This window comes from Triticum urartu, chromosome 2 (assembly GCF_003073215.2).
Source record: "Triticum urartu cultivar G1812 chromosome 2, Tu2.1, whole genome shotgun sequence".
NCBI lineage: Eukaryota > Viridiplantae > Streptophyta > Magnoliopsida > Poales > Poaceae > Triticum > Triticum urartu.
This window is the reverse complement of record NC_053023.1, coordinates 636624670-636913027: the sequence shown is the minus strand read 5'-3', so window position 1 is coordinate 636913027 and position 288358 is coordinate 636624670. Positions and strand designations below refer to the sequence as shown.

The following is a 288358-nucleotide window of genomic DNA, read 5'->3' as shown; positions in this document are numbered from 1 at the left end:
GCACTCCGACGCCATTCAAATAAAAAGGCATGGGGAGATACGCCAGACCTGCGAGGCATATTGGAGGACAAAGCAAAGAATGCAAGATCGATCTACGGATCACGAGGGCACACTACTCTGCGAGACGATAAACGTCACGCCGGATACAGTAAAAGCAAATCCAGCCGGGCCGAACACAACGGGCAAGACCCATTCGAGCTGCGTCACGATATAACCCAATACAGAGGCACCACACACCCTTTATGCGTCACAGACGAAGTAATGGATCATCAAATACCAAAAGGTTTCAAACCTGTAAATATTGAATCATACGACGACACTACAGATCCTGCGGTATGGATCGAGGATTTCCTCTTTCACATCCACATGGCCCGCGGCGATGACTTACACACCATCAAATACCTCCCACTAAAGCTCAAAGGACCAGCGAGGCATTGGCTTAACAGCCTGCCAGCAGACTCCATTAGCTGTTGGGAAGATCTGGAAGATGCATTCCTCGACAACTTTCAGGGCACTTATGTGCGACCACCAGACACCGATGACTTGAGCCACATAATTCAACAGCCAGAAGAGTCGGCAAGACAATTCTGGACTCGGTTCCTTACAAAGAAAAATCAAATCGTCGACTATCCAAATGCAGAGGCCTTAGCGGCTTTCAAACACAACATCCGAGACGAGTGGCTAGCCTGGCACCTTGGTCAGGAAAAGCTGAAATCTACGGCAGCTCTCACTACGCTCATGACCCACTTTTGTGCGGGAGAAGACAGCTGGCTGGCTCGCAGTAATAACATATCAAAGAACCATGGTACCTCGGATACCAAGGACGGCAATAGCAGGTCACGTCGCAACAAACATAAGCGCCGCATTAACAGTGAAAATACTGAGGATACGGCAGTCAATGCCGGATTCAAAGGCTCTAAACCCGGTCAGCGGAAAAAGCCATTCAAACAAAGTACGCCGGGACCGTCCAGCTTGGACCGTATACTCGATCGCTCATGTCAAATACACAGCACCCCAGAAAAGCCAGCCAATCACACCAACAGAGATTGTTGGGTGTTCAAGCAGGCCGGCAAGTTAATTGCCGAAAACAAGGACAAGGGGCCACATAGCAATGATGAGGAGGAGCCCCGATAGCCACACACCGGAGGACAGAAGAGGTTTCCCCCGCAAGTGCGGACGGTGAACATGATATACGCAACCCACATCGCCAAGAGGGAGCGGAAGCGTGCGCTCAGGGACATATATGCGTTGGAGCCAGTCGCCCCAAAATTCAACCCGTGGTCCTCCTATCCGATCACTTTCGATCGCAGGGACCATCCCACTAGTATCCGTCATGGCGAATTCGCCGCACTGGTTCTGGACCCAATCATTGACAGATTTCACCTCACTCGAGTCCTTATGGATGGCGGCAGTAGCCTGAACCCGCTTTATCAGGACATAGTGCGCAAAATGGGTATAGATCCCGCAAGGATCAAACCCACAAAACGACCTTTAAGGGCGTCATTCCAGGCGTACAGGCCCATTGTACAGGCTCAATCACATTGGAAGTGGTCTTCGGATCCCCGGATAACTTCCGAAGCGAAGAGTTAATCTTCGATATAGTCCGTTCCGTAGTGGTTATCATGCACTGCTCGGGCGAACCGCATTTGCGAGATTCAATGCGGTACCGCATTACGCATACCTCAAGCTCAAAATGCCAGGACCTCGCGGGGTTATTTCAGTCAATGGAAACACAGAGCGCCCTCTCCGAATAGAGGAGCACACTGCGGCCCTCGCAGCAGAAGCGCAAAACAGCCTCTCAAGACAATCCACCAGTTTGGTGTTTCAAGACCCGGACACCTTCAAGCGCGCTCGGAGCAATCGGCAAATAGACCGCCTGGCGCGATCTGAGCTCGCATAGCAATGCGGCCCCACCCCAGTCCCAGCCAAACGGCGAAGCTCGTGCCACGCGTACATAATTACGCATTAAAAATACCATGGGCACATGTGGGGAGGGGCACACTGCGGCACGCACCAAGACGTGGCTTAAACCACACTAGGGGCTTCCCGTTTGGTTATTTTTCTCTTTTTTCAGGACCTTATTCTCTGGAAACCCTGTCCGGCAGCACTACTGCCGAACACATGATGCAGCAACCAAGGGGGCAGAAAGCTACGTCACACCATGGAATTCCCAGGTGGATTACAATACCGAGCGAAATATTTGATTTAATACTATTCTTCAGCTTGCCCTTGGAAGGGACATAGTCCCACTCTTTGCTTATCGCACTATCTGTATCATTCTGCTTTAACACACCTTTTTGAATAAACAATGCATAACATCACGACTATTGTTGCATTCTTGTTGTATATATATATATATATGTGTGTGTTCATCAATGACGCCTTGCAACCGTAAACTTTGGTATGGCCAATACACCAGGGGCTTACGTACCCCACAATACGGTGTGAAAAGTCCGAACACTTTCACAAGTGCGGCACCCCGAACTTATAGCATTATATGCATCAGCTCCGAATCATGTCTTTGGTCAAATGTTGGGTTTGCCCAGCTCCTATGTTTTGGTACCTTACATTCCGCTCTATCGGCTAAGGTAGCGCTAGGAGAACTACTGCGATTGTGCCCCGGTTCTGCTGGGTACGGCACCTCAGTAGAGAAAGCTAAAACTGACTGTCATGATAAGGCGAGAGACTGGTCGCTGTTCGGCGAGGTTTTCGAGTCCCTAAAGACTTATGCCTCTTAGAGCGAGGGGCCGGCCCTGTCCGGCTTAAAGGCGTGTATCTCGCCCCGAATTTGGCCTTCCGAATACCAGGGGCTTCGCCGAAATTTAAAATTATAGAATTCTATGGCTAAGTGAGAGTGATAAAGCATTATTAGTCCGGTTGCCTTGTTCGTTGTGCTGAGCACCTCCCTCAAAGGACCCAAACATGGGAACAAGAGTGCTCAGGTTTATCCCGAACACCCCAGTACTCGTGGCATGGGGGCAGAAGCCGAGGACTAGCCATCTCTCAGATTGGATAAACAGCCAAATAGAAGGCAATATTTTAAATTCAAACAAGCATTGCATAGCGCATATGAAACAAGTTTTCATAAATACAGGATAAAACGAGCAAGTCTCACTCAAATATTACATCTTTTGAACACTCGTCCGCTATGAGACGGGCACCTGGCAGAACACCCTTGTAGTACATCTCGGGGTGGCGGCGCTCCTTGCCCCCGGCAGCCCTTCCTTGATCAGCTTCATGGTGTCTAACTTGACCCACAAGCCGCCTCACCAGGCCGAAGAAGCTGTTCGGAAGAGCGCCGCCAGGCCATAGCCGGACTATAAAGCCCTTCATGGCCTGATCGGCCGCCTTATGTAGCTCGACCATCTGCTTCAGCTGGTCGCTCATTGGCACCGGGTGTTCGGCCTCAGTATATTGAGACTAGAACATCTTCTCCGTTGAGCTTCCATCCTCGGCCTGGTAAAATTGTGCGGCATTGGACACGCTACAGGGCAAATCTGCGAATGCTCCTGGAGAGCTCCGGATTCGGGTAAGTAATCGATAATTTACTTTTACATGCTTGCTTTACATATAGAAAGCCTTACCCGCCGCTATCTTCTTCATTGTGTCAATCTCCTGGAGGGCCTTTTGGACTTCGGCCTTGGAACTTTTTGTGCTCTCGAGGGCCGCGGTAAGCTCAGACTCCCGCGTCTTTGAGTCAAGCTCCAACGCCTCGTGCTTCGCCACGAGCGCCTGGAGCTCTTGCTGCACCTCACCCACCCGAGCCTCGTGCTTCTCTCGCTCGGTGCGCTCCTTGGCCGCTTTATCTTTGGCCTCGGACATCGCTTGCTTTAGGGTCGCCACTTCGGTCACGGCCCCTGGCAAATTCATGATAATCCTGTCATTTTGCAATCGCATTCTTTTTATACATATCTATAGACAGGGTATTACTTACCCTTGTTCTCCTCGAGCTGCCTCTTGGCAAGGCCGAGCTCTTTCTTGGAACCCTCGAGGTCCTGCTTCAGTACGGCAACCTTCGCAGTAAGTGCGGCGGACGCCAGCAGCGAAGCCTGCATATGCATATTGACATACTTATATTAGACTCCTGCGATATTATTTGATCCTCCGTTCGGCTTTTCTTTGTGAACACCGAACAAAGCATCAGGGGCTACTGTCTATGCGGTAATATTTTTACTACATTTTAAAACACTTACCTCAAAGCCTGTTGGAAGGTTGGCACAGGCTTCAGTCAATCCGCTCTTGGCGGACTGAACCTTCTGGACCACCACACTCATAATAGTACGGTGCTCCTCGTCGATGGAAGCGCTGCGAAGCGCTTCCAGCAGATTGTCCGGCGCCTCTAGATGGACAGAGGTCATCGGCACAGGCGTCTTGCCCCTCTAAGAAGGAGGCCGCCTGCCCGAGCCCGGAACCACTGGAGGTTCCGGCGTGGTGTTCGGCTGAGGGCCGAACTCGGAGCTCTCAGGGGCCCCGTCCCCTTGGCTCCCGGAGTCGGGAAGGTCGCCTTGAGGCACCTCCGGGACTGTCTCCCCTCGATCCGGTGCCTCTTGAGATAGCACCTCGGCGTCGTCAGCAGGATGAGGGGAGGTGGCGGTCGGGACTGGATCGCTATCCATGTCCGATGAGCCCAGGGAGCCGTCCGATGATACATCGATACTGGTTCATGGCGGCCTGCATAATTATGTTCGGCGTTAGGGAAAGCAGTGCGACAAAGGAATGCTATGAGTTACTCTGGTATTCGAATACTTATGATCTCCCCAGGGGCTTGGCCCTGGGCAACCACTCATCTTCGCCTTCGTCGGCGGCGGTGGAACTGTCCAGAAGGAGAGTCCTTCCCTTCTTGGACCCTTCACCCCCCAGTTGGGGCGGCCTTCCTTTTCTTATCTCCCCCAGCTGGAGGGGGAGCATCTTCTTCTTCTTCCTCGTCTTCAGGGGAGGAGTACGCCGCAGAGTCATCGGACAATGAGTCCGATGATGCCTGGCGTCGGGAACTCTTTCGGGTTCCCTTGGCCTTCTTGGTCTTCTCCGGCACCGTATAAGGAGCCGGAGTCAGCATCTTCGCCAGAAGAGCGTTTGCTGGGCCTTCAGGCAAAGGGGCCGGACAGTTAATCTGCCCCGACGTCTCCACCCAGTCCTGTCAAAGGCATGGAGATTAGACCCCGCATATAATTAAGCTAGGGGAAATGAATGTCCTACGGGATGTATTGAACTCACCGAACGCGCTAGGCGCTTTGCGCTTAGTCCGCGGTCTTCGGCGAGAGAAGGAGGGACCTCATCGCCCTTGAACAACTCCTTCTAGACGTCCTTGTGCATCGTATCAAAGAGCTCGCTCAGAGTCTGGTGCCGGGCCGGGTCGAACTCCCCCAAGTTAAAATCCCATTGTTGACACGGGAGGATCTGGCGGATGAGCATAACCTGGACTATGTTGACAAGCTTGAGCTTCTTGCTTGCCATACTCCGGATACATTTCTGCAGTCCATCCAGCTCCACCGATGAACCCCACGACAAGCCCTTCTCTTTCCAGGAAGTGAGCCGTGTAGGAAATCTGGATCGAAACTCGGGGGCTGCCACCCATTTGGCGTCGCGCGGCTCGGTGATGTAGAACCACGCCGATTGCCATCCCTTTATTGTCTCCACGAAGGAGCCTTCAAGCCATATAATGTTGGGCATCTTGCCCACCATGGCTCCGCCGCATTCTGCTTCTTGGCCTCGTACCATCTTCGGCTTGATATTGAAGGTCTTTAACCACAGGCTGAAGTGGGGTCGGAAGCGGAGGAAAGCCTCGCACACGACGATGAACGCCGAGATGTTGAGGATAAAGTTCGGGGCCAGATCATGGAAATCCAGGCCGTAATAGAACATGAGCCCCCGGGCGAATGGGTGGAGAGGGAATCCCAGTCCGCGGAGGAAATGGGTGAGGAACACTACCCTCTCATGGGGCCTGGGGGTGGGGATGAGCTGCCCGTCATCTGGGAGCCGGTGCGCGATGTCGTCGGGCAGGTATCCGGCTCTCCTCAGCTTCTTGATGTCTCCCTCCGTGATGGAGGAGACCATCCATCTGCCTCCCGCTCCGGACATGGTTGGAGAAGGTTGAGGTGGGAAGTGCGTACTTGGGTGCTAGAGCTCGAGTGTGCGAAAACAGATGAGCAAAGGAGGAAGAAGGCATGGATGGAAAGGTGAATCCTTATCCCTTTATATGGACGAACGAAACTAAGCATCCCCATTAGCCTGGTAAAACTCGTTTATCCCCCAAGCGCCGTAATCGATGGCGGTTGGGTTACCCATGCCCGTATTAATGAGAATACCGTAATAAGGGGACACGATCTCTGCTTTGACAAGACGTGTCAAAAAACTGCCTCGCGTTATGTGCGGGGCTAGTTAAAGGAAATGGTTCAAATAATCACCGGGCCATGACATAACGTCATGCTGTCAAAACAAGTCAGCAAGTTAGATTTGCGAAAATATTATTCTCTCTACGGTGGTATGTGGAACTTATTTTGCAGGGTAGGACACTATCCTTGTATTCAAATTCTTCCGTGGTGTATTCGGAGGAGGAACCCGCCTTGCAATGCCGAAGACAATACTGCGCGCCGGACTCATCGTCATTGAAGCCTGGTTCAGGGGCTACTAAGGGAGTCCTGGATTAGGGGGTCTCCGGACAGCCGGACTATATCCTTTGGCCGCACTGTTGGGCTATGAAGATACAAGATTGAAGACTTCGTCCCGTGTCCGGATGGGACTTTGCTTGGTGTGGAAGGCAAGCTTGGCAATATGGATATGTAGATCTCCTCCCATTGTAACCGACCTTGTGTAACCCTAACCCTCTCAGGTGTCTATATAAACCGGAGGGTTTTAGTCCATAGGACACAACAACCACAACATACAATCATACCATAGGCTAGCTTCTAGGGTTTAGCCTCTCTGATCTCGTGGTAGATCTACTCTTGTACTACCCATATCATCAATACTAATCAAGCAGGACGTAGGGTTTTACCTCCATCAAGAGGGCCCGAACCTGGGTAAAACATTGTGTCCCCTGCCTCCTGTTACCATCCGGCCTGGACGCACAATTCGGGACCCCCTACCCGAGATCCGCCGGTTTTGACACCGACAGGACCTCTCTCCACCTCTCTCCCGGTGGCACCGGAACGCCGCCGGGGCCATCATCGTCACTGTAATCTACACCAACACCTCCGTCATCTTCACCAATATCTTCATCACCTTCCCCCATCTATCTATAGCGGTCCACTCTCCCGCAACCCGCTGTACCCTCTACTTGAACATGGTGCTTTATGCTTCATATTATTATCCAATGATGTGTTGCCATCCTATGATGTCTGAGTAGATTTTTGTTGTCCTATCAGTAATTGGTGAATTGCTATGATTGGTGTAATTTGCTTCTGGTTATGTTGCTATCCTTTGGTGCCCATCATATGAGCGCGCGCGTGGATCACACCATAGGGTTAGTTGTATGTTGATAGGACTATGTATTGGAGGGCAAGAGTGACATAAGTTTCAACCTAGCATAGAAATTGATGCATACGGGATTGAAGGGGACCAATATATCTTAATGCTATGGTTGGGTTTTACCTTAATGAACGTTAGTAGTTGCGGATGCTTGCTAATAGTTCCAATCATAAGTGCATAGAATTCCAAGTCAGGGATGACATGCTAGCAGTGGCCTCTCCCACATAAAACTTGCTATCGGTCTAGTAAAGTAGTCAATTGCTTAGGGACAATTTCGCAACTCATACCACCACTTTTCCACACTCGCTATACTAACTTTATTGCTTCTTTACCTAAAACAGCCCCTAGTTTTTATTTATGTGCTCTTTATATTCTTGCAAACCTATCCAACAACACCTACAAAGTACTTCTAGTTTCATACTTGTTTTAGGTAAAGCGAACGTTAAGCGTGCGTAGAGTTGTATCGATGGTCGATAGAACTTGAGGGAATATTTGTTCTACCTTTATCTCCTCATTGGGTTCGACACTCTTACTTATTGAAAGAGGCTACAATTTATCCCCTATACTTGTGGGTTATCAAGACCTTTTTCTGGCGCCGTTGCCGGGGAGTTATAGCATGGGGTGAATATTCTCGTGTGTGCTTGTTTGCTTTATCACTAAGTAATTTTTATTTGCTGTTCTAAGTTGTTCTCTATCTTTAGTTATGGATACGGAACATGAAATACCAAAAAAATTAGGTTTGCTTGCTACTCATGGAGATGGGGAACCTCCTAAAACCCTCGATGCTCATTATGTGAAAGATATTATGCACTACTTTAATAATCCTGAGAAAATCCCATTCAATTATGTAATGGGAGACACGTTGGATCAACATGAATACTTTAGGGATTATCGCTTGACTCAAAAAGGGAAATTATTATGGGATCAAATTTATATGTTGCATTGGTATGTTCGACAACTATGCTTGAGATATGATTATACTTGTTGCTCTAAGATGAAGGCTCCACACCTTCCCTTTTCATGTTAATTTAATGATAATGAAACATTAGCTTCTTATGCTAATGGCATATATGATTACTATGATGTGGAACGAATAGAAGAATTTGTTGATTTTAAGGGTGCTTGTGAAATTGAATATTTGTTTAAAGAGTTTGAAGATTTTGATGATTCGGTTTATAGACCTGAAAAATTAGCTATCCTTAAACATTGTTATGAGCATTATAAATACAATTATGATATTGATGAATTTATTGAGAAAGTCTCCGCTGTCCGAAAAGAGATTAATATTTTCTAGGAGTCTATGGAAGAAGGAATTGATGAAACTTTGGGCTCATTGGATGAAAAAGATGATGAGGAGAGCGAAGAACAAAAGGAGGAAGAGCGGATTAGCTACCCGTGCCCACCTTATAATGAGAGTAATTCTTCAACTCATACATTGTTTAATTTCCCTTCGTGCTTCCCGAAGGATGATTGCTATGATGATTGGTATGATCCCGTTGATTCTTTTGAAATATCCCTTTTTGATGATGCTTGCTATTCTTGTGGCCAAGATGCCAATATGAATTATGCTTATGGATATGAACTTGCTATAGTTCCTTATGTTAAACATGAAATTGTTGCTATTGCACCCACGCATGATAGTCCTATTATCTTTTTGAGTTCTCCCGACTACACTATATCGGAGAAGTTTGCCCCTTATTAAGGATTATATTGATGGGTTGCGTTTCACTACTACACATGATGATTTTGGTAGATATAATATGCATGTGCTTTCTGCTCATACTTGCAATTATTATGAGAGAGGAACTACATCTCCGCCTCTCCATGTTTCCAATAAGATAAAATTGCAAGAAACTGTTTATACTATGCATTGGCCTTTACTATGTGTGCATGAATTGTTCTTTTATGACATGCCGATGCATAGGAAGAGAATTAGAATTCATTGTTGCATAATATATGTCACTTTGTGCTCACTACTAAATTACAAATCATTGTTAATTAAAATTGGCTTTGATATACCTTGGGATCCGGGTGGATCCATTACTTGAGCACTATATGCCTAGCTTAATGGCTTTAAAGAAAGCGCTGCTAGGGAGACAACCCGGAAGTTTAAGAGACTCATTTATTTCTGTTGTGTGCTTTTATAAAGTTTAAAAACAAGAATAATGTGCCAAGATTTTCCTTTAGGATGTTTATATTGCTTGTTGGTCTGTGCGGTGCAAGACAGAAACTTTAGCTGTAGTGCGCGATTTTACATTTTTCTTACTGGAACGTAAAACGGATATGAAACTTTTTGAAATGCCTTTCTATACAAAATTTTATTTTTCCTAATTATTTAAGAATTTTTGTAGTAGCAGAAGTATGGTGAATGTTCAGATTACTACAGACTGTCCTGTTTAAGACAGATTCTGTTTTTGATGCATAGTTTGCTTGTTTTGATGAAACTATCAATTTATATCAGTGGATTAAGCCATGTAAAAGTTATATTACAGTAGCTACAATGAAAAAACAAAATATGAATTGGTTTGCAACAGTACTTAGAGTAGTGATTTTCTTTATTATACTAATGAATCTTACCGAGTTTTCTGTTGAGTTTTGTGTGGATGAAGTGTTCGAAGATCGAGGAGGTCTCGATGTGAGGAGAAGGAGGAGAGGCAAGAGCTCAAGCTTGGGGATGCCAAAGGCACCCCAAGTAAATATTCAAGGAGACTCAATCGTCTAAGCTTGGGGATGCCCCGGAAGGCATCCCATCTTTCTTCAACAAGTATCGGTATGTTTTCGGATTCGTTTCGCTCATGCGATATGTGCAAATCTTGGAGCGTCTTTTGCATTTAGTTTTCACTTTTCTTTAATGCACCATGCTGATATGAGATAGTCCATGGTTGATTTATAGAATGCTCATTGCACTTCACTTATATCTTTTGAGTATGGCTTTATAGAATGCTTCATGTGCTTCACTTATATCATTTGAAGTTTGGATTGCCTGTTTCTCTTCACATAGAAAACCGCCATTTCTAGAATGATCTTTTGATTCACTTATATTTGTTATAGCATGGGCATATCTTTTGTAGAAAGAATTCAACTCTCTTGCTTCACTTATATCTATTTAGAGAGATGACAGGAATTGGTCATTCACATGGTTAGTCATAAAATCCTACATAAAACTTGTAGATCACTGAATATGATATGTTTGATTCCTTGCAATAGTTTTGTGATATAAATATGGTGATATTAGAGTCATGCTAGTGGGTAGTTGTGGATTGTAGAAATACTTCTGTTGAAGTTTGTGATTCATGTAGCATGCACGTATGGTGAACCGTTATGTGATGAAGTCGGAGCATGATTTATTTATTTATTGTCTTCCTTATGAGTGGCGGTCGGGGACGAGCGATGGTCTTTTCCTACCAATCTATCCCCCTAGCAGCATGCGCGTAGTACTTTATTTCGATAGCTAATAGACTTTTGCAATAAGTATGTGAGTTATTTATGAGTAATGTTGAGTCCATGGATTATACACACTCTCACCCTTCCATCATTGCTAGCCTCTTCGGTACTGTGCATTGCCCTTTCTCACCTTAAGAGTTGGTGCAAACTTCGCCGGTGCATCCAAACCCCGTGATATGATATGCTCTATCACACATAAGCCTCCTTATATCTTTATCAAAACAACCACTATACCTACCTATCATGGCATTTCCATAGCCATTCCGAGATATATTGCCATGCAACTTCCATCATCTTCATATACATGACTTGAGCATCATTGTCATATTGCTTTGCATGATCGTAAGATATCTAGCATGATGTTTTCATGGCTTGTCTATTTTTTTATGTCATTGCTACGCTAGATCATTGCACATCCCGGTACACCATCGGAGGCATTCATATAGAATCATACTTTGTTCTAGATATCGAGTTGTAAATATTGAGTTGTAAGTAAAAAGAAGTGTGATGATCATCATTATTAGAACATTTTCCCATGTGAGGTTATCAAAATAAAAGTGGCGAAAGAAGCCCCCAAAAAAAGAGAGGCCAAAGAAGCCTAAAAAAATAAAAAAGAGAAAAAAGAGAAAAAAACAAAAAAAAATGAGAGAAAAAGAGAGAAGAGACAATGTTACTATCCTTTTGCCACACTTGTGCTTCAGAGTAGCACCATGTTCTTCATATAGAGAGTCTCTTGAGTTATCACTTTCATATACTAGTGGGAATTTTCATTATAGAACTTGGCTTGTATATTCCGATGATGGGCTTCCTCAAATGCCCGAGGTCTTCATGAGCAAGCAAGTTGGATGCACACCCACTTAGTTTCCAGTTTGAGCTTTCATACACTTATAGCTCTTAGTGCATCCGTTGCATGGCAATCCCTACTCCTCGCATTGACATCAATTGATGGGCATCTCCAGAGCCCGTTGATTAGCCGCGTCGATGTGAGACTTTCTCCTTTTTGTCTTCTCCACACAACCTCCACCATCATATTCTATTACACCTATAGTGCTATGTCCATGGCTCACGCTCATGTATTGTGTGAAAGTTGAAAAGGTTTGAGAACGTCAAAAGTATGAAACAATTGCTTGGCTTGTCATCGGGGTTGTGCATGATTTGAATATTTTGTGTGGTGAAGATGGAGCATAGCCAGACTATATGATTTTGTAGGGATAACTTCCTTCGGCCATGTTATTTTGAAAAGACATGATTGCTTTATTAGTATGCTTGAAGTATTATTATCTTAATGTCAAATGATAGACTATTGCTTTGAATCACTCGTGTCTTAATATTCATGCCATGATTAGATTACATGATCAAGATTATGCTAGGTAGAATTCCACATCAAAAATTATATTTTTTATCATTCACCTACTCGAGGATGAGCAGGAATTAAGCTTGGGGATGCTGATACGTCTCCGTTGTATCTATAATTTTTTATTATTCCATGCCAATATTCTACAACTTTTATATACTTTTGGCAACTTTTTATACTATTTTTGGGACTAACATATTGATCCAGTGCCCAGTGCCAGTTCCTGTTTGTTGGATGTTTTTTGTTTCGCAGAAAATCCATATCAAACGGAGTCCAAACGGGATAAAAATTGACAGAGATTTTTTTGGAATATATGTGAATTTTGGGGAGTGGAATCAATGCGAGACGATCCTCGAGGGGCCCACGTGGCACGAGGCGTGCCCCTTACCCTCGTGGCCACCCCATAAGGCGGTTGGTGCCCTTCTTTCTCCGCAAGAAAGCCAATATTCGGATAGAAATCGTGTTCAAATTTCAGCCCAATCGGAGTTACGGATCTCCGGGAATATAAGAAACGGTGAAAGGGCAGAATCTGAAAAGGCAGAAACAGAGAGAGACATAGAGACAGATCCAATCTCGGAGGGGATCTCGCCCCTCCCTTGCCATGGAGGCCATGGACCAGAGGGGAAACCCTTCTCCCATATAGGGAGAAGGTCAAAGAAGAAGAAGAAGAAGGGGGGCTCTCTCCACCTCTCTCCCGGTGGTGCCGGAACGCTGCAGGGGCCATCATCGTCACCGTAATCTACACCAACACCTCCGTCATCTTCACCAATATCTTCATAACCTTCCCCCATCTATCTACAGTGGTCCACTCTCCCGCAACCCGCTGTACCCTCTACTTGAACATGGTGCTTTATGCTTCATATTATTATCCAATGATATGTTGCCATCCTATGATGTCTGAGTAGATTTTTGTTGTCCTATCGGTAATTGGTGAATTGCTATGATTGGTTTAATTTGCTTGTGGCTATGTTGATGTCCTTTGGTGCCCATCATATGAGCGCGCGCATGGATCACACCATAGGGTTGGTTGTATGTTGATAGGACTATGTATTGGAGGGCAAGGGTGACAGAAGCTTCAACCTAGCATAGAAATTGATGTATTCAGGATTGAAGGGGGGCCAATATATCTTAATGCTATGTTTGGGTTTTACCTTAATGAACGTTAGTAGTTGCGGATGCTTGCTAATAGTTCCAATCATAAGTGCATAGAATTCCAAGTCAGGGAATGACATGCTAGCAGTGGCCTCTCCCACATAAAACTTGCTATCGGTCTAGTAAAGTAGTCAATTGCTTAGGGACAATTTCGCAACTCCTACCACCACTTTTCCACACTCGCTATACTAACTTTATTGCTTCTTTACCTAAAACATCCGCTAGTTTTTATTTACGTGCTCTTTATATTCTTGCAAACCTATCCACAACACCTACAAAGTACTTCTAGTTTCATACTTGTTTTAGGTAAAGCGAACAGTAAGCGTGCGTAGAGTTGTATCGGTGGTCGATAGAACTTGAGGGAATATTTGTTCTACCTTTAGTTCCTCGTTGGGTTCAACACTCTTACTTATCGAAAGAGGCTACAATTGATCCCCTATACTTGTGGGTTATCACATTACATCTCTAAAATCAGCATCATGCACATATTGATATTTGATGATCTCCAAACCAAATATTTTAAAGTCAAGTTGTGAACGCATAGTACAACAATGAGACAATGCATCAAGAATAAAATTTTCTTTACCCTTCTTGTGTTCAATGACACAAGGAAAAGTCTTAATGAATTCAACCTATTTAGCATGTCTACGATTCAGTTTGGCTTGACTTTTAATATGTTTCAAAGATTCATGATCAAAATGTATAACAAGTTCTCTGAGTCATACATAATGTAGCCATGTTTCTAAAGTCCAAACAAGAGCATATAATTCTTTATCCTATGTAGAATAGTTCAAACTAGGCCCACTCAATTTTTCAGAAAAGTATGCAACAGGTTTGTCATCTTGTAATAACACACCTCCTAATCCAATTCCACTAGAATCGCATTCAAACTCAAAAGTCTTATTAAAATCAGGAAGTTGGAGTAATGGAGCATGTGACAACTTATCTTTCAATACCGTGAAGGCTTTTCCCTGTGCGGTCCCCCAAACAAAAGGCACATCCTTCTTTGTAAGCTCATTGAGAGGTGCAGCAATGGTGCTGAAATATCTTACCAAACGCCTATACAAACCAGCAAGGCCAAGAAAACTCCTCACTTGTGTGACCGTTTTGGGCTGCCACCAACTCTCAATAGCTTCAACCTGGGCTCTATCAACTTCAATTCCCTGCGGGATAACAACATAGCCAGAAAAAGATACTCGGTCGGTGCAAAAGGTGCACTTCTCAAGGTTACCAAACAAGCGTTCATCACGTAGAGCAATAAAAACAACACGTAAATGTTCCAAATGTTCCTCCAAAGATTTGATATAAATCAATATATCATCAAAGTAAACTACCACAAATCGTTCAATGAAAACACGTAAAACTTTGTTCATGAATCTCGTGAAAATACTAGGTGCATTAGCTAACCCAAAAGGCATGACTAACCACTCATATAATCCAAACTTAGTTTTAAATGATGTTTTCCATTCATCTCCCAATTTCATACGAATTTGATGGTATCAACTACGCAAATCATCTTTGGATAATATTGTAGAGCCACTCAATTCATCAAGCATATCATCTAGCCTAGGAATAGGATGACGATAACAAATAGTAATATTATTAATGCCCTATAATCAACACACATACGCGGTGTATCATCCTTTTTCGGCACAAAAATAATAGGAACAACACAAGGACTAAGGGATTCGTGTATATAGCATTTGTCGAGTAGCTCCTGTACTTGACACATAATCTCGTTCGTTTCCTTTGGATTGGTACGGTATGGTGCACTGTTTGGTAGCGATGCACCGAGAATTAAGTCAATTTGATGCTCAATCCCTTGAATAGGTGGTAATCCCGGTGGCACACTGATGCGGCTTGAAACTTCGTTGGTATTTCCCCAAAGAGGAAGGGATGATGTAGTACAACTATGGTAGGTATTTCCCTTAGTTATGAAACCAAGGTATCAATCCGATAGTAAAACCAAGCAACAATATGTAAACGGTACTTGCACACAAAGAACAAATCCTCGCAACCCAACGCGTAAGAGGGGTTGTCAATCCCTCCTTGGTAAAAAGATAGATTGGTTTGTATAAGTTTGGGTAAATAGATCTTGAAAAAACATAAAATAAAACAAAGGAAGAAAAAGTGCAACAAGGTATTTTTGGGGTTTTAGAATAATAGATCTAGAAACAAATGGAAATAAAAATAGATCTGAAAACAATATGATAAAAGATACACCCGGGGGCCGTAGATTTCACTAGTGGCTTCTCTCGAGAAAATAGCATACGGTGGGCAAACAAATTACTGTTGGGCAATTGATAGAAGATCGAATAATTATGACGATATCCAAGGCAATGATCAATATTAAGGCATCACATCCAAGATTAGTAGACCGACTCATGCCTGCATCTACTACTATTACTCCACACATCGACCGCTATCCAGCATGCATCTAGTGTATTAAGTTCATGGAGAAATGGAGTAATGCAATAAGAATGATGACATGGTGTAGACAATATCTATTCATGTAGGAATAGACCCCATCTTGTTATCCTTAATAGTAATGATACATGCATGCCTCAATGCCCCCTTCTGTCACTGGGAGAGGACACCGCAAGTTAAAACCCATCACAAAGCGCCTCTTCCCATGGCAAGAAAAATTGATCTAGTCGGCGTAACTAAACCAAAGATTCGAAGAAGAAATACGAGGCTATAAATAATCATGCATATAAGAGATCAAAGAAGACTCAAATAATATTCATGTATATAGATCTGATCATAAATTCAAAGTTCATCGGATCCCAACAAACACACCGCAAAAGAAGTTACATCAAATAGATCTCCGAGAGACCATTGTATTGAGAATCAAAAAAAGAGAAGAAGCGATCTAGCTATTGCCTACGGACCCTTAGGTCTATGGTGGACTACTCACGCATCATCGGAGAGGCAACAGTGATGATGATGAACCCCTCCATGATGGTGTTATATTGGATCTCGTGGTTCTAGAACTTGCGGTGGTTGGAACTGTGTTCCGTCTGCTCCCCTAGGGTTTCTGAAATTTTTGGGAATTTATAGGGCGAAGAGGCGGTGCATGAGACCTCCATGGGGCCCACAACCCACCTGGGCGCGCTTGGGATCCTGGGCGCACCCAGGTGTCTTATGGTCCCCATGGGGATCCCCTCTGGTTCTTTCCTGGGCCCCAAGGTGTCTTTTGGTCCCAAAAAAATCTCCAAAAAGTTTTGCCACGTTTGGACTCCGTTTGGTACTGATATTTTGTGAAGTAAAAAACAGCAACTGGCACTGGGCACTATGTCAATAGGTTAGTCCCAAAAAATGATATAAAGTTGCTCTAAAATTATTGTAAAACATGCAAGAATGATAATATAACATCATGGAACAATCAAAAATTATAGATATGTTGGAGACGTATCAACATCCCCAAGTTTAATTCATGCTCGTCCTCGAGTAGGTAAATGATAAAAACAAATTTTTTGATGTGGAATGCTGCCTAACATGTTCATCACATATTCTTTTCTTTTGTAGCATGGACATTTGGACTTTTAGATGGTTCAAAGCAATAGTCTATATTTTACATGATAACTTCAATACTCAAGCATATCAATAAGCAACCATGTCTTTCAAAATATCAATAGTAAAGAAAGTTAACCCTAGCCCATCATGCTCAATTATTAGTCCATTCATGAAACACACTCGAATATTAGATACATCCAATGCACAAGTATGATCATAGTGCTCCCTAGTTGGTGCTTTATAAGAGAAGATAGAGACTCAAATACAAAATATTGCATAAAGTAAATAGATAGGACCTTCACAGAGGGAAGTAGGGATTTGTAGAGGTGCCAGAGCTCAAAGCTTAAATTGAGAGATAAAACATTTTGATAGGCATGATTTTCCTGTCAACAAAAATGAATGAGTAATTCCCAACACTTTCCATTCTAGATATATCATAGGCGGTTCCCAAACATAAAATAAAGTTTATTCCTTTTTCCACCATTCTTTCACACTCCACGGCTATCCGTATCCATGGGTACCGTCCATACCAACACTTCCAAAGGAATTTATTATTTGACAACATAAAGTAAATTCATTTTTCATTTCGGGACTGGGCATCCCTATTACCATCGTACTCTCATGCAATGACAAGTGAATAAACACTCATCTTGAGAATAACACATCTAGCATGGAAAATATTGGCCTCCCCCTACCGCTTCCTGAGCGGTACTGGCACAAAGAAGGAAATTCATTTTGAAAATTAGAGTTGGCACACTCAACTTTGCTAAGAACGACACAAAAATACTGCATATAGGTAGGTACGGTGGACTCATATGGCAAAACTAGGTTTAAAGATTTTTGATGCACAAGTAGTATTTCTACTTAGTGCAAGTGGAGGCTAGCAAAAAGATTGATAAGCAACCAACCAAGAAATGAAAATTCACATAAGCGAGCATTAAGCATAACTAACACCGAATAATGCACCACAAGTAGGATGTAATTTCATTGCATAACTATTAACTTTCGTGCTTGCATAGACAATCACAAACCTTAACACTAATATTCTTACTTAAGCATAATTACTCACCAACATGACTCATATATTACTAGCATCATATCTCAAAACTATTACAGAGAATCAAGTTTATGTTGACCAATAATCTTCATGAAAGTTTTTATTATATCTCTCTTAAATATCTATCACTTTGGGACTAATTTCATATATTGCAATTGCTTTTGACAAGCTCAAATAAATTTAAGTGAAGAACATGAGCATAAAAATTTCATCTCTCAAAATAATATAAGTGAAGCATGAGATAATTTCTTCAAAAATTTACCAACTCTCAAATAATTCTAAGTGAAGCATGAGAGTATTTCTTAAAAAATATTTAAGTACACCGAGCTCAAAAAGATATAAGTGAAGCACTAGAGCAATTCCATAGCTCAAAAAATTTAAGTGAAGCATACAGAGCAATTCTAACAAATCATTAATTTTGGCTCTCTCAAATAGGTGTGTCCAGCAAGGATACTTGTGACAAACTAGAAAGCAAAACAAGCAAAGACTCATATAATACAAGACGCTCCAAGCAAAATCCATGATATGCCACGAACCAAAATATAGCTCCAAGTAAAATTATTGATGGTCGTTAGAAGAAAGAGGGGATGCCTTCCGGGGCAACCCAAGCTTAGTTGTTTGGTTCTCCTTGAATATTAACTTGGGGTGCCATGGGCATCCCCAAGCTTAGGCTCCTTTCACACCTTATTGTGGGAGATATGCCCTAGAGGCAATCATGTATGATGATATTCCCTATGTGTTTATGAATAAAGATAGTCCTTGGACATTATCAATGATGTGTATCAGCAAGTACGTGACTTGTTTGTGGGACTATGCATTGTATGATGACTGTCCTAAAAGGTCCCTAGTCGAAAGGGCTGTGTGGACGTGCAGCGAACTAGAGTAGCATATGACACGGTCGATGGCTTGATCTCACTAGCCATGGAGCATCAGATGCTAACCGGATAATATGTACTTGGAAGGATCTGGTCGGATTCGACGTAGTCGGATCCGAGTCGAGATAAGGTCCGAGTCGGACAGACCCAACTATGAGACGCAGCGATATGTCATCTGTGAGTCTCGAGTACAACGTATGTTCTATGTCCTAAGACCCGAGCCGACGAGGTTGAGAATCAGCTCGGCAAGACTATAAAACTTCTACGATCTGATCGTGGAGGTGAGTACATGAGCCAGGAGTTTGATGATCATCTGAAAAGCAGAGGTATAGTACCTCAGCTCACACCTTCGGGTACGCCACAGAGAAATGGTGTATCGGAACAGAGGAATCGTACCTTGTTGGACATGGTTCGATCTATGATGAGCAAGTCGGATTTACCCTTGTCATTCTAGGGACACGCTCTAGAAACTGCAGCTTTCACACTTAACAGGGTACCATCAAAATACGTAGACAAGACACCACATGAGATGTGGACTGGTAAGAGTCCCAATTTCTCTTTTCTAAAGATTTGGGGTTGTGAAGCATTTGTCAAGAAACTTATGTCAGACAAGCTTACACCCAAGTCGGATAAATGCATATTCGTGGGATATCCGAGGGAAACCTTGGGATATAGCTTATACAACCGGGAAGAGAACAAAGTGTTTGTTCCTCGGAACGGGGTTTTCCTTGAGAAAGAGTTTCTCAGTCGGGAGGCTAGTGGGAGGATAGTCCGACTCGAAGAAATTCGAGGACCACTCGGGGACGGCTCGGTGGTGATGAGATCATACCGGAGTCAGTCAGGGAACCCATAGTGGAAGCGGCACCGGAACCACGAAGGTCGGAAAGATTGCGCAGAGTGCATGATGTATTGTTTCTAGAAAGTGACGATTCGGCCACGTATGCGGAAGCGATGGTGAGCCCAGATTCCGAGGCATGGCTGGAGGCCATGAGATCTGAGTTAAAGTCCATGGATGAGAATCAAGTCTGGGACTTGGTTGATCCGCCGCCTGGCGTAACATCCATTGGTTGCAAATGGGTCTTTAAGAAGAAAACCGATGTGGATGGAAATGTTCAGATCCACAAATCTCGGCTTGTCGCTAAGGGTTATGGACAAGTTCAAGGAATTGACTACGATGAGACTTACTCGCTGGTAGCGATGCTGAAGTCGGTGAGGATCGTACTAGCTATAGCTGCACATTTCGATTACGAGATATGGCAGATGGATGTCAAGACGGCTTTCCTTCATGAAAATTTAACCGAGGACGTGTATATGATACATCCCGAGGGATTTGTCGATCCGACTAGCACTAGTAAGGTATGCAAGCTCAAGAGATCCATTTATGGGTTGAGGCAAGCATCTCAGAGCTGGAACATTTGTTTTGATGAGGTCGTCACTAGTTTCGGCTTCATCAAAAGCGAAGAGGACTCTTCTTTATACAAGAAGTTAAGTGGGAGCTCGATAGTGTTTTTGATCTTGTGTGTGGATGACATACTATGTAACACCCACGATGCGGCTATATCTCCCACGTGTTGGGGCACGACTTAGAGGCATAACCGCATTGTAGGCATGTCGCAAGAGGGGTAATCTTTACACATCCCATGTACTGAATAAGAAGGAGATACAGAGTTGGCTTACAATCGCCACTTCACACAATACATAAATATAGCATTACATCATCCAGATACAATCAAGGTCCGACTACGGAACCAAAATAAAGACAACCCCAAATGCATAAGATCCCCGATCACCCCAACTGGGCTCCACTACTGATCGTCTGGAAAGGAAACGTAGTAACGTCCTGAGTCCTCATCGAACTCCCACTTGAGTTCGGTCGCATCCCCTGGAATGACATCATCGACACCTGCATCTGGTTTTGGAAGTAATCTGTGAGTCACGGGGACTCAGCAATCTCACACCCTCGCGATCAAGACTATTTAAGCTTGTGGGAAGGAAAAGGTAGTGAGGTGGAGCTGCAGCAAGCACTAGCATATATGGTGGCTAACTTACGCAAATGAGAGCGAGAAGAGAAGGCAAACCACGGTCGAGAAGCTACAAAGATCAACAAGTGATCCTAAAACTACTTACGTTCAAGCCTAACACGAGACTGTGTTCTCTTTCCGGACTCCTCCGAAAAGAGACCATCACGACTACACTCGCTATTGATTCATTTTAATTAAGTTAAGTGTCAAGTTTTCAACAACCAGATATTAATAAATTCCCATCTGCCCATAACCGCGGGCACGGCTTTCAAAAGTTCAAAACCCTGCAGGGGTGTCCCAACTTAGCCTATCACAAGTTCTCACAGTCAACGAAGGATATTCCTTCTCCCAGGATGACCTGATCAGACTCGGAATCCCGGTTACAAGACATCTCGATAATGGTAAAACAAGACCAGCAAAGCCACCCGAATGTACCGACAAATCTCGATAGGAGCTGCACATATCTCGTTCTTAGGGCACACCAGATTGTCCAAACTTCTGGTAGGCCAACCCAGAGTTGCCCCTGGTGGCCACCGGCGGCTGACAAGTTGGACCAACACTCAGAGGAGCGCTGGCTCGGTGGTTTAAAATAAAGACGACCCTTGAGTCCACGGAACCCAAGGGAAAAAGGCTTAGGTGGCAAATAGTAAAACCAAGGTTGGGCCTTGCTGGAGGAGTTTTATTCAAGGCGAACTGTCAAGGGGTTCCCATTATAACCCAACCGCGTAAGGAACGCAAAATCAAGGAACATAACATCGGTATGATGGAAACTAGGGCGACAAGAGTGGAACAAAACACCAGGCATAAGGCCGAGCCTTCCACCCTTTACCAAGTATAGAGTGCATTAAAGTAAACAAGATATAATAATGATATCCCAACAATAAACATGTTCCAACAAGGAACAAACTCCAATCTTCACCTGCAACTAGCAACGCTATAAGAGGAGCTGAGCAAAGCGGTAACATAGCCAAACAACGGTTTGCTAGGACAAGGTGGGTTAGAGGTTTGACATGGCAATATGGGAGGCATGATAAAGCATGTGGTATGTATTGAGGCATAGGCATAGCAATAGAGCGAGCAACTAGAAAGAAAAGATAGAAGTGATTTCGAGGGTATGGTCATCTTGCCTGCAAAGTTCTCCGAGTTGACATAAGCTTGATCCTCGTAAGCGTACTCAACGGGTTCCTCGATCATGTACTCGTCTCCCGGCTCTACCCAAGACAATAACACAAACAAAGGCAAACACAATCAACCACGGTGCAATGCGCAAGCAACATGATGCAAAACATGGCATGATATGCGGGATGTAATATGCAATGCATATGCGTGCTCCGGAAGGAAAAGATTTAAACAGGCCTCAACTTGGCAAACTGAGAGCGCCGCTGGAAAGATGAGTTGATTTTGGTCGAAATTGATATAAAGATCACCGGAATCGGATGCACGGTTTGCAAATGGCAAGCAAAACAATAATGGCACTATTCTGCGATTAACAACACGATGCCATCTAATATGAAACAAGAAAATAAGATACTTCACTCTAACATAGCAAGAAAGCACATGGAAGTGATCCACTCAAGATGCTTGACAAAAGATGAACACTGAGCTACGGCTAAATCATACAAGAGCAGGTTCAAACAAGCATGGCAAAAGTGCAAAAGATATCAGCATCTCATACTTAGTGAAAATAACATGTCAGGATTTAACATCAGGAAGCAATGTTTAGAGCAAGATAACAACATGCTATAGGAACATATCATGGCAAAGCAAGGCATGGCATGAAACTACTCAAATCATATAACAAAAGTCCCTTACTGACCATAAGCCAAAAAGGATCAGAAAATATGATGGCACCCATGTAAACATAGCAAGTTTCGTTAACAGATTCAGACTTAGCAGAAAACTGGACATGGCAAAAGCAGAGTTATGTAGGCATGTTTGCGAGCTCGATGCACTCACCACAAGGCATTTCATGACAAACTAAGCATACACCCATCAAGAAGACATGTTCAAGAAGCTGATCATGGCAAGAACCATCTCATAGCATGCAAGGATTAACTACAGCAACCTTGGCAAAATTGAATAACATGTAAACAATCTGCCAGGAACATTTTATAGCAAAAGTAGAGCAAGATTGAGTCATGCTAGGGTACTCCATAATTTCAAACAAAGACATGGATGGATAGAACATAACAATATCTCAAAATCATCCTTACTGAACATGCTCAAAAGAGGCATGGATCACTCTGTAGCAACATGAATACATGGCATAAAAATAACATCAGGGAAATGACTTAGAAGAATTCTAAGTCCCTGAAATCAGCAACATCACGAGTGCTACTTTGCATGCTTGTGCTAGTCACCACATTGATCACAAAAATACATAGCATACACCCCTGTAAAGATGGCATGGCATAGCCCAAAACACATGTAGGGCTCAAGTTCATAGGAGGCACACAATAATCATGGCAAAAATGATAAATGTCTATAATCTGATAAGAAACAGAAACTAACATTTTATAGCACTCATGCAACAGCATTTTAGCCATCAAGATGGACTCAAACAAGCATGGCGCAATCGAATGAAATGAAGAGCACATCTAGACGAACAATTTGATACATCACACGTGCAAAACGGAGCTACGATGATGAGATATGGTGCGATTAACATGGCTAAAAAATATGCAGAAAAAGGACTTAGTGAGGAAATTGGGTCAACCCTAATGTCCAGATCTGGATCGTGGCGCGGAAGCCAAGGATCGCTTTAACAGTAGCCTGCCGTGGCCGGAGCTGCAGAGGAGGTGGCCGGAGCCGACGAGGTGGCCGGATCCGCTGCTGGCGACGAGGAGCAGAGGAGGCGGCGGGGCGCGCTGCGGATGGAGCGGGCGGCGGCGGCGGTGCCCCGCGACGGCGTCTGGCGCCGATGATGGAGAGGCGCGGCGCAGGGCGGCGAAGGGCGGCGCGGCCGGAGTTGGCGGCGGGCGGCGCCGGCAGTCGCGGGCGCGGGGGCGCGATGGGCTCGAGGGGCCCGAAGCGGGCCTCGCCGGACCGACGGCGGTGGGCAGTGGAGGAGGGCCACGTGTTGCGCTGCGATTGGAGGAGGCTGTCGGTGGCGGACGCATCCGACTGGAGCGGACACGTCCGGCGGCGAGGTGGAGGTTTGATCTAGGGCTTGGGACGAAAATTTCGGGGAAGAGGACATATTTATAGGTTCTGGGAGCTAGGAGAATCCAAATGAGGTGCGGTTTTCGGCCATGCGATCGTGGTCGAACGGCCAAGAGGATGGAGGGGTTTTGGATGGGTTTTGGGCCACTTTGGTGGGGTGTTGGGCTGCAACACACATGAGGCCTTTACGGTTCCTCGGTTAACCGTTGGAGCATCAAACGAAGTCCAAATGGCACAAAACTTGACAGGCGGTCTACCGGTGGTGTACCAAGGCCGCTTGGCAAGTCTCGGTCCAATCCGAGAATGTTTAACACCCGCACACGAAAAGAAGCAAAAGGGGACGCCGGAGGACGTAGGAGTGCCGGAATGCAAAACGGACAACGGGGAAAATGCTCGGATGCATGAGATGAACACGTATGCAAATGCAATACTCCTGATGACATGATATGAGATGCATGACATGGACAAAATGCAAAACAAAGACAAAACCCAACCACGAGGGAATATCATAACTTAGTGTCGAAAATGGCAAGAGTCGGAATACAAATATGGCAAGTTACATACGGGGCGTTACAACACTCCACCACTATGAAAGGATCTTGTCCCGAGATCTAGGACTGGAAAAACTCCGGATATTTGGAACGGAGGTGGTCCTCGCGTTCCCAGGTGGCTTCTCGGTCGGAATGATGTGACCACTTCACTTTTAGGAATTTGATAGACTTGTTGCGAGTCTTGCGCTAGGTTTCTTCAAGAATAGCAATGGGATGCTCATGATAAGACATGTCTTCTTGGAGATCAATCTCTTCGAAGTTGATGGTGCGGTCAGGAGTCTTGAAACACTTGCGAAGCTGAGACACATGAAACACGTCGTGCACATTTGCAAAGTTGGATGGAAGCTCAAGTTGATAGGTGAGATCGCCTCTTTTGACAATGATCTTGAAAAGGCCCACATATCTAGGGGCAAGCTTCCCTTTGATACCGAAGCGACGAGTACCTTTCATTGGAGAGACGCGGAGGTAGACATGGTCTCCGATCTCGAAAGCCAAGTCATGATGCTTGCTATCATAGTAACTCTTCTGGTGCGATCGCGCGGCTTTGAGATTTTCACGAATGACTTTGCACATTTCTTCAGCCTCTGTGATTAACTCATTGCCAAGAAGTTGGCGTTCACCAGTCTCTAACCAGTTAAGAGGAGTACGACACTTTCTGCCATAGAGAAACTCGAATGGGGCCTTGCCCGAACTCGCTTGGAAGCTATTGTTGTAGGAGAACTCGGCATATGGAAGACAATCTTCCCACTTCATACCGAAAGAAATGACACATGCCCTGAGCATATCTTCAAGAATTTGATTTACTCGCTCGACTTGGCCACTAGTTTGAGGATGAAAGGCTGTGTTGAAGCGAATGTTGGTGCCCATAACCTTCTGAAAGGAATCCCAGAACTTAGAGGTAAAGATGCTTCCATGATCTGAAGATATCAATTGTGGAATGTCGTGCAAGGAGACAATCCTGGAGGTATATAGCTCTGCCAACTGAGCTGTTGTGATAGATTCTTTGATAGGAAGAAAATGAGCCACTTTAGTGAGCTTGTCGATGACAACAAAGATAGCATCATTGCCACGCTTGGACTTGGGAAATCCAGTCACGAAGTCCATCTCAATATGGTCAAACTTCCATTCTGGAATGGCAAGAGGTTGGAGGAGACCAGCTGGTCGTTGGTGTTCTACTTTCACTCTTCTGCAAACATCACATTCATTCACGAGCTGAGCAATCTCACGCTTCATTCGAGTCCACCAATACGACTGCTTGAGGTCATGGTACATCTTTGTACTTCCAGGATAAATAGACAGGAGTGAATTGTGAGCCTCGTTCATAATGACTTTACGAAGGTCACCCTTAGGAACAACAATGCAATCCTTGAAGAATAGAGTATCTTTGTCATCAAGGCGATAGCACTTGTACTTGGGTTGGCTCTTGGCAATCCCAATCTTCACCTTCTTCACCGTAGCATCAAGAAGTTGAGCCTCACGAATCTGATCTTCCAAAGTAGGAGAGACTTGGAGGTTGTCAAGGAATCCTTGAGGAACAACTTGGAGATTAAGTTTGCGGAAAGCTTCACAAAGATCTGGTTGGAAGGGCTTGAGAGTCAAACTGTTGCAGTAAGCCTTCCTGCTCAAAGCGTCAGCAATGACATTGGCCTTGCCTGGAGTATATTCAATACTCGGATTATACTCTTGAATCATTTCGACCCAATGAGTCTGCCTGAGGTTGAGGTTGGGCTGAGTGAAGATGTACTTGAGACTCTTATGATTAGTGAAGATGTCCACTTTCCTTCCCAACAAGAGATGTCTCCATGTTAAAAGATCATGGACAACTGCTGTTAACTCGAGGTCATGAGTGGGGTAGTTCTTTTCATTGGGCTTCAACTGGCGAGAGGTATAGTCCACAACTTTCTTCTCTTGCATTAACACAACATCGAGACCTTGCAGGGAAGCATCATAGGAAACCTCAAATGGTTTGGATTCATCAGGAGGAGTCAGAACTGGAGCTGTGACTAATTTCTCTTGGTGTTGAAAGCGATGTCACATTCAGGTGTCCAGACATACTTCACATGCTTCTGGAGGAGGTTGGAAAGAGGCTTCGCGATCTTAGAGAAATTCTCAACGAATCTTCGACAATAGCTTGCGAGCCCAAGAAAGCTGCGGAGTTGCTTCACATTCTGAGGCGGTTCCCAATTCACAATTGCAGACACCTTCTCAGGGTTAACAGCTATGCCCTTGGTGGAGATGATATCCTCAAGGTAGAGAACCTCATCGAGCCAAAACTCGCACTTTGAAAGCTTCGCGTAGAACTGATGTTCTCTGAGTTTGTCCAGCACCAATCTCAAGTGCTTGGCATGATCCTCCTTGTTCTTGAAAAAGACCAAAGTGTCATCGAGATAGACCAAGACGAAGTCATTTGTGTATGGGTTGAAGATGAAGTTCATCATGCGAGAGAATGTTGGAGGAGCATTGACAAGGCCGAAAGACATGACAGTGTATTCATAAGAACCATAGCTTGTTCCGAATGCTGTCTTGGGGATGTCTAGTTCACGAATGTGAATCTGATCATAGCCCATACGGAGGTCAAGCTTGGAGAATACTTGAGCACCCTTGAGTTGTTCGAAAAGCTCGTTAATGTTGGGAAGTGGGTACTTGTTCTTTATGGTCTTCTTGTTCAATGGAGAAGAGCTTGGTCGGATCATACCCATACGCTCTTGTATATCGAGTTGTTTCTTCAGCTCCTTCAACTCTTCTAGTCCAAGTTTGTAAGGACGTTTGCAAACAGGTTCCATGCCAGGCTCAAGATCAATGACAAATTCAACTGGCCGGTGAGGAGGCATTCCTGGAAGCTCTTCTGGAAAGACGTCTTGATATTCACAAACGACTGGAATCTGAGAGATGGCATTCAACTCGCCCTTCTCATTGAGAGAAAACAGTCGAATGGTATCATCACGAGCGGCAAAGATGATCACATCCTCAGACGAGTGTGTCAATTGAATCTGCCTGGCAGCACAATCAGGCTGAGCCTTGGGCTTAGAAAGCCAGTCCATGCCGAGAATTAGATCAATATCCGAGTCACCAAGGACCATTGGAGAAGACAGAAACTTATAGTCACCCATCTTGATAGAAACCTCCGGAACCATGTAGCTTGCGTGCAAGCATTTACCCGGTGAGACAACTGCTAATGGACTAGGCAAATCTTGGAAAACCCACTCATGCTTAGATGCAAATGGTCTTGAGATGAAACAATGCGATGCACCAGTATCAAAAAGAACTTTTGCAGGAATATCTTTAACAGGAAGGTTACCCATGATCACTTCTGAAGAGTCCTCTGCCTGAGCTGCATTCATCATGTTGACCTTTGCAAACTTGGGATTATGCTTGACCACTGCATTGCTGGCAGATCTCACAGGAGGAGGAGGCGGAAGACGCCTCTGGTTGAAGCATTTGTTTGCATAGTGACCCTTCTGCTGACACTTGTTGCACGTAACCTCTGAAAGCGGCCGGTGATATGGAGCACTTGACCTTGGAGCATGAGACAAAGCTTTGTTCTGAAAGCCTGGGTTGGGTGGGTGGGAAGATCCATTGACACCTTTGCTCTTCTGCTAATAAGGCTGACGGAACAGAGGAGGAGGGGGCAACCAGTACTTTTGCTGCTTAGCTGCCACTTGAGTTGAAGAAGAAGGAGTTGCATCCCTGACTCTCTTCTTGGAAGCATCGCACTTGAGCTGAGCAGCCTCTTGCTTTAATGCCATGTTGTAGAACTCATCATACTTTTTCGACTCAAAAAGCACAAGAGCTAGTTGCAGATCTTCTCTGAGGCCACCTCTGAATTGATAAATCATGCTCTTCTCGTCAGGGACGTCTTGCTTGGCGAAACGAGCGAGCCTCTGGAACATGATGTTGTATTGGTAAACAGACAAGCTGCCTTGCTTTAGATTGCAGAACTCCTCACGTTTACTCTCAACAACACTTTGAGGAATGTGGTGAGCTCTGAAGTCTTGGCGGAAATCATCCCAGGTAATCACATGACCTCCTCTGGAATCTTTGTATTGTTGATACCACTCAGCAGCTTGGTCTTTGAGTTGGAACGAAGCAAACTTAACAAAGTCCTCAGGCCTGATGTTGCTACACTCAAAATGTTTGCAAATATCCACGAGCCAATCGTCAGCGCCTGTGGCCTCGACACAGTTACTGAAAGACTTCGGCTGGTTTGCGAGGAACTGGTTGAGGGTAGCAAACTGAGTTTGATTGTTGCCATTGCCTTGATTTCCTTGGTTGCGCTCTTGCAAGAGTTGCATAATCAACTACGTGTTGGCGTTGGTAGCGGCCATCACAGCTTGCCACGCCTCCGGAGGTGGAGGTGGTGGCGGTGGTTCCGGATTCTGACGCGTTGGAGGAGCCATCCTGAAGAGGGTGACATCCGTTAGCATCTTGAAAGACATATATTCAAGCTGAATCAAATGGATCGAAATTGCAACATATAGCCTTAACATTCGAACAAAAATGAACGAATGAATTCCGAAGTAAATCATCACACTTCCATAAATTGAGAAGCCACTTAGATAGAGGTAGATGAATAAAACAACAAGGTACAGATATGAACAAATACTTGGTAAGGATTACCCAATCACGAACCAAATATCTGCAGAAGAAATACTAGAGCTACATGAATTCCCACCTATGAAACTCCCGAAATTTTCCGATTATGCAATCAGGTGTTGGGGATACAGGGGAAGCATAATATCTCACCCAAAACTAGCAAGTCCTACATCCAGCTATACCATCCTTCAACACATAACCAAGAAACCTTCAGAAATCATTTACCTCAACTTTTGAAAAGCATCCGTTATACAAGTTATGGCAATACTCCCGAACTCCCGCCCCAATACTAGGTGGCGTTGAGGTTATCTCACCAACAACTGCATAAAAGAGATTTTCGATGTCGGCGAAACTCAGGTATTCTAGAAATGCAACGATAAAATTGTGACGACAATACCTCGGAGCTCAACTCCCTGGGACACTGCCACAACCCCTAAATGTCAGGAGGCACCAAGAACAATGTTCTCGTCACAAAACCATCGGAACGATTCCAACATACTCGCGTGATCCTAAAAAAAATTAGTGAAATTTGAGAAGAGAAGAGTCAAAACTCTACGCCAGGATGCCTCACCAGAGCGACGAAGGGACTGAGGAGTAAAAAGAATCCTACTCTCCGATATATATAATCCTAAAAGACTCAAAACATTTTTCTAGACTCAACAACGCTAGCAATTCGATCAAGCAGGGGGCTCCTAAGTCGGGGAAGGCTCCGATTACCAACTTGTAACACCCACGATGCGGCTATATCTCCCACGTTTCGAGGCACAACTTACAGGCATAACCGCATTGTAGGCATGTCGCAAGAGGGGTAATCTTTACACATCCCATGTACTGAATAAGAAGGAGATACAGAGTTGGCTTACAATCGCCACTTCACACAATACATAAATATATCATTACGTCATCCAGATATAATCAAGGTCCAACTACGGAACCAAAATAAAGACAACCCCAAATGCATAAGATCCCCGATCGCCCCAACTGGGCTCCACTACTGATCGTCTGGAAAGGAAACGTAGTAACGTCCTGAGTCCTCATCGAACTCCCACTTGAGTTCGGTCGCATCCCCTGGAATGACATCATCGACACCTGCATCTGGTTTTGGGAGTAATCTGTGAGTCACGGGGACTTAGCAATCTCACACCCTCGCGATCAAGACTATTTAAGCTTATGGGAAGGAAAAGGTAGTGAGGTGGAGCTGCAGCAAGCACTAGCATATATGGTGGCTAACTTACGCAAATGAGAGCGAGAAGAGAAGGCAAAGCACGGTCGAGAAGCTACAAGGATCAAGAAGTGATCCTAAAACTACTTACGTTCAAGCACAACACGAGACCGTGTTCTCTTCCTGGACTCCGCTAAAAAGAGACCATCACGGCTACACACGCTGTTGATTCATTTTAATTAAGTTATGTGTCAAGTTTTCTACAACCAGATATTAAGAAATTCCCATATGCCCATAACCACGGGCACAACTTTCGAAAGTTCAAAACCCTACAGGGGTGTCCCGACTTAGCCCATCACAAGCTCTCACGGTCAACGAAGGATATTCCTTCTCCCAGGACGACCCGATCAGACTCGGAATCCCAGTTACAAGACATCTCGACAATGGTAAAACAAGACCAGCAAAGCCACCCGAATGTGCCGACAAATCCCGATAGGAGCTGCACATATCTCGTTCTCAGGGCACACCGGATTGTCCAAACTTCTGGTAGGCCAACCCAGAGTTGCCCCTGGTGGCCACCGGCGGCTGACAAGTTGGACCAACACTCAGAGGAGCACTGGCCCGGTGGTTTAAAATAAAGATGACCCTTGAGTCCATGGAACCCAAGGGAAAAAGGCTTAGGTGGCAAATGGTAAAACCAAGGTTGGGCCTTGTTGGAGGAGTTTTATTCAAGGCGAACTGTCAAGGGGTTCCCATTATAACCCAACCGCGTAAGGAACGCAAAATCAAGGAACATAACACCGGTATGACGGAAACTAGGGCGGCAAGAGTGGAACAGAACACCAGGCATAAGGCCGAGCCTTCCACCCTTTACCAAGTATAGAGGTGCATTAAAGTAAACAAGATATAATAATGATATCCCAACAATAAACATGTTCCAACAAGGAACAAACTCCAATCTTCACCTGCAACTAGCAACGCTATAACAAGGGCTGAGCAAAGCGGTAACATAGCCAAACAACGGTTTGCTAGGACAAGGTGGGTTAGAGGTTTGACATGGCAATATGGGAGGCATGATAAAGCATGTGGTAGGTATCGAGTCATAGGCATAGCAATAGGGTGAGCAACTAGCAAGCAAAGATAGAAGTGATTTCGAGGGTATGGTCATCTTGCCTCCAAAGTTCTCCGAGTTGACGTAAGCTTGATCCTCGTAAGCATACTCAACGGCTCTACCCAAGGCAAGAACACAAGCAAAGGCAAACACAATCAACCACGGTGCAATGCGCAAGCAACATGATGCAAAACATGGCATGATATGTGGGATGTAATATGCAATGCATATGCGTGCTCCGGAAGGAAAAGATTGAACCAGGCCTCAACTTGGCAACCCAAGAGCGCCGCTGGAAAGATGAGTTGATTTCGGTCGAAATCGATATAAAATCACCGGAATCGGATGCACGGTTTGCAAATGGCAAGCAAAACAATAATGGCACTATTCTTCGATTAACAACACGATGCCATCTAAAATGAAACAAGAAAATAAGCTATTGCACTCTAACATAGCAACAAAGTACATGGCAGTGATCCACTCAAGATGCTTGACAAAAGATGAAAACTGAGCTACGGCTAAATCACACAAGAGCAGGTTCAAACAAGCATGGCAAAAGTGCAAAAGATATCAGCATCTCAGACTTAGTGAAAATAACATGTCAGGATTTAACATCAGGAAGCAATGTTTAGAGCAAGATAACAACATGCTATATGAACATATCATGGCAAAGCAAGGCATGGCATGAAACTACTCAAAGCATATAACAAAAGTCCCTTACTGACCATAAGCCAAAAAGGATAAGAAAATATGATGGCAAACATGTAAACATAGCACGTTTTGTTAACAGATTCAGACTTAGCAGAAAACTGGACATGGCAAAAACAGAGTTACGTAGGCATGTTTGTGAGCTCGATGCACTCACCACAAGGCATTGCATGACAAACTAAGCATACACCCAGCAAGAAGACATGTTCAAGAAGATAACCATGGCAAGAACCATCTCATAGCATGCAAGGATCAACTACAACAACCTTGGCAAAATTGAATAACATGTAAACAATCTCCCAGGAACATTTTATAGCAAAAGTAGAGCAAGATTGAGTCATGCTAGGGTACTCCATAATTTCAAACAAAGACATGGACGGATAGAACATAACAATATCTCAAAATCATCCTTACTGAACATGCTCAAAAGAGGCATGGATCACTCTGTAGCAACATGAATACATGGCATAAAAATAACATCAGGGAAATGACTTAGAAGAATTCTAAGTCCCTGAAATCAGCAACATCACGAGTGCTACTTTGCATGCTTGTGCTAGTCACCACATTGATCACAAAAATACATAGCATACACCCCTGTAAAGATGGCATGGCATAGCCCAAAACACATGTAGGGCTCAAGTTCATAGGAGGCACACAATAATCATGGCAAAAATGATAAATGTCCATAATCTGATAAGAAACAGAAACTAACATTTTATAGCACTCATGCAACAACATTTTAGCCATCAATATGGACTCAAACAAGCATGGCGCAATCGAATGAAATGAAGAGCACATCCAGACGAACAATTTGATACATCACACGTGCAAAACGGAGCTACGATGATGAGATATGGTGCGATGAACATAGCTAAAAAATATGCAGAAAAAGGACTTAGAGAGGAAATCGGGTCAACCCTAATGTCCAAATCTGGATCGGGGCGCAGAAGCCGAGGATCGCCGAAACAGTAGCCTACGGTGGCCGGAGCTAGAGAGGAGGTGGCCGGAGCGGACGAGGTGGCCGGAGCCGCTGCCGGCGACGAGGAGCAGAGGTGGCGGCGGGGCGCACTGCGGATGGAGCGGGCAGCGGTGGCGGTGCCCCACGGTGGCGTCCGGCTCCGGCGATGGAGAGGCGCGGCGCAGGGCGGCGAAGGGCGGCGCGGCCGGAGTTGGTGGCGGGCGGCGCCGGCAGTCGCGGGCGCAGGGGCGCGATGGGCTCGAGGGGCCCGAAGCGGGCCTCGCCGGGCCGGCGGCGGTGGGCAGCGGAGGAGGGCCATGTGTCGCGCTGCGATTGGAGGAGGCTGTCGGTGGCGGACTCGTCCGACCGGAGCGGACACGTCCGGCGGCGCGGTGGAGGTTGGATCTAGGGTTTGGGACGAAAATTTCAGGGAAGAGGACATATTTATTGGTTCTGGGAGCTAGGAGAGTCCAAATGAGGTGCGGTTTTCGGCCACGCGATCATGATCGAACGACCGAGAGGATGGAGGGGGTTTGGATGGGTTTCGGGCCACTTTGGTGGGGTGTTGGGCTGCAACACACACGAGGCCTTTACGGTTCCTTGGTTAACCGTTGGAGCATCAAACGAAGTCCAAATGGCACAAAACTTGACAGGCGGTCTACCGGTGGTGTACCAAGACCGCTTGGCAAGTCTCGGTCCAATCCGAGAACGTTTAACACACGCACACGAAAAGAAGCAAAAGGGGACGCCAGAGGACGTAGGAGTGCCGGAATGCAAAACGGACAATGGGGAAAATGCTCGGATGCATGAGACGAACACGTATACAAATGCGATGCACCTGATGACATGATATGAGATGCATGACATGGACAAAATGCAAAATGAAGACAAAACCCAACCACGAGGGAATATCATAACTTAGTGCCAAAAATGGCAAGAGTCGGAATACAAATATGGCAAGTTACATACGGGGCGTTACATACTACTGATCGGAAATGATATTTCGATGCTGAACTCGGTCAAGGAGTCATTGGATGGCAAGTTTTCGATGAAGGACCTTGGTGAGGCAATGTACATTTTAGGCATTAAGATCTATAGAGATAGATCAAGGAGGCTGCTCGGCTTAAGCCAGAGCACGTACATAGATAAAGTGTTGAAGCGGTTCAACATGAGTGAGGCAAAGAAAGGGTTCTTGCCACTCTCACATGGTATAAGGCTAAGCGAGACTCGGAGTCCTTCGACATCTGATGAGCGAAGTAGGATGAGTAGGATTCTGTATGCCTCGGCAGTCGGATCCATCATGTATGCCATGATATGTACGCGGCCCGATGTTGCTTTTGCAATAATCCTAACAGGTAGATACCAGGCCAACACAGGTGAGAGTCACTTGGCAGTGGTAAAGACTATTTTGAAGTACCTGAAAAGGACTAAAGAGATGTTCCTAGTTTATGGAGGTGAGGAAGAGCTCGTCGTAAGGGGTTACGCCGATGCTAGTTTCCAAACCGACAGAGATTATTGTCGATCATAGTCCGGATTTGTGTACGTCATGAATGGATGAGCAGTGAGCTGGATGAGTTCCAAGAAAGATACGGTGGCCGATTCTACTACAGAAGCCGAATACATTGCGGCTTGTGAAGCTGCAAAGGAAGGTGTTTGGATCCGGAACTTTCTGGATGATCTTGGTATTTTCCCAACCTCGGTAAAACCGTTGGACCTTTATTGTGATAATTCTGGTGCCATCGCACAAGCCAAGGAGCCGAGGAATCACCATAAGGTCAGACACATAGATCAGAAATATCACCTGATACGAAAGATCGTAAAGAGTGGTGATGTAGAGTTATGCAAAATTCACACGGATGCAAATGTTGCGGATCCGTTGACTAAGCCGCTTCCACAACCCAAGCATGAGGGGCACGTTAGAGCTATGGGCATTTGATGTCTATTTGATTGACTCTAGTGCAAGTGGGAGACTGTTGGAGATATGCCCTAGAGGCAATCATGTATGATGATATTCCCTATGTGTTTATGAATAAAGATAGTCCTTGGACATTATCAATGATGTGTATCCGCAAGTATGTGACTTTTTTGTGGGACTATGCATTGTATGATGACTGTCCTAAAAGATCCCTAGTCGAAAGGGCTATGTGGATGCGCAGCCAACTAGACTAGCATATGACACGTTCGATGGCTTGGTCTCACTAGCCATGGAGCATTGGAGGAAGTTGATTTGCTCGTTGAAGGTGAAGATGATGTCCTTCATGGGCTTGCCATCCACCTTGAGATCACGGGAAAGGTCTGTGATCATGAGGCGATTGGCATTGAGCCCACGCTCCATCATCCCCTTGCACCGGAAGACGTCTTGCTCCACAGCTTCAAGCCTGGCCTCCAAGGTTCCCGTCCCCTTGGGACATGGCACATGACGGAGGTGAAGCACCCCCTCATGCATATGGATGACCTGAGGGTGCTGCACCACCTCCCGCATATATGGGTCGATGACATTCTTGAACAACTTGTCCTTGGAGGAGCTTGAGGAGGCCATGGTAGATGGGATCTGACAGGAAACAACAAGGAAAAAGAAAATAGAGGATTTCTCCGTGATACGGTGGTCAACAGGTTCGGGAAGTATATATAGATTTTTTTATCTTGGAGGACAAGTATATGGTAGAAAAACGGAGCACGGGAGGTGTCCCAGGTGGGCATGATACGTCCATTTTGCATCATGCTTTTATATCGATATTTATTGCATTATGGGTTGTTATTACACATTATGTCACAATACTTATGCCTATTCTCTCTTATTTTACAAGGTTTACATAAAGAGGGAGAATGCCGGCAGCTGGGATTCTGGGCTAGAAAAGGAGCAAATATTAGAGACCTATTCTGCACAACTCCAAAAGTCCTGAAACTTCATGGAAGATGTTTTCCAAATAAATAAATAAATACTGAGAGCAAGAACTTCACCAGGGGGGCCACACCCTGCCAACGAGGGTGGGGGCGCGCCCTACCCCCTGGGCGCGCCCCCTACCTCGTGGGCCCCCTGGTGGCCCTCCGGTGGCCATCTTCTGCTATATGGAGTCTTTCGATGGGAAAAAATCATAAGCCATCTTCTCGGACGAAACTCCACCGCCACGAGGCGGAACCTTGGCGGAACCAATCTAGGGCTCTGGCGAAGCTGTTCTGCCAGGGAAACTTCCCTCCTGGAGGGGGAAATCATCGCCATCGTCATCACCAACGCTCCTCTCATCGGGAGAGGGCAATTTCCATCAACATCTTCATCAACACCATCTCATCTCAAAACCCTAGTTCATATCTTGTATCCAATTCTTGTCTCCAAGTCCGGGATTGGTGCTAGTAGGTTGCTAGTAGTGTTAATTACTCCTTGTAGTTGATGCTAGTTGGTTTATTTGGTGGAAGATCGTATGTTCAGATCCTATATGCATATTAACACCCCTTTGATTGTGCACATGTTTATGCTTTGTGAGTAGTTACTTTAGTTCCTGAGGACATGGGAGAATTCTTGCTATTAGTAGTCATGTGAATTTGGTATTCGTTCGATATTTTAATGAGATGTATGTTGTCACTCCTCTAGTGGTGTTATGTGAACGTCGACTACATGACACTTCACCATTATTTGGGCCTAGAGGAAGGCATTGGGAAGTAATAAGTAGATGATGGGTTGCTAGAGTGACAGAAGCTTAAACCCTAGTTTATGCGTTGCTTCGTAAGGGGCTGATTTGGATCCATATGTTTCATGCTATGGTTAGGTTTACCTTAATACATTTGTTGTAGTTGCGGATGCTTGCAATAGAGGTTAATCATAAGTGGGATGCTTGTACAAGTAAGGACAATACCCAAGCACCGGTCCACCCACATACCAAATTATCAAAGTACCGAACGCGAATCATATGAACGTGATGAAAACTAGCTTGACGATATTCCCATGTGTCCTCGGGAGCGCTTTACATCTTATAAGAGTTTGTCCAGGCTTGTCCTTTGCTACAAAAAGGATTGGGCCACCTTGCTGCACCTTATTTACTTTTGTTACTTGTTGCTCGTTACAAATTATCTTATCACAAAACTATCTGTTACCACTTATTTCAGTACTTGCAGAGAATACCTTGCTGGAAACCGCTTATCATTTCCTTCTGCTGCTCATTGGGTTCGACAATCTTACTTATCGAAAGTACTACGATAGATCCCCTATACTTGTGGGTCATCAAGACTCTTTTCGGGCGTCGTTGCCAGGGAGTGAAGCGCCTTTGGTAGGTGGAATTTGGTAAGGAAAATTTTATATAGTGTGCTGAAATTTACTGTCACTTGTTACAATGGAAGGTAATCCTCTGAGGGGCTTGTTCGGGGTATCTTCACCCCGACCAGTAGAGCAAAGAGTTGCTCCTCAACCTACTGAACCTACTGAAAATAACAATGAAAATGAAAATGCTTGCTTTGAAGTTCCTTCGGGTATGATAGAAAAACTGCTAGCTAATCCTATTTTAGGAGATGGAACAAAACATCCTGATGAACATCTGATATATGTGGATCAAGTTTGTGGATTATTTAAGCTTGCAAGTGTACCCGGAGATGTTGTTAAGAAGAAGGTCTTCCCTTTATCTTTGAGGGGAGATGCATCGACATGGTATAGGCTATGTGATGATATGAGGTCTTGGAATTACAAACGATTGAAATTGGAATTTCATCAGAAGTTTTATCCTATGCATCTTGTTCATCGTGATCGCAATTATATATATAATTTTTGGCCTCGCGAAGGAGAAAGCATCGCTCAAGCTTGGGGGAGGCTTAAATCAATGTTATATTCATGCCCCAATCATGAGCTCTCAAGAGAAATGATTATTCAAAAAAATTATGCTCGGCTTTCTGGTAACAATCGCACCATGCTTGATACTTCTTGTGCTGGCTCTTTTATGATGAAGACTACTGAATTCAAATGGGATTTATTGGAAAGAATTAAACGCAACTCTAAAGATTGGGACCTCGACAATGGTAAGGACTCAGGTATGACACCTAGTTTTGATTGTGTTAAATCTTTTATGGATACCGATATTTTTCCTAAATTTAGCACTAAATATGGACTTGACTCTGAGATAGTAGCTTCTTTCTGTGAATCTTTTGCTACTTATGTTGATCTCTCCAAGGAGAAGTGGTTTAAATATCATCCTCCCATAGAAGTAAAAGTAGCTGCACCTATTAAAGTTGAAGAAAAGACTATCACTTATAATGATCCTATTGTTCGTACTTCTTATGTTGAGAAACCACCTTTCCTTGTTAGGATAAAGGATCATGCTAAAGCTTCAACTGTGGTTCGTAAAAGCAATATTAAAACATATACACCTCCTGAGCAAGTTAAAGTTGAACCTAATATTTCTATTGTTAAAGATCTCTTGTCTGATAATATAGGTGGGCATGTTATTTATTTCTGTAATGAAACTGCTAGAATTGCTAAACCCCATGATAAAGATAAACCTAGACCTGTGGTAGGCATGCCTGTTATTTCTGTTAAAATAGGAGATCATTGTTATCATGGCTTATGTGATATGGGTGCTAGTGGTAGTGCAATACCTTATTCCTTATACAAAGAAGTTATGCATGATATTACACCTGCTGAGATGGAAGATATTGATGTCACAATTAAACTTGCCAATAGAGATACTATTTAACCAATGGGAATTGTTAGATATTTTGAAGTCTTGTGTGGGAAAACTAAATATCTTGCTGATTTTCTTGTTCTTGGTTCCCCACAAGATAGCTTTTGTCCCATTATATTTGGTAGACCCTTCTTAAATACTGTTAATTTTACTCATGAATTTAATTTTTCTAAATTTAGTAGACAACACCGTGAAGAAGAATTACCTAGTAAGGATGAAATTGTTGGTCTTGCTTCTATTGCCGTACCTCCTAGTGATCCTTTAGAACAATATTTGCTAGACCATGAAAATGATATGTTTATGAATGAAAGAAGGGAATTAGATGAAGTATTCTTTAAACAGGAACCTATTCTGAAAAACAATTTACCTGTTGAAATCCTAGGGGATCCTCCTCCACCCAAGGGTGATCCCGTGTTTGAGCTTAAACCGTTACCTGATACTCTTAAATATGCTTATCTTGATGAGAAAAAGATATATCCTGTTATTATTAGTGCTAACCTTTCAGAGCATGAAGAAGAGAGATTATTGAAAACTCTGAAGAAGCACCGTGCTGCTATTGGGTATACCCTTGGTGATCTTAAGGGCATTAGTCCCACTCTATGTCAACATAAAATTAATTTGGAAGAAGATGCTAAACTAGTTCGTGATCATCAACGCCGTCTGAATCCTAAAATGAAAGAAGTGGTAAGAAAGGAGATACTAAAGCTCCTTGAGGCAGGTATAATTTATGCCGTTGCTGATAGTCAGTGGGTAAGCCCTGTCCATTGTGTCCCTAAGAAGGGAGGTATTACTGTTGTTCCTAATGATAAAGATGAATTGATCCCTCAAAGAATTATTACAGGTTATAGGATGGTAATTGATTTCCGCAAATTAAATAAGGCTACTAAAAAGATCATTACCCCTTACCTTTTATCGATCAAATGCTAGAAAGATTATCCAAACATACACATTTTTGCTTTCTAGATGGTTATTCTGGTTTCTCTCAAATACCTGTGTCAGCCAAAGATCAATCAAAGACTACTTTTACATGCCCTTTTGGTACTTTTTCTTATAAACGTATGCCTTTTGGTTTATGTAATGCACCTGCTACCTTTCAAAGATGCATGATGGCTATATTCTCTGACTTTCGTGAAAAGATTTGTGAGGTTTTCATGGATGACTTTTCCGTCTATGGATCTTCTTTTGATGATTGCTTGAACAACCTTGATCGAGTTTTGCAGAGATGTGAAGAAACTAATCTTGTCTTGAATTGGGAAAAGTGCCACTTTATGGTTAATGAAGGTATTGTCTTGGGGCATAAAGTTTCTGAAAGAGGTATTGAAGTTGATAATGCCAAGGTTGATGCTATTGAAAATATGCCATGTATCAAGGACATCAAAGGTATAAGAAGTTTCCTTGGTCATGCCAGTTTTTATAGGCGGTTCATTAAGGACTTCTCAAAAATTTCTCGGCCTCTGACTAATTTATTACAAAAAGATATACCATTTGTCTTTGATGATGATTGTGTAGAAGCATTTGAAATACTTAAGAAAGCATTGATTTCTGCACCTATTGTTCAGCCACCTTATTGGAATTTACCCTTTGAAATTATGTGTGATGCTAGTGATTATGCTGTAGGTGTTGTTCTAGGACAAAGAGTTGATAAGAAACTAAATGTTATTCAATATGCTAGTAAAACTCTAGACAATGCTCAAAGAAATTATGCTACTACTGAAAAAGAATTCTTAGCAGTTGTCTTTGCTTGTGATAAGTTTAGACCTTATATTGTTGATTCTAAAGTAACTATTCACACTGATCATGCTGCTATTAAATATCTTATGGAAAAGAAAGATGCTAAACCTAGACTTATTAGATGGGTTCTTGATATGTCTCCAACGTATCTATAATTTTTGATTGCTCCATGCTATATTATCTACTGTTTTGGACATTATTGGGCTTTATTATCCACTTTTATATTATTTTTGGGACTAACCTATTAACCGGAGGCCCAGCCTAGAATTGTTGTTTTTTTCCTGTTTTAGGGTTTCGAAGAAAAGGAATATCAAACGGAGTCCAAACGAAATGAAACCTTCGGGAACGTGATTTTCTCACCGAATACAACTTAGGAGACTTGGACCCTACGTCAAGCCAATTAACAGGAGGCCACAAGGTAGGGGCGCGCCTGCCCTCCCCAGGCGTGCCCTCCACCCTCGTGGGCCCCCTGTTGCTCCACCGACATACTTCTTCCTCCTATATATATCCACATACCCCCAAACGATTAGATACGGAGCCAAAAACCTAATTCCACCACCGCAACTTTCTGTATCCACGAGATCCCATCTTGGGGCCTGTTCCAGAGCTTCGCCGGAGGGGGCATCGATCACGGAGGGCTTCTACATCATCATCTAGGCCCTTCCGATGAAGTGTGAGTAGTTTACTTCAGACCTACGGGTCCATAGTTAGTAGCTAGATGGCTTCTTCTCTCTTTTTGGATCTCAATACAATGTTCTCCCCCTCTGTCGTGGAGATCTATTCGATGTAATCTTATTTTTGCGGTGTGTTTGTTGAGACCGATGAATTGTGGGTTTATGATCCAGTCTATCTATGAATAATATTTGAATCTTCTCTGAATTCTTTTATGTATGATTGGTTATCTTTGCAAGTCTCTTCGAATTATCAGTTTGGTTTGGCCTACTAGATTGGTTTTTCTTGCCATGGGAGAAGTGCTTAGCTTTGGGTTCGATCTTGCGGTGTCCTTTCCCAGTGACAGAAGGGGCAGCAAGGCACATATTGTATCGTTGCCATCGAGGATAACAAGATGGTTTTTTTATCATATTGCATGAAACTATCCCTCTATATCATGTCATCTTGCTTAAGGCGTTACTCTGTTTTTAACTTAATACTCTAGATGCATGCTCGATAGCGGTCGATGAGTGGAGTAATAGTAGTAGATGCAGGCAGGAGTCGGTCTACTTGTCTCGGACGTGATGCCTATATACATGATCATACCTAGATATTCTCATAACTATGCTCAATTCTGTCAATTGCTCAACATTAATTAGTTCACCCAACGTAGAATACTTATGCTCTTGAGAGAAGCCACTAGTGAAACCTCTATGGCCCCCGGGTCTCTTTCTCATCATATCAATCTCCATCACTTTATCATTGCTTTGCTTTTTTACTTTGCCTTCTACTTTTCACTTTGCATCTCTATACCAAAAATACCAAAAATATTATTTATCATCTCTATTAGATCTCACTTTCGTAAGTGACCGTGAAGGGATTGACAACCCCTAAGCGCGTTGGTTGCGTTGAGCTATTGTTTTCTTGTAGGTACGAGGGACTCGTGCGTAGCCTCCTACTGGTTTGATACCTTGGTTCTCAAAAACTTAGGGAAATACTTACACTACTTTGCTGCATCATCCCTTCCTCTTCGGGGAAATCCAACACAGTGCTCAAGATATAGCAAGAAGGATTTCTAGCGCCGTTGCCGGGGAGTCTACGCAAAAGTCAACATACCAAGTACCCATCACAATCCCTATCTCGCGCATTACATTATTTGCCATTTGCCTCTCGTTTTCCTCTCCCCCACTTCACCCTTGCCGTTTTATTCGCCCTCTCTCTCTATCCTCCCTATCTTTCTCTATTTGCCTCGCTTGCCTTTTTGTTTGCTTGTGTGTTAGTTTGTTTGCTTGTCCTCATGGCTAGTCTCATATCTTCTCCGTTTTCTCCCAAGAATGAAGTTCTAAATTTTAAACAAAGGGAGGGAGAAAATCTAAAAGATGCTTGGTATAGAATTTGCAATGCTCAAAATAGATCTACCAGGAAGAAATCTACTTCAGTTCTTCTCCGCAATTTTTATGTAGGTGCTAGTCCTTGGTATAGATATATCCTTGATACCATTACCGGAGGGAATTTCTTGGTAGCCATACTTTTGATTCTTATAATGCTATGTTAGATTTATTTGGCTCACCACTTGTTTTGGTTAATGGAACTATGTTAACTTTGGAGCATGTTATGCAAAGACTTGAAATTATTGAAAATAAATTTTCTACCATTGAATTAATTGAAAATCTAGATAAAAAGATCCTCAATAAAATTAGCCAATATGGATCTAGGGTAGGAATGACTATGAAAAATATTAGGGAAAAGGAACCCATAGTTAATGAGAAAATAAATCTAGATTCCACTAGAATCGATAAACTTGAGGGTATCATTACAAACTTGGGAACCGCTTTTTGTTCCATAAAGAATACTCCAAGTCCTCCTACTAAAATTTCCAAGCTTATGTATGTTCCTAAAAATAAGGGTGAATCATCTAGTAAGGAAACTGCGGATCTTAAATCTATAAGTATTCATCCCAATCTTTTTGCTATCATTAAGGAACCAATTGCTACAAATGAATTTTTCGATCTTGTGCCTAAGATTTTGATAATCACTAGAAAGAAAGAAATTCCTGAGGGAGATAGATGCCTCATTGAATAATTGCCTACCAAAGATGGTAATACCTCGATCTATCATTGCTTGTTATGCCTAGCTAGGGGCGTTAAACGATAGCGCTTGTTGGGAGGCAACCCAATTTTATTTTTATTCCTTGCTTTTTGCTCCAGTTTAGTAATAAATAAATTATTTAGCATCTGTTTTGGTTGTGTTTTTTGTGTTTAATTAGTGTTTGTGCCAAGTAGAACCGTTGGGAAGACTTGGGGAAAGTCTTGTTGAACTTGCTGTAAAAACAGAAACTTTAGCGCTCACGAGAACTGCTTTCATTTTATTTTGAAGAGTGATATTTAGTTAATTATTTTTTCAGATGATTAATAGATAAATTCCTCACTTCCATCAATTTATTTTAGAATTTTTGGCGTTCCAGAGCTTGCGCTAGCTACAGATTACTACAGACTGTTCTGTTTTTGACAGATTCTGTTTTTCGTGTGTTGTTTGCTAATTTTGATGAATCTATGGCAAATAAAATAGTTTATAAACCATAGAGAAGTTGGAATACAGTAGGTATAACACCCATATAAATAAATAATGAGTTCATTACAGTACCTTGAAGTGATCTTTTATTCTCTTTCGCTAACGGAGCTCACGAGATTTTCTACTTTAAGTTTTGTGTTGTGAAGTTTTCAAGTTTTGGGTAAAGATTTGATGGATTATGGAACAAGGAGTGGAAAGAGCCTAAGCTTGGGGATTCCCATGGCACCCCCAATATAATCTAAGGACACCTAAAAGCCAAAGCTTGGGGATGCCCCGGAAGGCATCCCCTCTTTCATCTACTTCTATCGGTAACTTTACTTGGAGCTATATTTTTATTCACCACATGATATGTGTTTTGCTTGGAGCGTCTTTTATGATTTGAGTCTTTGCTTGTTAGTCCACCACAATCATCCTTGCTGTACACACCTTTTGAGAGAGCCATACATAATTTGGAATTTGATAGAATACTCTATGTGCTTCACTTATATCTTTTGAGTTATATAATTTTGCTCTAGTGCTTCACTTATATCTTTTAGAGCACGTTGGTGGATTTGTTTTATAGAAACTATTGATCTCTCATGCTTCACTTAGATTATTTCGAGAGTCTTAATAGCATGGTAATTTTCTTAATAATAATATGCTTGGTATTCAAGATTTGTAAAACTTTCTTTTGAGTGTGTTGATTACTAAGAAAAAAATTGATGCTTGATAATTGTTTTGAGATATGAGGATGGTGATATTAGAGTCATGCTAGTTGAGTAGTTGTGAATTTGAGAAATGCTTGTGTTAAAGTTTTTGATTCTCGTAGCATGCATGTATGGTGAACCGTTATGTGATGAAGTCGGAGCATGATTTATTTATTGATTGTCTTCCTTATGAGTGGCGGTCGGGGACGAGCGGTGGTCTTTTCCTACCAATCTATCCCCCTAGGAGCATGCGTGTAATACTTTGCTTTGATAACTTCTAAATTTTGCAATAAGTATATGAGTTCTTTATGACTAATGTTGAGTCCATGGATTATACGCACTTTCCTTCCTTCCACCATTGCTAGCCTCTCTAATACCGCGCACTTTTCACCGGTATCATACACCCACCAAATACCTTCCTCAAAACAGCCACCATACCTACCTATCATGGCATTTCCATAGCCATTTCGAGATATATTGTCATGCAACTTTCCATCGTTCCGTTCATTATGACACGCTCCATCATTGTCATATTGCTAGCATGATCATGTAGTTGACATCGTATTTGTGGCAAAGCCACCGTTCATAATTCTTTCATAAATGTCACTCTTGATTCATTGCATATCCCGATACACCGCCGGAGGCATTCATATAGAGTCATATTTTGTTCTAAGTATTTCTAATTGTTGAGTTGTAAGAAAAATAAAAAGTGTGATGATCGTCATTTTTTGAGCATTGTCCCAAGTGAGGAAAGGATGATGGAGACTATGATTCCCCCACAAGCCGGGATGAGACTCCAGACAAAAAAAAGAGGCCATAAAAAAGAGAAGGCCCAAAAAAATGAGAGAAAAAGAGAGAAGGGACAATGTTACTATCCTTTTACCACACTTGTGCTTCAAAGTAGCACCATGATCTTCATGATAGAGAGTCTCTCATTCTGTCACTTTCATATACTAGTGGGAATTTTTCATTATAGAACTTGGCTTGTATATTCCAATGATGGGCTTCCTCAAAATGCCCTAGGTCTTCGTGAGCAAGCGAGTTGGATGCACACCCACTTAGTTTCTTTTGTTGAGATTTGATATACTTATAGCTCTAGTGCATCCGTTGCATGGCAATCCCTACTCACTCACATTGATATCTATTGATGGGCATCTCCATAGCTCGTTGATACACCTAGTTGATGTGATACTATCTTCCCCTCTTTTTGTCTTCTCCACAACCACCATTCTATTCCACCTATAGTGCTATATCCATGGCTCAGGCTCATGTATTGCGTGAAGACCGAAAAAGTTTTGAAAATGTCAAAAGTATGAAACAATTGCTTGGCTTGTCATCGGGGTTGTGCATGATTTAAATACTTTGTGTGGTGAAGATAGAGCGTAGCCAGACTATATTATTTTGTAGGGATAGCTTTCTTTGGCCATGTTATTTTGAGAAGACATAATTGCTTTGTTAGTATGCTTGAAGTATTATTATTTTTATGTCAACATAAACTTTTGTCTTGAATCTTTTGAATCTGAATATTGATACCACAATTAAGAAGATTTACATTGAAGTTATGCCAAATAGCACTCCCATCAAAAATTCTGTTTTTATCATTTACCTACTCGAGGACGAGCAGAATTAAGCTTGGGGATGCTTGATACGTCTCCAATGTATTTATAATTTTTGATTGCTCCATGCTATATTATCTACTGTTTTGGACATTATTGGGCTTTATTATCCACTTTTATATTATTTTTGGGACTAACCTATTAACCGGAGGCCCAGCCTAGAATTGTTGTTTTTTGCCTGTTTTAGGGTTTCGAAGAAAAGGAATATCAAACGGAGTCCAAACGGAATGAAACCTTCGGGAACGTGATTTTCTCACCGAATACAACTTAGGAGACTTGGACCCTATGTCAAGCCAATTAACAGGAGGCCACGAGGTAGGGGGCACGCCTGCCCCCCCCCCAGGCGTGCCCTCCACCCTCGTGGGCCCCCTGTTGCTCCACCGACGTACTTCTTCCTCCTATATATATCCACGTACCCCCAAACGATCATATACGGATCCAAAAACCTAATTCCACCACCGCAACTTTCTGTATCCACGAGATCCCTTCTTGGGGTCTGTTCCGGAGCTCCACCGGAGGGGGCACGATCACGGAGGGCTTCTACATCATCATCCAAGCCCTTCCGATGAAGTGTGAGTAGTTTACTTCAGACCTACGGGTCCATAGTTAGTAGCTAGATGGCTTATTCTCTCTTTTTGGATCTCAATACAATGTTCTCCCCTCTCTCGTGGAGATCTATTCGATGTAATCTTCTTTTTGCGGTGTGTTTGTTGAGACTTATGAATTGTGGGTTTATGATCCAGTCTATCTATGAATAATATTTGAATCTTCTCTGAATTCGTTTATGTATGGTTGGTTATCTTCTCTGAATTATCAGTTTGGTTTGGCCTACTAGATTGGTTTTTCTTGCCATGGGAGAAGTGCTTAGCTTTGGGTTCGATCTTGCGGTGTCCTTTCCCAGTGACAGAAGGGGCAGCAAGGCACATATTGTATCGTTGCCATCGAGGATAACAAGATGGGGTTTTTATCATATTGCATGAAACTATCCCTCTACATCATGTCATCTTGCTTAAGGCGTTACTCTGTTTTTAACTTAATACTCTAGATGCATGCTGGATAGCGGTCGATGAGTGGAGTAATAGTAGTAGATGCAGGCAGGAGTCGGTCTACTTGTCTCGGACGTGATGCCTATATACATGATCATACCTAGATATTCTCATAACTATGCTCAATTCTGTCAATTGCTCAACAGTAATTTGTTCACCCACCGTGGAATACTTATGCTCTTGAGAGAAGCAACTAGTGAAACCTATGGCCCCCGAGTCTCTTTCTCATCATATCAATCTCCATCACTTTATTATTTCTTTGCTTTTTTACTTTGCCTTTTACTTTTCACTTTGCATCTCTATACCAAAAATACCAAAAATATTATTTATCATCTCTATCAGATCTCACTTTCGTAAGTGACCGTGAAGGGATTGACAACCCCTAAGCGTGTTGGTTGCGTTGAGCTATTGTTTTTGTGTAGGTACGGGGGACTCGTGCGTAGCCTCCTACTGGATTGATACCTTGGTTCTCAAAAACTGAGGGAAATACTTACGCTACTTTGCTGCATCATCCCTTCCTCTTCGGGGAAATCCAACGCAGTGCTCAAGAGGTAGCAGTTCTCTTACTACAAGAATTTGATTTGCATATTGTTGATAGAAAAGGAGCTGAGAACCCCGTTGCAGACAACTTGTCTAGGTTAGAAAATGTGCTTGATGACCCACTACCTATTGATGATAGCTTCCCTGATGAGCAATTAAATGTCATAAATGCCTCTCATACTGCTCCATGGTATGCTGATTATGTTAATTACATTGTTGCTAAGTTTATACCACCTAGTTTCACATACCAGCAAAACAAAAAGTTCTTCTATGATTTGAGGCATTACTTTTGGGATGACCCACATCTTTATAAAGAAAGAGTAGATGGTGTTATTAGATGTTGTGTACCTGAGCATGAACAGGAACAGATCTTACGCAAGTGTCACTCAGAAGCTTATGGAGGACACCATGCTGGAGATAGAACTGCACATAAGGTACTGCAATCTGGTTTTTATTGGCCTACTCTCTTCAAGGATGCCCGTAAGTTTGTCTTATCTTATGATGAATGTCAAAGAATTGTTAATATTAGTAGACGTCAAGAAATTCCTATGAATTATTCACTTGTTATTGAACCATTTGATGTTTGGGGCTTTGACTATATGGGACCTTTCCCTTCCTCTAATGGTTATACACATATTTTAGTTGTTGTTGATTACGTTACTAAGTGGGTAGAAGCTATTCCAACTAGTAGTGCTGATCATAACACTTCTATTAAAATGCTTAAAGAAGTTATTTTTCCAAGATTTGGAGTCCCTAGATATTTAATGACTGATGGTGGTTCACATTTTATTCATGGTGCTTTCCGTAAAATGCTTGCTAAATATGATGTTAACCATAGAATTGCATCTCCTTATGACCCTTAGTCTAGTGGTCAAGTAGAATTGAGTAATAGAGAACTCAAATTAATTTTTCAAAAGACTGTTAATAGGTCAAGAAAGAATTGGTCCAAGAAACTTGATGATTCATTATGGGCCTATAGAACTGCATATAAAAATCCTATGGGTATGTCTCCGTATAAAATGGTCTATGGAAAAGCATGTCACTTACCTCTCGAACTAGAATACAAGGCTTATTGGGCTATTAAAGAACTTAATTATGATTTTAAACTTGCTGGTGAGAAGAGGTTATTTGATATTAGCTCATTTGACGAATGGAGAACCCAAGCCTACGAAAATGCCAAGTTGTTTAAACAAAAAGTTAAAATATGGCATGATAAAACGATACAAAAGCGTGAGTTTAATGTAGGTGATTATGTATTGCTATACAACTCTTGTTTAAGATTTTTTGCAGGAAAGCTTCTCTCTAAATGGGAAGGTCCTTACGTTATCGAGGAGGTCTACCGTTCCGGTGCCATAAAAATCAACAACTTTGAAGGCACAAATCTGAAGGTGGTGAACGGTCAAAGAATCAAACATTATATCTCAGGTAATCCCATAAATGTTGAAACCAATGTTATTGAAACCGTAACCCCGGAGGAATACATAAGGGACACTTTTCGGAACATTTCAGACTCCGAAAAGGAATAGGTATGTGGTACGGTAAGCAAACCGACTCCAAAACAGTTTTTAAGGCAATATTTCTCCGTTTTGGAATATTTAGAAAAATAGAAAAATAAGCAGCAACCCGGGAAGGACACAAGGGCTCCACGAGGGTGGAGGGCGCGCCCTACCCTACTGGGTGCGCCCCCTACCTCGTGGGCACCTCGTGTGCTCTCCGGACTCCGTTTTCGTACACGACACGTATTTTGGTCGGTAAAAAATCATTATATAATCTCTCGGGGGTTTTGACTCCCGTATCGCGCAAATATCTCTTGTCTTTGTTTTGAGCTATCCTGCTGCAGACAGAGCAACATGTCGTCCCAAGATTCAGAAGGAGAAAGCTATGTCTCTGATTACCTTGCAGATCCTAAGGTTTATGGGGATGTGGAGCATTGTGGTTGGACTATGGAAGAAGAAGAGGACTATGAACCCAAGGGAAAGGAGGAGACGAGCTCAGATGAAGATGAAGTCCCACTACCTCAACCTGGGGACATGCATGTGGAGTTTAAAAAGTCAAGCCTCCCGGATAGGGTAAAGAGACCTAAGATTGAGTTTATCCCTTTTCGCCTCTTGCAGGAGAACAAACAGGAACTATGCAAAAAAGATACTGAGCTTGGAGCAGGAGATCGAGGACCTAAGGGACCAAAATTCTGTCCTCAAACGCAAATTAAGGAAGAAGCCTACGCCATCAACAAAATCACCACCGTGTCCACCAACAAAGAAGAATTGAGTATCTGGTATGGGCACTCCACTTGGCAACTGCCAAGCTTGGGGGAGTGCCCCGGTATCGTATCACCATCACTTTTACCTTTACCGTTTTTCTTAGTTTGATCCTTTTGGTAATATCTTGATCTAGTAGAATAAAAGTTCTTAGTATGATTTAGTTGTGAGTTTTGCTTTATTATTCTTCTATGTAATCGAGTACGTGAGCTATATAATAAATATTAGTGTTGAGTCAAGGGCTTGATTATTTTGCCATGATCCTAAAGGAATAAAAGAAAAGAGAAAGAAATAAAAAGAAACAAAGAGATCATATGAGTCTTATGGAGAGTAATGAGCTCACATAGAAAGAGTATGATGAATAAAAGTTGTTGAGAGTTGACAAACACAATTTTGGTCATCGTTGCAATTAATAGGTCTTCACATATAAATATACTATCTTGGACATCTTTTATGATTGTGAGCACTCATTAAAATATGACATGCTAAAGAGTTGACATTGGACAAGGAAGACAACGTAATGGGTTATGTTTTCTTACATCTGAGATAAATTATATTGTCTTGCATCTTCTAACATGATGAGCTTGCCTTTCCCCTCATGCTAGCCAAATTCATTGCACCAAGTAGAGATACTACTGGTGCTTCCAAATACCCTTAAACTAGTCTTGCCATAAGATTCCACCATATCTACCTATGGATTGAGTGAGATCCATCAAGTAAGTTGTCATTGGTGCAAGCAATAAAAATTGCTCTCTAAATATGTATGATTGATTGGTGTGGAGGAAATAAGCTTTATACGAGCGTGTGATATGGAAGTAATAAAAGCGACAGACTGCATAATAAAGGTCCATATCACAAGTGGCAATATAAAGTGACGTTCTTTCGCATTAAGATTTTGTGCATCCAACCATAAAAGTGCATGGCAACCTCTGCTTCCCTCTGCGAAGGGCCTATCTTTTACTTTTATCTCCTACATTGCATAAGAGTCATGGTGATCTTCACCCTTCCTTTTTACATTTTATCCTTTGGCAAGCACAATATGTTGGAAAGATCATGGTATATATGGCTAATTGGATGTGAGTTTTCATGAACTATTACTGTTGACATTACCCTTGAGGTAAAACATTGGGAGGCAAAACTATAAGCCCCTATCTTTCTCTGTGTCCGATTAAAACTCCATACCCATAAGTATTGCGTGAGTGTTAGCAATTGTGAAAGATTACATGATAGTTGAGTATGTGGACTTGCTGAAAAGCTCTTATACATTGACTCTTTCCTATGTTATGATAAATTGCAATTGCTTCAATGACTGAGATTGTAGTTGTTAGTTTTCAATGAAGTTTACGATTCATACTTGATATTGTGATTGAATTATTACTCTAGCATTAGAGATCATATGAAAAGAATTATATAAGTTGTTGTTCTAAGAATGATCATGATGCCCTCATGTCCGTATTTTATTTTTATCAACACCTTTATCTCTAAACATGTGGACATATTTTTCGATTTCGGCTTTTCGCTTGAGGACGAGCGAGGTCTAAGCTTGGGGGAGTTGATACGTCCATTTTGCATCATGCTTTTATATCGATATTTATTGCATTATGGGTTGTTATTACACATTCTGTCACAATACTTATGCCTATTCTCTCTTATTTTACAAGGTTTACATAAAGAGGGAGGATGCCGGCAGCTGGGATTCTGGGCTCGAAAAGGAGCAAATATTAGAGACCTATTCTGCACAACTCCAAAATTCCTGAAACTTCACGAAAGATGTTTTCCAAATATATAAAAAATACTAAGAGCAAGAACTTCACCAGGGGGGCACACCATGCCCACGAGGGTGGGGGGGCGCGCCCTACCCCCCTGGGCGCACCCCCCTACCTCATGGGCCCCCTGGTGGCCCTCCGGTGGCCATCTTCTGCTATATGGAGTCTTTCGATGGGAAAAAAATCATAAGCCATCTTCTCGGACGAAACTCTGCCGCCACGAGGCGGAACCTTGGCGGAACCAATCTAGGGCTCTGGCGGAGCTGTTCTGCCGGGGAAACTTCCCTCCCGGAGGGGGAAATCATCGCCATCGTCATCACCAACGCTCCTCTCATCGGGTGAGGGCAATCTCCATCAACATCTTCATCAGCACCATCTCATCTCAAAACCCTAGTTCATCTCTTGTATCCAATTCTTGTCTCCAAGTCCGGGATTGGTGCTAGTAGGTTGCTAGTAGTGTTAATTACTCCTTGTAGTTGATGTTAGTTGGTTTATTTGGTGGAAGATCATATGTTCAGATCATATATGCATATTAATACCCCTCTGATTATGAACATGTTTATGCTTTGTGAGTAGTTACTTTTGTTCCTGGGGACATGGGAGAAGTCTTGCTATTAGTAGTCATGTGAATTTGGTATTCGTTCGATATTTTAATGAGATGTATGTTGTCACTCCTCTAGTGGTGTTATGTGAACGTCGACTACATGACACTTCACCATTATTTGGGCCTAGAGGAAGGCATTGGGAAGTAATAAGTAGATGATGGGTTGCTAGAGTGACAGAAGCTTAAACCCTAGTTTATGCGTTGCTTCCTAAGGGGCTGATTTGGATCCATATGTTTCATGCTATGGTTAGGTTTACCTTAACACTTTTGTTATAGTTGTGGATGCTTGCAATAGAGGTTAATCATAAGTGGGATGCTTGTCCAAGTAAGGACAGTACCCAAGCACTGGTCCACCCACATACCAAATTATCAAAGTACCGAACGCGAATCATATGAACGTGATGAAAACTAGCTTGACGATATTCCCATGTGTCCTCAGGAGCGCTTTACATCTTATAAGAGTTTGTCCAGGCTTGTCCTTTGCTACAAAAAGGATTGGGCCACCTTGCTGCACCTTATTTACTTTTGTTACTTATTGCTCATTATAAATTATCTTATCACAAAACTATTTGTTACCACTTATTTCAGTACTTGCAGAGAATACCTTGCTGGAAACTGCTTATCATTTCCTTATGCTCCTCGTTGGGTTCGACACTCTTACTTATCGAAAGGACTACGATAGATCCCCTATACTTGTGGGTCATCAGGGCACAACCCACCTAGGCGCGCCCTGGTGTCTTGTGCCCACCAGGGGACGCTTCCTGGAAGTTTCTTTATTCCCAAAATTCTAAAATATTCCAAAACTAACAAAAAATATTTTTGTGGATTTTTCGGAGTTCGTTTACTTACCGTATCACGTACCTCGTTATTTTCATGATTCTGGAGTGTTCCGGAAGGACTCTTTCATGTGTTCTTCTGGTGTCATGGTTTGGATAATATTACTTTCAACATTAATAGGCGTACCTGAGATATAATGCTTTATTCGTTGCCCATTGACAACCTTCGGGTTAGTACCTTTGGAATTATTTATTTTGATGGCACCAGACCGGTAAACCTCCTCGAGGACATATGGGCCTTCCCATTTTGAGAGGAGCTTTCCTGCAAAGGATTTGAAACGAGAGTTGTACAAAAGAACATATTCTCCGACTTTAAACTCACGCTTTTGAATTCTTTTGTCATGCCATCTTTTCACTTTTTCTTTAAACAATTTTGCATTTTCATATGCTTGGGTTCTCCATTCGTCTAATGAGCTGATATCAATAACCTCTTTTCACCAGCAAGTTTGAAATCATAATTGAGTTCCTTGATTGCCCAATATGCTTTATGTTCTAACTCAAGAGGCAAATGACAAGCTTTTCCATAAACCATTTTATAAGGAGACATGCCCATAAGATTTTTATATGCTGTTCTATAAGCCCAAGGTGCATCATCGAATTTCTTTGACCAATTCTTCCTGGACCTATTGACAGTCTTTTGGAAAATTAATTTTATTTCTCTATTGCTAAGTTCAACTTGACAACTAGACTGAGGATGATAGGGTCATGCAATTCTATGGTTAACATCATACTTGGCAAGCATTTTACGGAAAGCACCGTGAATAAAGTGTGAACCACCATCAGTCATTAAATATCTAGGGACTCCAAACCTTGGGAAAATAACTTCCTTAAGCATTTTAATAGAGGTGTTGTGATCGGCACTACTGGTTGGAATAGCTTCTACCCACTTAGTAACATAATCAACATCAACCAAAATATGTGTATACCCATTAGAGGAAGGAAAAGGTCCCATGTAATGAAATCCCCAAACATCAAATGGTTCAAAAGCAAGTGAATAATTCTTAGGCATTTCTTGACGCTTACCAATATTACCTATTCTTTGACATTCATCACAAGATGAGACATACTTACGGGCACCCTTGAAGAGAGTAGGCCAATGAAATCCAGATTGCAATACCTTGTGAGCAGTTCTATCTCCAGCATGATGCCCTCCATAAGCCTCGGAGTGACATTTCCGTAGGATTTGTTCCTGTTCATGCTCAGGTACGCAACGTCTAATAATACCATCTACTCCTTCTTTATAAAGATGTGGGTCATCCCAAAAGTAATGTCTTAAATCATAGAAGAATTTTTTCTTTTGCCGGTATGTAAAGCTAGATGGTAAATGTTTAGCAACAATGTAATTAGCATAGTCAGCATACCAAGGAGTACTATTAGCAACATGTATTGTAGCTAACTGCTCATCAGGAAAACTATCATCAATAGGGAGTGGGTCATCAAGCACATTTTCAAGCCTAGACAAATTATCAGCTACTGGCTTCTCAGCTCCTTTTCTATCAATGATGTGTAAATCAAATTCTTGTAACAAGAGAACCCAACGAATAAGTCTAGGTTTAGCATCTTTATTTTCCATAAGATATTTAATAGTAGCATGGTTTGTGTGAACAGTTACTTTGGAATCAACAATATAAGGTCTAAATTTATCACAAGCAAAATACAACTGCTAAAAATTCTTTTTCAGTAGTAGCATAATTTCTCTGGGCACTGTCTAGAGTTTTACTAGCATATTGGATAACATTTAATTTCTTATCAACTCTTTGTCCTAGAACAACACCTAAAGCATAATCACTAGCATCACACATAATTTCAAAGGGTAAATTCCAATCAGGTGGCTGAACAATGGTTGCAGAAATCAAGGCTTTCTTAAGTATTTCAAATGCTTCTACACAATCATCATCAAAGACAAAAGGAACATCTTTTTGTAAGAGATTAGTCAGAGGCCTATAAATTTTTGAGAAGTCTTTAATGAACCTCCTATAAAAACCGGCATGACCAAGGAAACTTCTTATACCTTTAATGTCCTTAGGACACGACATCTTTTCAATAGCATCAACTTTAGCTTTATCAACTTCAATACCTCTTTCAGAAATTTTATGCCCCAAGACAATACCTTCATTAACCATAAAGTGGCACTTCTCCCAATTCAAGACAAGATTAGTTTCTTCACATCTCTGCAAAACTCGATCAAGGTTGCTTAAGCAATCATCAAAAGAAGTTCCATACACGGAGAAATCATCCATGAAAACCTCAATAATCTTTTCACAAAAGTCAGAGAATATAGTAGTCATACATCTTTGAAAGGTAGCAGGTGCATTACAAAAACCAAAAGGCATACGTCTATAAGCAAAGGTACCGAAAGGGCAAGTAAAAGTGGTCTTTTCCTGTTCCTCTTTCAACACGGTTATTTGAGAGAAACCAGAATAATCGTCTAGAAAGCAAAAATGTGTATGTTTGGATAATCTTTCTAGCATTTGATCAATAAAAGGTAAAGGGTAATGATCCTTTCTAGTAGCTTTATTTAATTTGCGGAAATCAATTACCATTCTATAACCTGTAACAATTCTTTGTGGGATCAATTCATCTTTATCATTAGGAACAACAGTAATACCTCCCTTCTTAGGGACACAATGGAACATGACTTACCCACTGACTATCAGCAACGGGATAAATTATACCTGCCTCCAGAAGCTTTAGTATTTCTTTTCTTACCACTTCTTTCATCTTAGGATTTAACCGTCGTTGGTGATCAACAACCGGTTTAGCGTCTTTCTCCAATTTTATTTTGTGCTGCATAGAGTGGGACTAATGCCCTTAAGATCATCAAGAGTATATCCAATAGCAGCACGGTGCTTCTTCAGAGTTTTCAATAATTTCTCTTCTTCCTGCTCTGAAAGGTTAGCACTAATAATAACAGGATATATCTTCTTTTCATCAAGATAAGCATATTTAAGATTCAGGTAATGGTTTAAGCTCAAACACGGGATCACCCTTGGGTGGAGGAGGATCCCCTAGAATTTCAACAGGCAAGTTGTGTTTCAAAATAGGTCCCTGTTTAAAGAATACTTCATCTATTTCCCTTCTTTCATTCATAAACATATCATTTTCATGGTCTAGCAAATATTGTTCTAAAGGATCATTAGGAGGCACGGCAATAGAAGCAAGACCAATAATTTCATCTTTACTAGGCAATTCTTTATCATGGGGTTGTCTACGAAATTTAGCAAAATTAAAATCATGAGACATATCCCCTAAACCAACAGACAATATCCTTTTTGCAGTCTATCTTAGCATTAACAGTATTCAAGAAGGGTCTACCAAATATAATGGGACAAAAGTCATCTTGTGGGGAAGCAAGAACAAGAAAATCAGTAGGATATTTAATTTTCCCACACAAGACTTCAACATCTCTAACAATCCCAACTGGTGAAATAGTATCTCTATTGGCAAGCTTAATAGTAACATCAATATCTTCTATCTCAGCAGGTGCAATATCATGCATAATTTCTTTATATAAAGTATAAGGTATTGCACTGACACTAGCACCCATATCACATAAGCCATGATAATAGTGATCTCCTATTTTAACAGAAACAACAGGCATGCCAACAACAGGTCTATGTTTATTTTTAGTATCGGGTCTAGCAATTCTAGCAGCTTCATCACAGAAGTAAATAACATGCCCATCAATATTATCGACCAAGAGATCCTTAACCATAGCATACGTCAATTTGTGTCCATCGGTAACTTTACTTGGAGCTATATTTTTATTCACCACATGATATGTGTTTTGCTTGGAGCGTCTTGTATGATTTGAGTCTTTGCTTTTTAGTTTACCACAATCATCCTTGCTGTACACACCTTTTGGGAGAGACACATGAATCGGAATTTATTAGAATACTCTATGTGCTTCACTTATATCTTTTGAGGATAATTTTTGCTCTAGTGCTTCACTTATATCTTTTTAGAGCACGGTGGTTTTATTTTATAGAAATAATTGATCTCTCATGCTTCACTTATACCATTTTGAGAGTCCTTTAGAACAGCATGGTAATTCACTTTGGTTATAAATTTTAAATGCTAAGAGAAGTTGGATGCTTGATAGTTGTTTTGAGATATAAAGGTGGTAATATTAGAGGTGTGCTAGTTGAGTAATTGTGAAATTGATGAATACTTGTGTTGAAGTTGGCAAGTCCCGTAGCATGCACGTATGGTAAACGTTGTGTGACAAATTTGAAGCATGGGGTGTTCTTTGATTGCTTTCCTTATGAGTGGCGGTCGGGGACGAGCGATGGTCTTTTCCTACCAATCTATCCCCCTAGGAGCTATGCTTGGTTTTGATTGTAGATCTTGTAGATTTTGCAATAAGGTCGGTTGCAAATCGCCAGTCCATCAAAACAGTGATATGATTCCGTTCTATAATAAGTCCCTTATTCTCCTTCAAAAGAAACCTATTATGGCCACTAAGATTCCGTATATTGCCTATGCCAATTCATACCGTTCCATATCTATGACACGGCTATCCATCTCTCGTCATATTGATTGATGACATGTATTGCATCCGATTTGTGGCAAAGCAAGTTAATTTTTCTAATGTACTCTTATTCCATCCGATCGGCACACATCGCCGAGCATTCAAGATTTATCATTTAAGGTTATCCCGAGTTAATTTGGTTGTAAGTAACATAAAATTGATATGGACTAGTCCTGAATCAGAGCCCATGCCATGTGAGGAGAATGATAAGACTATGATCACAAGAGATGAGAAACGGAACAAAAGAGCACAATTAAAAGCGGAGAAAAAGAGGACTTAAAAAAGACAGAAAACAAACAGGACTCACTTCGACTGTTGAGTTCTATCCCCAGTTATCCAGAATCATTCCCAACATTTGCATTTTGTTCCCAGCTTGCACCTCAGTAGTTGTTGTTCAGGATCATCTTCAAAAGTGGACTTACCATGGGTCCCATCCATTTCCGATGATAAGCAAAATCATCCATTGCGTTGTCTTCAACAAGGGAGTCCACATCATCCTTTCTAGTCCAAGTATGTCATTCTTTTGAACTCCTTCAAATGATCGATTGTGATTGCCTTAGGCTGGTATAAAGAGTTTCAATGATCTCCGAATCAAAAGTAATTCTTTTTGCCACTTAAGGGAATATTTCTGCGAGTCACCTTCCTTAAGATGTCTAGGTTTATGGTATCATGGCAATTATCTCCTCGCTACTTTGAAACCATGCACCATCCTACTTAAGCGTGGAATTGTTGCCTACCAAATTTGAACCTTTATCATCTGCTTCTTTCCATCACCCCTGATGTGTGTTTCGTGTCTCAGCTCAAGAGATGTTTTATATCTCACTCCATGAGTTGATCTTGAGTGCTCGATCTTCGAGGAGATCGATTCCTGTAGAATTTCTTTCTGCCGTCATCATGCTGGATGAAGATCCCGAAAGCAAAGACGTCAAGATCAAGATGACGCAATGAATCAACATCCTCGGGAAGGGCGGTTGGATCGAGAAGACTGCGATAGTTTTGTGACCCCCTTCCTTCTTACCTCACGTCTTGAATCTCGGGCCGAGATTCTTGTTTAGTGGGGGTGAGTTGTCACAACCCTAGAACTGCTTGTATTTAGTTGCATCTGAGATCATCTATGCATCATGTTTAAATTTATGAAATTTGAATTGGGGATATTCAAACCCTAGCACCAAATAAATTCAACTAGGTTAAATAAAAAGATTTTCAATGAACCCAAAATTCCCTTCAAAAATGTTCATTATTTATGGGAAAAGGTTAAAACCTTTAACCAGAGGGCATGCACATTTTTCCAAGGCATTTATGGTTTTTGAATTAACTCATATTATTATTTGGATTGGAGCTATTAATTCCTATAAAATATTTGGTAGCTCCAATTATTCTGAAACATTTTGTGGAGCTTTGGAATAATCCATATTGCTTCTACAATAACAATTCTCAGAAGCTACAAAATAATTTTGGTTATAGCAAACCAAATTCAAAACAATTAGAAAATAGAAAATAGAACGAAGCTAAGATACTAATATGTATCATAGGTGCAGTGAGTCAGTGCTGTATCCTTTGCTTTGCGTGGACCCATGGTGAAGAGATCGGTTATCAGGCACCAGCAAGCCGCGCCACTAGCCCAGCTGGCCCAGCATTGGAACCGAAAGTCCGTCATCCCCAACCTATGCCAGTTGGTGGAGGAGACCGGGCCGGCGGGAGGAGGCAGCGCAACTAACCAGTCATGCCCCAAGCGCGCGCGTAGGGAGGCGGGATAGCGCACGCGCGCGCGAGGCGCCACTGCCTCCTCGCCTGCCTGCTTCACCCCCCGTGCCTTCTAGCAGCCACGGAGACGCCCTGAGAGCCCTCCTCTCCCGCTCCCCACTCTCCCTGGACCCCTTTCCCCCCTCTCTGCTCTATCCCCGCAAACACCATGACGCCACCGTCGCCGCCGTTTGCCGTACCCAAGGCCACCGACCACCCCTCGCCCTGCCGCTGAGCCTAGGAGCTCCGCCGCGTCTGCCTTGCCCTCTCCATCGAGATACGCGACGCCCGGAGGCCCTGCTTCGTCGCCCACCGTCGTCGTCTTCACCGACGGCACCGAGATCGCCGGCTCCGATTCGGCGCGTCCAGAGCTTCCCCGACTTCACCGTCTTCCCAACTAGCCACCCCGTGAGCTCTCCTACGTTTCCCCTCTCTCCTCGTGGTATTCCCGCACTGTAGCACGTGCTAGCCACCGTACCGAGCGCCGTCGTCCACCATGGACGCCGGGCATGGCTGACTGCCGTGACCGCTCCACTCAAGCCGACGAGCCTAGCGAGCTCCTAGATGTACCATGGACCGTAGATCCCCTGCTGGCCTGTATCAGTATAGGCATTCTAAGATTTAGTATCGCGTTAGATTAATTTGTTGATTGATATGTATGGACGCAGCGTGCATAGTGGCTCGCTAGATCCTATAGCTAAGCACATCGCACAGTAATTCTCGCGTACTGAGGCCTCGCGGACAGGGTCAGAGGGCCCAGTCAGCCATGCAGCTGCAAACGCAGAGGCTGTAGAGATCGTGGCAAGCCGGAGCAGTCCGTGTCTACGCTCGCATCGCCATGAGTTGGGTAGTATGTGGGTGGCTGTTATGCCTTCTGCCAGGCCCCGTCGCAGCTCCGAACCGTCCTTCTCAACGTACTGTAGAGAAATGCTGCCTAGGCCCCTGCGCAGCTCCCTGCGCTAATGGTCTCTGTCGGCTGCGTGTTTCTGCAATAGATCGAGCCCCGCTACAGTCGGAGGGGAGTAAAACGGCCCAAGCTGGCCGGGTGGCTGAAAAGGAGAAATCTTTGCCCTAGAGGAATTAATATATAAGACTCCTCCCTGCCGCAGTTATCATGAAATTAAGGTTTCATTGCATGTCGGCTGGACTCCTGGGTCAGAAGCATATCGATGCGATAGCACTAAAAAGTAAATCACAATAATAGGCCATTAAATGACCCCACTAAACTAACCCCTATAACTCTTACTTCACGGATTATGCCTCAACTTCTTCGTACTATGAATCCTAACCTTGCGTGATTATGATATATCTGATTTAGTTATTGGATACTTAAACCATACGGACCAGAAAGGCAGGGGGTCCCTATCAAATATAGGTCAGAATTATAACCTGGCACTAGGTGCACTCGCTGTAAATGTGACTCAGACCTTAGCGATGATATGACATTCCATGTAGGCACTGTCAGTCTACGTCCACTAAAGGCCTGTCTCGTAGGTGTGTTTCAGACTGAACTAAGTGGTGCTCCACATCGTGAGTTCTAGTCTTGACCAGACTGACCGGATCAACCACATTTGATGTTGTAGAGAACTCCGTACTCGGTGGATACTTGGTGAGACAGCGCAAGACGCTCCGATGGTGCTGATTGCCACCGTCAAACTATGAGTAATTGGATTTTCTGAGTTTAATATAGATTAAAATTAGCAATCTCAAAATATGCCCTCAAACCCACTTCTAAAAATCAATAAGAAAGGTAACATATTAGTGCATAACTCCAAATAAGCTAATATGGCGATGAAGATTAAGTGTATATTGTCCAACATCCGGGATTTATGCAGCAAAGAATCCAATCTTTGTGCCATTCTTGTCATCATGTGGCTGCGCATGCATGCTTAGGACACACTGGATGTATCATTAGACAATGTTTAAGCGTTGTGAAGCAAATTGTCTAAACTTGCAATCTGAAGATAGAACTCTCTCTTGTGTGAGTATAGAAATGTATATTGGGAGCGAGGTTCATGCAGATTTGGAATCTCTCCGGCTTTCAAATGGACGCTACATAATGAATTACAACTATTAATTTCTAGCTTGCGATTGTTAGACCTGATGACATAACACGACCATGGGACAATCTCCCAAGTAACAGGAGAATGACCAAGGCTAATCATCTCCTATGCGATTCATAGCATGGCTATGCGGATTATGTTGCAGAGATGCGTCATGTGGTGCACCTTGAGATATACATGGATCTCAGCCTTGCGTGGTGATATTTAGTTCACCCCTACATTTAATATCTGCGAGGTGCCCATCTCGACGATGAGGTAACGGATTAAGTCTCCACCACCGATGAGAGCGTCCGTAGTTATGACCGGGAAATCCTGTTATCTACTGATTCTTCCATGTATATCGAGATGCCAGGCAAGCAAAGATAAGCGCCTCTTGGCTTCATCTATACAATCCCACTCTCTCACCGGCTTCATGCGTTGCTCTTTTTGTATTCTTGCAGGATTTAGCGACAACATCTTAATATGGACAATTCTGAGATCTATTGCATTGACGGTAGCTGAACCCCTTCCTCTGCTGATGAACCCGCATGATCATTTGATAGTTTGCCCATTCATGAGATAGGAACATAGGACGGAGATTCCTCCGAAGATAAAATACGCGGATTGTGCCCAGGCCAAACTCGATATGACATGAGTAGGGAATTGTTTGAGCCACGTGAGATGTGTCGGGGAACTCCTGACGATACATCGGATGCTGTATTGATTTCGGGGTATTTCTGGTCTGTCATGCCTGCTACTAGGTACCCGCTTATTATAGTGTAGTTTCCGGAGGTGCTAGATTCATCTCGGCGGAATGAGATATGGTAACGTGGGGCCTTATGGGTGCACCATTACACTGTGCCTAATACTCAGGGTATGAGAGACTAAGTGGTAGGTGCGCACACGATGTGGGTTAAAAGGGTAGCGAGTGTGGACGCGCGCCCCTCCCCCCCTTGGTCCGAATATAGTGGAAAAGAGGAGAGGTGCAGCCCTCCTCTCTCTCCTCTCTCTCTCTTTTCCCCCCCTCCCGAATCCTATTCCAACTAGGAAAGGGGGGAAGTCCTACTCCCGGAGGGAGTAGGACTCCTCCTGGCGCGCCTCCTCTGGCCGGCCGGCCCCCTTGAGCCTTTATATACGGAGGCAGGGGCACCCCTAGAGACACAAGTTGATCCACGTGATCATATTTCTTAGCCGTGTGCGGTGCCCCCTTCCACCATAGTCCTCGATAATATTGTAGCGGTGCTTAGGCGAAGCCCTGCGACGGTAGTACATCAAGATCGTCACCACGCTGTCGTGCTGACGGAACTCTTCCCCGACACTTTGCTGGATCGGAGTCCGGGGATCGTCATCGAGCTGAACGTGTGCTAGAACTCGGAGGTGCCGTAGTTTCGGTGCTTGATCGGTCGGGCCGTGGAGACGTACGACTACATCAACCAAACGCTTCCGTTGTCGATCTACAAGGTTACGTAGATCATACTCTCCCCTCTCGTTGCTATGCACCACCATGATCTTGCGTGTGCGTAGGAAAATTTTGAAATTACTACGTTCCCCAACAGTGGCATCCGAGCCTAGGTTTTATGTGTTGATGTTATATGCACGAGTAGAACACAAGTGAGTTGTGGGCGATATAAGTCATACTGCTTACCAGCATGTCATACTTTGGTTCGGCGGTATTGTTGGACGAAGCGGCCCGGACCGACATTACGCGTACGCTTACGCGAGACCGGTTCTCCCGACGTGCTTTGCACATAGGTGGCTTCGGGTGACAGTTTCTCCAACTTTAGTTGAACCGAGTGTGGCTACGCCCGGTCCTTGCGGTTAAAACAGCACCAACTTGACAAACTATCGTTGTGGTTTTGATGCGTAGGTAAGATTGGTTCTTGCTTAAGCCCGTAGCAGCCACGTAAAACTTGCAACAACAAAGTAGAGGACGTCTAACTTGTTTTTGCAGGGCATGTTGTGATGTGATATGGTCAAGACATGATGCTAAATTTTATTGTATGAGATGATCATGTTTTGTAACCGAGTTATCGGCAACTGGCAGAGACATATGGTTGTCGCTTTATTGTATGCAGCAATCGCCCTGTAATGCTTTACTTTATCACTAAGCGGTAGCGATAGTCGTAGAAGCATAAGATTGGCGAGACGACAACGATGCTACGATGGAGATCAAGGTGTCGCGCCGGTGACGATGGTGATCATGACGGTGCTTCGGAGATGGAGATCACAAGCACAAGATGATGATGGCCATATCATATCACTTATATTGATTGCATGTGATGTTTATCTTTTATGCATCTTATCTTGCTTTGATTGACGGTAGCATTATAAGATGATCTCTCACTAAATTTCAAGATAAAAGTGTTCTCCCTGAGTATGCACCGTTGCCAAAGTTCGTCGTGCCCAGCACCACGTGATGATCGGGTGTGATAAGCTCTACGTCCATCTACAACGGGTGCAAGCCAGTTTTGCACACGCAGAATACTCAGGTTAAACTTGACGAGCCTAGCATATGCAGATATGGCCTCGGAACACTGAGATCGAAAGATCGAGCGTGAATCATATAGTAGATATGATCAACATAGCGATGTTCACCATTGAAAACTACTCCATTTCACGTGATGATCGGTTATGGTTTAGTTGATTTGGATCACGTGATCACTTAGATGATTAGAGGGATGTCTATCTAAGTGGGAGTTCTTGAGTAATATGATTAATTGAACTTAAATTTATCATGAACTTAGTCCTGGTAGTATTTTGCAAATATGTTGTAGATCAATAGCTCGCGTTGTTGCTTTCATATGTTTATTTTGATATGTTCCTAGAGAAAATTGTGTTGAAAGATGTTAGTAGCAATGATGCGGATTGGATCCGTGATCTGAGGTTTATCCTCATTGCTGCACGGAAGAATTATGTCCTTAATGCACCGCTAGGTGACAGACCTATTGCAGGAGCAGATGCAGACGTTATGAACGTTTGGCTAGCTCAATATGATGACTACTTGATAGTTTAGTGCACCATGCTTAATAGCTTAGAATCAGGACTTCAAAGACGTTTTGAACGTCATGGAGCATATGAGATGTTCCAGGAGTTGAAGTTAATATTTCAAGCAAATACCCGAGTTGAGAGATATGAAGTCTCCAACAAGTTCTATAGCTAAAAGATGGAGGAGAATCGCTCAACTAGTGAGCATGTGCTCAGATTGTCTGGGATACTACAATCGCTTGAATCAAGTGGGAGTTAATCTTCCAGATAAGATAGTGATTGACAGAATTCTCTAGTCACCATCACCAAGTTAGTAGAACTTCGTGATGAACTATAATATGCAAGGGATGGATAAGACGATTCCCGAGCTCTTCGCAATGCTAAAGGCTGCGGAGGTAGAAATCAAAAAGGGGCATCAAGTGTTGATGGTCAACAAGACCACCAGTTTCAAGAAAAAGGGTAAAGGGAAGAAGGGGAAATTCAAGAAGAATGGCAAGCAAGTTGCTGCTCAAGTGAAGAAGCCCAAGTCTCGACCTAAACCTGAGACTGAGTGCTTCTACTGCAAAGGGACTGGTCACTGGAAGCGGAACTGCCCCAAGTATTTGGCGGATAAGAAGGATGGCAAGGTGAACAAAGGTATATGTGATATACATGTTATTGATGTGTACCTTACTAATGCTCGTAGTAGTACCTGGGTATTTGATACTGGTTCAGTTGCTAACATTTGCAGGTCAAAACAGGGACTACGGATTAAGCGAAGATTGGCTAAGGACGAGGTGACGATGCGCGTGGGAAATGGTTCCAAAGTCGATGTGATCGCGGTCGGCACGCTACCTCTACATCTACCTTCGGGATTAGTTTTAGACCTAGATAATTTTTATTTGGTGCCAGCGTTGAGCATGAACATTATATCGGGATCTTGTTTGATGCGAGACAATTATTCATTTAAATCTGAGAATAATGGTTGTTCTATTTATATGAGTAATATCTTTTATGGTCATGCACCCTTGAAGAGTGGTCTAATCTTGATGAATCTCGATAGTAGTGATACATTTTTTCATAATATTGAAGCCAAAAGATGCAGAGTTGATAATCATAGTGCAACTTATTTGTGGCACTGCCGTTTAGGTCATATTGGTGTAAAGCGCATGAAGAAACTCCATTCTGATGGACTTTTGGAATCACTTGATTATGAATCACTTGGTACTTGCGAACCATGCCACATGGGCAAGATGACTAAAATGCCGTTCTCCGGAACTATGGAGTGAGCAACATATTTGTTGGAAATCATACATACTGATGTATGTGGTCCGATGAATATTGAGGCTCGTGGCGGGTATCGTTATTTTCTCACCTTGACAGATGATTTGTGCAGATATGGGTATATCTACTTGATGAAACATAAGTCTGCAACATTTGAAAAGTTCAAAGAATTTCAGAGTGAAGTGGAAAATCATCATAACAAGAAAATAAAGGTTCTACGATCTGATCATGGAGGAGAATATTTGAGTTACGAGTTTGATCTTCATTTGAAACAATGCGGAATAGTTTCGCAACTCACGCTACCCGGAACACCACAGTGTAATGGTGTGTCCGAATGTCATAATCGTACTTTACTAGATATGGTGCGATCTATGATGTCTCTTACTGATTTACCGCTATCATTTTGGGGTTATGCTTTAGAGATGGCTGCATTCACGTTAAATAGGGCACCATCCAAATCCGTTGAGACGACGCCTTATGAACTGTGGTTTGGCAAGAAACCAAAGTTGTGGTTTCTTGAAGTTTGGGGCTGCGATGCTTAAGTGAAAAAGCTTCAACCTGATAAGCTCGAACCCAAACCGGAGAAATGTGTCTTCATAGGATACCCAAAGTAGACTGTTGGGTAAACCTTCTATCACAGATCGGAAGGCAAGATATTCGTTGCTAAGAATGGATCCTTTGAAGAGAAGGAGTTTGTCTCGAAAGAAGTGAGTGGGAGGAAAGTAGAACTTGATGAGATAACTGTACCTGCTCCCTTATTGGATAGTAGTTCATCACAGAAATCTGTTCCTGTGACTCCTTCACCAATTAGTGAGGAAGCTAATGATGAAGATCATGTAACTGCAGATAAAGTTACTACCGAACCTCGTAGGTCAACTAGAGTAAGATCCGCACCGGAATGGTATGGTAATCTTGTTCTGGAAGTCATGTTACTTGACCATGACGGACCTACAAACTATGAGGAAGCGATGGTAAGCCCAGATTCCGCAAAATGGCTTGACGCCATGAAATCTGAGATGGGATCCATGTATGAGAAAAAAGTGTGGACTTTGGTTGACTTGCCCGATGATCGGCAAGCCATTGAGAATAAATGGATCTTCAAGAAGAAGACTGATGCTGACAGTAATGTTACTGTCTACAAAGCTCGACTTGTTGCTAAAGGTTTTCGACAAGTTCAAGGAGTTGACTACGATGAGACCTTCTCACCCGTAGAGATGCTTAAGTCCGTCCGAATCATGTTAGCAATTACCGCATTTTATGATTTCGGAATTTGGCAAATGGATGTAAAGACTGCATTCCTGAATGGATTTCTGGAAGAAGAGTTGTATATGATGCAACCTGAAGGTTTTATCGATCCAAAGGGTGCTAACAAAGTGTGCAAGCTCCAGCGATCCATCTATGGACTGGTGCAAGCATCTCGGAGTTGGAATAAACGTTTTGATAGTTTGATCAAAGCATATGGTTTTATACAGACTTTTGGAGAAGCCTGTATTTACAAGAAAGTGAGTGGGAGCTTGATAACCCACAAGTATAGGGGATCGCAACAATTTTCGAGGGTAAAGTATTCAACCCAAATTTATTGATTCGACACAAGGGGAGCCAAAGAATATTCTGAAGTATTAGCACCTGAGTTGTCAATTCAACCACACCTAGAAACTTAATATCTGCAGCAAAGTAAGTAATATGATAGTAGTGGTAACGGTGGTAAAAGGTAACGGTAGCAAAAGTAATATTTTTGGTGTTTTGTAGTGATGATAAAAATAGCAACGGAAAAGTAAATAAGCGAAGAACAATATATGAAAAGCTCGTAGGCAATGGATCGGTGATAGAGAATTATGTCGGATGCGGTTCATCATGTAACAGTCATAAGCTAGGGTGACACAGAACTAGCTCCAATTCATCAATGTAATGTAGGCATGTATTCCAAAGATAGTAATACGTGCTTATGGGAAAGAACTTGCATGAAATCTTTTGTCCTACCCTCCCGTGGCAGCGGGGTCCTAGTGGAAACTAAGGGATATTAAGGCCTCCTTTTAATAGAGCACCGGACCAAAGCATTAACACATAGTGGATACATGAACTCCTCAAACTATGGTCATCACCGGGAGTGGTCCCGATTATTCTCACTTTGGGGTTGCTGGATCATAACACATAGTAGGTGACTATAGACTTGCAAGATAGGATCAAGAACTCTCATATATTGGTGAAAACATAATAGGTTCAGATCTGAAATCATGGCACTTGGGCCCTAGTGACAAGCATTAAGCATAGCAAAGTCATAGTAACATCAATCTCAGAACATAGTGGATACTAGGGATCAAACCCTAACAAAACTAACTCGATTACATGATAAATCTCATCCAACCCATCACCGTCCAGCAAGCCTACGATGGAATTACTCACGCATGGCGGTGAACATCATGAAATTGGTGATGGAGGATGGTTGATGATGACGATGGCGACAGATTCCCCTCTTCGGAGCCCCGAACAGACTCCAGATCAGCCCTCTCGAGAGAGTTTAGGGCTTGGCGGCGGCTCCGTATCATAAAACGCGATGAATCCTTCTCCCTGGTTTTTTTCTCCCCGAAAATGAATATATGGAGTCCAGGTTGAGGTCAGTGGAGCGTCAGGGGGCCCACGAGGCAGGGGGCGCGCCCAGCCTGTGAGCTAAGGACACCCAGTCCACGCCCAATCACTCTAGTAAGTCTTCAAGGTAGACTCCCAAACCTTCACAGACTTCGTTCACCGGTGATCCACAATGACTCTTGGATGCTCAGAACGTGACGCCTAACCGGCTGGAGGATTCACAGTCCTCAAGTGTAATAAGTCTTTAGATCACACAGACAGGAAGACTTCAGTGATGCCTAACACTCTTTGGCTCTGGGTGGTTAGGGCTTTATCCTCGCAAGGAATTCTCTCTCAAAGGCTTCGAGGTGGGTTTCTCTCAAACGACAAAAGCCGTACACTAACTTTGAGCACCCAACCGTTTATGGTTGTAGGGGGTGTGCTATTTATAGCCACTAGGCAACCCGACCTGATTTGTCCGAAATGACCCTGGGTCACTAAGGAACTGACACGTGTTCCAATGGTCAGATTTCAAACACACATGGCAACTTTACTTGGGCTACAAGCAAAGCTGACTTATCCAACTCTGGATAAGATTTGCTCTCATTGTCTTCGCTCGAAGACATAGGATTTTGGTTAAGCATCACTTCAGTCATTCTGACTGGTTCTCTTGGACCCCACTTAACAGTACAGTGGTTCCTACGACTCAACAAAGAAGAAAAAGAATGACGAAACAACTAAGTCTTCACGCTCCATAGTCTTCACACAATGTCTTCTCTTGTCATAGTCTTCAATGTGAATGTCTTCACATACCACCTTTGACTTCAATGTCTTCATACATTTTTAGGGGTCATCTCTGGTAGGAAAACCGAATCAATGAGGGACTTCTACCTGTGTTATCCTGCAATTCTCACAAACACATTAGTCCCTCAACCAGGTTTGTTGTCAATACTCCAAAACCAACTAGGGGTGGCACTAGATGCACTTACAGCACCCCCACCCTCGTGGACAGGTGGAGGCCCCCTGATGTGGATCTTCCTTCCAATATTTTTTATATATTCCAAAATAATTCTCCGTTGATTTTCAGGTCATTCCGAGAACTTTTATTTCTGCACAAAAATAACACCATGGAAATTCTGCTGAAAACAACGTTAGTCCGGGTTAGTTCCATTCAAATCATGCAAGTTAGAGTCCAAAACAAGGGCAAAAGTGTTTGGAAAAGTAGATACGATGGAGACGTATCAACTCCCCCAAGCTTAAACCTTTGCTTGTCCTCAAGCAATTCAGTTGATAAATTGAAAGTGATAAAGAAAAACTTTTACAAATTCTGTTTGCTCTTGTTGTTGTAAATATGTAAATCCAGTGTTCAAGTTTTCAGCAAAGATTATGAACTAACCATATTCACAATAACATTTAGGTCTCATGTTTACTCATATCAATGGCATAATCAACTAACGAGCAATAATAATAAATCTCGGATGAGAACACTTTCTCAAAACAGTCATGATATGATATAACAGGATGGTATCTCGCTAGCCCTTTCTGAGACTGCAAAACATAAATGCAGAGCACCTTTAAAGATCAAGGACTGACTAGACATTGTAATTCATGGTAAAAGAGATCTAGTCAAGTCATACTCAATGTAAACTAATAGTAATGGATGCAAATGATAGCGGTGCTCTCCAACTGATGCTTTTTAATAAGAGGATGATGACTCAACATAAAATTAAATAGATAGGCCCTTCGCAGAGGGAAGCAGGGATTTGTAGAGGTGCTAGAGCTCGGTTTTGAAATAGATATGAATAATATTTTGAGCGGTATACTTTCATTGTCAACATAACAACCAAGAGATAGCGATATCTTCCATCCTACACACATTATAGGCGGTTCCCAAACAGAATGGTAAAGTTTATACTCCCCCTCCACCAACAAGCATCAATCCATGGCTTGCTCGAAACAACGAGTGCCTCCAACTAACAAGAGTCCCGGGGGAGTTTTGTTTGCAGTTATTTTGATTTGATTTGCATAAAGCATGGGACTGGGCATCCCAGTGACCAGCCATTTTCTCGTGAGTGAGGAGCGGAGTCCACTCCTCTTGAGAATAGCCCGCCTAACATGGAAGATACGGACAACCCTAGTTGATACATGAGCTATTCGAGCATACAAAACAGAATGTTTATTTAAAGGTTTAGAGTTTGGCACATACAAATTTACTTGGAACGGCAGGTAGATACCGTATATAGGTAGGTATGGTGGACTCATATGGAATAACTTTGGGGTTTATGGAATTGGATGGACAAGCAGTATTCCCACTTAGTACAGGTGAAGGCTAGCAAAAGACTGGGAAGCGACCAGCTAGACAGTGACAACAGTCATGAACATGCATTAAAATTAATCAACACCGAATGCAAGCATGAGTAGGATATAATGCACCATGAACATAAATATCATAGAGGCTATGTTGATTTTGTTTCAACTACATGCGTGAACATGTGCCAAGTCAAGCCACTCGAATCGTTCAAAAGAGGATACCACCCTATCATACCACATCACAACCATTTTAATAGCAGGTTGACACACAAGGTAAACCATTATAAGCTCCTAGCTAATTAAGCATGGTGAGGGAGTCCTATATTAGGGGGTCTCCGGACAGCCGGACTATATCCTTTGGCCGGACTGTTAGACTATGAAGATACAAAATTGAAGACTTCGTCTCGTGTCCGAATGGGACTCTACTTGGCGTGGAAGGCAAGCTAGGCAATACGGATATGTACATCTTCTTCTTTGTAACCGACCTTGTGTAACCCTAGCCCCCTCCGGTGTCTATATAAACTGGAGGGTTTTAGTCCGTAGGACAACATACAATCATACCATAGGCTAGCTTCTAGGGTTTAGCCTCTCTGATCTCGTGGTAGATCTACTCTTGTACTACCCATATCATCAATATTAATCAAGCGGGACGTAGGGTTTTACCTCCATCAAGAGGGCCCGAACCTGGGTAAAACATCGTGTTTCCTGCCTCATGTTACCATCCACCTTAGACGCACAGTTCGGGACCCCCTACCCGAGATCCGCCGGTTTTGACACCGACATTAGTGCTTTCATTGAGAGTTCCTCTATGTCGTCGCCGTTAGGCTTGATGGCTCCTTCTATCATCGATAGCGATGCAGTCCAGGGTGAGACTTTTCTCCCCGGACAGATCTTTGTGTTCGGCGGCTTCGCACTGCGGGCGAACTCGCTTGGCCATCTGGAGCAGATCGAAAGTTACGCCCTGGCCACCAGGTCAGGTTTGGAAGCTTAAACTAGACGGCTGATATCCACAGAGACTTGATCTTCGACGGATTCGAGCCTCTGCCTTGTGCGTCACGCGGTCACGATGAGTACGATTTAGCTCTACCATCAGACAGTGTTCAGGCGATCACACCGGCGGCCGCTCCGACCCTCAATTCAGAGCCAGTTGCGCCGTCCATGGACGGGTGGATGGACCCCGCCACGGAAGCCTTATACTCATCGGTGATCAGGCCGAACATCGACCTTACCCTGCACGAGAGCCGTGTTATCAAACTACCGGATCCTTCTCCGGCCACGGACTCCAAACCGCCTGCGCCCGTTCCTAGCGAATCCGATTGGGCACCGATCATGGAGTTTACCTCCGCGGATATTTTTCAGCACTCCCCCTTTGGCGACATACTGAACTCATTAAGGTCTCTCTCCTTGTCAGGAGGATCCTAGCTGAACTATGTCCGGCAGGATTGGGATGCGGACGACGAAGAAATTCGCGGCCCACCCACCACCCACTTAGTAGCCACTGTCGACTACTTAACCGACATGCTCGACTTCGACTCCGAAGACATCGACGGTATGGACGACGATGCGGGAGACGAAGAGGAACCACTGCCCACAGGGCACTGTTCAGCCACCTCATCATATGATATATACATGGTGGACACACCCAAAGAAGGCAATGGCGACGAGACAGCGGAGGATGATCCCTCCAAGAAGCAACCCAAGCGCCGACGTCAGCGGCGCCGCTCTAAGTCCCACCAAAGCAAAAGTGGTGATACCGACACAGGAGATAATAACACTCTGGATAGTGCCGAAGATGGCAACAATCTCCTCCAACACGATCTAGGACAGGAGGATGGAAAGGCCAGCCCTCCAGAGAGAGCAGCAGATGGAGAGGCGGAGGATGATAATTACATGCCCCCTTTGAAGATGAGGCAAGCCTCGACGATGTCGAATTCGTTGTGCCAGAGGATCCCGTCTGTCGGATTTTGGGTTCCGGCAGACACTTGAGGTTTGAACACTGGGGTGCGCGCGGAGATTTTGCCTCCTACCTACCTGCACCCCTCCGCCGCGCTAGGATCAAAGCTATGAAAAGAACAACACAAGGGACACAGGGTTTATACTGGTTCGGGCCACCGTTGTGGTGTAATACCCTACTCCAGTGTGTGGTGTGTGGATTGCCTCTTGGGCTAATGATGATGAATAATACAAGGGAGAACAGCCTCGCGAGGGTCTGTTCTTGGCTGGGGCGATGAACTCCTGGGAGGACTTCAGTCCCCTTTCTCTCTCTCTCTCTCTCCCTCTTTCCAACTGGTCGACCCTTTGCCATGTGGGTGTCTGGTCCTATTTATAGAGGCCCTGGTCCTCTTCCCAAATATTGAGCGGGAAGGGAGCCAACAATGGCGGGCTAATTTGAAAGGGGACAACATGTATCAGCTATCCTGACAAAAGTAGTCTTCGCCTGCGCGAAGCTCTGGTGATGACGCCGTCTTGGGCCCCATGGTGACCTCCGTCTCGTAGTCCTCCTAGTCTTGGTCTCGTTGCACCAAAATGGCAACCTTTGCTTGATGCCTCGGTACTCCGCGGCTGCGCTTGCCCCCTTTGCACCAAAGAGGAAAGGAGGACGCTGCGCGGGCTGGCACTCGCCTGGCGCCCTGAGTCGTCACGGCTTGCGTCACGGGCACCTCACGAGGTACCCCGCCTTTATCTCTCCGCCTCCTCGTGAGCCAGCCTGACGAGGCCGTGCCTGAGGAAGCTCTGTGTCGTCTGCCCCGCGAGGCTTGGCCCCTCGCGAGGGTGTTGAGTTTGTGTTGGTGAAGATGGGTCGTGCTAGGCCCCCCTTTGAGCCACGCCGCAGGCCGCAGGCAGGCAAGTCTGGGGACCCCCGTTCCCAGAACGCCGACAGTAGCCCCCAGGCCCAAGGCACGCCCGGACTTGGCCGTGCAGGGAGGCGGAAGGGCAAGAGCGAAGCGCCGCTGGCCCTAACAGCCTGCGGCCTTCGGCGCCGCGCGGCAGTTGATTGGACGTGGGCGGCACTGTTCCCCCACGCCCTCCTTATCTTGCGCCTTGCTAGGCAGACCCGTAGTCGTACACAGCCGTTCCCCTTTTATCGCTCGAGCGCTTCCTGTCCTTCCTCCGCTCGAACCCTGGTTTCTGTTTTCAATTCAATCTTGAATCCTTCCCCCCCCTTTCCTATCGCCATGGCCCCGACGAAGAAGGGAAGAGGGAAGAATCCCGTGTCTCCGCCTCGCCCGCCGCCATTGGCGGCCCCCGCCGAGGGTTTGGGTAAGGTCAGCTTGGCTCTGGCCACCATCTTCAATGAATGCGGGAGAACGACGGCCTGGCCCGCGTCCCACTTCTCCATCGGCAGGATAGTTACCGAGGTCCCATATTTCGCCGATGCCCTGTGGGCAGGTCTGGTTCCCCCCCTTTCTGATTTCTTCAATGCCGTGCTCTCCCACTATCAGATCCACATGCTGCATCTAAGTCCTGAATCCATCACCCTCCTTTCGGTCTTCGCCTTCGTCTGCGAAGCCATGGTGGGCATCCCTCCTTCGGTTGCCTTGCTGCGCCACTTCTTCTTGCTGGATCTTGTCGACCCTACCCAATGTTGGGTGTGCGTAAGCTTCGTTGCCGCGCCAGAGACTGCCTCCTCTGGGATTGACTTCAAGCTCCCCCTGCCCGCGGTTGGGTTCCGCGAGCGGTGGCTGTATGTGGACGCAGGGGTGCCCAGCCCCCTACTAACGGAGCCGACCTCGCCTGCTGTCCCCAATTCGGGCTGGGGCCAGGTGGCGCTTGAGAGCCCCCGGCTCGTCTTCGTCTGGCGCCGCTTCACGCTCTTAAGGTCGCTTGGCGTGACAGCGCCCAAGGTGGTGAATGAGTTCCTGCTATGCCGCGTTGCTCCTCTTCAACGCCACTCTCGCCGGATGTGGGCCTTCCGTGGGCGCGAGGATAGTATGAGGCTCCAGGAAGAAGACCTGGCTCCTGAGGTGCTGAAGACAGTGCTCTTGACCCTGGCCGGGGACCTCAATCCCGGCAGCATCCGGCAGGGAGGGGCCTTGCTGTACCTCTGCCAGAGCAGGGTTGACATTGTGAGGCAGATGCCTGCCTTTGATGAGTGGGGGCTGCGCCCCGCTGGCCTTTAGGGGTCTCGCGAGAATCGGTGGTGGTGACTGCCCTTCCAGTCGGCCAAGGCGACTCGTCCTCGAGTGGCGGAGCAGGGAGGTACGAGGCGCCAGAGGCCGAGGGGGCTCCCGGCGTGGTGACGGCACCGGGCGAGGCTCATGAGGAAGCAGTTATCGGGGCCCATACCGCTGAGGCTGAGGGTGACAAACAGCTGCCCTCTGCGCCTGTGACTAGGGCCCCTGAGGCTCCAGCTGCTTCTCTTGGGGAGGCGATTGGCGGCACACATCAGGCAGGCGCCCCTGACGCTGATCGTCTTGATGCTCCGTCTTCGTCGCAGGTTGATCCCTGCGCCCGACTCTTAGGCCGCTTCCGCGTGGACTTTGGGGCTCTCCGGAAGAGAAGGGAGGCCCTGGGTGACGGTTACCCTAGTCGTCTGCTGAAGCGCAGAAAGTACTTCGCCACTGATGAGTAAGCCTTCTCCTTTCCCTTCTCCTGATCCTTCCGTTGCTCTTACTGACCCTTGCTCCGCAGGCCCCTTCCAGCCGAGCTTGCTGAGATGGCTGAGGAGCCGTCCCCTTTGGCTTTGCCTCCTCCACCATCCTCGAGCGCCCCAAGCAGCGGAGCCCTTGTGGCGAGGGCGATCGAAGAGGTGAACCATCCCGAGGCGTATCGTGGCCCCGCGCACCTCGCGATCCTCCTTCGCGAGCCTTCTCGTGGCATAGCCAACCTGCCACGGGTTTCTCGCCTGGTCGTGGACTGCGATTGGCTGAGGCGCTTCCTGCGCTCTTCTCCTGAGGTCAGGCTGGCCCAGGCCGGGCTTCTAACGCGGCGTGCCCCGCCGTCGTGAGGGTGCCAGCCCCCAGCCCCCAGCCCGGAGGGGGAGCGCTGACCTGTAGCCCCTGACGCTTGCTTGGGGCAGATGATGGTGTGGAAGACGTGCTTGAGCGCGCTCGGGAGCATCGCGCTCTCGCAAAGGATTCCTTCGAAGGGCGACTGACGCAGTGAGCCTGCTTGGTGAGCAGCTTGCTGATGAAGACGCGCGCCTTGAGGCCGAGGGCCTGCGCCTGGCTGCAGAGAGGCGCGAGCTGGAGGGCGCCATCGCCCTTGCGCGCCGTCAGCGTGACCTTGATGAAGCTGAGGCCAAGGCGTCGTTGGTGGCCTCTCGGGAGGCCCCGTCTCGGGCTGCTGAGGAAGCTCGGGAGGCTGACCGGCGGCGAACGGCTGTAGAGGAGCGGGCTCAGGAGCTCCTGGCCTGGTGCCACTCGCTGGAGGAGCAGGTGGAGCTGCGCGAGGCAACCCTCGCGTCGATGAGGGTGGCCTCCGGCGACTCGGCGGAGCTCCAGGAGCGTGACGAGGCGCTGACGCTGGAAGCCGCCGAACGTACCCGCGAGTACGAGCGTCTGGAGACGAGGGAGCGCTTGGTGACGCAGGCGGAGGACGATGTCGCTGCACAGGAAGCCCGTGTCCTGGAGGAGGTCGGACGTCGGGTGGTGATGGCGCATTTGAACCTCGAGCACGAGTTCGAGGAGAAGCTGGGGTTGATCCGGGCCGAAGCCGAAGGCAGGACTGCTGCCCTGAGGGCCAATATGGAGGAGGTGACGTGGTGGGCCGATGCTTCCCGGGCCTCCCTTGAGGTGGCGCAAGGTGGGCTAACCACCTCCCAGGTTTAGGTGCTCCTTCTTCGCCAGCGGGTGGAGGAGGCTGAGGCCGTCGCGCGCCAGAACGCGGACGATAATCGTCAGCAACGGCTCCTGGAGCATGAGCACGGCCCCATGCTGACCACGCTTCGGGAGAGGGCCAACGCGGCCTTGGGCAACATCTGCGAGGAGACCGTCGGCGAGCCGCACGGGGTTAACTATGCGGGCAATCTTCAATTCTTTACTAACGTGGTGACGCAGCTGGAGGCGCGGTCGATCAGGGCTGACAGGTTGGTGGAGGAGAGGAGCCGCGCCCTGCTCAGGCGCGCCTTTTCTCGTGTCTTCAGCCATCTCCGGAGCATGGATCCCCACTTCGATTTCGACGCCACCATCGCCCCAGTCCCCCAGGCCGTCCGAGGTGAGCTGGCGCACTGGGTGGAAGACCATGTGGAGGCTCTTATCAGGGCCTTCGCCTCGGACAACGATGACGCGATCGTGGCGGCCGACGAGGGCGGCGTGACGGGCGGCCCTGACGCCGCTGGTGGCAACGCGGGCAGCGGTGGCGAGTTCAGCGATGCCAGCAACGGCCCCGATGGCGCTCCTGAGGACGCATTGGGAGATTCATCCGACTGATTGTGCATCGTTCCTGCTTACCCTGTATGAATAGAACTCAGGTTTTGGCCTGATAGCTGTGAGAGCATTTTGGAGGGGGAGCCCCTCATGTAAAACTTGTGTTTATCGTATCAGTAGGAGCTACATTGCCCATGCGCCCGCGCCAATTGGTTGGCTTAAGCGACGCGCTGGTCGACTAATTTACCTTTGTCCCGTGCTGGCCCTGGGGCAGCCCGCAGGAGGCTGTGGAGCCCGGAGTGTTTCCTGATTGAATCCGTTGGACCTGCAGTAAGACGCCCTCCTGAGAGGACGCGGCGGCAGCAGTCTGGGCTGCGTGCAAGCTAGGCCTGACCCAACTCGCGACGGGCTCACGAGGGGAGGCAGCTGAGGCGAAGCGGTAACCGAAACGCGAGAAATTGCTCGAATGAGACTAAGCACCCCTTCCCCGAACACACACAAATATCAAATTCGAGTCCAACTTGAATCCAGCGGGGGAAAGCGGCAACCAAAGGGAAGAGCAACAAAAGCAAACAAAAGGCCGCGTCTGGCACCTAGTCTAGTCTTGGACGTCTTCTCATCAGCGCGGAGCTAAGTGCTGCCACTGGGCGTGGGAAGGAACCCCAGGGCCTGAGGCCGGCACCCCTGAGACTCCGGGGCGTGTACAGCCCCACTCATTATTACGTGAGAGTGTCACGGGGCGGCGGGCTTCACATGCACTGGGCCTTCTTCACAGGTACTGGCCTTGCTTCATATCACCAGATGAGGGCCCCGCCTTGTGCCACACTCTAGTGCCATCAGCAACGACCGGAAATCAGGACGCCGCCCGATGGGGTAGAGCGGTCACCAGCGGTTCCCCCGACGACCACGGGTCCTCCGCCGGGGGTAGGCCCTGGGGCACCTCCCCAGCGGAGGGCCTACCTCCTGAGAACGCCTTGCTCTGAACACCGCGGTGGCGATGTCGGATACCTGCCTCTCTCCTGCAGCCCCCTGCGCCCTCCTCCAGAGGGGTAGGAGACTATGGGAGCGGGGCAGCTGCTCGCTGCGGCGACCTGCACCTCCTGCGATCCATGGTTAGCGTATACCTGCTCCTGAAGAATTAGCGGTACCCGATAATCGTTGCCTCCAGCATGGCCAGTGGGACCGTCCCGGGGCTCCTGGAAAGGCTCAGCTTCTAGTGCCTCGTCCCCCCAGCTTGGGCTGAGGAGCGAGCCTTGTCCGTTCTCGTGAGGGTGTCCTTGGTCCATCATGAGGGGCACGTATTCCTCCGGCGCCGTCATCCCGAATGCCACGCCTTAATGCCCCGCATGCCATGCGGTCCTGCCTGACGCGCCCACCGTGGGGTGGCAGCGCGGACGTCCACTGGGGCCACGGGTCGCGTTGAGTCCTTCTTCTTCGCGGACCGGGGGCGGGGGCAGCGCCGCCGCCGGTCCGGTGCTGACAGCTTCGCTGGCGTCGGACTAGCCTTGGAGCCCGCGGGCGCGCTTGGGCCCCCCGCGTGGGTAGCCCTGGGCTTGAGATGGGAGCTGGGTGGAGAAGGGGTGAGCCCCCGAGGCGGCGAAGCCAGGAGCTCTGCCACTCGCTCCAGCAGCACGTCGTGGCCGCCCTCCAGCAGTCTGCACTGCAGCAGCTCTCGGGCCACCGTGAGTGCGGCTCTCGAGTTCGCCTGCTCCCCACGGGTGTACGGTGTCGTGGTCGCGGTGTGATTGGAGGCCCTTTCTGCCGACGGCGCCTGCCGCGGTGTAAGAGTTGTCGAAGCCTGTCCGCATCGCCCGCGGCCTGCAGCGCCCTGCGGACCGCGAGCTGCCTGGGGCACGGGGTCGCCTGAGGCGAGCGGTTCTGCGCGAGCGGGCCACGCAGCCCATGGGTCTGGGTTGCCCTCCTGGTCGCCGGGCATGGTGATGACGATGCGACGGGGCATGGAGCGGTGGAAGATGAATTCCGGCGCACCCCTACCTGGCACGCCAAATGTCGGATTTCGGGTTCCGGCAGACCCTTGAGGTTCGAACACTGGGGTGCGCGCGGAGATTTCGCCTCCTACCTACCTGCACCCCTCCACCACGCTAGGATCAAAGCTATGAAAGGAACAACACAAGGGACACAGGGTTTATACTGGTTCGGGCCACCGTTGTGGTGTAATACCCTACTCCAGTGTGTGGTGTGTGGATTGCCTCTTGGGCTGATAATGATGAACAATACAAGGGAGAACAGCCTCACGAGGGTCTGTTCTTTGCTGGGGCGATGAACTGCTGGGAGGAGTTCAGCCCCCTTTCTCTCTCTCTCCCTCTTTCCAACTGGTCGACCCTTTGCCATGTGGGTGTCTGGTCCTATTTATAGAGGCCCTGGTCCTCTTCCCAAATATTGAGTGGGAAGGGAGCCAACAATGGCGGGCTAATTTGAAAGGGGACAGCAAGTATCAGCTATCCTGACAAAAGTAGTCTTCGCCTGCGCGAACCTCTGGTGATAACGCCGTATTGGGCCCCATGGTGACCTCCGTCTCGTAGTCCTCCTGGTCTTGGTCTTGTTGCACTGAAATGGCAACCTTTGCCTGATGCCTCGGTACTCCGCGGCTGCGCTTGCCCCCTTTGCACCAAAGAGGAAAGGAGGACGCTGCGCGGGCTGGCACCCGCCTGGCGCCCTGAGTTGTCACGGCTTGCGTCACGGGCACCTCGCGAGGTACCCCGCCTTGATCTCTCCGCCTCCTCGTGAGCCAGCCTGACGAGGCCGTGCCTGAGGAAGCTCTGTGTCGTCCGCCCCGCGAGGCTTGGCCCCTCGCGAGGGTCTTGAGTTTGTGTTGGTGAAGATGGGCCGTGCTGGGCCCCCCTTTGAGCCATGCCGCAGGCCGCAGGCAGGCAAGTCTAGGGACCCCCGTTCCCAGAACGCCGACATCGTTGAACAAGAGCGCTTCAAGCGTCGGCTTATAGCCACGGCAAATAGCCTTAAGAAAAAGCAGCAGCAGCTTCAAGCTGATCAAGATCTGCTAGCTGACAGATGGACTGAAGTCCTCGCGGCCGAGGAATATAAACTCGAACGCCCCTCCAAGAGTTACCCAAAATGCAGGTTGCTACCTCGACTGGAGGAAGAAGCGTATGACAAGGCTGATCGGCCACCTCGTGGCCGCGATAGAGAGGCATTCTAGCCAAAAACTCAGCCTGCACCCCGACGCCATTCAAATAAAAAGGCAGGGGAAATACGCCAGACCTGCGAGACATATTGGAGGACAAAGCAAAACATGCAAGATCGATCTACGGATCACGAGGGCGCGCCACTATCCAACACGATAAACATCGCGCCGGATACAGTAAAAGTAAGTCCGGCTGGGCCGACCACAGCGGACACGACTCATTCGAGCTACGTCGTGACATAGCCCAGTACAGAGGCACCGCACACCCCCTATGCTTCACAGATGATGTAATGGATCATCAAATCCCAGAGGGTTTCAAACCCGTAAATATTGAATCATACGACGACACAACAGATCCTGCGGTATGGATCGAGGATTTCCTCCTCCACATCCACATGGCCCGCGGTGATGACTTACATGCCATCAAATACCTCCCACTAAAGCTCAAAGGACCAGCGCGACATTGGCTTAATAGCTTGCCAGCAGAGTCCATTAGCTGCTGTGAAGATCTGGAGGCCGCATTCCTCGACAACTTTCAGGGCACTTATGTGCGACCACCAGATGCCGATGACTTGAGCCACATAATTCAGCAGCCAGAAGAATCGGCCAGGCAATTCTAGACTCGGTTCCTAACAAAGAAAAATCAAATCGTCGACTGTCCGGATGCATAGGCCCTAGCGGCTTTCAAACACAACATCCGTGACGAGTGGCTAGCCCGGCACCTTGGTCAGGAAAAGCCGAAATCTATGGCAGCCCTCACGACACTCATGACCCGCTTTTGTGCGGGAGAAGACAGCTGGCTGGCTCGCAGTAATAACATATCAAAGAACCATGGTACTTCGGATACCAAGGACGGCAATGGTAGGTCACGTTGAAATAAACATAAGCGCCGCATTAACAGCGACAATACCGAGGACACGGCAGTCAATGCCGGATTCAAAGGCTCTAAACCCGGTCAGCGGAAAAAGCCATTTAAAAGAAGCACTCCGGGCCCGTCCAGTTTGGACCGCATACTCGATCGCTCGTGTCAAATACACGGCACCCCCGACAAGACAGCCTACCACACCAATAGGGATTGTTGGGTATTCAAGCAGGCCGGGAAGTTAATTGCCGAAAACAAAGATAAGGGGCCACATAGCGATGACGTGGAAGAGCCCCGGCAGCTGAACACCGGAGGACAGAAGAGGTTCCCCCCACAAGTGCGGATGGTGAACATGATATACGCAACCCACACCCCCAAGAGGGAGCGGAAGCGTGCGCTCAGGGACGTATATGCGTTGGAGCCAGTCGGCCCAAAGATCAACCCCTGGTCCTCCTGTCCGATCACCTTCGATCGCAGGGACCACCCCACTAGTATCCGTCATGGTGGATTCGCCGCACTGGTCCTAGACCCAATCATGGAAGGATTTCACCTCACTCGAGTCCTTATGGATGGCATTAGCAGCCTGAACCTGCTTTACTAGGACACAGTGCGCAAAATGGGTATAGACCCCTAAAGGATCAAACCCACAAAAATGACCTTTAAAGGCGTCATTCCAGGTGTAGAGGCCCATTGCACAGGCTCAATTACACTGGAAGTGGTCTTCGGATCCCCGGATAACTTCCGAAGCGAAGAATTAATCTTTGATATAGTCCCGTTCCGCAGTGGCTAGCTTGCACTGCTCGGGCGAACCGCATTTGCAAGATTAAATGCGGTACCGCATTATGCATACCTCAAGCTCAAGATGCCAGGACCTCGGGGGGTCATCACAGTTAATGGAAACACAGAGCGCTCTCTCCGCACGGAGGAGCACACTGCGGCCCTCGCAGCAGAAGCGCAAAGCAGCCTCTCAAGGCAATCCACCAGTTCGGCGTTTCAAGACACGGACACCTTCAAGCGCGCTTGGAGTAATCGGCAACTAGACCGCCCGACACGATCTGAGCTTGTGTAGCAATGTGCCCCCCACCCCGGCCCAAGCCAAACGGCGAAATTCGTGGCATGCGTACATAATTACGCATTAAAAATACCATGGGCATAGGTGGGGAGGGGGGCACAACTATGGCACGCCCCAATACGCGGCTTAAACCGCACTAGGGGCTTCCCGCTTTGTTATTTTTCTCTTTCAGGACTTTAATCTCTAGAAACCCTGTCCGGCAGCATGATTGCCGAACACATGATGCAGCAACATAGGAGGTAGAAAGCTACGTCACACCACGGAACTCCTAGGTGGATTACGATAACGAGTGAAATATTTGCTTTAATACTATTCCTCAGCTTGCCCTTGGAAGGGACATAGTCCTACTTTTTGCTTATCGCACTATCTGTATCATTCTGCTTTAACGCACCTTTTTGAATAAACAATGCATAACATTACGACTATTCTTGCATTCTTGTTTTATATATATGTGTTCATTAATGACGCCTTGCAACCGTACACTTTGGTACGGCCAATACACCAGGGGCTTAAGTACCCCACATTATGGTGTGAGAAGTCCGAACACTTTCACAAGTGTGGCACCCCGAACTTATAGCATTATATGCATCAGCTCCGAATCATGTCTTTGGTCAAATGTTGGGTTTGCCCGGCTCCTATGTTTTGGTACCTTACGTTCCGCTCTATCGGCTAAGGTAGCACTAGGAGAACTACTGCGATTGTGCCCCGGTTCTGCTGGACTAAGCACCTCAGTAGAGAAAGCTAAAACTGACTGTCATGATAAGGCGAGAGACTAGTCACTGTTCAGCGAGGTTTCGACTCCCTAAAGACTTATGCCGCTTAGAGCGAGGAAGCCGGTCCTGTCCGGCTTAAAGGCGTGTATCGCGCCCCGAATTCGGCCTTCCGAATACCAGGGGCTTCGCCGAAATTTAAAATTATAGAATTCTATGGCTAAGTGAGAGTGATAAAGCATTATTAGTCTGGTTGCCTTGTTCACCATGCTGAGCACCTCCCTCGAAGGACCCAAAAATGGGAACAAGAGTGCTCAGGTTTATCCTGAACACCCCAGCACTCGTGGCATGGGGGCAGAAGCCGAGGACTAGCCATCTCTCAGATTGGATAAAGAGCCAAACAGAAGGTAATATTTTAAATTCAAACAAGTGTTGCATAGCGCATCTGAAACAAGTTTTCATCATACAGGATCACACGAGCAAGTTTACTCAAATATTACATCCTTTGGACATTCGTCCGCCACAAGACGGGCACCCTTCAGGACACCCTCATAATAAATTTTGGGGGTGCGATGCTCCTTGCCCTGTGGCGGTCCTTCCTTGATCAGCTTCACGTCATCTAGCTTGGCCCATTGCACCTTCACACGGGCGAAAGCCCGGCGTGGACCTTCGATGCAGACGGACCGCTTGACGACTTCCAGCCGTGGGCAGGCATCCACAAGCCGCCTCACTAGGCCGAAGTAGCTGTTCGGAAGGGCGTCGCCAGGCCACAGCCGGACTATAAAGCCCTTTGATGTCTACTACGCAACCTTCTTCTTGTAGACGTTGTTGGGCCTGCAAGTGCACAGGTTTGTAGGACAGTAGCAAATTTCCCTCAAGTGGATGACCTAAGGTTTATCAATCCGTAGGAGGCGTAGGATGAAGATGGTCTCTCTCAAGCAACCCTGCAACCAAATAACAAAGAGTCTCTTGTGTCCCCAACACACCTATCGGATCTCGGGTTCCGGCAGACCCTTAAGGTTCGAACACTGGGGTGCGCGTGGAGATTACGCCTTCTACCTCACCGTCTCGCAAAGATCTAAACTACTGAAAGAACAGCACAAGAGACACAAGGTTTATACTGGTTCGGGCCACCGTTGTGGTGTAATACCCTACTCAAGTGTGTGGTGGGTGGATTGCCTCTTGGGGCCGATGATGATGAACAACACAAGGAAGAACAGCCTCGCGAGGGTCTGTTCTTGGTTGGGGTGATGAACTGCTAGGGGAGTTCAGTCGCCCTTTCTCTCTCTCTCTCTGATTTTGATCTGATCCTCGCTCTCTGTCCGTCCCCCTACACTGTGGTGGCTAGTCCTATTTATAGAGGCCCTGGTCCTCTTCCCAAATATCGAGCGGGAAGGGAGCCAACAATGGCAGGCTAATTTGAAGGGGGACCGCAAGTACTAGCTATCCTGACAAAAGTAGTCTTCGCCTGCGCAAAGCTCTGGTGATGACACCGTCTTAGGCTCCACGGTGACCTCCATCTCGTAGTCCTCCTGGTCTTGGTCTCGTTGCAACGAAATGGCAACCTTTGCCTGATGCCTTGGTACTCCGTGGCTGCGCTTGCTCCCTTTGCACCAAAGAGGAAAGGAGGACGCTGCGCGGGCTGGCACACGCCTGGTACCCCGAGTCGTCATGGCTTGCATCACGGGCACCTCGCGAGGTACCCCGCCTCGATCTCTCTGCCTCCTCGCGAGCCAGCCTGACGAGGCCGCGCCTGAGGAAGCTCCGTGTCGTCCGCCCCGCGAGGCTTGGCCCCTCGCGAGGGTCTTGAGTCTTGTGTTGGTGAAGATGGGCCGTGCTGGGCCCCCTTTGAGCCACGCCGCAGGCAGGCAAGTCTGGGGACCCCCGTTCCCAGAACGCCGACAACACCCAATAAAATGGTAAATTGTATAGGTGCACTAGTTCGGCGAAGAGATGGTGATACAAGTGCAAAATAGATAGTAGATATAGGTTTTTGTAAACTAAAAATATAAAAACAGCAAGGTAGCGAGTGGTAAAAGTGAGCGTAAACGGTATTGCAATGATAGGAAACAAGGCCTAGGGTTCGTACTTTCACTAGTGCAAGTTCTCTCAACAATAATAACATAGATATATCATATAACGATCCCTCAACATGCAACAAAGAGTCACTTCGAAGCCACTAATAGCGGAGCACAAACGTAGAGATTATGGTAGGGTACGAAACCACCTCAAAGTTATTCTTTCAAATCAATCCGTTGGGCTATTCCTATAAGTGTCACAAACAACCCTGGAGTTTTTACTAGAATAATACCTTAAGATACAAATCAACCAAAACCCTAATGTCACCTAGATACTCCATTGTCACCTCAAGTATGCATGGGCATGATTATACGATATGCATCACATAATCTCAGATTTATCCAACCAACATAAAAGTACTTCAAAGAGCGCCCCAAAGTTTCTACCGGAGAATAAAGAACGTATGCCAACCCCTATGCATAGGTTCCCAATGTCACGAAACCCGCAAGTTGATCACCAAGACATACATCAAGTGTTCTCATAAAGACTCAATCCGATAAGATAACTTCAAAAGGGGAAACTCAATTCATCACAAAGGAGTAGAGGGGGAGAAACATCATAAGATCCAACTACAATAGCAAAGCTCGGGATACATCAAGATCGTGCCATAGACGAACACAAGAGAGAACACGAGAGAGAGAGAGATCAAACACATAGCTACTGGTACATACCCTCAGCCCCGAGGGAAAACTACTCCCTCCTCGTCATGGAGAGCGTCGGGATGATGAAGATGGCCACCGGTGATGGATCCCCCCTCTGGCAGGGTACCGGAAAGGGGTCCTGATTGGTTTTTGGTGGTTCTGGAGGCTTGCGGCGGCGGAACTCCCGATCTATCTTCTGTTCTGGAAGTTTTAGGGTACGACGGTATATATGGGTGAAAGGAGTACGTCGGTGGAGCTACGGGGGCCCCACGAGGCAGGGGCGCGCCCCCCACCCTCGTGAGCACCTCCCGTATCTTCTGACGTGGGGTCCAAGTCCATCAGGTGGGTTTCCTTCCAAAAATAACTTCTCCAGTTGATTTCGTTCCGTTTTGACTCCGTTTGATATTCCTTTTCCTCGAAACACTGAAATAGGCATAAAACAGCAAATCTGGGCTGGGCCTCCGGTTAATAGGTTAGTCCCAAAAGTAATATAAAATTGGATAATAAAGCCCAATATTGCCTAAAACAGTAGATAAAGTAGCATGGAGCAATCAAAAATTATAGATACGTTGGAGACGTATCACCCTTCATGGCCTCTTCTGCCGCCTTGTGTAGCTCGACCAGCTGCTTCAGCTGGTCGCTCATAGGCACCGGGTGTTCGGTCCCAGTATACTGAGACCAGAACAGCTTCTCCGTTGAGCTTCCTCCTCGGCCTGGTAAAACTGTGCAGCATCCGACACGCTGCGGGGCAAATCTGCGAATGCTCCTGGAGAGCTCCGGATTCGGGTAACTAATATGTAATTTACTTTCACATGCTCGCATTTCATATAGAATGCCTTACCCGCCGCTATTTTCTTCATCGCGTCAATCTCCTGGAGGGTCTTTTGGGCTTCGGCCTTGGCACTCTTTGCGCTCTCGAGGGCCGCGGCAAGCTCAGACTCTCGTGTCTTCGAGTCAAGCTCCAACGCCTCGTGCTTCGTCACGAGAGCCTGGAGCTCTTGCTGCACCTCTCCCACCCGAGCCTCTTGCCTTTCCCACTCGGTGCGCTCCTTGGCCGCTTTATCTTCGGCCTCGAACATCGCTTGCTTTAGGGTCGCCACTTCGGTCGTGGCCCCTGGCAAATTCATGATGATCCTGTCATTTTGCAATCGCATTCTTTTTGTACATATCCATAGACGAGGTACTACTTACCTTTGTTCTCCTCGAGCTGCCTCTTGGCAAGGCTGAGCTCGTCCTTGGACCCTTTAAGGTCCTACTTCAGTGCGGCGACCTCCCCAGTCAGTGCGGCAGATGCCAGCAGCGAAGCATGCATACGCATATTGACATACTTATATTAGACTCCTGCGATATTGTTTGATCCTCTGTTCGGCTTTTCTTTGTGAACACCGAATAGAGCATCAGGGGCTACTGTCTATGCGGTAATATTTTTCCTATATTTTAAATACTTACCTCAAAGCCTGTTAGAAGGCTGGCACAGGCTTTAGTCAATCCGCTCTTGGCGGACTGAACCTTCTGGACCACCGCACTCATAATAGTACGGTGCTCCTCATCGATGGAAGCGCTGCGAAGCGCTCCTAGCAGATTGTCCGGTGCCTCTGGATGGACAGAGGTCATCAGCACAGGCGTCTTGCCCCTCTTGGAAGGAGGCCGCCTGCCCGAGTCCGGAACCACTGGAGGTTCCGGCGCGGTGTTCGGCTGAGGGCCGAACTCGGAGCCCTCAGGGGCCTTGTTCCCTCTGCTCCCGGAGTCCGGAAGGTCGCCTTGAGGCACCTCCGGGTCTGTCTCCCCTCGACCCAGTGCCTCTTGAGACAATACCTCGGCGTCGTCCACAGGGCAAGGGGAGGTGGCGGTCGGAAGTGGATTGCTATCCATATCCGACGAGCCTAGGGAGCCGTCCGATGATACATCGATACGGGCTTGTGGCGGCCTGCATAATCATATTCGCGTTAGGGGAAGCAGTGCGACAAAGGAATGCTATGAGTTACTCTGGTATCCGAATACTTACGACTTCGCTAGGGGCTTGGCCCTGAGCAGCCACTCGTCTTCGCCTTCGGCAGCGGTGGTGGAACTGTCCGGAAGGAGAGTCCTTCCCTTCTTGGACCCTTCGGCCTCCCCAGTTGGGGCGGCCTTCCTTTTCTTGTCTCCTCCAACTGAAGGGGGAGCATCTTCTTCTTCCTCCTCGTCTTCGGGGGAGGAGTGTGTCGCAGAGTTATCGGACGATGAGTCCGATGACGCCTGGCGTCGGGAACTCTTTCGGGTTCCCTTGGCCTTCTTGGTCTTCTCTGGCACCTTGTAAGGATCCGGAGTTAGCATCTTCATCAGGAGAGCGTCTGCTGGGCCTTCGGGCAAAGGAGTCGGATAGTCGATCTGTCCGTCTGTCTCCTGCCAGTCCTGTCAAAGGTACGGGAGCTTAGATCCCGCATAGAGTCAAACTATGAAAAACAAGTATCCTGTGAGAGGTAAAACAGCTTACCGCGCTGGCTTGGCGCTTCATGCAGAATCCGCGATCCTCAGTAGTGGGAGGGGGAACCACGGCACCCTTGAATAGCACCTTCCAGGCATCCTTGTGAGTTGTGTCGAAGAGCCTGTTCAGAGTTCGGTGCTGGGCCGGGTCGAACTTCCACAAGTTGAAAGCCCGTTGTTGGCACGGGAGGATCCGGCGGATGAGCATGACCTGGACTATGTTGATGAGTTTGAGCTTCTTGTTCACCATGTTTTGAATACATGTTTGGATTCTGGTCAGCTCTCCCGAACTACCCCAGGACAGGGCCTTCTCTTGCCAGGAGGTGAGCCGCGTGGGGATGCCAGATCGGAACTCGAGGGCCGCTGCCCATTTAGGGTCACGCGGCTCGGTGATCTAGAACCACCCCGATTGCCACCCCTTTACGGTCTCCACGAAGGAGCCCTCGAGCCATGTGACGTTGGGCATCTTGCCCACCATGGCGCCTCCACACTCCGCCTGGCGGCCGCTCACTACCTTCGGCTTGACATTGAAGGTCTTCAGCCATAAGCCGAAGTGGGGCTTGATGCAGAGGAAGGCCTCGCACACGACGATAAACGCCGAGATGTTGAGGATGAGGTTCGGGGCCAAATCGTGGAAATCCAGGCCGTAGTAGAACATGAGCCCCCGGACGAATGGGTGGAGAGGGAATCCCAGTCCACGGAGGAAATAGGTAAGGAACACTACCCTCTCATGGGGCCCGGGGGTGGGGAAGAGCTGCCCCTCATCTGGGAGTCGGTGCGTGATGTCGTCGGGCAGGTATCCGGCTCTCCTCATCTTCTTGATGTGTCCCTCCGTGACGGAGGAGACCATCCACCTGCCTCCCGCTCCGGACATGGTTGGAGAAGGTTGAGGTGGGAAGTGCGGACTTGGGCGCTGGAGCTCGAGTGCGCGAAAATGGATGAGCAAAGGAGGAAGAAGAAGTGGATGAAAAGGTGAATCCTTATCCCTTTATATGGGCGGACGAAACTATGCGTCCCCACTAGCCTGGTAAAACTCGCTTATCCCCCAAGCGCCGTAATCGATGGCGCGGTTGGGTTACCCACGCCCGTATTGATGAGAATCCCGTAATAAGGGGGTCACGATCTCTACTTTGACAAGACGTGTCAAAAAACTGCCTCGCGTTATGTGCGGGGCTAGTTAAAGGAAACGGTTCAAATAATCACCGGGCCATGGCATAATGTCGTGTTGCCAAAACAAGTCAGCAAATTGGATTTGTGGAAATATTATTCTCTCTACGGTGGTATGTGGAACTTATTTTGCAGGGTCGAACACTATCCTTGTATTCAAATTCTTCTGTGGTGTATTCACAAGAGGAACCCGCCTTGCAATGCCGAAGACAATACTACGCGCCGGACTCATCGTCATTGAAGCCTGGTTCAGGGGGTCTCCGGACATCCGGAATATATCCTTTGGCCGGACTATTAGACTATGAAGATACAAGATTGAAGACTTCGTCTCGTGTCCGGATGGGACTCTACTTGGCGTGGATGGAAAGCTAGGCATTACGGATATGTACATCTCCTTCTTTGTAACCGACCTTGTGTAACCCTAGCCCCCTCCGGTGTCTATATAAACCGGAGGGTTTTAGTCCGTAGGACAACATACAATCATACCATAGGCTAGCTTCCAGGGTTTAGCCTCTCTGATCTCGTGGTAGATCTACTCTTGTACTACCCATATCATCAATATTAATCAAGCAAGACGTAGGGTTTTACCTCCATCAAGAGGGCCCGAACCTGGGTAAAACATCGTGTTCCCTGCCTCCTGTTACCATCCGCCTTAGACACACAGTTCGGGACCCCCTACCCGAGATCCGCCGGTTTTGACACCGATACATGGCATAAGCAACTATAATCTCTAATTGTCATTGCAAACATGTTTATTCATAATAGGCTGAATCAGGAACGATGAACTAATCATATTTACAAAAACAAGAGTGGTCGAGTTCATACCAGCTTTTCTCATCTCAATAAGTTCATCATATAGTCATCATTATTGCCTTTCACTTCCACGACCGAATAGTGTGGATAATAATAATAGTGCACGTGCATTCGACTAAGCTGGAATCTGCAAGCATTCAATTCAAGAGAGAAGACAAGGTATTTTGGGCTCTTTGTCAGATCAACAATAATGCATATGAGAGCCACTTTAACATTTTAATTATGGTCTTCACCTCTCGACCCCCAAAGAAATAAAACTATTTACACGGGAAAGCTCCCAACAAGCAAAAGAAGAGCGAGAAATCTTTTTGGGTTTTCTTTTTAATTACTACTACAAGCATGGAAATTAAACTAATTAAAAGCTACAACTAATTTTTTTTGTTTTTCTTAAGGTTCATTAAACACATAAGAAGAAAGCATAAAAAGGAAAATAAACTAGCATGGATGATAAAGAGAAAAAGTATGAGCACCGACAACTAGCAATGAGTGTGTGAACATGAATGTAATGTCGGTGAGAAATACGTACTCCCCCAAGCTTAGGCTTTTGGCCTAAGTTGGTCTATGGCCATGGCTGGCCTGGCGGATATCCAAAGTTGTAGCTGGGGTCGTACTGAGATGCAGCAGCTATTGCCTCATGAGCTTACGCTTGGAGACGAGCCGTCTCCGTCCTCCTCTTATACTCGTACGCCTCCTCCCTGGTTATAACATATCTCCCTTTTGCCTGAGAGTCAAAGAAAACAGGAGCATGGAGAGCGACGTGACAGTTGCGTCATCTGTCAAAGATTAGTCGGTACTAGAGGAACTGATCGTTCCTCTCAACAAAGTGATGACGAACCATGGCCTCATAATCTAAATAAATAGGTGGAAACTCAATATCATACCCACGTATGCGTATATCAAGAAAATTAGCTAGACGGGTTGCATAAATTCCACCAAAGAAATCTCCATTAAATCTATTATTATGCAACCTACGTGCAACGATAGCCCCCAAGTTGTATTGTTTATCTCCTAAAACAGCGCTTCTGAGAACGCTAAGATCAGGCACACACATGTGACATGCTTCATCTTTACCATTAATGCATCTACCTATGAAGAGAGCAAAATAATGTATAGCAGGAAAATGAATGCTCCCTATGGTAGCTTGTGTTATATCTCTAGATTCCTCCACAGTTATACTAGAAAGAAAATCTCTAAACTCAGATTTGCGAGGCTCACAAGTGCTGCCCCATTGTGGAAGTTTGCAAGCAGTATTAAAATCCTCTAAGTCCATAGTATAAGAATTTTCATAAAGATCAAATAGGACAGTTTGAGAATTGCGTGATGATGAAAATTCAAACCTCCTCACAAAGGAATCAGTGAGATAGTGGTATTGGCGGCACTTATCTGCCTCGAAGCTCTCAAGATCAGCATTACGCACATACGCGTTAAATTCTTCCTTGATTCCTGCTCGATCCATAAAGTCCTCTGATGGCCATTCACAAGCCCGCACCTGAGCTTCCCTCGGTGGTTCCTCATCGGCATCACGTATTGCGAGCCTGGGTCCTTGCTTCCTTGAAGGACCACCTTGGTACATTTTCCTAAACATATTTCTTCCTCTTAAAAATTTCTGAAATTTTTAGTAACTTCAAAATAAAAGTGAACCAAACTAAACAAAATTGATAGCAACTACTCCTACAAGTGCCTAGAGGCAATATCATGCATCAAAACTACCTTTGACCATATAAATTTGACATGCAAGCTCAAGAACAGGGTCACCTAAGCAGTAAAAATATGCAATGAATAAAGCACTAGAACAAAAACTAATTGGACCATTGGAGGAGTCACATACCAAGGAACAATCCCCCAAAGCAGTTTTTTGATTGGAGCTTTGAGCAAGGAGATCGAAAATGGCAGCAAAATGTGCTTGGACTCGGGTTTGAGCTGGTTAGTGATTTTTGTGGGAGGAAGGAGTGTGTGGTAGCTGGAATAAGTGGAGGGGAGCCACCGTGGGCACACGAGCCAGGGTGCGTGCCCTCCACCCTCGTGGCCAGGTGCTTGCTCCCCTACTGTGTTCTTAGTGCCAGATATTCTCAAATATTCCAGAAAAATCATATTTAATTTTCAGGGCATTTGGAGAACTTTTATTTTGGGGGCATTTTTTATTGCACGGATAATTCAGAAAACAGACAGAAATTACTATTTTTGCTTTATTTAATATAAATAACAGAAAGTAAAAAGTGGGTACAGAGAGTTGTATTTTCTAAATTCATCCATCTCATGCTCATCAAAAGGAATCCACAAACAAGGTTGATCAGGTCTTGTTAACAAACTCATTCCGAATAACATGGAACCGGAGAATTTTCAAATAACACTAGGTTACCTCAACGGGGATATGCACATCGCCAACAATAAGAATATCATATTTCTTCTTGACAGTAGGAAGAGGAAATTCAAAATCTCTAATAGTAATAGTCAGAATTTTTCCAATAGAATTGATACTGTGGACTTGAGGTTGTTTCCTCGAAAAGTGTACCATATGCTCATTACCATTAACATGAAAAGTGACATTGCCTTTGGTGCAATCAATAACAGCCCCTGCAGTATTCAAAAAGGGTCTTCCAAGAATAATAGACATACTATCATCCTCAGGAATATCAAGAATAACAAAGTCCGTTAAAATAGTAACGTTTGCAACCACAACAGGCACATCCTCACAAATACCGACAAGTATAGTAGTTGATTTATCAGCCATTTGCAAAGATATTTCAGTAGGTGTCAACTTATTCAAATCAAGTCTACGATATAAACAGAGAGGCATAACACTAACACCGGCTCCAAGATCACATAAAGCAGTTTTAACATAGTTTCTTTTAATGGAGCATGGTATAGTTGGTACTCCTGGATCTCCAAGTTTCTTTGGTAGTCCACCCTTAAAAGTATAATTATCAAGCATGGTGGAAATTTCAGCTTCTGGTATCTTTCTTTTATTTGTAACAATTTCTTTCATGTACTTAGCATAAGGATTCGTTTTAAGCATATCAGTCAAACGCATACGCAAGAAGATAGGTCTAATCATTTCAGCAAAGTGCTCAAAATCCTCATCATCCTTATTCTTGGATGGTTTAGGAGGAAAAGGCATGGGTTTCTGAACCCATGGTTCTCTTTCTTTACCATGCTTCCTAGCAACAAAGTCTCTCTTATCATAACGTTGGTTCTTTGATTGTGGGTTATCAAGATCAACAGCAGGTTCAATCTCTACTTCATTGTCATTACTAGGTTGAGCATCATCATGAACATCATTATTAACATTATCACTAGGTTCATGCTCATTACCAGATTGTGTTTCAGCATCAGAAATAGAGATATCATTGGGATTCTCAGGTGTGTCATCAACAGGTTCACTAGAAGCATGCAAAGTCCTATAATTTTTCTTTTTCTTCCTTTTAGAAGGACTGGGTGCATCAATATTAGTTCTCTGAGAATCTTGCTCAATTCTCTTAGGATGGCCCTCAGTATACAAAGGTTCCTGAGTCATTTTACCACCTCTAGTCATAACTCTAACAGCATTATCATTATTTTCACTATTCAATTCATTGAGCAAATCATTATGAGCTTTAAGTACTTGTTCTACTTGAGTGGTAACCATAGAAGCATGTTTACTAATAAGTTTAAGTTCACCTTTAATATTAGCCATATAATCACCCAAGTGTTCAAGCATATCAGCATTGCATTTTAATTCCTTACCAAAATAAGCATTGAAGTTTTCTTGTTTAACCATAAAGTCATCAAACTCATCCAAGCATGGGCTAGCGAACTTAGTAAATGGGATTTCAGCTTTATCATATCTATAGAGAGAATTTTCCTTTACTACCTGTGTTGGGTTATCAAGACCATGTATTTCTTCAACAGGCGGTAAATTAAGACCATGTATTTCTTCAATAGGAGGTAAATTCTTAACATCTTCAGCTTTAATGCCTTTTTCTTTCATAGATTTCTTTGCCTCTTGCATATCTTCGGGACTGAGAAATAGAATACCCCTCTTCTTCGGAGTTGGATCAGGAATTGGATTAGGAAGTGTCCAATTATTTTCATTGGTCAACATATTATTCAATAAAATTTCAGCTTCATCTGGTGTTCTTTCCCTGAAAACACAACCAGCACAACTATCTAGGTGGTCTCTAGAAGCATCGGTTAGGCCATTATAAAAGATATCAAGTATTTCATTTTTCTTAAGAGGATGATCAGGCAAAGCATTAAGTAATTGGAGAAGCCTCCCCCAAGCTTGTGGGAGACTCTCTTCTTCAATTTGCACAAAATTATATATTTCCCTTAAAGCAGCTTGTTTCTTATGAGCGGGGAAATATTTAGCAAAGAAGTAATAAATCATATCCTGGGGACTACGCACATAACCAGGATCAAGAGAATTAAACCATATCTTAGCATCACCCTTTAATGAGAACGGAAATATCTTAAGGATATAATAGTAGCGAGTTTTCTCATCATTGGTGAACAGGGTGGCTATATCATTTAATTTAGTAAGATGCGCCACAATAGTTTCAGATTCATAACCATAGAAAGGATCAGATTCAACTAAAGTAATTATCTCAGGATCAACAGACAAATCATAATCCTTATCAGTAACAAAGATAGGTGAAGTAGCATAAGCAGGATCATATTTCATTCTAGCATTCAGAGTTTTTTGTTTCAGCTTAGCTAATAATTTCTTAAGATCACTCATATCATTGCAAGCAAGAAAATCTCTAGCAGTTTCTTCATCCATATCATAGCCCTCAAGCACAACATGTAATTAATATCTAGGGGGAGAATCTTCATCATCACTTTCATCAATATTATCAGTTTCAATAATTTCATTCTCTCTAGACCTAGCAAATTGTTCATCAAGAAATTCACCAAGTGGCACAGTAGTATCAAGCATAGAAGTAGTTTCATCATGAGTATCATGCATAGCATAAGTGGCATCATCAATAACATGCGACATATCAGAATTAATAGCAGAAGCAGGTTTAGGTGTCGCAAGCTTACTCAAAACAGAAGGTGAATCAAGTGCAGAGCTAGATGGCAGTTCCTTACCCCCCCCCCTCGTAGTTGAGGGATAAATCTTGGTTCTTGGATCTTTCAAGTTCTTCATACCGATAAGCAGATATAAATCCCAAGTGACTCAAAGAATAGAGCTATGCTCCCCAGCAACGGCGCCAGAAAATAGTCTTGATAACCCAGAAGTATAGGGGATCACAACAGTTTTCGAGGGTAGAATATTCAACCCAAATTTATTGATTCGACACAAGGGGAGCCAAAGAATATTCTCAAGTATTAGCAGCTGAGTTGTCAATTCAACCACAACTGGAAACTTAATATCTGCAGTAAAGTATTTAGTAGCAAAGTAATATGATAGTAGTGGTAATGGTGGTAAAAGGTAACAGTAGCAAAAGTAATATTTTTGGTGTTTTGTAGTAATGATAACAATAGCGACGGAAAAGTAAATAAGGGAAGCAATATATGGAAAGCTCGTAGGCAATGGATCGGTGATAGAGAATTATGCAGGATGCGGTTCATCATGTAACAGTCATAACCTAGGGTGACACAGAACTAACTCCAATTCATCAATGTAATGTAGGCATGTATTCCGAATATAGTCATACGTGCTTATGGAAAAGAACTTGCATGACATCTTTTGTCCTACCCTCCTGTGGCAGCGGGGTCCTAGCGGAAACTAAGGGATATTAAGGCATCCTTTTAATAGAGTACCAGACCAAAGCATTAACACATAGTGAATACATGAACTCCTCAAACTACGGTCATCATCGGGAGTGGTCCCAATTATTGTCACCTCGGGGTTGCCGGATCATAACACATAGTAGGTGACTATAGACTTGCAAAATAGGATCAAGAACTCTCATATATTGATGAAAACATAATAGGTTCAGATTTGAAATCATGGCACTCGGGCCCTAGTGACAAGCATTAAGCATAGCAAAGTCATAGTAACATCAATCTCAGAACATAGTGGATACTAGGGATCAAACCCTAACAAAACTAACTAGCTTACATGATAAATCTCATCCAACCCATCACGTCCAGCAAGCCTATGATGGATTTACTCACGCACGGCGGTGAGCATCATGAAATTGGTGATGGAGGATGGTTGATGATGACGATGGCGACGGATTCCCCTCTCCGGAGCCCCGAACGGACTCCAGATCAGCCCTCCCGAGAGAGTTTAGGGCTTGGCGGCGGCTCCATATCGTAAAACGCAATGGATCCTTCTCCCTGGGTTTTTTCTCCCCGAAAGTTAATATATGGAGTCCAGGTTGTGGTCGGTGGAGCGTCTGGGGCCCCATGAGGCAGGGGGCGCACCCAGGGGGGTAGGGCGCGCCCCCCACTCTCGTGTACAGGTGGAGGCCCCCCTGACGTGGATCTTCCTTCCAGTATTTTTTATATATTCCAAAATAATTCTCCGTTGATTTTCAGGTCATTCTCAGAACTTCTAGTTCTGCACAAAAATAACACCATGGCAATTCTGCTGAAAACAGCGTTAGTCCGGGTTAGTTCCATTCAAATCATGCAAGTTAGAGTCCAAAACAAGGGCAAAAGTGTTTGGAAAAGTAGATACGACGGAGACGTATCAGAGCTCTGTAGCACTTATAATATTATATGTGGATGACATATTGTTGATTGGAAATGATATAGAATTTCTGGATAACATGAAGGGATACTTGAATAAGTGTTTTTAAATGAAAGACCTCGGTGAAGCTGCTTATATATTGGGCATCAAGATCTATAGAGATAGATCAAGACGCTTAATTGTACTTTCACAAAGCACATACCTTGGTAAAGTTTTGAAGAAGTTCAAAATGGATCAAGCAAAGAAAGGGTTCTTGCCTGTATTACAAGGTGTGAAGTTGAGTCAGACTCAATGCCCGACCACTGCAGAAGATAGAAAGAAAATGAAAGATGTTCCCCATGCTTCAGCCATAGGCTCTATCATGTATGCAATGATGTGTACCAGACCTGATGTGTGCCTTGCTATTAGCTTAGCAGGGAGGTACCAAAGTAATCCAGGAGTGGATCACTGGACAGCGGTCAAGAACATCCTGAAATACCTGAAAACGACTAAGGATATGTTTCTCGTTTATGGAGGTGACAAAGAGCTTGTCATAAATGGTTACATTGATGCAAGCTTTGACACTGATCCGGATGACCTTAAGTCACAAATCAGATATGTGTTTTTATTGAACGGTGGAGCTGTCAGTAGGTGCAGTTCTAAGCAAAGCGTCGTGGTGGGATCTACATGTGAAGCAGAGTACATAGCTGCTTCGGAAGCAGCAAATGAAGGAGTCTGGATGAAGGAGTTCATATCCGATCTAGGTGTCATACCTAGTGCATCGGGTCAAATGAAAATATTTTGTGACAATACTGGTGCAATTTCCTTGGCAAAGGAATCCAGATTTCACAAAAGAACCAAGCACATCAAGAGACGCTTCAATTCCATCCGCGATCAAGTCAAGGAGGGAGACATAGAGATTTGCAAGATACATACGGATCTGAATGTTGCATACCCGTTGACTAAGCCTCTCCCATGAGCAAAACATGATCAGCACCAAGACTCCACGGGTGTTAGAATCATTACTGTGTAATCTAGATTATTGACTCTAGTGCAAGTGGGAGACTGAAGGAAATATACCATAGAGGCAATAATAAAGTTGTTATTTATATTTCCTTATATCATGATAAATGTTTATTATTCATGCTAGAATTGTATTAACCGGAAACTTAGTACATGTGTGAATATGTGGACAAACAGAGTGTCACTAGTTTGCCTCTACTTGACTAGCTCATTGAATCAATGATGGTTATGTTTCCTAACCATAGACATGAGTTGTCATTTGATTAACGGGATCACATCATTAGAGAATGATGTGATTGACTTAACCCATCCGTTAGCTTAGCACGATGATCGTTTAGTTTGTTGCTATTGCTTTCTTCGTGACTTATACATGTTCCTATGATTATGAGATTATGCAACTCCTGAGTACCGGAGGAACACTTTGTGTGCTACCAAACGTCACAACGTAACTGGGTGATTATAAAGGTGCTCTACAGGTGTCTCCAATGGTGCTTGTTGATTTGGCATAGATCGAGATTAGGATTTGTCACTCCGATTGTCGGAGAGGTATCTCTGGGCCCTCTCGGTAATGCACATCACTATAAGCCTTGCAAGCATTGTGACTAATGATTTAGTTGCGGGATGATGCATTACGAAACAAGTAAAGAGACTTGCCGATAACGAGATTGAACTAGGTATAAGGATACCGACGATCGAATCTCGGGCAAGTAACATACCAATGACAAAGGGAACAACGTATGTTGTTATGCGGTTTGACCGATAAAGATCTTCAACCAATATGAGAATCCAGGTTCCGCAATTGGTTATTGATCGGAGACGAGTCTCGGTCATGTCTACATAGTTCTCGAACCCATAGGGTCCGCACGCTTAACATTCGGTGACGATCGGTATTATGAGTTTATGTGTTTTGATGTACCGAAGGTAGTTCGGTTTCCCGGATGTGATCACGGACATGACGAGGAGTCTCGAAATGGTTGAGACGTAAAGATTGATATATTGGACGGCTATATTCGGACACAGAAAGTGTTCCAGATGATTTTGGAGAAAACCGGAGTGCCGGAGGGGTTACCGGAACTCCCTGGGGAAGTATTGGGCCTTAGTGGGCCTGAGGGGAGAGAGAGGGCAGCAACCCGGGAGGTGGCGCGCCCCCTCCCATGGGGAGTCCGAAATGGACTAGGGGAGGGGGCGCGGTCCCTCTTTCCCTCTCCCTCTCTTTCCTTCCCCCTCCCTCTTCCTAGTTGGACTACGAAAGGATGAATCCTCTTCCTAGTAGGAAGAGGATTCCTCCTCTCCTTGGGGTGCACCAAGGCTGGCCGGCCTCCCCCCTTGCTCCTTTATATACGGGGGCAGGGGGGCACCCAAAGACACACAAGTTGATTAGTTGATATTTTAGCCGTGTGCGGTGCCCCCTCCACCATAATCCACCTCGGTCATATCGTAGTGGTGCTTAGGCGAAGCCCTGCGTCGGTAGCATCATCATCACCGTCATCACGCTGTCGTGCTGATGAAACTCTCCCTCAAAGCTCTACTGGATCAGAGTTCGTGGGACGTCACCGAGCTAAACGTGTGCTGAACTCGGAGGTGCCGTATGTTCGGTACTTGGATCGGTCGGATCGTGAAGACGTGCGACTACATCAACCGCGTTCTTATAACGCTTCTACTTATGGTCTACGAGGGTACGTAGACGATACTCTCCCCTCTCGTTGCTATGCGTCACCATGATCTTGCGTGTGCGTAGGAAATTTTTGAAATTACTGCGTTTCCCAACAAACTCTTTCATACATGTCACTCTTGATTCATTGCATATCCCGGTACACCGCTGGAGGCATTCACATAGAGTCATATTTGTTCTAAGTATTGACTTGTAAGTAAATAAAAGTGTGATGATCTTCATTATTAGAGCATTGTCCCATGTGAGGAAAGGATGATGGACACTATGATTCCCCCATAAGTCGGGATGAGACTCCGAACGAAAAAAAATAAAAGAGGCCAAAGAAGCCCACCAAAAAATGAGAGAAAAAGAGAAGGGACAATGTTACTATCCTTTTTCCACACTTGTGCTTCAAAGTAGCACCGTGATCTTCATGATAGAGAGTATCTTATTTTGTCACTTTCATATACTAGTGGGAATTTTCATTATAGAACTTGGCTTGTATATTCCAATGATGGGCTTCCTCAAAATGCCCTAGGTCTTCGTGAGCAGGCAAGTTGGATGCACACCCACTTAGTTTTTTTTGTTGAGCTTTCATACACTTATAGCTCTAGTGCATCCGTTGCATGGCAATCCCTACTCTCTCACATTGATAGCCATTGATGGGCATCTCCATAGCCCATTGATACGCCTAGTTGATGTGAGACTATCTTCTCCTCTTTGTCTTCTCCACAACCACCATTCTATTCCACCTATAGTGATATGTCCATGGCTCACGCTCATGTATTGTGTGAAAGTTGCAAAAGTTTGAGAACATCAAAGTATGAAGCAATTGCTTGGCTTGTCATCAGGGTTGTGCATGATTAAATACTTTTTGTGATGAAGATAGAGCATAGCCAGACTATATGATTTTGTAGGGATAACTTTCTTTGGCCATGTTATTTTGAGAAGACATGATTGCTTTATTAGTACGCTTGAAGTATTATTGTTTTTACGTCAATATTAAATTTTTGTTTTGAATCTTATGGATCTGAAAATTCATGCCACAATAAAGAGAATTACAATGAAAATTATGATAGGTAGCATTCCACATCAAAAATTCTGTTTTTATCATTTACCTACTCGAGGACGAGCAGGAATTAATGAAGGAAATATGCCCTAGAGGCAATAATAAAGTTATTATTTATTTCCTTATATCATGATAAATGTTTATTATTCATGCTAGAATTGTATTAACCGGAAACATAATACATGTGTGAATATATAGACAAACAGAGTGTCACTAGTATGCCTCTACTTGACTAGCTCGTTAATCGAAGATGGTTATGTTTCCTAACCATAGACATCAGTTGTCATTTGATTAACGGGATCACATCATTAGGAGAATTATGTGATTGACATGACCCATTCCGTTAGCTTAGCACACGATCATTTAGTATTCTGCTATTGCTTTCTTCATGACATATACATGTTCCTATGACTATGAGATTATGCAACTCCCATTTACCGAAGGAACACTTTGTGTGCTACCAAACATCACAACGTAACTGGGTGATTATAAAGGTGCTCTACAGGTGTCTCCAAAGGTACTTGTTGGGTTGGCGTATGTCGAGATTAGGATTTGTCACTCCAATTGTCGGAGAGGTATCTCTGGGCCCTCTCCGTAATGCACATCACTTAAGCCTTACAAGCATTGCAACTAATGAGTTAGTTGCGGGATGATGTATTACGAAACGAGTAAAGAGACTTGCCGGTAACGAGATTGAACTAGGAATTGAGATACTGACGATCAAATCTCGGGCAAGTAACATACCGATGACAAAGGGAACAATGTATGTTGTTATGCGGTTTGACCGATAAAGATCTTCGTAAAATATGTGGGAGCCAATATGAGCATCCAGGTTCCGCTATTGGTTATTGACCGGAGACGTGTCTCGGTCATGTCTACATAGTTCTCGAACCCGTAGTGTCCGCGCGCTTAACGTTACGATGACGGTTATATTATGAGTTTATATGTTTTGATGTACCGAAGATTGTTTGGAGTCCCAGATGTGATCAAGGACATGACGAGGAGTCTCGAAATGGTCGAGACATGAAGATTGATATATTGGAAGCCTATGTTTGGATGTCGGAAGTGTTCCGGGTGAAATAGTAATTTTACGGAGTACCGGAGGGGTTACCGGAACCCCCCGGAGGCTATTGGGCCTTATGGGCCCAAGTGGAGGAAGAGGAGAGGCGGCCAAGGGGTAGCCGCGTGCCCCTCCTTTTTCCTAGTTGGATTAGGACTTGGGGGGAGGAGGAGAGAGGGGAAAGGAAAGGGGGGTGCCGCCCCCCTCCTTGTCCAATTCGGACTGGGGGGATGGAGTAGGACTCCTCCGGCGCGCCTCCTCCTATGGCCGGCCGCACCCCCCCTTGCTCCTTTATATACGGGGGTAGCGGGGCACCCGAGAGACACAACAATTGATCATTGATCTCTTAGCCATGTGCGGTGCCCCCCTCCACCATAGTACACCTCGATAATACTATAGTGGTGCTTAGGCGAAGCCCTGCGTCGGTAGAACATCAACATCGTCACCACGCCGTCGTGCTGACGAAACTCTCCCTCAACACTCGGCTGGATCGGAGTTCGAGGGACGTCATCAAGCTGAACGTGAGCTGAACTCGGAGGTGCCGTGCGTTCGGTACTTGATCGGTCGGATCATGAAGACGTACGACTACATCAACCGCGTTGTGCTAACGCTTCCGCTTTCGGTCTAAGAGGGTACGTGGACAACACTCTCCCCTCTCGTTGCTATGCATCACCATGATCTTGCGTGTGTGTAGGATTTTTTTTGAAATTACTACGTTCCCCAACAATTAAGCTTGGGGACGATGATACGTCTCCAACATATCTATAATTTTTGATCGTTCCATTCTATTACATTATCTGTTTTGGATGTGTAATGGGCTTTAATATGCTCTTTTATATTATTTTTGGGACTATCCTATTAACCGGAGACCCAGTGCTAGTTGTTATTTTTTTGCCTATTTCAGTGTTTCGCAGAAAAGGAATATCAAACGGAATCCAAACGGAATGAAACCTTCCCAAGGATCTTTCTTGGAACGAACGCAATCCAGGAGACTTGACGTGGAAGTCAGAGACGCAACGAGGCGTCCACGAGGCAGGAGGGCGTGCCGCCACCCTTGTGGGCCCCTCGTAGCTCCACCGACCTACTTCTTTCGTCTATATATACTTGTATACCCTAAAAACATCTAGGGGATCCATGAAACCACTTTTCCACCGCCGCAACCTTCTCCACCCGTGAGATCCCATCTTGGGGCCTTTTCCGGCAAACTACTGGAGGGGGAATCAATCACGAAGGGCTTCTACATCAACACCATAGCCTCTCCGATGAAGCGCGAGTAGTTTACCACAGACCTTCGGGTCCACAGTTATTAGCTAGATGGCGTCTTCTCTCTCTTTGGTTCTCAATACAAAGTTTTCCTCGATGTTCTTGGAGATCTATTCGATGTAATACTTTTTGCGGTGTGTTCGCCGAGATCCAATGAATTGTGGGTTTATGATCAAGATTATCTATGAACGATATTTGATTCTTCTATAAACTCTTATATGCATGATTTGATATCTTTGCAAGTCTCTTCGAATTATCAGTTTGGTTTGGCCTACTAGATTGATCTTTCTTGCAATGGGAGAAGTGCTTAGCTTTGGGTTCAATCTTGCGGTGCTCGATCCCAGTGACAGAAAGGGAACTGACACGTATTGTATTGTTGCCATCGAGGATAAAAAGATGGGGTTTATATCATATTGCTTGAGTTTATCCCTCTACATCATGTCATCTTGCTTAATGTGTTACTCTCTTCTTATGAACTTAATACTCTAGATGCATGCTGGATAGCGGTCGATGTGTGGAGTAGTAGTAGATGAAGAATCGTTTCGGTCTACTTGACACGGACGTGATGCCTATGTTCATGATCATGCCTAGATATTCTCATAACTATGCGCTATTTTATCAATTGCTCGACAGTAATTTATTCACCCACCGTAACATATGCTATCATGAGAGAAGCCACTAGTGAAACCTATGGCCCTCGGGTCTGCTTTACATCATATAAGTTTCCGATCTATAATTCTTTTACTATTTATTTATTTTGCAATCTTTATTTTCCAATCTATACAAAAAAAATACCAAAAAATATTTATCTTATTATCTTTATCAGATCTCATTTTTGCAAGTGGCCCTTATGGGATTGACAACCCCTTTATCGCATTGGTTGCAAGGTTCTTAATTGTTTGTGCAGGTACTAGGCGATTTGCATGTAGTCTCCTACTGGATTGATACCTTGGTTCTCAAAAACTGAGGGAAATACTTACGCTACTTTGCTGCATCACCCTTTCCTCTTCAAGGGAGAACCAACGCATGCTCAAGAGGTAGCAGACAACAGCATTACTTAATAGTGATATTAGGTGGTATTGCTTCATGTGATTTTACATTAACGATAGCGATAAGGGCGTAGGGACAGCAAGGGCATAAAGTGGTGAGGCACATGTTGTGGCTGAGAGCGGCAAACATTCAGACAGCATGTCTGCATTTGTCCCTTTTTTATCTATCTCCTTGGCGACATTTTCCTATATGAGCACAGGAAATCTAGACCTGCTCACAGGGCCCCAAAATCAGTGGGGCCCCAGATTTGTATGTACTTAGTCTTAGCACTCTTAGTAATTAGTAAAAATTAGTGCAAAACAGGTTGGATAATGGTGCAGCAAGCCAGCAGGGCCCCACAATGAATTAACTCAGCTAACCCCCAACATGTTGTGGGACTGCACGAATTAACTACTGGGCCCTCTCCTCACACACGTCTCTCTTTTCCTCTTCGTCTTCTTCACAACGCAGCCGCCGTTCCTCTTTCCACATGGTAATTAATCCCCAGTTCTTCACTAGCTAAAGTTACTCCAAGATTTCATTCCAAAGGAAAAAAGTATGGGACCTATTGATATTTTAAATGTTTTGAAACACTTGAATGATTTTCCTAATGCAACTATTGCATATAGAATTTTATTGACCATCCCAGTAACCGTTGCATCATCGGAGAGAAGTTTTTCTAAATTGAAGTTGTTGAAGTAATATTTACGTTCTACAATGACACAGGAAAGACTTAGTGGACTGGCTTTGATAGCAATTGAAAATGAAGAACTAATTGAAGAATTTATCTCCGATGATGCCACGGTTACTGGGATGGTCAATAAAATTCTACGTTCTGAATAACATCTTATCTTGGAGAATGTATCTTACGAAGAACTAATTGAAGAATTTATCTCAAGGAATGCAAGAAGGATGTCACGCTTCTGCCAAATAATGTATTGTTTTTGAGTTTCTTGAATCACTTTTGCGACAAGATGTTATTCAGAAGATTGTACTATGTAACAACATGATATATAAATAACAATTAGATATTGTTTTCGTCATCGTCACATGCTATGCCGAGGGCCAATTTTCTGACTTTGCACCGGGCCTCCATTTTCCCCGGTACGGCCCAGCCTGCTCGTTCTCATTCACATTGTCCCCCCCCCAACACCCCTCACTTTATTTCCTTTTTTGACCAAGAGACAGGTCCACTTCCCCCACCATTTGCCATCCACCCCACTTTATTCTCCTTTTCGACCAAGAGACTGGTTGGGTAGCCAATATATACTACTACTTTCAACCGTTTCCTCTTAGAACCAAGTCCTAGATTCATGCTACAACTTTCTAATGCGGCTTGAACTACGTCGGTATTTCCCCAAAGAGGAAGGGATAATGCAGCATGGCTACGGTAGGTATTTCCTTCAGTGATGAGACCAAGGTTATTGAACCAGTAGGAGAACCACACAACACTATGTAAACGATACCTGCACGCAAAGAACAAATACTTGCAACCCGACGTGTAAGAGGGGTTGTCAATCCCTCCTGGGTAAAAAGATTGATAAATTTGTAGTACATTCAATAAATAGGTCTCACGGAAACGTGAAATAAAATAAATAATAAAAGATTGCAGCAAGTTATTTTTAGGTTTTTGGATTAATATATCTAAAAATAAAAACAAATAAAATAGATCTCGAAGGCAAAAATTATAAAGAAGAGACCCGGGAGTCGTAGATTTCACTAGTGGCGGCTAAACAAATTACTGTTGGGCAATTGATAGAACTTCAAATAATTATAACGATATCCACGCAATGATCATTATATAGGCATCACGTCCAAGATTAGTAGACCGACTCCTGCCTGCATCTACTACTATTACTCCACACATCGACCGCTATGTTCATGGAAAAACGGAGTTATTCAATAAGAATGTGACATGATGTAGACAAGATCTATTTATGTAGGAATAGACCCCATCTTGTTATCCTTAATAGAAACGATACATACGTGTCATGTCCCCTTCTGTCACTGGGATTGAGCACCGTAAGATCGAACCGACCACAAAGCACCTCTTCCCATAGCAAGAAAAATCGATCTAGTTAGCCTAACTAAACGGAAGATTCAAAGAAGAAATACGAGGCTATAAGAAATCATGCCTATAAGAGATCAAAACTCAAATAACTTTCATGGATAAAATAGATCTAAAAGTGCTAGTTATCGACTAGAGGGGGGGTGAATAGGCGATTATTATGAAAGTCTTCAAAACATGGATGTTTCGAAGACAAATGATAGAAATGAACCTATAAACATGCAGCAGAAGGTAGACTACACTAGGCAAGCCATAGTCAAGTATACAATGAAATGAAAGCACGAAGACTAATAGCAACTAGGCAGTATGGATCAGGATGGAAGATAGTATGAAGCTGAAAGGATCGAGAAGAGGTGTCTAGAGGGGGTGATTAGACACTAAGTGCTAAAAGTTGCAGTTTTTAATTTTCTTAAGTTGAAGTGGAGTTTAGGCACAAGTTTAACAAACACAATACGTATCAAGCAAGCATGCAACAAGTAAATGAGTAGCAGAAAGTAAAGCATGCAACTTGCAAGAATGTAAAGGGAAGGGTTTAGAAGATTCAAACGCAATTGGAGACACGGATGTTTTTGTCGTGGTTCCGATAGGTGGTGCTATCGTACATCCACGTTAATGGAGACTTCAACCCATGAAGGGTAATGGTTGCACGAGTCCACGGAGGGCTCCACCCATGAAGGGTCCACGAAGAAGCAACCTTGTCTATCCCACCATGGCCATCGCCCACGAAGGACTTGCCTCACTAGCGGTAGATCTTCACGAAGTAGGCGATCTCCTTGCCCTTACAAACTCCTTGGTTCAACTCCACAATCTTGTCGGAGGCTCCCAAGTGACACCTAGCCAATCTAGGAGACACCACTCTCCAAGAAGTAACAAATGGTGTGTTGATGATGAACTCCTTGCTCTTGTGCTTCAAATGATAGTCTCCCCAACACTCAACTCTCTCTCACAGGATTTGGATTTGGTGGAAAGAAGATTTGAGTGGAAAGCAACTTGGGAAGGCTAGAGATCAAGATTCATATGGTAGGAATGGAATATCTTGGTCTCAACACAAGTGTAGGTGGTTCTCTCTCAGAGAAAGTAAGTTGGAAGTGGAGGTTCGTTCTGATGGATCTCTCCATGAATGAAGAGGAGGTGGAGGGGTATATATAGCCTCACACAAAATCTAACCGTTACACATATCTTCCCAAACTCGGTGGGACCGAATGGTTAAACTCAGTCGGACTGATTCAGGAAAGCTAGTGACCGTTAGGGTTTTCGGTGGGACCGACATGCAACTCGGTAGGACCGATATGATTAGGGTTAGGGCATAACGTAATCTCGGTGAGACCGATTACACAAACTCGGTGGGACCGATTTTGGTAATAAGCTAACCAGAGAGTTGGTCAGGTAAACTCGGTGAGACCGATCGCTCATTTCGGTGAGACCGAAATGTTACAAAAGGGAAACAGAGAGTTTACATTGCAATCTCGGTGGGACCGATCGAAAGTTTCGGTGAGACCAAAAGTATTGCAATTGGCAATAGAGAGTTTGCAATCCCATCTCGGTGAGCCCGAGATCCCTATCGTTGAGACCGATTTTTCTAGGATTTGTGGCAGTGGCTATGACATCTGAACTCGGTGGCGCCGGATAGAAAGAATCGGTGGGGCCGAGTTTGACTTTTGGTTTAGGTCATATGTGGATGTGAGAAAGTAGTTGAGGGCTTTGGAGCATATCACTAAGCATTTGAGCAAGAGCCTCATTAAGCAACACCTCATCCCTCCTTGATAGTATTGGCTTTTCCTATAGACTCAATGTGATCTTGGATCACCAAAATCGAAAATGTAGAGTCTTGAGCTTTGAGCCTGAGCCAATCCTTTGTCCTTAGTGTTTTGAAGGGGTTTCACATCTTCTAGTCCATGCCACTCCACTGTTGAACTTATCTGAAACATACTAGATAAAAATGTTAGTCCAACAAGGGATATGTTGACATTAATTACCAAAACCACCTAGGGAGCACTTGTTCTTTCAATCTCCCCCTTTTTGGTAATTTATGACAACATACATCAAAGCTTTAGATCAAGATATTGAGAGTAGTAAGTAAAGCTTTGGAAAGACATGTAACATGCATAGGCTCCCCTTACATGTAGGCAATCATGTGAATATGGAATATAGGAGCATGTGAATGCACAAACATGATAGAGTAAGCAATGTGTTACATGTATCTTGGCTATATGCATCAGAGCAAATGATGAAAATATGAGAAATGTACGTTCATGCTCATGAGTCCTTCTTGCAAACAGTATGTACATCAGCAAGAAATTCTCATTCACATGACTGTGATGCATATTCTTACTTTGTGGTCTTGAGTTGGCTTAGGATGGGATGAACCTGCGTAAACAAGGTTAGATAACACAGATACGCCTACTGGCTAGAGCAAACAAGAGAAACCACAAGAGTACCAAGACTGGGATGACATGTAGAGTGAGTACTAAGTACCACATTGGATAAAGACATGTCCCTAAAGGTAAAGATATGTAATAAATTCAAGGATTTCCTTCTCTTAGATGTCTTGCTTCCCCTGAATCTAACATGGCATATTGGGAGAAGATAGGGAACAGAAAATCAGAGTAAAATCAGAGCTCAAAGGAAATAAACAGAGCTAATGCAATCGAGCAAATATGAACATGTCTTTCCCCTCTTGAAGACATGTGACTTCTCTCCTCTTGAACACCAAGCATCTGGGGTCTCTTCCCTGGAGTATTCTCTCCCCTATAGACATGATTAAGCTTTGATGTGATGATCTCTCTCTCCCCCTTTGACATCAATTTCCAAGAAGGGTTCTTCTGGATTTTTTTGTCATGATGGGTTTGGTCCTTGAGTCACAGAACAAAGCAGAAATTTGAGTAGGATGCTGGTCGAGGACAAGATTCATTGAGTGAAGCTGGATCAAAAAGAATTCAGAAACGAGTGGCAAGATGTTTTCCCTGCAGTGAAATCGGTAGCACCGAGTTTGGTGCTTCGGTGACACCGAAAGGGTTCGGTTGGACCGAAGTAAACAACCCGGTGTGACCGAGTTCATCGTAAAGAAACCACTTGTCACCTCAGCTCACTAGACAAGTAAGATCTCACAAGGATTTGCAAGGAATTTAATGCAGAAAATGCAGAACAGAAAATAAAAGAGAAGAAGCTAAAAAGAATCTAGATGAAGAGGGAAACAAATGAGACAAATGCAAGAGCACAAAAAAGAACACAAGAGAACTTCATCTAGAATCGGGCGGTGACAAAGTCACCTATGTTAGAGTATATTGACTTAGGAGTCAAGTGAGATCACTTGATCTTTGGTCATAGTCATCGTTTAAGCTCAAAATGGGGTCACCATTTTTCGTTAAAGCATCTTGATGTATTCACATCTTGTTGAGTTGCTTTATCCCATGACTTGGAGTGAAGCTTCTCTAAGATGGAATAACATACCTTGGGTGGTGGTGTTGATCATGATCATGTATTTGAATTTGTGTGGGTTGCTCAAGGTTGATGTAGCTCATCAAGAGTTGGGAGCATCACTTTAAGTTTTAGTTCATCTACCTACATGGGTTAGTTTTTGCAAGGAAGAGCACTTGTGTATCCAAAATGACAATCATGATAGAATTTGTCAAAGGATATGTTTGAATGGTTGCGTGCTTCCTTGTCTTCATCCACCATTGTGTAGCGACTTGGTGATATAGAAATTGCTCAAAATGTGAGTGAGTTGCAATCTCATAGATTTCGATTCATCCAAGTACCTACACGGGTTAGATAGCATGCAAGGTGCAAATATATCCAAGACATAAGATAGTCAACATAAGAGAAATATCAAGGATTAGTCATAGGCTCATGCCTTGCATGTATTAAATGGAGTTCCCACTCCAAGTTTGAAGCATCAATGATGTCCAATTCACCTCTTAACCTGCAAAACACTTTCTCATCAAGTGCATTGGTAAATATATCCGCTAATTGCTTATCGGTGCGAACATGCTTAAGATTAATGTCCCCTTTGGCAACATGATCTTGATGAAATGATGACAAACTTCAATATGCTTAGTTCGAGAATGTTGCACGGGATTGTGAGCAATTTTAATAGCACTTTCATTTTCACATAGCAATGGAACATGTTTCACATATATTCCATAATCTTTAAGAGTTCGGGTCGTCCAAAGTAATTGAGCACAACATGATCCAGCGGCAATGTATTCCGCTTCGGTGGTGGATAAGGATACCGAGTTTTGTTTCTTGGAGGATCAAGATACAAGAGATCTACCAAGAAATTGACAAGTACCCGAAGTGGACTTTCTATCAACCTTGTCACCGGCATAGTCTGAATCGAAGTAGCAAAGAAGATCAAAGGAAGCCCTCTTTGGATACCAAATGCCAAAATTTGGTGTATGGATTAAGTATCTCACTATCCTTTTCACATCCTTCAGATGACATTCTTTAGGAGCGGCTTGATATCGTGCACACATGCACACACTTAGCATAATATCGGGATGTGAAGCACATAGATATAACAATGAACCAATCATAGAGCGATAAACCTTTTGATCAATCGGTTCACCTTCTTTGGTTAAATCAAGATGTCCACTAGTAGGCATGGGTGTAGTCATGCCTTTGCATTCTTGCATATTGAACTTCTTGAATAAGTCCTTGGTGTACTTCGTTTGAGATACAAAGGTGCCTTCCTTAGTTTGCTTGATTTGTAAACCGAGAAAGAATTTGAGTTCACTCATCATCGACATCTCAAACTTCTCCGACATTAGCTTTCCAAACTTTTCACTAAAATGAGGGTTAGTTGATCCAAATATAATATCATCGACATAAATTTGGCATACAAATAGTTCTCCATTAACCCTTTTAGTAAAAAGTGTAGAATCTATTTTTCCAATTTCAAAGGCTTTTTCAATAAGGAACTTGGTCAAGCATTTATACCATGCTCTAGGAGCTTGTTTAAGACCATAAAGAGCTTTGTGAAGTTTGTAAACATGATTAGGTTTCTTAGGATTGACAAATCCGGGAGGTTGCTTAACATAAACTTCCTCCTCAATTTCACCATTTAGAAAAGCACTTTTAATGTCCATTTGGTACAAGGTGATATCATGATAATTAACATAGGCAAGTAAGATGCGAATGGACTCAAGTATAGCAACGGGGGCATATGTCTCACCATAGTCCATACCTTCGACTTGAGTGTAGCCTTGGGCGACTAGGCGTGCTTTGTTGCGGACGACTTGACCATCTTCATCTTGCTTGTTGCGAAACACCCATTTGGTACCAATGATGTTTTGGTTGTTGTCAGGCTTTTCAACCAATGTCCACACTTGATTTCTCTCAAAGTTGTGTAGCTCTTCATGCATGGCATTTATCCAATCCGGATCTTCCAAAGCTTCTTCAACCTTCATAGGTTCAATGCGAGAGATGAATGAATAGTGTTCACAAAAGTTAGCTAAACGAGTTTTTGAGCGAGTGATTCTCCCGGTTTGGATATCATTGTAGATTTGCTCGACGGTATGATCTTTAGCAATTATTGCTCGAACTCGTGAAAGCTTTTGCTTGGATCTTGGTTGAACATCTTCTTCATCTTGTTCTTCTTCTTGGCCTTCTTCGTTGTTGACGTTGTCGTTCTCTTGTCGTGGTGGAGAAGGAGGTTGTTGGCGGTCATCTTGATGCATTTCCTTATTTTCTTCATCTTGATGTGTCCCACTTGTGGATGCTTCCATATCAGCTCTTGGTTCACCTTGTCGTGAGGTAGAAGCTTCCACTTGGATGGACGAGGTACTCTCCTTCACCTCCATTGGACGAATCTTGCCAATAGACAAGTCTTGTATTGCTTCCGAAGGGTCTTTGTCTCCTACATCAATTGGCAATTGCTCTACTTGCGAGCCGTTAGATTCACCAAACTTCACATCCACCGTCTCTTCAACCTTTTGGGTGAAATTATTGTAGACACGGTATGTGTGAGAGTTTGAGCCATAACCAAGTAGAAAACCTTCATGAGACTTAGGAGCAAATTTAGAGCGACGATGCTTATTGATACGTCTCCAATGTATCTATAATTTTTGATTGCTCCATGCTATAGTATCTACTGTTTTGGACATTATTGGGCTTTATTATCCACTTTTATATTATTTTTGGGACTAACCTATTAACCGGAGGCCCGGCCCAGAATTGCTGTTTTTTGCCTGTTTTAGGGTTTCAAAGAAAAGGAATATCAAACGGAGTCCAAACGGAATGAAACCTTCGGGAACATGATTTTCTCATTGAATACAACTCAGGAGACTTGGACCATACGTCAAGACACGTAACAGGAGGCCACGAGGTAGGGGCGCGCCTCCCCCCCCCCAGGCGTGCCCTCCACCCTCGTGGGCCCCCTGTTGCTCCACCGACGTACTTCTTCCTCCTATATATACCCATGTACCCTCAAATGATCAGATACGGAGCCAAAACCCTAATTCCACCATCGTAACTTTCTGTATCCACGAGATCCCATCTTGGGGCCTGTTCTGGAGCTCCGCCGGAGGGGGCTTCGATCACGGAGGGCTTCTACATCAACACCATAGCCCTTCCGATGAAGTGTGAGTAGTTTACCTCAGACCTACGGGTCCATAGTTAGTAGCTAGATGGCTTGTTCTCTCTTTTTGGATCTCAATACAATGTTCTCCCCCTCTCTTGTGGAGATCTATTCGATGTAATCTTCTTTTTGCGGTTTGTTTGTTGAGACCGATGAATTTTGGGTTTATGATCAAGTCTATCTATGAATAATATTTGAATCTTCTCTAAATTCTTTTATGTATGATTGGTTATCTTTGCAAGTCTCTTCAAATTATCAGTTTGGTTTGGCCTACTAGATTGATCTTTCTTGCAATGGGAGAAGTGCTTAGCTTTGGGTTCAATCTTGAGGTGTCCTTTCCCAGTGACAGTAAGGGCAGCAAGGCACGTATTGTATTGTTGCCATCGAGGATAACAAGATGGGGTTTTCTTCATATTGCATGAGTCTATCCCTCTACATCATGTCATCTTGCTTAAGGCGTTACACTGTTTTTAACTTAATACTCTAGATGCATGCTGGATAGCAGTCGATGAGTGGAGTAATAGTAGTAGATGCAGGCAGGAGTCGGTCTACTTGTCTCGGACGTGATGCCTATATACATGATCATACCTAGATATTCTCATAACTATGCTCAATTCTGTCAATTGCTCAACAGTAATTTGTTCACCCATCGTAGAATACTTATGCTCTCGAGAGAAGCCACTAGTGAAACCTATGGCCCCCGGGTCTATCTTTATCATATTGATCTCCTACTACTTAGTTATTTACTTTGCTATTTACTTCGCCTTTATTTTACTTTGCATCTTTATCATAAAAATACCAAAAATATTATCTTATCATATCTATCATATCTCACTCTCGTAAGTGGCCCTATAGGGATTGACAACCCCTATTTGCGTTGGTTGCGAGGATTTATTTGTTTTGTGCAGGTGCGAGGTACTCGCGCGTAGCCTCCTACTGGGTTGATACCTTGGTTCTCAAAAATTGAGGGAAATACTTACGCTACTTTGCTGCATCATCCCTTCCTCTTCGGGGAAAACCAACGCAGTGCTAAAAGAGGTAGCAAGAAGGATATCTGGTGCCGTTGCCGGGGAGGTCTACGCAAAAGTCAACATACCAAGTACCCATCACATACCCTTATCTCCCGCATTACATTATTTTCCATTTGCCTCTCGTTTTCCTCTCCCCCACTTCACCCTTGCCGTTTTAGTTGCCTCTCTCTATCCTCCCTCTATTTGCCTCTTTTTGCCGGCTTGCTTTTTGTTTGCTTGTGTGTTAGTTTGCTTGCTGCTCACGATGGCTCAAGATAATACTAAATTGTGTGACTTCACCAATACCAACGACAATGATTTTATTAGCACTCCGATTGCTCCTCTTACCGATGCTGAATCTTGTGAAATTAATGCTGCTTTGCTGAATCTTGTTATGAAAGATCCATTCTCCGGCCTTCCTAGTGAAGATGCTGCTACCCATCTAAATAGCTTTGTTGATTTGTGTGACATGCAAAAGAAGAAAGATGTGGATAATGATATTGTTAAATTAAAGCTATTTCCTTTTTCGCTTAGAGATCATGCTAAAGCTTGGTTTTCGTCTTTGCCTAAAAATAGTATTGATTCATGGAACAAGTGCAAAGATGCTTTTATCTCTAAGTATTTTCCTCCTGCTAAGATCATCTCTCTTAGAAACGATATTATGAACTTTAAGTAACTTGATAATGAACATGTTGCACAAGCTTGGGAGAGAATGAAATTAATGATACGTAATTGCCCTACTCATGGTTTAAATTTGTGGATGATTATACAAAATTTTTATGTCGGATTGAATTTTGCTTCTAGAAATCTTTTAGATTCGGCCGCGGGAGGCACTTTTATGGAAATCACTTTAGGAGAAGCTACTAAACTCCTAGATAATATTATGGTTAATTATTCTCAATGGCATACTGAAAGATCTACTAATAAAAAGGTGCATGCGATAGAAGAAATTAATGTTTTGAGTGGAAATATGGATGAACTTATGGAATTATTTGCTAATAAGATTGTTTCTTCTAATCCTAATGATATGCCCTTATCTACTTTGATTGATAATAATAATGAATCTATGGATGTGAATTTTGTTGGTAGGAACAATTTTGGTAATAACGCGTATAGAGGAAATTTCAACCCTAGGCCTTATCCTAGTAATCCCTCTAATAATTATGGTAATTCCTACAACAATTCTTATGGAAATTATAATAAGATGCCCTCTGATTTTGAATCTAATATTAAAGAATTTATTACTTCGCAAAAGAATTTTAATGCTATGATTGAAGAAAAATTGCTTAAGATTGATGATTTGGCTAGGAACGTTGATAGAATTGCTCTTGATGTTGATTCTATGAAACTAAGATCTATTCCACCTAAGCATGATATCAATGAGTCTCTCAAATCCATGAGAATTTCCATTGATGAGTGCAAAGAAAGAACCACTAGGATGCGTGCTAAGAAAGATGCCTTTATAAAAGCGTGTTCTTCTAGTTCCTATGAAAATAATGATGATGATCTAAAAGTTATTGATGTGTCCCCTATTAAATCTTTGTTTTGCAATATGAATCTTGATAATGATGGGACTGAATATGATCCACATTTACCTAGAAGGCGTTCCAAGAATTCTGAATCTTTTGATCTTGATGCTAAATTTGATAAAAGTGGGATTGAAGAAATTAAAACCCTAGATGTTGCTAAACCCACTATTATGGATTTCAAGGAATTTAACTATGAAAATTTCTCTTTCATTGATTGTATTTCCTTGTTGCAATCCGTGCTAAATTCTCCTCAAGCTTATAGTCAAAATAAAGCGTTTACTAAACATATCGTTGGTGCCTTGATGCAATCTTATGAAGAAAAACTTGAATTGGAAGTTTCTATCCCTAGAAAACTTTATGATGAGTGGGAACCAACAATTAAAATTAAAATTAAAGGTCATGAATTATATGCTTTATGTGATTTGGGTGCTAGTGTTTCCACGATTCCAAAGACTTTGTGTGATTTGTTAGGTTTCCGTGATTTTGATGATTGCTCTCTAAACTTGCACCTTGCGGATTCCACTATTAAGAAACCTATGGGAAGAATTAATGATGTTCTTATTGTTGCAAATAGGAACTATGTGCCCGTAGATTTTATCGTTCTTGACATAGATTGCAATCCTTCATGTCCTATTATTCTTGGTAGACCTTTCCTTAGAGCGATTGGTGCAATTATTGATATGAAGGAAGGAAATATTAGATTCCAATTTCCATTAAGGAAAGGCATGGAATACTTTCCTAGAAATAAAATTAAATTACCTTATGAATCTATTATGAGAGCCACTTATGGATTGCCTACCAAAGATGGCAACACCTAGATCTATTCTTGCTTGTTATGCCTAGCTAGGGGCGTTAAATGATAGCGCTTGTTGGGAGGCAACCCAATTTTTTTTATTCCTTGATTTTTGCTCCTGTTTAATAATAAATAAATTATCTAGCCTCTGTTTTGGTTGTGTTTTTTGTGTTTAATTAGTGTTTGTGCCAAGTAGAACCGTTGGGAAGACTTGGGGAAAGTCTTGTTGAACTTGCTGTAAAAAACAGAAACATTGGCGCTCACGAGAACAGCTGTCATTTTTATTTGGAAAGTGATATTTAGTTAATTATTTTTTCAGATGATTAATAGATAAATTCCTCACGTCCAGAAATTTATTTTAGAATTTTTGGGGTTCCAGATCTTGCGCTAGCTACAGATTACTACAGACTGTTCTTTTTTTGACAGATTCTGTTTTTCGTGTATTGTTTGCTTATTTTGATGAATCTATGGCTAGTAAATTAGTTTATAAACCATAGAGAAGTTGGAATACAGTAGGTATAACACCCATATAAATAAATAATGAGTTCATTACAGTACCTTTAAGTGGTCTTTTGTTTTCTTTCGCTAACGGAACTCACGAGATTTTCTACTTTAAGTTTTGTGTTGTGAAGTTTTCAAGTTTTGGATAAAGATTTGATGGATTATGGAACAAGGAGTGGCAAGAGCCTAAGATTGGGGATGCCCATGGCACCCCCAAGATAATCTAAGGACACCTAAAGTGCAAAGCTTGGGGATGCCCCGGATGGCATCCCCTCTTTCGTCTACTTCTATCGGTAACTTTACTTGGAGCTATATTTTTATTTACCACATGATATGTGTTTTGCTTGGAGCGTCTTGTATGATTTGAGTCTTTTCTTGTTAGTTTACCACAATCATACTTTCTGTACACACCTTTTGAGAGAGCCATATATCATTTGGAATTTGTTAGAATACTCTATGTGCTTCTCTTATATCATTTGAGTTATATAATTTTTGCTCTAGTGCTTCACTTATATCTTTTAGAGCACGGTGGTGGATTTGTTTTATAGAAACTATTGATCTCTGATGCTTCACTTAGATTATTTTGAGAGTCTTAATAGCATGTTAATTTGCTTAAAATCCTAATATGCTTGGTATGCAAGATTAATAATAAAACTCTCTTATGAGTGTGTTGAATACTATGATAAGTTTGATACTTGATAATTATTTTGAGATATGGAGATGGTGATATTAAAGTCATGCTAGTTGAGTAGTTGTGAATTTGAGAAATACTTGTGTTAAAGCTTGTGATTCCCATAGCATGCACGTATGGTGAACCGTTATGTGATGAAGTCGGAGCATGATTTATTTATTGATTGTCTTCCTTATGAGTGGCGGTCGGGGACGAGCGATGGTCTTTTCCTACCAATCTATCCCCCTAGGAGCATGCGCGTAATACTTTGCTTTGATAACTTGTAGATTTTTGCAATAAGTATATGAGTTCTTTATGACTAATGTTGAGTCCATGGACTATACGCACTCTCACCCTTCCACCTTTGCTAGCCTCTCTAAATACCGCGCACCTTTCGCCGGTATCATACACCCACCATATACCTTCCTCAAAACAGCCACCATACCTACCTATTATGGCATTTCCATAGCCACTCCGAGATATATTGCCATGCAACTTTCCACCGTTCCGTTTATTATGACACACTCCATCATTGTCATATTGCTTAGCATGATCATGTAATTGACATAGTATTTGTGGCAAAGCCACCGTTCTTAATTCTTTCATACTTGTCACTCATGCATCATTGCATATCCCGGTACACCGCCGGAGGCATTCACATAGAGTCATATTTTGTTCTAAGTATCGAGTTGTAATTGTTGAGTTGTAAGAAAAATAAAAGTGTGATGATCATCATTATTAGAGCATTGTCCCAGTGAGGAAAGGATGATGGAGACTATGATTCCCCCACAAGTCGGGATGAGACTCCGGACGAAAAATAAATAAAAGAGGCCAAAGAAGCCCAAATAAAAAAAGAGAAAGAAAAGAGGCCATAAAAAAGAGAAAAGGCCCAAATAAAAAATAAAAAATGAGAGAAAAAGAGAGAAGGGACAATGTTACTATCCTTTTACCACACTTGTGCTTCAAAGTAGCACCATGATCTTCATAGTAGAGAGTCTCTCATGTTATCATTTTCATATACTAGTGGGAATTTTTCATTATAGAACTTGGCTTGTATATTCCAATGATGGGCTTCCTCAAATTGCCCTAGGTCTTCATGAGCAAGCAAGTTGGATGCACACCCACTTAGTTTCTTTTTGAGCTTTCATATACTGTAGCTCTAGTGCATCCGTTGCATGGCAATCCCTACTCACTCACATTGATATCTATTGATGGGCATCTCCATAGCCCGTTGATGCGCCTAGTTGATGTGACACTATCTTCTCCTCTTTGTCTTCTCCACAACCACCACTCTATTCCACCTATAGTGCTATATCCAAGGCTCACACTCATGTATTACGTGAAAATTGAAAAAGTTTTGAGAATGTCAAAAGTATGAAATAATTGATTGGCTTGTCATCGGGGTTGTGCATGATTTAAATATTTTGTGTGGTGAAGATAGAGCATAGCCAGACTATATGGTTTTGTAGCGATAACTTTCTTTAGCCATGTTATTTTGAGAAGACATAATTGCTTTGTTAGTATGCTTGAAGTATTATTATTTTCTATGTCAATATGAACTTTTGTCTTGAATCTTTCAGATCTGAATATTCATACCACAATTAAGAAGAATTACATTAAAATTATGCCAAGTAGCACTCGGCATCAAAAATTCCGTTTTTACCATTTACCCACTCGAGGACGAGCAGGAATTAAGCTTGGGGATGCTTGATACGTCTCCAACGTATCTATAATTTTTGATTGCTCCATGCTATATTATCTACTGTTTTGGACATTATTGGGCTTTATTATCCACTTTTATATTATTTTTGGGACTAACCTATTAACTGGAGGCCCAGCCCAGAATTGTTGTTTTTTGCCTGTTTTAGGGTTTCGAAGAAAAGGAATATCGAACGGAGTCCAAACGGAATGAAACCTTCGGGAGCGTGATTTTCTCATCGAATACAACTCAGGAGACTTGGACCCTACGTCAAGACACGTAACAGGTGGCCACGAGGTAGGGGGGCGCGCCTACCCGCCCCCCCTCCCAGGCACACCCTCCACCCTCGTGGGCCCCCTGTTGCTCCACCGACGTACTTCTTCCTCCTATATATACCCACGTACCCCCAAACGATCAGATACGGAGCCAAAACCCTAATTCCACCACCGTAACTTTCTGTATCCACGAGATCCCATCTTGGGGCCTATTCCGGAGATCCGCCGGAGGGGGCATCGATCACGGAGGGCTTCTACATCAACACTATAGCCCTTCCGATGATGTGTGCGTAGTTTACCTCAGACCTATGGGTCCATAGTTAGTAGCTAGATGGCTTCTTCTCTCTTTTTGGATCTCAATACAATGTTCTCCCCCTCTCTTGTGGAGATCTATTCGATGTAATCTTCGTTTGCGGTGTGTTTATTGAGACCGATGAATTGTGGGTTTATGATCAAGTGTATCTATGAATAATATTTGAATCGTCTTTGAATTCTTTTATGTATGATTGGTTATCTTTGCAAGTCTCTTCGAATTATCAGTTTGGTTTGGCCTACTAGATTGATCTTTCTTGCAATGGGAGAAGTGATTAGCTTTGGGTTGAATATTGCGGTGTCCTTTCCCGATGACAGTAAGGGCAACAAGGCACGTATTGTATTGTTGCCATTGAGGATAACAAGATGGGGTTTTCTTCATATTGCATGAGTCTATCCCTCTACATCATGTCATCTTGCTTAAGGCGTTACTCTGTTTTTAACTTAATACTCTAGATGCATGGTGGATAGTGGTCGATGAGTGGAGTAAGAGTAGTAGATGCAGGCAGGAGTCGGTATACTTGTCTCGGACATGATGCCTATATACATGATCATACCTAGATATTCTCATAACTATGCTCAATTCTATCAATTGCTCAACAGTAATTTGTTCACCCACCGTAGAATACTTATGCTCTCGAGAGAAGCCACTAGTGAAACCTATGGCCCCAGGGTCTATCTTTATCATATTGATCTCCTACTACTTAGTTATTTACTTTCCCTTTATTTTACTTTGCATCTTTATCATAAAAATACCAAAAATATTATCTTATCATATCTATCATATCTCACTCTCGTAAGTGGCCCTATAGGGATTGACAACCCCTATTTGCGTTGGTTGCGAGGATTTATTTGTTTTGTGCAGATGCGAGGGACTCGCACGTAGCCTCCTACTGGATTGATACCTTGCTTCTCGAAAAACCGAGGGAAATATTTATGCTACTTTGTTGCATCATCCCTTCCTCTTTGTCAAGAAAGGTATCCACATTTGCGTTCTTGAACTCCGTTTCGTTGTCTCTTCGAACCTTCTTGATCTTCACATCAAATTGATTTTGAGCCTTCCTAGCGAAGTTTTTGAAGAACTTTTGGACCTGCGATTTGTCATCAAGAAAGAACACCCACGTAAATCTTGAAAAATCATCAACTACGACTAGTCCAAATGAGTTACCATCGAGACTCTTGTAGGGATTTGGACGAAAGAGATCCATGTGAAGTAGCTTGAGTGGTCTTCTTGTGGTCATGATGTTCTTCGCGCGATGACTTCCTCCAACTTGTTTCCCTGCCTGACAAGCACTACAAAGTCTATCCATGTCAAATATAACATCTTTTACTCCAAGGATATGATCACCTTTAATAAGCTTATCAAGGTTTCGCATACCAACATGACCTAATCGTCTATGCCATAACCAACCTTTAGAGGATTTATCAATTAAGCAAGTTCTAGGTTGAGCCTTTTTAGTGAAATCAACAATGTAAAGATCACCTCTACGGATTCTGGTAAAGACCATTTTACGATTGTCTCTACGAAACACTTGGCAATCTACCTCAGTAAATAGGACATTGAAACCGAAATCAGCAAGCCTAGATACTGAAAGTAAGTTGTACCCAAGAGATTCGACGTGCATGACATTTTGTATGGAGCTATCATGTGAGATGGCCACCTTACCGAGGCCAACCACCTTACCCTTTGAGTTTTCACCAAAGGTGGCATACTTCCAAGGGCTGTCGTTTTCAGCAAGCTCACGGAACATATCTTTATCTCCGGTCATATGATCAGTACATCCACTATCAAGAACCCCTCCTTTCCTCCAGCCATGTAGCCGCGAAGATTTGCCATAAGACCCAAGTGTCTCATTGCATCATTAAGATCATAGTCACTGTCATCATCATCCTCATCAGAGTATCCATGTTCAACATCATCTTGTGATTGATCAATTCCTAGAGAGGGTAATTCATTAGATAAATGATCATTTCTATAGTTATCTTTATGAATTTTAATAGCTCTGGAAATGATATTGCTAATGATTCCAACATCTCCTTTGGCACTCGTAAGATTAGTAAGCTCAAATAAGCGGTTACCAAATTTGGGATCATTGGAACTCATCTTAATCAAGGCAATAGACTTATGGAGGATTTCATCTAGATCTTCCAAGGAATAATTTGGAAAGAGTTCCTCAAGAAATTTCCATATGGTGTTGGCACACTTAAGAGTAGGCAAACATCCAATAAAGTTTCTAGGCAAGCCTCTAGTGATAAGATTAACAATTCTAAGATTGTGAATCATGTCAATTGACTCATCAAGGGTAGGATGCATGGGATCAACATGAGGTGCACTGTAGCGACCAGACCTCAAACAGTCTGATCTCTGTGCTCCGGTGTCATCCCTGGATCAGTAATGCTGACACCACACAGTACTCAGAGGATTTATAGCAGAGTAGCAATCACACACTTATTACATCGAGTGTCTCAAAAGAGAACTTATTACGATAAATATGGCTTAAGGCCATCTAATAACGATAACAGTGGAAGGCTTGGAAGATAAGTGAGTCCATCAACTCCAACGGCATCACTGAGTATAGAACCACAACCTAAAAACTGCTTAATCGTCGTCTGTAAAGTCTGCAACATTAATGTTGCAGCCCGAAACGGGTCAGCACATGGAATATGCTGGCAAGGTAACACATAGAGAGTAATGGAATGAAACAGCTATACTATATGCATATGTGGCTGGTGGAAAGCTCTATGGTTACATTTTTGCGTAAAGCCAATTTTTCCCTACTTCAAAGGAATAGAATTTATTTAACTATCATTGTAGTTGTTAAACATTGAGAATGGTTGACAGCATTCTCAATCCCTACTTCGCAGACTAAGGCATAGCCTAGTGGTGGAAAGGGGTTGATGCCTTACCGCCCACCCAGGTTCAAGGCATGATACTTGTAATTTGGGTTTGTTGCACCAATTATACTGTAGGGGCCTCCCTTACAGTCTTTCTGTCAAAAAAACATGTTGAGATTCACATGATAATCCAGGTACTAGATACTCAAGATGTCCATAACTGGGGACACGGCTAACCATGATTAGTTTATTACACTCTGCAGAGGTTTGCGCACTTTTCCCCACAAGACTCGATCGCCTCCGTTTGGTTTCTCGCACTACATGGTGTTTGAGAAACGAATGACCGAGACATAGTCTTTCAGAAGCGCTAGCACCTTACGATCGGGTAGACCGTACCACCTACATCCCCTACATCTGCTAGTCTACCACTGTAAGAGTTCGCATGACTTAGTCAACTATGCTAGAGCCCATAATAGCTTGTGGCTGCACACGGAAGTTTCTAGTATGAATAGTCTCATGATCCCTTTGAGCCTGGGTGGCGGTCCAAAAGAAAACAGGCAAGTCCTGGAATACCCAGGTGCCTCAATCCATCCAGATGTGTGTTTAAGTTGCCACCTTAGATAAACCATTAATTAACGAAAATCACATCTGTCATGGATATCACTCACCCAATCCACGTCTACTAGCATAGCATGGCATAATAAGCAAACGTAGAAGTAACTCCCAAAGGTTTGATAATAAATAGGTAATAGGTACTACCTCATCTACTTCCCATCCCACAATTTAATTAGATCCTAATCATGCAATGTGTGAGGTTTGATCTAATGCAATAAAACTGGGTAGTAGAAAAGGTATGATCAAAGTGTTACTTGCCTTGCTGATGATCCGGGAAACCTAGCGATTCGAAGTAACAGGCGGCGCACTCCGGATACACTATCGCAAACAAACAAAAGAGCATACAATAAGTACTCATCTAATGCATGGGTAAAACTCAAATAAAAGATCTAACCAGAAGGTTCAACTTAAGAACTCCGGTTGGCAAAAAGAATCAAATCGAACGAAGCAACAAAAGTCAAACGGCGAAAGAAAACAACTTTGTTCTACTAATCTGGATCTAGGGCAAATTTTACAGTAGCAAAATTTGTTTAAGTTGGTTAAACGGATAGAGGGTTTCGAGACGAAACTCTAGGCGCTTGAATCGCCTGATTCCGATAAACGAGCGAAAAGTTATACTAAAACGAAAATCGGATCAGGAATCGCGATCAGAAAAATCGCGGATTTAATCCGAGAAAAAGAAAAATGAACGAACGTTCGCTAGAACGAACGAACGGACGAACGCTCGCTATTTAAATAAACCGGAAAAACCGATCTATTTAAAAAAACCGAATCTAAAAAACGACGAAAAACCGAAGTTTTTCGAAAAAACGGCGCACGGAAAACGAGGCGGCGGCGAACCTCCGACCGTGCGGGCGGGGCCGGCGGCGGGGGCGCGGGCGGGGCGGCGAGGCGGCGCGGCGGGCGCGGTGCGGGGCGGGGCTGGGGCTAGGGTTCCCCCCCCCCGGGGCTGGGCCGGCTTATAAAGGCCACCTCGGGCCGGAGTCCTAGTCGGACACGGCCCGTAGGTCGGTTCGTTTTTTATTACGCGCAGAAGAAAAATAAAAAGAAATACTAAACGGACTCCAAAATCCGAAATAAATTTTCACGGGCTCCTAAAATCAAGCCGCACGAGGTGAACATTTATTTGGGACCTAAATGCAATTTTGAAAAATGCACATTTTTCCTAAATTCAAATAAAACACCGAAAAACTCCGAAATAAAATCTTATCTGATTTTATTATTAAATCCTCAATATTTCTTTATTTTGGGAAAGTCATTTTATTCCCTCTCTCCATATTTTTGTAATAGAAATAATTGATGATAAAATAAATAAAATCAAATGATCCTATTCTCAAAATTTGAGAAAACTCAAATATGAAAATAACGAAATCCCCAACTCTCTCCGTGGGTCATTGAGTTGCGTAGAATTTCTAGGATCAACCAAAATGCAAAATAAAATATGGTATGCAATGATGATCTAATGTATAACATTCCAAATTGAAAATTTGGGATGTTACAAACCTACCCCCCTTAAGATGAATCTCGCCCTCGAGATTCGGGTTGGCTAGAAAATAGGTGTGGGTGGTCCTTGAGCAAATCTTCCTCTCGTTCCTAGGTGGCTCCATCCTCTGTGTGGTGGCTCCACTGAACTTTGCAAAACTTGATAACCTTGCTGCGAGTAACTCGGCTGGCAGACTCGAGGATCTTAATTGGTTGCTCCTCGTAGGTCAAATCGTTATCGAACTGAATAGTTTCCAATGGCACTGTGTCTCTCAAAGGTATGTCAGCCATCTCCGTGTGACATTTCTTTAACTAAGAAACGTGGAACACATCATGAACTCCTGACAATCCTTCGGGCAATTGCAACTTGTAGGCCACTTCTCCCGTACGCTCCAAAACTCGATATGGTCCTACAAATCGTGGCGCTAACTTCCCTTTAACTCCAAAACGCTTTGTTCCCCGAAGTGGAGATACTCGAAGATAAGCTCTATCTCCGAATTCGTAAACTATCTCCTTGTGTCTAGAATCTGCATAACTTTTCTGTCTGGACTGGGCTACCTTGAGCCTATCGCGAATCAACTTCACCTTCTGTTCAGACTCTTTAATCAGGTCAGGTCCAAACAACTGGCGGTCTCCAACTTCGTCCCATGACAATGGTGTCCTTCACCTCCTTCCGTACAAAGCTTCGAAAGGGGCCATCCTTAAATTGGTTTGGTAACTGTTGTTGTAAGTGAACTCTGCATATGGCAAATTGTCGTCCCAACTAGATCTGTAATCTAGCGCACAAGCTCTTAGCATATCCTCCAAAATCTGATTGACTCTCTCGGTCTGTCCATCTGTCTGTGGATGAAAAGCTGTACTGAATTCTAGCCTGGTTCCCAAAGTTTTGTGCAACTGCTTCCAGAACTTTGAGGTAAACTGGGTTCCTCTATCTTATATGATACTCCTTGGAACTCCATGCAGACATACGATCCTGGTCATGTATATCTTTGCCAACTTAGCACTGGTGTAAGTGGTCTTTACTGGGATGAAATGAGCTACTTTCGTCAATCGATCGACTACAACCCAAATCGAGTCATAGCCTGAACGAGTCCTGGGTAATCCCGTGATAAAATCCATGCCTAGCTTATCCCACTTCCATTCGGGTATCGGCAATGGTTGTAACAATCCCGCTGGCTTCTGATGCTCTGCCTTTACTCTCTGACATACATCACAGACTTCTACATACTCCACAATATCCTTCTTCATTCCGGTCCACCAGAAAATATCCTTCAAATCCAAATACATCTTGGTATTTCCTGGGTGAATTGAATATGGCGAATCGTGTGCCTCTTGCAAAATCAACTTCCTGATCTCCGGGTCATTGGGCACATAAACGCGGTCTTCAAACCATAGGGTATCGTGCTCATCCTCACGAAATCCTTTAGCTTTTCCTTTGCTCAGTTTCTCCTTAATAGCAGCAATTTCCTTGTCGGTCTTCTGAGTTTCTCTGATTCTATCCATCAAAGTTGACTGAATCTCCAATGCTGCTACATAGCCTCTAGGAACTATTTCCACACATAGTTCACGAAGATTTTCTGCCAACTCCTTGGGTATTTCTCCCGTCATTAACGTATTGATATGGCTCTTACGGCTTAATGCGTCAGCTACTACATTAGCCTTTCCGGGATGATAATGCAATTTCATATAATAATCCTTGATAAGCTCCAACCATCTCCTTTGTCTGAGATTCAACTCCTTTTGGGTGAAAATGTACTTCAAACTCTTATGATCCGTGTACACCTCACAATGGTTTCCAATGAGGAAATGCCTCCATGTTTTCAAAGCATGCACTACGGCTGCTAACTCCAAATCATGTGTAGCATAATTCAGCTCATGAGGCTTCAGTTGTCTTGAGGCATATGAAACAACTCTCCCTTCCTGCATAAGCACTGCTCCAAGTCCTCGACGTGAAGCGTCGCAATACACCTCATAATCCTTGGTCTGGTCTGGCAAAATCAACACTAGTGAGGTAACCAAACGTTTCTTTAATTCCTGGAAACTAGCCTCACATTCCTCCGTCCATATGAACTTGGTATCTTTCTTCAACAACTCAGTCATAGGCTTTGCAATCTTTGAGAAATTCTCAATAAATCTCCGGTAGTATCCTGCGAGCCCAAGAAAACTCCGGATCTCTCCAACTGCTGTTGGGGCTTCCCACTTGGTCACGGTATCAACTTTAGCTGGATCTACTGCTATTCCTTCTCCAGATATAACGTGTCCGAGGAATCCTACTTCCTTCAACCAAAACTCACATTTGCTGAACTTGGCATATAATTGATGTTCTCTGAGCTTTCCAAGTACCAAACACAAATGCTCCTTATGCTCCTCTTCATTCTTCAAATAAACCAGGATATCATCAATGAACACTATGACGAACTTATCCAAGAACTCCATAAACACTTTGTTCATCATGTTCATAAAATAGGCAGGTGCCTTAGTCAGACCAAATGACATAACGGTATACTCGTACAGCCCATACCTAGTGGTAAAAGTTGTCTTCGGAATATCCTGTTCTCGAATCTTCAACTGGTGTTACCCTGATCGCAGATCGATCTTGGAAAATAACTTAGCTCCTTGCAATCGATCAAACAGATCATTGATCATTGGTAGTGGGTACTTGTTCTTGATCCTTACTTCATTCAATCCTCGATAATCAACAACCATCCTTAACGATCCATCCTTCTTCTCCACTAGAAGTACTGGCGATCCCCAAGGCGAAGAACTTGGGCGAATATATCCCTTATCCAGTAACTCCTTAATCTGCTTCTTAATTTCCACCAAATCCTTTGCTGGCATCCTATATGGTCTCTTTGATATTGGCCCTGTGCCTGGCAATAGCTCAATCAAAAACTCAATATCTCTATCCGGTGGCATGCCTGGCAACTCCTCTGTAAATACTTCAGGGAAATCCCTTACCACTGGTACTTCCTCCTGCACAACTCCTATTAGGCAATTTACTTGAGTCCTCTTTGGCACATGCCGGGATACATACTTGATCCTTCTCCCTTCTGGGGTGGTAAGCAAAATTGACTTACTAGCACATTCAATATTCCCTTCATACTTTGATAACCAATCCATGCCTAATATCACATCCAATCCTTGAGATTCCAATACTATTAGGTCTGAGGGAAAAACATAGTTACCAATCCTTAATGGTAACCGATCACACCATAGACTAGCCACATACTCTGCTCCAGGCGAGGTTACTAACATGGGTGACCTAAGGGCTTGGGTTGATAGGTTATACTTATCCACAAATCCCCTTGAGATATATGAATGCGATGCACCAGTATCAAAAAGAACGAGTGCAGTAAATGACTTAACCAAAAACTTACCTATTACTGCATCGGGCTGAGCTTCAACCTCCTCCACGCTAACGTGGTTCACCTATCCCCTGTTGAAAGGGTTCGGCTTCTTTCCAGAACCTCCATTGCCATTTTGGCGTTCAGGACATTCATTGGCATAATGTCCGGTCTTCTGACACTTAAAGCAAGTGACTTGGCTTAGGTCCTTCTTGGCTGGGATTGATGGGTTGGTGCGATTCTGGCCGTTGCTTCCTCCATTGCCATTTCCATTCTTGGTGCCATTGGGATTGTGCGAGCTACCTCCTCCATGGGTATGCTGAAAATGGCCTCCCGCTCTAGGGGTAAAACATGGCTTCTGCTGAGCTCCTGAATTGTACTTTCCTTGTCCATACTTCCTCTTGCGATTCTCAATTTGCTGCTGCTTGCCTTCAATCATAAGAGCATGGTCTACCAACTCCTGATAGTTGTTGAAGGTTGCTACCATCAACTGGATGCTCAACTCATCATTCAGTCCTTCCAGAAACTTCTCCTGCTTAGCTGCATCCGTAGCGACGTCATCTGGTGCATAACGTGCTAACTTACTAAAATCCTCTACATACTGGCCAACTATCCGTCCTCCTTGGCGCAAGTTGCGAAACTCACGCTTTTTCATGGCCATAGCTCCTGCTAAAACATGTGCAGTATGAAAAGCCTGCTGAAACTGATCCCATGTGACAGTGTCGACTGGGAAAGTGGCGGTGAAATTCTCCCACCATGATGCTGCGGGTCCTTCTAGCTGATGTGCGGCAAACTTCACCTTCTCCGCATCTGTGCATCCTGCTGTGGTCAACTCCCTAGCTGTCTTGCGGAGACAATCATCTGCTACTATCGGCTCGGTGCTACTGGAAAACACCGGCGGATTCAGCCTAAGAAAACGGGCTAAGTGGTCAACAGGTGGTGGTGGTGGGTTGTTGTTGTTGTTCCCCTGATTCTGATTCTGAACTAGCAACTGCATCAATGTGTTCTGCTACTGGATCAACTGGGTGAGTTCTGGTGGAAAGGAAAATCTGGGGTCACGTCTCGGAGGCATCTGAGGGTTTAGAAAAGATGAGATGTAAGAATAGAGGGGGTCTAAAGAGAAAACACTACCCATATGCACATGAGGCAAAAGCAAACAATTCACTTCCTTCAATCAAACAAGGGCATACAATTGATCTAACTATCGCAAAAGTGCTCGGACAACTATATTTACATGGTGGACTTCTACTACTGATGAGGTGGTCTACTAGAAATAATCTTCGGTTGCAGACTCCATAATATCTGCTCCAGCTTCATCAACATAGTCATCATCGCTACTATCTGGTTCTGAATCGGTGCCGTCGATGATGATGTAGTCTTCCGGGCTAATCTCCTTGGGTTCTTCATCTTCATCTACTGGCGTAGGGCCTCCCATAAATATTCCAATCTTCTTGATCAGGTCATCATTCTTCTCCACCAATACTTCAATTTCTTCTTCAAAATCTTCACGTGTAGCCTTGAGTTCTTCCTCCAGTTCCTTGATTCTTGTCTTAGCCTTCTTCAGATCTATCATGTCGGTGCACATCTGGTTCTCCTGTCGTCGAATGTGCTAGTTTAACTCCTGGATAAAAGCTGCAATTGATCTATCCTTCCTAGTGCTGATCATCTCCCAGTGCTCATCTCGGCGCCCACAAATCTGGTAGATAGTATCCTTGAGATCATTGCGGTAGACTTCTCCAATGCGTCCCATGGCGATGTGAGCTGCCATGCTCTTTCCTAGACTCCAAGTTGGTGCATCAAAAGAAAACTCTATGGGCTCAGTGTCCAGAAGGTTCAACTTAAGAACTCCGGTTGGCAAAAAGAATCAAATCGAACGAAGCAACAAAAGTCAAACGGCGAAAGAAAACAACTTTGTTCTACTAATCTGGATCTAGGGCAAATTTTACAGTAGAAAAATCTTGTTTAAGTTGGTTAAACGGATAGAGGGTTTCGAGACGAAACTCTAGGCGCTTGAATCGCCTGATTCCGATAAACGAGCGAAAAGTTATACTAAAACGAAAATCGGATCAGGAATCGCGATCAGAAAAATCGCGGATTTAATCCGAGAAAAATAAAAATGACGAACGTTCGCTTGAATGAACGAACGGACGAACGTTCGCTATTTAAATAAACTGGAAAACCGATCTATTTAAAAAAACGAATCTAAAAAAACCGATGAAAAACGAAGGTTTTCAAAAAACGGCGGCACGGAAAATGAGGCGGCGGTGAACCTCGATGAGCGTGCGGGCGGGGCGGCGGGGCGGCGAGACGGCGGCGCGGCGACGGCGGCGCTGGTGCGGGGCGGGGCTGGGGCTAGGGTCCCCCGGGGGCTGGGCCGGCTTATAAAGGCCACCTCGGGCCGGAGTCCTAGTCGGACATGGCCCGTAGGTCGGTTCGTTTTTTTTATTACGCGCAGAAGAAAAATAAAAAGAAATACTAAACGGACTCCAAAATTCCGAAATAAATTTTCACGGGCTTCTCAAATCAAGCCGCACAAGGTGAACATTTATTTGGGACCTAAATGCAATTTTGAAAAACGCACATTTTTCCTAAATTCAAATAAAACACCGAAAAACTCCGAAATAAAATCTTATTTGATTTTATTATTAAATCCTCAATATTTCTTTATTTTGGGAAAGTCATTTTATTCCCTCTCATATTTTTGTAATAGAAATAATTGACGATAAAATAAATAAAATCAAATGATCCTATTCTCAAAATTTGAGAAAACTCAAATATGAAAATAACGAAATCCCCAACTCTCTCCGTGGGTCATTGAGTTGCGTAGAATTTCTAGGATCAACCAAGATGCAAAATAAAATATGGTATGCAATGATGATCTAATGTATAACATTCCAAATTGAAAATTTGGGATGTTACATGCACAAGGGCTAGCAATATACTTGCTCAAATGATATTCATTGAAAATCTCAAGCAATTCATTTTTCCACTCATGAAAATATTCTCCATCAAGAATAGGCACTCTACGTCTAAGACTCCCCAAAGTAGACTCATCCATCTTCCTCCAATGGTGTTTAACCCAAGGCAGTGGAGACCAAGGCTCTGATACCAATTGAAAGGATCGATAAGAGGTGTCTAGAGGGGGGTGATTAGACACTAAGTGCTAAAAGTTGCAGTTTTTAATTTTCTTAAGTTGAAGTGGAGTTTAGGCACAAGTTTAACAAACACAATACGTATCAAGCAAGCATGCAACAAGTAAATGAGCAGCGGAAAGTAAAGCATGCAACTTGCAAGAATGTAAAGGGAAGGGTTTGGAGAATTCAAACGCAACTGGAGACACGGATGTTTTCCCGTGGTTCGGATAGGTGGTGCTATCCTACATCCACGTTGATGGAGACTTCAACCCACGAAGGGTAACGGTTGCGCGAGTCCACGGAGGGCTTCACCCATGAAGGGTCCACGAAGAAGCAACCTTGTCTATCCCACCATGGCCATCGCCCACGAATGACTTGCCTCACTAGCGGTAGATCTTCACGAAGTAGGCGATCATCTTGCCCTTACAAACTCCTTGGTTCAACTCCACAATCTTCTCGGAGGCTCCCAAGTGACACCTAGCCAATCTAGGAGACACCACTCTCCAAGAAGTAACAAATGGTGTGTTGATGATGAACTCCTTGCTCTTATGCTTCAAATGATAGTCTCCCCAACACTCAACTCTCTCTCACAGGATTTGGATTTGGTGGAAAGAAGATTTGAGTGAAAATCAACTTGGGAAGGCTAGATATCAAGATTCATATGGTGGGAATGGAATATCTTGGTCTCAACACAAGTGTAGGTGGTTCTCTCTCAGAAAAAGTAAGTTGGAAGTGTAGGTTCATTCTGATGGCTCTCTCCACGAATGAAGAGGAGGTGGAGGGGTATATATAGCCTCCACACAAAATCTAACCGTTACACATAACTTCCCAAACTCGGTGGGACCGAATGGTCAAACTCGGTCGGACCGATTCAGCAAAGCTAGTGACCGTTAGGGTTTTCGGTGGGACCGACATACAACTTGGTAGGACCGATATGATTAGGGTTAGGGAATAACATAATCTCGGTGAGACCGATTACACAAAGTCGGTGGGACTGATTTTGGTAATAAGCTAACCAGAGAGTTGGTCAGGTAAACTCGGTGAGACCGGTCGCTCATTTCGGTGAGACCGAAATGTTACAAAAGGGAAACAAAGAGTTTACATTGCAATCTCGGTGGGACCGATCAAAAGTTTCGGTGAGACCAAAAGTATTGCAATTGGCAACAGAGAGTTTGCAATCCCATCTCGGTGAGACCGAGATCCCTATCGTTGAGACTGATTTTTCTAGGGTTTGTGGCAGTGGCTATGACATCTGAACTCGGTGGCGCCGGATAGAAAGAATCGGTGGGGCCGAGTTTGACTTTTGGTTTAGGTCATATGTGGATGTGAGAAAGTAGTTGAGGGCTTTGGAGCATATCACTAAGCATTTGAGCAAGAGCCTCATTAAGCAACACCTCATCCCTCCTTGATAGTATTGGCTTTTCCTATAGACTCAATGTGATCTTGGATCACTAAAATAGAAAATGTAGAGTCTTGAGCTTTGAGCTTGAGCCAATCCTTTCTCCTTAGTGTTTTGAAGGGGTTTCACATCCTCTAGTCCATGCGACTCCACTGTTGAACTTATCTGAAACATACTAGATAAAAATGTTAGTCCAACAAGAGATATGTTGGCATTAATTACCAAAACCACCAAGGAAGCACTTGTGCTTTCAGAAGCCAATCAGAACAAACAGTCACACAGTGAAGATAAACAGATAATGCAAACAGATAATGACTTCACAAGTACCAACTATAAATAAAGAGAAGGGATGGATAGAACCAGTTGCTTGTTGAAGACAATGATTTGTTGGACCAGTTCCAGTTGTTGTGACAACTGTACGTCTGGTTAGGGAGGCTGAGATTTAACTTGGAGTACTTCAGTGATGCCTAACACTCTTTGGCTCTGGGTGTTTAGGGCTTTGTCCTCACAAGGATTTCTCTCTCAAAAGCTTCGGAGGTGGGTTGCTCTCAAACGACAAAGGCCGTGCACTAACTCTGAGCAGCCACCAATTTATGGTGTAGGGGGTGGGCTATTTATAGCCACTAGGCAACCCAACCTGATTTGTCCGAAATGACCCTGGGTCACTAAGGAACTGACACATGTTCCAATGGTCAGATTTCAAACACACGCGGCAACTTTACTTGGGCTACAAGTAAAGCTGACTCATCCAGCTCTGGATAAGATTTGCTCTCATTGTCTTCCCTCTAAGACATAGGATTTTGGTTAAGCATGCTTCAGCAACTCTGACTTTGTTCACTGGGACCCCACTTAACAGTACAGTGGTTCCTATGACTCAACAAAGAACAAAAGAAAACAACAAAACAACTAAGTCTTCGCGCTCCATAGTCTTCATGCGATGTCTTCTCTTGTCATAGTCTTCAATGTGAATATATTCACATACCACATTTGTCTTCAATGTCTTCATACATTTTTAGCGGTCATCTCCGGTAGGTAAATCGAATCAATGAGGGACTACTACCTGTGTTATCCTGCAATTCTCACAAACACATTAGTCCGTCAACCAGGTTTGTCGTCAATACTCCAAAACCAACTAGGGGTGGCACTAGATGCACTTACATTCTCCCCCTTTTTGGTGATTGATGACAAACTGGTTGAAGTTTTCAACGGGGATAAAAGTATGTGAAATTATGAAGGATTGAGGTATTGTCTTTATAAGTAGCAGAAAGGCTCCCCCTGAAGATGTGCATATAAGTATAATGCTTTTGAATGCAAATGCACATGGCAGGTTGTACTTGCGGAGCTCCTCTTCTACTTATGAAGACAATTCATCATGCATGAAGGGATATAACGAAGATAGTGACATGCATAATGAAAAATGGACGTCTGAAAAATGACTTCGTGCGGAATTTATCGTCGCACATGCGGAATTTATCATCGCATCACATAGTTGACGAAAAGGTAGCATACGACCATCAAGTTTAAGTGTTACAACTCAAAAGAACCAAATGTATCAAAAGCGAGAGTTGTAAGCACTTGGAAAATGTAGCAAAAGTATAGCAACCACCCATATGGACCCGCTTGAAGACTATCAACTCATATGCTTCTCCCCCTTTTGTCAGGAGTTAATTACACGGAAGTACCACATTTGGGGCAGGTGTGACGGATCAGTACCACTATTCGGTTTTTTTGCACATCAGTTCCATGTTTGGGGCAGTCTGTTACAATTTGGTCTAAACCGCGTAAACAGTGTATTGACGCTGTATCTGGCCGTTGGGGCCTGCGTGTCAGCAGCTGATGTGGCATGTTCTTTTGCAAAAAACACCCATAGTTTTTACTTAATCGCGCATATATCCCTTGTTTGTGAAAAAGGCTCCTGCCAAAAAAATCTACTCAAATAAAACACGCGCGCTCTCGCTGGTATTCGAACCGGCGCCGTGTCGTACGTGGAACTAATTGCGGCACCACTACGCCACAGCTTAAAGTACATGCAATTACAGTATTTATACTATTAATTTAAACGTTACGCCTTTTCTGTATATATGTTTTTTTGGGTCCTGGCAGCGGGCCCATGTGGGTCCCACTCGTCAGTGGGATGGAAGAAATAATTCGATACTAATAAAAAGATTGAGGGCCAGGCGGGTTTACCTGTGAGTAATTTGACAAAATTGATGTAAGAAAAATATGTTATTTTTAGGTTCACATTTATTATAATATTTTTCCGTTGAGAAAATAAATGTGAGAAAAATTTACAATTACCCTGAAAGGTACATAAAATGCTTGTGCACATGAAGAAAAATGTTCAGAGCATTTTTGGAAAATTTTGAACGCGTATTTAAAACTTGTAAATGTATTTTTTTTAAATGTTGGTCATGCATTATAAAATTTATTATGACTACACAATAATTTTCAATACATGTTGTCAATTTTCTGAGTATCTGTGCGTTTAAAAAATATAATCAATATACACAGTAAATGTGAGTTGGGCATATAATTTGTTTAATTGTGTATTTGAAAAATATAATCAGGATGGACAGTAATTGTGCATGGTTCTGCTCCTGAGTGAAAACACATGAATTTTTCTTACATTTTTTAAATCTAGATAAATTTTAGAAAAAAGTTCATGCTTAGCACTAAATAATACTAATCCACATAAAATCTTGTGTGCGTTTTTTCAGCAACAAATCTTGTGTGCGTGGGCTCTAGTATGGTGCTTGGCACCAAATAAATCTTGCGTGTGTTGGCTCTCGTCTAGTTGTTGGGCCATGTTGTGGCCCACATGACGCTGATTCCTCTTGCTCGAGCGGATCGAGAATTCAAGGGCGAGGCACAGGGGCGGCTTAGCTTGAATCCGGCGGCGGCGACTTTGGTCAGAGGAAATTCGGCGGGGCGCTGTTCGAAACGGGTCGCGGCGGAGCGCTTATCCGGCGGCGGCGAGCTTGGTCGGACGAGATCCGGCGGGGCGGCGCTGTTCGGATCGAGGGCGAACTTCGTTCATGTTCACCGAAGAGAGAGAGAGCGAGAGAGAGAGAGAGAGAGAGAGAGAGAGAAATGAGAGCAAGAGGGAGCTCGGGAGGAGAGGAAAGGAAGTATAAGGGAGAGGGGCACTGGTGCTCTGCCGAGCCAGGGGCGGGGCTCCGGTGAGGGGAGGCCGGCGAGGTCGAGGCAGTGGGCTATGAAGTTTGCGTGATTAAATTTAAAACAATGGGGTTTTCTGTAAAAATAATACCACGTCGGCTCCTTACAGGCGGGCCCCGTTTGTCAGATACACCGTCAATACCTGTTTATACGTAAATTAGACCATTTTGTAACACACTGCCCCAGACATAGTACTGATGTGCAAAAAAACCGAATAGTGGTACTGATCCGTCAGACCTGCCCCAAATGTGGTATCTCCACGCAATTAACTCGGTTTGAAGACATAGAGCTTGCTACTCGTTCCCATGAGGAGTAGGCGAAGAAGCAGGGTCGTCGTTGAGGTTTGGTGGTGTAGGCAAACTTGGTGCAGTGTCGATACGCGCCGAAGTTGGAGGCGGTGAGGTAGCATCATCTTGGTCATCAATGACTCTGGCATTAACAGTTGCATCTGACGAAGAATAGTCAGAGTTTTCGAGTGAGGGAGTCCGACGCAAGTGAGCATTCCGGGGAGGAGTTGAATCAAACTTGAATCTCTCAGCGAAGCCATCCTGGTGAAGATCATCTTCAGAGCTCAGCAGAGTCAGACACTTCCACGATCGGCGACAGGTTTCATGTGTAACATATGCATTCTTGGTGGTAAGGTTGCGAGTGCGGTTGACATCCACCAAGAGGCTTTGCATTTGACGCTTAACCCAGTCATGATGCTTATCTTGTTTCTGATGTAGAGCAACGAGAAGCTCTCGGTCATTGAGAACACGAGATCGCTTCCGAGGCCTTTGGGCAATGGTGCTTTCAGTGGCTTCAGTTTGGGTGCGAGGGGCACGTGTATTGCCAACCAAGGGATAAACATGAGAAACGGTCTGAACTCCTTCAATGGGCTGTGAGAAGCTTTGGTGATCAGCATTGTGAAGAGTAATAGGCTCTTTGGCAGGCTCTGGGTAGATGGCTTCAACAGACAGATCAACCTCTGGCAAGAATATGAGATGATTGCGTGCAGAAGGCTGATAGTTGATTGCAAAGTGAAGTTTGATTAGGCGCATTACCCATGGAGTGTAGAACTTCAGACCAAAGATGTCGTAGCCAGATGCAGCCAATTGCCTGATGAAAAAGTCTTGAGCATTGAAGTAGATGCCATTGAAGATATAGAAAACCAAAGTCTTCATTGCTCATTCAAGCTTCGCTGCAGAAGAATGTCCTTTGACAGGACATAGAGTATGCCTGATGATATGATAAATGGTGCGGGGAAGATACTCGAGGTCTTCAACAAAGAATTCTATTGGGTATTCAGCGTTGCGTGGCAGAGGCTTCATCATGCTCAGCAATTGGCTCAAATTAGGCTCTGGCTTCTGGAATATGCTCTCCAAAGCATTCTGGTGTAGTTGACAACCTGGTTCATAATGTTCGTCAAGAGTGGGCAGGGTTGTAAGCTCGATGATGTCTTGCGCTTTAGCTTCATGATGTACATCGCCCGTCATCCACTCAAGTATCCATGTCTTCGAATCCCTGTTGTAGCCATGAATGTGGAGAGTAGCATAGAATTGAAGCAGAATCTCTTCATTCCAATGTTCTTTTGCTGTCACAAATGGGAGAAGACCAGCATCTTTGAAGCATTCAAGGGCTTCTTCTAGGCAAGGCAGGCCAGCCATGGCTTCGCTGTCTAGATGCATATGAGGGAAAATGCGCCCCTGATTGTATAAGATGCAGGAATAGTAACTGCGCTGCTGATAACTCCAGAATCGATCTGATGAAATTCTTGGCCATGTGTAGGGGTTCTTGGCACTGTCAAAGAATGTGTTGCGTGCCTTGAAGCCATTGACATTAAAGGATCCTGGTGAAGTTGCGGTACCTGGGAACCTTGGCAGTCTTGGATTAGGCTTCTGGACTTGAGGCCTGTGCTCTACATGATAATCAAATTGCGTACTAGCAGTAGGTGGAGGAACCAGAACGGGCCATCTGATAGTAATCAGCTGACCATGATCGAATGCTTGCTCGATGGTGTGCGGCCTTGGAGGCGGTACAGGAGCAGTGACAGTGGTAGTGGTATTGACTTGAGGCTGCAGATTTGCATCAGGTGCAGCATTGGCTTCAGGTTTAGGAACTTCTGGTACCTCATTCGCTTCAGGCGCCACATTAGCTTCAGCCATGACGATGTCATTGGCTTCAGTTGAGTTGCTTGTGGCCGCCTCAGTATTGTTAACCTCCACTTGAGTAGCTGGAGGGTCGGACACGTTCTCCTCGAGAACAACTTCAGGGTTGGTTGGGGGTGTAGCAACATGTTCTTCTTCATGTCTTGGCTCTTCTTGTTCATCAGCTGATGCAGCCGAAATATCTTCAGCCGCTTTGGCTTCAGACTCGGGGATGTTCGCAGTAAGAGAGGCTTCAGGAAAGACTTGGCGTGAAACAGATTAGCGCTCTTCTCCTTCTGGAACACTTGACAAAGTGACCTGTGGCCTTGGTCCTTTGCGAAGCATGTGGAGTGCGGGCGATGCCTTTGGAGAGGGAGTTGGCTGGGCCACAAAGTCATTGTCTTCAAGCACCGAAGTGGTGACTTGAGGTGGGGGAGTACTTAGTGATTCTTCTTGGCAGGGGGAGTCTTGAGGGTGATCATCCCATGAATCATCCTGAGCAATTGGCGTCAATGGACGACCAATGCTGATGAGTTCGTTGTTCGTGAGAACAGGAGATGATACCACATCGTGTTCGATCTAACGAAGAACTTCATCATCTTCAACATTGTCTCGATGATCAATGTCTTTAGCTGCGATGGGGTCAACTGCTGGAATGTCTTCAGCTTCAGGAGCCTCTATGGAAGCAGGCTCATGAACTATCAAATGGCGCTCACTATGTTCAGACGCAGGACGAGCCACTGAGATTGGCTCGACAACAAGGGGCTCTGTGGGAGCAGCCCGATTTTTCTTCTTTGTCTTTCTCTTTTTCGTCGGTGGAGCATCGTTAGTGGTGTGCTTGGTCTTGCGCTTGCGGGCTTCGGCTTCAGCTGCCCTTGTTTTCTTGACCTCCGAAGCCACTTTGGGGGCCTTAGGCTTCGAGCCTGTCATACTGGCAGGGAAGACAATGTGAGGTTCTTCCTGCCTTGATGCTTCAGGTTAGGCCACATCAGGCTTCTTCTTCTTCTTGGCAGCCATTCTGGGGTCGATGCCAGGTCGCCCTAGAGCCTTGCACTTTTCAGCTTCATTGTAGCCTTGAACACAGTTGGCAGCCAAGTGTTTCATGCGCCCTCGAGAACCTTTAGCTTCTTCACGTTTCTTGTGGAACGCCTCCTTGAGCTCATGCAGCATGACCTTAAAGTTTTGGACGTTTGCCACGTTGAGCTTGGCCATGTGCTTCTCGGACTGAGCCTTTTCATAGTCAATCGTGTGCTTCAGCTCAACAATTCTCTGTGCTAGAGCCAGCTCAGGAGAAATGGCTCCATGGAAGGAGACGCTGAGGCCAATTGGGAGTTGAAGATCATCAAAACTGAGGTCCGGGCTGTCGACCACTCATCAATGAACTTGTATAGGTTCTCCACATCAAAGAGGGGAAGATCATTGAAGATTTCCGCCTCTTGCTTGCTCTTTATAAGCAGCTCAAGAGCATCATCGCTAAGATTGTCGTCGCTAGACAGATCAATGGCTTCGTTCTCATTCCTTAGAACGGCAGCAGGGGTCAATGCTTGACCAGTTGGTTGCATGGGCTTCTTCATCTTGTCAGACTTGGAGATGCAAGAGAGATCTTCAGACTACACACTGGCTTCAGGAGGTGTAGTGGCCATAGGCTTTGCCCGTGAAACTTTTGGTGCAGAGGAGGGCTTTGAAGCCTTTGGTTTCTTTTGCTTCACAGGCTTCGGTGGTGCGGGCGCTTCGTCAGAATCAGCGTCATCTGCAGAGTGATCCATGGCTGCCCCTTGAACCTGAATGTGAGTGATGAGACCTTCAAGGTTGTAGAAGGGCCCAACAATATTGGGTTCAGCGTCGCTTGTGCCGTCGGCACGAGGAGCAGAGGGACCGGGGTTGAAGTCTAACCCAAGCGACTTCTTGTTCTCTTTGGCAGAAGTTTTGGCAAACTGGAAGTTGCGCTTAAAGAGATTGTCTTCACGACACCATATCAGAGAGGATGGGTCGGCATTAGCAGGCTGAGGTCCACGGATCATGCAAGGGTAGAAGCCTTGAGCAATAGCTTCGGACTTCGACTTGGGCTGAAGACCTTTGTATATAATATCTCCCCAGGGGCCCTTGATGGCATTCTTTTCAGCATATTCGTCAGTGACAAACTTGTACTTGAACCATTCCTCTGCCCAATATCTTCGAATCCATTGGATTCGGTTCTTGCGTTCTCCATAGGTCTCTTCTGGATCTGACTTGTATAGCTCGTAGAGATCCGGTGGCAGGTCCTTAGAAGTGTTTTCACGGCGCTGTCTGCCGCCCTTCCTGACTGATTTTTCTGTCGCCATGAAGTTCAGACTGAATGGCTTCAGGACTTGCAAAGTCTTCCGTCTGCTGGTCAGACAGGAACTGGCCTCGGGAGAATTGATGTGACGCTGTAAGAATTCTGCAAATGAATGCAGACTATGAGTACCAAGGGATTCTCCCACGGACATGTACCTGTGACAACATTAGAGATGCGAGGGAAGGGGAAGAGGTCATATGCATTCTCAGAAGATTTTGAAGATAAATCAGTTTACAAGACATTGACCTCATAGTGCGAAGACATTCACTCATATGTTGAGAGTTGGTTCCAGATTTGTACGAATCCAAGAATAAGTACAAGTGAGCAATCTAACTACTTTGTGAAGCATAAGTGAACATACTAGGCATGTTATGAGATGCAGAAAAGGATAGATTCAATTTGTTGGGACAGAAACCATGTGAGGTTGAAAAGGATGAATCTATCGGATCAAAAGGACTGTAAAAAGAGCTTTTATTTACCACTCGAGGAACTGCTAGACGGAGTAGAAGATGAGGACGAGCAGTTTGATCTTCCGTGCCCTAACTTGGCGACGGAGGACACCCACGGCGACGGCGGAGAAGACGATGTCCGTGGTCGGCGTGAGGACGGCGTCGGTGAGGTCACGGCAGCTAAGCGCTTAGTCGCCAGCGTCGTCAAGGGCTAGCGGTGGCGCTAGGGTTTGTGCGAGAAGGAGAAGTGGAAGAAGAGATAATGACTGGGGTGTGGCGTGTATTTATAAGGATAGGGACGACACAACGTTATTATGCAGGTGCCCCTGGCGGTTCACATCTGAAGGACACGTGGCGAACATGCAACACATTGGAGGTTGTTCCATGTTCCCACGCACACCTGGATTGTCGGGTGGTCGTTCCCGCTTCTCTGGGTTTCAGGCAAAAAGGATTGAGCATTTAAATCAGATTTAATGTTTGTCTCTGTGTCTTCTGCTGACAAGGACGCAGAGAAGACACTCGACAGTTTCAATAGAATGCATATGATTTGGATAGATAGAGTTTGAGGCAGAAAGCATAGAGAGGTTAGGGTCCGATCACATTCACTTAGTTCAAAAGATTCAAACGAGAAGACATAGCTATAAGTGAATGCTGTAGAGGACAGAACACTAATATATGTATATATCAGAATACAACCAAATCAACATAGTGAAGATAAACATGAGGACATGTTGAAATTTGAAGACAAACCAAATGCGAAGACATAGCAAATGTAACGCCATGAGACAAACACTTCAAACAGAAGAATTTGGTAGTGGCGTTACCCACCGCATAGGAAGTATTAGACCCATACACGGTGCACAATTATCGTGGCGCTCCGAAGTCAAATTCCGCATTAATTTATTCACACTTAGAATATAATTCTTCATTGATTGAAGATATACTTTACTTTGTGTGTTGCACATCTAAGTCATCAACATGCATAAGTGTTAGGATGTGTGCCTGATCACAGGACATTTGAGGATTCCAAGATATTTAGCTCACACCGCAACTTGCAAAACCTTTTCTCATCCAAGGGCTTTGTGAAGATATCTGCCAGTTGCTCTTCAGTGTTGACGTGAATGATATCAATATCTTCCTTCATGACATGATCTCTGAGAAAGTGATGACATATCTGAATGTGCTTTGTCTTCGAGTGCTGAACTAGGTTATTGGCAATCTTGATGGCGCTTTCATTATCGCAGTAGAGTGGCACTTGCTTCAGATGAACGCCATAGTCTTTGAGTGTTTGCTTCATCCACAGAAGCTGAGCGCAACAAGATCCAGCAGCAATGTATTCAGATTCAGCAGTGGAGAGAGATACACAGTTCTGCTTCTTTGAAGACCAACAAACAAGTGATCGTCCCAGAAAGTGACATGTGCCTGATGTAGACATGCGATCCACCTTGTCACCAGCATAATCAGCATCCGAGAATCCAACTAGATCAAACTCTAAGCCCTTTGGATACCATAATCCTAGTGTTGGGGTGTAAGCCAAATATTGAAGAATTCGCTTCACAGCTAAGTGATGCGATTCCTTTGGTGCTGCTTGGAATCGGGCACACATGCAAACACTAAGCATGATATCTGTCATAGGTGCACATAAATAAAGCAAAGAACCAATCATGGAGCAGTATACCTTTTGATCGAACTCTTTACCATTGGCGTCAGGACCCAGATGACTTTTGGTTGGCATTGGCGTCGTATAACCTTTGCAGTCTTGCATTCCAAACTTCTTCAGGCAATCTTTGAGGTATTTCTCTTGAGATATGAAGATGCCGTTGCGTTGCTGCCGTATTTGAAGACCAAAGAAGAACTTCAGCTCACCCATCATGGACATCTGATATTGCTCTTGCATCATGTGTCCAAACTCATCACTGTATTTTTGATTAGTGCAACCGAAGATAATGTCATCCACATATATTTGGCACACAAACAGTTCACCATCATATGTCTTCGTGAAGAGCGTGGGATCCAGGGAACCAGGTTTGAAGCCTTTGCTCTTCAGGAAGTCTTTGAGTGTGTCATACCAAGCACGAGGGGCTTGCTTGAGGCCATACAGTGCCTTATTGAGTTTGTATACCATATCAGGGTGTTTTGGATCTTCAAAACCAGGCGGTTGTGCAACATACACTTCTTCTTCAATCTTGCCATTGAGAAAGGCACTCTTCACATCCATTTGATACAGAAGGATGTTATGATGATTTGCATAGGCTAGCAGTATGTGAATAGCTTCAAGCCTAGCCACAGGAGCAAATGTTTCATCAAAGTCAATTGCCTCAACTTGAGTGTATCCTTGAGCAACGAGACGAGCCTTGTTTCTGACAACTTGACCATGCTCATCTTGCTTGTTGTGATATATCCATTTAGTGCCTATGATATTGTGTTTACGAGGATCAGGACGCTTGACCAGTTCCCATACATTATTCAGCTCGAACTGTTGAAGCTCTTCTTGCATAGCTTGAATCCATTCAGATTCCATGAAGGCTTCATCAACTTTCTTGGGTTCAGATATTGAGACAAATGCAAAGTGCCCACAGAAGTTTGCTAGCTGAGTTGCCCTTGAACGAGTGAGTGGACCAGGTGCATTGATGTTATCAATTATCTTCTCAATCTATACTTCATTTGCAACACAAGGATGAACTGGACGAAGATTTTGCTCTTGTTGATCATTGTCATCGTTTGGAGGATTGTCTTCAGGCTGAGCATTGTCTTCAGGTTGATTAGGTGCAGAAATGATAAGTTCCTCTTCAGGCTGTACTTCAGACGGTATAATTTCTCTAGTTCCCATAAGCTTGATGGATTCACTAGGTGGAATTTCATCTAGCACATTTTGCAGGTGCTCTCTTTGCGAGCCGTTAGTCTCATCGAACCGCACATCCACAGTTTCAAGCACTTTATAGTGAAATAGGTTGAAGACTCTGTAGGAGTGTGAATCCTTTCCGTAACCAAGCATAAAACCTTCATGTGCTTTTGGTGCAAATTTTGAAGTGTGATGTGGATCCTTGATCCAGCACCTAGCACCAAATACTCTAAAGTAACTGACATTTGGCTTCTTACCAGTGAGGAGTTCATAGGATGTTTTCTTCAGAAGCTTGTGAGGATAAACACGGTTGATGACATGGCATGCAGTATCAATAGCTTCGGGCCAGAACTCTCCTGGTGTCTTGTATTCATCGAGCATCGTCCGAGCCATCTCAATGAGTGTTCTGTTATTGCGTTCCACGATGCCATTCTGCTGCGGTGTGTACGGAGCTGAGAACTCATGAGTGATGCCTAATGTATCAAGATAAGTGTCGAGGCCGGTGTTCTTGAATTCAGTGCCATTGTCACTTCTGATGTGCTTGATCTTGACGCCATAGTTGTTCATGGCTCGATTGGCGAAGCGTCTGAAGACATCCTGTACTTCAGTCTTGTAGAGGATTATGTGTACCCATGTATATCTTGAATAATCATCAACAATGACGAAGCCATAGAGACAAGCAGTAGTAGTTAGAGTAGAGTAGTGAGTAGGGCCGAAGAGGTCCATGTGTAGCAGTTCGAAGGGTTGAGTCATTGTCATGATTGTCTTCGAGGGATGCTTGGCCCTCGTCATCTTTCCAGCTTCGCAGGCATCGCATAAGTGATCCTTCTTGAACTTGACGCCCTCCATGCCTATGACGTGCTTCTTCTTTGCGAGGGTATGCAAGTTCCTCATGCCAGCATGCCCTAGCCTCCGATGCCAAAGCCAACACTCTGAAGCTTTTGCAAGAAGACATACGGCAAGCTATGGCCTTGCTGAGAAATCTACCATGTACAAATCATCTTTTCGATACCCTTCAAAGACTAGAGACTTGTCAGATTCCATTAGAACAAGGCAACGATATTTTCCAAATATCACAATCATGTTCAAATCGCAAAGCATTGATACAGACATTAAGTTGAAGCTAAGGGATTGAACAAGCATCACTTTATCCATGTGCTGATCTTTTGAGATTGCAACTCTACCTAGACCCAATACCTTGCTTTTACCAGTGTCAGCAAATGTGATGTGACTCTTCTCAGATGGATGTAAGGTTGAGTCCATGAGAAGACTTTGATCACCAGTCATATGATTAGTGCATCCACTATCGATAATCAATTCTGAAGCAGCTGGTGTCATACCCTTGGCACCACGTGCCATGAAGCAATAGGTGGGAGCGAAGTCGTCCTTGTCATTAGCGTGGGTGATGGAACCATTGTCTTCAGTGTTGAAGATGGACTTGGCAACATAGGCTGTAGCCAGACTTGCGACGCCAGAGTCGGACTCCTCCTCAGACTCCACCTCCGCCTTCTCAGAAGCAGACTCCTCCTCTGAATCCATTTCCTTGCCAACAAACGCATGAGCCTTGCCAGATGAGTTCTTCTTGTGTGATGAAGACTTTGAGGAAGACTTGGAAGAAGGCTTTGAGTGTTTCTTCTTCTTCTTGTCGTCAGAATCATATTCCTTGCTTTTCTTCTTCTTGTTGTTCTCATTGTCCCACTGCGGACACTCAGAGATGTAGTGACCAGGTTTCTTGCACTTGTGGCATGTTCTCTTCTTGTAGTCATGAGTAGAAGCTTCATCATTCCTTGAGCTGGATCGTGAAGACTTTCTGAAGCCTTTCTTCCTAGTGAACTTCTGGAACTTCTTCACTAGCATAGCAAGCTCCTTTCCAATATCTTCAGGATCATAAGAACTGCAGTCAAATTCTTCTTCAGATGAGGAAACAGCTTTTGCCTTCAAGGTGCGAGTTCGGCCATAGTTGGGACCGTAGATATCTCTTTTCTCAAAAAGCTGAAACTCATGTGTGTTGAGCCTTTCAAGTATGTCAGACGGATTGAGTGTCTTGAAGTCCGGGCATTCTTGAATCATCAAGGCTAGGGTGTCAAACGAGCTGTCAAGTGATCTCAGGAGCGTCTTGACGATTTCATGCTTGGTGACCTCAGTAGCGCCGAGAGCTTGAAGCTCATTTGTGATGTCAGTGAGGCGATCAAACGTGAGCTGAACATTCTCAATGCCGTTTCTCTTAAAGCGGTTGAAGAGGTTGCGAAGGACACTGATCCTTTGATCTCTCTGGGTTGAGACACCTTCGTTGACCTTGGAGAGCCAGTCCCAGACTAGCTTCGATGTTTCCAGAGCACTCACACGGTCATACTGTCCTTTGGTCAGATGACCATAGATGATGTTCTTGGCAGTAGAATCCAGTTGAACGAACTTCTTGACATCAGCAGGGGTGACACCTTCACCAGTCTTGGGAACGCTATTCTTGACAACATACCAAAGGTCGACATCAATGGCTTCAAGATGCATACGCATCTTATTCTTCTAGTAGGGATATTCAGTTCCATCAAAGACGGGGCACGCATCGGAGACTTTGATTATCCCTGCAGTCGACATAGCTAAAACTCCAGGTGGTTAAACCGAATCACATAGAACAAGGGAGTACCTTGCTCTGATACCAATTGAAATTGCTAGTTATCGACTAGAGGGGGGGTGAATAGGTGATTTTTATGAAAGTCTTCAAAACATGGATGTTCCGAAGACAAATGATAGAAATGAACCTATAAACATGCAGCGGAAGGTAGACTACACTAGGCAAGCCATAGTCAAGTATACAATGAAATGAAAGCATGAAGACTAATAGCAATTAGGCAGTATGGATTAGGATGGAAGATAGTATGAAGCCAATCAGAACAAACAGTCACACAGTGAAGATAAACAGATAATGCAAACACACAATGACTTCACAAGTACTGAAAGTGCAACTATCCCTAGGTGGTTTTGGTAATTCATAACAACATATAGCTCATTGAGCTAATGCTATTCCAAGATGGTTATTTCAGGAAAGCTCAATGATTGGCATGGCATGGATGGTGAAAGTGGAACCCTCAAAATGCTAAGGACAAAGGATTGGCTCAAGCTCAAAAGCTCAAGACTCTTCATTTTATATTTTAGTGATCCAAGATCACATTGAGTCTTTAGGAAAAGCCAATACTATCAAGGAGGGATGAGGTGTTACTTAATGAGCCTCTTGCTTCATGTGCTTAGTGATATGCTCCAAAACCCTCAACTACTTTCCCATATCCACATACGACCTAAACCCTAAGCCAAACTTGGTCCTACCGATTCTATCTATCCGGCACAACCGAGTTTCATATGTCATAAGCCACTGCCAAACCCTAGCAATTCGGTTCTACGATAGGGATCTCGGTCTCACCGAGATGGGATTGCAAACTCTCTGTTTCCCTTTCGTAACTTTTCGGTCTCACTGAAAGAGCGGATCGGTCCCATCGAGATTGCAATGTAAACTCTCTGTTTCCTTTTTGTAACTTTTCGGTCTCACCGAAAGAGCAAATCGGTCCCACCGAGTTTGCCTGACCAACTCTCTGGTTAGCTAATTACCAAAATCGTTCTCACCGAGTTTGTGTAATCGGTCTCACCGAGATTACGTTATGCCCGAACCCTAACAAAATCGGTCCTACCGAGTTGCATGTCAGTCCCACCGAAAATCTCTAACGGTCACTAGGTTTACCTTTTCGGTCCGACCGAGTTTGTTGATTCGGTCCCACCGAGATTGGTAAATTGTGTGTAACGGTTGGATTTTGTGTGGAAGCTATATATACCCCTCCACCTCCTCTTCATTCGTGGAGAGAGCCATCAGAACACATCTACACTTCCAACTCATATGTTCTGAGAGAGAATCACCTACTCATGTGTTGAGACCAAGACATTCCATTCCTACCATATGAGTCTTGATCTCTAGCCTTCCCCAAGTTGCTTTCCACTCAAATCTTCTTTCCACCAGATCCAAATCCTATGAGAGAGAGTTGAGTGTTGGGGAGACTATCACTTGAAGCACAAGAGCAAGGAGTTCATCATCAACACACCATTTGTTACTTCTTGGAGAGTGGTGTCTCCTAGATTGGCTAGGTGTCACTTGGGAGCCTCCGACAAGATTGTGGAGTTGAACCAAGGAGTTTGTAAGGGCAAGGAGATCGCCTACTTCATGAAGATCTACCGCTAGTGAGGCAAGTCCTTCGTGGGCGATGGCCATGGTGGGATAGACAAGGTTGCTTCTTCGTGGACCCTTCGTGGGTGAAGCCCTCCGTGGACTCGCGCAACCGTTACCCTTCGTGGGTTGAAGTCTTCATCAACGTGGATGTAGGATAGCACCACCTATCCGAACCACGGGAAAACATCCGTGTCTCCAATTGCGTTTGAATTCTCCAAACCCTTCCCTTTACATTCTTGCAAGTTGCATGCTTTACTTTCCGCTGCCAATATACTCTTTGCATGCTTGCTTGAATTGTGTGATGATTGCTTGACTTGCCCTAAAATAGCTAAAATCTGCCAAGAACTAAAATTGGGAAAAGGTTAAGTTTTTATTTGGTCAAGTAGTCTAATCACCCCCCCTCTAGACATACTTTCGATCCTACAAGTGGTATCAGAGCTTTGGTCTCCATTTGCTTTGATTTCCATAGCTTTTGGTGGTCATAGCCTTGGTTTCACAACCTAGGAGAGTATGGCGTCTAGCGAGGGAAATTATCACCGTAGAGGTCCTTACTTTGATGGTACTAATTTTGCTAGTTGGAAGCATAAAATGAAAATGCATATTCTTGGACATAACCCCGCCGTTTGGGCTATTGTGTGTGTTGGTTTGCAAGGTGACTTCTTTGATAGGAGAGAACCAAACCGTGAAGCTACCGCGGATGAGTTGAAGATGTTGCAATACAATGCTCAAGCTTGTGATATTCTCTTCAACGGATTGTGCCCCGAAGAATTCGCCCTATAGTGAGTCGTATTACAATTCACTGGCCGTCGTTTTACAACGTCGTGATTGATATGCAAGAAGGTACTGACTCCGTCAAGGAATCCAAATTGGATGTGCTTCAAAGTCAACTTGACAAGTTCAAAATGAAGGATGGTGAAGGTGTCGCTGAAATGTACTCTAGGCTTGCTCTCATCACAAATGAGATTGCCGGCTTAGGAAGTGAAGAGATGACCGATAGATTCATCATCAAGAAGATTCTAAGAGCCTTGGATGGAAAATATGATACCGTGTGCACATTGATCCAAATGATGCCCAATTACAAAGATCTCAAGCCAACGGAGGTAATTGGAAGAATTGTTGCTCATGAGATGTCACTTAAGGATAAAGAGGAACTTCACAACAAATCAAGTGGTGCCTACAAAGCCTCATGTGAAGCCCCTACATCATCAAGTGAGAAACAAAACTTCAATGAAGAATTGAGCTTAATGGTGAAAAACTTCAACAAGTTCTACAAGAGTAGAAGCAAAGATAGAAGCTCCAAGTCAAGGTCCTACAATGACAAAAGATCTTCTAGTCGAGAGCGAAACTGCTACAATTGTGGAAGACCCGGACACTATTCCAATGAGTGTATGGCTCCCTACAAGAGAAGAGAAGACTCTCCAAAAAGAAGAAGCAAAGAATCACCACCAAGAGAGAGAAGGAGTAGAGATGATCGTTATGAACGAAGATACTCATGGAGAAGAAAGGATTCGGAAAGGAAGGAAAAATCATCAAGAAGCTACACAAGACGAAGACATCAAGCTCATGTTGGTGAATGGGTGTCCGGCTCCGACTCCGACAGCCACTCCGAGAGAAGTTATCACTCCGATTCCGAATATACTCAAGATGAAGGTGTTGCCGGTCTAGCAATTGTGTCAACCAACTCCTACGACATATTTGACTCACCAAATGAAGGAATTGGAAGATGCTTCATGGCCAAAGGTCCTAAGGTAACACACCCCGAGTATGTTGATTTTAATAGTGATGAAGATGACTTGTTAGGTGATGATGATTTGCTTGTTGACAACTCTAGTGATGAATACTATGATGAAGCGTCAATTAATCATGCTAATCAAGATAAAACGAATGACAATAAGAAGGAGAAGGTTGAGGCTCTAACTAAAGAACTAAACACTCTTAAGTTAGCTCATGAAACTATCTTCGAAGATCATCGAGAACTTTTAAGAGCTCATGAGAAGTTACGCTTTGAAAAGCTCAATCTTGAGCAAGAGCATGAGTTTTTAAAAGCAATCAATAATGATCTCCGCAAGAAAAGTTCTTCTTACATTGCCAAGCATTTACTCTTATCCACTTACATGCCTCAAGTCAAGTCTAGTAACAAGAACAAAAAAGATTCTTCCTCTAGTAGTAACAATGATTATGCTAAATCCAATATTGTTGCTTCTAGTAGTTCTCTTGATTCCACTAATGATTCTCTTAGACAAGTTACACTTGAGCAAGAAAATAGCTTATTGAAGGGAATTATAGAGAAAGGAGTGTACAAAAGCCTTGTCGGGAGTAAGCAATTCGAGGAAATTGTGCGCAAGCAAGGAATGCACCGGAAGAATCAAGGTGTTGGTTTTGAACGAAAGTTCAATGCCAATGGAGTTGAGTGAGAAGAAGATCAATACCCCAAGACAAAGTTTGTTCCTCAACAAGAGAAGTATGATACTTCCTTCAAGGGGACACAAGCTCAAGATGATCTTCCACCACAAGACTACAAGCAAAAAGGCAAGGACAAGCTTCAAGAGGAAACTGATGCATTTGAAGAAGCTCCTAAGACCTTAGTCAAGTGGATTCCCAAGACCACTTCAAGTTCCACTTCATCAAGTACGACTACAACTCCAAGGATTCCCATCAAGATGGTGTGGATCCAAAAGAAGAAGAACTAGAGAGTTCTTGAGGGTGACTCCGCCAACATACTTCACTCTTATCATTTTGGCAAGAACAAGTGCAATCAACTTCCACATCTTGCACTAGCTCAAGGAGTCACAAACCCTCTTGTTGGTAAGACAAGGGACAAGGTAACCTAAAAGTTTTCATGGACATCATCATGTGTGTGCATCACTCTATGTCTATGGATATCCTTGTTTGTTCCTTGTGGGACTAACCCATGTAGGTATTGAAAGTGCAATTCACTCAAATGGATAGCTCCAAGTGATCTACATTAACATTGAGCATCCACATCTTCAACATCTACATGAAGTCATCATCGACAAAACCCAAGGTTAGTTCATCCCTCTTAGGGGGGATCTCACATCTAGGGGGAGCTTTACTCTAAGACTTGAGCTAAAGCAACTCTAAAGATGTGAACACAACAATGCTTTATGTAAAAATGGTAACCCCACTTGAGCTTAAACGATGAGTATGACCTATGATCAAGTGTTCTCACTTGACTCCTAAGTCAATATACTCATATATAGATGACCTAGTCATCGCAAATTGCTTGATAGATGCTAGAATTGGTTGTGCATGCTTTGTCACATATTTCAATTGCCATCTTATTGTGTGAGCATGTTGGTTGCATATTTTACTCATTCGAGGACATCCACTTGTTGTTTTGATTGTTTGGTTTTATTTCCTTTTGCCAAGTGGATGGACAAGAATGCCTAGGAACCTCCTCTAGCTATCTATGCTTTTCTCGTCTCAAAGTCTATTCATGCTACATCACAAAATTTGATCAAGTTAGATTCGAACCACTCTGTGTGAGGAGCACTCGGAGTCCCCGATTCGTCATAGACTTAAACTTTCAAAACCTCTTTGTGACTCTCGGTCTGACCGATATCCTACTTTCACTCCTACCGAGATCATTAAGTTGATCTATGTTTTCGATCTCGGTGCAACCGATTTGAACCATTCGGTCACACCGAGTTGCAACAACTGTATACAGTTTTGCATCTCGGTGCCACCGAGTTGTTCCACTCGGTCACACCGACAGGGTCGGGCTATATATAGTCACGGGCAAAAATTTGGAAATTTCTCCGAACCCCTTCGCCCGCGCGATAGCCTGCTCTGCCAACGTGGTCTCCGGATCGTCTCCTCGCCGCCAGCCGCCTCCAGTCACTGGTCTCCGTCGCCGTCAACGGGAATCAACCCCGCCGTTGCCGCCGTAGCGAGTCTCCGCCGAACTAGGGTATGGAATCGATCTTTGTGCTATTCTCCAATCCGATTCCTAGCACATTGTGATCATATTGATTCTTGCCACAATTGATAAACTTCTATCCAGTCAATGAACTCGTAGATTAGGTTTGATTCGAAAGTTTTAGGGTTAGGTTTCCGCCGAAACCATCTCGGACCCACCGAGTTGAAAAACTCGGTCCCACCGATTTGGCTTATGCCATTGCACAAGTGAGACTCGGTCTGACCGAGTATTACTAATCGATGTGACCGATTTTGGAACTTTGTGAAACCCTAGCAGTCTCGGTGCCACCGAACTGTGACTCGGTCTGACCGAGTTCACTAGTTTAGGTTCCAAAACTGCTTCGGTATCACCGAGTTTAAAAATTGGTAGATTCGAGATGATTTCAGTGGGAAACTAAAACTAAGTTTTTGAATCATTCTTTTGCAAAAATCTCTGCATTTTGTGATGCTCATCCACTCTACCTCATCTATAAACTATTCACAGGGTCAGCAGTCAGCTTTTGCATTATGTCAGACCAGAGTGATAGTCAGAACCTGTAAGAGCAGCAAGTGCAGATGAGTGAGGGCACTAGTCCCTCAAGTTCTTCAGATGATGGCAGTAGGAGCACCCCTAGCAACCTGCCAAAAGCTGCCACCAGACAGAGGAAGAAGAGAACTTCAGATTCTGAGATGAAGATTATGTGGCAGAGGAAGAAGAAGCCACAACAAAGAGAACTGTGCTCAAGAAAGAATATGGCCCGGCACAGAGCATAAAGCCAGGGATGAAGGTCAAGAGGCCAGCAGGCAGGCAGCCCATGCCAAAGGCCAGAGCTTCAACCAAGATTCCTGAGAAGCCCACTCCCATAGAGCCAGTTGCTGCTGAAGGGAAGAAGAGGAAGGAAAGGGTCAAGAAGACCGTAGCCAAAGTGCTTGGAAAAGCTTCCATCATGGAAGAAGAGGAAGAGGAAGAGGTTGCTGCACTAGCACCTAAGGCACCCAAGCTCATGGGTGATGCCATAAGATCAGGGGAAACTGCTTCCAAGGCCAAGCCAGCTCCAAAACCAAAGAGGAATACAAGAAGCATCCCAGCTGCTGAGAAGAACAAGGCCCTAGTGCCTGACACTGCAGAAGAAGAGGAAGAGCAAGTTCTGAGAAAACTCAAGCCCAAGATCCCAGACCACAATGATGCTCATCCTGTGGCTGAGGACATGAAGCTCAGGAGAGATTCAGGGCTCAGGAAGTGGAGAGAAGCAGACCCGTATGCTTCAAGGAGAAGGACTGCTGTCGACTACAGGTTCCACACTAAGGAACAACAGGACTTCTATGAGACAGTCTTATTGGACAAGAAGCCCATTGTATGTGATATGAGATGGGTTGATTGGCAATACATCAAGGACAACGAAGAGCACTACCCTGGAGTGCAGGACAGCTTCAAGGCATGTGGAGTAGAGGACTTTGTTGGGAAGAAGCTCACAAAGTGGAATGAGGAGCTTATCATGCAGTTCTACTCCACAGCACATTTTTATCCAGATGGGAGGATTGTATGGATGTCAGAAGGAACCAGATATCAGTCAACAGTTGCTGAGTGGGCACAACTCATTAATGCCCCGGAAGAGCAGGAAGATGACTTGGATGTCTATTCCAAGAAGAAGATGGATCATAACTCAATGTCAAACATGTACAAGGAGATCCCAAATGAAGCACTTGATACGTTCAAGTTTGGCTCAGTGCATTATCTTCTGACAGGGCTACCAACTATCAATTGGATTTTTAGGCACACCTTATTGCCCAAGTCAGGTGATCACAAGATGATCAGAGGCCATGCGATCAACTTGCTTTATATATTTGATGTGCCACAGAAGTTCAAGGTGATGAGCCTCATGGTAGAGACCATTAAGAGGACATCAGCTGATCAGAAGAGGAGCTGTGGATATGCCCCACAAATTCAGGACCTCATTAACTCGAAGATGGGCACAGGCATATACTTATTGGATAAGGAACACTTGCCCATCCGTCCAGAGTTTGAAGATAATCAAGTTGTCATGACTGAGAATGAACCATCATCTGCACAAGCACAAGCCAAGAAGGAGAAGGCTATAAAGGAGAAAGCTGCCAAGATGCCAACTCAAGAGGAGGCATCTGAGTACTTCTTGAAGAACAAGCAAGAGCAGCTCAGTTACTTGATTGCATCCACCCTGTGGATTGAGAAAGGACTAGCCACCCTAACTCAGAACCAGGCAAGCTTAGAAAGAATCATAGAACAAAAATTCTATGACTTGGATATCAAGGTGACAGAGATTCAGACTGCAGTGGAGTAGATCCAAGATGACATGCAGGAGAGGAAAGGGAAGACAACCACTGATGCCTTTGCCAGAGTGCCACGAGCTCCGAGGTCGTCTGCAGTGCCAGTTCCTGACACAAGAGCAACCGCCTCAGCTCCAGCCGCAGCACCAGCCCAACCTGCTCCAGCGTCTACTTCAGCTTCAACTCCAACCGCATCTACGAAAGCCTTTGTCCTTGGAGTCATCCGGACTCCACCACCACCTGAAGATCAAGCCTGAGTGTCGATTTAGCACTATGCATTTTCTAGGAACTTTTTGGTAACTTGTTGCCAAAGGGGGAGAAAATGTATAGATCATAGGCTTCAAGAGAGAGTGTTGCTTTTCTCTCTTGCTTTATTTGGTGGTTTTTCGAACTTTGTTTGCTTTTGAGTGCTTGAGATACTATGTCATTATCTGTGAGACATTGATGATCATGTGTTTGATCATAAGCTACACTTAATGCTTGATGAATGTTATTATCCTATCTATCTTATGTGATCATTCACTTTTCTTGGTGATGAGTGCATGTATTTCATTCTTATCATTTTAAGCGCTCCACCAAGATGTATGTGACATGGAAGAGTAACCCATGACTCTAACTCTTTGTGCATTTGCAGTCCAAAGCAAATCTTAAATATGCACAAATTTAGGGGGAGCTCTTACTTATCACATACTTCTCAAAGCGACGATATATTTCATGCTCATTATCTTTTGTCGAAGCTTTGATCTATATGTTGTCATCAATTACCAAAAAGGGGGAGATTGAAAGTGCAACTATCCCTAGGTGGTTTTGGTAATTCATAACAACATATAGCTCATTGAGCTAATGCTATTCCAAGATGGTTATTTCAGGAAAGCTCAATGATTGGCATGGCATGGATGGTGAAAGTGGAACCCTCAAAATGCTAAGGACAAAGGATTGGCTCAAGCTCAAAAGCTCAAGACTCTTCATTTTATATTTTAGTGATCCAAGATCACATTGAGTCTTTAGGAAAAGCCAATACTATCAAGGAGGGATGAGGTGTTGCTTAATGAGCCTCTTGCTTCATGTGCTTAGTGATATGCTCCAAAACCCTCAACTACTTTCCCATATCCACATACGACCTAAACCCTAAGCCAAACTTGGTCCTACCAATTCTATCTATCCGGCGCAACCGAGTTTCATATGTCATAAGCCACTGCCAAACCCTAGCAATTCGGTTCTACGATAGGGATCTTGGTCTCACCGAGATGGGATTGCAAACTCTCTGTTTCCCTTTCGTAACTTTTCGGTCTCACTGAAAGAGCGGATCGGTCCCACCGAGATTGCAATGTAAACTCTTTGTTTCCTTTTTGTAACTTTTCGGTCTCACCGAAAGAGCAAATCGGTCCCACCGAGTTTGCCTGACCAACTCTCTGGTTAGATAATTACCAAAATCGTTCTCACCGAGTTTGTGTAATCGGTCTCACCGAGATTACGTTATGCCCGAACCCTAACAAAATCGGTCCTACCGAGTTGCATGTCAGTCCCACCGAAAATCTCTAACGGTCACTAGGTTTACCTTTTCGGTCCGACCGAGTTTGTTGATTCGGTCCCACCGAGATTGGTAAATTGTGTGTAACGGTTGGATTTTGTGTGGAGGCTATATATACCCCTCCACCTCCTCTTCATTCGTGGAGAGAGCCATCAGAACACATCTACACTTCCAACTCATATGTTCTGAGAGAGAATCACCTACTCATGTGTTGAGACCAAGACATTCCATTCCTACCATATGAGTCTTGATCTCTAGCCTTCCCCAAGTTGCTTTCCACTCAAATCTTCTTTCCACCAGATCCAAATCCTATGAGAGAGAGTTGAGTGTTGGGGAGACTATCACTTGAAGCACAAGAGCAAGGAGTTCATCATCAACACACCATTTGTTACTTCTTGGAGAGTGGTGTCTCCTAGATTGGCTAGGTGTCACTTGGGAGCCTCCGATAAGATTGTGGAGTTGAACCAAGGAGTTTGTAAGGGCAAGGAGATCGCCTACTTCGTGAAGATCTACCCCTAGTGAGGCAACTCCTTCGTGGGCGATGGCCATGGTGGGATAGATAAGGTTGCTTCTTCGTGGACCCTTCGTGGGTGGAGCCCTCCGTGGACTCGCGCAACCGTTACCCTTCGTGGGTTGAAGTCTCCATCAACGTGGATGTAGGATAGCACCACCTATCCGAACCACGGGAAAACATCCGTGTCTCCAATTGCGTTTGAATTCTCCAAACCCTTCCCTTTACATTCTTGCAAGTTGCATGCTTTACTTTCCGCTGCCAATATACTCTTTGCATGCTTGCTTGAATTGTGTGATGATTGCTTGACTCGTCCTAAAATAGCTAAAATCTGCCAAGAACTAAAATTGGGAAAAGGTTAAGTTTTTTATTTGGTCAAGTAGTCTAATCACCCACCCTCTAGACATACTTTCGATCCTACAAGTACCAACTGTAAATAAAGAGAAGGGATGGATAGAACCAATTGCTTGTTGAAGACAATGATTTGTTGGACCAGTTCCAGTTGCTGTGACAACTGTACGTCTGGTTAGGGAGGCTGAGATTTAACTTGGAAGACCGTGTTTTCACCTTATTCCCCTTGAGCTAAGGACACACAGTCCTCGCCCAATCACTCAGGTAAGTCTTTAAGGTAGACTTCCAAACCTTCACAGACTCCGTTCACCGGCGATCCACAATGACTCTTGGATGCTCAGAACGCGACGCCTAACCGGCTGGAGGATTCACAATCCTCAAGTGTAACAAGTCTTTAGATCACACAGACAGGAAGACTTCAGTGATGCCTAACACTCTTTGGCTCTGGGTGTTTAGGGCTTTGTCCTCGCAAGGATTTCTCTCTCAAAAGCTTCGGAGGTGGGTTGCTCTCAAACGACAAAGGCCGTGCACTAACTCTGAGCAGCCACCAATTTATGGTGTAGGGGGTGGGCTATTTATAGCCACTAGGCAACCCAACCTGATTTGTCCGAAATGGCCCTAGGTCACTAAGGAACTGACATGTGTTCCAACGGTCAGATTTCAAACACACGCGGCAACTTTACTTGGGCTACAAGTAAAGCTGACTCATCCAGCTCTGGATAAGATTTGCTCTCATTGTATTCCTTCTAAGACATAGGATTTTGGTTAAGTATCGCTTCAGTCACTCTGACTTTGTTCACTGGGACCCCACTTAACAGTACAGTGGTTCCTATGACTCAACAAAGAAGAAAAGAAAACAACGAAACAACTAAGTCTTCATGCTCCATAGTCTTCATGCGATGTCTTCTCTTGTCATACTCTTCAATGTGAATATCTTCACATACCACCTTTGTCTTTAATGTCTTCATACATTTTTAGGGGTCATCTCCAGTAGGTAAATCGAATCAATGAGGGACTACTACCTGTGTTATCCTACAATTCTCACAAATACATTAGTCCCTCAACCAGATTTGTCGTCAATACTCCAAAACCAACTAGGGGTGGCACTAGATGCACTTACAAGATCTCATCATAAACTCAAAGTTCATTGGATCCCAACAAACACACCGCAAAAAAGAGTTACATCAAATAGATCTCCAAGAGACCATTGTATTGACAATCAAAAGAGAGAGAGGAAGCCATCTAGCTACTAACTACGAACCTGTAGGTCTACAATAAACTACTCACGCATCATAGAAGAGGCACCAATGAGGATGATGAACCCCTCCGTGATGGTGTCTAGATTGGATCTGTGGTTTCTGAAACTTGCGGCGGCTGGAATTCTGTTTCGTCGACTCCCCTAGGGTTTTTGGATTTACGGGGTATTTATAGAGCAAAGAGGTGGTTAGGGAGGCAGCCGAGGTGGGCACAACCCGCCAGGGCGCGCCTGGGCCCCTAGGCGTGCCCAGGTGGGTTGTGCTCTCCTCGGAGCCCCCTCTGGTACTTCCTTGGCCCATCATGTGTCTTCTGGTCCAAAAAACTTCTTCAAAAAGTTTCGCTGTGTTTGGACTCCGTTTGGTATTGATTTTCTGTAAAGTAAAAAGCAAGCAAAAAACAGCAACTAGCAATGGGTACTATATCAAAGGGTTAGTCCCAAAAACTGGGAAACACTATTTTCCAGGTCGCACCATCAAATTACCGCGTCCAAAACGCACTATGTACGAGTAGAATATACTGCTGTACGCCCAAAGAACGTCCACCACAAAATTAATATAGATCTATACCCTATATAGTGTGTGAATAATTTTGAAAGATGATCGTTGGATGAAGCCAATCCGAAGGTGCAGAAATGGCAAATCCGAGCACTACTGGCCGTTGGATATCATATACATTACACCAGATTCTGCCACATGTACGATCTAGAAGACTCCATGGTTGAACTTAAGCATAATGCACAAACCTCAAAACACAAGCACTTCTCCTTTGTTCTAAAATCTTCCATATCATAATTGCCCAAACTTTTCTTTTTTAAAATGAATTGTCATTATTTGTTTTTACTTTATGCTTTATAATGCACAATCCCAAGAATCTTAATCTTTTTATAAAACTAATCAATTTGAATGAAATGAACTATAATAACTAAATGAACATGTACATCATGAATATATGACTCAAAACTTACATGCTATAGTGTGGTATTTATTCATAATTTGGTTGTCAAATCTTATTTATGCAATGCACGTGTACCTTACTCGGGCCTGCAAAACAGCCTTCGTCCCGTAAACTGACGGTTATTTTGTCGGATGTCCCGATTTGCGAGATCTGCTTGAGATGGTGTGAGGGGGAGCTCCTAACCGGCGCTAAAGGTGCCGGTTGGAGTTTCTGGCGCCCACGCGACTCCTATTATGGGCCAGGCCCACGAACACGCAACAGTTCAATGTAGTAGTAGCGCAAAAAAAAGTACTGAGAAATAATGGCGTTCCAAGGAATTGAACTCGCGACCCTTGACTCAACTTACTGGTTGGCTAACCACTCGAGCAACTACACATTTCAGAAATATTGCAGCGCGATGATGTATAAGAACAAAACACTGTAGCCAGATAGAATTTTGAATTAGTTGCAAACATTTTGAAAAAACGTGATTTCTTCTGACAAAAGTCTCATTTTTTTCGAAAGTCCACATATTTTAGAAAGAATCACAAATTAGAATAAATTTCATCCATTTGCAAAAACTTCACAAAATCTGAAGAAGTTCATCGATTTTTAGAAAAGTCCAGAAAATCTGAAAAAGGTTCATTGATTTTGAACAAAAAGTTCATCGATCCACAAAAAGAGTTTATCGATTTTCAAAAAAGTTCATCGACTTAAAAAAGTTCACAAAATCAATTTTGAAAAATAGTTCACAAATTTGAAAAACGTTCATCGATTTTGGAAAAAAATCATCATTTTGGAAAAGAGTTCATCAAATTTGAAAAAAGTTCATCGAATTTGAAAAAAGTTCATCGATTTCAAAAAAATTCATCCAATTCAAAAAAAGTTCATCAAATTTGGAAAAAAGTTCATCGATTTTGAAAAATAGTACATTCAAGTGAAAAAAAGAAAAAAAAAACACCGAACAAAACCGTTCCAAACAAAATGAGGAATTTTAAAAAATAATCACGAATTGTAAATAGTTCATGCATTTAGTAAAGGAAAAAAGAAACATAAAATGAGAAAAGTAAAGTAAAAACCGTTCTAAAAAAAGAAACCAGGATTCCGCGACGTTTATATATACAAAGAATAAATAAAACAAAGGAAGCGTTTTGACACATTGGTTCGCTTGTAGTAGTGGTTGGGGCGCTGCTCTTTGAACATGGAGAACCTGGGCTCGAACCCCACCTCAAACACTCCCTTTTTGCGTTGCTTCAGTTTGAAATAGAAGAAAAAAAATGACACCTGAGTGCACATAGTACTGTAAGGGCATCTTCAGCCGTTCGGCCCCCTAGGACGCCTAAATAGAGCGGCCTGGGGGCGTGCCGGCGCTAGTTCGGCCCCTGGGGGCGACCTAGCGCCCAGTCACGTCCCCACACGTCGGTCCCAGGATGCAGGAAATTTAAACTTGGTCGTTCCCGCTCACAAAAGACGCCGCAAATCCGGCGATCGGACGTAGTCTGGCGTTACAAAAAACGGAGTTTGCATGCGCAATGATTCACTCGGCGGGGTCGGCTCCAGGCGTTGGCGGAGTCGGCGTGCGCGGGCTCGGCGGTGTCGGAGCTGCTTCGGTGCTGGGCTGTGTCGGCGCGGCTTCGGCACTGCTGGGCGGCGACGTAGAGGCGTCGTTTGGGATTGGCGTCCGGGTGGTCGTGGGCGTCGTGGGCGTCGTCGGCGTCGTCGGCGTTGCCGTCGGCAGCTCGTTCAGGATGAGACCGCGCTGCACCAGGTACCACGCCTTAAGCTTCTCGTCGTTGCTCTGGAGCATGTCCGCCCCGCTTATCAGAAAAGCCATGTCGGTGTTCCTCTTCTTCGCGGCGACGTTCGTCCGGAGCAGGTCGAGTTTGATGGCGTTGTTCTTCATCAGCGACGACCACCGCGCCTCGGTTTTCTCTTCACGCAGGACGGCCCGGGCCTGCGCGTTGGCGAGGCAATGCTCGATGGACTCCTGCACTCGCGCGGTTGCCGCGTCGGCGTTTTTCCCCTTCTTCGTCAACTTGTGGCCGTCCCGCCGCCCCTCAGACGCGTCCGGAGTCGGCGCGTCCGGCTTGTATGTCTCCTTGGCCTTGTCGAGGGCACGCCGGACTTCCGCCCACTTCTCGCACTTGTCAATGCGCTTGTAGACGTGGAGGTGCTTGAAGTCGGCGTCTTGGTTGTCGCCCCGATACATGGCGAACATACGCAGCAGCTGATCCTCAACGCTGGCGCCGCTCTCCGGGCGAGCCGCGACCTCCTCGACGATTCCATGCCATTTGTTGCACGCCAACTGGACACGGCCCCAATGGTTCGCCATCGCCTTGGAGCCGCGCTGCATGTAGACGCCTTTGAAGTAGGGGTCGACGAGCTTCCGTTCGTCGAACTCGCCCTTGATGCGGTCCCAGTACGTCTCCAAGCTCTGGTTCGCGCCGGTGGTCGGGTCGAGGCAGACGACTTTCCATGCTTCGGCGAGGCATTCCTCCTCCTTGGACGTCCACTTGACGCGCGGTTCGCCTGACCTGGCCGCCCGCTTCTTCTTCTTCTGGCGCCCCTTCGCCGGAACAGGAGCCGGCTCATCCTCCTCCTCCTCCTCCTCCTCGGGTTCCTGCGCGTCCTCGCCGTAGACGTAGCCGAGCTCGGCCTCCATGTCGCCGCTGAGATCCACTACCTCGTCCTGGGTGGCGAACCCGGGAGAGGCGGCGGCCGCGGTCGATCCTGTCGCGATGATGTCGTCCATGTCGGCTCCCGTGTCGTCGGCGTCGCCGAGGTGCGAGAAGGGCAGAGGTCCACGGTTGAGATGGGGCGTCGGCGTGGACGCGTAGGAGGTGGGCGGCGAGTAGTTGTATGGAGGGTACGGCATGCCGACGAAGGCGGGCGAGGGCGTGCGCGTAGCGGGGTGACCATGAGGGAAGGTCACGTTCGGGTTGAACCCACCGTGCGCGTCGCCGTCGGCGTAGCCGGGCGATGATGAACCCCATGGAGATCCGGCGCCTTGCTGTCTCCAGGGCGCGTACTGGCGTGGCTGAAGACGGGTGGATTCATCCCCGCCTGGTCGACCGATGAGGAAGACGCCGCCAAGCGCGCCGCGTTGTCGCGGGCCTTCTTGGCGATGGCCCTGTTCCGCCTGTCGGCGGTGACTGCTTCGCGCCGCTGAACTTCCACCCTCCACTCGGCGTTCGACATGCCCGGCGGCTTCGATGGCGGCGCCCTCGACTTCCTCTGCTTCGGCTGGACCACGGCGCCAGTCGCGTTTGCCGTCGCGCGCGGCATGGCGGCGACTGGAAGGCGAGCGGGAGGGGGTTTGGCGGGAGAAAGGGGGAGAATGGCGGGAGGAAGGCAAGCGAGCGGGAGAGATGCGGGGGAAAAGCGTCAACAAACGGCGGGAAAAGGCCCTCGGGTCGCCTCCAGGGCGGGCCCACGCGCCTTTTTCGCTTGCGCCGGCTCCCCAAGCGCCCCCAAGGGCGCCGGGTTCGGCCTGGGTCCGCCGGCACCAGTTTTGGCCCGAGCCGGCGAAAAACGGGCTTCTGGGGACGCGACTAGGGCCTTTTTTTGGCGCCGGCGCGGCAAAATCGGCTGGGGAGGCCCTGTTGGAAGCGCGGCTGGAGATGCCCTAACGGGCGCAGCGAGCGCCGTTTAGGATTTGCCGGTGTGAGGCGCCAACCAGGAGCTCTCCTTATCCGGGTCCTTGTGTATAGGCCGCTGATGTGTCAGGACCGGCCCTGGAGACAACCTCAACTTGGATCCAAACTTGGAGGCTTACTTTTCAAGGAAATCGAGTCTGTCTAGTATACGAAGAGTTTAATTCCCTGGTTATAACTTCCTTACCCGATATAAGCAGCTAGGTATGCTCGGGTCGAGTTGTATTGTGCTTTTCGCGAACCGTCTACAGCAGGTCTACAGCAGATCTAGTCGGTAACTTTGCAAGGAGGAATTCGATCCAAAAGAGATGGACGTCGTGGCAGAACCTTCGAAGATCTACCTGCTAGACCTCGTGAGTTTTGGATATGAAAGCGACGGGGTTGGCAGCCGCGGCCTGGTAGTACCGGACACCTGGGTGCACAACGACTCGCTCCCTGTCGGGACCGTCACGATTCTCTGCGTCGACGGCTCTGTGGTGACCAGGAAAGCCTACGACGTCAACGTCGTCGACAGAAGCTACTTCCACCCCGGCGAGGTCGTCGGATCCGCGTCGGACCTCGGCGGTCAAATCGGTGTCGTCACCAACGTCACCGTAGCGATCGACCTGATCGAGCGCACCGTCCGCGGCGGCGAGCCGGCGAAGATCGTCAATGGTGTGCCACCATCTCGTCTGCGGCGCGTTAAAGGGCTCAGCCTGGGCGACTATGTCGTGTCCGGGCCGTGGCTTGGCCGGGTCGTCGAGGTGTCCACTGATGTCTACGTGTTATTCGACGATGGCGCCATGTGCAAGGTCCCCGACGCAGAGTCCAAGATGCTACGATCAGTGGCCAAGGCCGACGTCCTTTACCGCCCTGACATGAATAGCCCTTTTTACCCGGGGCAGCGGGTGACCGGCGACCCATGTGCCGTCTTCAAGCCCTCCCGGTGGCTCAACGGCCATTGGAGGCCGGAGCGTAGAGCAGGCACCGTCACCAAGCTCGAGATGTCCGGCGTCCTCGTCTACTGGATCGCGTCGGCGCACGGCGGCACCGACCAACAGCTCGTTCAAGAGCTTGCTCCCTCGGCCTATCAGAGCCCTGGCAATCTGACCTTCTTTTGCTCCGCGTCTGAGTGCACCTGGGGCGTAGCCGACACGTGCTTCCTTCGAAAAACCACTGACGACTCACTTCCCGCCGCCGCCGAGACCAACAAGGGTGCTCATGATGGCAATCACCAGGAGGATCAACCCGTCGCATGTTCAGACGACGAATATGAGTATGACAGTGACACGACAGAAGAAGGTGAGCGCGAATCTCCAAGCACAGCTACGGTCCTGACAAAGCAGCAGCAGGAGATGAGGTTTTACCGGAAGCAGCTAAGGAAGGATTACTTCGATGGGCACAGGAGGGCGCGATGCCGTGACGTCGGGAGGTACGTGGAGTTGGACCAGCTGCCCATGAGCGTGGCTAGCACCCGCACCACCGTCGACGTGTTGTGGCAGGACGGCACACGGCAGCTCGGCGCACCATCGACGTCCCTCGTCCCCTTCAACATCTTGAACGAGCAAGAGTTCCTCCCAGGGCAGTTTATTGTCGACAACGCCTTTCCCGCGGCAAATGCCCCTGCTGGTGCTGCCATCGGCGTTACCGGCGACGATGATGGCGCAGCTGCTTCCGCGACGAGGCGTGTGGGCTTCGTCAGAAGCCTGGATTGCAAGGACCAGATGGTGCACGTCTCGTGGTTCAAGGCAGCGTCACGCCCCGGCCAAGCAAGAGAGATCGATTGCAATGATACCGTCAGCGCGTACAGCCTAGAAAGGGAGCCTGAACGCTATGCTTACTATGGAGATGTCGTTGTGCGCCTGCTACCATCGGGATCAACTGACGGCCCAAGTGCACCGCCGTCACAGGGCAACCATGAGAAGAAACACGATCTTTCATGGGTTGGGCGTGTGGTGGACCTGCCTGATGGCTTTGTCCAAGTCAAGTGGGGTGATGGTAGCACGTCAACGGTACGTAATGCTATCTTCTGTTACTACTTAGGGAAATTACGTTACTTTACATAGGCTGTTCGTAGACGGAGCATTATCGTACCTTCCGCTATACTTGTACGTGCATGCATTCTCTGCTCAATTCATTCACAGTTCTTTTGACATGAAACCTTTCAGGCGCTGCCCCACGAGATCTGTGTCATCAACGAACAGAAGTACGATGAACTAGAGGCTGCAATGGGCGAATGGGTGGAGGACGACGGCATTGATCCAACCCAAGAACCGTCTACCGACTACACGGTATCTACCCAGCATTAATTTGTTCACTGTTAGCAAACAAGGACTACGACCGGCTCTATTCTCTCAACCACCAAACATTTTTCATATCAATTTAACTTGTTTTTCTTTAAAAAAATTGATGAACTCCTTGCTCTCGTTTCCATTTAATTGAAAACCGATAACGATGAGCTTCTCAATTTAAAAAATACTCCCTCTGCAAAGAAATATATGATCGTTTAGATCACTAAAATAGTGATCTAAACGATTTTATATTTCTTTACCGAGGGAGTAGTTAACTGAATATCTAGTTTTTTAGGGCGGTTGCAGAATTCCATTTTCTACTTGTACGCATTACGGACTCCATTAATAAAGTGATGGGCCTCTTACTGTAGGAAAATGTTCCACAAAACCCAACGGGCGTCGATGGCGACAAGGATCCTGCGGGTAGAGATGGCCCTGCCGCGATAACAACAGGCCGCCTCGGTTCTGTCGTCTGGTTTGTGATCGGATGGACAAGCAATGTGTTAGCTCGAGGTAAAAGGTGTCTAGCGGATTGGTCTTGGTCGCCCTTATCAGGCTCCGAGTTATTTGCAGCCGCAGAGAATGTGGGAGCGCCTGAGACGGTACCTGGTGGTGGTGACCATCCTAGGGATGGCGCCGCAAGGGAGGTCAACGATGCGGACGATTCTGCCAGTGCGGGGAAGGAGGCTGAAGATGCTAACGGCAATGAGGAGCCATTCCGTTTTCTGCATTTTGATGTACGGGATTGCCCTCCGGATCACCATTACCTTGACACCGCAGACCAGGTAAGCACCACCAAATGTTAATTGCGTTTCTGATGTGCAGAAAATTAGCTTTGATATTCACAAATCCAGTTCTTCTATAGCTGAACTGCATATTCTTTCCATGGAAAAAGAACCTACACCCACTTAGCTACGTCGAGAAAACCACGTGTCATAAGTGGTAGCAACCCAAACCTGTTTATGAACAAATAGCTACGTCGAGAAAAAATCTAGTACTTTCTCCGTAAAGAAATATAAAAGCGTGATCACTATATATTTGTTTACAGAGGGAGTAGCTGATTTTTTTAAAAAAAATATTTTAACTAAAATCATGGCAACTATTTTGAAATGGAGGAAGTATTATTTGTGGCGATTTTGAATGCATCATTTTTCCTATGGTATACGTCCAAATTCATATAATAACCACAAGTTAGGATTAGCCTTTTTCTGCAATTAAAATTAAAAGATTAAGAAGTCCAGCTAATGCTCTTCTCTCCGTGATTCATGAAACGCAGGGCGTCTGTCATGGAAAGAGGTGGGTCAAGATAGTGCAGAGAGAGTGGAAAATACTAGAGAACAACTTACCAGGTACCGGAGGGAGCTACCTTTTATGGTTTCACTTGCGTGTAACGAGCATACCCTATGAACCGAGTTGACTTTGTGTGTAATTATGCAGATACCATCTACGTGCGGGCATTCGAGAACCGCATAGATCTGCTCCGGGCTGTCATGGTGGGCGCTAGCGGGACGCCGTACCATGACGGGCTCTTCTTCTTCGACTTTCTGCTGCCACCGTCCTACCCGGACGCGCCGCCGCAGGTGTACTACCACTCGTACGGGCTCCGTCTCAATCCTAATCTATATGCCTCTGGAACAGTGTGCCTCAGCCTTCTCAACACCTTTGGCGGAGAGGGCACGGAGATCTGGTCACCAGCGACGTCGAGCCTGCTCCAGGTTCTAGTCTCCATCCAAGGCCTCGTTCTCAACAACCAGCCCTACTACAATGAGGTTGGGTACGAAGCTCTGGTCGGCACACCAGAGGGTTGCCGCAACGCTTTGCCGTACAACGAGAATGCCTACCTACTCACCCTGCGAACTATGCTCCATCTACTGCGCCGACCACCTTTGGGGTTCGAGGAGTTTGTCAGAGACCATTTCCGCCGTCGGGGGACATTCATACTGAGGGATTGTGAGGCGTGTCTTCAGGGGTGCGACGTTGGAACGCTTTGTAGCGAGGCATGTGCCACCAAGAGGAGTAGCGAGCGGCAGTGCTCACCTGGGTTAAGATTCACACTCGCCAATCTGGTGCCAAGGCTCGTTGCGGCATTCACGGAGATCGGTGTCGAGGGATGTGTGTAATGTTGATATTTTTGTTCTAGTATTAGGAGGATAAACAAAATGGTATTGTGCCTTTGCTACTATATGTCCAAACACGTGTGCTACCAAACTAGTGTTTTAGTTCAGATCAAACCGGTATGGGAGACGTGGTGGCAAGGAGGGGCCCATGCCCGACCAACATGCATTTTTTAATTATATCGATGATTTGTTAAACATATACTACTACTTTTATGTCAGAAATATGTCCTAGAGGTAATAATAAATGTATTTTTTTTACGGATGTAATAATAAATGTATTACTCCCTTCGGCCCATAATATAAGACGTTTTTTATACTAGTGTGGGATTGAGGGACTATTATATTTTCATATTCATAATTAAGCTTATATTTCATGTTGTAATTGCATTGATTCTTGAATATGGGATTAGGAGGAAAACTTAATTGCATGTGTAGAAACATAAGCACCAATATGATATGTTGTCATGCCTTTAAGACTAGCTCATGTATTGACAATGATCTTGTTTTCTTGATCATGAACACTGTTAGGACGCTATCAATAATGCGAACACCTTATTATCAGAACAATAGAGCTGGATAGCCCCAACTTATGAATTACTGCAAGATCACAATGGTATTTTCATATAAAGTGTTAACGTTTACTTAGTTCTTCCTTAGACTATGAGAATATCGTACACTGAGCTATGTGCCATAGGATGTGTGTAGTGTTGATATTTGTGTTTTGGTATTAGTTAGGAGGATAAACAAAATGGTATTGTGTTTTTGCTACTATGTCCAAAATCATCTCCTATCGGATAAAACGACGGGAGGAGCCCGGTCCTGACCAACATGCATTTTTTCATTAGATCGGTGATTTTCTTAAACACAAACTACTTTATGTTCCAAATATTCTTTAGAGGCAATAATAAATGTATTACTTCATCTGATCAAAATTAATTGACGCAACTTTACTACAAATTAATTGATGCAACTTTAGTACAAAGTTGTACTAAAGCCACATCAATTAATTTAGATCAGAGAGAGTATTTTATTTTCATGTTCATAATTAAATTTATATTTTTGTGTTATAATTGCATTGATTCTCGAATATGAGATTAGGAGGAAAACTCAATTCCATGTGTAGAAACATAAACACCAATATGATCTCTAGTCATGCCTTCTAAGGCTAGCTCATGTATTGATGATGATCTTGTTTTCCTGATCATGAACATTGTTAGGACGCTATAAATTATGAGAACACCTTGTTATTAGAAAATGGAGTTGGGTAGATCTGACTTATGAATTACTGCGAGATCTGTCATGGAATTGTCATGGCAGATGTTCTTAGTGTGAGGACTTAGTCGCGAGGCCAACACATCTATGTGGTAGCTTGAGAGGGGTTGGGTGGAGTCGAGAGACGCAACATAAGACACGGATTTAGACAGCTTCGGGCCCCATGAAACATCATTTGGTAATAGCCCTACATGTTGTTTGTGACTAGGTCTCATTATGATCATGAAGGAGTCGCTGGTAAGCCGGCTCTTTGTGTCTAGCCATAGAGATTGTTTCTTCTTACTTGTCCCTCTTTGGGGAGCCCTGCCCCTCCTTATATATGTTGAAAGGGGTGGGTTACATGACTAGTCCTAGTAGGATTAGGATTACTCTATTACAAGTGGAGTCATAGTCTTGCTTCCTTTGTAAGGGAATATTCCTTATGCTTTCCTCCTAAGTCGGCCCATCATAAACGTGAGCCGGCCTTCTGGGCCTTGGGCCTTGTCGTCCGTTTGACCTGCCCGTCGGGTTACTAATGAATCGCCAAGATCGGGTGGGTCCCTCTTGAGTCGCCAAGCTTCGGGCGGGTCACCAGTGAGTCGCCATACTCCCGCCGGGTCATACATCCGGCGGGTTACACCGCGGGGTATATCCCCGACATTATCCCCCAGTTTAATTTGGATGTATCCATGTTAAACTGATCTGTAACATAAACGCAAGAACAAATTTGACAGGTTGTGCTCCGGGTTAAATATTCTTGTAAGATGGCACCTAATCATCCTTAAGTCCTTGTCATTTCCTCCTTCTAGAAAATCCAGGTCATTAGGCCAGCTTCATAATTAATTTTCTTGTAGAAGAAATATTGTAAATAAAGAATCCATTTGAACCGGCCTTCAGTGCTCTGACTTGACAAAAATATTGGTCTTTGAAATATTCAACTGATATCCAGCCGGCTTGAAAATGTAGAACTTGCCGAGTTATGATTTCCAAAATCGTCGGATTATAAAAACTGATAATTCCGGGTCATGATTGTTGCCAACGCCGGTTCATGATTGTTGCCAACGTCGGGTCACACATTTGACCTCCCTGTTTTACTCAAACTCGAGAATTTGAAGTTATTCCTCCCTTATATGCATATCACCTGTAGCCCCCAAGTGTCAGGTTGTCATGCTTGCGGCAACCTGGGCCTTGTAATTGCCTTATGCTCATAAAATTTTCAACCAGTGTAGCCCCCAAGGGCCGGGTCATTATGCAATAATGAGCAGGGACTTTGTAAATATGATCATGTAAACTTGAGCAGCAACGTGTAGCCCCCAAGGGCCGGCTCAGTAAGATATCACTAAGCTGGGACTTTGTATATGATTCATTGATAATAACATCATATGAAGTAATCTCCTGTAACGCCCCGTGACTGATGTGCCAGGTGTCCTCCAGTTATTCGCTGTTGTTGCCTTGTCATTGCTTGCGTGCCATGAATTCCATATCATGTCATCATGTGCATCGCATTTGCATACGTGTCCGTCTCATGCATCCGAGCTTTTTCCCCGTTGTCCGTTTTGCAATCCGGCGCTCCTATGTCCTCCGGTGTCCCTTTCTACCTCTTTTCGTGTGCGGGTGTTAAACATTTTTGGATTGGACTGAGACTTGCCATGCGGCCTTGGTTTACTACCAGTAGATCGCCTATCAAGTTTCGTACCATTTGGACTTCATTTGATACTTCAACGGTTAACCAAGGGACCGAAAAGGCCTCGTGTGTGTTGCAGCCCAACACCCCTCCAAAGTGGCCCAAAACCCACCTAAACCTCCTCCATCATCTCGGTCGTTTGATCACGATCGCGTGGCCGAAAACCGCACCTCATTTGGACATTCCTAGCTCCCTCTACCTATATATATGTGCGTCTCCCCGAATTTTTCGCGGATGAACCCTAACCCCTCCTCCTCCGCGCGCACCGGACATTTCTTCCACCGACGGACATGTCCGCCCTCCAACTCGCTCCGGCCAGTGGCGCCGCGCCACGTCACCCCCCGCCGCCGCCAGCCTATCGCGCGCCGCCACCTCACCGTCCTCTCTCTCCCACGCCGCCGTGGCCCTGCGGGCCCGAGGCCGGCCCGCCCGGCCCATCTGGTCGTCGCACCCGCGCCTGGGCGTCCCCGCCGCCAGAGGCGCGCCCCGCCCCGAGGCGCGCGCGCCACCGCACTTCACCCGCCGGCCGCCGGAAGCCACCTTCGTCGCCGCCTCGGCTTCCGCCGAAGTTGCACCGCCGCCTCTGCCGCCGGTGCTCCGCAGCGGACCTCCTCCACTGCGCCTCCACTCCGGCGCCAGATCCGGCGAGCCCCGGCCGCGCCAATCGTCTCCTTCCACTGTTCCGGCGATGAACTCCGTCGATCCTTGTAATCCGCGCCGATCTGGATCTGGATCCACCCCGGTTGACTTTTTCCCTCCGAACCCTAATTTTTATGCTATCTTCGTCATGTCATAACTTCATCACCGTTGCTCTGATTCGTGCGTGTAGAATATCAAATTGTTCGTCTCGACGAGTACATCATTTCATCTCATTGCATCATTCTCATTTGAGCTCATCTTGATGCCCGAAATGCTGTTGGAAGAGGGCTATGTGATGATAGTTTCAGATCTGTTTCAGCAAATGCACTTTTGTCATTTTTGCCATGATTAATGTGTGCATGCTATGATCCTGAGCTCTACATGTGTTTTTTTGTATGCCATGCCATCTTTACAGGGGTGTATGCCATGTATTTTTTTGTGATCTTTGTGGTGACTAGCACAAGCATGCAAAGTAGCTTACTCAATGATGCTGATTTCAGGGACATAGAATTTCACCAAGTCCTTGTCCTGTTATTGTTTTTATGCCATATGTTCATGTTGTTTCCTAGTGATCCGTGCCTCTTTTGAGCATGATCAGTAAGGATGTTTTGTAGAGTTTGTTGTGCTCTTTCCATCCATGTCTTTGTTTGTAATTATGGAGCACCCTAGCTTGAGTCAATCGAGCTCTACTTTTGCTATAAAATGTTCCTGGCAAATTTTTACATGTTTTGCAATTTTGCCAAGCTTGTTGTTGTTGATCCATGCATGATATGTTGTTGTTCTTGCCATGTCTAGCTTCTATGACATGTCTATTCGCTGGGTGTATGCTTAGGTTGTCATGCAATGCCTCGTAGTGAGTGCATCGAGCTCGTATACATGCCTACTTGTTAACTGTTTTGCCATGCTCCAGTTTTTCACTAATTCTGAATCTGTTTATGTTTTTGCTATGTTCACATGGTTGCAATTGTATTTTCTGATCCCTTTTGGCTCATGGTCACTAAGGGACTTTTGTTATATGCTTTGAGTAGCTTCATGCCATGCCTTGCTTTGCCATGATATGTTCCTGTAGCATGTAGTTTTCTTGCTCTAAAGATCGCTTCCTGATGATAAATTCCTGACTTGCTGTTAATTTCACCAAGTCTGAAATCTGTTCTCTTTTGCACTTTTGCCATGCTTGTTTGAACCTGTTAATGAGTGAACTAGCCGTAGCTCAGTGTTCATCTTTTGTCAAGCATCATGAGTGGATCCCTGCCATGTATTTTTTTTGCCATGTTTGAGTGCTGTAGCATGATGTTCTTGATGCATTTAGGTGGTCTCGTGCTGATTATCGCAGATCGGTGCCATATTTGTTTTGCTTACCATTTCCAAACCGTGCATCCGATTCCAGTGATCTTTATATCGATTTCAACCGAAATCAACTCCCCTTTCCAGTGGCACTCTTGGATTTCAAGTTGAGGCCAGGTTCAATCATTCCTTTCCAAATCATGCATATGCATCACATACCGCATCCCGCATATCATGCCATGTTTATGTGTTGGTTGTTTACTATGTTGTGTGCTTCTTTCCGGTGTTGCTTCTTCGGGTTGGTTCCGATAACGTCGCATTTGTGAGGAACCATTCGAGTACGTCTGTTTGTCTTCTTCATGGACTTGTTCTTCTTCCTTGCGGGATCTCAGGCAAGATGACCATACTCTCGAAATCACTTCTATCTTTGCTTGCTAGATGCTCGCTCTTTTGCTATGCCTATGCTACGATACCTACCCCTTGCTTATCATGCCTCCCATATTGCCATGTCAAACCTCTAACCCACCATGTCCTAGAAAACTGTTGTTTGGCTATGTTACCGCTTTGCTCAGCCCCTCTTATAGCGTTGCTAGTTGCAGGTGAAGATTGGAGATCATTCCTTGTTGGAACTTGTTTATTGTTGGGATATCACAATATTATTTTGTTTATCTTAATGCACATATATACTTGGTAAAGGGTGGAAGGCTCGCCTTATGCCTGGTGTTTTGTTCCACTCTTGCCGCCCTAGTTTCCGTCATATCGGTGTTATGTTCCCGGATTTTGCGTTCCTTACGTGGTTGGGTTATAATGGGAACCCCTTGACAGTTCGCCTTGAATAAAACTCCTCCAGCAATGCCCAACATCGGTTTTACCATTCGCCACCTAGCCTCTTTTTCCCTTGGGTTCCGCGAACTCAAGGGTCATCTTTACTTAAACCCCCCTCGCCCAGTGCTCCTCTGAGTGTTGGTCCGTGTTAGTGTCAAAACCGGCGGATCTCGGGTAGGGGGTCCCGAACTGTGTGTCTAAGGCGGATGGTAACAGGAGGCAGGGGACACGATGTTTTACCCAGGTTCGGGCCCGCTTGATGGAGGTAAAACCCTACGTCCTGCTTGATTAATATTGATGATATGGGTAGTACAAGAGTAGATCTACCATGAGATCAGAGAGGCTAAACCCTAGAAGCTAGCCTATGGTATGATGTATGTTGTCCTACGGACTAAAACCCTCCGGTTTATATAGACACCGGAAAGGGCTAGGGTTACACAAGGTTGGTTACAAAGGAGGAGATATACATATCCGTATTGCCTAGCTTGCCTTCCACGCCAAGTAGAGTCCCATCCGGACACGAGACGAAATCTTCAATCTTGTATCTTCATAGTCCAACAGTCCGGCCAAAGGATATAGTCCGGCTGTCCGGAGACCCCCTAATCCAGGACTCCCTCAGTAGCCCCTGAACCAGGCTTCAATGACGATGAGTCTGGCGCGCAGTATTGTCTTCGGCATTGCAAGGCGGGTTCCTCCTCCGAATACATCACGGAAGAATTTTGAATACAAGGATAGTGTCCGACCCTGCAAAATAAGTTCCACATACCACGGGCGAGGTGCAGCAAGAGCTCCAGGCTCTCGTGATGAAGCACGAGGCGTTGGAGCTTGACTCGAAGACGCGAGAGTCTGAGCTTGCCGCGGCCCTCGAGAGCGCAGAGAGTGCCAAGGCCGAAGCCCAAAAGGCTCTCCAGGAGATTGACGCGATGAAGAAAATAGTGGCGGGTAAGGCATTCTATATGCAAAGCAAGCATGTGAGAGTAAATTACCTATTACTTACCCGAATACGAAGCTCTCCAGGAGCATTTGCATATTTGCCCCGCAGCGTGTCGGATGCCGCACAGTTTTACCAGGCCAAGGAGGGAAGCTCAACGGAGAAGCTGTTCTGGTCTCAGTATACTGGGACCGAACACCTGATGCCTCTGAGCGACCAGCTAAAGCAACTGGCCGAGCTACACAAGGCGGCCAAACAGGCCATGAAGGGCCTTATAGTCCGGCTGTGGCCTGGCGACGCCCTTCCGAACAGCTACTTCGGCCTGGTGAGGCAGCTTGTGAATGCCTGCCCACGGCTGGAAGTCGTCAAGCGGTCCGTCTGCATCGAAGGTGCACGCCGGGCTTTCGCCCGTGTGAAGGTGCAATGGGCCAAGCTAGACCCCGTGAAGCTGATCAAGGAAGGACCACCGCAGGGCAAGGAGCATCGCACCCCCGAAATTTATTATGAGGGTCCTGAAGGGTGCCCGTCTTGTAGCGGACGAATGTCCAAAGGATGTAATATTTCAATAAACTTGCTTGTGTGATCCTGTATGATGAAAAACTTGTTTCATATGCGCTATGCAACGCTTGTTTGAATTTAAAATATTACCTTCTGTTTGGCTGTGTATCCAATCTGAGAGATGGCTAGTCCTCGGCTTCTGCCCCCATGCCGCGAGTGCTGGGGTGTTCAGGATAAACCTGAGCACTCTTGTTCCCATTTTGGGTCCTTCGAGGGAGGTGCTCAGCACAGCGAACAAGGTAACCAGACTAATAATGCTTTATCACTCTCACTTAGCCATAGAATTCTATAATTTTAAATTTCGGCGAAGCCCCTAGTATTCGGAAGGCCGAATTCGGGGCGCGATACACGCCTTTAAGCCGGACAGGACCGGCTCCTCGCTCTAAGCGGCATAAGTCTTTAGGGACTCGAAACCTCGTCGAACAGCGACCAGTCTCTCGCCTTATCATGACAGTCAGTTTTAGCTTTCTCTACTGAGGTGCTTAGCCCAGCAGAACCGGGGCACAATCGCAGTAGTTCTCCTAGTGCTACCTTAGCTGATAGAGCGGAACGTAAGGTACCAAAACATAGGAGCTGGGCAAACCCAACATTTGACCAAAGACATGATTCGGAGCTGATGCATATAATGCTATAAGTTCGGCGCGTCGCACTTGTGAAACTGTTTGGACTTCTCACACCATATTGTGGGGTATTTAGGCCCCTGGTGTATTGGTCGTATCAAAATGTACGGTTGCAAGGCGTCATTAATGAACACACACACACACACACACACATATATATATATATATATAAAGAAGAGTGCAATAATAGTATTAATGCTATGCATTGTTTATTCAAAAAGGTGCGTTAAAGTAGAATGATACAGATAGTGCGATAAGCAAAAAGTAGGACTATGTCCCTTCCAAGGGAAAGCTGAGGAATAGTATTAAAGAAAACATTTCACTCGTTATCGTAATCCACCTGGGAGTTCCGTGGTGTGACGTAGCTTTCTGCCTCCTTGGTTACTGCATCATGTGTTCGGCAATCATGCTGCCGGACGGGGTTTTCAGAGATTAAAGTCCTGAAAAGAGAAAGATAACAAAGCGGGAAGCCCCTAGTGCGGTTTAAGCCGCGTCTTGGGGCGTGCCGTAGTTGTGCCCCCCTCCCCACCTGTGCCCATGGTATTTTTAATGCGTAATTATGTACGCGTGGCACAGATTTCGCCATTTGGCTGGGACTGGGGTGGGGGCCGCATTGCTACGCGAGCTCAGATCGTGCCAGGCGGTCTAGTTGCCGATTACTCCGAGCGCGCTTGAAGGTGTCCGGGTCTTGAAACGCCGAACTGGTGGATTGCCTTGAGAGGCTGCTTTGCGCTTCTGCTGCGAGGGCCGCAGTGTGCTCCTCCGTGCGGAGAGAGCGCTCTGTGTTTCCATTAACTGTGATGACCCCCGAGGTCCTGGCATCTTGAGCTTGAGGTATGCATAATGCGGCACTGCATTGAATCTCGCAAATGCGGTTCGCCCGAGCAGTGCATGATAGCCGCTGCGGAACGGGACTATATCGAAGATTAATTCTTCACTTCAGAAGTTATCCGAGGATCCGAAGACCACTTCCAGTGTAATTGAGCCTGTGCAATGGGACTCCACACCTGGAATGGCGCCTTTAAAGGTCGTTTTTGTGGGTTTGATCCGTGAGGGGTCTATAACCATTTTGCGCACTATGTCCTGGTAAAGCAGGTTCAGGCTACTGCCGCCATCCATAAGGACTCGAGTGAGGTGAAATCCGTCAATGATTGGGTCTAGGACCAGTGCGGCAAATCATCCATGACGGATACTAGTAGGGTGGTCCCTGCGATCGAAGGTGATCGGACAGGAGGACCATGGGTTGAACTTTGGGGGGACTGGCTCCAACGCATATACGTCCCTGAGCGCACGCTTCCGCTCCCTCTTGGGGATGTGGGTTTCGTATATCATGTTCACCGTTCGCACTTGTGGGGGGAACCTCTTCTGTCCTTCGGTGTTCGGCCGACGGGTCTCCTCCTCGTCATCGCTATGTGGCCCCTTATCCTTGTTTTCGGTAATTAACTTGCCGGCCTGCTTGAACACCCAACAATCCCTGTTGGTGTGGTTGGCTGGCTTGTTTGGGGTGCCGTGTATTTGACACGAGCGATCGAGTATACGGTCCAAACTGGATGGGCCCGGAGTACTTTGTTTGAATGGCTTTTTCCGCTGACCGGGTTTAGAGCCTTTGAATCCGGCATTGACTTCCGTATCCTCAGTATTATCGCTGTTAATGCGGCGCTTATGTTTGTTGCAACATGACCTGCTATTGCCGTCCTTGGTATCTGAAGTACCATGGTTCTTTGATATGGTATTACTGCGAGCCAGCCAGCTATCTTCTCCCGCACAAAAGCGGGTCATGAGTGTCTGATACGTCCATTTTGCATCATGCTTTTATATCGATATCTATTGCATTACGGACTGTTATTTCACTTTATGTCACAATACTTATGGTTATTCTCTCTTATTTTACAAGGTTTACATAAAGAGGGAGAATGCCGGCAGATGGAATTTTGGGCTGGAAAAGGAGCAAATATTAGAGACCTATTCTGCGCAACTCCAAAAGTCCTGAAACTCCACGGAACGTCTTAAAATAAATAAATAAATAAAAATCCTCGCAAAAGATGAAGGCCAGGGGGCCCACACCCTTCTCACGAGGGTGGGGGGCGCCCCGCCTAGGGCGCGCCCCTACCTCGTGGGCCCCCTGGTGGCTCTCCGATGTCCATCTTATCCTATATGAGGTCTTTCGATGAGAAAAAAATAGGAAGGAACTTTTCGGGATGAGACTCCGCCGCCACGAGGCGGAACCTTGGCGGATCCAATCTAGAGCTCCGGCAGAGCCGTTCTGCCGGGGAAACTTCTCTCCCGGAGGGGGAAATCATCACCATCGTCATCACCAACGCTCCTATCATCGGGAGAGGGAAATCTCCATCAACATCTTCACCAGCACCATCTCATCTCCAAACCCTAGTTCATCTCCTGTATCCAATTCTTGTCTCAAAGTCCGGGATTGGTGCTAGTAGGTTGCTAGTAGTGTTGATTACTCCTTGTAATTCATGCTAGTTGGTTTATTTGGTGGAAGATCATATGTTCAGATCCTATATGCATATTATTACCCCTCTGATTATGAACATGAATATGCTTTGTGAGTAATTACGTTCGTTCCTGAGGACAAGGGAGAAGTCTTGCTATGAGTAGTCATGTGAATTTGGTATTCGTTTGATATTTTGATAAGATGTATGTTGTCTAGCCTCTAGTGGTGTTATGTGAACGTCGACTACATAACACTGTTGGGGAACGTAGTAATTTCAAAAAATTTCCTACGCACACGCAAGATCATGGTGATGCATAGCAACAAGAAGGGAGAGTGTGATCTACGTACCCATGTAGACCGAACAGCGGAAACGTTAGCACAACACGGTTGATGTAGTCGTACGTCTTCGCGGCCCGACCGATCAAGCACCGAAACTACGGCACCTCCGAGTTTTAGCACACGTTCAGCTCGATGACGATCCCTGGACTCCGATCCAGCAAAGTGTCGGGGAAGAGTTCCGTCAGCACGATGGCGTGGTGACGATCTTGATGTTCTACCGTCGCAGGGCTTCGCCTAAGCACCACTACAATATTATCGAGGATTATGGTGGAAGGGGGCACCGCACACGGCTAAGAAAACGATCACGAAGATCAACTTGTGTGTCTAGGGGTGCCCCCTGCCCCCGTATATAAAGGAGCAAGGGGAGGAGGCCGGCCGGCCCTATTGGCGCGCCAAGGAGGAGTCCTCCTCCTAGTAGGAGTAGGACTCCTACTAGGAGGGGGAAAGGAAGTGGGGAGGGAGAAGAAAAGGGGGGCGCCGCCCCCTCTCCTAGTCCAATTCGGACCAGGGGGGAGGAGGCGCGCGGCCCACCCTGGCTGCCCTTCTCTCTCTCCACTAAGGCCCATATGGCCCATTACTTCTCCCGGGGGGGGGGGGGGTTCCAGTAACCCTCCGGTACTCCGGTTTTCTCCGAAATCACACGGAACACTTCCGGTGTCCGAATATAGTCGTCCAATATATCAATCTTTATGTCTCGACCATTTCGAGACTCCTTGTTATGTCCGTGATCACATCCGGGACTCCGAACTAACTTTGGCACATCAAAACTCATAAACTCATTATATTACTGTCATCGAAACCTTAAGCGTGCGGACCCTACGGGTTCGAGAACAATGTAGACATGACCGAGACATGTCTCCGGTCAATAACCAATAGCGGAACCTGGATGCTCATATTGGCTCCCCCATATTCTACGAAGATCTTTATCGGTCAGACCGCATAACAACATACGTTGTTCCCTTTGTCATCGGTATGTTACTTGCCCGAGATTCGATCGTCGGTATCTGAATACCTAGTTCAATCTCGTTACCGACAAGTCTCTTTACTCGTTTCGTAATACATCTTCTCGCAACTAACTCATTAGTTGCAATGCTTGCAAGGCTTATGTGATGTGCATTACCGAGAGGGCCCAGAGATACCTCTCCGACAATCGGAGTGACAAATCCTAATCTCGAACTACGCCAACCCAACATTTACCTTTGGAGACACCTGTAGAGCTCCTTTATAATCACCCAGTTACGTTGTGACGTTTGGTAGCACACAAAGTGTTCCTCCGGCAAACGGGAGTTGCATAATCTCATAGTCATAGGAACATGTATAAGTCATGAAGAAAGCAATAGCAATAAACTAAACGATAAAGTGCTATGCTAATGGAATGGGTCAAGTCAATCACATCATTCTCCTAATGATGTGATCCCGTTAATCAAATGACAACTCTTTGTCTATGGCTAGGAAACATAACCATCTTTGATCAACGAGCTAGTCAAGTAGAGGCATACTAGTGACACTCTGTTTGTCTATGTATTCACACATGTATCATGTTTCCGGTTAATACAATTCTAGCATGAATAATAAACATTTATCATGATATAAGGAAATAAATAATAACTTTATTATTGCCTCTAGGGCATATTTCCTTCAGTCTCCCACTTGCACTAGAGTCAATAATCTAGTTCACATCGCCATGTGATTTAACACCAATAGTTCACATCACCATGTGATTAACACCCATAGTTCACATCGACATGTGACCAACACCCAAAGGGTTTACTAGAGTCAATAATCTAGTTCACATCGCTATGTGATTAACACCCAAAGAGTACTAAGGTGTGATCATGTTTTGCTTGTGAGAGAAGTTTTAGTCAACGGGTCTGCCATATTCAGATCAGTAAGTATTTTTGTGAATTCTATGTCTACAATGCTCTGCACGGAGCTACTCTAGCTAATTGCTCCCACTTTCAATATGTATCTAGATCGAGACTGAGAGTCATCCAGATCTGTGTCAAAACTTGCATCGACGTAACATTTTATGACAAACCTTTTTGTCATGTCCATAATCGAGAAACATATTCTTATTCCACTAAGGATAATTTTGACCGCTGTCCAGTGATCTACTCCTAGATCACTATTGTAATCCATTGCGAAAATCAGTGTAAGGTATACAATAGATCTGGTACACAGCATGGCATACTTTATAGAATCTATGGCTGAGGCATAGGGAATGACTTTCATTCTCTTTCTATCTTCTGTCATGGTCGGGCTTTGAGTCTTACTCAATTTCACACCTTGTAACACAGGCAAGAACTCTTTCTTTGACTGTTCCATTTTGAACTACTTCAAAGTCTTGTCAAGGTATGTACTCATTGAAAAAACTTATCAAGCGTCTTGATCTATCTCTATAGATCTTGATGCTCAATATGTAAGTAGCTTTACCGAGGTCTTTCCTTGAAAAACTCCTTTCAAACACTCCTTTATGCTTTGCAGAATAATTCTACATTGTTTCTGATCAACAATATGTCATTCACATATACTTATCAGAAATGTTGTAGTGCTCCCACTCACTTTGTTGTAAATACAGGCTTCACCGCAAGTTTGTATAAAACTATATCCTTTGATCAATTTATCAAAGTGTATATTTCAACTCCGAGATGCTTGCACTAGTCCATAGATGGATCGCTGGAGCTTGCACATTTTGTTAACACCTTTAGGATTGACAAAACCTTCTGGTTGCATCATATACAACTCTTCTTTAAGAAATCCATTAAGGATTGCAGTTTTGTTATCCATTTGCCAGATTTCATAAAATGCGGCAATTGCTAACATGATTCAGACAGACTTTAAGCATCAATACCTTGAACTTTGTCAAAAACCTTTTCCGACAAGTCTAGCTTTATAGATAGTAACACTACTATCAGCGTCCGTCTTCCTCTTGAAGATCCATTTATTTTCTATGGCTTGCCGATCATCGGGCAAATCCATCAAAGTCCATACTTTGTTCTCATACATGGATCATATCTCAGATTTCATGGCCTCAAACCATTTCGCGGAATCTGGGCTCATCATCGCTTCCTCATAGTTCGCAAGTTTGTCATGGTCTATTAACATGACTTCCAGAACAGGATTACCGTACCACTCTGGTGCGGATCTCACTCTGGTTTACCTACGAGATTCGGTAGTAACTTGATCTGAAGTTACATGATCATCATCATTAGCTTCCTCACTAATTGGTGTAGTAGTCACAAGAATAGATTTTTGTGATGAACTACTTTCCAATAAGGGAGCAGGTACAGTTACCTCATCAAGTTCTACTTTCCTCCCACTCACTTCTTTCGAGAGAAACTCCTTCTCTAGAAAGGATCCATTCTCAGCAATGAATAACTTGCCTTTGGATCTGTGATAGAAGGTGTACCCAACAGTCTCCTTGTGGGTATCCTATGAAGACATATTTCTCTGATTTGGGTTTGAGCTTATCAGGATGAAATTTTTTCATATAAGCATCACAAACCCAAACTTTAAGAAACGACAACTTTGTTTCTTGCCAAACCACAGTTCAGATTGTGTCGTCTCAACGGACTTAGATGGTGACTTAGATGGTGCCATTTTAAACGTGAATGCAGCTGTCTTTAATGCATAACCCCAAAACAATGTTGGTAAATCTGTAAGAAACATCATAGATTGCACTATATCCAATAAAGTACGGTTATGACGTTCGGACACACCATTATGCTGTGGCGTTCCAGGTGGCACGAATTTGTGAAACTATTCCACATTGTTTTAATTGAAGACCAAACTCGTAACTCAAATATTCGTCTCCGCGATCAGACCGTGGAAACCTTATCTTCTTGTCATGATGATTTTCCACTTCACTCTGAAATTCTTTGAATTGTTCAAATGTTTCAGACTTATGTTTCATCAAGTAGATATACCCATATCTAATTAAATCATCTGTGAAGGTCAGAAAATAACGATACCCGCCGTGAGCCACAACACTCATCGGATCGCATACATCAGTATGTTTTATTTCCAATAAGTCAGTTGCTCGCTCCATTGTTCCGGAGAACGGCGTTTTGGTCATCTTGCCCATGAGGCATGGTTCGCAAGCATCAAGTGATTCATAATCAAGTGATTCCAAAAGCCCATCAGCATGGAGTTTCTTCATGCGCTTTACACCAATATGACCTAAACGGCAGTGCCACAAATAAGTTGCACTATCATTATTAACTTTGCATCTTTTGGTTTCAATATTATGAATATGTGTATCACTACGATCGAGATCCAACGAACCATTTTCATTGGGTGTGTAACCATATAAGGTTTTATTCATGTAAACAGAACAACAATTTATTCTCTTACTTAAATGAATAACCGTATTGCAATAAACATGATCAAATCATATTTATGCTCAACGCAAACACCAAATAACACTTATTTAGGTTCAACACTAATCCCGAAAGTATAGGGAGTGTGCAATGATGATCATATCAATTTTGGAACTACTTCAAACACACATCGTCACCTTACCCTTAACTAGTCTCTGTTCATTCAGCAACTCCCGATTCAAGTTACTAATCATAGTAACTGAACTAGTATCAAATACTGAGGGGTTGCTATAAACACTAGTAAAGCACACATCAATAACATGTATATCAAATATACTTATGTTCACTTCGCCATCCTTCTTATCCGCCAATCACTTGGGGTAGTTCCGCTTCCAGTGACCAGTCCCTTTGTAGTAGAAGCACTTAGTCTCAGGCTTAGGATCAGATTTGGGCTTCTTCACTTGAGTAGCAACTTGCTTGCCATTCTTCTTGAAGTTCCCCTTCTTCCCTTTGCCCTTTTCTTGAAACTAGTGGTCTTGTCTACCATCAACACTTGATGCTCTTTCTTGATTTCTACCTTCATCGATTTTATCATCATGAAAAGCTCGGGAGTCGTTTTTGTCATCCCTTGCATACTATAGTTCATCACGTAGTTCTACTAACTTGGTGATGGTGACTAGAGAATTCAGTCAATCACTATCTTATCTGGAAGATTAACTCCCACTTGATTCAAGCGATTGTAGTACCCAGACAATCTGAGCACATGCTCACTAGTTGAGCGATTCTCCTCCATCTTTTAGCTATAGAACTTGTTGGAAACTTCATATCTCTCAACTCGGGTAGTTGCTTGAAATATTAACTTCAACTCCTGGAACATCTCATATGGTCCATGACGTTCAAAATGTCTTTGAAGTCCCGATTCTAAGCCGTAAAGCATGGCACACTGAACTATCGAGTAGTCATCATCTTTGCTCTGCCAGACGTTCATAACATCTGGTGTTGCTCCAGCAGCAAGCCTGGCACCCAGCGGTGCTTCCAGGATGTAATTCTTCTGTGCAGCAATGAGGATAATCCTCAAGTTACGGACCCATTCCATGTAATTTCTACCATCATCTTTCAACTTTGCTTTCTCAAGGAACGCATTAAAATTCAACGGAACAACATCACGGGCCATCTATCTACAATTAAACATAAACAAGCAAGATACTATCAGGTACTAAGTTCATGATAAATTTAGGTTCAATTAATCATATTATTAAAGAACTCCCACTTAGATAGACATCCCTCTAATCCTCTAAGTGATTACGTGATCCAAATCAACTAAACCATGTCCGATCATCACGTGAGATGGAGTAGTTTCATTGGTGAACATCACTATTTTGATCATATCTACTATATGATTCATGCTCGACCTTTCGGTCTCTGTGTTCCGAGGCCATATATGTATATGCTTGGCTCGTCAAGTATAACCTGAGTATTCTGCGTGTGCAACTATTTTGCACCCGTTGTATTTGAACGTAGAACCTATCACACCCGATCATCACATGGTGTCTCAGCACGACGAACTTTCGCAACGGTGCATACTCAGGGAGAATACTTCTTGATAATTAGTGAGAGATCATCTTAAAATGCTACCGCCAATCAAAGCAAGATAAGATGCATAAAACATAAACATCACATGCAATCAATATAAGTGATATGATATGGCCATCATCATCTTGTGCTTGTGATCTCCATCTTCGAAGCACCGTCGTGATCACCATCGTCACCGGCGCGACACCTTGATCACCATCGTAGCATCGTTGTCGTCTCGCCAATCTTATGCTTCCACGACTATCGCAACCGCTTAGTGATAAAGTAAAGCATTACAGCGCAATTGCATTGCATACAATAAAGCGACAACCATATGGCTCCTACTAGTTGCCGATAACTTGGTTACAAAACATGATCATGTCATACAATAAAATTTAGCATCATGTCTTGACCATAACACATCACAACATGCCCTGCAAAAACAAGTTAGACGTCCTCTACTTTGTTGTTGCAAGTTTTACGTGGCTGCTACGGGCTTAAGCAAGAACCAATCTTACCTACGCATCAAAACCACAACGATAGTTTGTCAAGTTGGTGCTGTTCTAACCTTCGCAAGGACCGGCCGTAGCCACACTCGGTTCAACTAAAGTTGGAGAAACTGACACCCTCTAGCCACCTTTGTGCAAAGCACGTCGGGAGAACCGGTCTCGCGTAAGCGTACGCGTAATGTTGGTACAGGCCGCTTCTTCCAACAATACCGCCGAACCAAAGTATGACATGCTGGTAAGCAGTATGACTTATATCGCCCACAACTCACTTGTGTTCTACTCGTGCATATAACATCAACACATAAAACCTAGGCTTGGATGCCACTGTTGGGGAATGTAGTAATTTCAAAAAAATTCCTACGCACACGCAAGATCATGGTGATGCATAGCAATGAGAAGGGAGAGTGTGATCTATGTACCCTTGTAGACCGAACAGCGGAAGCGTTAGCACAACGCGGTTGATGTAGTCGTACGTCTTCACGGCTCGACCGATCAAGCACCGAAACTACGGCACCTCTGAGTTTTAGCACACGTTCAGCTCGATGACGATCCCTGGACTCCGATCTAGCAAAGTGTCGGGGAAGAGTTCCGTCAGCACGACGGCGTGGTGACGATCTTGATGTTCTACCGTCGCAGGGCTTTGCCTAAGCACCGCTACAATATTATCGAGGATTATGGTGGAAGGGGGCACCGCACATGGCTAAGAAAACGATCACGAAGATCAACTTGTGTGTCTAGGGGTGCCCCCTGCCCCCGTATATAAAGGAGCAAGGGGAGGAGGCCGGCCGGCCCTATTGGCGCGCCAAGGAGGAGTCCTCCTCCTAGTAGGAGTAGGACTCCTACTAGGAGGGGGAAAGGAAGTGGGGAGGGAGAAGGAAAGGGGGGCGCCGCCCCCCTCTCCTAGTCCAATTCGGACCAGGGGGGAGGAGGCGCGCGGCCCACCCTGGCTTCCCTTCTCTCTCTCCACGAAGGCCCATATGGCCCATTACTTCTCCCGGGGGGGTCCGGTAACCCTCCGGTACTCCGGTTTTCTCCAAAATCACCCGGAACACTTCCGGTGTCCGAATATAGTCGTCCAATATATCAATCTTTATGTCTCGACCATTTCGAGACTCCTCGTTATGTCCATGATCACATCCGGGACTCCGAACTAACTTCGGTACATCAAAACTCATAAACTCATAATATAACTGTCATCGAAACCTTAAGCGTGCGGACCCTATGGGTTCGAGAACAATGTAGACATGACCATGACATGTCTCCGGTCAATAACCAATAGCGGAACCTGGATGCTCATATTGGCTCCCACATATTCTATGAAGATCTTTATCGGTCCTACCGCATAACAACCTACGTTGTTCCCTTTGTCATCGGTATGTTACTTGCCCGAGATTCGATCGTCGGTATCTCAATACCTAGTTCAATCTCGTTACCGACAAGTCTCTTTACCCGTTTCGTAATACATCATCTCGCAACTAACTCATTAGTTGCAATGCTTGCAAGGCTTATGTGATGTGCATTACCGAGAGGGCCCAGAGATACCTCTCCGACAATCGGAGTGACAAATCCTAATCTCGAAATACGCCAACCCAACATTTACCTTTGGAGACACTTGGAGAGCTCCTTTATAATCACCCAGTTTCGTTGTGACGTTTGGTAGAACACAAAGTGTTCCTCCGGAAAACGGGAGTTGCATAATCTCATAGTCATAGGAACATGTATAAGTCATGAAGAAAGCAATAGCAATAAACTAAACGATAAAGTGCTATGCTAATGGAATGGGTCAAGTCAATCACATCATTCTCCTAATGATGTGATCCCGTTAATCAAATGACAACTCTTTGTCTATGGCTAGGAAACATAACCATCTTTGATCAACGAGCTAGTCAAGTAGAGGCATACTAGTGACACTCTGTTTGTCTATGTATTCACAAATGTATCATGTTTCTGGTTAATACAATTCTAGCACGAATAATAAACATTTATCATGATATAAGGAAATAAATAATAACTTTATTATTGCCTCTAGGGCATATTTCCTTCAAACACTTCACCATTATTTGGGCCTAGAGGAAGGCATTGTGAAGTAATAAGTAGATGATGGGTTGCTAGAGTGACAGAAGCTTAAACCCTAGTTTATGCGTTGCTTCGTAAGGGGCTGATTTGGATCCACATGTTTCATGCTATGGTTAGGTTTACCTTAATACTTTTGTTGTAGTTGCGGATGCTTGCAATAGAGGTTAATCATAAGTGGGATGCTTGTTCAAGTAAGAACAGCACCCAAGCACCGGTCCACCCACATATCAAATTATCAAAGTATCGAACGCGAATCATATGAACGTGATGAAAACTAGCTTGATGATATTCCCATGTGTCCTCGGGAGCGCTTTTCCTATTATAAGAGTTTGTTCCGGCTTGTCCTTTGATACAAAAAGGATTGGGCCACCTTGCTGCACTTTATTTACTTTTGTTACTTGTTGCTCGTTACAATTTATCCAATCACAAAACTATCTGTTACCACCTATTTCAGAACTTGCAGAGAATACCTTGCGGAAAACCGCTTATCATTTCCTTCTGCTCCTCGTTGGGTTCGACACTCTTACTTATCGAAAGGACTACGATAGATCCTCTATACTTGTGGGTCATCAAGACTCTTTTCTGGCGCCGTTCCGGGGAGTGTAGCGCCTTTGGTAGGTGGAATTTGGTAAGGAAAATTTTATATAGTGTGCTGAAATTTACTGTCACTTGTTACTATGGGAAGTAATTCTCTAAGGGGCTTGTTCGGGGTATCTTCACCCCGTCCAGTAGAGCAAAGAGTTGCTCCTCAACCTACTGAACCTATTGAAAATGAAACTCCTTTTGAATTTCCTTCGGCTATGATGGAAAAACTGCTAGCTAACCCTTTTATAGGAGATGGAACAAAGCATCCTGATGAGCACTTAATATATGTGGATGAAGTTTGTGGATTATTTAAGCTTGCCGGTATACCCCATGATGTTGCTAAGAAGAAGGTCTTCCCTTTATCTTTAAAGGGAGACGCATTGGTATGGTATAGGCCATGTGATGATATGAGATCATGGGACTATAAAAGATTGAAGTTGGAATTTTATCAAAATTATTACCCTATGCATCTTGTTCATCGTGATCGCAATTATATATATAATTGTTGGCCTCGCGAAGGAGAAAGCATCGCTCAAGCTTGGGGGAGGCTTAAATCAATGTTATATTCTTGCCCCAATGATGAGCTCCCGAGAGAAATAATTATGCAAAGTTTTTATGCTCGGCTTTCTGAAAACAATCGCACCATGCTCGATACTTCTTGTGCTAGCTCTTTTATGATGAAGACTATTGAATTCAAATGGAATTTATTGGATAGAATTAAACGCAACTCTGAAGATTGGGACCTCGACGAAGGTAAGGAGTCAGGTATGACACCTAAGTTTGATTGTGTTAAATCTTTTATGGATACCGACATTTTCTGTAAGTTTAGTACTAAATATGGACTTGACTCTGAGATAGTAGCTTCTTTCTGTGAATCTTTTGCTACTTATGTTGATCTCCCTAAGGAGAAGTGGTTCATTAAGGACTTCTCAAAAATTTCTCGGCCTCTGAATAATTTATTGCAAAAAGATATACCATTTGTCTTTGATGATGATTGTGTAGAAGCATTTGAAATACTTAAGAAAGCATTAGTCTCTGCACCTATTGTTCAGCCACCTGATTGGAATTTACCCTTTGAAATTAGGTGTGATGCTAGTGATTATGATGTAGGTGCTGTTCTAGGGCAAAGAGTTGATAAGAAATTAAATGTTATTCATTATTCTTGTAAGACTCTAGACAATGCTCAAAGAAATTATGCTAGTACTGAAAAAGAGCTTTTAGCAGTTGTATTTGCTTGTGATAAGTTCAGACCTTATATTGTTGATTCTAAAGTAACTATTCACACTGATCATGCTGCTATTAAATACCTTATGGAAAAGAAAGATGCTAAACCTAGACTTATTAGATGGGTTTTGTTGCTACAAGAATTTGATTTGCATATTGTTGATAGAAAGGGAGTTGAGAACCAGACAACTTGTCTAGGTTAGAAAATATTCTTGATGACCCACTACCTATTAATGATGACATTCCTGATGAACAATTAAATGTTATAAGTACTTCTCATAGTACTCCATGGTATGCTGATTATGCTAATTATATTGTTGCTAAGTTTATACCACCTAGCTTCACATACCAGCAAAAGAAAAAGTTCTTCTATGATTTCAGACATTACTTTTGGGATGACCCACATCTTTATAAAGGAGTAGATGGTGTTATTAGACATTGTGTACCTGAGCATGAATAGGAACAGATCCTACGGAAGTGTCATTCCAAGTCTTATGGAGGAAACCACGCTGGAGATAGAACTGCACATAAGGTACTGCAATCTAGGTTTTATTGGCCTACTCTCTTCAAGGATGCCCGTAAGTTTGTCTTGTCTTGTGATGAATGTCAAAGAATTGGTAATATCAGTAGACGTCAAGAAATGCATATGAATTATTCACTTGTTATTGAACCGTTTGATGTTTGGGGCTTTGATTATATGGGACCTTTTCCTGCCTCTAATGGATCCACACATATTCTAGTTGCTGTTGATTACGTTACTAAGTGGGTAGAAGCTATTCCAACTAGTAGTGCTGATCATAACACTTCTATTAAAATGCTAAAAGAAGTTATTTTTCTGAGGTTTGGAGTCCCTAGATATTTAATGACTGATGGTGGTTCACACTTTATTCATGGTGCCTTCCGTAAAATGCTTGCTAAATATGATGTCAATCATAGAATTGCATCTCCTTATCACCCACAGTCTAGTGGTCAAGTAGAGTTGAGCAATAGAGAGCTCAAATTAATTTTGCAAAAGCTGTTAATAGGTCTAGAAAGAATTGGTCTCAAGAAACTTGATGATGCATTATGGGCATATAGAACTGCATACAAAAATCCTATGGGTATGTCTCCGTATAAAATGGTTTATGGAAAAGCATGTCACTTACTCTCGAACTAGAACATAAGGCATATTGGGCTATTAAAGAGCTTAACTATGATTTCAAACTTGCCGGTGAGAAGAGGTTATTTGATATTAGCTCACTTGATGAATGGAGAACCCAGGCTTATGAAAATGCCAAGTTGTTTAAAGAAAAGTTAAAAGATGGCATGACAAAAGGATACAAAAGCGTGAGTTTAATGTAGGTGATTATGTATTGCTATACAACTCTCGTTTAAGATTTTTTGCAGGAAAACTTCTCTCTAAATGGGAAGGCCCCTATGTTATCGAGGAGGTCTATCGTTCCGGTGCCATAAAAATCAACAACTTCGAAGGCACAAATCCGAAGGTGGTAAACGGTCAAAGAATCAAACATTATATCTCAGGTAATCCCATAAATGTTGAAACCAATATTATTGAAACCGTAACCCCGGAGGAATACATAAGGGACACTTTCCAGGAACCGTTTCAGACTCCGAAAAGGAATATGTATGTGGTACGGTAAGTAAACCGACTCCAAAACAATTTTTAAGGCAATATTTCTCCGTTTTGGAATATTTAGAAAAATAGAAAAATAAGTAGCAGTCCGGGAAGGACACGAGGGCCCCACGAGGGTGGTGGCGCGCCCTACCCCCCTGGGCGCCCCTACCTCGTGAGCACCTCGTGTGCCCTCCGGACTCCGTTTTCTTGCACGTTACGTATTTTGGTCGGTAAAGATTCATTATATATCCTCCCGAAGGTTTTGACTCCCGTATCGCGCAAAAATCTCATGTTTTTGTTTCGAGCTGTTTTTCTGACAGATCTAGGTTATCATGACGGCCCCAAGCGCCTCCAAGGACAAGTTCTTCGAGAAGGTCATCAACCCTTACCTCGCGGAGGTGCTGCGACACCCTCAAACCATTGAGATGCGTGATGGGTTGCTGCACATCCGCGATGAAGAGGGACCAAAGGGGACCGAAAGCATGGAGATGAGGCTCGAAGCAGTGGAGCAACAAGTTTTCAAGTGCCAAAGGATGGTGGAGCGTGGAATCAACGCTAGCCACATGATGCTCGCGGAGTTCACTAATAACTACAAGCCGGATGCCAAGAACACCGAGGAGGCCATCTTCAAGCTACATGAGAAGATCGAGCACCTCCAAGCCCAAGTCTATGACCTTCAAAACCAAAACCGTGAGTATGAATATAGATTCAAAAGAATGAGTTTGGCTGCAGATTTGAGGATTCCGGAGACTTGATTATCTTTCTATGATGGTGAATCTATGCCTTGGAAGATGGATGACAAGCTCGCATCATCAACAACACCTCCACCGTCTCATCCAACAAAGAAGAATTGAGTATCTGGGTATGGGCACTCCCCTTGGCAACTGCCAAGTTGGGGGAGGTGCCCCGGTATCGTATCACAATCACAACTCCTATCTTTACCGTTTTTCTTAGTTCGATCCTATTAGTAGTATCTTGATCTAGTAGAATAAAGTTTATGGCATGATCTAGTTTTGAGTTTTGCTTTATGATCTCTCTATGTAATCGAGTCCGTGAGCTATATATAATAAAGATTAGTGTTGAGTCAAGGGCTTGATTATTTTGCCATGATCTTGGGTGAATAAAAGAAAGAAAAAAGAATAAAAAGAAACAAAAAGTTCATATTGATCTTATTGAGAGTAATGACTTCACATAGAAAGAGTATGATGATTAAAAGTTGTTGGGAGTTGGCAGACATAGCTTTGGTCATTATTGCAATTAATAGGAAGTAATAAGGAAAGAGAGGTTTCACATATAGATATATTATCATTGACATCTTTTATGATTGGGAGCACTCATTAAAATATGACATGCTAAAGAGTTGATGTTGGACAAGGAAGACAACATAATGAGTTATGTCTTTCTTATATCTGAGATAAAGTATGTTGTCATGGTTCCTCTAACTTGTTGAGCTTGCCTTTCCCCCTCATGCTAGCCAAATTCTCAGCACCAAGTAGAAATACTACTTGTGCTTCCAAAATCCCTAAACCAGTTTTGCCATGAAAGTCCACCATATCTACCTATGGATTGAGTAAGATCCTTCAAGTAAGTTGTCATCGGTGCAAAGCAATAAAAATTGCTCTAAATATGTATGATCCATTGGTGTGGGAGAAATAAGCTTTATACGATCTTGTGATGTGGAAGTAATAAAAGCGACGGACTGCATAATAAAGGTTCATATCACAAGGGGCAATATAAAGTGAAGTTCTTTCGCATTCACTACAGGAATCAGACAGTTTGCCGTCAGGCAAGTACAGACGGCAAAGGCTGAAATATAGACGGCAAAGACTTTGCCGTCACCTGGCTGACGGCAAAGTGTGACGGCAAAGGCAAAGTCAGCAAAGAGTACTTTGCCGTCAGCTTTTTATCGGGCAAACGGCAAAGTCTTTGTCGTCACTAATCTCTAACAGACGGCAAAGAAGTAGGTTTGCCGTCAGTCAATACACAATATTTGTCGTCATCCGACCAAATTTACAGACGTCAATTTTTTTTATAATTTTAAAAAAATCGCATGTCAACATCAAAACATTTTCCATAACATTCTTTATAGATCGATTTGCACAACAAATCATACATACAGATCCACCCTTGAATATCACAAAATCCTAGTTTGTTCAATCATACATACAGATTTACACTTCCTTGCTTTCTCAAGAACATCGTACAAAGTTGGTGCTATCTATTCACTCTGTTTGAAGAACCAAGATTGGTGTCAGAGATCTTCCGAGAAGATGAGATCAGAGGAGGAAGATTAACGCCAAGAATTACATAGATTCAGAAGAAACACCCTTGAATCAGCCTTGCTCCCTGCGAGAGCCGATGGGGCGAGCGGTGGCGGCGACCGCTGGCGGCGAGCACACGGCTCCTCGACGGGGTTCGCACAAGGCTTGCAGCAACGGACGGATCCGGCAGCCGTCATTGGAGTTGACCGGCAGCAACCTATGCAAAGAACAGAGAGACAGAGGGAGATCGAGGTGAGGCGCAGGAGGAAGAAAAGAAGAAAGGGAAGGTAGAAGAGAGGGGCAGGGACGCGCGCTAGGTGGTGGCCGGCGAGGTGGTGGCTCAGGCGACGATGAGCTCTGGATCTGGAGCTCCTCTCCAGATCAAGGAGCACGAGCGGGAGGGCGGGGCCGGTGGGCGGTGGGCACAGACGGCCAGCCGGCCTGACAGAGAGGTGCAGCGGGAGGCCGAGGCCGGCGGAAAGGTGCGGCGGGAGGCCGAGGCCGGATGAGAGGTGCGGCGGGAGGCCGAGGCCGGCAGCGGCTTGGCTGATTCGGTGGAGGCGGAGGGAGCGGGAGGCAGAGGAAGTGGGCGTGGTGGGGTGGGGAGAGATCGGTCGAGGAGTGGAGTAGGACGTGGGGGTGAGGTGGGGATCGACCGAACGGCCGGTGGGGTGGGGGGTGGGTGAGATGTGCGTCTAAGATCCTGCCACCTCATGGATCCGAGAGATTGATCCGGGAGGTGTGTTTCTTGTTTTGCCGTCATCTGTTTTTTTACAGACGACAAATTATCTTTGTCGTCATCAGTTCTTTTTACAGACAGCAAACTATGCCTTTGCCGTCATCAGTTTTTTTACAGACGGCAAACTATATCTTCGCCGTCATCGGTTTTTTTACAGACGGCAAAGTATGCTCTTTGCCGTCTGTATTTTTTTCGCAGACTACAAAGTTTATTTTGCCGTCAGTAAATTTCTAGCAGATGGCAAAGTGAGCTGTTTGCCGTCTGTATTTCTTTGCCGTCTGCAATTGAAAGCAAGATTGGTCTTTGCCGGCAGGCCCGACCAAACACTGACGGCAAAGACAGCCACAGACGGCAAATTAGCAGATTCCTGTAGTGATTGAGATTTTATGCATCCAACCATAAAAGTGCATGGCAACCTCTGCTTCCCTCTGCGAAGGGCCTATCTTTTATTATTATCTTCTGCCTTATGCAAGAGTCACGGTGATCTTCACCTTTCCTTTTTCATTTTATCCTTTGGCAAGCTCAGCATGTTGGAAAGAACATGATATATATATATATATATATATATATATAATTGGATGTAGGGGAGCATGAACCATTATTGTTGACATTACCCTTGAGGTAGAAGGTTGTGGGGCAAAACTATAAGCCCCTATCTTTCTCTGTGTCCGATTAAAACTCCGTAACCACAAGTATTGCATGAGTCTTAGCAATTATGGGGTACTAAATGATAGTTGAGTATGTGGACTTGCTTTTTAGCTCTGACATAAACTCTTTCCGATGTTATGATAAATTGCAATTGCTTCAATGACTCAGATTATAGTTTGTTGGAGCCCAATAAAGTTTATGATTAATACTTTTGCATTGTGAATAGATCATCACTTGAACATAAGTAATCATATGAGAAAATCTATATAAGTTGCTGTTATGAGAATAATCATGATGCCTTCATGTCCGTATTTTATTTTTATCGACGCCTCTACCTCTAAACATGAGGACATATCTATTTTATCGGCTTTTCGCTTGAGGACAAGCGAGGTCTAAGCTTGGGGGAGTTGATACGTCCATTTTGCATCATGCTTTTATATTGATATTTATTGCATTATGGACTGTTATTTCACTTTATGTCACAATACTTATGGCTATTCTCTCTTATTTTACAAGGTTTACATAAAGAGGGAGAATGCTGGCAGCTGGAATTCTGGGCTGGAAAAGGAGCAAATATTAGAGACCTATTCTGCGCAACTCCAAAAGACCTGAAACTCCATGGAACGTCTTAAAATAAATAAAGAAAAATCCTCGCAAAAGATGAAGGCCAGGGGGCCCACATAGGGCGCGCCCCCTACCTCGTGGTCCCCCTGGTGGCTCTCCGACGTCCATCTTATCCTATATGAGGCCTTTCGATGAGAAAAAAATAGGAAGGAACTTTTCGGGAGAGACTCCGCCGCCACGAGGCGGAACCTTGGCGGATCCAATCTAGAGCTCCGGCAGAGCCGTTCTGCCGGGGAAACTTCTCTCCCGGAGGGGAAATCATCAACATCGTCATCACCAACGCTCCTATCATCGGGAGAGGGCAATCTCCCTCAACATCTTCACCAGCACCATCTCATCTCCAAACCCTAGTTCATCTCTTGTATCCAATTCTTGTCTCAAAGTCTGGGATTGGTGCTAGTAGGTTGCTAGTAGTGTAGATTACTCCTTGTAATTTATGCTAGTTGGTTTATTTGGTGGAAGATCATATGTTCAGATCCTATATGCATATTATTAACCCTCTGATTATGAACATGAATATGCTTTGTGAGTAATTACGTTCGTTCCTGAGGACAAGGGAGAAGTCTTGCTATGAGTAGTCATGTGAATTTGGTATTCGTTTGATATTTTGATAAGATGTATGTTGTCTAGCCTCTAGTGGTGTTATGTGAACGTCGACTACATAACACTTCACCATTATTTGGGCCTAGAGGAAGGCATTGTGAAGTAATAAGTAGATGATGGGTAGCTAAAGTGACAGAAGCTTAAACCCTAGTTTATGCGTTGCTTCGTAAGGGGCTGATTTGGATCCACATGTTTCATGCTATGGTTAGGTTTACCTTAATACTTTTGTTGTAGTTGCGGATGCTTGCAATAGAGGTTAATCATAAGTGGGGTTCTTGTTAAAGTAAGAACAACACCCAAGCACCGTTCCACCCACATATCAAATTATCAAAGTATCGAAGGCGAATCATATGAACGTGATGAAAACTAGCTTGACGATATTCCCATGTGTCCTCGGGAGCGCTTTTCCTATTATAAGAGTTTGTTCCAGCTTGTCCTTTGATACAAAAAGGATTGGGCCACCTTGCTGAACTTTATTTACTTTTGTTACTTGTTGCTCGTTACAATTTATCCTATCACAAAACTATCTCTTACCACTTATTTCAGTACTTGCAGAGAATACCTTGCTGAAAACCGCTTATCATTTCCTTCTGCTCCTCGTTGGGTTCGACACTCTTACTTATCGAAAGGACTACGATAGATTCCCTATAATTGTGGGTCATCAAGACTCTTTTCTGGCGCTGTTGCCGGGGAGTGTAGCGCCTTTGCTAGGTGGAATTTGGTAAGGAAAACTTTATATAGTGTGCTGAAATTTACTGTCACTTGTTACTATGGGAAGTAATTCTCTAAGGGGCTTGTTCGGGGTATCTTCACCCCGTCCAGTAGAGCAAAGAGTTGCTCCTCAACCTACTGAACCTATTGAAAATGAAACTCCTTTTGAATTTCCTTCGGCTATGATGGAAAAACTGCTAGCTAACCCTTTTATAGGAGATGGAACAAAGCATCCTGATGAGCACTTAATATATGTGGATAAAGTTTGTGGATTATTTAAGCTTGCAGGTATACCCCATGATGTTGCTAATAAGAAGGTCATCCCTTTTTCTTTGAAGGGAGACGCATTGGTATGGTATAGGCTATGTGATGATATGAGATCATGGGACTATAAAAGATTGAAGTTGGAATTTTATCAAAAGTATTACCCTATGCATCTTGTTCATCGTGATCACAATCATATATATAGTTTTTGGCCTCGCGAAGGAGAAAGCATCGCTCAAGCTTGGGGGAGGCTTAAATAAATATTATATTCATGCCCCAATCATGAGCTCCTGAGAGAAATAATTATGCAAAGTTTTTATGCTCGGCTTTCTGAAAACAATTGCACTATGCTAAATACTTCTTGTGCTGGCTCTTTTACGATGAAGACTATTGAATTCAGATGGAATTTATTGGATAGAATTAAACACAACTCTGAAGATTGGGACCTCGACGAAGGTAAGGAGTCAGGTATGACACCTAAGTTTGATTGTGTTAAATCTTTTATGGATACCAACATTTTCCGTAAGTTTAGCACTAAATATGGACTTGACTCTGAGATAGTAGCTTCTTTCTGTGAATCTTTTGCTACTTATGTTGATCTCCCTAAGGAGAAGTGGTTTAAATATCATCCTCCCATAGAAGTAAAAGTAGCTGCACCTATTAAAGTTGAAGAAAAGACTGTCACTTATAATGATCCTATTATTCCTACTTCTTATGTTGAGAAACCACCTAAATATCCTGCTGATTTTCTTGTTCTTACTTCTCCGCAAGATAGCTTTTGTCCCATTATATTTGGTAGACCCTTCTTGAACACTGTTAATGCTAAGATAGACAGCGAAAAGAATGTTGTTGCTATTGGCTTGGATGATATGGTTCATGAGTTTAATTTCTCTAAATTTAGTAAACAACATCATGAGGAAGAATTACCTAGTAAGGATGAAATTATTGGTCTTGCTTCTATTGTCGTACCTCCTAGTGATCCTTTAGAACACTATTTGCTAGACCATGAAAATGATATGTTCATGAATGAAAGAAGGGAAATAGATGAAGTATTCTTTAAACAGGAACCTATTCTGCATCACAATTTGCCTGTTGAAAAATTAGGGGATCCTCCTCCACCCCAGGGTGATCCCGTGTTTGAGCTTAAACCTCTGCCCGATAATCTTAAATAAGCTTATCTTGATGAAAAGAAGATATATCCTGTTATTATTAGTGCTAACCTTTCAGAGCATGAAGAATAAAGTTAATTGAAAACTCTTTAGAAGCATCGTGCTGCTATTGGATATACTCTTGATGATCTTAAGGGCATTAGTCCCACTCTATGTCAACATAAAATAAATTTGGAAGCACATGCCAAACCAGTTCATGATCCTCAACGACGTCTGAATCCTAAAATGAAAGAAGTGGTAAGAAAAGAAATACTAAAGCTTCTGGAGGCAGGTATAATCTATCCCGTTGCTGATAGTGAGTTGGTAAGTCCTGTCCATTGTGTCCCTAAGAAGGGAGGTATTACTGTTGTTCCTAATGATAAATCTGAATTGATTCCACAAAGAATTATCACAGGTTATAGGATGGTAATTGATTTCCGCAAATTAAATAAAGCTACTAAGAAAGATCATTACCCCTTACCTTTTATTGATCAAATGCTAGAAATATTATGCAAACACACACACTATTGCTTTCTAGATGGTTATTCTGGTTTCTCTCAAATACCTATGTCGGCTAGAGATCAATTAAAGACTACTTTTACATGCCCTTTTGGTACTTTTGCTTATAGACATATGCCTTTTGGTTTATGTAATGCACCTGCTACCTTTCAAAGATGCATGATGGATATATTCTCTGACTTTTGTGAAAAGATTTGTGAGGTTTTCATGGACGACTTTTCCGTCTATGGTTCCTCTTTTGGTGATTGCTTGAGCAATCTTGATCGAGTTTTGCAGAGATGTGAAGAAACTAATCTTGTATTGAATCGGGAAAAGTGCCACTTTATGGTTAATGAAGGTATTGTCTTGGGGCACAAAGTCTCTGAAAGAGGTATTGAAGTTGATAAAGCCAAGGTTGATGCTATTGAGAAGATGCCATGTCCCAAGGACATCAAAGGTATAAGAAGTTTCCTTGGTCACGCCGGATTTTACAGGAGGTTCATTAAGGACTTCTCAAAAATTTCTTGGCCTCTGAATAATTTATTGCAAAAAGATATACCATTTGTCTTTGATTATGATTATGTAGAAGCATTTGAAATACTTAAGAAAGCATTAGTCTCTGCACCTATTGTTCAGCCACCTGATTGGAATTTACCCTTTGAAATTATGTGTGATGCTAGTGATTATGCTGTAGGTGCTGTTCTAGGGCAAAGAGTTGATAAGAAATTAAATGTTATTCATTATGCTAGTAAGACTCTAGACAATGCTCAAAGAAATTATGCTAGTACTGAAAAAGAGCTTTTAGCAGTTGTATTTGCTTGTGATAAGTTCAGACCTTATATTGTTGATTCTAAAGTAACTATTCACACTGATCATGCTGCTATTAAATACCTTATGGAAAAGAAAGATGCTAAACCTAGACTTATTAGATGGGTTCTCTTGCTACAAGAATTTGATTTGCATATTGTAGATAGAAAGGGAGTTGAGAACCAGACAACTTGTCTAGGTTAGAAAATATTCTTGATGACTCACTACCTATTAATGATGACTTTCCTGATGAACAATTAAATGTTATAAGTACTTCTCATAGTACTCCATGGTATGCTGATTATGCTAATTATATTGTTGCTAAGTTTATACCACCTAGCTTCACATACCAGCAAAAGAAAAAGTTCTTCTATGATTTCAGACATTACTTTTGGGATGACCCACATCTTTATAAAGAAGGAGTAGATGGTGTTGTTAGACGTTGTGTACTTGAGCATGAACAGGAACAGATCCTACGCAAGTGTCATTCCAAGTCTTATGGAGGAAACCACGCTGGAGATAGAACTGCACATAAGGTACTGCAATCTAGGTTTTATTGGCCTACTCTCTTCAAGGATGCCCGTAAGTTTGTCTTGTCTTGTGATGAATGTCAAAGAATTGGTAATATCAGTAGACGTCAAGAAATGCCTATGTATTATTCACTTGTTATTGAACTGTTTGATGTTTGGGGCTTTGATTATATGGGACCTTTTCCTACCTCTAATGGATACACACATATTCTAGTTGCTGTTGATTACGTTACTAAGTGGGTAGAAGCTATTCCAACTAGTAGTGCTGATCATAACACTTCTATTAAAATGCTTAAAGAAGTTATTTTTCTGAGGTTTGGAGTCCCTAGATATTTAATGACTGATGGTGGTTCACACTTTATTCATGGTGCCTTCCGTAAAATGCTTGCTAAATATGATGTCAATCATAGAATTGCATCTCCTTATCACCCACAGTCTAGTGGTCAAGTAGAGTTGAGCAATAGAGAGCTCAAATTAATTTTGCAAAAGCCTGTTAATAGGTCTAGAAAGAATTGGTCTAAGAAACTTGATGATGCATTATGGGCATATAGAACTGCATACAAAAATCCTATGGGTATGTCTCCGTATAAAATGGTTTATGGAAAAGCATGTCACTTACCTCTCGACTAGAACATAAGGCATATTGGGCTATTAAAGAGCTTAACTATGATTTCAAACTTGCCGGTGTGAAGAGGTTATTTGATATTAGCTCACTTGATGAATGGAGAACCCAGGCTTATGAAAATGCCAAGTTATTTAAAGAAAAAGTTAAAAGATGGCATGATAAAAGGATACAAAAGCGTGAGTTTAATGTAGGTGATTATGTATTGCTATACAACTCTCGTTTAAGATTTTTTGCAGGAAAACTTCTCTCTAAATGGGAAGGCCCCTATGTTATCGAGGAGGTCTATCGTTCCGGTGCCATAAAAATCAACAACTTCGAGGGCACAAATCCGAAGGTGGTAAACGGTCAAAGAATTAAACATTATACCTCAGGTAATCCCATAAATGTTGAAACCAATATTATTGAAACCGTAACCCCGGAGGAATACATAAGGGACACTTTTTGGAACGTTTCAGACTCCGAAAAGGAATAGGTATGTGGTACGGTAAGTAAACCGACTCCAAAACAATTTTTAAGGCAATATTTCTCCGTTTTGGAATATTTAGAAAAATAGAAAAATAAGTAGCAGTCCGGGAAGGACACGAGGGCCCCACGAGGGTGGTGGGCGCGCCCTACCCCCCTGGGCGCGCCCCCTACCTCGTGAGCACCTCGTGTGCCTTCCGGACTCCGTTTTCTTGCACGTTACGTATTTTGGTCGGTAAAAATTCATTATATAACCTCCCGAAGGTTTTGACTCCCGTATCACGCAAAAATCTCCTGTTTTTGTTTCAAGCTATTTTTCTGACAGATCTAGGTTATCATGACGGCCCCAAGCGCCTCCAAGGACAAGTTCTTCGAGAAGGTCATCAACCCTTACCTCGCGGAGGTGCTGCGACACCCTCAAACCATTGAGTTGGGTGATGGGTTGCTGCACATCCACGATGAAGAGGGACCAAAGGGGACCGGAAGCATGGAGACGAGGCTCGAAGCAGTGGAGCAACAAGTTTTCAAGTGCCAAAGGATGGTTGAGCGTGGAATTAGCGCTAGCCACATGATGCTCGCGGAGTTCACTAACAAATACGAGCCGGATGCCAAGAACACCGAGGAGGCCATCTTCAAGCTACATGAGAAGATCGAGCACCTCCAAGCCCAAGTCTATGACCTTCAAAACCAAAACTGTAAGTATGAATATAGATTCAAAAGAATGAGTTTGGATGCAGATTTGAGGATTCCGGAGACTCGATCATCTTTCTATGATGGTGAACCTATGCCCTGGAAGATGGATGACAAGCCCGCATCATCAACAACACCTCTACCGTCTCCTCCAATAAAGAAGAATTGAGTATCTGGGTATGGGCACTCCCCTTGGCAACTGCCAAGCTTGGGGGGGGGGGGGGGTGCCCCGGTATCGTATCACAATCACAACTCCTATATTTACCGTTTTTCTTAGTTCGATCTTATTAGTAGTATCTTGATCTAGTAGAATAAAGTTTATGGCATGATCTAGCTTTGAGTTTTGCTTTATGATCTCTCTATGTAATCGAGTACGTGAGCTATATATAATAAAAATTAGTGTTGAGTCAAGGGCTTGATTGTTTTGCCATAATCTTGGGTGAATAAAAGAAAGAAGAAAAGAATAAAAAGAAACAAAAAGTTCATATTGATCTTATTGAGAGTAATGACTTCACATAGAAAGAGTATGATGATTAAAAGTTGTTGGGAGTTGGCAGACATAGCTTTGGTCATTGTTGCAATTAATAGGAAGTAATAAGGAAAGAGAGGTTTTCACATATAGATATATTATCATTGACATCTTTTATGATTGGGAGCACTCATTAAAATATGACATGCTAAAGAGTTGATGTTGGACAAGGAAGACAACGTAATGAGTTATGTCTTTCTTATATCTGAGATAAAGTATGTTGTCATGGATCCTCTAAATTGTTGAGCTTGCCTTTCCCCCTCATGCTAGCCAAATTCTCAGCACCAAGTAGAAATACTACTTGTGCTTCCAAAATCCTAAACCAGTTTTGCCATGAGAGTCCACCATATCTACCTATGGATTGAGTAAGATCCTTCAAGTAAGTTGTCATCGGTGCAAAGCAATAAAAATTGCTCTAAATATGTATGATTGATTGGTGTGGGAGAAATAAGCTTTATACGATCTTGTGATGTGGAAGTAATAAAAGCGACAGACTGCATAATAAAGGTTCATATCACAAGGGGCAATATAAAGTGACGGTCTTTCGCATTGAGATTTTATGCATCCAACCATAAAAGTGCATGGCAACCTCTGCTTCCCTCTGCGAATGGCCTATCTTTTATTATTATCTCCTGCCTTATGCACGAGTCACAGTGATCTTCACCTTTCCTTTTTCATTTTATCCTTTGGCAAGCTCAGCATGTTGGAAAGAACATGATATATATATATCTAATTGGATGTAGGGGAGCATGAACCATTATTGTTGACATTACCCTTGAGGTAAAAGGTTGTGGGGCGAAACTATAAGCCCCTATCTTTCTCTGTGTCCGATTAAAACTCCGTAACCACAAGTATTGCGTGAGTCTTAGCAAATATGGGGGACTAAATGATAGTTGAGTATGTGGACTTGCTTTTTAGCTCTGACATAGACTCTTTCCGATGTTATGATAAATTGCAATTGCTTCAATGACTGAGATTATAGGAGGCAGGGGACACGATGTTTTACCCAGGTTCGGGCCCTCTTGATGGAGGTAAAACCCTACGTCCTGCTTGATTAATATTGATGATATGGGTAGTACAAGAGTAGATCTACCACGAGATCAGAGAGGCTAAACCCTAGAAGCTAGCCTATGGTATGATTGTATGTTGTCCTACGGACTTAAACCCTCCGGTTTATATAGACACCGGAAAGGGCTAGGGTTACACAAGGTCGGTCACAAAGGAGGAGATATAAATATCTGTATTGCCTAGCTTGCCTTCCACGCCAAGTAGAGTCCCATCCGGACACGAGACGAAATCTTCAATCTTGTATCTTCATAGTCCAACAGTCCGGCCAAAGGATATAGTCCGGCTGTCCGGAGACCCCCTAATCCAGGACTCCCTCAGTCCGACCGAGTAGACTGCGGGGCCACCTCGGGGCAACTAGAGGGTTGGTTTTACTCGTAGGATGTCTCGTCTGAGTGTGCCCTGAGAACGAGATATGTGCAGCTCCTATCGGGATTTGTCGGCACATTCGGGCGGTGTTGCTGGACTTGTTTTACCATTGTCGAGATGTCTTGTAACCGGGATTCCGAGTCTGATCGGGCTGTCCTGGGAGAAGGAATATCCTTCGTTGACCGTGAGAGCTTGTGATGGGCTAAGTTGGTACACCCCTGCGGGGATTTGAACTTTTGAAAGCCGTGCCCGCGGTTATGGGCAGATGGGAATTTGTTAATGTCCGGTTGTAGAAAACCTGAAACTTACTTAATTAAAACGCATCAACCGCGTGTGTAACCGTGATGGTCTCTTCTCGGCGGAGCCCGGGAAGTGAACAGAGTGTTGGAGTAATGTTTGATGTAGGTTGTTCTAGGATCACTTCTTGATCATAGTTGTTCGACCGTGCTTTTGCCTTCTCTTCTCGCTCTCATTTGCGTATGTTACCCACCATATATGCTAGTCGCTTGCTGCAGCTCCACATCATACCTTTACCTTACCCATAAGCTTAAATAGTCTTGATCATGAGGGTGTGAGATTCCTGAGTCCCCGTGACTCACAGATTCCTTCCAAAACCAGATGCAGGGACCGATGATACCGCTCCAGGTGATGCGTTTGAGCTCAAGTGGGAGTTCGATGAAGACTCTCGTCGCTACTACGTTTCTCTCCTAGATGATCAGTAGTGGTGCCCAGTTGGGGCGATCGGGGACTTTGTCGCATTTGGGGGTTGATCTTTATTTTGGTTCCGTAGTGAGAGCCTGAGTGTATTGGATGAATGTAATGACTTATTTATGTAATTGTGTGACGTGGCAAGTGTAAGCCAAGTATGTACCTTTCCCCTTTATTTATTTACATGGGTTGTTGTGAAGATTACCTCACTTGCGACATTGCTATCAATGCGGTTATGCCTCGAAGTCATGTTTCGACACGTAGGAGATATAGCCGCATCGAGGGCATTACAAGTTGGTAATCAGAGCCTTCCCCGACCTTAGGAGCCCCCTGCTTGATCGAATCGTTGGCGTTGTTGAGTCTAGAAAAATGTTTTGAGTCATTTAGGATTATATATATCGGAGAGTAGGACTTCTTTTTACTCCTCAGTCCTTTCGTCGCTCTGGTGAGGCATCCTGGCGTAGAGTTTTGACTCTTCTCTTCTCAAATTTCACTAAATTTTTTTAGGATCACGCGGGTATCTTGGAATCGTTTCGATGGTTTTGTGACGAGAACATTGTTCTTGGTGCCTCCTGACATTTAGGGGTTGTGGCAGTGTCCCGGGGAGTTGAGCTCCGAGGTGTTGTCGTCACAATTTTATCGTTGCAGTTCTGGAATACCTGAGTTTCGCCGACATCGAAAATCTCTTTTATGCAGTTGTTGGTGAGATAACCTCGACGCCACCCAGTACTGGGGCGGGAGTTCGGGAGTATTGCCATAACTCGTATAACCGATGCTTTTCGAAGGTTGAGGTAAACGATTTCCGAACGTTTCTTGGTTATGTGTTGAAGGATGGATACAGCTGGATGTAGGATTTGCTAGTTTTGGGTGAGATATTATGCTTCCCCTGTATCCCCAACACCCAATTGCATAACCGGGAAATTTTGGGAGTTTATATGTAACGCCCTCGATGCGGCTATATCTCCTACGTGTCGAAGCTTCCAAGATACCCGCGTGATCCTATAAAAATTTAGTGAAATTTGAGAAGAGAAGAGTCAAAACTCTATGTCAGGATGCCTCACCAGAGCGACGAAGGGACTGAGGAGTAAAAAAAAGTCCTACTCTCCGATATATATAATCCTAAATGACTCAAAACATTTTTCTAGACTCAACAACGCCAACGATTCGATCAAGCAGGGGGCTCCTAAGGTCGGGGAAGGCTCCGATTACCAACTTGTAACGCCCTCGATGCGGCTATATCTCCCACATGTCGAAGCACGACTTAGAGGCATAACCGCATTGAAAGCAATGTCGCAAGTGAGGTAATCTTCACAACAACCCATGTAATACATAAGGGAAAGAGATACATAGTTGGCTTACAATTGCCACTTCACACAATTACATGAATAAAGCATTACATCATCCGGATACACACAAGGTCCGACTATGGAACCAAAATAAAAGAAGACTACCCCAAATGCTACACAGATCCCCGATCGTCCCAACTGGGCTCCACTACTGATCAACTGGAAACGGAACAACATAACGAACATGATCTTCATCGAGCTCCTCCTGAGCTCAGTTGCGTCATCTGCAGGGTATCGTCGACACCTGCAAACTGGTTTTGGAAGTAACTGTGAGTCATGGGGACTCAACAATCTCACACCTTAGCGATCAAGACTATTTAAGCTTATGGGTAAGGAAAAGGTATGAGGTGGAGCTGCAGCAAGCGACTAGCATATATGGTGTCTAACCTTACGCAAATGTGAGCGAGAAGAGAAGGCAAAAGCACGGTCGAACAACTATGATCAAGAAGTGATCCTAGAACAACCTACGTCAAGCATTACTCCAACACCGTGTTCACTTCCTGGACCCCGCCGAGAAGAGACCATCACGGCTACACATGCGGTTGATGTATTTTAATTAAGATAAACTTTAGGTTTTCTACAACCGGACATTAACAAATTCCCATCTGCCCATAACCGCGGGCACGGCTTTCGAAAGTTCAATCCCTGCAGGGGTGTCCCAACTTAGCCCATCACAAGCTCCCACGGTCAACGAAGGATATTCCTTCTCCCACGACAATCCGATCAGACTCGGCATCCCGGTTACAAGACATCGTCGACAATGGTAAAAAAAGTCCAGGAAAGCCGCCCGAATGTGCTGATAAATCCCGATAGGAGCTGCACATATCTCGTTCTCAGGGCACACTCAGATGAGACTAGCTACAAGTAAAACCAACCCTCAAGTTTCCCCGAGGTGGCCCCGCAGGCAGCTCAGTTCGGACCAACACTCAGAGGAGCACTGGCCCGGGGGGGTTAAAATAAGATGACCCTCAGGAGCGTGACTCCCAAGGAAAAAGTAGGTGGTGGTGAGGCAAATAGTAAAACCAAGGTTGGGCCTTGCTGGAGGAGTTTTATTCAAAGTGAACTATCAAGGGGTTCCCATTATAACCCAACCGTGTAAGGAACGCAAAATCCGGGAACATAACACCGATATGACGGAAACTAGGGCGACAAGAGTGGAACAAAACACTAGGCATAAGGCCGAGCCTTCCACCCTTTACCAAGTATATATATGCATTAATTTAAATAAGAGATATTGTGATATCCCAACAAATATCCATGTTCCAACAAGGAACAAACTCCAATCTTCACCTGCAACTAACAACGCTATAAGAGGGGCTGAGCAAAGCGGTAACATAGCCAAACAACGGTTTGCTAGGACAAGGTGGGTTAGAGGCTTGGCTTAGCAATATGGGAGGCATGACAAGCAAGTGGTAGGTATTGCAGCATATGCATAGCAAAAGAGCGAGCATCTAGCAAGCAAAGATAGAAGTGATTTCGAGGGTATGGTCATCTTGCTTGAAATCCCGCAAGGAAGAAGAACAAGTCCATGAAGAAGACAAACGGATGTAGTAGAACGGGTCCTCACAAACGCGACGTTATCGGAACCAACCCGAAGAAGCAACACTAGAAAGAAGCACACAACATAGTAAACAACCAACACATGAACATGGCATTATATGCGGGATGCGATATGCGGTGCATATGCATGATTTGGAAAGGAATGATTGAACCTGGCCTCAACTTGAAATCCAAGAGTGCCACTGGAAAGGGGAGTTGATTTCGGTCGAAATCGATATAAAGATCACCGGAATCGGATGCATGGTTTGGAAATGGCAAGCAAAACAAATATGGCACCGGTCTGTGATAATCAGCAAGTGACCATCTAAATACATCAAGATAAATATGCTACAGCACTCAAACATAGCAACAAAATACATGGCAGGGATCCACTCATGATGCTTGACAAAACATGAACTCTGGGCTACGGCTAATTCACTCATTTACAGGTTCAAACAAGCATGGCAAAAGTGCAAAACACAACAAGTTACAGACTTTGTGAAATTATCAACATGTCAGGAATTTATCATCAGGAAGCAATCTTTAGAGCATGAAAAGTACATGCTACAAGAACATATCATGGTAAAGCAAGGCATGGCATGAAGCTACTCAAAGCAGATAACAAAAGTCCCTTAGTGACCATAAGCCAAAAGGGATCAGAAAATACAATTGCAAGCATGTGAACATAGCAATTAACGAAAACAGATTCAGACTTAGCAAAAAACTGGAGCATGGCAAAACAGATAACGAGTAGGCATGTTTACGAGCTCGATGCACTCACTACGAGGCATTGCATGACAAACTAAGCATACACCCAGCAAGAAGACATGTCATTGAAGCTAGACATGGCAAGAACAACAACATAGCATGCACGGATCAACAACAACAAGCTTGGCAAAATTGCTAAACATGTTAACAATCTGCCAGGAATATTTTATAGCAAAAGTAGAGCTCGATTGACTCAAGCTAGGGTGCTCCATAATGCAAACAAAGACATGGATGGATAGAGCACAACAATATCTACAAAGAATCCTTACTGATCATGCTCAAAAGAGACACGGATCACTAGGAAACAACATGAACATATGGCATAAAAATAATAATAGGACAAGGACTTAGTGAAATTCTAAGTCCCTGAAATCAGCATCATTGAGTAAGCTACTTTGCATGCTTGTGCTAGTCACCACAAAGATCACAAAAATACATGGCATACACCCCTGTGAAGATGGCATGGCATACATCAAAACACATGTAGAGCTCAGGATCATAGCATGCACACATTAATCATGGCAAAAATGACAAAAATGCAAATGCTGAAACAGATCTGAAACTATCCTCACATAGCCCTCTTCCAACAGCATTTCGGGCATCAAGATGAGCTCAAATGAAAATGATTAAATGAGATGAAATGATGTACTCATCGAGACGAATATTTTGATATGCTACACGCACGAATTGGAGCTATGATGAGGAAGTTATGACATGACGAAGATTGCATAAAAACTAGGGTTAGAGAGGCAAAAGTCAACCGAGTCGGTTTCAGATCCAGATCGGGATCTCGCACTGTAGCAGTACGGACTTCGAGGATGGCCGCGCCGGAGGTACTATAGCCGCCGGAGAAGAAGAGGCGGCCGACGGGGGCGCGTTCATCGAGGAGCTCGCCAGAGAGGAAGGCTCGCCGGCCGGAGGAGCTCGCCGGCTCAGAGCGGCGCGGCGAGGCGCGGAAGCCGGAGCGGGGCGCCGCGGTGGTTTGCACCGGTGAGCAGACGGCTCGTCGGAGCGGTGGCGGGCGGCGCCGGCGCGCGGAAGGGCGGCGCGGTCGTCGAGCCAGGCGGCGGGGCGCGCGTTGACCCGGGCGGCGGATGGATGGGCCGGAGGGGGCCACGTTCGGGCCCGGTGGGCCCGCGCGGGGAGGCGGCGAAGTGGGGCGCTGACCTGGGCGACGTGGCGGCGCTCGATTGGCGGAGAGCGGCGGCGGGGTGACGTGGCGTCCGGCGATTGGCTGGAGCGACGTGTCCGGCGGGGCAGACATTGTCCGGCGTGGTGAGGACGCGTCCGGCGGCGCGAGGGGAGGGATTTTTAGGGTTCATCTGCGCGAGATTTCGAAGGAGAGCACATATTTATAGGTAGAGGGAGCTAGGAGAGTCCAAATGAGGTGCGGTTTGCGGCCACGCGATCGTGATCGAACGATCTAGATGATGGAGAGGGTTTAGGTGGGTTTTGGGCCACTTTGAAGGGGTGTTGGGCTGCAACACACACAAGGCCTTTTCGGTCCCTCAGTTAACCGTTGGAGTATCAAACGAAGTCCAAATGGCACGAAACTTGACAGGAGGTCTACCGGTAGTAAACCAAGGCCGCATGACAAGTCTCGGTCCAATCCGAGAATGTTTAACACCCGCACACGAAAAGAGGCAAAAGGGGACACCGGATGACATAGGAGCGCCGGATTGCAAAACGTACAACGGGGAAAATGCTCGGATGCATGAGACGAACACGTATGCAAATGCGATGCACATGATGACATGATATGAGATACATGACACGCAAGCAATGACAAGGCAACAACAGTGAATAACTGGAAGACACCTGGCACAACAGTCTCGGGGCGTTACAACACTCCACCACTATGAGAGGATCTCGTCCCGAGATATAGAATGGCACCGGAGGGAAAAGGAAGAGGAAGAGAAGAGGTAAAACTAATGTTGCTTCTTTGATAAACGAGTGAAACCAAAGAACCTTGAAAAGTTGAACAAATTGAAAGAAAGAATACAACGGAGAAGAACAAAGTTTCAAGCACTCCGGTAGGGAAGAGTAACAAGGAAGAATAAATTCGGGCAACACTCCGATTGAAAAGAGATGCAAGTCTTGATAAGGCGAAACGAACTTGAGCAGAGGACACAACACTCCGGTTAAATGGATAAGCACGAAAAGAACATGATCCTGTCAAAACAAGAATATGGGTTGAAGAGAGCAACATGACACTGCCTCCGGGAGAAAGAAATAGAAGATAGATAACTGAAATAAAAGAATGGAGAAGAAAATACCGACTTCTGCCACAAAATGGCTTGAAAGGCGTGTTTAGGAGAAGGGTCGAACGGAGTTGTTGGAAAACCAACAACGAAAAGAGTAAACTTGTTGTGGTCTTATAGAAAGCATCGTAAAACTATGAGGTGAAATTCTGCCACTAACGGCAATGATAGATTGGATTGATATGAACTAGAAGACAAGGAACTTAATTCACCGGGAGGATAAAAGAAGAACTTGGATCCTTTATGAGCACCATAAATAGCAACAATCCTTCGAGAAGGCTTTAGGTGAAATATAACCCAAGATAACTCCAACGGAGAGGTTGATGGATTTAAAATATCTCATTTTTGATAACTTGTGAATCACGGGGCACGAAGGGAAATTATCAAGAAAGAAATAACACCACCTCAAAAGATATGCGTCAAAGAATAGCACTCTGGATTGCAAGATGAAGAATGCATGAGCTCCCTTGGAAAGAATCTCAATGAACACTTTGAGAAGGAATTAAATCCTAGCTGAACCATCATGTAGAACCTGCATGAAGAACTCCGGTGACAAAAGGATGATCAAATGAAAAGAAAGATAAATTGAAAACACAAGGTGAATCCTTGCAAAGATTGGATGAAGCTTTGCGACGAGATAAAGTGGAAACTTGGAACTCCAGAAAAGAAATATGAACAAAAGGAATCAAGAATTTGATTAGTCTCCGGACTAAGGAGTTGAAAAATACTCGATGAAACAAGAATAAGAATTACATTATGCTTATCCTTCACCAATTAAATTGATGACAAGCAGCGGATTTGGCATACTACTTATTCTCGTTGAAAGGATTAAGAGAGATATAGCGCAAACTTGAGGAAGGTCTTCAACAACCCACCGGTAGGATGAAACAACGAAAGAATTAATATGATAACCATGGAAGAGAATCTTGAACGAACCACCGTAAGAATTTGAAAATGAACGAATAAAAGATAACGAAACACCAGGAAGAATTTGCAAATGAACGAAGATGCTTGAGAGAATTTAGATACAAGTGAAACAAAGAGATCCCGAGCTGGGAAGAGAATACTTGGACGATGCACCGGTAAGATTCAGAGAAAGAGAGCTGAAAGCCGAGAATGAATAATTCTGAGATGATGGCCTCTGGATAATCAAACTGAACAGAATCTTGAATTGTTCCGGATAGGTGAAAAGAATTCTGACAATTGAAAAACAATTATGAGAGGATGGGCTCGAACTAGAATCACGAATCTCTGAGAGAACGGATAAGATATGGAGGTAAAACTCTTCTCCGGTCTTCAAAATATGAGAATGACGATGAGAAACACCACCAAATTTTTTAGACACTCCGGAAGAATCAAAAGCGAAGAGGTTGAGCCAATGATGAAAATAGTGTGAAAGATCTTGGAGAAGGCATGTGACTGATGATAAATCATTCTTATCTCAAACTTTGAAAAGAATTTGGGAGTAACTTCGGGAAAACAAGAAGAGACAGGTAAGATCCTGGAAAAAGACCTGTTGGTTAGGGCCCACTCAAGAGAAAACACCATTGAATGATTTAAAAGAGAGAATGCACTGGTTGAATTAAATGGCTTGAATGGGATAACAATCTCGAAAGAGCTTGAATGAATGAGAATAAGCACTAGCATCTTCTGAGATATCTTCAGCACTCCGGAACAAATGAATAGCGAGGGGTGAATGATTAAGAGGTGCACCAGCATGAGAACACATTTGAAATGAGGAAAAGGAATATGAACAACATTGAAGGCTTGATTTGCGTCCACCAGAGAAGAAAAGAACGAATAATGATGAACTTTTAGACCATCTTCATGAGAACCACCGGATAAGAATATTGACGGAAAAGAATGGAGAGACTTCACATCAATAAAAAGGATACTTGATTAAGAAATCTGAGTCCTTGAATAAAAAGGGTGGGTGGGCGGGAAAAACAAAGGTAACTTGAGACAGAAGAAACAAACAATGTTGAGAAGACTTGAGTCGATCTTGCGGATGTGACAAATGATAGGACCATCTTGAAGAGAATCGCACCGGCAGACAAGGATTGACATGACAAACTCGATGATCGAGAAGGATTAGTATTCACATAGGAATGTGAGAACACCGCTTAGTGAAGGTATGGAATCAACATTTGACTTCGAAGCAACTTGAATACCACAACTCAAAAGAAAACAAAGGATTGGCTTGCAGAATAAGCCGGAACAAACATATGATAGAGATTTCGTCCGAAGTCTTCGTGGTGGGGCCTACACGGGCTCGATCGTACAACACCATCATGTACAAGGCAGTGCACATGACATACAAAGCATCCCCGAGTCAGCATAGCCAAGGACTCTTTAAGATGCAACGAGACCACTGTAAAACCAACCGTGAATAGGCGGACCACTAGACGTCGAACCCCAATCTCAAATCATGCATCTGTGGGAAATATATCCTAAGAGGTACTTGAATTCCCACTTATAAAATCCCAAAATTTTTTGGTTATGCAATCAGGTATTGGTGATACAGGGGAAGCATAATATCTCACCCAAAACTAACAAATCCTACATCCAGCTGTATCCATCGTTCAACACATAACCAAGAAAACTTCGGAAATCGTTTACCTCAACCTTCGAAAAGCATCAGTTATATGAGTTATGGCAATACTCCCGAACTCCTGCCCCAGTACTGGGTGGTGTTGAGGTTATCTCACCAACAACTGCATAAAAAAGATTTTCGGTGTCGGCGAAACTCAGGTATTCCAGAACTGTAACGATAAAATTGTGACGACAACACCTCAGAGCTCAATTCCCCGAGACACTGCCACAACCCCTAAATGTCAGGAGGCACCAAGAACAATGTTCTCGTCACAAAACCATCGAAACTTCCAAGATACCCGCGTGATCCTATAAAAATTTAGTGAAATTTGACAAGAGAAGAGTCAAAACTCTATGTCAGGATGCCTCACCAGAGCGACGAAGGGACTGAGGAGTAAAAAGAAGTCCTACTCTCCGATATATATAATCCTAAATGACTCAAAACATTTTTCTAGACTCAACAACGCCAACGATTCGATCAAGCAGGGGGCTCCTAAGGTCGGGGAAGGCTCTGATTACCAACTTGTAACGCCCTCGATGCGGCTATATCTCCCACGTGTCGAAGCACGACTTAGAGGCATAACCGCATTGAAAGCAATGTCGCAAGTGAGGTAATCTTCACACCAACCCATGTAATACATAAGGGAAAGAGATACATAGTTGGCTTACAATTGCCACTTCACACAATTACATGAATAAAGCATTACATCATCCGGATACACACAAGGTCCGACTATGGAACCAAAATAAAAGAATACAACCCCAAATGCTACATAGATCCCCGATCGTCCCAACTGGGCTCCACTACTGATCAACTGGAAACGGAACAACATAACGAACGTGTGATCTTCATCGAGCTCCTCCTGAGCTCAGTTGCGTCATCTGCAGGGTATCGTCGACACCTGCAAACTGGTTTGAAATATTGTGAGTCATGGGGACTCAACAATCTCACACCTTCGCGATCAAGACTATTTAAGCTTATGGGTAAGGAAAAGGTATGAGGTGGAGCTGCAGCAAGCGACTAGCATATATGGTGTCTAACTTTACGCAAATGAGAGCGAGAAGAGAAGGCAAAAGCACGGTCGAACAACTATGATCAAGAAGTGATCCTAGAACAACCTACGTCAAGCATTACTCCAACACCGTGTTCACTTCCTGGACCCCGCCGAGAAGAGACCATCACGGCTACACATGCGGTTGATGTATTTTAATTAAGATAAACTTCAGGTTTTCTACAACCGGACATTAACAAATTCCCATCTGCCCATAACCGCGGGCACGGCTTTCGAAAGTTCAATCCCTGCAGGGGTGTCCCAACTTAGCCCATCACAAGCTCCCACGGTCAATGAAGGATATTCCTTCTCCCACGACAATCCGATCAGACTCGGCATCCCGGTTACAAGACATCCTCGACAATGGTAAAAAAAGTCCAGGAAAGCCGCCCGAATGTGCCGATAAATCCCGATAAGAGCTGCACATATCTCGTTCTCAGGGCACACTCAGATGAGACTAGCTACGAGTAAAACCAACCCTCAAGTTTCCCCGAGGTGGCCCCGCAGGCAGCTCAGTTCGGACCAACACTCAGAGGAGCACTGGCCCGGGGGGGTTAAAATAAGATGACCCTCAGGAGCGCGACTCCCAAGGAAAAAGTAGGTGGTGGTGAGGCAAATAGTAAAACCAAGGTTGGGCCTTGCTGGAGGAGTTTTATTCAAAGCGAACTGTCAAGGGGTTCCCATTATAACCCAACCGTGTAAGGAACGCAAAATCCGGGAACATAACACCGATATGACGGAAACTAGGGCGACAAGAGTGGAACAAAACACCAGGCATAAGGCCGAGCCTTCCACCCTTTACCAAGTATATATATGCATTAATTTAAATAAGAGATATTGTGATATCCCAACAAATATCCATGTTCCAACAAGAAGGAACAAACTCCAATCTTCACCTTCAACTAACAACGCTATAAGAGGGGCTGAACAAAGCGGTAACATAGCCAAACAACGGTTTGCTAGGACAAGGTGGGTTAGAGGCTTGGCTTAGCAATATGGGAGGCATGACAAGCAAGTGGTAGGTATTGCAGCATAGGCATAGCAAAAGAGCGAGCATCTAGCAAGCAAAGATAGAAGTGATTTCGAGGGTATGGTCATCTTGCATGAAATCCCGCAACGAAGAAGGACGAGTCCATGAAGAAGACAAACGGACGTAGTCGAACGGGTCCTCACAAACGCGACGTTATCGGAACCAACCCGAAGAAGCAACACCGGAAAGAAGCACAGAACATAGTAAACAACCAACACATGAACATGGCATGATATGCGAGATGCGGTATGCGGTGCATATGCATGATTTGGAAAGGAATGATCTAACCTGGCCTCAACTTGAAATCCAAGAGTGCCACTAGAAAGGGGAGTTGATTTTGGTCGAAATCGATATGAAGATCACCGGAATCGGATGCACGGTATGGAAATGGCAAGCAAAACAAATATGGCACCGGTCTGCGATAATCAGCAAGTGACCATCTAAATGCATCAAGATAAATATGCTACATCACTCAAACATAGCAACAAAATACATGGCAGGGACCCACTCATGATGCTTGACAAAATATGAACACTGAGCTACGGCTAATTCACTCATTTACAGGTTCAAATAAGCATGGCAAAAGTGCAAAAGACAACAGGTTACAGACTTAGTGAAATTATCAACATGTCAGGAATTTATAATCAGGAAGCACTCTTTAGAGCATGAAAACTACAAGCTACAGGAACATATCATGGCAAAGCAAGGCATGGCCTGAAGCTACTCAAAGCAGATAACAAAAGTCCCTTAGTGACCATAAGCCAAAAGGGATCGGAAAATACAATTGCAAGCATGTGAACATAGCAATTAACGAAAACAGATTCATTCTTAGCGAAAAATTGGAGCATGGCAAAACAGATAACGAGTAGGCATGTTTACGAGCTTGATGCACTCACTACGAGGCATTGCATGACAAACTAAGCATACACCCAGCAGGAAGACATGGCATAGAAGCTAGACATGGCAAGAACAACAACATTGCATGCACGGATCAACAACAACAAGCTTGGCAAAATTGCTAAACATGTTAACAATCTTCCAGGAACATTTTATAGCAAAAGTAGAGCTCGATTGACTCAAGCTAGGGTGCTCCATAATGAAAACAAAGACATGGATTGATAGAGCACAACAATATCTACAAAGCATCCTTACTGATCATGCTCAAAAGAGACACGGATCACTAGGAAACAACATGAACATATGGCATAAAAATAATAACAGGACAAGGACTTAGTGAAATTCTAAGTCCCTGAAATCAGCATCATTGAGTAAGCTACTTTGCATGCTTGTGCTAGTCACCACAAAGATCACAAAAATACATGGCATACACCCCTGTGAAGATGGCATGGCATACATCAAAACACATGTAGAGCTCAGGATCATAGCATGCACACATTAATCATGGCAAAAATGACAAAAATGCAAATGCTGAAACAGATCTGAAACTATCCTCACATAGCCCTCTTCCAATAGCATTTTGGTCATCAAGATGAGCTCAAATGAAAATGATTAAATGAGATGAAATGATGTACTCATCGAGACGAACATTTTGATATGCTACACGCACGAATCGGAGCTACGATGAGGAAGTTATGACATGATGAAGATTGCATAAAAATTAGGGTTAGAGAGGCAAAAGTCAGCCGAGTCGGTTTCAGATCCAGACGGGATCTCGCAATGTAGCTACACGGACTTCAAGGATGGCCGCGCCGGAGGTACTGTAGCCGCCGGAGAAGAAGAGGCAGCCGACGGGGGCGCGTTCGTCGAGGAGCTCGCCAGAGAGGAAGGCTCGCCGGCCGGAGGAGCTCGCCGGCTCGGAGCGGCGCGGCGAGGCGCGGAAGCCGGAGCAGGGCGCCGTGGTGGTTGGCACCGGCGAGCAGGCGGCTCGTCGGAGCAGTGGCGGGCGGCGCCAGCGCGCAGAAGGGCGGCGCGGTCATCGAGCCAGGCGGCGGGGTGCGCGTTGACCCGGGCGGCGGATGGATGGGCCGAAGGGGGCCGCGTTCGGGCCCGGCGGGCCCGTGTGGGGAGGCGGCGAAGTGGGGCGCTGACCCGGGCGACGTGGCGGCGCTCGATTGGCGGAGAGCGGCGGCGGGGTGACGTGGCGTCCGGCGATTGGCTGGAGCGACGTGTCCGGCGGGGCGGACATTGTCCGGCGCGGTGAGGACGCGTCTGGCGGCGCGAGGGGAGGGATTTTTAGGGTTCATGTGCGCGAGATTTCGAAGGAGAGCACATATTTATAGGTAGAGGGAGCTAGGAGAGTCCAAATGAGGTGCGGTTTGCGGCCACGCGATCGTGATCGAACAATCTCGATGATGGAGAGGGTTTAGGTGGGTTTTGGGCCACTTTGGCGGGGTGTTGGGCTGCAACACACACCAGGCCTTTTCAGTCCCTCGGTTAACCATTGGAGTATCAAACGAAGTCCAAATGGCATGAAACTTGACATGCGGTCTACCGGTAGTAAACCAAGGCCGCATGACAAGTATCGGTCCAATCCGAGAACGTTTAACACCTGCACACGAAAAGAGGCAAAAGGGGACACGGGATGACATAGGAGCGCCGGATTGCAAAATGGACAACGGGGAAAATGCTCGGATGCATGAGACGAACACGTATGCAAATGTGATGCACATGATGACATGATATGAGATGCATGACACGCAAGCAATGACAAGGCAACAACAGCGAATAACTGGAAGACACCTGGCACAACGGTCTCGGGGCGTTACATTATAAGTGGGAATTCAAGTAGCTCTTAGGATATCTTTCCGACAGATGTATGATGTGAAATTGGGGTTCGACATCTAGTGGTCCGCCTATCCACGGTTGGTTTTACAGTGGTCTCGTTGTGTCTTAAAGAGTCCTTGGCTATGCTGACTCGGGGACGCTTCGTATGTCATGTGCACTGCCTTGTACATGATGGTGCTGTACGTTCGAGCCCGTGTAGGCCCCACCACGAAAACTTCAGACGAAATCTCTATCATATGTTTGTTCTGGCTTATTCTGCAAGCCAATCCTTTGTTTTGTTTTGAGTGCTGGTATTCGAGTTGCTTCAATGTCAAGTGTTGATTCCATACCTTTCTTAAATGGTGTTCTTATACTCCGATGTGAATACTAATCCTTCTCGATCATCGAGTTTGTCATGTCAATCCTTTTCAACCGGTGTGTTTCTCGTCAAGTGGACCCGTTCATTTTTCGACATCCGCAAGATCAACTCAAAGCCTTCTCAACGTTATTTGTTTCATTCGTCCCAAGCTGTCTTTGTTTTTTCCCACCCTCCCAACCCTTTTTCTTCAAGGAGTCATATATCTTAATAAAGTATCCATTTTATTCATGTGAAAACTCTTCATTATTGTCTTTGAATGTTCTTATCCGGTGATGCTCATGAAGATTCTAACGGAGCCTCAAGTTCATCATTCTTCATTCTTTTCATCTCCGGTGGATTCAAGTCAAGATTTGTCGATTGTATCCTTTTATCGTTTCAAATGCTTACTTTTGCCGATGCACCTCTTAATCTTCCGAGCTTGCTATTCAATTGTTCCGGAGTGTTCAAGATATCTCGAAGATTCGTGTTTCCACTCTGCTTTCGTAATCCTTTCAAGATCTTTCGAGATGGTTATCTCATTCTAGCCATTTAATTCAACCGGTGCTTACTCTCTTTTAAATTGTTATATGGTGTATCTTTTGAGTGGGCCCTAACCCACAGGTTTTTTCCAGGATCTTACCTGACTCTTCTTATTTTTCCAGGGCTTCCCAAATTCTTTTCTAAAGTTTGACGTAAGAATGATTTATCATCAGTCAAATGTCTTTCTCCAAGATCTTTCAAATTCTTTTCATCCTTGGCTCAACCTCTTCGCTTTTGATTCTTCCGGAGTGTCTAAAAAATTCATGGTGGTGTTCCTCATCGTCATTCTCTGCATTTGAAGAACGAAGGAGATTTTTCTCTTAATCTTGCTCTATTCTCTTAAAGATTCGTGATTCCAGCTTGTTGCCATCCTCTCATAATTGTATTCGATTGTGAGAATTCTTTTCACCCATCCGGAGCTATTCAGGAGTCTTTTCAGTTCGATTCTCTGGAGCCCGTCATCTCAGAATTATTCATTCTCAGCTTTCAGCGCTCGTTCTCCAAATTCTTCCGGCGCATCATTCAATATTCTCTAATCAGCTCGTGATCTCTTCGTTCTCAGGTATCTAAATTCCCGCAAGTATATTCATTCTTCTCTAATTCTTACCGGTGATTCATCCCCTTCTTTCTTTTCCAATTCTTACGATGGTTTGTCAAGATTCTCGTCCATGGCTACCATATCAATTCATTCATTGTTTCAATCCTACCAGTGATTCGTTGAAGACCTTCCCAAATTTGCGATATATCTATCTTAATCTTTTCAACGAGAATAAGTAGTATGCCAAATCCGTTGTTTGTCATCAATTTAATTGGTGAAGGATACGCATAACGTAATTCTTATTCTTGTTTCATCCAAGTGATTTAATTCCTTATTCCGGAGGTTCTCCAAATTCTCGGTTTCACTTGTTTCGTCTTTTCTTTTCTGGAGTTCCAAGTTTCCACTTTATCTCGTCGCAAAGCTTCATCTAAATCATTGCAAGGTTTCACCTTGTGTTTTCAACTTCTCTTTCCTTTCGTGTGATCATCTTTTTGTTACCAGAGTTCTTCATGGAGGTTCTACATGATGGTTCAGCAAGGATTTAATTCGTTCTCAGAGTGTTCATCGAGATTCTTTTATAAGGAGCTCAAGCATTCTTAATCTTGCAATCCGGAGTGCAATTCTTTCTATTGAATCATTGGAGGTGGTATTATGTCATTCTTGATAATTTGAGTTCATGTTTCATGATTCACATGTTGTTAAGAATGAGGTACTTTAAATCCATCAATCCCGTCATTGGAGTTATCTTCGGTTATATTTCACCTAAAGTCTTCCCTAAGGATTGTTGTTATTTATGGTGCTTATATATGACCCAATTTCTTCATTTATCCTTGTGGTGATATAAGTTTCTCATCTCCTTGTTGATATCAATCCAATCTATCGTTTCCGTTAGTGGCAGAATTTCACCTCTTGATTTAGAGATGCTTTCCATAAGCCCACTTAAAGCTCATCTTTTTGTTGTTGGTTTTCCAACAACTCCGTTCGACCCTTCTCCTAAAGATGCCTTTTCAAGCTCTTTTGTGGCAAAAGTTGGCATTTTCTTCTCCATTCTCCTACTTCATTTATCTATCTTCTATTCTTTCTTCCGGAGGCATCGTGTTGCTGCTCTCTTCAAACCTTCTTCTTGTTCTTGTCAGGATCTTGTTCTTTTCATGCTTATCCATTTAACCGGAGTGTCGTGCCCTCTTTTCAAGTTCTGTCATCTTATCAAGTTTTACCTCCCTTCTCAACCGGAGTGCTGTCCGAGATCTTTCTTACCCCTTGTCCCATTCTGTTAATAGTTTCGGAGGTAGTGTGTTGTGATTTCATCAAGTATCTTCTCTTCTTATCAAGTTCTTATTCAATCCTCCTTCTTTTCATTCGGAGTGCTGCCTGAATTTGTTCTTCCTTGTTCCTCTTTTCTAACGGAGTGTTTTCAACTTCGTGCATCTTCGTTGTTTTCTTCCGTTCAACTTGTTCAACATCTAAGGGTTCTTTGGTTTCACTCGTTTGTCAAAGGAGCAACTTAGTTTCACCTCACCTCTTCCTCTTCCGTTTTTCCCTCCGGTGCCATTCTAGATCTCGGGACGAGATCCTCTCGTAGTGGTGGAGTGTTGTAACGCCCCGTGACCAATGTTCTAGTTGTCCTCCAGTTATTCGATGTTGTTGCCTTGTCATTGCTTGTGTGTCATGCATTCCATATCATGTCATCATGTGCATCGCATTTGCATACGTGTCCGTCTCATGCATCCGAACTTTTTCCCCGTTGTCCATTTTGCAATCCGACGCTCCTATGTCCTCTGGTGTCCCTTTCAACCACTTTTCGTGTGCGGGTGTTAAATGTTTTCGGATTGGACCGAGACTTGTCATGCGGCCTTGGTTTACTACCAGTAGACCGCCTGTCAAGTTTCATACCATTTGGACTTCGTTTGATACTTCAACGGTTAACCGAGGGACCGAAAAGGCCTCATGTGTGTTGCAGCCCAACACCCCCTCCAAACTGGCCCAAAACCCACCTAAACCTCCTCCATCATTTCGGTCGTTCGATCACGATCGCGTGGCCGAAAACCGCACCTCATTTGGACTCTCCAAACTCTCTCTACCTATATATATATGTGTGCCTCCCCGAATTTTTCATGGATGAACCCTAACCCCTCCTCCTCCGCGCGCACCGGACATTTCTTCCACCGAAGGACATGTCCGCCCTCCACCTCGCTCCGGCCAGTGGCGTCGCGCCACGTCACCCCGCCACCGCCGCCAGCCTATCGCTCGCCGCCACCTCACCATCCTCTCTCTCCCCGCGCCGCCGCGGCCAGCGCGCCCGGCCCATCTGGTCGCCGCCCCCGCGCCTGGGCGTCCCTGCCGCCAGAGGCGCGCCCCACGTCGCCCCGAGGCGCGCGCGCCGCCGCACTTCGCCCGCCGGCCACCGGAAGCCACCTTCGCCACCGCCTCGGCTTCCGCCGGAGTTGCGTCGCCGCCTCCGCCGCCGGTGCTCCGCCGCGGACCTCCTCCACCGCGCCTCCACTCTGGCCTCCTCTCCGGCGCCAGATCTGGCGAGCCCCGGCCGTGCCAACCGTCTCCTTCCACTGTTCCGGCGACGAACTCCGTCGATCCTCGTAATCCGCGCCGATCTGGATCTGGATCCACCCCGGTTGACTTTTTCACTCCGAACCCTAATTTTTATGCTATCTTCATCATGGCATAACTTCATCACCGTTGCTCCGATTCATGTGTGTAGCATATCGAAATGTTTGTCTCGACGAGTACATCATTTCATCTCATTGCATCATTCTCATTTGAGCTCATCTTGATGCCCGAATTGCTGTTGGAAGAGGGCTATGATAGTTTTAGATCTGTTTCAGCAAATGCACTTTTGTCATTTTTGCCATGATTAATGTGTGCATGCTATGATCCTGAGCTCTACATGTGTTTTGTTGTATGCCATGCCATCTTTAGAGGGGTGTATGCCATGTATTTTTTTGTGATCTTTGTGGTGACTAGCACAAGCATGCAAAGTAGCTTACTCAATTATGCTGATTTCAGGGACTTAGAATTTCACGAAGTCCTTGTCTTGTTATTGTTTTTATGCCATATGTTCATGTTGTTTCCTAGTGATCCGTGCCTTCTTTGAGCATGATCAGTAAGGATGTTTTGTAGAGTTTGTTGTGCTCTTTCCATCCATGTCTTTGTTTGCAATTATGGAGCACCCTAGCTTGAGTCAATCGAGCTCTACTTTTGCTATAAACTGTTCCTGGCAGATTGTTAACATGTTCTGCAATTTTGCCAAGCTTGTTGTTGTTGATACGTGCACGCTATGTTGTTGTTCTTGCCATGTCTAGCTTCTATGCCATGTTTATTCGCTGGGTGTATGCTTAGATTGTCATGCAATGCCTCGTAGTGAGTGCATCAAGCTCGTGTACATGCCTACTTGTTAACTGTTTTGCCATGCTCAAGTTTTTCACTAAGTCTGAATCTGTTTATATTTTTGCTATGTTCACATGGTTGCAATTGTATTTTCTGATCCCTTTTGGCTCATGGTCACTAAGGGACTTTTGTTATATGCTTTGAGTAGCTTCATGCCATGCCTTGCTTTGCCATGATATGTTCCTGTAGCATGTAGTTTTCTTGCTCTAAAGATCACTTCCTGATGATAAATTCCTGACTTGCTATTAATTTCACTAAGTCTGAAACCTGTTATCTTTTGCAGTTTTGCCATGCTTGTTTGAACCTGTTAATGAGTGAATTAGCCATATCTCATTGTTCATCTTTTGTCAAGCATCATGAGTGGATCCCTGCCATGTATTGTGTTGCCATGTTTGAGTGTTGTAGCATGATGTTCTTGATGCATTTAGGTGGTCTCGTGCTGATTATCGCAGATCGGTGCCATATTAGTTGTGCTTGTCATTTCCAAACCGTGCATCCGATTCCGGTGATCTTTATATCGATTTCAACCGAAATCAAATCCCCTCTCCAGTGGAACTCTTGGATTTCAAGTTGAGGCCAGGTTCAATCATTCCTTTCCAAATCATGCATATGCATCACATACCGCATCCCGCATATCATGCCATGTTCATGTGTTGGTTGTTTACTATGTTGTGTGCTTCTTTCCGGTGTTGCTTCTTCGGGTTGGTTCCGATAACGTTGCATTTGTGAGGAACCGTTCGACTACGTCCATTTGTCTTCTTCATGGACTCGTTCTTCTTCCTTGCGGGATCTCAGGCAAGATGACCATACCCTCGAAATCACTTCTAACTTTGCTTGCTAGACGCTCGCTCTTTTGCTATGCCTATGCTACGATACCTACCCTTTGCTTATCATGCCTCCCATATTGCCATGTTAAACCTCTAACCCACCATGTCCTAGCAAACCGTTGTTTGGCTATGTTACCGCTTTGCTCAGCCCCTCTTATAGCGTTGCTAGTTGCAGGTGAAGTTTGGAGATCGTCCCTTGTTGGAACTTGTTTATTGTTGGGATATCACAATATTATCTTGTTTGTCTTAATGCACCTATATACTTGGTAAAGGGTGGAAGGCTCGGCCTTATGCCTGGTGTTTTGTTTCACTCTTGCCGCCCTAGTTTCCATCATATTGGTGTTATGTTCCCGGATTTTGCGTTCCTTACGCGGTTGGGTTATAATGGGAACCCCTTGACAGTTCGCCTTGAATAAAACTGCTCCAGCAATGCCCAAAATTGGTTTTACCATTCGCCACCTAGCCTCTTTTTCCCTTGGGTTCCGCGGACTCAAGGGTCGTCTTTATTTAAACCCCCCTGGGCCAGTGCTCCTCTGAGCGTTGGTCCGACCGAGTAGACTGCGGGGCCACCTCGGGGCAACTTGAGGGTTGGTTTTACTCGTAGGATGTCTCATTTGAGTGTGCCCTGAGAACGAGATATGTGCAGCTCTTATCGGGATTTGTCGGCACATTCGGGCGATGTTGCTGGACTTGTTTTACCATTGTCGAGATGTCTTGTAACCGGGATTCTGAGTCTGATCGGGCCATCCTGGGAGAAGGAATATCCTTCGTTGACCATGAGAGCTTGTGATGGGCTAAGTTGGGACACCCCTGTAGGGATTTGAACTTTTGAAAGCCGTGCCCGCGGTTATGGGCAGATGGGAATTTGTTAATGTCCGGTTGTAGAAAACCTGAAACTTACTTAATTAAAATGCATCAATCGCGTGTGTAACCGTGATGGTCTCTTCTCGGCGGAGCCCGGGAAGTGAACACAGTGTTGGAGTAATGCTTGACGTAGGTTGTTCTAGGATCACTTCTTGATCATAGTTGTTCGACTATGCTTTTGCCTTCTCTTCTCGCTCTCATTTGCATATGTTAGCCACCATATATACTAGTCGCTTGCTGCAGCTCCACATCATACCTTTACCTTACCCATAAGCTTAAATAGTCTTGATCGCGAGGGTGTGAGATTGCTGAGTCCCCGTGACTCACAGATTCCTTCCAAAACCAGATGCAGGGACCGATGATACCGCTCCAGGTGATGCGTTTGAGCTCAAGTGGGAGTTCGATGAAGACTCTCGTCGTTACTACGTTTCTTTCCCAGATGATTAGTAGTGGTGCCCAGTTGGGGCGCTCGGGGACTTTGTCACATTTGGGGGTTGATCTTTATTTTGGTTCCGTAGTAGGACCCTGAGTGTATTGGATGAATGTAATGACTTATTTATGTAATTGTGTGACCTGGCGAGTGTAAGCCAACTATGTACCTTTTCCCTTTATTTATTTACATGGGTTGTTGTGAAGATTACCTCACTTGCGACATTGCTTTCAATGCGGTTATGCCTCTAAGTCGTGTTTCGACACGTAGGAGATATAGCCGCATCGAGGGTGTTACATCTCCACCATGGGGCTTGAACCCATGTCCACAAGGTTAAGAGCTTTGTACTCTACCAACTGAGTAGTGGATCTTTAAATATGATGGATTAAGGCTTGTGTACCTTGAATTTTCGACAGGAGCAATTGGTAGCCCCCAAGGGCCGGCTCATTTAGAATGTAATAAGTCGGGTCTTCAATAAGTTGAGTAAAAAATGACTTTGCATTAGCCCCCAAATGCCATGGTGCATGCTGGCAGTGACATGAGACTTGCATATTCGATGTAATCTTAATTTGAATAATGTAGCCCCCAAGTGCCGGGTCATAAGCCTGCAGCGACTCGGAACTATTCCTTCCATTGTAGAATAAACCATAACCATTGATAAAATAATAACCATTGCGCCAAAGCGACTTTGAATACCTTATCTATTGACAAGCAAATCCGGAGTTTAAATACCCAGTGGCTCTTGACCGATGGCGATTTAATACGCCTCCATTGTAAGCCAGAATTTTTATAACCCTGCGGCTTATAGCCTTTGAGAAAATCCAGAACGGATAATCATTTTGAAGCATCAATTTTAATGATGAGCTTGGACTTAAGCATTTATATAAGTTATAGCTCTGCAAATCCTGCACAGAGTTTAAACAACATATGCCCTGGGGACTTAACGTCAAAAGCCAGGGCCAGCTTAAACATAATCATGTATAAACAATATCATACCTGTGATATTGAATCGTACTGCCGGCTTATGATACCTGCGCAGTAAGGGTGATAACCCAATCTTTAGAAGCCAAAACTTCCAAATGTTTATGATTGTCATATACTGGTAACTTATCGTCCAAAGTCAGGTCGGGTTAAAATTAAACCACACTTATACTTAGATCTAGACAAAAACTTCAAGACAAAAACAAAAGACTGTTTGCAAAAAACTTAAGCAAAATAGAAAGAAAAATTTGAGGCTTCTGACTCGAATACGATCAGTAAACCGGACCAAAAGGGTTAAGCTAGGATTCGAATACGATCATGTAACCCCCACTGGCTTTGGCATTGCGCCGATCAAGAGGGTACCGACAGCTATGTTCTCTTTGGTTCGAATACGACCTATGTTTGAACAGGAAGCCACCAAATGACCATGAGAGTTTTTTAACGACTCTGATTCGAATACGATCAAAGTCGGACCCAAAAGGGGTTAAGCTATGATTCTAATATGATCAAGAAGCCCCCTAGTGAGTTTGGCATTGCGCCGATCAAGAGGGTACCGACAGCTATGTTCTCTTTGGTTCGAATACGACCTATGTTTGAACAGGAAGCCTCCAAATGACCTTGTGAGCTATGCTCAAGGGGCGCCTATGTTTGAGCTGTGCTTTTGCAACAGACTCTCTTTGGTCCCTTTAATTTTTCCTGAGAACTCGAACTTGCGAGAGATTATTCTTTTAAACCAGAAATTCTTAAACTGGATACTGAGAGCTTCAAAGCTTTGTGGAAGACAGCCTTCCCTTGAGCCGGTTTTTAAACCAGAATCCTTCTTTTTAAGCCAGAAATTTTCTGACGACCTGATATGTTAGGCCAGAAATTATCCACCGCCGAGTTGATGATCACCATGGTGAAGCTGAAATCAACCACGGCCGAGTCGGCCACGGGAGCAGACAGATGAGTCGGCCGCGGCATTGTAAACTGGTGCAGACGAGCAAATTGTCCTCTGCGTTGTAAGCCGGCGCATACGCGTGGACCGGCCACGAGAGCGGACGGGCAAGTCGTCTGTGGCGTTGAAAGCCGGTGCGGTCGCGAGAGACGGCCACGGCGTTGTAAGCCGGTGCGGGAGTTCGTTGAGTAAGGATGACCTCCTGTGCCGAATGATGTTGGCACGCCTCCTTCTCCGCGGTATAGTGCCACTTTGTAATGAATAATTCTCCTGCATATAAAATACAACAGGGCAAAGTAGTCTTGCTCAGATAAATTAATATATGCTTTAAAAATAAATAGGGTAAATAGCACCTGGTATTTTTCGGATGTTGATAGCAGCTCATGAACATCTCTAGCAGCTATCCTTCCATGATAATAGCCATACACGTAATCATACCATCAAGTACTACCAACGCACATGTCCTGATAATATGGTTGACTTTTCAACTCGATCTCCCATGTGAATACTTGATGTTTTCTCCGGTATGTATTTGTACAAACTCTGTGTGCAACACCCAACTTTTCTCTAGTATGGCTAGCTTCGATCGTAATTTGTTAACGGGGTGCACACTGCCGTCCACCAGTACACCACATTATACCACCACGTCGCCGATAGCAAGCAGGAGCAGGAAACAGAGGCGCCTCAACAACGGGTGACTCACGGCGAAGCTTGCTGGGCAACAACAGCGCGGAAGGAGCTAGGGGCATGGACTTACTAGCACGTCGGTGATACAGCCGCAACGGCGATTGCCACATAAGTGGCCACGGAGGCGGTTTGTTGGAAACACCAATGTTCAACTTCAACTCTGCATTTGTTTCTGAATTTGGATAGTGGCAAGCGGCGGAATGCCGACTTGACAACACAACAGCTCAAGGTCGCGGTTTTGAAAGGTAGCAGAAGCGAAGCGACGACTCAAAACAGACCATAGCGGCTCAGCAGGCGCAGCTGGAGGGTTACGGCGAATCTCGGCGGGTTACGGTGGAACCTGCCCGCGGTGATGGAGGAAAAACGGCTCGGGGAGGCGTGGCGATTCAGCGATAGCTGGTCGTGTGGTGAACCGGCAGCGGGCGCGGGGCGGCTCCCAGCGCGGTCGTGGCAACTCGGCAGCACCCGCAGGTTGACGATGGTGACAGGCCACTTGGCGCGGGGTTGACGGAGGCAGAGGTGACCCAGCGCAGTAGCGGCTCAAAGTATGGTGACGGCGATGGCAGGGCCCAGGCCGGTTTACGGCAAAGGTGAGACCACTCACGGTGAAGGCGACTTGATGGTGTGGTCATGGCAGATACCGGCGGCTTATGGCGCAGCAAAAGAAGGAGCGGTAGGCCGGTTCAGGAGCGGCGATTCAGCAGTGGCGGCTTGGGCAGGTAGCAGCAGATGTGAGCCGGATGGCTGTTCGCATACACGCGCGCGGATCAGTAGCAGAGGCGGGCGGCTGCGGAGGTCGGCCGTCGCGCGGTGAGTCACTGAGGCGGGTCACACCATTTTCCTCCAGATCGTGGCGACTTTGACTAATCCACATGCAAGTCTTCCAAATCCCGGTGGCTCAACAAAACCATCTCATGGTTGCTCATGCGATTTCGTACTCAAGTACTCCCTCAATTCCGAATTACTTGTTGCAGGTATGGATGTATTTAGATGTATTTTAGTTCTAGATACATCCATTTCTGCGACGAGTAATTTGGAACGGAGGGAATAGTACTTTCCAAATCACGTTCTTAGCAGTTCTTTGTTAAATAATACTCCAACCAGACCGCTTCTTTTCCTTTGCACTGTTTTGACGTGGAAGTAGCATGCCACAACGATGGTTAATCCCATCCAAATATTATGACAGTCAAACAGACTTCATGCATAGCTTTTCAGACTTGTACTGCGAAAACCAGGTTCTTTCATCCAGGGGAGGTGACGGGGGAACGAGGCAACTCGGCCGTGGTAGATGCGGTAGGTCCACGTGCGGCGACAGCTACGAATGTGAGCCACGGCGGTTTTGAACTGACAGAGGCAAGCTCCAGTAGCGACGTGAGGTGGTGCAACGAGGCCGTCTCAAGGTAGAAGTATCGCAAGGTCGGGGCGACGGGGACCGTGACTTAGAGCAGAGGCTGGGGTAGCTTGGCGATGAGGACGATGGAGGCCGGTGAGGCCGCAGAGGCGAGGTCGCGACCGTGGAGGCGGAGGAGTCAAAGGCGGCTCAACGGTGGCAAACCAGCTGAAGGAGTCACGACTAATCAGAGGGCGGCTCGGAGTCAAGATTGTTGTGGCTCAGTCACGGGCGCTTGGGGGCGCGAGGCAGTGCAGGGTGTGCGGGGCGGAGCCTGGCCTGGAGCTGCGGAGGAGGCAGTACAGGCCGCCTGTACTGCCTCCTCCGCTAAGGCCCATGACGTTGCCTCCTCCTTATATATGTTGAAAGGGGCGGCTTACATGACTAGTCCTAGTAGGATTAGGATGACTCTATTACAAATGGAGTCCTAGTCTTGCTTCCTTTGTAAGGAAATATTCCTTATGCTTTCCTCTTAAGTCGGCCCATCATAAACGTGAGCCGGCCTTTTGGGCCTTGGGCATTGTCGTCCGTCTGACCTGCCCGTCGGGTTACTAATGAATCGCCAAGATCAGGCAGGTCCCTCTTGAGTCGCCATGCTCCGGGCGGGTCACTAGTGAGTCGCCATACACCAGCCGAGTCATACATCCGGCGGGTTACACCGCGGGGTATATCCCCGACAAGATCACATCGTTATTATGTTGTCGGCATTTTCATCTATAGTGTTAACATTTACCGAGTTCCTTAGATCATGAGAATATTGTATACTAACATACCAGATAGTTATACTAGAAGCGTATGTCCCAGTATCGATAGTTCTAGACTAAGATTTGCTCCTCTGATGATAGAGAGATACTCTTTGGGCCCACTCGGTATTACTGTATCATTATTTTCTGTCTTGACACATGTGATTAAGACCACGAGATACCGAAATAAGGATACGAGTAAAGAGAACAAAAGTGGTAACGAATTGCCGAATTGAACGGTTTGGCCTGGAATCTCGACTATGCCAAGGTGCCATGTTGTGTTGGCGACATAGCACATGGCGCTAAAAACAAAGATATGACCCAACGCGGAGAACGTGCCGGCATTAACTGCCGATCCTATTCGATCTCGGAGTTCACCATGTGGGATCTGCACAGGCCACCATTGTCGTAGAAAAATTTGGCAGATTCCTCAATACGGTCTCCCAGTGAGGTGAGTAGATCGGAGGGGAAACAAGACCAAATTTACCCAGGTAATCCCTCCATATGAGGTAAAATCCTACTCATGTTCTATATATAGGGTTGTGTAGATACATGTTACAATAGAGGGAAAAGTTGTTCTATCAACCAACACGACCCCGACTTTTAAAGGATACTAACACCCTAGGGTTTACAATTTCCTAGTCTGCTACATAAGTGGAGAGGTCCACAGATCCAGCTTCCTTATCTTGAACAGTAGGTCATCTCGAATCTTCCTTTTACAAAACTCGTGGGCTGCATGGTGACCCAGGGCAAAAACCGGCCTAGGGTGCCTCGGGCCGGCCTACTTGGGCCAACAACCAATGAGGTGAGGCACCCGTGTGCCGTAACACCTTCAATATCTCTCTCACAATTGTAGCTCAAAGCAAAAAGAGATGAACATGAATGAATGGTTTGAAGGGATGGGCTTGGCCTTCAAACACTCAAAGTCCTACTCTCTTGAATCTCACAAAGTCGCTGAAAACACTCACACCTTCTCATGCACTCAAGGGGCGTTGGGGGTATATTTATAGGCAAAGTAGAAACCTGATAGTTACTTAGGAAATATTAAGTAGTTCAAAATTGTTGGATAAAAATCCTCGATACTACCACACAAGTTTAAATTTTGAACAACCAAGAGAGAAATACACATTCCCGAAATGCCCGACACTTGAAGGTACTAAACTTTCCCAGTAAGCCTATAAAATTTCCAAATACTCGAAGGTATCAGAACATATATGTAGCTCACTTACGCAAAAGATAGAACATGCTTGAAAGAACAAGAGAAAATGACTCTCGACGGTGTTGGAGTTATTGTTGTAGTGAAAACATTTTTGTCTATGGGGTATCTTTAGTAGTGCGGTCATAATCAATTTAGTGTTAACAAGGGCGTGCACGACGACCTTATAGTGAAGGTTTCCATACACTCGACAATAGTCACACAACACGTTTTTTAATATGTTTAGTCGCCTCGTGGGAGCACAACCTAGTCCTGTGTTAGGAGGACCATGGGTGTGGCTGGACGGTTGCGGGATTTCGGTCATGCTCAACTCCTTAGATCCCTCTCCCGAAATCTAGATGAAGGTCGATCCAAGTCATGTGCAACTCCTTGGACTCAACCCTAGAGGTGGCTTGGAGCTATGAATAGGTCCAAGAGCTCTAGTGCCTTCGCCTTACGTGTATTCAAATGAAGGTGGAGTGATTTATACTCCCATGGGGTCCTTATATAGCCTAGAAGCCCTTGACAAATGACCAAAACTACCCTTAAAAGTAGGAGATCAGAGTGTAGAACTAGGCAATGTTTGGTCCATGTATCTATGTGCTCTTAGGTGGTCTAAGAGGGGAGCTGAGGCCCATAAAACGGGGTTCCTTCCGGGCTTTCTTTGCTTGGGCTTCATTCTCTTTGCCCCTTCAATTATCTTCATTGATGACTTTAGCCTTTTTTGCCATCTCCTTGACCTATCGACCATGGCTAGTTACTTGGCCTTTCTTTGACCAGTTTCGATCCTCCTTGGCTAGGATGGACTTTTGTTGACCACCTTGGGATTTGTTGGCTTCTCTTGACCTCCTTGGGACTTGTTAACTAGCTTAGACTTTCATTGACCAGACATGTTAGGCCAATGGGACCCGCTAAGTGGGATTATTTACTTTCCTCTAATATGGGTCGGCAGAGCTGTTCTCAGAAGGAATAGGTGCAAAAAGGGAAAGTCTCGGTTTAGGGTTACTAGATGGATTTGCTCGTCAGTACTGGACCTATACTAAGGCATATGGTTGAATCAAACAGAGAGGTGCTCAAAAGTGTTATAAAAAGAAGGTTAGGTTTGGAGGTACCAAAGCTAATATAGATGGTCCCAAAGTAGACACGGCTCGGTAGCACCGAAAAAACTTGGTGGTTCCGAAGCAAAAATAATAATAACAAAGATTTGTTGAACATGCACTCATTCATTCCTCACTATATCAGTAATACTGAGTATAAATATTTGGAAGTACCGGGGATGTAAAAAACAGAGGAGTCTGAGTGAAGTTGCGGATAATTTTGGAATTTGTGTTGATGATTTTGATTTGGAGTTTAACACTAGTTAATTTTCTTATGGTCCTCTTATATTATCGTTGTCCTTGAACTCAATGGGAACATTGGATTCACCAAATGCATATAAATTACACAGTATGAGCTTGAAGGAGCTAACCATTTGTTAGCATAAAAGTAGGGGTCACCAATGGTGTTTCAACTCATCAACAAGAACTATTTTACTTAAATAAACTCGATAAAAGCAGTGCTTTTAATTGTCTTATCATTAATCACCAAAATCAGATAGGGGTATAAGATGCACTAACTGAAGGAAATATGCCCTAGAGGCAATAATAAAGTTGTTATTTATATCCTTATATCATGATAAATGTTTATTATTCATGCTAGAATTGTATTAACCAGAAACTTAGTACATGTGTGAACACATAGACAAAACAGAGTGTCACTAGTATGCCTCTACTTGACTAGCTCGTTAATCAAAGATGGTTAAGTTTCCTAACCATAGACATGAGTTGTCATTTGATGAACGGGATCACATCACTAGAGAATGATGTGATTGACTTGACCCATCCATAGCTTAACACTATGATTGTTTAGTTTATTTCTATTGCTTTCTTCACAACTTATACATTTTCCTATAACTATGAGATTATGCAACTCCCGATACCGGAGGAACACTTAGTGTGCTATCAAACGTCACAACGTAACTGGGTGATTATAAAGATGCTCTACAGGTGTCTCCGATGGTGTTTGTTGAGTTGGCATAGATCGAGATTAGGATTTGTCACTCCGATTGTCGGGGAGGTATCTCTGGGCCCTCTCGGTAATGCACATCACTATAAGCCTTGCAAGCAATGTGACTAATGAGTTAGTTACGAGATGATGCATTACGGAACGAGTAAAGAGACTTGCCGGTAACGAGATTGAACTAGGCATTGAGATACCGACGATCGAATCTCTGGCAAGTAACATACCGATGACAAAGGGAACAACGTATATTGTTATGCGGTTTGACCGATAAAGATCTTCGTAGAATATGTGGTAGCCAATATGAACATCCAGGTTACACTATTGGTTATTGACCGGAGATGAGTCTCGGTCATGTTTACATGGTTCTCGAACCCATAGGATCCACATTATTAATGTTTGATGACGATCGGTATGATTAGTTTATGTGTTTGATGTACCGAAGGTTCTTCGGAGTCCCGGATGTGATCATGGACATGAAGAGGAGCCTCGAAATGGGCGAGACATAAAGATTGATATATTGGACGATGTTATTCGGACACCAGATGAGTTTCGGGGGTCACCGGATAAATATCGGAGTGCTCGGGGGTTATCGGAACCCCCGGGAGAACTAATGGGCCTCTATGGGCCTTAGTGGGAAGAGAGTAAGGGCCAGGAGGGGCTGGACGCCCCCGCTTGGGTCCGAATTGGACTAGGGGAAGGGGGCGGCGCCCCCCTTTCCTTCCCTTCCCCCTCTTCCTTCCTTCTCCCTCTCTCCCTCTTGGTGGATTCCTACTAGGACTTGGAGTCCTAGTAGGATTGCCCTCTTGGGGGCGCGCCCTAGGGGCCGGCTAGCCTCCCCCTTGCTCCTTTATATACGGGGGCAGGGGACACCCTAGGACACACAAGTTATCAATTGTCTTAGCCGTCTGCGGTGCCCCCTCCACTGATTTCCACCTCGGTCATATCGTTGTAGTGCTTAGGCGAAGCCCTACACCGGTAAATTCATCAACATCGTCACCACGCCGTCGTGCTAACGGAACTCACCCTCGGCCTCAGCTGGATCAAGAGTTCGAGGGACATCACTAAGCTGAACGTGTGGAGATCGCGGAGGTGCCGTGTGTTTGGTACTTGATCGGTTGGGTCGCGAAGACATTCGACTACATCAACCACGTTACTAAACGCTTCCGCTTTCGGTCTACGAGGGTACGTGGACACACTCTCCCGCTCATTGCTATGCATCACTTAGCTGGATCTTGCATGTGCGTAGGAATTTTTTTGAAATTACTACATTCCCCAACATTGACAAGGAAAAAAACAATGGTCCACACGAGAGAAAAGGGGACCTAAAGACTTAATGTCTCGATGACAACATTTTCGTGTTACTGCCTTTACAACATGGATGACACACATTATTGCTTCACTCCCTCGCCATATCATCAAGAGCGATTTGAATAAACCTTTCTAATGAACCAGTGAATCACTTAGTAGCTCTCCGCCCCTGCATCGTCCGAACTCTAATCCATCGACCTATACACCACAAAAGTAATTAGTGTTCCCTTTATATATACAAATATTAAGTTGGCTAAGCTCTAGCTCCTCCTATGAATTTGGAGTGTTGGGCGTGAGCTCTCAACTGGTTGACATGTGCTCCAGAAGGATGGGGATATCTATGAAGATGTGGATCATCGAATCAAAGCCGGATGGATGAAATGGTGCCAAGTTTCTGGCATTCTCTATGACAAGAGAGTGCCACAAAAGCTAAAAGGCAAGTTCTATAGGACAGTGGTTCGACCCACAATGTTGTATAGCATTGAGTGTTGGCCAACTAAAAGGCACCATGTTCAATATTTAGGTGTGGCGGAGATGCGCATGTTGAGATGGATGTGTGGCCACACAAGGAAGGACCGAGTCTGGAATGATAATATACGAGATATATTTGGGGTAGCGCCGATTGAAGAGAAGCTTGTCCAACATCATCTGAGATGGTTTAGCCATATTCAACGCAGGCCTCCAGAAGCGCCTGATAAGTCTCCAATGTATCTATAATTTTTGATTGTTCGATGCTATATTATATCCTGTTTTGGACATTATTGGGCATTATTATACACTTTTATATTATTTTTGGGACTAACCTATTAACCCGAGGCCCGACCCAGAATTGTTGTTTTTTGCCTATTTTAGGGTTTCGCAGAAAAAGACTATCAAACGGAGTCCAAACAGAATGAAACCTTCAGGAACGTGATATTCGGAACGAACATGATCCAGAGGACTTGGACCTTACGTCACGCAATCAATGAGGAAGGCACAAGGTAGGGGGCGTGCCTACCCCCCCTAGGTGCGCCCTCCACTCTCGTGGGGCCCACGTTGATCCACCGACGTACTCCTTCCTCCTATATATACCTACATACCCTCCAAACTACCAGATATAGAGCCAAAACCCTAATTCCACCACCGTAACTTTCTGTATCCACGAGATCCCATCTTGGGGCCTGTTCCCGAGCTCCGCCGGATGGGGCATCGATCACGGAGGGCTTCTACATCAACACTATAGCCCCTCCGATGAAGTGTGAGTAGTTCACCTCAGACCTACGGGTCCATAGTTATTAGCTAGATGACTTCTTCTCTCTTTTTGGATCTCAATACAAAGTTCTCCCCCTCTGTTGTGGAGATCTATTCGATGTAATCTTCTTTTGCGGTGTGTTTATTGAGATCGATGAATTGTGGGTTTATGATCAAGTTTATCTATGAACAATATTTGAATCTTCTCTGAATTCTTTTATGTATGATTGGTTATCTTTGCAAGTCTCTTTGAATTATCAGTTTGGTTTGGCCTACTAGATTGATCTTTCTTGCAATGGGAGAAGTGCTTAGCTTTGGGTTCAATCTTGCGGTGTCCTTTCCCAGTGACAGTAGGGGCAGCAAGGCACGTATTGTATTATTGCCATCGAGGATAACAAGATGGGGTTTATATCATATTGCATGAGTTTATCCCTCTACATCATGTCGTCTTGCTTAAAGCGTTACTCTGTTCTCTTGAACTTAATACTTTAGATGCATGCTGGATAGTAGTCGATGTGTGGAGTAATAGTAGTAGATGCAGGCAGGAGTCAGTCTACTTGTTTTGGACGTGATGCCTATATACATGATCATACCTAGATATTCTCATAACTATGCTCAATTCTGTCAATTGCTCAACAGTAATTTATTCACCCACCGTAATACTTATGCTCTCAAGAGAAGCCTCTAGTGAAACCTATGGCCCCCGAGTCTATTTTCCATCATATTAATCTTCCAATACTTAGTTATTTCCTTTGCCATTTAATTTACTTGCATCTTTGTATCTCTTTATCATAAAAATACCAAATATATTATCTTATCATCTCTATCAGATCTCACTCTCATAGGTGACCGTGAAGGGATTGACAACCCCTTTATCGCGTTGGTTGCGAGGAGTTTATTTGTTTGTGTAGGTGCGAGGGACTCGTGCATGGCCTCCTACTGGATTGATACCTTGGTTCTCAAAAAATGAGGGAAATACTTACGCTGCTCTACTGCATCACCCTTTCCTCTTCAAGGGAAAACCAACGCAGTGCTCAAGAGGTAGCAGCGCCAGTACATAGCGGACGACTAAAGCGTGCCGATAATGTCAAGAGAGGTCGGGGTAGACCAAACTTGACATGGGAGGAGTCCAAAAAGAGCGTGTTGTTGCTGTTGTTGTTGTTGTTGTTGGGTTTTATTTTGGGTTACTTTTAAGGGTTGGTCTGGTCGGTCCGCCATTCTTCTGTCCGCTGCGTATTTGGATTTTGTGTCGATATCTGGTTTCTCGCCACATTTTTCATATGTACGATTATGGATATAGTTGTATGCTTCCACGTATATTTGTTTAGTCAGTTTCCTGCTGCTCTTTCCCCCTATTTACATGCCCGGCTTTTTACCCTCCGGAGAGTTCGACACATTTGCTTCCCACTACTATTATCTTAATTTTCCTGGCCTCCATGTTTTGTGTCCTTTGGTCATCAATTAGGGGCTTCCGCTGGATTTGTTATCAGCCGATCTCGGTCACTTCGCTCATGTGGTGTGTCCACCATTGTCGCTTCCTTTGGTCATGGGCGTGCTAGAGGGGGTGGTTGTCTTGCTTCTTCCTCTATTCTAATCGAGCCTCCTATGGCGTCGACCAATTTCCTCTCACCTGGTGTGCCTATGGTTGCTTCTTCATGTCGTGGTCGTGGCCCATGGTAGGGGGAGTGGTTTCTTTGTTGTTCCTCCCATTCTATTCCAAGCTCTGGTGGTCTCAGCCAATTTTATTTCGTGTGGTGCATCTGTGGCTCCTGCTTCCCATGGTCGTGGGCATGGTAGAGGGAGTGGCTGATGTGTTGTTCCTGCTATTGTAGCCGAATCTCCTGTGTTGTGTGTCGATTTTGCTGTGGCAGTGAGGGGACGGCCTTCGTGTTCTGCTATGTCTACTGTTGCGCTGGAGGTTCCTCTTTTGGTATCCTCTCCATCTTCAGTTGCCTGGGCCATTATGGTCATGTTTCTATTTTTTCCGTTGATAGTTCCGCGGTGGGTCCTTCCATGCTTGGTAAGATGTGTTTTTCATTGTTCCTTTTGGTATGATTTCGTTTGTTCTTGTGTGGTGTTTCTTTTATTGGCTCAGCTATTTTTGTAGGTGAATATCTCGATCCTACTAAAGCACGTCATCGGTGTCAAGAGATTCGTGAGGAAAAGCGTTTTATCAGGGCATCTCCGGGTTTGTTTGTGTGTTTTTTCTTTTTGTCCCTTTTCTTTCTTTGACTTATGTTGTTTTGCTCTCCATTATTTAGATGCATCATTCACCTTCCTTACTCCATGCCTATCTTTTTGTTATCTCTTCTCATCCCGAGAGACTGTCCCTCAACATCTAACCGGTCGTTAGCAATTGGGGTTCCCTCAATCTTGGTCACAGAGATTAGGTAACCCGTCCACCATCGAATTTATCATTTACATTTCCGAGATATAATTTGGCCCCATACCGTGTAACGCCCCGAGACCGATGTGCCAGGTGTCCTCTAGTTATTCGCTGTAGTTGCCATGTCATTTGCTTGCGTGTTTCATTTCATCATGTCATCATGTGCATTGCATCATCATGTTTTAAAACTTGCATCCGTCCCGGCCTCCCCGTTCCTTTCGTTGCCCGTTCTGAGCCCAGACACACTTGCACGCGCCCGCGGCATGTCCGAAATAGTATTTTATAAGTGGCCGGAAAATGTTCTCGGAATGGGTTGAAAGTTGGCATGCGGTGTTGTTTTGTTGTCAGTAGACCGCCTGCCAAGTTTCATCGCATTCGGAGTCCGTTTGACGTCCCAACGGATAAATATAGCGGCATAGTAGCCGGTCTAACGTCAGACGTTTTCGATCTCCGGAAATAGTTGTCGGGTTGATTTCCCCCTCTCTCTTCTCAGTCCACCACCACTCACCGTCAGGCCCTACCTAATCTCTCTCGTCAGCCCGCGGCCCTCCTCGCGCGTGCGTCCGAAAAGTTGTCCCGGACCCGACCCGGGGTGACGCCACCGTTGTGTCCGGATCATCTCCAAACGTCTTCAAAACATCTCCGTTTTCTCTTTTGGACTCCCTAGCCTATTTTTCCCGGCCGTCTGATTTCGATCGAAGGGACGAAATAGACCTAACCAAAATCCAGTGCTATATATATAAACCAATCCCCTAGGCAGCAACCCTAAATTCTAGCCCTCTTGTCCCATCGCGCCGCCACCTACCTTTCTTCCTCGGGATCCCCTCATTTTCCCCAATCCAATCCCACCAACCAGCTCCACCCCTCAATTTCATCACCGATACAACCGGCGGCCTCCCTGCGTAGCCGCGCCCCTGGCCCTGATCCTGTCAACCGAGGCCCATCCTCCTCTCGCTCATGCGCGAGCACGCGCCCAGGAACTCGAGCGGGAGCCCCGATCCCGCAGCACCAGGCACCCTAGCATCCCCGTCGCCCCGCGGCTCCATGCGCGTCGCCCCCTTCCCGTGGCCGCGTTGAGCTCCCTCTGCATCGCCCGGATCCGGTTGGGTCCATGCCTCCCCTGCAGCCCTGCGCCGCCAAGCTCCTCCGGCGGCCGCGCCACCGTTCGTCGCACGGCCAGGTCGCCTCGCCTCCTCTTGATCTCACTCTGTCCCTGCCTCGTGACTGTATTTTTCCCTACCAGGACCCTGTCGTTCCTCCCCGCCTCGGAGCTCCCTTGCGCCGCCGGATCTGAGACCCCCTCGCCCGGTCCTGCCCGTTCCCGGTGCTCGCGTCGTCGTCAGTCACCGTCGCCGGAGTCCCTTGTTGGCTCGCACGCCGACCTGCAAGTCCCACGCTGCCCTGCTCTTCTTCCTGTCGAGAAGACGAGGATGGCGCCGCCTCTGTCGCGAGGGAGACGAGCGCCTCGCCCACATCCGTTGACCGCATCGCTCCCCTGCTTCGCTCGCTCGCACGGGCCGGCCTCGCCTGCCGTAGATCCAGCCCAGCTCCAGACCGCCCGCTCCGCGTGCGGGCCTCCTTTTGCCCACCAAGGCAAGCGCCAGGCTCAGCCTGCTTCTTTGCCGGCCCAGCGCACCCCTCCTCACCCAGCCAACCTTCTTCCCTGAACCGGGCCAAAGCCCATGGGTGAGGCCTCCCCAGCGCCTCCTTTTTTATTGCTGTTTGGGCTAGACAGATTCGGCCCGAGTCACGTTTTTTTCGCCGAACGTTTTTTTCTATTTAACCAGTGCACTGCATATTTACAGAACTGCCCCTATGTTAAACTTCTAATAACTTTTGAACCATGCATCCAAATAAAACATGTTATATATGTAAGATGCTCAGAATTTTATCTACTTTCATAATCTGCCTTTTTCATCCATGTTTGAAATGTTTCAAATGATGTTTGTTTAAATTTGCTCCTATGCCTTGCTAAAATGATTTAATTCATAACTATTCAACCGTAGCTCCAAATTAAATAATCTTTATATGAAAATGGGGTAGAAAAATGCCTAGTTTAACATGGTAGCTTTACTTTGCATGTTTAATAACTCTAAAATTGTGTTTAGGATAGATCAGTACCAAACCCAATATTTGCATATGGGGATTTACCGGAATTGTTGTTCATTGTTTCCGGCCTCATTTAACCTTCACTAGATAGGTAGTTTACATTTGCTTCACCCTCTTGCCATGTTTATCAACATTCAATATTGTTGGGTACATAAACGAGATCGAACTAAATAACTTGTTGTGGTGTTTCGTCAATATGCAACTCGTTGCATATTGAGCTCCACTTAATTTGTAGGATTGTTTGTGCACTTTGCCATGCCATGCATATTTAAACCGGACATGCATCATACTTGATTGTGCATCATGACATGTTTATGTGATGGTTGTTTATTATGTTGTGTGCTTCCTTTTCCGGTGTTGCTTCTTCGGGTTGGTTCCGGTAACGTCGCGCCTGTGAGGACCCGTTCGTCTACGTTCCGTTTATCTTCTTCATGGACTCGTTCTTCTTCCTTGCGGGATTTCAGGCAAGATGACCATACCCTCGGAATCACTTCTATCTTTGCTTGCTAGTTTGCTCGCTCTTTTGCTATGCCTATGCTGCGATACCTACCACTTGCTTATCATGCCTCCTATATTGTTGAACCAAGCCTCTAACCCATCTTGTCCTAGCAAACCGTTTATTGGCTATGTTACCGCTTTGCTCAGCCCCTCTTATAGCGTTGTTAGTTGCAGGTGAAGATTGAAGTTGTTCCTTGTTGGAACATGGAGATGTTGTTCCTTGTTGGAACATGTTTTACTTGTTGGGATATCACTATATATCGTATTTAATTAATGCATCTATATACTTGGTAAAGGGTGGAAGGCTCAGCCTTATGCCTGGTGTTTTGTTCCACTCTTGCCGCCCTAGTTTCCGTCATATCGGTGTTATGTTCCCGGATTTTGCGTTCCTTACGCGGTTGGGCTATAATGGAAACCCCTTGATAGTTCGCCTTAAGTAAAGCTTCTCCAGCAATGCCCAACATTGGTTTTACCATTTGCCACCTAGCCTTTTCTTTCCCTTGGGTTCTGCAGACTCAAGGGTCATCATTTTTTTAACCCCCCCGGGCCAGTGCTCCTCTGAGTGTTGGTCCGAACTAGAGTCCTGTGCAGCGCCCCCTCGGGGAAACTCGAGGTTTGGTTTTAGTTGTATGGAGCGCTCATCTGAGTGTGCCCTGAGAAAGAGATATGTGCAGCTCCTATCGGGATTTGTCGGCACATTCGGGCGGTGTTGCTGGTTTAGTTTTACCCTGTCGAAATGTCTTGTTGTACAGGGATACCGAGTCTGATCGGAACGTCTCGGGTGGAGGTCTATTCCTTCGTTGACCGTGAGAGCTTGTCATGGGCTAAGTTGGGACACCCCTGCAGGGATTTGAACTTTCGAAAGCCATGCCCACGGTTATGGGCAGATGGGAATTTGTTAACGTCCGGTTGTAGAAAACCTAAAGTCGACCCTAATTAAAATGAATCAACTGCGTGTGTAACCGTGATGGTCTCTTTCCGGCGGAGTTCGGGAAGTGAACACGGTTGTTGGAGTTATGCTTGACGTAGGTTGTTATAGGATCACTTCTTGATCATAGTTTCTCGACCGAGCTTTGCCTTCTCTTCTCGCTCTCATTTGTGTATGTTAGCCACCATATATGCTAGTCGCTTGCTGCAGCTCCATCTCATGCCTTTTACCTTACCCATAAGCTTAAATAGTCTTGATCGCGAAGGTGCGAGATTGCTGAGTCCCCGTGGCTCATAGATACTTCCAAAACCAGCTTGCAGGTGCCGATGAGTCCGTGCAAATGACGCAACCAAGCTCAGGAGGAGCTCGTTGAAGATATTGTCCTTTATGTTGTTTCGTTCTAGTTGATCAGTAGTGGAGCCCAGTTGGGGTCGATCGGGGACCTTTGTCGCATTTGGGGTTCTTCTTTTATTTTGGTTCCGTAGTCGGACCGTGATTGTATCTGGTTGATGTAATGCTTTATTCATGTAATTGCGTGAAGTTGCGATTGTAAGCCAACTATGTATCTCTTTCCCTTATGTTTTACATGGGTTGTGTGAAGATTACCTCACTTGCGACATTGCTTTCAATGCGGTTATGCCTCTAAGTCGTGCTTCGACACGTAGGAGATATAGCCGCATCGAGGGTGTTACATACCGGTTCTACTAGACAACCAAGACACCAAATTTCCATCACAGACGAAGAGTGTGTGTTTTTACTAAGATCATAGCATCATATATTTTACAAGTAGTTTCATCGCACGAAATAACTCGACAATCAATTGTAGACAAAACATACAATTGTTACTCTTTGGGGACATTATGCATGATCGTTTGATGTAGACACTACATGACTAGTTTAAAAGGGAACCCATTCTGGGCCACCATGTCTTCCGATTTCATTTGTTCATTGAAATTTGGGAAAATCACCTAAACAAAATGTCTCGAAAATGTGTAGGTGCAATGGCCTTCAAGAAGACATGCTCGACCGCTCTCATGTTAGAACTTTTCATTCTGATCTCTCTTTTTCTTCATGCACTGACTAATTATGACAATTGTATAGAATTAGGAATGTTCCTTACAAAATCTAATTGCGTAATTCTAGACAAGTCCGTCAAGAAGCAACTGAAAAAACTATCAATGCCTTGGCTGGTGTAGAACCTAATGATACTATGGTACTGTGAAAATATCTCGATGTTCCTTTTATAGCTACTTACACTTTGGACTTAAACAGATATTTTCAACCCATGTGCAAAACCAGTCTTACAAGCTTAAGATCAAGACCATTGAGGTGATTTCCAATAGCGAATGGTGATGTGTGGGTTGTAAACTTTGTTGGAAGAAACTAAAGATTTTGAAAAAAACAGATGGATCCTTCATCCATGCGTCTACTACAACAATCTCTCGGTCTTTCCATGACCAAATCTGAATAATATCCTTACGAAGACTAGCCACCACCATCCCCAGTGTACCTAGTTCTAGAACTATGTGAGGAAGCCTACTAAGACCGGTTTTATACACTAACTGCCCATGAGTCGCGCGGGAACTACACCACCATCGAGAGAACTCCACGTTGCTATAGACACCTCATACACCTTCAAGCTCTCAAAACATGAGTACATTAGTCATCAGAACTGAAAAACCAAACAATAGTGATGAGGAGGGCATGCTATCTCGACCCAGACACCTCCTTGCTCAGTGCCACATGTAGCTTGATGACAGTACTAGATTGCTTAAAACTAAAAAAACAGATTAGCCAGCCAGACATGCAAATAAAAAAGTCAACCAAAAAACCAAAGACATGCGTGCAAGGAACAAGGAAATTCAAGGATTTGCATGACCCTGCTAGACATGTTAAAACTCCTGCACCATTAGCTCTCTTTCAAACCCACTATTTCTTCTTCGCTCATTATTAGAAATAACAGACATCCAGATAGGCTCTCCGTGAGACGCGGTGTGCCACCGCGCCTCCGCTTACTTGTTCAGTCTATACTAACAACACACATAAATTACAAAATTGGTAAGAAGCAAGGATGACCTTTGGGGAGAGTAGCTTCGACGAGGAGGATTGAGGGCCTTTTCGGGACGAGGATCAATCACCTTCAACTTGATGTGATGATCCTGGAAGAGGAGGAGGTTGAGGGAGAGGCCACATTATTAATTGTCATTAATTTAATGATAATTAATGATGTCTTGTGATAACATTTTATGAACAATATATACACTAAAGTAACGATAATTAATGGTGTTTCCCATGCTTTTGCTCAAGACAATGTGTCATATTTTTTCTATAAACTTCATTAAAATTTACAAAGTTTGAGTGTAAAAATATTATGTGTGCACTATAATTCGGTGAAGAGGGAATATCATCGCATGCCCACGCCAAGTGACCATGTTTGAGGTGATACACGTATTCTTTTTGTTTTGAGCAACGACCATCCAACATTTTATTCAATCAAAGACCATACATAGTCCAAGTGCAAGGCTGAACTTAAGAACTAAGGGATTACATCATACATAACATTCAACACTCTAGCAAAGAGACAATGCTTTGGTAAAACATGTGTTGTTACATTTTCCTCCCTTCCACAATGCTTCACTTCAAATCCCTGAAAAGTTGAGAGATATGATGCCATCTCTCTAAAAACCGGGCCACAACTTGAACGATCACACTTAGCATTCCAATCATCGGCCACATTTTTGCTATCAGTGACCAACTAAACCCTCGTCCATCCTTTTTCTTTTGCCATTAGCATGGCATCTCTGCAACCTAGAGCCTCGCATACAAATCGATCACTGCCATGATATGATACAGAGATGAAATTTCCCTCGTGATCCCTGGCTACCACCGCAGCCCCTGCTCTTCCGTCGGCACCATCAATTGCTGCATATGCATTGATCTTTATGATACCAATTGGTGGTTTAGTCCACTTATCCTTCTAAACATCTGGCACTTGCTATTTTTCTGGCATATCCAAAGTTCTAAAGTGTTCCTTGATTATCTCCATAGACCGTTTAGGCTGATATTTTATATCGCCATGCATCTACTTGTTTTGGTCGCTCTAGATTGCCCACATTACAGAAACGATAATAGCCGCCTCGTCTTTACTTACAAAGTTTGGATCCAAGAGGTCTTTCGCCCATGTTAGTGGATTTAAACCAGGAAGTTTGATAACCCACAAGTATAGGGGATCGCATCAGTTTTTGAGGGTAGAGTATTCAACCCAAATTTATTGATTCGACACAAGGGGAGCCAAAGAATATTCTCAAGTATTAGCAGTTGATTTGTCAATTCAATCACACCTGGAAGACAATATATCTGTAGCAAAGTATTTAGTAGCAAAGTAATATGGAAGTAATGGTAACGGTGGCAAAAGTAACAGTAGCAGTTTTGTAGCAATTGTAACAGCAACAGTAATGAAGCAAAGATCAATATGAAATGAACTCGTAGCGAATGGATCAGTGATGGATGATTATGTCAGATGGCATTCATCATGCAACAGTTATAACCTAAGGTGACACAGAACTAGCTCCAATTCATCAATATAATGTAGGCATGTATTCCAAATATAGTCATACGTGCTTATGAAAAAGAACTTGCATGACATCTTTTGTCCTACCCTCCCGTGGCAGCAGGGTCCTAATGGAAACTAATGGATATTAAGGCCTCCTTTTAATAGAGAACCGAACCAAAGCATTAGCACTTAGTGAATACATGAACTTCTCAAACTACGGTAATCACGGGAAAGAATCCCAATTATTGTCACCTTCGGGTATGCGGATCATAGATCGTAATAGGTGTCTACAACTTGCAATATAGGATCAAGAAAACATAATAGGTTCAGATCTGAAATCATGGCACTCGGGCCCTAGTGACAAGCATTAAGCATAGCTAAGTCATCGCAACATCAATCTCAGAACATAGTGGATACTAGGGATCAAACCCTAACAAAACTAACTCGATTACATGATAAATCGCATCAAACCCATCAACGTCCAGCAAGCCTACGATGGAATTACTCACTGCCGGCGGTGAGCATCATGAAATTGGTGATGGATGAAGGTTGGTGATGATGATGGCGACGGATTTTCCTCTTCGGAGCCCCGAATGGACTCCAGATCTTCCCTCCCAATGAAGAACAGGAGGTGACGGCGGCTCCGTATCGTAAAACCCGATGATCCTTCTCTTTGATTTTTTTCTCCCCGAACATGAATATATAGAATTGGATTTAGGGTCAGAGGAGGTCCAGGGGACCCATAAGGTAGGGGTGCGCCCCCACCCTTGTGGACAGCTGGTGGGTCCCCTCTGGTTGATTCTTTCGCCAGTATTTTTTATTTATTCCAAAAATATTCTCCGTGAATTTTCAAGTCATTCTGAGAACTTTTATTTTTGCACAAAAATAACACCAAGGCAATTCTGCTGAAAACAATGTCAGCCCGTGTTAGTTCCATTCAAATCATGCAAATTATAGTCCAAAACAAGGGTAAAAGAGTTAAGAAAAATAGATACGACGGAGACGTATCAACTCCCCCAAGCTTAACCCATTGCTTGTCCTCAAGCAATTTAGTTGACAAACTGAAAGTGGTAAACAAAAACTTTTACAAACTCTATTTGATCTTGTTGTTGCAAATATGTAAAGCGATCATTCAAGTTTTCAACAAAGATTATGAACTATCCACATTCACAATAACATTTAGGTCTCACATTTACTCATATCAATTGCATAATCAACTAGCGAGCAATAAAAATAAATGTTGGATCACAACACTTTTTCTAAACAATCATGTTATGATATAACAAAATGGTATCTCGCTAGCCCTTTCTGAGACCGCAAAACATAAATGTAGAGCACCCCTAAAGATGAAGGACTGACTAGACATTGTAATTCATGGTAAAAGAGATCTAGTCATACTCAATATCAATTAATAACAACGCATACAAATGACGGTGGTGCTCTCTAATTGGTGCTTTTTATAAGAGGATGATGACTCAACATAAAAGTAAATAGATAGGCCCTTCGCAGAGGGAAGCAGAGATTTGCAGAGGTGCCAAAGCTCGAGCTTTTTGAAACAGAGATAAATATAATTTTGAGCGGTATGCTTTCATTGTCAACATAATAACCAAGAGATCTTGGTATCTTCCATACTAGATACATTATAGGTGGTTCCCAAACAGAATGGTAAAGTTTTTTTACTCCCCCTCCACCAACAAGCACACTCCACGACTGGTCCGAAACAACGGGTACCGTCCATACCAACAATAGTACTGGGGGAGTTTTGTTTGATATTATATTTTGATATGATTTGAGCATGGAACTGGGCATCCCGATTACCAGCCACTTTCTCGTGAATGACAAGTGAATCAACACTCATCGTGAGAATAACCCACCTAGCATGGAAGATACTGACAGCCCCCAGTCGCTACATGAGCGATTCGGGCATAAAAACAGATTATTATTTGAAGGTTTAGAGTTTGGCACATGCAAATTTACTTGAAATGGTAGGTAAATACCATATATAGGTAGGTATGGTGGACTCATATGGAACAACTTTTGGGTTTATGGAAGTGGATGCACAAGCAGTATTCCCATTTAGTACAAGTGAAGGCTAGCAAAAGGTTGAAGAGCGACCAACTAGAGAGCGAGAACAGTCATAAACATGCATTGAGATTAACCAACACTGAGTGGAAGCATGAGTAGGATAGAAATCACCATGAACATAAATATCGTTGAGGCTATGTTGATTTTGTTTCAACTACATGCGTGAACATGTGCCAAGTCAAGCCACTCGAATCATTCAAAGGAGGATACCATCCTATCATACTACATCACAACCATTTTAAAACCATGTTGGCACGCAAGGTAAACCATTATAAACTCCTAGATAATTAAGCATGGCATGAGTAACTATAATCTCTAATTGTCATTGCAAACATGTTTCATTCATAATGCGATGAATCAAGAACGATGGACTAATCATATTTACAAAAACAAGATAGGTCGAGTTTATACTAGCTTTCACTCATCTCAATTATTTCATCAAATATCATCATTATTGCCTTTCACTTGTGTGACCGAATGGTGTGGAAAATAATAATAGTGCACGTGCATTAGACTAAGATGGAATCTGCAAACATTTATTCAACGGAGAAGACAAGGTAATATGGGCTCTTCATTAGATTAACTATAATGCATATGAGAGCCACTCAACATTTTCATTGTGGTCTTCTCCTCTCGACCCAAAGAAAGGAAAAAGAATGTCAAAGAAACACACTGAAATGTTTTTGGAGTTTTTGTTTTTCTGAAGGAAGTAAAAACAAGAACGAGAAAAACTATTTACATGGGAAAGCTCCCAACAAACAAAAAAGAAGAACGAGAAATCTTTTTGGGGTTTCTTTTAATACTACAACTAAACAAAGAAAGGAAAGCTAAAAAGAAGCTGCAAATAATCTTTTTGATTTTCGCAAAGTTTTTCAAACACACAAGAAGAAAACAGGAAAAAGGAAATAAACTAGCAGGAATAATACATTGAAAAAGTACGAACACCGACAACTGGAATGAATGTGTGAACATGAATGTAATGTCGGTGAGAAATAAGTACTCCCCGAAGCTTAAGCTATTGGCCTAAGTTGTTCTATGCCCATGGATCGAAGTAGCCCTCTCCTGGGTACCGACGTGGATCCTAAGGGTTCCGCTGGTTAGCGAGCTCCTGTGGCTCCCACTGATAAATAGACTCCTCATACGAATCAGGTGATGGTTCTGGCTCAGGAACTAGGGATCGTGTCCGCTCCCATTACGCATAAATGTCCTCGGGCAAAATGAGGTACCTGCCTGAATGAATATCGAACAAAGAAGGTGCAGGCAAAGTAACAACCTGACAAGTATTCTGGCTAAATACCAGGTTGTAGATGAGTCTCATATCCTTATTGATATCTGATACGTCTCCAACGTATCTATAATTTTTGATTGCTCCATGCTATTGTATTATCTATTTTGGATGTTAATGGGCTTTATTTTCCACTTTTATATAATTTTTGGGACTAACCTACTAACCGGAGGCCCAACCCAAATTGCTGTTTTTTTGCCTATTTTAGAGTTTCGCCGAAAAGGAATGTGAAACGGAGTCCAAACGGAATGAAACCTTTGGGAACGTGATTTTCTCAACAAACGTGATCCAGGAGACTTGGAGTGGGCGTGCCCTCCACCCTCGTGGGCCCCTCATTGCTCCACCAATGTACTTCTTCCTCCTATATATATCCACGTACCCCCCAAACATCTAGGAGCACCACGAAAACCTAATTCCACCGCCGCAACCTTCTGTACCCAAGAGATCCCATCTCGGGCCTTTTTCTGGAGCTCCGCCGGAGGGGGCATTGATCACGGAGGGCCTCTACATCAACTCCATGGCCTCTCCGGTGATGTGTGAGTAGTTTACTTCAGACCTACGGGTCCATAGTTATTAGCTAGATGGCTTCTTCTCTCTCTTTGGATCTCAATACAAAGTTCTCCTCGATCTTCTTGGAGATCTATTCGATGTAATCTTCTTTTGCGGTGTGTTTGTCGAGATCCGATGAATTGTGGGTTTATGATCAAGTTTATCTATGAACAATATTTGAATCTCCTCTGAATTCTTTTATGTATGATTGGTTTATGTTTGCAAGTCTCTTCAAATTATCAGTTTGGTTTGCCCTACTAGATTGATCTTTCTTGCAATAGGAGAAGTGCTTAGCTTTGGGTTCAATCTTGCGATGCTCGATCCCAGTGACAGAAAGGGAACCGACACGTATTGTATTGTTTCCATCGAGGATAAAAAGATGGGGTTTATAACATATTGCATGAGTTTATCCCTCTACATCATGTCATCTTACTTAAAGCATTACTCTATTCTTATGAACTTAATACTCTAGATGCATGCTGGATAGCGGTCGATGTGTGGAGTAATAGTTGTAGATGCAGAATCGTTTCGGTCTACTTGTCACGGACGTGATGCCTATGTACATGATCACACCTAGATATTCTCATAACTATGCTCAATTTTATCAATTGCTCGACAGTAATTCGTTTACCCACCGTAATACTTATGCTCTTGAGAGAAGCCACTAGTGAAACCTATGGCCCCCGGGTCTATCTTCCATCATATTAATCTTCCAACACTTAGCTATTTCCTTTGTCATTTATTTTACTTTGCATCTTTATTTCTCTTTATTATAAAAATACCAAAAATATTATCTTATCATATCTATCAGATCTCACTCTCGTAAGTGACCGTGAAGGGATTAACAACCCCTTTATCATGTTGGTTGCGAAGTTCTTATTTGTTTGTGTAGGTGCGTGGGACTCGAGCATGATCTGCTACTGGATTGATACCTTGGTTCTCAAAAACTGAGGGAAATACTTACGCTACTTTACTGCATCACCCTTTCCACTTCAAGGGAAAACCAACGCAGAGGATTTCTGGCGCCGTTGCCGGGGAGATTCGCGCCAAGTCAAGTCAAGATTTGACTCCCGACAACGAGCCATTTCTGGCGTCGTTGCCAAGTCAAGACATACCAAGTACCCATAACAAACTCTTATCCCTCGCATTACATTATTTGCCATTTGCCTCAGGTTTTCCTCTCCCCCCCACTTCACCCTTGCCATTTTATTCGCCCTCTCTTTTTCCGTTCGCCTCTTTTTCGCTTGCTTCTTGTTTTCTTGTGTGTTGGATTGCTTGGTTGTCACATGGATCAAGATAATACTAAATTGTGTGACTTTGCCAATACCAACAACAATGATTTTCTTAGCACTCCGATTGCTCCTCTTACCGATGCTGAATCTTGTTAAATTAATGCTGCTTTGTTGAATCTTGTCATGAAAGATCAATTCGTCGGCCTTCCTGGTGAAGATGCCGCTACCCATCTAAGCAACTTTGTTGATTTGTGTGATATGCAAAAGAAGAAATATCTGGATAATGATATTTTTTAACTTAAGCTATTTCCGTTTTTGCTTAGAGGTCATGCTTAAGCTTGGTTTTCGTCTTTGCCTAAAAATAGTATTGATTCATGGAATAAGTGCAAAGATGCTTTTATCTCTAAGTATTTTCCTCCCGCTAAAATCATCTCTCTTAGAAACGATATTATGAATTTTAAGCAACTTGATCATGAACATGTTGCACAAGCTTGGGAGAGGATGAAATTAATGATACGTAATTGCCCTACACATGGTTTGAATCTTTGGATGATTATACAAAAAATTTATGTCGGATTGAACTTTGCTTCTAGAAATCTTTTGTTTTGAGTGGAAAGATGGATGAACTCATGAAATTGTTTGCTAATAAGAGTGTTTCCTCTGATCCTAATGATGTGCCTTTTTCTACCTTAATTGAGAATAATAATGAATCTATGGATGTGAATTTTGTTGGTAGGAACAATTTTGGTGATAACGCGTATAGAGGTAATTTTAATTCTAGGCCGTTTCCTAGTAATTCCTCTAACAATTATGTTAATTCCTACATCAATTCTTATGGAAATTTTAATAAGATGCCCTCTGAATTTGAGACTAGTGTTAAGGAGTTTATGAATTCGCAAAAGGATTTCAATGCTCTGCTTGAAGAAAATTTGCTTAAGGTTGATGAATTGGCTAGGAATGTTGATAGAATTTCTCTTGATGTTGATTCTTTGAAACTTAGATCTATTCCACCTAAGCATGATATCAATGAGTGTCGTATTTCGAGTTCCGGTAGACCCTTGAGGTTCGAACACTAGGGTGCACGCGGAGATCTCTCCCCTATCGATCTATGTCCGATCCTCTCGTGCGAACTAAGATGAAAATGATGAACAACACAAGAGACACGAGGTTTATACTGGTTCGGGCCACCGTTGTGGTGTAATACCCTACTCCAGTGTGTGGTGTGCTGGATTGCCTCTGGGGCTGATGATGGACAGTACAGGGGAAGAAAAGCCCCACGAGGGGTGTTCTTGAGCTAGTGCGGTGTGTTCTACTTAGTCTCTACTGGGTTTCTCTCTCTTTTCCCTCTCCTTTCCCTTCGATCCTCTACTCTATGGTGGCTAGCTCTATTTATAGAGGCCCTGGGCCTCTCCCCAAAATAATGAGCGGGGAGGGTGCCAACAATTGGCCATTTTGAAGGGGAACATCTAGTACAAGTTATCCTGACCAAAGGTAGTCTTCGGCTGCCAAAAGCACTGGTGATGACGCCTTCTTGGGCTCCACGGTGACCTCCGTCCGGCCGTCCGGCTGGTCTTGGTCTCGTTGCACCGGAATGGTAACCTTTGCCTGATGCCTTGGCCTGTGCTTGCCCCCTTTGCACCAAAGGGGAAACAAGGACTCTGCGCAGGCTGGCGCCCGCCTGGTCTTGATTCGTCATGGCTTGCATCACGGGATCCTCGCGAGGTACCCTTGCATTGATCTCTCCGCCTCCTCGCGAGCCTTCCTGATGAGGCCGCTCCTGAGGAAGCTTCCTATCGTCCACCCCGCGAGGCTTGGCCCCTTGCGAGGGTCTTGAGCTTGGGCTGATGAAGATGGGCCATGCTGGGGCCCCACTTGAGCCACGCCGCAGGATGCAGGCAGGAAAGTCTGGGGACCCCTGTTCCCAGAACACCAACAATGAGTCTCTCAAAGCCATGGGAATTTCCATTGATGAGTGCAAAGAAAGAACCGCTAGGATGCGTGCTAAGAAAGATTGCTTTGTGAAAGTGTGTTATTCTAGTTTTCATAATAATAAAGATGAAGATCTAAAAGTTATAGATGTGTATCCTATTAAATCTTTGTTTTGCAATATGAATCTTGATAATGATGGGACTGAATATGAGCCACCTTTATGTAGAAGGCGTTCCAAAAATTCTGAGTTTTTAGATCTTGATGCAAAAATTGTTAAAAGTGGGATTGAAGAGGTTAAAACTTTAAATAGCAATGAACCCACTATCTTGGATTTCAAGGAATTTCATTATGATAATTGCTCTTTGATAGATTGTATTTCCTTGTTGCAATCCGTGCTAAATTCTCCTCATGCTTATAGTCAAAATAAAGCTTTTACTAAACATATCGTTGATGCTTTGATGCAATCTTATGAAGAAAAACTTGAGTTGGAAGTTTCTATCCCTAGAAAACTTTATGATGAGTGGGAACCTACAATACAAATTAAAATTAAAGATCATGAGTGCTATGCTTTGTGTGATCTGGTGCTAGTGTTTCCACGATTCCAAAAACTTTGTGTAGTTTGCTAGGTTTCCGTGATTTTGATGATTGTTCTTTAAACTTGCACCTTGCGAATTCCACTATTAAGAAACCTATGGGAAGAATTAATGATGTTCTTATTGTTGCAAATAGGAACTATGTGCCCGTAGATTTCATTGTTCTTGATATAGATTGCAATCCTTCATGTCCTATTATTCTTGGTAGACCTTTCCTTAGAACGATTGGTGCAATTATTGATATGAAGGAAGGGAATATTAAATTCCAATTTCCATTAAGGAAAGGCATGAAACACTTTCCTAGAAAGAAAATTAAATTACCATGTGAATATATTATGAGATCCACTTATGGATTGCATACCAAAGATGGCAATACCTGGATCTATCCTTGCTTTTATGCCTACCTAGGGGAATTAAACGATAGCGCTTGTTGGGAGGCAACCCAATTTTATTTTTATTCCTTTATTTTTGCTCCTTTTTAGTAATAAATAATTTATCTAGACTCTGTTTTGATTGTGTTTTTTGTGTTCAATTAGTGTTTGTGCCAAGTAGAACCGTTGGGAAGACTTGGGGAAAGTCTTTTTGATCTTGCCGTAAAAAACAGAAACTTTAGCGCTCACGAGAATCGCTGCCATTTTTATTTGGAAAGTGATAATTAGTAAATTATTTTTCAGATGATTAATAGATAAATTCCTCACGCCTACCAATTTATTTTAGAATTTTGGGGGTTCCAGAAGTTTGAGTTATCTACATATTACTACAGACTTTTCTGTTTTTGACAGATTCTGTTTTTCGTGTGTTGTTTGCTTATTCTGATGAATCTATGGCTAGTAAAAGAGTTTATAAACCATAGAGAAGTTGGAATACAGTAGGTTTACCACCAATATTAATAAAGAATGATTTCATTACAGTATCTTGAAGTGGTGTTTTGTTTTCTTTCGCTAATGGAGCTCACGAGATTTTCTATTGTGAGTTTTGTGTTGTGAAGTTTTCAAGTTTTGGGTAAAGATTTGATGGATTATGGAACAAGGAGTGGCAAGAGCCTAAGCTTGGGGATGCCCATGGCACCCAAGGTAAAATCCAAGGACACAAAAAATCCTAAGCTTGGGGATGCCCCGGAAGGCATCCCCTCTTTCGTCTTCGTCTATCAGTAACTTAACTTGGAGCTATATTTTTATTCACCACATGATATGTGTTTTGCTTGGAGAATCTTGTATGATTTGAGTCTTTGCTTGTTAGTTTACCACAGTCATACTTGCTGTACACACCTTTTGAGACAGACTCACATGATTTGAAATTTATTAGAATACTCTATGTGCTTCACTTATATCTTTTGAGCTATATAGTTTTTTCTCTAGTGCTTCACTTATATATTTTAGAGCACAGTGGTGGATTTGTTTTATAGAAACTATTGATCTCTCATGCTTCACTTATATCATTTTGAGAGTCCTTTAGAACAACATGGAAATTTGCTTTTAGGAATAATATAAAAACTTCCACAGTAGTGCATTGAATACTATGAGAAGTTTGATAATTGATAATTGTTTTGAGATATGGAGATGGTGATATTAGAGTCATGCTAGTTGAGTAGTTGTGAATTTGAGGAATACTTGTGTTGAAGTTTGTGATTCCCGTAGCATGCATGTATGGTGAACCGTTATGTGACGAAGTCGGAGCATGATTTATTTACTGATTGTCTTCCTTATGAGTGGCGGTCGGGGACGAGCGATGGTCTTTTCCTACCAATCTTTTCCCCTAGGAGCATGTGTGTAATACTTTGTTTTGATAACTAATAGATTTTTGCAATAAGTATGTGATTTCTTTATGACTAATGTTGAGTCCATGGATTATACGCACTCTCATCCTTCCACCATTGCTAGCCTCTCTAGTATCGCGCAACTTTCGCCGGTACCTTAAACCCACCATATACCTTCCTCAAAACATCCACCATACCTACCTATTATGGCATTTCCATAGCCATTCCGAGATATATTGCCATGCAACTTTCCACCGTTCCGTTATTATGACACGCTTCATCATTGTCATATTGCTTGCATGATCATGTAGTTGACATCGTATTTGTGGCAAAGCCACCATTCATAATTCTTCATACATGTCACTCATGCATCATTGCACATCCCGGTACACTGCCGGAGGCATTCACATGGATTCATAGTTTTGTTCTAAGTATCAAGTTGTAATTCTTGAGTTGTAAGTAAATAAAGTGTGATGATTATCATTATTAGAGCATTGTCCCAAGTGAGGAAAGGATGATGGAGACTATGATTCCCCCACAAGTCGGGATGAGACTCCGGACGAAAAAATTTAAAAAAAGAGAAAAGAGGCCAAAAAGAAGAAAAAAAGAAAGAGGGCCCAAATAAAAAATGAGAGAAAAAGAGAAAAGGGACAATGCTACTATCTTTTTTCCACACTTGTGCTTCAAAGTAGCACCATGATCTTCATGATAGAGAGTCTCCTATGATATCACTTTCATATACTAGTGGGAATTTTCATTATAGAACTTGGCTTGTATATTCCAATGACGGGCTTCCTCAAAATGCCCTAGGTCTTCATGAGCAAGCGAGTTGGATTCACACCCGCTTAGTTTATTTTTTTGAGCTTTCATATACTTATAGCTCTAGTGCATCCGTTGCATGGCAATCCCTACGCACTCACATTGATATCTATTGATGGGCATCTCCATAGCCCGTTGATACGCCTAGTTGATGTGAGACTATCTTCTCCTTTTTTTGTCTTCTCCACAACCACCATTCTATTCCACATATAGTGCTATATCCATGCCTCACGCTCATATATTGCGTGAAGATTGAAAAAGTTTGAGAACATCAAAAGCATGAAACAATTGCTTGGCTTGTCATCGGGGTTGTGCATGATTTAAATATTGTGTGTGGTGAAGATAGAGCATAGCCAGACTATATGATTTTGTAGGGATAACTTTCTTTGGCCATGTTATTTTGAGAAGACATAATTGCTTAGTTAGTATGCTTGAAGTATTATTATTTTTATGTCAGTATTAAACTTTTATCTTGAATCTTTCGGATCTGAACATTCATGCCACAATAAAGAAAAAATTACATTGAGAAATATGTTAGAAAGCATTCCACATCAAAAATTCTTCTTTTATCATTTACCTACTCGAGGATGAGCATCAATTAAGCTTGGGGATGCTTGATATGTCTCCAATGTATCTATAATTTTTGATTACTCCATGCTATTATATTATCTATTTTGGATGTTAATGGGCTTTATTTCACACATTTATATCATTTTCTGGGACTAACCTACTAACCGGAGGCCCAACCCAAATTGTTGTTTTTTTGCCTATTTTAGAGTTTCGTCGAAAAGGAATATCAAACGGAGTCCAAACGGAATGAAACCTTCGGGAACGTGGTTTTCTCAACAAACGTGATCCAGGAGACTTGGAGTGGGCGTCAAGAAACGATCGAGGAGGGCACGAGGCAGGGGGCGCGTCTACCCCCCCTGGGCGCGCCCTCCACCCTCGTGGGCCCCTCGTTGCTCCACCGACGTACTTCTTCCTCCTATATATATCCACGTACCCCCCAAACATCCAGGAGCACCACGAAAACCTAATTCCACCGCCGCAAACTTCTGTACCCGAGAGATCCCATCTCGGGGCCTTTTCCGGAGCTCCGCCAGAGGGGGCATTGATCATGGAGGGCCTCTACATCAACTCCATGGCCTCTCCGGTGATGTGTGAGTGGTTTACTCCAGACCTACGGGTCCATAGTTATTAGCTAGATGGCTTCTTCTCTCTCTTTGGATCTCAATACAAAGTTCTCCTCGATCTTCTTGGAGATCTATTCGATGTAATCTTCTTTTGCGGTGTGTTTGTCGAGATCCGATGAATTGTGGGTTTATGATCAAGTTAATCTATGAACAATATTTGAATCTCCTCTGAATTCTTTTATGTATGATTGGTTTATCTTTGCAAGTTTCTTCGAATTATCAGTTTGGTTTGGCCTACTAGATTGATCTTTCTTCCAATAGGAGAAGTGCTTAGCTTTGGGTTCAATCTTGTGGTGCTCGATCCCAGTGACAGAAAGGGAACCGACACGTATTGTATTGTTGCCATCGTGGATAAAAAGATGGGGTTTATATCATATTGCATGAGTTTATCCCTCTACATCATGTCATCTTACTTAAAGCATTACTCTGTTCTTATGAACTTAATACTCTAGATGCATGCTGGATAGCGGTCGATGTGTGGAGTAATAGTAGTAGATGCAGAATTGTTTTGGTCTACTTGTCACGGACGTGAGGCCTATATACATGATCATACCTAGATATTCTCATAACTATGCTCAATTCTATCAATTGCTCGGTAGTAATTCGTTTACCCACCGTAATACTTATGCTCTTGAGAGAAGCCACTAGTGAAACCTATGCCCCCCGGGTCTATCTTCCATCATATTAATCTTCCAACACTTAGCTATTTCCTTTGCCGTTTATTTTACTTTGCATCTTTATTTCTCTTTATTATAAAAATACCAAAAATATTATCTTATCATATCTATCAGATCTCACTCTCGTAAGTGACCGTGAAGGGATTGACAACCCCTTTATCACGTTGGTTGCGAGGTTCTTATTTGTTTGTGTAGGTGCGTGAGACTCGAGCGTGATCTCCTACTGGATTGATACCTTGGTTCTCAAAAACTGAGGGAAATACTTACGCTACTTTACTGCATCACCCTTTTCTCTTCAAGGGAAAACCAACACGGTGCTCAAGAGGTAGCAATGTCTACTACGCAACTTTATTCTTGTAGACTCATGTTGGGCCTCCAAGCGCAGAGTTTTGTTGGACAGTAGCAATTTTCCCTCAAGTGGATAACCTAAGGTTTATTAATTCATGGGAGGTGTAGGATGAACATGTTCTCTCTCAAACAACCCTGCAACCAAATACAAGAAATCTCTTGTGTACCCAACACACCCAATACAATGGCAAATTGTATAGGTGCACTAGTTCGGGGAAGAGATGGTTATAAAAGTGTAATATTGATGGTAGAAATATATTTTTATAATCTGAATAAATAAAAACAGCAAGGTAGCAAATAGTAAATGGGCACAAAAACGGTATTGCAATGCTTGAAAATGAGGCCTAGGGTACATACTTTCACTAGTGCAATCTCTCAACAATGCTAATATAATTGGATCATATAACCGTCCCTCAAAGTGCGATGAAGAATCAGTCCAAAGTTCCTATCTAGCAGAGAACATAAGATGGAATTGTTTGTAGGGTACGAAACCACCTCAAAGCTATTCTTTCCGATCAATCTATCCTAGAGTTCGTATTAAAATAACACCAAGCTATTCTTTTTTATCGATCTAACCAAGAGTTCATACTAAAATAACACCAAAGCAAATTTAGATTCGTAATATTCAATCCAACACAAAGAAATTCAAAGAGTGCCCCAAGATTTTTATCAGAGAAACAAAGACAAGATTGTGCATTGATACGTCTCCAATGTATCTGTAATTTTTGATTGTTCCATGCTATTATATTATCCATCTAGGATGTTTTATATGCATTTATATGCTATTTTATATGATTTTTGGGACTAACCTATTAACCTAGAGCCCAATGCCAGTTTCTATTTTTCCTTGTTTTTGAGTATCACACAAAAGGAAAACCAAACGGAGTCCAATTGACCTGAAAATTGATGGAGATTATTTTTGGGCCAGAAGAGTCCCGAGGCACCCACGAGGGTGGGGGGCACGCCCCCTACCTCGTGGCAGCCTCGGAGACCCCCCTGACTTGTTCTCGATGCCAAAACCTCTTATATATGCAGAAACCCCCAGAATATAACCTAGATCTGGAGTTCCACCGCCGCAAGCCTCTGTAGCCACTAAAACCCAATCGGAACCCTGTTCCGGCACCCTGCCGGAGGGGGGATCCCTCACCGGTGGCCATCTTCATCATCCCGGCGCTCTCCATGACGAGGAGGGAGTAGTTCACCCTCGGGGCTGAGGGTATGTACCAGTACCTATGTGTTTGATCTCTCTCTCTCTCTCTCGTGTTCTTGATTTGGCACGATCTTGATGTACCGCGAGCTTTGCTATTATAGTTGGATCTTATGATGTTTCTCCCCCTCTACTCTCTTGTAATGGACTGAGTTTTCCCTTTGAAGTTATCTTATCGGATTGAGTCTTTAAGGATTTGAGAACACTTGATGTATGTCTTGCGTGGGATACCCATGGTGACAATGGGGTATTCTATTGATTCACTTGGTGTATGTCTTGGTGATCAACTTGCGGGTTCCGTGACCTTGGGAATCTATGCATATGGGTTGGCACACGTTTTCATCTTGACTCTCCGGTAGAAACTTTGGGGCACTCTTTGAAGTTCTTTGTGTTGGTTGAATATATGAATCTGAGATTGTGTGATGCATATCGTATAATCATACCCACGGATACTTGAGGGGACATTGGAGTATCTAGGTGACATTAGGGTTTTGGTTGATTTGTGTCTTAAGGTGTTATTCTAGTATGAACTCTATGATAGATCGAACGGAAAGAATAGCTTCGTGTTATTTTACTACGGACTCTTGAATAGATCGATCAGAAAGGATAACTTTGAGGTGGTTTCGTACCCTACCATAATCTCTTCGTTTGTTTTCCGCTATTAGTGACTTTGGAGTGACTCTTTGTTGCATGTTGAGGGATAGTTATATGATCCAATTATGTTATTATTGTTGAGAGAACTTGCACTAGTGAAAGTATGAACCTTAGGCCTTGTTTCCTAGCATTGCAATACCGTTTATGCTCACTTTTACCGCTTGTTACCTTGCTGTTTTTATAATTTCAGATTACAAAAACCTATATCTACCATCCATATTGCACTTGTATCACCATCTCTTCGCCGAACTAGTGCACCTATACAATTTACCATTGTATTGGGTGTGTTGGGGACACAAGAGACTCTTTGTTATTTGGTTGCAGGGTTGTTTGAGAGAGACCATCTTCATCATACGCCTCCCACGAATTGATAAACCTTAGGTCATCCACTTGAGGGAAATTTGCTACTGTCCTACAAACCTCTGCACTTGGAGCCCCAACAACGTCTAGAAGAAGAAGGTTATGTAGTAGACATCATGCATCAACCCCTATGCATAGATTACCCCAATGTCACCTCAGGAATCCGCGAGTTGAGTGCCAAAACATATATCAAGTGAATCAACATGATACCCCATTGTCACCACGAGTATTCATATGCAAGACATATATCAAGTGCTCTCAAATCCATAAAAATATTCAATCTGATAAAATGAAATCTCAATGGGAAAACTCAATTCATCACAATATAGAGAGGGAAAACATCATATGATCCGACTATATTAACAAAGCCCGTGATACATCAAGATCGTGACATCTCAAGATCATGAGAGAGAGAGAGAGATTAAACACATAGCTACTGGTATAAACCCTCGGCCCCGAGGGTGGACTACTCCCTCCTCATCATGGTGGCCGCCAGGATGATGAAGATGGCCACCGGAGATGATTCCCCCCTCCGGCAGGGTGCCGGAACATGGTATAGATTGGTTTTCGGTAGCTACATAGCCTTGCAGTGGCGAAACTTCTGATCTAGGTTAACCCCGAGGGTTATTGGAATATTTGGGAATTTATAGGGTAAAGAGGGGGTGCAGGAGGCCACCGAGGTGGGGACAGCCCACCTGGGCACGCCTAGGCGCGCCAAGCGCGCCCTGGTGTGTTGCGCCCCCTCGGGGCACCCCCCAGGTGCTGATCTGGCCCATTGGTGGTCTTCTGGTCCAGTAAAAATCCATAAAAAGTTTCACGGTGTTTGGACTCCGTTTGATATTGATTTCCTACGATGTAAAAAACAAGCAAAAAACAACAACTGGCACTGGGCACAGGGTCAATAGGTTAGTCCAAAAATGATATAAAGTTGCTATAAAATGATTGTAGAACATCCAAGAATGATAATATAACAGCATGAATACTTCATAAATTATAGATACGTTGGAGACATATCACTTATCATCGCTAATAAGAACATGCGCTACCATACTGTTGTAGTCTAAGTATATAGTGGGTAGCGGCATTTCCTCTTCTTTAGCATGCCTAATAGGTATCTCAAAGTGTCTAGCAAGGTGGGAGGCATAGATACCTCCAAAGATAGGACCCCTCGAACGGTTTAAACTCAACCGTCGAGAAACAATGGCGCCCAAACTGAAAGTTCTATCACGAAGTAAAGCATGGCGCAATATAGCTAGGTCAGGGGCACTAAGGCCTCCACTCTCCCCACGACCAATCAAACATCTCCCCGCAAATAATGAATAATAGCATAAATAGGAAAATGTAAACTAGCCACTCTCTCTTCCGGCACTCTTCTCTTTTCCCCTACAGTAACTTCCTCGATAAAATCTTCCACATCTCTAGGGCCTAGCTCATTGACACTGCCCTCATAAGGTAATTTTCAAACCTCGCAAAAATCATAAAGCGTCATCTCATTATTCTCATCATATAAATAAAAATCTACCATGGGTGGTGATTTCCTAGCGTGAAAGTGAAAATTTTGCACAAAGGTATTAGTGAGTAGGAGGTATTGATCACACTTATCATGGAGGAAGCCGGTGATGCCTGCATTCTCAGCCAAATAGTAGAAATCTTCATAAATTCCGGTCTCCCTCAAGAATGCATCACTTGGCCATTCACAGGTCGGACCTCCGCGGTCCGACAAAGGTTGTACTTGGGCTTCTTCTTCTCTTTATTCTCATTTTCCTTTGAACCCCAGCTTGAAGAGCCTCTCAACCATCTCTTCATCATTTCTTTTCTCTGAACATTTCTGAAATTTTTAGTGACTCAAAAATAAAAGTGAACAAAACTCAACATAATTGATAGCAACTACTCCTACAAGTGTCTAGAGGCTATATCATGCATCAAAACTACATTGGACCATATAAATTTGACATGCAAGCTCAAGAACAACGTCACCACAGCAACAAAAATTTGCAATAAATAAAGCACTAGAACAAAAACTAATTGGACCATTGGAGGATTCACATACCGAAGAGTAATCCCCCAAAATAGTTTTGCAAATGGAGCTTTGCAGAAGGAGATCGAAAATGGCAGCAAGATGAGATAGAGTACGGGTTTGAGCAACGGGGTGATTTTTTGGAGGAAGAAGAAGTGGATGGGTGCTGGAATAAGTGAGGGGGGCCTACGTGGGACCCACAAGGCAGGGGTGCGCCCTCCACCCTTGTGGTCCACAGGTGCAGCCCCCTGGTGCATTCCCAGTGCTAGAAATTCTAAAATATTCTATAAAAAATTATACTAAATTTTTAGGGCATTTGGAGAACTTTTATTTTCGAAGCATTTTTATTGCACGGATAAATCAGAAAACAGACGGATAATGCTATTTTTTTCTTTATTTATTCTAAATAACAGAAAGTAAAAGGTGGGTACAGAGAGTTGTGCTTTCTAAATTCATCCATCTCATGCTCATCAAAAGGAATCCATTAACAAGGTTGATCAAGTCTTATTAACAAACTTCTTTCGAATAACATGAAACTGGAGAATTCTTGAATAATCCTAGGTTACCTCAACGGGGATATGCATGTCCCCAACAATAAGAATATCATATTTCTTTTTGATAGTAGGTAGGGGGAACTCAAAACGTCTGATAGCAATAGTTGAAAATTTTCCAATAGAATTGATGCTATGTACTTGAGGTTGTTTCTTCGGAAATTGTACCGTATTCTCATTACCATTTACATGAAAAGTGGCATTGCCCTTGTTGCAATCAATAACAGCCCCTGCAGTATTCAAAAAGGGTCTACCAAGGATGATCGACATACTGTCATCCTCGGGAATATCAAAAATAGCAATGTTCGTTAAGATAGTAACGTTTGCAACCACAACAGGCAAATCCTCACAAATACCGATGGGTATAGCAGTTGATTTATCAGCCATTTGCAAAGAGATTTTAGTAGGTGTCAACTTATTCAAATCAAGTCTACGATATAAAGAGAAAGTCATAACACTAACACCGGCTCCAAGATCACATAAAGCAGTTTTAACATAGTTTCTTTTAATGGAGCATGGTATAGTTGGTATTCCTCGGTCTCCTAGTTTCTTTGGTATTCCACCATTAAAAGTGTAATTAGCAAGCATGGTGGAAATTTCAGCTTCTGGTATCTTTCTTTTATTTGTAACAATATTTTTCATATACTTAGCATAAGGAGACATTTTCAGAATATCAGTCAAACGCATACGCAAAAAGACAGGTCTAAGCATTTCAACAAAGTGCTCCAAATCCTCATCATCCTTTTTCTTGGATGGTTTAGGAGGATAGGGCATAGGTTTCTGAACCCATGGTTCTTTTTCTTTACCGTGCTTCCTAGCAACGAAGTCTCTCTTATCATAACGTTGATTCTTAGATTGTGGGGGAAACCACAAGTACTCCCTGGGTGATTTTGGTAATTAATGTCAATATATCTCTTGTTGGACTAATTCTTTCATCTAGTATGCTTCAGATAAGTTCAACAATGGGGTGGCATGGACTAGAGGATGTGGAACCCTTTCGAGATGATAAGAAAAAGGATTGGCTCAAGCTCAAAGCTCGGGACTCTGCATTTTTCATTTTAGTGATCCAAGATCACATTGAGTCCATAGGAAAGCCAACACTATTAAGAGGGGATGAGGTGTTGCTTAATGGCTTGCTTGCTCAAAGTGCTTAGTGATAAGCTCCACAGCCCTCAAACCACTTTCTCACATCCACATATGTCCCAAACCAAAAGTCAAACTCGGCCCCACCAAAATTTCCTATCTGGCGCCACCGAGTTCACTTGACATAGCCACTGCCAGAAACCCTAATCAATTCGGTCTCACCGAGATGGGCTTGCAAATTCTCTGTTGCCTATTGCATTAATTTCGGTCCCACCGAAATATGAAATCGGCCCGACCGAGTTTGCTTGGCCAACTCTCTATTTAGCTTATTACCAAAATCAGTCCCACCGAGTTTGTGTAATCAGTCCAACCGAGATGAGGATTTATCCTAACCCTAATGGAATCGGTCCCACCGAGTTGATCATGTCGGTCCCACCGAAAACCCTAACGGTCACATTTTGAACTAAATCGGTCTGACCGAGTTGTATGATCCGGTCCCACCGAGTTTGGTGATTTGTGTGTAACGGTTAGATTTTGTGTGGAGGCTATATATACCCCTCCACCCACTCTTCATTCGAGGAGAGAGCCATCAGAATATGCCTACACTTCCAACATACATTTTCTGAGAGAGAACCACCTACACTTGTGTTGAGGTCAAGATATTCCATTCCAACCACATAAATCTTGATCTCTAGCCTTCCTCAAGTTGCTTTCCATTCAAATCATCTTTCTACCAAATCCAATCCTATGAGAGAGAGTTGAGTGTTGAGGACACTATCATTTGAAGCACAAGAGCAAGGAGTTCATCATCAACACACCATCTATTACCTTTTGGAGAGTGGTGTCTCCTAGATTGGTTATGTGTCACTTGAGAGCCTCCGTCAAGATTGTGGAGTTGAACCAAGGAGTTTGTACGGGCAAGGAGATCGCCTACTTCGTGAAGATCTACCCTAGTGAGGCAAGTCCTTCATGGGCGATGGCCATGGTGGGATAGACAAGTTTGCTTCTTCGTGGGTGGAGCCCTCCGTGGACTCGCGCAACCGTTACCATTTGTGGGTTGAAGTCTCCATCAACGTGGATGTACGATAGCACCACCTATCGGAACCATGCCAAAAATCTCAGTGTCTCCAATTGCGTTTGCACACTCCAATCCCATCCCTTTACATTCTTGCAACTTGCATGATTTACTTTACGCTGCTCATATACTCTTGTCATGCTTGCTTGGTATGTATTGTGAATGTTTGAACTTGTCCTAAAACTCCACTTCAACTTAAAGAATTTAAAAACTGCAAATTTCTTTGCTAAGAGTCTATTCACCCCCCCCTCTAGACACCTCTTCTCGATCCTTTCAATTGGTATCAGAGCATTGGTTTCCATTGCTTTGGTTTAAACACCTTTAGAGGAAGATGGATGAGTGTACGTTGGTGAGTCTTAGACATAGAGTGCCTATACTTGATGGAGAGTACTTTCATGAGTGAAAAAATGAGATGCTTGAGATTTCCAATGAATATCATTTAGATAAGTACATTACTAGACCTTGTGCGCCTCATATTGATCCTTTGCATCCTACTCTTGATGAGTCTATTGACATGATTCGCAATCTTAGAACTGTGAATTTAATCACTAGAGGTTTGCCTAGAAACTTGCTTGCTAGCTCGCCTGCTCTTGGTTGTGCCTCACCATATGGAGATTCCTTGAGGAACCTTTTCCAAACTATTCCTTGAAAAACTTAGATGAGATTCTTCATAGGTCTATTGCCTTGAGTAAGATGAGTTCCAATGACCCCAAATTTGGTGACTGTTTATTTGAGCTTACAAATCTTACGAGTGCCAAAGGAGATGTTGGAATCATTAGCAATATCATTTCCGAAGTCATTAGAATTCATAGAGATGAACATTGTTATGGTCACACTTCTAATGAATCACTCTCTCTAGGAATTGATCCACCTTATGACGATGTTGAACATGGATACTATGATGAGGATGATGATAGTGACTATGATCTTGATGATGCAATGAGACACTTTGGTATTATGGCTAATCTTCGTGGCTACATGGCCGGAGGAAAGGAATGGGTTCTTGATAGTGGGTGTACCGATCATATGACCGGAGACAAAGATATGTTTTCGTGAGCTTGCTGAAAACGATGGCCCTCGAAAGTATGTCACTTTTGGTGATAACTCAAAGGGTAAGGTGGTTGGCCTTGGTAAGGTGGCCATCTCACATGATAGCTCCATACAAAATGTTATGCTCGTTGAATCTCTTGGCTACAATTTACTTTCCGTATCTAGACTTGTTGACTTTGGTTTCAATGTCCTATTTACTGAAGTAGATTGCCAAGAGTTTCGTAGAGATAACCATAAAATGGTCTTTACCGGCACACGTAGTGGTGATCTTTACATTGTTGATTTCACTAAGAAGGCTCAAACTAGAACTTGCCTAATTGCTAAATCCTCGAAAGGTTGGTTGTGTCATAGAAGGTTAGGTCATGTGGGCATGCAAAATCTTGATAAGCTTATTAAAGGTGATCATATCCTTGGAGTAAAAGATGTTATATTTGACAAGGATAGACTTTGTAGTGCTTGTCAAGCAGGAAAACAAGTTGGAGGAAGCCACCCCGTGAAGAACATTATGACCATGAGAAGACTGCTCGAGCTACTTCATATGGATCTTTTTGGTCCCATTGCCTATAAGAGTCTCGGTGGTAACTCATTCGGTCTAGTTATAGTTGATGATTTTTCAAGATTTACGTGGGTGTTCTTTCTTGATGATAAATCGCAGGTCCAAAAGATCTTCAAGAACTTTGCTAGGAAGGCCCAAAATCAATTTGAAGTGGAGATCAAGAAGGTTCGCAGCGACAACGGAACGGAGTTCAAGAACGCAAATGTGGATACCTTTCTTGACGAAGAAGGGATCTCACATGAGTTCTCGGCTACATACACGCCTCAACAAAATGGAGTTGTTGAGACGAAGAACCGAACTCTTATTGATATGGTGAGGACGATGCTTGATGAGTACAAGACTCCAAAGCACTTTTGGGCGGAAGCCGTTGAGACAGCTTGTCATGCAACAAATCACTTGTATCTTCACAAGCTACTCGGCAAGACGGCATACGAGCATCTCACCAGTAACAAACCCCAAGTTGAAGAGACGGTAGATGTGAAGTTTGATGAATCTAACGGCTCGCAAGTAGAGCAATTGCCAATTGATATAGGAGATAAAGATCCTTTGGAAGCAATCCAAGACCTGTCTATTGGCAAGATCCGTCCAATGGAGGTGAAGGAGAGTACCTCGTCCGTCCAAGTGGAAGCTTCTACCTCACGACAAGGTGAACCAAGAGTCGACATGGAAGCATCCACGAGTGGGACACACCAAGATGAAGAAAACGAGGAAGTACACCAAGATGAACCTCATCAACCTCCTTCTCCACCATGACAAGGGAACAACAACGCCAATAATGAAGAAGGCCAAGAAGAAGGACAAGATGATGAAGAAGATGTTCCACCCCAAGCAAAACAAAAGCTCTCACGAGTTCGAGCAAGAGTCGCTAGAGACCATCCCGTCGAGCTAATCTACAATGATATCCAAATTGGGAGAATCACTCGCTCTAAATCTCGTTTGGCTAATTTTTGTGAACATTATTCATTCATCTCTAGTATTGAACCTACGAAGATTGAAGAAGCATTGGAAGATCCGGATTGGATAAACGCCATGCATGAAGAGCTACACAACTTTGAGAGAAATCAAGGGTGGACATTGGTCGAGAAGCCCAACAACAACCACAACATCATTGGTACCAAATGGGTGTTTCGCAACAAGCAAGATGAAGATGGTCAAGTCGTCCGCAACAAAGCTCGTCTAGTCGCCCAAGCCTACACTCAAGTGAAAGGTATGGACTACGGTGAGACATATGTCCCCGTTGCTAGACTTGAGTCCATCCGCATCTTGCTTGCCTATGCTAATCACCATGATATCACTTTATACCAAATGGACATTAAAACTGCTTTTCTAAATGGTGAAATTGAGGAGGAAGTTTATGTTAAAAAACCTCCCGGCTTTGTCAATCCTAAGAAACCAGATCATGTTTACAAACTTCACAAAGCTCTTTATGGTCTTAAACAAGCTCCTAGAGCGTGGTACAAATGCTTGACCAAGTTCCTAATTGATAAAGGCTTTGAGATTGGAAAAATATATTCTACTCTTTTTACTAAAAGGGTTAACGGTGAATTTTTTCTTTGTGAAATTTATGTTGATGATATCATATTTGGTTCGACTAACCCCCTTTTTAGTGAAAAGTTTGGGAAGCTAATGTCGAAGAAGTTTGAGATGTCTATGATGAGTGAACTCAAGTTCTTTCTTGGTTTGCAAATCAAGCAAACTAAGGAAGGCACCTTTGTCTCTCAAACAAAGTACACCAAGGACTTATTCAAGAAGTTCAACATGCAAGAAAGCAAAGGTATGAAAACTCCCATGCCTACTAGTGGACATCTTGATTTGACTAAGGATGTTAAACCGGTTGACCAAAAGGTTTACCGATCTATGATTGGTTCATTGTTATATATATGTGCCTCCCGTCCCGATATCATGCTAAGTGTGTGCATGTGTGCACGATATGAAGCGCCCCCCAAAGAATGTCATCTTAAGGCTGTGAAAAGGATAGTGAGATACTTAATACATACACCAAATTTTGGCATTTGGTATCCTAAGAGGTCCTCTTTTGATCTTGTTGGCTATTCCGATTCGGACTATGCCGGAGACAAGGTTGGTAGAAAGTCCATTTCGGGTACTTGTCAATTTCTTGGTAGATCTCTTGTATCTTGGTCCTCCAAGAAACAAAATTCAGCATCCTTATCAACTGCCGAAGCAGAATCCATTGCCGCCGGTTCATGTTGTGCTCAATTACTTTGGATGACCCAAACTCTTAAAGATTATGGGATCCATGTGAAACATGTTCCATTGCTTTGTGACAATGAGAGTGCTATTAAGATCGATCACAATCCTGTGCAACATTCTCGAACTAAGCATAATGAAGTTCATCATCATTTCATTCGAGATCATGTTGCTAAAGGGGACATTGTCTTAAACATGTTCGTACCGATAAGAAATTGGCGGATATATTCACCAAACCGCTTGATGAGAAAGTCTTTTGCCGTTTGAGAGGTGAATTGAACATCATTGATGCTTCAAACTTTGAGTAGTGACTCCATTTGGATACATGCAAGGCATGAATCTATGACTAATCCTTGATATCTCTCTGATGATGATCATATGTCTTGGATATATTTGCACCCTTGCATGCTACCTAACCCTTCTAGGTACTTGGATGAATCTAAATCTATGAGATTGCAACTCACTCACATCTTGAGCAATCTCTACATCACCAAGTCTCTACTCAATGGTGGTTGAAAACAAGGAAGCATGAAACACTTCAACATATCCTTTGACAAATTCTATGTATCAAATTTCATTTGGTATCAAATTTCATGATTGTCATTTTGGATACACAAGTGCTCTTCCTTGGAAAACTGACCCATGTAGGTAGATGAACTCAACTCCAAGTGGTGCTCCCAACCATTCTTGCGCTACATCAACCTTAAGCTACCCACACAAGTTCAACTAAATGATCAAGATCAACACCACCACCCAAAGTATGTCATTCCATCTTAGAGAAGCTTTACCTCAAGTCTCAGGTCAAAGCAACTCAACAAGATGTGAATACATCAAATGCTTAAACGAAAAATGGTAACCGCATTTTAAGCTTAAACGATGAGTATGACTTACGATCAAGTGTTCTCACTTGACTCCTCAGTCAATATACTCTAACATAGATGACTTTGTCACCGCCCAATTCTAGATGAAGGTCTCTAGTGTTTCCTTGAGTTTTTGCATACTTCATCTAGATTTTCTTTTCTCTGTTTTAGTTCTGCATTTCCCTGCATCTAATTCATTGCAAATCCTTTAGTTAATTCCTTGCAAATCTTTGTGAGATCTTTTTGCCTAGTGAGCTGAGGTGACAAGTGTTCTATCTGTGTTGAACTCAGTCATAAAGATCTGTTGCTTTCGGTCACACCGAACCAATTTGGTGCCACCGATGACTACAACTCGGTATCACTGTTTTCACTGTAGAGAAGACAATTTGCCATTCGTTCTTGCAGTTTTATTATAGCTCCACTCGATGATTCTTGTCCTCTACCAGCATCACGATCTATATGCTACTTTGCCCTGTGACTGAAGGACCAAACCTATTTGACTCACACTCCAGAAGATCCCTTCTTGGAAATTGATGTCAAAGGGGGAGAGAGATCACATCAAAGCTTATTCTCTTCAAAGGGGGGAAAAGAAAAAGGGGGGAAAGAGAAAGAGTGAGAGAGAGGTAATCACATCAAAGGCCCCAGATGCTTGGTGTTCAGAGAAGTCACATGTCTTTAAGAGGGGAAAGACATGTCTATGTTATGTTTATGGTTATGATCTGTTTTGCTCTGATTTTGTTTCCCTACGTTCTCCCATTATCCAATACAATATTCAGGAGGAGAAAGACTGCTAGGGAAGGAAATCTGTGAATTCATTGCATATCTTTACCTTTTGGGGACATGTCTATATCAAATAGAGTACTCAGTACTCACTCACTACATGTCATCCCAGTCTTGGTACTATTGTGGTTTCTTTTGGTTGCTCTAGCTTGTAGATGTACCTGTGTTATCTAACCTTGTTTACTTAGGTTCATCTCCTTCTAAGCCAACTCAAGACCACAAGGTAAGTATATGCATCACACTCATGTGCATGAGGATTTCTTGTTGTTGTACATACTGTTTGCAACAAGGACTCATGAGCATGAAGGTACATTTCCTATTCTTACATCATTTGCTCTGATGCATATAGCCAAGATACATGTAACACATTGCTTACTCTGTCATGCTTATGCATTCACATGCTCTTATATTCCATATTTACATGATTGCATACATATAGGGGGAGCCTATGCATGTTACATGTCTTTCCAAAGCTTTACTTGTTATTCTCTACATATTTATCTAAAGCTTTGATGTATGTTGTCATCAATTACCAAAAAGGGGGAGATTGAAAGCACAAGTGCTCCCTGGGTGATTTTGGTAATTAATGTCAACATATCTCTTGTTGGACTAATCCTTTCATCTAGTATGCTTCAGATAAGTTCAACAATGGAGTGGCATGGACTAGAGGATGTGGAACCCTTTCGAGATGATAAGAACAAGATTGGCTCAAGCTCAAAGCTTAGGACTCTGCATTTTTCATTTTAGTGATCCAAGATCACATTGAGTCCATAGGAAAGCCAATACTATTAAGAGGGGATGAGGTGTTGCTTAATGGCTTGCTTGCTCAAAGCGCTTAGTGATATGCTCCACAGCCCTCAAACCACTTTCTCACATCCACATATGTCCTAAACCAAAAGTCAAACTCTGCCCCACCGAAATTTCCTATCTGGCGCCACCGAGTTCACTTGACATAGCCACTGCCGGAAACCCTAATCAATTCGGTCTCACCGATGGGATCTCGGTCTCACCGAGATGGGCTTGCAAACTCTCTGTTGCCTATTGCATTAATTTCAGTCCCACCGAAATATGAAATCGGTCCCACCCAGTTTGCTTGGCCAACTCTCTGTTTAGCTTATTACCAAAATTGGTCCCATCGAGTTTGTGTAATCGGTCCAACCGAGATGAGGCTTTACCCTAACCCTAATGGAATCGGTCCCACCGAGTTGATCATGTCGGTCCCACTGAAAACCCTAACGTCACATTTTGAACTAAATCGGTCTGACCAAGTTGTATGATTCGGTCCCACCGAGTTTGGTGATCTGTGTGTAACGGTTAGATTTTGTGTGGAGTCTATATATACCCCTCCACACACTCTTCATTCGAGGAGAGAGCCATCAGAATATGCCTACACTTCCAACATACATTTTCTGAGAGAGAGAACCACCTACACTTGTGTTGAGGTCAAGATATTCCATTCCAAGCACATAAATCTTGATCTCTAGCCTTCCTCAAGTTGCTTTCCACTCAAATCATCTTTCTACCAAATCCAATCCTATGAGAGAGAGTTGAGTGTTGAGGAGACTATCATTTGAAGCACAAGAGCAAGGAGTTCATCATCAACACACCATCTATTACCTTTTGGAGAGTGGTGTCTCCTAGATTGGTTAGGTGTCACTTGGGAGCCTCTGTCAAGATTGTGGAGTTGAACCAAGGAGTTTGTACGGGCAAGGATATCGCCTACTTCGTGAAGATCTACCCTAGTGAGGCAAGTCCTTCATGGGCGATGGCCACGGTGGGATAGACAAGGTTGCTTCTTCGTGGACCCTTTGTGGGTGGAGCCCTCTGTGGACTCGCGCAATCGTTACCCTTCGTGGGTTGAAGTCTCCATCAACGTGGATGTACGATAGCACCACCTATCGGAACCACGCCAAAAATCTCCGTGTCTCCAATTACGTTTGCACACTCCAATCCCATCCCTTTACATTCTTGCAACTTGCATGATTTACTTTCCTCTTCTCATATACTCTTGTCATGCTTGCTTGATATGTATTGTGAATGTTTGAACTTGTGCTAAAACTCCACTTCAACTTAAAGAATTTAGAAACTGCAACTTTCTTTGCTAAGAGTCTATTCCCCCCCCCCCCTCTAGACACCTCTTCTCGATCCTTTCAGTGGGTTATCAAGATCAACAGCAGGTTCTACCTCCACATCATTATCATTACTTGGTTGAGCATCAACATAAACATCATCATCAACATTAGCACTAGGTTCATGTTCATCACCAGATTGAGTTTCAGCATCAGAAATAGAAATATCATTGGAATTCTCCGGTGTATCTATAATAGGTTCACTAGAAGCATGCAAATTCCTATGAGTTTTCTTTTTCTTTTTATTACTAGGAGTAGGTGCATTGGTATTGATTCTCTGAGAATCTTTCTCAATTCTCTTAGGATGGCCCTCGGGATACAAAGGTTCCTGGGTCATTTTACCACCTCTAGCCATAACCCTAACAACATTATCATTGTTCTTACTATTCTACTCATTGAGCAAATCATCTGGTGCATTAGGTACTTGTTCTGCTTTAGTATTCACCATGGAAACATGCTTACTAATAATCTTAAGATCACTAACAGTTCTACTCATGTAATCACCAAAGCAGTCAAGCATGTAAGCATTACGTTTCAATTGTCTACTAACATAAGCATTGAAGTTTTCTTATTTAACAATAAAGTTATCAAACTCATCCAAGCATTGACTAGCAGACTTATTATGAGGAATATCACCTTCATCAAATCTATAGGGAGAGTTTACCTCTACTACCTGTGTCGGGTTATCAAGACCATGTATTTCTTCAATAGGTGGTAAATTCTTAACATCTTCAGCTTTAATACCTTTTTATTTCATAGATTTCTTTGCCTCTTGCATATCTTCAGGACTGAGAAATAGAATACCTCTTTTCTTCAGAGTTGGCTTAGGAGTTGGTTCAGGAAGTGTCCAATCATTAACATTACTCAATATATATGTTATTCAATAGCACTTCAGCTTTCTCAACAGTTCGTTCCCTGAAAACACAACCAGTTAGTCCATTAGAAGCATCAGTTAGTCCATTATAAAAGATATCAAGTATTTCATTTTCTTGAGAAGATGATCAGGCAAAGCATTAAGTAATTGGAGAAGCCTCCCCCAAGCTTGTGGGAGACTCTATTCTTCAATTTGCACAAAGTTAAGTATTTCCTTTAAAGCAGCTTGTTTCTTATGACCAGGGAAATATTTTTCAGAGAAGTAGTAAATCATATCCTGGGGACTACGCACACAACCAGGAGCAAGAGAATTAAACCAGAACTTAGCATCAACCTTTAACGAGAAAGGAAACAACTTAAGAATATAGTAATAGCAAAAAAAATTCCTCGTGAGCAAATAGGGTGGCTATATCATCCAATTTAGTAAGATGCACCACAACAGTTTCAGATTCATAACCATGGAAAGGATCAGATTCAACCAAAGTAATTAACTCAGGATCGACATGGAATTCATAATCCTTATTAGTAACAAAGATAGGTGAAGTAGCAAACTTAGGATCATATTGCATTCTAGCATTCAAAGATTTTTGTTTCCACTTGCATAATAATTTCTTAAGATCATCTCTATCCTTACAAGCAAGAAAGTCCCTAGCTAACTCTCCACCCATAACATAACCCTTAGGCACAACAGGAAGTTCATATCTAGGAGAGCTAGTCTTATAAGGTGTTTCAAAGTTTCCAGTTTCAATCATTTCATCAGTTTCAGAAATATCATCATCTTCAGCATAATCAATAGTTCTGACTCTAGCAAGATGTTCATCAAGTAATTCACCCAGTGGCACAGTTTTATCAAGCAAGGTAGTAGCATCATAAGCATCATGCATATTAGAAGTAGCACTATCGATAACGTGCGACATATCAAAATCAATAGCAGGTGTAGGTGTCGCAAGCTTACTCAAAACAGAAGGTGAATCAAGTGCAGAGCTAGATGGCAGTTCCTTACCTCCCCTCGTAGTAGGGGGAAAAATCTTGGTTCGAGTATCTTTCAAATTCCTCATAGTGATCAGCAGATATAAATCCCAAGTGACTCAGAGAATAGAGCTATGCTCCCCATCAACGGTGCCGGAAAAAGGTCTTGATAACCCACAAGTATAGGGGATCGCAACAGTTTTCGAGGGTAGAGTTTTCAACCAAAATTTATTGATTCGACACAAGGGGAGCCAAAGAATATACTCAAGTATTAGTAGCTGAGTTGTCAATTCAACCACACTTGAAAGACTTAAAATCTGCAGCAAAGTAATATGGAAGTAATGGTAACAGTGGCAGTTTTGTAGCAATTGTAACAACAGCAGTAATGAAAGTAACGAAGCAAAGATCAATATGAAACGAACTCGTAGGCAATGGATCAGTGATGGATGATTATTATGGATGGCATTCATCATGCAATAGTTATCACCTAGGGTGACACAGAACTAGCTCCAATTCATCAATATAATGTAGGCATGTATTCCGAATATAGTCATACATACTTATGGAAAAGAACTTGCATGACATCTTTTGTCCTACCCTCCCGTGGCAGCGGGGTCCTAATGGAAACTAAGGGATATTAAGGCCTCCTTTTAATAGAGAACCAAACCAAAGCATTAGCACTTAGTGAATACATGAACTCCTCAAACTACGGTAATCACCGGAAAGAATCCCAATTATTGTCACCTTAGGGTATGCGGATCATAGATCGTAATAGGTGTCTACAACTTGCAAGATAGGATCAAGAACACAAATATATTCATGAAAACATAATAGGTTCAGATCTGAAATCATGGCACTCGGGCCCTAGTGACAAGCATTAAGCATAGCTAAGTCATAGCAACATCAATCTTAGAACATAGTGGATACTAGGGATCAAACCCTAATAAAACTAACTCGATTATATGATAAATCTCATCCAACCCATCACCGTCCAGCAAGCCTACGATGGAATTACTCACTCCCGACGGTGAGCATCATGAAAATTGGTGATGGAGGAAGGTTGGTGATGATGATGGCGACGGATTTCCCTCTCCGGAGCCCCAAACGGACTCTAGATTTGCCCTCCCAATGAAGAAGAGGAGGTGACACGGCTCCGTATCATAAAATGCGATGAATCCTCTCTCTGGTTTTTTTCTCCCTGAATATGAATATATAGAGTTGGAGTTAGGGTCGGAGGAGGTCTAGGGGACCCACAAGGTAGGGGGCACGCCCTAGGGGGCGCCCCCACCCTTGTGGACAGCTGGTGGGTCACCTCTGGTTGATTCTTTCGCCAATATTTCTATTTATTCCAGGTGTGATACCCATGTAGACATGAGGCCCGCTCGAATGCCTCTATCAATCCACCCTCCATGATAATTCTTCAACATACATGATAATCCTTCTACGTATAAGAGGAATAAGTAAGGGGATATAGGGTTACCCTACCTCAATCCTCTGGAAGGGTGGAAAGGTGGTAAAAGCTCACCATTCACTTTTACTTGAAACGTGACAGAATTGACACACTTCATCAGCAACGAGATCCACTCCTCAGAAAAAACCCAATTGGGTCATAATTCCTTGTAGGTATACCCATTCAACACGGTTGTATGCCTTCATCATATCGATCTTCACCGCACACCACCCTTGTTTTCCTTTCTTTCGCTTCATTGCATGGACACACTCATAGGCTGTCAAGTTATTATCTGTAATGAGTCATCCTGGAACAAACACACTTTGCTCCTCAGAGATGATATCATCCATAATCTCCCAAAGACGGTTAGCTAACACTTTAGAGCAAAATTTATAGATAACATTACACAGAGAGATGGGTCTATACTGAGTAATGTTTTGAGGATTTTTAACCTTTGGAATTAGGACAATGACGGTCTTATTCACCGCTTCCGTCATATGCCCTCCATTAAGGAAATCAAGAATTGTCTTCGTGACATCATCACCAACTATATGCCAATGTCGCTAGTAAAAACCTGCGTTGAAGCCATCCTGCCCCGAGGCCTTGGATGGCCCCATACTAAACAGAGCCATGCATACCTCTTCCACCTGAAACGGGCGCATAAGTCTCTCATTCATCTGTAGCATAACCTTCTGCGGAACGTGATGGAGCACTGCCTCAACATCCAAATCCTCTTGAGCCGTGTAGAGGTTGGAATTGAAACTCTGAACCTCCTCTTGTATTGCCTCTTTGCTTTCACACAGCAGGCCCTGGGAGTCCTCCAACACAGTAATTTTGTTCCGTGTTCGTCGTGCAGTAGATTGGGCATGAAAAAAGCATGTATTACGATCCCCAGCGTGGAGGCAGTCCACTCGTGACCATTGACACTCCATGATCTCTCCCCTCAACAGCAACTCATTCAGTTCCTTTGCTAAATCCTTCTCATGGGGAGATGAGCCACGATATAATGAGTTCTTCTTTTCCTGCTCAAACTCTCTTCGCACCTTTCTCAGTTTTTTCCCGACGTCTCCAAACTTTCTTGTCTTCCAGTCAGTTAGGTGGCCTTGCATGTTGATTAGTTTTCTATTGAGGTCTGCAAGGGAATAAGCCCCTACCCCATGCATCCAACCACCATCAACCGCGGAAATAAAGGACTCCTCCTGATGCCATGCATCCTCATAAACAAACCGTCGTTGTCCCATCCCTTCGTTTGCATGCTGATTTTTCATTCTGATCGAGACCAGGCAATGATCAGACTTCAGGGATGGTATATGTCACACTCTTGTAGCTTCGTACAAATTTAAAAGGGCTGGATTTGCCAAAAGCTTATCCAGCCTAACCTTAACATTGGCACCACCATCTTGTCTATCGTCCCATGTGTAAGGAATCCCACTGAATCCCAGGTCATGGAAATCACAGTCATCAATGACTTCTCTGAAGCCCACCATTTGCCACTCCGCTCTATCATGGGCTCCAAAATACTCGATGTTATCAACAATTTCATTAAAATCGCCTCCACACAACCACGGAAGTGTACTCATGGTGCCCAAATGTCTTTAATTTTTTGCCAGCTCTATACTCTCTCGTTACGGGGAGACTTCGCATAGAAACCAGTAAAACGCCAGGTCTTACTATCACTTCCTATGTTCTGCACTGCAACATCAATATGCTCATACGAAATATTATTGAGTGTAACATCCACCTCATTCGACCAAAAAAGGGCCAAAACCGACACTTAAGCATACACTGCTTACGGGCACACATCCTGCAAAACCCAACCTGGTCCTCAATTCTGCAACTCTCGAACCCTTGATCTTTGTTTCAGACAAAATACCAAGGCGGGCACTTCCAATCTCACCAGATGGTGAAGTTCCTGAACTGTCTCCGGATTCCCAAGCCCGCGACAGTTCCAATCAAAACAATTCATTTGTCCTGGCGATGTCACATCCACTCCTGGTTCCACTTCCTCTTCTTCCTCCATCCAATTTTCCCTAATTATGAATCGCTAATTATGCACTTGCATCTTGGCGCTAAATTTGACGTAGTGATTAAACGTGGGTCGGCAGGGAATAACTAACTTGATCCGCAAAAAAGAAGGGGGATAATTGACGTGGCAACTGAAGTACTCCCTCCGTCCCATAATGTAAGACGTTTTTTTGAGTTAAAAACGTCTTACATTATGGGATGGAGGGAGTACATTTTAAACGTGCAAGCGCCGAAGTAATCTCGGACGCGAAGAAATCGTGGGTACTAATTCAGGATTTTGGGTTGTCGTCGCTTGTGGACGGACGATGGAGACGACGTATAAAGTGGCCAGTACCCCATCAGAGGTGCTAATTAATTCCTCTAACTAGTACAATGCCCGTGCGTTGCTACAGGCCTTTAATTTTTTTTCATGTTGGTGTATAAAACTTGATGATATTTTTGCCCCCTTTCAATGACATCGCATGGGGACCCTTGTCGATGTTTTTAAACATCGACATAATCCATCTTTATCTCTCTCATCACCTACAATAATAAACATATATGTAGAAATATACCTTTTGTGTTATCATGTGCAAAATATATACAAAAAATAACAATTATTTGTATGCACCTCTTCTGATTGTGTAAAACTCGACGAGGTCTCAGTCCAATCCATCAAAGCATCATCCGAAGCCATCAGTTTTAAACTCTGACCCGAAAAAGTAAAGATATATTCATCGGTTAGCTGCTAGATAACAGCATGTGACATTTTTAGTCGAAGTGAGTGGCATCGTGCCTTCTATTAGAATGGGTCACATCCAATTTCGATATGGCTCACCTTTGAATCACTTGTTGGTAATTATTCCATAGAAATGACTTATTAGGATACATGATATTATTCACTATATAAAAAATGTGTGACATTTCTTTCAAAGCAAACAGTGGCTTTTTCCTTAAAAAAGCAATCAACAACTCCTTTTCTTCTTATCTAAAAAAGGCGATTCACTCTCTCAGCCCACAACACATTGCTCACACTCATATCTCATTCCCCCAACCTACTCACCCCGCGTCGTCGCCATCTCTCCCCACCATGGAAAATCATATCCAAATAAATGCCAGCTCTATCAAAAAAATGAAAAAAAATCTAAAGATACTTTAACATTGTTATCTATCTTGGTACTGCTGCTCATCTCACTTGAAAAGAATATTTACAAATGATAATACTTTTGCTCATATATCTTCTAAGAAACCTGATGAACATTGTAGTCAATGATACGTCCTTGGTGCTGAAATGGTGAAGCTTCTACTTCACTCCTTGCTTTCTTTAAGAATTTGCACATATTACAATCAAGGACTCCTAATCTCTTGGGCATATATCACATCAAACGATAGGGCATTCTACACAATTGTTTCCCTCCCACTGAACCTGGAGTTATTAGCCCTACACAATGGAGTTATTCATGTTGATCTTAAACTTGATGGTATACCTGGTGGATCTACCATTGAATATATCAGACTACATATGAGGATATATGTGCCTGAATGTGATAGGGACCTGCATCCTTGATCTCAGGCTTATCAATCTTGGTGGACTCGATGAGGTCAATGTTGGCAATACTGCCATCACGAAGCCACATTTTATAATGGAAGCAACATGGTGAGACTCAAATATTGTATTAGGATCTGCGAGCAGCATGTTGAACCCCAAACTGGAGGCATTCTTGTCCTTGAGGCTGAGGTACAGCTTGGTAGCAGTCTCTTCAAAGCAGACCCTCTATGAAAAATATATATTTTAAGAGACATTGGAACAATGCTTTGACAGTAGAGGGTTTGTTAGCATGCACTAATCCACTAATCTTTGAAATGAATAAATGTTAGTAATTATATCAAAACCAGAAGATGAACAACACTACTGCTCTCTCCACGACATAAACCGACGAATTCTAGACTCTAACAATCCTGAATATGTATGAATAATACAACCAGGATCAGCTATTTTGCATAAACCATGAAAATCTATAGGAACTTCAATGTGTTCAATTGAAAACATAGCGCATGACTATAGAAAGAACAGCATGCTTGATAATAACTAATCCATGAACAGAACTTGTTTAACACATGACTAATCCATGACTATAAAAAGTTCATTATACTCAGTCACTCTTCTGTTGCGTGCCATGATTTTTCGGTCTTTATTGACCATCATTACTTTGATCCGTCTAACTTGTTTAGCATGTAGCATGTAGCATGTATTCCCATATTGTATGGCTCAATCATTCAAACCTCTATATCGATCATTTACTTGCTTGTGTGGTCTGGGATGCCTTGTGTCCTGTCTATTTGTAATACAGTATGATTTTGCTGGCAGGATTTGCTTGTCTTTCTGGAAGGACTGGTTTATCGAGCGATTCTGATCAAGGTGGCCCTTGTTAGCTATTCATGTCTATAGCGATGAATGACTCAATCACTTGGCGCTCCTGTCTAGAAAAAAATCATTATAAAGTTGGCCCTACACTACTGGAATCAGCTAATTTGCCATCTGCCAGCTCTTTGCCGTCTGCTAGCTGACGGCAAAGAAGCTCTTTGCCATCAGCTACCCAAAAGCCGACGGCAAAGAAATGGCAGACGGCAAAGAAGCTCTTTGCCGTCCACGAGGTCTTTGCCGTCTGCCAGCAGACGACAAAGAATCTTTGCCGCCCGCTGGCAGACGGCAAAGAGAGAGGTGGCCCCCACCCCCCGCCCGTTTGGAAAAAACTTAACGGCCCACCTCTTTGCCGTCTGCCAGCAGACGGTAAAGAGGCAAAAGGGCGGACGGCAAAGAGAGGCGGACGGCAAAGAGGACACTACCTAACGGCCCGTACCCCCCCCCCCCCCGCCGTTACTCTCTGTTCTCTCCTCGCCGACGCGCCCCGCCACCACTTCCCACCCCACCGCCTCGCCGCCGCCCGCCGCGCGCCGCCGCCCCCACCACTCGCCGCCGCCCGTCGCCCCACCACCGCCGCCCCACCGCCCCCCCCCGCCCCGTCGCCACTGCCGCCCGGCGCCGTCGCCCCACCCCGCGCCCGCCCCCCCGCCCCGTCGCCCCCCCCTCCCCCCGCCCCGCCCCCCGCCCGCGCCCCCCCGCCCGCCGCCCGCCGCCCCGCCGCCCCACCGCCCCGGGCCCGCCCCGCCGCCCCGCCGCCCCGCGCCCCGCCCCCGGCGCCCCGGCCCCCCGCCCCGGCCCCCCGCCGCCCCGCGCCCCACCGCCCCGGGCCCGGCCCCCCGTCGCCCCCGCGCCCCGGCCAGCTCCTCCACCGGGGGCCTCCTCCACCGCCCCGCCCCCCTCCTCCACCGGCCCTGCCCAAGGTGAGCCCCCCTCCTTTTTCTGTTTTTTTTTCTGTTTTTTTCCTTTTTAGTTTTAGTTTAGATTTAGTTTTAGTTTTTGTTTTTGTTTTAGGTTTAGTGTTAGTTTAGTTTTAGGTTTAGATTTAGTTTTTTCCTTTTTTCTGTTTTATTAGTTTTAGGTTTATGTTTATGTTTAGTTTAGATTTAATTTTAGTTTTAGTTTTAGTTTTAGTTTTAGGTTTAGTTTTAGGTTTAGTTTAGTTTGAGGAAAGAAGAAGAAGAAGAGAAAAAGAGGAGAGGAGGAGAAGAAGAAGAGGAAAAAGGAAAGGAAGAAGAAGAAGAGGAGGAGGAGAAGAAAAAAGAAGAAGAGGAAGAAGAAGAAGAAGAAAAAAGAGGAGAGGAGGAGAAGAAGAGGAAAAAGGAAAGGAGGAGGAAGAAGAAGAAGAAGAAGAAGAAGAAGAAGAAGGAAAAAAGGAAGAATAGGAAGAAGAAGAAAAGGAAAAAAGAGGAAAAAACCCCGACCCGACACGGCACCCCGACACGACACCCCGACCCCTAGACCCCGACCCCGACACCCCGACCCCGAACCCGACCCCGACCCCGACACCCCGACCCCGAGCCGGACCCGACACCCCGACCCCGACACCGACACGGCACCCCGACCCCGACCCGGCACCCCGACCCGACACCTCGACCCCGACACCGACACCGACACCCTGACAACACACCCACCCTTACCCCGACACCGACCCGGCACCCCGACCAGACACCCCGACCCCGAGACCCTGACCCCGAGCCTGACCCGACACCCCGACCCCGAGACCCCGACCCCGACCCGGCACCCAACCCGACACCCCGACCCCGAGACCCCGACCCCGGGCCTGACCCGACACCCCGACCCCGACACCGACACGGCACCCCGACCCCGACCCGGCACCCCGACCCGACACCCCGACCCAGACCCCGACCCCGACACGGCACCCCGACACCGACACGACACACCGACCCCCGACACCTCCCGAAAAGGTGTTCTTTGGCCTTCCAGAAGCCGACGGGGTCATATATTTGTGAATTATTAGTTAGGTCATATATTTTTTGATTTTGTTATGAAAAACATCATATATAATTGTGTTGATCGTGTAGTTTTAAATGTGCAGTTGTTTCATCGCTGCGAGGTTTGGTGTTCGACAACCTCGCCGTGCGTTTGACGAGCTCTGCCCCTTCGTTCGTGGGTGAGCACAAATGACATGTCCTCCTCCCCCATTAATTATTTGATATATTCCGATGAAACTTGATAGCTAGCTATATATGTGTCTTGAATCATCAGTATGCGTAACCAATATGTGTCTCCCGTTCGAAAGCGTCATAGTTATAAATATGCATGCATTTGCATATTTATAACCTTAATTCTTTCGAATTGTCCAACGCTATCCATGGACAGCCCGAGTATGTGTAGATTGGGTTCGTTTTCCCATATGCTTTGCTCCGGATCCGACGCATATATTTCGTCAGTGCCTCCCCTGTTGTTCTCCGGGTACACATCCTCTCTGTTTATTGCAGAGACGTGTATCAGGAGAACAGCGGGGAGGTGCTGCCGAAATTTTGCGTCGGATCCGGAGCATAGCATGGGAAAATGAACCCAATCTACACATACACGGGTGGGATTAGGACCTATCATTACCTATTAGAGTGTAGGTTGCATGGACGTAATAAAATTGACAAAGTAGATCAACTGATGAATATATACATGGTGAATTACATATATAATTGTTGTGTGCCTAGTAGCTCTGAAAGTCAAGATGAGTGACCGTGCGTGGATGTATACCGGTCACACTGGTCAGAACAAATGGAGCGCTGAATGGTTCACAAAAACTAAGGGGTTTGTGCAAGCTGCATTTGCAAATGGCCAAAAGAAAACCTGGTGCCCCTGTTTCCGGTGCGGCAATTGGGAAAAGAAGACAAAGGCTGAAATGGGCAAACACCTGCAGAAGAGTGGTTTTACGCCCGATTATACGGTGTGGACATTTCATGGTGAGTCTGCCCAACGTGACCGAGCTGAGGTGGATCGTCGTCGCACCGACGAGCATGGTACCGGGATGGAAAACATGGTGCAAGGCTATGATGATGCTCGGGATTCGGACGAGGAGATGTAGGAATCTGCAAAGGCCTTCAATGAAATGTTGGAGTCTTCGAAACGTCCGCTCCACGAGCACACTGAGCTTTGTCAGTTGGATGCCATCTCACAAGTAATGGCTCTGAAGGCTCAGTTCACCTTGGGCAGAGAATGCTATGACGCAATTATGACAGTATTTGGACGCTTTCTACCCAAAGGCCATGTAATGCCTGCAAACCAGTACCAGTCGGACAAAATCCTCCGTGCACTGAAGATGCCCTATGAGAAGATACATGCCTGTGAGAAAGGATGTGCCTTATTTAGGCTTGACTATGCGGACTTGAACTATTGTCCCATTTGCAAGTCTTCCAGGTATATTGTGGTAGACAACGGTATGGGTGAGAAGACACAGACCAAAATCCCCGTTAGTGTTCTTCGGTATATGCCAATCGTACCAAGACTTCAACGTCTTTTCATGGTCAAAGAGACGGCCAGACAGATGACATGGCACAAAACAGGCAAAAGAACCGAACTAGATGCAGATGGGAATCTGATGATGGTACACACATCGGATGGTGTTGCGTGGAAAAAGTTTGATGAATTACATGCTGACAAAGCGGCAGATCCGAGGCATCCTCGAGTCGGCATCAGCACGGATGGGTTCAGTGTGTTTGGTATGACGGCAGCCCAATACAGTTGTTGGCCCGTATTTGTCTTTCCACTCAATCTCCCCCCGGACAGATTATGCAAAGAAAGAACATTTTCCTGACGTTGATAATTCCAGGACCCAACTATCCGGGAAAAAATATGAACGTGTACATGCAGCCGCTTAAGGACGAATTGCAAGAAGCCTGGGATAATGGGTTCAAGACATACGACGCCTTTAGCAAACGGAACTTCATAATGCGTGTCTGGTACATGTACTCGACGCATGACTTGCCGGCGTATGCGCTATTCGTTGGCTGGTGTGTGCATGGAAGGTTCCCGTGCCCCACATGCAAGGGAGCTCTTGAGTTTCATTGGCTTCAAGCCGGTCGCAAGTTTTCTTGCTTCAACATGCATAGACAGTTCCTGGATCCTCGCCATAAGTTCAGGAAAGACAAGAAGAACTTCATCAGGGGTAGAGTTGTCAAAAACTCTGCACCACCTGCATTGACAGGCCAACAGACCCTAGATAAGTTAAATGCTCTCGAGCCAGATCCACAACGTCCAGGGTACTTCAAGGGGTATAATACTAAGCACGCGTGGACTCACAAAACATGCTTATGGGATCTGCCTTACTTCAAAGACCTCCTTTGCCCACACAACATCGACGTGATGCACACTGAGAAGAATATCGCCGAGGCACTTTTTGGTACATTGTTCGGCATAGATGGGAAGTCAAAGGATAATACTAAGGCTAGAGTTGATCTGGAGGCGCTATGTGATAGGCCGTTACAAAACATGAAAGAACCGAAAGGAAAGCAGAACTGGACGAAGCCAAAGGCATGGTTCAATCTTGGAAGGCCAGCTATGAGGGAAATTCTCTTGTGGGTGCAACAGCAGTTGATGTTCCCCGATGGGTATGCAGCGAATCTAAAGAGGGGAGCGAATCTTGATAAACTGAAGATATTTGGTCTCAAGAGTCATGATTGGCACATATGGATTGAGCGGGTAATGCCAGTGATGTTGCGTGGCTTCATCCCTGAGGATGAATGACTAGTACTGGCAGAACTCAGCTATTTCTTCCATGTTCTTTGTGCGAAAGAACTATCGCCTGGCGTGCTAAAAGAAATGGAAGAGTTGGCGCCGGAGTTGATCTGCAAGTTAGAGAAGATCTTTCCACCAGGCTTCTTTAATCCAATGCAGCATTTGATTTTGCATCTCCCGACCGAGGCAAGATTGGGGGGGCCTGTGCAAAATCGTTGGTGCTACCCAACTGAGAGGATGCAGAAGACGCTTCGAGAAAAATGTAAAAATAAACGTAGAATTGAAGCATCGATGGCTGAGGCATTCATCACAGAGGAGGCGGCAAACTTCATAACAGCGCACTACGAAGCCAAAAATCGTCATTTGCATAATCCGAAGCCTCGGTACAATGCTGATGAGCCTAAAAAGGGTGGATGCAACCTCAGCCTATTCAAAGGGAATCTCGCACCAGCTAGTGTTTCACATCCAGTATCTTTGGATAATGAAGAATGGCAGACCATTTCATTGTATATCTTCAACAACCTGATAGAAGTGCGGCCGTACATCGAGTAAGTTCTCGGTACATTGTTTCGCAACTTCTATTTCCTTTGAACTACTCTTATTCCTGGATATGTCATACAGTCGATACGTCGCCATATTCTTGTATGGAGCGGAGATCCAAAAGGATTCCGTCGAAGAGTATGAGCTTCTCGCAAAGCAAGGAGGTGGCTATCCCGGTTTCATGTCTTGGTTCAAACAAACGGTAATTTCTATTAGACAATTTCATTTCATTCGCTAATTTGTGCATAATGCAACAATCCTTTCATATTAAACTTGTAGGCTAATTCAGAGTCTATGGACGCCGAATTGAGACAAGTCGCTAATGGTTTTGACTATAAGGTCCGTTCATTTGACAAGTACGACATCAACGGGTATCGCTTTCGTACCTATGGCAAAGAGCTATCTATGGCCGACCGAAAGTCTACAAATTGTTGTGTATCTGCTATCGGCGAAGGAGGTACCGAGTATTATGGGAGAGTTGAAGCAATTTATGAACTTCTGTTCTATGGTGAAAACCCACCGAATGTCGTAGTCTTCAAATGTTATTGGTTTCAGCCGAAGGAGACTAGAAGGACTCATGAACATATAGGGCTAGTTGAAATCAACCAAAGCACTCATTTAGATGTTCCTGATGTCTATATTATGGCTCAATAGGCGACCCAAGTATTCTATCTACCGTGGGCCTGCCAAACTAATCCAAATCTGAAAGGTTGGGATGTCGTTTATGAAGTGCCGCCACGTGCTAGACTTTCTCCCCCAAAGGAAGAGGATTATGAACCTCACATTAACCCAGACACATATGAAGGAGAATTCTTCCAAGAGACACGTCTTTCCAAAAAGCGTTTCAAGAACCGCTATACTTCACCCCAAAACATTGAAGTAGACAGCGACAATGAATCCGACATCACCCCAGAGGAGGAACAAGAAGAGCCGGAACAAGAAGAGGTTACTGCTGCGGATGACCTATCAATGCTTGACCGATTACGTCAAGGTGGCCTTGCACATGTTGATGCCAATGAACCCTATGAGCCCGTCATTGATTATAGTGATGATGATGATTATGCATTTATTGATGATACTGATCGAGATTATTAGTAGTGTCAGGTATTAAATTTTTTTATGTTGTACTTGATGATGATACACTTAAGTGATACACATATTATTATACACATATTAAGTGGTGTTGCAGGCTGCTATACAGAGTGAGAGAGATAGAACGGAGAAACTTCTGGCGGAGGCGGCGGAGAGGCAGCGGGAGTTGGAGGAGAGGACGACAAAGATGATGGAGGAGGAGAGGGCACGGAATGACATGCAGGCAAGGGCCATGTACGAGCTCCTTGTGGTAAGTTTCTTCTGCAGATTAGCCAAAACATTCATGTAGTGTTTGTCTCATTACTAACTAGTATGACTGAGTCGTCAAAACCAAATGTGCAGTCTGTGTGCGAGAAGACAGGTCAGACCGCTCCGCCGATGCCAGTGATTGCTCCTGGGACCACGGTGAGTTTTATTTGAATGGACATTACTTGCTAGTCTTAACATTTGAGTGTCATCATGCTAACAAGACATTGGAAATGATCTTTGGTGCAGCGTAACTCCAGACAAGCATCGCACGATCCTTCTCTAGCTACCGACACGAGCCACCCCGCTCCTACACCTCCTGGATCTTGGTAAGTTTATCTAGTGTTTTGCTTAACACATGCATAAAGACCTAGACTTAGCTTTATTTCCTCCAATGCTTACCATAATGACCTAGACTTAGCTTCTTCTCCTCCAAAATGACTTAATAAGCTTACTGACCTCCAAAACCATCCATTTTACCTAAGTTAGCTCTAAAACGATCTGTACTTAGCTTACTTATGTCAAAAATTGCATAATTAGCTTAGTTAGCTCATAGATGATCCATTTTACTTAAGTTAGCTCTAAAATGACCCATTTTACCTAGGTTAGCTTATAAATGATCCAGTTCATCCAAGTTAGCTCAAAAATGACCCATTTTACCTAGATTAGCTCCTAAATGGTCCATTTTACCTACGTTAGCTTTAAAATGACCCATTTCAACTAGGTTAACTCCAAAATGACCCATCTTACCTAGGTTATCTCATAAACGATCCATTTCAACTAATTTAGCTCATAAACGATCCATTTCACCAAGTTAGCTAAAAAACGATCCATTTCACCTAAATTAGCTCTTAAATGATCCATTTCACCTAAGTTAGCTCAAAAAGATCCATTTCAACTAAATTAGCTCATAAATGATCCATTTCACCTAAGTTAGCTCAAAAACGATCCATTTCAACTAAGTTAGCTCATAAATTATCCATTTCACCTAAGTTTGCTAAAAAAACGATCCATTTCACCTTAGTTACCTAAAAAACGATCCATTTGACCTTAGTTAGCTCATAAACGACCCATTTCAACTAAGTTAGCACATAAATGATCCATTTCACCTTAGCTAGCTCATAAACGACCCAGTTCAACTTAGTTAGCTCATATATGATCCATTTCACGTAAGTTAGCTCATAAATGACATACTCTTCTTGTTCTAGTCTTCTTCTTGTTCTACTCTTCTTGTTCTAGTCTTCTTCTTGTTCTACTCTTCTTATTCTAGTCACCTATTTCTAACTTTCTTATTTTTCATTTTGCAGATTTCATTCACTTGACGAAAGCTTGCATAGATGGAGTGCTCCTTATGGAACTATGTATGATGAAACTATGCATGTTGGATATCTTATATGTTTGCTCTGTAATTGCCTTGTGAAATATATCTATATATGTCATATATATTTCCTGTGAAAATTGTTGGATTTAATAAAAAACAGAAAAAAGACCCAATATGCAGGCTCTTTGCTGTCTTCCACCGACGGCAAAGGGCTCTTTGCCGTCTGCCGCGGACGGCAAAGAGGACACGTGGCATCCTGCTGTGCTTCCTGGGAGCTGACCCATTTGGTCAGTTTGCCTACAGTGGCAGACGGCAAAGAGTTTGCCGTCAGCGGCGGACGGCAAAGGCCTGCCATGTAGTGACGTGTAGATGACATCATACGGCGGACGACAAAGACAGTAGAAAGTTTGCCGTCCGCTGGCGGACGGCAAAGGCACTAGAAAGTTTGCCGTCCGCGGCGGACGGCAAAGACCTGCCGTTAGCCACTTAACGGACTGAGAGCACAATTATTGCCGTCCGCCCTCTTTGCCGTCTGCGGCAGACGGCACAGGGCCTTTGCCGTCCGCCGCCAGGAAGCAGACGGCAAAGTAGCTGTTTACCGTAGCCTACTTTGCCGGAGCCTTTTGCCGTCCGCGGCAGACAGCAAAGGCCTTTGCCGTCCGCCGTTCATGCCTTTGCCGTCCGCCATGGCTGACGGCAAAATAGTTGATTCCTGTAGTGCTAGGCGTTTCTAGTGATTATACAAGAACAATCGATATAAAGTCTTATAGTCTTCCTGTAGTTGTCATTCTCATGTTTGAAATTTTCAATCTTCTTCCGGACTTAGTCTGGTCCACTTAACAATGTACGCGAGGTTGTGCTTCAGGGATGGACATTCCTTATGTGAAATCCAATATGGGATACATAGTAACATCAACATGTCAGGCAAAGAGTCACATCGAAGAAAAAATACAAGAAAACTATGAACAAGTTTGTTTCTATTGAAGACAATCAACAATAGATCATCATTTTTGTTTATCTATTTTTATTTTAACAACAGATCATCATTTTTCCATAGGCTAGTCGCTTAATTGGTCTCATTGAAATCATTTTTACAACACCCTAAAGGTAATACAGAACTTGCCATGGTTTTCCGTTGAGCTGAAGAATAAAATAAACCACATGCCTCGGAAGTAGATTGATACTGTTGAGTCCAAGAAGATCCATCAGAAACAGCTGATTTGGTGGCCCAAGCTTCTATAGTATATGGTGCAGTATTGCTGATGAATGTAGCAGAAATGCTTTCCTCCAATTTAGCCATTTTTAAATCAAAATCAACAATATTTTCACTGCATTTCACCACATTCAATTATATTAAAATTTCAGGAATACAAAGTAATAATTGACAATGGTGCTAAATAAATAAATTATTTCACTCGTAGAGTGCTAGTTCTGGTATCCTAGCAAAGTAAGCTAAATCAATGTGTCATAGCTAAGAAAGCATACTCAAAACCTCTCTCAATTCTTTTTGTTACACCATTACCATACATGTTTCCAGACTTGATTTTGCTGTTAGGAGCCAGCAACAGCAGCCAGAAGCATTGGCATTATTGATGATATAACTGAACCTTTATGTAGCAAGTGTTTCAGAGATTTATACTCGATACAACAACTTGTTGAATACTACTTTGAACTTAAAAGGTGAGGGAGAAATCAAAACTTGAGTCACACAGTCACATCAATGATACGATGAGAATGAAAGAATCAATGGAAAACTACCGCTTAATATTTCAAAGTTTCATCATGGTCATCAACACCGCTAAGTTGGAATTCGAGAGTTTTAGGAAATGTGACTGTGATTCAGTAGATTTCCCTTCTGCCATAAATAATGATGTATGGATAGCTGCAACTTTTCTTGATACTATCCCAACACACAGACACATGTAGGACAACAAAATGACAGCAATCATGGGAAAACATACCATTACCAAAATCAAAGGTATAACCTAATATATTGTCAGCATGATAAAAATGAGATCATGTTAATTTCCCTATAAAACTAAGATCAAAGGTATGTATTTCATAGGAATTTGACAACCACGATCATATGTTTTGAATGGCGCTTCAAGGATTAAAAAAACAGATTGCCCTACAAAAATAAAGAAATATTCAAGGAAGACAACTGATGGTTGAATCCTAAAAGTATAAAATCTCTAGATCACATATCTAGCATTTGATACTTACATCCCTAGTAAAATATAATTTTAAAATTTCCTAGAATACGAAAAGATCCCTATATAGCTACAAGAGATATGTATGAGGTGACAAGCTCTTACACATGTATGTATGAGGTGGTCAGGAGTGAATCCCGTTTTTGATCTCTTTCTTTGATCCATCGTTCTCTGTCTCGCTTGATCCAGTCATGTTCCAGCACTCCTCACAAAAGTATCACTTCCAGACTCCTAGTATGGGCCGAAAGGAGAGCTTTTTTACGGTGCATCATACTACCCATTATGATGGGTAGTATTTTGGTAGATCCAATGGCCAGTATAGATGGGTCAAATTTTCCCTCTGGGACATATTGGTAATTTCTGTTTAGAGATAGATTTCTTCTTTGTTAGTTCTATAATCACAATTAATGATCTAATTAATTAAATTAACCCATTCGATCCGGCACGGAGGCACGGGCGAGTGCGTCTGCGACCTCGTCGCCACTGTTCCTTCGGGTTGCCGGAGCAGCCCCGCAGGTGAGGCACAAGGTGCGGATCCAGCGCAGGTAGGCTATGAGATGAGCCTCCTGTGAAAGCAGCTTGTCGCCCCAAGGAGGAGCAGAAATGTACCGGAAAGACCGACGGGGAAGGCGTACTGTATCGCGTGCCCATCTTCGATCCGCTCATGGAGCTCTGCTCGCCACCATCGGCCTTGTAATCGCAAACTGAGTTGGGGCAATAAATAAAACCACCGGAGATGATGCGTGCCCGTGGCCATCAACAAGCTCTACGTAGGTGTGTTAGAAGAGAAATCAGCGATCTGATTGTTGCGTACTTGCATACATGTGACGTGCATGCTTGTGTATCCGGCTGGCCGGCGGTGAGTCTACTAGCGTAGCTTTTCTAGGTCGCTGTGTACGTGCGGTGCAGGCCAGCTTGGAGCACGAACCAAGATCGTCAACTTCGTTTCATCGTCTTCATCGTGCGTCGCCGACCGAAAAGTATTAGATGGTGTGGACTGCGCCATGGCGAGGAAGAAACCTGCTTGCGTGATTGATAAACATTAGAGTACCCAAAATACCCCTAACTAGTCAATATACTACCGAAAATATGTTGTAGTATTGTCCTATCTAGGCCCTTCAAGCCACATAAATTAACAGCCCAAATTGATTTGATGCACCGTAAAAGGTCTTTTATTTTTTCTGATTATACATGCAACAAGGAATAGTAAAAAAACAATAACAAAATAAATGATCATGTGGTGAACCGGCTTCTTCTCCACTGCATCTGCTGATGACATAGGAAGTCACTGCAATATGGTATTATGAAATTATTTTTCATGAAAAAATGATGATACACTTTCATCTAACCAACTTGAATACTCACTTTCCTCAAGAAAACAATCTGAATAGTCTTGTGCATGGCATGATCCAAATTCAGACGGCACACTTTCTTATATGCTATCTATTAATGAATGAACGGGTACTTACATGTATATGAGGCCGGAACCAGGCGTCGCGGACAGGGTATCTGTCTTCCACATCATCAGCATGGAGGAGCTCCTCCTCGGCTGCTCACTGAAGGACGACAACGATTTATCCATTTCCCATCTCTATTGTGGAAATGCATTCTAGAAACAATAAAAGAAACAATAAAAATACAGAGAGTTATACTAAAGAAGAAAAATCCTTGCATGCCAATCGTATGAAATAGCTAATGCAATTATCCCATATATAAATGCATCCCTAACACCAGCAACCGCTCTAGAATATATTCCACATAAACAAGCACCG

General features: G+C 44.2%; 1 protein-coding gene across 1 annotated transcript; it reads left to right on the top strand.

Moving 5' to 3' along the window:
* Positions 1–161639: 161639 nt before the first annotated feature.
* On the top strand, positions 161640–165721 carry LOC125533835 (probable ubiquitin-conjugating enzyme E2 23). The gene is made up of 6 exons (XM_048697172.1): positions 161640–161895; positions 162019–163331; positions 163479–163601; positions 163973–164386; positions 164878–164950; positions 165039–165721. The coding sequence occupies exons 1-6, from the start codon at positions 161640–161642 to the stop codon at positions 165719–165721; spliced, it is 2862 nt and encodes a 953-aa protein (XP_048553129.1).
* Positions 165722–288358: the final 122637 nt, after the last annotated feature.

Coding starts and splice junctions, on each gene's coding strand:
- LOC125533835 (XM_048697172.1), top strand. CDS start 161,640: ATGGACGTCGTGGCAGAACCTTCGAAGATCTACCTGCTAGACCTCGTG. Junction 163,332..163,478: donor GCACGTCAACGGTACGTAAT/GCTATCTTCTGT, acceptor GAAACCTTTCAG/GCGCTGCCCCACGAGATCTG. Junction 163,602..163,972: donor AACCGTCTACCGACTACACG/GTATCTACCCAG, acceptor CTCTTACTGTAG/GAAAATGTTCCACAAAACCC.